Source organism: Ranitomeya imitator, chromosome 1 (assembly GCF_032444005.1).
Source record: "Ranitomeya imitator isolate aRanImi1 chromosome 1, aRanImi1.pri, whole genome shotgun sequence".
NCBI classification, from domain to species: Eukaryota; Metazoa; Chordata; class Amphibia; order Anura; family Dendrobatidae; genus Ranitomeya; species Ranitomeya imitator.
Genome location: NC_091282.1, coordinates 466,709,766 through 466,998,123, shown reverse-complemented (window position 1 = coordinate 466,998,123; position 288,358 = coordinate 466,709,766). Strand labels below are relative to the sequence as shown.

Genomic DNA, 288,358 nt, shown 5'->3' with positions numbered 1-288,358 from the left:
GTACACCCGAAGTCCTCTCCATGTCGGGAAAAGGTTTCTTGATGTTCCCACAAAACTCTCTCCAACTGCTCCAACTGCACGGGGGTCAGCTTCTCCCGATCCACTCCCATCTGCTCCATGATCACATGAACATTCCATTCCTCCGTAGGAGGTTCAGTCCGGCCTACCTCGACCGCGAATGTCCAGGATGACTGTTGGTCTGGTCGCAATTCGAACCCTGCATTTTCCGACATCTTCTCTGCCGGCACGAACAGTTCAGCCAGTATGGTCCCAGCGGGAATTGCAACAGCTTCATCTAAAACATTGATGCATCGGACCGGCACTCGTCCATTCTTCACAATCACCAAAGACCGGGCCACATGTACCTTGGCAAATGAGGAACCCTCTCGGGCGGGCTCAAGTAGCACTTCAAGCCCATTCAATCTCTGTGCAGCTCCCACAGGCAGCATTAAGAGTTCCTCTTGTCTGGGTCCCAGCAGGATCGGGGCCTTCGAAGTCACTCGGACCCGGTCCACCCGGCCACCTGGGACAGCACTTTTCAGCAAGTCGCAACTCAGCACTAGACGGTGTAGAATTCTCTGTGTGGGTCGGTGTCTTGTCGCACGGGCCCAGTATCGGGGTCCTTCACTGGCATACATCTGGTGATTCAAATCTCGCAGCACGTTCATTCCGAGCGTCACTTCCATCCCTCTTCTAGGGGGGTGGTCCACCAGTACTACCCCTTTCTGCCCCAGCTCTTGACCAAACATTTTTAGTTGCATCCACACGATCCCTTTGACTGACAATTGACCATTATTTGCGGCGGTCAGTCGTATCACTCGGCCATCCTCTGGAATCACTAGTCGACTGAAGTATCTCTCATATACTTCTAGAGGCATTATAGTACATTCGGATCCCGTGTCAACCAAGCACCTCATCTTCCGCCCTTCAAACTCTGCTTCTATCACTGGACTACATGCAAACAAATCTTGTTCATTCCGTCGAGGGCTTTGTGTGGGTGGGGCCGCTGCTGCTTGCCCTCTCATGGCAGCGGACGGAAGTTTAAAGCCGGCGATGGGGTTTCTGGGGCTGTAAGCGCCCGGCAGTAACGCGAGATGTGTCCCTGGCGGCCACACTTCCAGCAGGTGATTGTTCCTCGTGGGCGAGGGCTTGACTCATTCTGATAGGACGACCTGGTCATTTGCGGTGTCTCCGTTCCAGGGGGTGGGGCAGGAGGTTCCCGTGAGGGGGTAGAGGCGGGATCAACTGTCAGTTGAGACAATTTCAGCTTCAACTCCTTCACCTCAGCACGCAAAGCTTGTACCACGCTTACCAGCCCCTCTCCCCCCGACCCTGATGACCCATCTTCCTCCAGCTGGGCACTGTTCACTGACCCCTCGGGAACATAGGCTGATTTCTCTTCCCTTTCCACTGCAGCTCGGTAAATCTGCCAGAAAGATAACTCTGGTGCAACCCGGGCCATTTCCAACAGTTTGTCCCGGAGAAGTCTATTGGCTAAACCGGTGATGAATTGGTCCTGGAGCAAGCGGTCTACCTCCCGGAACGCCCCCATGGCCCCCGGGTCTAGTCGCTGCATCTCATTCAACATCTCTTGCAAAATATTAGAGTACTGCATCAGGGACTCACACTCTCTCTGGGGACGATTAAAGAATAGGGACCGAAGCTGGGCCACACGCGCTCGGCCCCCCAAACTCCCCTCTAACAGTTCCAAAATCTTTTCTAATGTATCCCTCTCTGATTCTGGGCGCACCATCACCATACGCCTAATATCACCCTCCAGTGCATTTAATGCCAGCTCAGCGCGTAACGCGGGGGTCAAATTACACATGCCCAGAATACTCCGGATTCTCTGAGCCCAATCTTGCAACGCCATATTGCGCCCATCGTATTTCGGCATGTGCTGAAGTAAAGCCCCTACAGGCACATACCCTCCCGGAGTCGCAGCGGCTGCCAGGGGAACCCCAACCCCCGAGGAGGATGCGGATACAGCGGGGTCATTTCCACCCTCGCCCTCGTCCATGACAAACACTGGATCCTGCCGACTACGCCAAAAATGTAATGACCAGAGGTCCGAATAAGATCCAGTGAGTCACAAACCAAGACCAAGGCAGAAATCTCCAACGGTATTTACTCAAAGGCAAAATAATCAAGGTAATATGGAGAATATTAAGGCAGATGCACCCCAAAGATACACTAGCTCAGCAGCAGCTGAAATCACTGTGCCACTCCAAGGTCTCCTGAGAAGTGTATACTACAACAGACTAGTAAGAAATTTACCTAACAGGAACTAAAAACAGGAACAAGTGTAAATTGAATGTAGTGTTATTAAGGGAGCCCTGGAATGGCACATTGAGTATAACTTACACAACTCTAATATAAGATACACCTCTAAAGTAACAATTTAACACTCTGAGCAGAGATACCCGGGTATCTATAACTATGGTACCGTATCCTGAGATTGATTTCCTCTCAGGCAGGAATCCGCACAGGCTGCAGCCAATCCTTATCTTCAGCGCCAATAAGTTACAGCAAGCTCCTCTTGTCTTGTCGGCCGATGCCGAGCCCAAACGCCGGGGACTTAGTTAGTGGTCTCACGATGTAGTCTCTGCTTTTGTAGCTCCTAGGAATGCTTCCACGACAATCCGTCCGTCTCTGTATCAGCAGTCTGTCCAGACTTGTTCCTCCACTCAATGCACAGGGAATCCACAGACTTCCAAATACGTACTGGATTCTTAGTAAAGTCTCAGTCTTTTCTTAGATAAAGGGTTAGCTCCTCTCCAGGAAACGTTAGCAACACAAGTCTCTCACAGAGTTAAACAAAAGGTTAGCTCTTCTCCAGGGGAACGTTAGCAACAAAAAGTCTCTCAAAAGCTTCTTTTCCTCCAAAAACACTTGCAGTAAATCCACACAGTCTCTTTTTAAGATCTCACAGCAGCTTCTCCTTTTGCTTCCTTTTCTCTCTCAGCTCTCACTTCTTAGTTTCACTTTACACCGGAGACACTAGACCCCACCCCCCAGCACACATTGTCTCTGGGAGTTTTGCACGGTCTGTCCTTTGCTGCAACAGGCAAAAACCACAGGGTCCTAGTGCCCTCTCAGTGGGACTACAGTTCACCCTCTTACAATAGGGCCCCTCAAAGTACGGCGGTGTGTTTGCACGGCGGGGGCGCCTCCCACCGGCAGCGAGACTTTTGCATACTATGAGGGGCCCTGTGTCAGTGACGTCGCCAACGAGTATGCCCCCCCACCTGATGAAGGAACCTGCACTTTCATCTGCACCTTCCTCTTTGTCCCCGTGTAAGGTGGTATAGTATGCGGTAAGGGGAACCTGACTTTCAGCAGGGTCAGATTCTGGCTGTGTAGCATGCAAGGGGAATGTAGTGGTCTGGGTCAATGTACCAGCAGACTCATCTAGCACTGGCTGGGCAATGGGCAGGATGAGGAGGAAACACAGATATAGGCCCAAATAATAAAATGGGCTAAATGCAGTTTAAAATTGGTAACAGGACTAACCAGACGTCATTGCTTTGTTCAGTGGAGGACAACTGTAATTAGAGGCTGACACAGTGAGTAGGCCCAAATCAGTGAGTAGGCTAAATGCAGTTCAAAATTCGTAACAGTAGTAAACAGGCGGCACAGCTTTGTTCAGTGGAGAACACCTCGGAGCGGCAGACACCGTTAGTAGGCCCCAACCAAACTAGTAGGCCAAATGCAGTTTAATATTAAAACTACTTAACGAATGCCTGAAGATACAAGCTCAGGAAAGTAACCCAGGAGAACACCTCGGAGCGGCAGACACCGTTAGTAGGCCCCAACCAAACTAGTAGCCCCAATGCAGTTTTCAAATTCCGATAGGCTGAAAACTTGACAATTGAAGCTCAGCTTTTTTAAGAGGAGGACAGCTGTATTGAGTGGCGCAGACAGACACAGGTAGTAAAGTTAAATAAATAAGGCAGCACACTGCAGCACTAGAACATACAAACTTGAAATACGAAATTTGAACTGCATTACTGCACTAGAAATATGAAAAATGAGAGCGTTTAGCGCATAAAAATGGCCAATTTTATGTGTACCTGATAGCCACTTTACGGCATCTCTCTTCTACCAGGTCCTACGCTTGCCTTACCTCGCTGAGAATAAACGTCTCCATCTGAATGGGTACATGTGAAACCTCTTCCTAGACTAAAATTCTCTCTCTCTATGGAAGGGTATTGGACCTGCTGTAATTAAAACACCTGTGGCTAGAAGGCGGAGTGCACGATCAGAAGGCTAGAGAATACATTTCAAAAACCTGACCTGCACATCCAAACATAGACTAAGTGTGAACAGGTGCTGAACCTAGAGTCGCCAACTCGTATATAGTTAAATAAGGCAGCACACTGCAGCGCTAGAACATACAAACTTGAAATACGAAATTTGAACTGCATTACTGCACTAGAAATATGAAAAATGAGAGCGTTTAGCGCATAAAAATGGCCAATTTTATGTGTACCTGGTAGCCACTTTACGGCATCTCTCTTATACCAGGTCCTACGCTTGCCTTACCTCGCTGGGAATAATTTAACTACATACGAGTTGGCGCATTTTTATTTCTAGTGCAGTAATGCAGTTCAAATTTCGTATTTTAAGTTTGTATGTTCTAGCGCTGCAATGTGCTGCCTTATTTATTTAACTATAGTTGGCGACTCTAGGTTCAGCACCTGTTCACACTTAGTCTATGTTTGGATGTGCAGGTCAGGTTTTTGAAATGTATTCTCTAGCCTTCTGATCGTGCACTCCGCCTTCTAGCCACAGGTGTTTTAATTACAGCAGGTCCAATACCCCTCCATAGAGAGAGAGAATTTTAGTCTAGGAAGAGGTTTCACATGTACCCATTCAGATGGAGACGTTTATTCTCAGCGAGGTAAGGCAAGCGTAGGACCTGGTATAAGAGAGATGCCGTAAAGTGGCTACCAGGTACACATAAAATTGGCCATTTTTATGCGCTAAACGCTCTCATTTTTCATATTTCTAGTGCAGTAATGCAGTTCAAATTTCGTATTTCAAGTTGGTATGTTCTAGCGCTGCAGTGTGCTGCCTTATTTATTTAACTATATACGAGTTGGCGACTCTAGGTTCAGCACCTGTTCACACTTAGTCTATGTTTGGATGTGCAGGTCTGGTTTTTGAAATGTATTCTCTAGCCTTCTGATCGTGCACTCCGCCTTCTAGCCACAGGTGTTTTAATTACAGCAGGTCCAATACCCCTCCATAGAGAGAGAGAATTTTAGTCTAGGAAGAGGTTTCACATGTACCCATTCAGATGGAGACGTTTATTCTCAGCGAGGTAAGGCAAGCGTAGGACCTGGTATAAGAGAGATGCCGTAAAGTGGCTACCAGGTACACATAAAATTGGCCATTTTTATGCGCTAAACGCTCTCATTTTTCATATTTCTAGTGCAGTAATGCAGTTCAAATTTCGTATTTCAAGTTGGTATGTTCTAGCGCTGCAGTGTGCTGCCTTATTTATTTAACTATATACGAGTTGGCGACTCTAGGTTCAGCACCTGTTCACACTTAGTCTATGTTTGGATGTGCAGGTCTGGTTTTTGAAATGTATTCTCTAGCCTTCTGATCGTGCACTCCGCCTTCTAGCCACAGGTGTTTTAATTACAGCAGGTCCAATACCCCTCCATAGAGAGAGAGAATTTTAGTCTAGGAAGAGGTTTCACATGTACCCATTCAGATGGAGACGTTTATTCTCAGCGAGGTAAGGCAAGCGTAGGACCTGGTATAAGAGAGATGCCGTAAAGTGGCTACCAGGTACACATAAAATTGGCCATTTTTATGCGCTAAACGCTCTCATTTTTCATATTTCTAGTGCAGTAATGCAGTTCAAATTTCGTATTTCAAGTTTGTATGTTCTACCGCTGCAGTGTGCTGCCTTATTTATTTAACTATATACGAGTTGGCGACTCTAGGTTCAGTACCTGTTCACACTTAGTCTATGTTTGGATGTGCAGGTCAGGTTTTTGAAATGTATTCTCTAGCCTTCTTATCGTGCACTCCGCCTTCTAGCCACAGGTGTTTTAATTACAGCAGGTCCAATACCCCTCCATAGAGAGAGAGAATTTTAGTCTAGGAAGAGGTTTCACATGTACCCATTCAGATGGAGACGTTTATTCTCAGCGAGGTAAGGCAAGCGTAGGACCTGGTATAAGAGAGATGCCGTAAAGTGGCTACCAGGTACACATAAAATTGGCCATTTTTATGCGCTAAACGCTCTCATTTTTCATATTTCTAGTGCAGTAATGCAGTTCAAATTTCGTATTTCAAGTTTGTATGTTCTAGCGCTGCAGTGTGCTACCTTATTTATTTAACTATATACGAGTTGGCGACTCTAGGTTCAGCACCTGTTCACACTTAGTCTATGTTTGGATGTGCAGGTCAGGTTTTTGAAATATAGACACAGGTAGTAGGCCTTAAACAAAAAAGTTGGCTCAATGCAGTTTAAAAAAGGTTACAGGGGTACACAGGCAGCATTGGTGTGGTCAGCGGGGGACAATTGGAAGGAGGGACCGCAGACAGACTTACTAGGCCTAAAATAAAAAAAGTAGGCTCTATGCAGTTTTAAATACGCTACAGGGGTACACCGGCAGCATTGGTGTGGTCAGTGGAGGACAATTGGAAGGAGGGACCGCAGACAGACTTACTAGGCCTAAAATAAAAAAGTAGGCTCTATGGTGGTTTAAATAGGTTCCAGGGGTACACAGGCAGCATTGGTGTAGTCAGCGGAGGACAATTGGAAGGAGGGACCGCAGACAGACTTACTAGGCCTAAAATAAAAAAGTTGGCTCGATGCAGGTTTTAATAGGTTCCAGGGGTACACAGGCAGCATTGGTGTGGTCAGCGGAGGACAATTGGAAGGAGTGTCTGACACAGTTAGTAGTCCAAAATAATAAATTGATGTTAATGTCTGGCAATAAAAAAAAATTAACAAATAAACAGGTGGCATACCTATGTACAGGGGTGGGCTCCTCTGCTGACTTGCAGACAGTGGTATTTGGCGCAAAGTATTAACTGGTGTAAATGTAGGACAGGGCCCCAGTATATTTTTAGTAGCATCATACATGTCAGCAAATTGGTATTGGCAGTGCCATTGAAGGATTTAACCGCATAGACTAAACAGTGGTGGAGGAGTCAGAGATAATTTTGCAAGTGGTAGAGCACCTTGTTTAGCTGGGGGGGAACACTCTCTCATGGCCGGCGGTACTGGCCCAGGGCCCCTCATGTTACTATGGTGTGTCTGACGTTAGGTGCGCACCACCACTGCCAGAGAGACTTCATTGTACTATGAGGGACCCTGTGCCAGTGCCGTCGCCCAAAAGTGGGCACACCCACCTCTTCAGCCAAATGGCACTCACACGGGAACTTGCGCCAAGTGGTGACCACGGCCCCGTGGGGGGAGTCAGCCCATTTAGGGAGGTGTATAAATGGCGTATGCTGGACATACAGCAGCTGCAAATGGAGAAATTGGAACAGACCAGTCCAAAAGCAAGACCTTTTTACTGGAAAGCTAGGTGTCAGCCGGGAAAGGTGGGGCAAAATAATTAGAAATCCATGATTGGTTCATTTTAATGAAGGTTAGATCATCAACATTTTGGGTAGCCAGATGACTCCTTTTTTCGGTCAGTATTGACCCAGCAGCACTGAATACTCTTTCTGATAGCACACTAGCCGCTGGGCAAGCAAGCCCCTGCAATGCATATTCTGCCAATTAAGGCCAGGTGTCTATTTTGGATGCCCAGTAATCAAATGGGAATGACTTGTGAGGGAGAACATCGATAAGGGAGGAAAAATAGTTAGTAACCATACTGGACAAATGTTGTCTCCTGTCACTTTGAATTGATGCTGCAGTACCTGTCGTGTCTGCGGTCATTGCGAAATCACTCCACAACCTGGTCATAAAACCCCTCTGTCCAACGCCACTTCTGATTTGTGCACCTCTAGCACCTCTGCCATGTTGCCCCCTGCAGCTCGTGTGAGAACCATCACTGCCGCTGTGTGCTGGGAATGCCTGAACCAAACGGTCTGCAAGAGTTGCTTGTTTGGTAGCCAATATTTGCTCAAGGTTCTCATGTGGCATGATATTTTGCAATTTCCCTTTATAGCTTGGATCCAGGAGGCAGGCCAACCAGTAATTGTCATCGGTCATCATTTTTATAATGCGGGGGTCCATTTTTAGGATACGCAAGGCATAATCCGCCATGTGGGCCAATGTTCTAGGTGTCAATTCACTGCTTGTGCTGTGTTGAGGAGCACTTTCTGGCAAATCAACATCACTTGTCTCCCTCAAAAACCCTGTACCTGACCTTGCAACGCCACCAGTTTCTAATGCCCCCTGAGAAGCTTCTTCTTCCCATAAATATTCATCCCCATCATCCTCCTCGTCCTCCTCCTCTTCGTCCGCCACCTCGTCCAGGAGACTTCCCTAAGCAGACAGTGGGTGACTGTCATCAAGGCTAGCCTCGTCCTCGTCTGCAGACACCTGCTTCTTTATGTGCGTCAAACTTTGCATCAGCAGACGCATTAGGGGGATGCTCATGCTTATGATGGCGTCGTCTGCACTAACCAGGCGTGTGCATTCCTCAAAACACTGACGGACTTGACACAGATCTTGTAGCTTCGGCCACTGCACACCTGACAACTCCATGTCTGCCATCCAACTGCCTGCCCGTGTATGTGTATCCTCCCACAAATACATAACAGCACGCCTCTGTTCGCACAGCCTCTGAAGCATGTGCAGTGTGGAGTTCCACCTTGTTGCAACGTCGATTATTAGGCGGTGCTGGGGAAGATTCAAAGATCGCTGATGGTTCTGCATACGGCTGGAGTGTACGGGCGAACGGCGGATGTGCGAGCAAAGTCTTCGCACCTTCAGGAGCAGGGCGGGTAACCCCGGATAACTTTTCAGGAAGCACTGCACCACCAGGATCAAGGTGTGAGCCAGGCAAGGAATGTGTTTCAGTTGTGAAAGGGCTATGGCAGCCATAAAATTCCTTCCATTATCACTGACTACCTTGCCTGCCTCAAGATGTACAGTGCCCAGCCATGACTTAGCTTCTTGCTGCAAGAAGTCGAACAGAACTTCCGCGGTGTGTCTGTTGTCGCCCAAACACTTCATTTCCAACACAGCCTGCTGACACTTCCCACAAACTGTTCCATAATGGGACACCATGGTTGCAACACTGGCAGCTGCGGATGGAGTGTTTGTGCGACTGCGCTCTGTGGACGAGCTTTCACTTCTGGAGGAGGAGGAGGAGGGGCAAATGCCTACAGCCAACTGTTTCCTAGATCGTGGGCTAGGCAGAACTGTGCCGCTATGGCTATCCCCTGTGTACCCTGCATCCACCACATTAACCCAGTGTGCCGTGATAGAGACGTAACGTCCCTGGCCATGCCTACTGGTCCATGCATCTGTTGTGAGGTGCACCTTTCTACTGACTGATTGCCTGAGTGCATGGACAATGCGGTCTTTGACATGCTGGTGGAGGGCTGGGATGGCTTTTCTTGCAAAGAAGTGTCGACTGGGTAGGTCATAACGTGGTACTGCGTAGGCCATCAGGGCTTTGAAAGCTTCGCTTTCAACCAACCGGTAGGGCATCATCTCTAACGAGATTAGTCTAGCAATGTGGGCGTTCAAACCCTGTGTACATGGATGAGAGGATGAGTACATCCTTTTCCTAAGGAGAGTCTCTTGTAGGGTGAGCTGGACTGGAGAGCTGCATATGGTGGAACTAGCGAGGGTGGTGGTGGACATGGCAGACTGAGAGAGGGTTGGTGATGGTATTCTTGCTGTTGGCCTACATACAGTGTTTCCTACCAAGAACCTGGTGATTCCCTGACTGCTTTGGCCTTGCGACGATACCTCCACATTTGCTGCAGGTGGTGTCGTAAACAGTGGGCTTACAGTGAGGGAAGGAATGTAGCGTTGCTGACTAGCTTCATTGTGAGCAGGTGCAACAACTTTACGGGACGTTTGGTAGTTAGTCCAGGCTTGCAAGTGTATGGTGGTTAAATGTTTACACATGCAACTTGTATTTAAATTTTTGACATTCTGACCTCTGCTAAAGGTCCTTGAGCATTTCTTATAGATCACTTTGCACCGATCATTCGGATCTTGGTTAAAAAATTGCCAGACTTCACTCTTCCTACTATCGAATACCTTTTCAGGCATTGCACACTGAACTACTGTAACCGGATGACTACGCTGTCCTACAACTGTTTCTGGTTTTGACACACGTTTTTGGCCAGATACGGGCCTGCCAGATGAAAGCTGTTGCGATGTTGATGCCTGCTGCGGCTCCTCCTCCTCCGCTTCAGAGCTACTGCCAGCGGCACCCTGTTCCCCCAATGGCTGCCAATCGGGGTCAACAACTGGGTCATCTATCACCTCCTCTTCTATGTCCTGTGCACCTTCCTCTGTGTCACCGTGTAAGCCGGTGCTATAGCGTTCGGGACGGGGCACCATAGTCTCATCAGGGTCAGATTCTGGCTCAGTACACTGCGAGGGCAATGTTGTGATCTGAGTCAATGGAACAGCATAATAATCTAGCTGTGGCTGTGCATCTGTGCACTACATGTCCGATTCATCTTGTAATGGGCATGGCCTGTTAACAATTTCCCTTTCTAACCCAGGCACGGTATGTGTAAAGAGCTCCATGGAGTAACCCGTTGTGTCGCCTGACGCATCTTTCTCTGTTGTTCTGGGTGAAGGACACAAGGAAGCGACTTGTTCCTGACCGGGAGCATCCACTGGCGACGCGCTGCTTTTAAATTTTGCACTTTCTGAAGAGGAGGCGAAAGAGCTAGAGGCAGAGTCAGCAACGAAAGCCAAAACTTGTTCCTGCTGCTCCAGCTTTAAAAGCAGTTTTCCTACTCCCAGAAAAGGGAGTGTTCGAGGCCTTGTGTAGCCAGACAATGATGCTGGCTCAACAACTCGAGACTTAGGTGCTATATTGCTTTTCCCATGACCACCTGATGCTCCACCACCACTACCATCATTACCAGCTGGCAATGACCGCCCATGGCCACGAACTCTTCCACCAGACTTCCTCATTCTTGGAAAAATGTAACCAAACTAACAAACGTTATATGGTACTGTAAAACCAGTTAGAAGGTGTACGTAAACTTGTTGTGAGTTTAAATCTCCCTTTATAGGTGTGTGAGACTGCTGGGAAAATCAGGCCCACTGTATTACACAACACAGTTTGAGTGGCAGAAAGTGGATGACAGATATGCCACAAACAGGACTGACGCAGAAGCACTCAGTGGCAATATAAATCTCCCTTTTTTATGTGTGGAAGAATGCAGGAAAAAATCAGGCCCACTGTATTACACTACACAGTTTGAGTGGCAGACAGTGGATGACAGATATGCCACAAACAGGTTGACGCAGATGCACTCAGTGGCAATATAAATCTCCCTTTTTTATGTGTGGGAGAATGCAGGAAAAAATCAGGCCCACTGTATTACACTACACAGTTTGAGTTGCAGACAGTGGATGACAGATATGCCACAAACAGGACTGACGCAGATGCACTCAGTGGCAATATAAATCTCCCTTTTTTATGTGTGGGAGAATGCAGGAAAAGATCAGGCCCACTGTATTACCCTACAGTTTGAGTGGCAAAAAGTGGATGACAGATGCCACAAACAGGACTGACGCAGATGCACTCAGTGGCAATATAAATCTCCCTTTTTTATGTGTGGGAGAATGCAGGAAAAAATCAGGCCCACTGTATTACACTACACAGTTTGAGTGGCAGACAGTGGATGACAGATATGCCACAAACAGGACTGACGCAGATGCACTCAGTGGCAATATAAATCTCCCTTTTTTATGTGTGGAAGAATGCAGGAAAAGATCAGGCCCACTGTATTACACTACAGTTTGAGTGGCAGAAAGTGGTTGGCAGATATATCAAAAAATACAAGGGCTGTAGTAGAATTTCAATCTCCCTACAATGATCAAAGGACAAGTATGGCAGCAATAAAAAGAACTGCTGCACACAAGAGTGTGGACAAAGAAAGAAGAGAACTGTGCAGAAAAGAAGGAGCAACAGGATTTTTGCTTTGAAAAAAGCAGTTGGTTTGCACAGCAGCGTACAAACAGCAATGCAGCTGAAATATATATATCAGTAATTGCATATGATAATAATAAAAAAATGCGCAAAATAAATCATAACGTGCACATGATAAAGTGCTTAGAGTACAAACAAAAGAAATATTGTAAGTGAAAAAAGGAAGGGACATTTGATTTGATATAATGATGTATGTATAGGCATATCCTATAGCCTCTGGCTTCGGATATTGCCGATACAAAGGTTTTTTTCTCATTTATTTCCTCTTTTTTATTAGTTTTCTTGTGTTCTAATAGGGGGCCCTTTATTTTCCGACCATAAGATGCACTTTTTTTCCTCCAAATTTGGGAGGAAAGTGTGGGGGCATCTTATGGTCGGAATGTAGCATGTGGGGAAGGAGCAGCGGCTAGTGGGATCGCACTGTGATCCCACTTGCAGGAGGCAGAAAAATGTCCTGGCTGCCGGGAATCTAGCGCTGGGGAAACCACTTGGTCCCGATGATTAAAATGCACTGAATATTGATTAGCTGCTTCCCCGCCCACCTGTCAGCTGAGCAGTGAGTGGGGAGCAGCAAATGAATAGTCCTTCACTGAAACACTCCTGGTTTCCCCAGTGCTGGATTCCTGCAGCAACTGGGGAGATCTGTGTGTCCGGTGGAGGAGGGGGCAGCAGCCGGGGCCAGGGGAGACACAAGATCACTGCATACCTGCCTGGGCTGGATGCTGAGGCATAAGGACCTGTGTGATGTCATGAAGAGGGTGGGCTGGAGCATCACATGGCAGCACACAGCCCTCTTCTGATGTCATCACAGGTCCTTCAGACTCCCCACTAGAATCTGCTAGCTTCCTCTTATGACCTGTGGAGAGGCAACAAGAGGGAGGGCTCTGTGTGTGCAGTCATGGGATGCTCCAGCTTTTCACCTCACCACAGTGTGGCTGGCTGCCACAATTAATAGGTTAGTCTTTACAACACACAATAAAGCACTCCCAACATGCCATAGGATCTACAGGACATGCTGGGAGTTATAGTTTTCCCATGGGTTCTTAAAGCAGCACTCCAGTGTTATTTTTCAGTGCTGGAGAGGTGCTTTAAATATAAGCCCTGTGCCCCCATTCTTATACTCACCCTCCAGCATCTTCATATAGTACTTTACAGACACCACACTGGTCCCGCAGCTTCATCTTCTACCCGCAGCTTCCAACATAATAACGTACTATTATATATAATAACACCACATATAATAGTACGTTATTAAATTTTACCACATTTTTTTTGCTTAAAATATTTTTTTCGCTATTTTCCACCTCTAAAACCTGGGTGCGTCTTATAGTCAGGTGCGTCTTATAGTCCGAAAAATACGGTAACCATTTTTAAAAAAAAAAATATTTCTGGTGTGCTATTAATATTTTTTATTACCTTGTTTATGTCCGCTATCTTTTATAAATACGCTATGATTGAATTATGTGTGTCCTAAATGTAGGCATTCTTTTTCTATGATACTACCATGTGCCATCTTAATAAAGGCATTTTAAATGATTATTTGAGTGCTGCCGTCTGTATTGCCTGGCTATTGGGGTACTTTGGTTCTTCTGTTGTCTGAGTGGTTTTCACTCTTCCTCTACTAAGCACTGGTGGTACTTATTGTAGGATTTTGCTTACCGTATTTGATCCTTGTAGATTATTTTTACTTTCTGGTGCTTGGTATATTGATTAAAATGTTGAGAAATGGAAGATTTTACCACTGAACGATGCAACACAAAATATTAGAAAATGTTAAGCTCAATGGTAATGCAAGTGGATTTGTGGACCCACTGTGCCACAGGGCTGGGCCTGCCTAGGAAGATGCGTAGCTAAGCGGCTACCAGTGTTCACTGGAGCTCCTGATGTTGGAGACAGAATGGGCTGCAGGTAGCTGCCTGGTACCACTCCTAGGCAGATCCTGGTACTGCAGCTGCTGATCCCAGAGGTCAGGTTCGCTGACACGGACTAGGGCTATGTTCACACACACCGATCTAGGATACCGAATCAGAGACTGTCCGCACACAAACTGGGAGACAATATTCAGGCACTGGCACACTAGGACCAGTGGGCTTCAGGAACAGGACTGGCTGCTCTGGGACCAGTGAGCTGCAGGCACTGGCTGCGCCATGATCAGGGGGACTTCAGATTCACGACTGACCGCACCAGAACCAGGGTACAGCATTCAGGCGCTGGCCGTAACAGGTCCAGGTAATAACGTTCAGGCACTGGCCGCACTGTGACCAGGCGTTTCAGGTTCAGGACACTGGCTGCACCAGGACCAGGGGACAATATTCAGGCACTGGTCGCAACGGGAGCAAGGGAATTCAGAAATAGGATGGCCGCCCCAGGACCAGGGATTCGAGCTCAGGACACTGGTCTTACCGGGACCAGGGGACCTCATAACTGCACTGGTAGAACACAATACCTAATGACTAAACTCATTCTTGGCGACTCCCTAAGGGAGAGGGAATCTTTTATATAGGATGACACCCCAGCCTTTCAGCAGGTTTGCTAAATTTACTAAATGCCTCTCAGCTACAAGTTGAGGGCATTTACAATATGCGTGCTGCCCCTTTAAGAGTAGGGGAGCTACAGCACGTACTACAGCAGGAAGTAGTACGCCGGGGAACCACGCCATGGGGCCTGGACAATGAGTATGCTGGCATTCCTGCATGGAGGGGGAAGGAGACACCATGCAAAGGCGCCAGCCATAGTTCTATAGAAAATAGTAAAAATAAAAACCTCTAGATAGTTAATTCTAACAACACTCTGCATATAGATTGTCAAGCAATACCACCAGCCGCCGTCTTTTGTGTTGGTATCACACACAAATGCACAATTCCAGATAAATCATTGAACTGTTAGGTTTGTTTCACACACCTGGGAACGTGGCCTTAAACACACTTTTTAGTCAGAAAACATCTAGCTAAGATTTATGTGTGTTTTGTAGTCTGCAGTCAGTAGAGTCAGCATTGCCAGACCTGACTGCATCCTCAAATGATAGGGTAGCGCAGGGGCTCCCAAAGTGTGCCTCTGGAGCCACATGTGGCTCATGGACCTGTAATGTGTGGCCCGTGGCTGTCTGCCAGCTTGATACATTACGTCTAGTGAACAGTTATGAAGAACAAGTTTCCAGATGTTGACTTCTGTAAGCCTGCACAAAGGAACAGATCAGGATGAGTATATACTGGCTTTTGTATAGGAGGATATTGCCAGGCAGAGGAGGTACTTGAAGCTTGATGCATGCGATATTGAGATGTGAAGTAAGTATATTGCTTAGATGTGATTTCAATAAGCTTTGGTTGTCATTATACCGGTAATGTGTACTCTCAGTCTTACTACTGTGGGCAGAAGCAGGAGCTTAATGTAACTATTCAGGGGTCTCTACATGTGGCTTATGCCCCTCTATCATAGCTGAAACGTGGCGCTCAAGATAAGAAGGGTTGGGGACCACTGGAGCACAGCATGCCTAAGTGCTGGGTTTGCAGAGCTGAGATAAATAAGAGGCTACATAGTTTTCGCAAGTAAACACAAAATGCAGTTTTTAAATGAAGGTCTGTATTATTAAAGGGAAAACAAACCCAAACCTACATCTAAAAGGTCACAAAAGACCCCACAACAACATCCAAAGAACTGCAGGACTCGCTTGCCTCAGTTAAGGTCAGTGTTCATAACTCCACCATAAGAGACTGGGCAAAATATGGCCTGCATCGCAGAGTTCCAAGATGAAAACCACTGCTGAGCAAAAATATAAAGGCTCATTTCAGTTTTGCCAAAAAAAACCATCTTGATGATTCCAAAGACTTTTGGGAGAATACTCAGTGGACTGATGAGACAAAAGTCGAACAGACATCTGGCGTAGAAGTAACACAGCATTTTCTTGCGCTGGGCCTCTCTGACCTTTCCGGCGCCTGCGCACTGCAGTACTTTGCTCTGCCCTCAACAGGGCAGACAAAGTACGCCTGCGCCGGAGCCACAGCGTGAAGACCAGAAGAGGACGTCATCTGATGAAGATGGGAGGCGCCGGACCCGGACCAACAGCGGGACCGCCCCTGGGTGAGTATAATCTAACGTCTTATTCTCATCTTTTAGGATACATCGGGGGCTTATCTACAGCATCCCAGAATGCTGTAGATAAGCCCCTGATGCCGGTGGGCTTACCTCACCCGCGATTTTGGGGGTGACAAGTTCCCTTTAAAAATAATACCTTGGTTGATGAAATCCGTCTTGTGGTTGTTGTTTAATATTTATTTTCAGTTAAAGAGATTCTCATTCTTCGGGGGTCTTTATTTGGTGCTCTGCTTAGATATTCATCCTTATGGCTTATGATGACAGGTCACTGATCCCTCAGTGAAATGCCCTTATTTTAGATACTGAATATAATATGGTTTTATGAAAGCTAATTTTTTTTTCTCAGCCAAAATGGTGGCGCCTGTGTAATAACATCTATCGGAACGCGTAGGCACTGCCGAAGGCATCATTTTGCTTAAGTTTTTTTTTTTTTCAAACAAAACTATATGTCTAAATAAAATGAAAATATGTCTGCTGAATGTGATTTTTTTTTTTACAAACCATTCAGTATATAAAATAGGGGGCAGGTCACTGAGGGATCAGTGACCTATCATAAGACATAAGGATGAATACCTAATCAAAGCACCACATAAAGACCCCCCCCCCACAGGCCCGAAGAACAAGAACCTCATTAACTGAAAACTGCAAATAAAGATTAAACAACCACAAGACAGATTTCATCAACCAAGGTATTTTTTTAACCCCTTCATGACCTTGGGATTTTCCGGGTTCGTTTTTCGCTCCTCTACTTCCCAGAGCCATAACTTTTTTATTTTTCTGTCAATATGGCCATGTGAGGGCTTATTTTTTGTGAAATAAGTTGTACTTTTGAACGACATAATTGATTTTAGCATGTCATGTACTACAAAACGGCAAAAAAAATCCAAGTGCGGTGAAATTGCAAAAAAAGTGCAATCCCGCACTGGTTTTTTGTTTGGCTTTTTTACTAGGTTCACTAAATGCTAAAACTGACCTGCCATTATGATTCTCCAGGTCATTGCGAGTTCATAGACACTAAACATGTCTAGGTTCTTTCATCTAAGTGGTAAAAAAAAATTCCAAACTTTGCTAAAAAAAAAATAAAAAATTGCGCGATTTTCCGATACCCATAGCGTCTCCATTATTCATGATCTGGGGTCGGGTGAGGGCTTATTTTTTGCGTGCCGAGCTGGCATTTTTAATGATACCATCTTGGTGCAGATACATTCTTTTGATCGCCCGTTATTGCATTTTAATGGAATGTCACGGCAACCAAAAAAACATAATTCTGGCGTTTTAAATTTTTTTCTCGCTACGCCATTTAGCGATCAGGTTAATCTTATTTTTTTATTGATAGATCGAATGATACCAAATATGTGTAGGTTTGATTTTTTTTATTGATTTATTTTGAATGGGGCAAAATGGGGGTAATTTTAACTTATTTTTTTTTATTTTTGTCAACTTTTTTTTTTTTACTTTTGCTATGTAGCTTAATAACAGGCTTGCTATGAGCGCAGACCACAGGGTGGCGCTTACAGCTAGCCGGGATCAGTAACCATAGAGGTCTCAAGGACCTCTATGGTTACCATTCTGATGCATTGCTGACCCACGATCATGTGACGGGGGTTAGCGATGCGCTCATTTCCAGCCGGATGGCCGAAAGCGCCGGTTAAATGCCGCTGTCAGCGTTTGACAGCGGTATTTAACGGGTTAATAGCGGTGGGTGAATCGCAATTTCACCCGCCGCTATTGCGGGCACATGCCAGCTGTTCAAAACAGCTGACATATCCCGGCTTTGATGCGGGCTCACCGCTGGAGCCCTGCATCAAAGCGGGGGTTCTGACCTCGGACATACTATCCCGTCCGAAGTCAGAAAGGGGTTAATCAGGGTAACGGTGCCAAACTGACACTGTTTGTAGTTTACTCAGTACAATCCTGCTCACTTTAAGACCTGGATTGGCATGACCTACAGTTGTGGCCAAAAGTATTGACACCCCTGCAATTCTGTCAGATAATACTCAGTTTCTTCCTGAAAATGATTGCAAACACAAATTCTTTGTTATTATTATCTTAATTTAATTTGTCTTAAATGAAAAAACACAAAAAGAATTGTCCTAAAGCCAAATTGGATATAATTCCACACCAAATATAAAAAAGGGGGTGGACAAAAGTATTGTCACTGTTCGAAAAATCATGTGATGCTTCTCTAATTTGTGTAAATAACAGCACCTGTAATTTACCTGTGGCACCTAACAGGTGTTGGCAATAACTAAATCACACTTGCAGTCACTTGACATGGATTAAAGTTGACTCAACCTCTGTCCTTGTGTGTACCACATTGAGCATGGAGAAAAGAAAGAAGACCAAAGGACTGTCTAAGGACTTGAGAAACCAAATTGTGAGGAAGCATGAGCAATCTCAAGGCTACAAGTCCATCTCCAAAGACCTGAATGTTCCTGTGTCTACCGTGCGCAGTGTCATCAAGAAGTTTAAAGCCCATGGCACTGTGGCTAATCTCCCTAGATGTGGATGGAAAAGAAAAATTTACAAGAGATTTCAACACAAGATTGTGCGGATGTTGGATAAAGAACCTCGACTAACATCCAAACAAGTTCAAGCTGCCCTGCAGTCCGAGGGTACAACAGTGTTAACCCGTACTATCCGTCGGCGTCTGAATGAAAAGGGACTGTATGGTAGGAGACCCAGGAAGACCCCACTTCCTACCCCGAGACATAAAAAAGCCAAGCTGGAGTTTGCCAAAACTTACCTGAAAAAGCCTAAAACGTATTGGAAGAATGTTCTCTGGTCAGATGAGACAAAAGTTGAGCTTTGTGGGCAAAGGCATCAACATAGAGTTTACAGGAGAAAAAAAGAGGCATTCAAAGAAATGAACACGGTCCCTACAGTCAAACATGGTGGAAGTTCCCTGATGTTTTGGGGTTGCTTTGCTGCCTCTGACATTATGAAGTCTGAAGACTACCAACAAATTTTCTGTTCAGTCTGGTCCAAAAAACTATAGTCCCATATGCAGGACAATAAGCGCATTTGCACATATTTGCATGTATCTTGGGCTTTATGACGCTGCTCCATACAAGCGGTCCATTAGGTTTGCTGACATACAGGTACCGATTGTACTTTTTTGGCTACTTATCCTTTGTGGACAAAGCTTTTTCTTTCACTCTGACCTCCATAGGTATTGTTCATACTCTTTATACTGGAGTTTTGTGGGTAGTCAGGAGGCTACGTATATAGGGTATTTTTGCACTATATTTTGTGTCTTAATTATTATACTGATTCTTTATTAAATGTGATATATTACCTCTATATTGTCAATATACGTGCTCCTTTTTCAGCTACTGTTATCTGTAGGGATCATTATGGGGATTTTTGTACTTCATTGGTTTTAAATGTTTTTATTGGTACATCAATAAAAGTTTACCTGTTTATATGTTCAAGTATATATTGTGGTGTGCAGTTTTTGAGAGTGGTTCTTTTCCTCTCCTCTTTTTTTTTATATATTATGTCACCACTCATCTGCACCCCTTGAGACGTAGTGTTCAGGATTAGTAGTGCGCTGGTGTTCTCATTCAGGTCTTTTGCAGACTCCAACAGGTTTTCAAGAATGGTACTGCATTTGGCTCCATCCATCTTCCCATCAATTGTAACCATCTTCCCTGTCCTTGCTGAAGAAAAGCAGGCCCAAACCATGATGCTGCCACCACCATGTTTGACAGTGGGGATGGTGTGTTCAGGGTGATGCGCTGTGTTGCCTTTACGCCAAACATATAGTTTGGCATTGTTGCCAAAAAGTTCGATTTTGTTTTCATCTGACCAAAGCACCTTCTTCCACATGTTTGGTGTGTCTCCCAGGTGGCTTGTTGCAAACTTTAAACGACACTTTTTATGGCTATCTTTGAGAAATGGCTTTCTTCTTGCCACCATTCCATGAAGAACAGATTTGTGCAGTGTACGACTGATTGTTGTCCTATGGACACTGTCCCATCTCAGCTGTAGATCTCTGCAGTTCATCCTGAGTGATCATGGGCCTCTTGGCTGCATCTCTGATCAGTCGTCTTGTTTGAGATGAAAGTTTAGAGGGACGGCTGGGTCTTGGTAGATTTGCAGTGGTATGATACATAGTAACATAGTAACATAGTTAGTAAGGCCGAAAAAAGACATTTGTCCATCCAGTTCAGCCTATATTCCATCATAATAAATCCCCAGATCTACGTCCTTCTACAGAACCTAATAATTGTATGATACAATATTGTTCTGCTCCAGGAAGACATCCAGGCCTCTCTTGAACCCCTCGACTGAGTTCGCCATCACCACCTCCTCAGGCAAGCAATTCCAGATTCTCACTGCCCTAACAGTAAAGAATCCTCTTCTATGTTGGTGGAAAAACCTTCTCTCCTCCAGACGCAAAGAATGCCCCCTTGTGCCCGTCACCTTCCTTGGTATAAACAGATCCTCAGCGAGATATTTTTATTGTCCCCTTATATACTTATACATGGTTATTAGATCGCCCCTCAGTCGTCTTTTTTCTAGACTAAATAATCCTAATTTCGCTAATCTATCTGGGTATTGTAGTTCTCCCATCCCCTTTACTAATTTTGTTGCCCTCCTTTGTACTCTCTCTAGTTCCATTATATCCTTCCTGAGCACCGGTGCCCAAAACTGGACACAGTACTCCATGTGCGGTCTAACTAGGGATTTGTACAGAGGCAGTATAATGCTCTCATCATGTGTATCCAGACCTCTTTTAATGCACCCCATGATCCTGTTTGCCTTGGCAGCTGCTGCCTGGCACTGGCTGCTCCAGGTAAGTTTATCATTAACTAGGATCCCCAAGTCCTTCTCCCTGTCAGATTTACCCAGTGGTTTCCCATTCAGTGTGTAATGGTGATATTGATTCCTTCTTCCCATGTGTATAACCTTACATTTATCATTGTTAAACCTCATCTGCCACCTTTCAGCCCAAGTTTCCAACTTATCCAGATCCATCTGTAGCAGAATACTATCTTCTCTTGTATTAACTGCTTTACATAGTTTTGTATCATCTGCAAATATCGATATTTTACTGTGTAAACCTTCTACCAGATCATTAATGAATATGTTGAAGAGAACAGGTCCCAATACTGACCCCTGCGGTACCCCACTGGTCACAGCGACCCAGTTAGAGACTATACCATTTATAACCACCCTCTGCTTTCTATCACTAAGCCAGTTACTAACCCATTTACACACATTTTCCCCCAGACCAAGCATTCTCATTTTGTGTACCAACCTCTTGTGCGGCACGGTATCAAACGCTTTGGAAAAATCGAGATATACCACGTCCAATGACTCACCGTGGTCCAGCCTATAGCTTACCTCTTCATAAAAACTGATTAGATTGGTTTGACAGGAGCGATTTCTCATAAACCCAAGCTGATATGGAGTTAAACAGTTATTCTCATTGAGATAATCCAGAATAACATCCCTCAGAAACCCTTCAAATATTTTACCAACAATAGAGGTTAGACTTACTGGCCTATAATTTCCAGGTTCACTTTTAGAGCCCTTTTTGAATATTGTCACCACATTTGCTATGCGCCAGTCCTGCGGAACAGACCCTGTCGCTATAGAGTCCCTAAAAATAAGAAATAATGGTTTATCTATTACATTACTTAGTTCTCTTAGTACTCGTGGGTGTATGCCATCCGGACCCGGAGATTTTTCTATTTTAATCTTATTTAGCCGGTTTCGCACCTCTTCTTGGGTTAGATTGGTGACCCTTAATATAGGGTTTTCATTGTTTCTTGGGATTTCACCTAGCATTTCATTTTCCACCGTGAATACCGTGGAGAAGAAGGTGTTTAATATGTTAGCTTTTTCCTCGTCATCTACAACCATTCTTTCCTCACTATTTTTTAAGGGGCCTACATTTTCAGTTTTTATTCTTTTACTATTGATATAGTTGAAGAACAGTTTGGGATTAGTTTTACTCTCCTTAGCAATGTGCTTCTCTGTTTCCTTTTTGGCAGCTTTAATTAGTTTTTTAGATAAAGTATTTTTCTCCCTATAGTTTTTTAGAGCTTCAATGGTGCCATCCTGCTTTAGTAGTGCAAATGCTTTCTTTTTACTGTTAATTGCCTGTCTTACTTCTTTGTTTAGCCACATTGGGTTTTTCCTATTTCTAGTCCTTTTATTCCCACAAGGTATAAACCGCTTACACTGCCTATTTAGGATGTTCTTAAACATTTCCCATTTATTATCTGTATTCTTATTTCTGAGGATATTGTCCCAGTCTACCAGATTAAGGGCATCTCTAAGCTGGTCAAACTTTGCCTTCCTAAAGTTCAGTGTTTTTGTGACTCCCTGACAAGTCCCCCTAGTGAAAGACAGGTGAAACTGCACAATATTGTGGTCGCTATTTCCTAGATGCCCAACCACCTGCAGATTTGTTATTCTGTCAGGTCTATTAGATAGTATTAGGTCTAAAAGTGCTGCTCCTCTGGTTGGATTCTGCACCAATTGTGAAAGATAATTTTTCTTGGTTATTAGCAGAAACCTGTTGCCTTTATGGGTTTCACAGGTTTCTGTTTCCCAGATAATATCCGGGTAGTTAAAGTCCCCCATAACCAGGACCTCATTATGGGTTGCAGCTTCATCTATCTGCTTTAGAAGTAGACTTTCCATGGTTTCTGTTATATTTGGGGGTTTGTAACAGACCCCAATGAGAATTTTATTACCATTTTTCCCTCCATGAATTTCGACCCATATGGACTCGACATCCTCATTTCCTTCGCTAATATCCTCCCTTAAAGTGGACTTTAGACAAGACTTTACATAGAGATTTTTACGATCCTTTCTAAACAGACTGTAACCCTGTAAGTTAACTGCCCAGTCATAGCTTTCATCTAACCATGTCTCGGTTATTCCCACTATGTCAAAGTTACCTGTAGATATTTCTGCTTCTAGTTCTCCTTCTCCTTCCATTTCAATATGATCGCTTGCACAGTGCTCCTTGGGATGTTTAAAGTTTTGGAAATCATTTTGTATCCAAATCCGGCTTTGAACTTCTCCACAACAGTATCACAGACCTGCCTGTTGTGTTCCTTGGTCTTCATGATGCTCTCTGTGCATCAAATAGAACCCTGAGACTATCACTGTTGTGAATTCCGCTCTTGGGCTCCCTCCGGTGGTTGTAAGTGGCACTTTTGTGAGTTCTGCTTTTAGGCTCCCTCTTGTGGTTTCAAGTGGTATGGCTGCTCCTTGGAGTTAGCTGTCATCAGCTGCCTCCACTTATCGTCTCTTCTGCTCTGCTATTTAGGCCTGGCTCTTTCCTTCAGCCAGTGCCACTTGTAAATGGTTCCTGGTTGGATTCACATCTCTTTGGATTTCCCTGTTATCCTGACCAGTTCAGCAAAGCTAAGTTTTTGCTTGCTCTTTTCTGTCCATAGATTGTGGACTTATCCGTTCTGTGCTTTCTTTGTTTGTCCAGCTTATCAGTATGAATTAATTCTGTCTTGCTGGAAGCTCTGGGAAGCAGATTTACCCTCCACACCTTTAGTCAGGTGTGGAGATTTTTGTAAACTCTGCGTGGATTTTTTGTAGTGTTTTATACTGACCGCACAGTATTCCATCCTGTCCTATCTATTTAGCTAGACTGGCCTCCTGTGCTCATCCTGGTTTCATTCTGTGTATGTTTTTTCCCTCTCCACTCAGTCATTATTTGTGGGGGGCTAATCTATCCTTTGGGGATTTTCTCTGAGGCAAGATAGCTTTCCTGCTTCTATCTTTAGGGGTAGTTAGCTCTTAGGCTGTGACGAGATGCCTAGGGAGAGTTAGGAGCATTCCACGGCTACTTCTAGTGTTGTGTTGAGCTTAGGGACTGCGGTCAGTACAGTTACCACGTCCTCCAGAGCTCGTTCCATGTTGCTCCTAAACCACCAGATCATAACAGTACAAGTGGCCAAAAATGAATTAAATGCATCTCAAAAGAAGGAAAAGAAAGTTCTGAACCATTTTTTTTTCTGTGCTCTGGTTTGTCTTTTTTTTCCTCTTGATATCTGGGTGGTTCAGGATATATGCTTTGGCATGGATGTTCAGGGTTTGTTTTCTCATGTGGATCAACTTGCTGCAAGAGTACAGAGTATCCAGGACTATGTTGTCCAGACTCCGGCTTTAGACCTAGAATTCCTACCCCTGATTTGTTTTTTGGGGACAGATCCAAGTTTTTGAACTTTAAAAATAACTGCAAATTGTTTTTTGCTTTGAAACCCCGTTCTTCTGGTGATCCCATTCAGCAAGTAAAAATCATCATATCCTTGCTGCGTGGTGACCCTCAAGACTGGGCTTTTTCTCTTGAAACAGGGGATCCGGCATTATTGAATGTTGATGCATTTTTTCAAGCGCTCGGATTATTGTATGACGAACCTAATTCTGTGGATCATGCAGAAAAAACCCTGTTGGCCTTGTGTCAAGGTCAGGAAGCGGCAGAGTTATACTGCCAGAAATTTAGAAAATGGTCTGTGCTCACTAAATGGAATGAAGAGGCTCTGGCTGCTATTTTCAGAAAAGGTCTTTCTGAAGCCCTTAAAGATGTTATGGTGGGCTTTCCTACGCCTGCCGGTTTGAGCGAATCTATGTCGCTAGCCATTCAGATTGATCGGCGTCTGCGCGAGCGCAAAGGTGTGCACCATATAGCAGTATCCTCTGAGCAGAGTCCTGAACCTATGCAATGTGATAGGATTTTCACTAGAACAGAACGGCAGGAATTCAGACGTCAGAATAGGCTGTGTTTTTACTGTGGTGATTCTGCTCATGTTATCTCTGATTGCCCTAAGCGTACTAAGAGAGTCACTAGGTCTGTTACCATTAGTACTATACAGCCTAAATTTCTCTTATCTGTGACCCTGATTTGCTCATTGTCGTCCTTTTCTGTTATGGCATTTGTGGATTCAGGCGCTGCCCTGAACTTAATGGACTTAGAATTCGCCAGGCGCTGTGGTTTTTCCTTGCAGCCTTTGCAGAGCCCTATTCCTTTGAGGGGTATTGATGCTACACCCTTGGCCAAGGATAAACCTCAGTACTGGACACAGATGACTATGTACATGGCTCCTGCACATCAGGAAGATTGCCGTTTTCTGGTGTTGCATAACCTGCATGATGTTGTTGTACTGGGTTTTCCATGGTTACAGGAACATAATCCGGTGCTGGATTGGAAAACTATGTCGGTGACTAGTTGGGGTTGTCAAGGGGTGCATAGTGACGTTCCTTTGATGTCAATTTCCTCTTCCCCCTCTTCTGAGGTCCCTGAGTTTTTGTCGGATTTCCAGGATGTATTTGATGAGCCCAAGTCCAGTTCCCTTCCTCCGCACAGGGACTGTGATTGTGCTATTAACTTGATTCCTGGTTGCATGTTCCCTAAGGGCCGACTTTTCAATCTGTCTGTGCCAGAGCATGCCGCCATGTGGAGTTATGTTAAGGAGTCTTTGGAGAAGGGGCATATTCGGCCCTCTTCGTCACCATTGGGAGCGGGTTTCTTTTTTGTTGCTAAGAAGGAAGGCTCCTTGAGACCCTGTATTGATTATTGTCTTCTTAATAAGATCACGGTCAAATTCCAATACCCCTTGCCTTTGCTTACTGATTTGTTTGCTCAGATTAAGGGGGCTAGTTGGTTTACTAAGATTGACCTCCGAGGGGCATATAATCTTGTTCGTATTAAACATGGTGACGAATGGAAAACTGCATTTAATACGCCCGAAGGCCATTTTGAATACCTTGTGATGCCATTTGGGCTCTCTAATGCTCCATCTGTGTTCCAGTCTTTCATGCATGATATTTTCCGCAATTATCTTGATAAATTCATGGTCGTATATTTGGATGATATTTTGATTTTTTCCGATGATTGGGAGTCTCATGTGAAGCAGGTCAGGATGGTGTTCCAGATCCTTCGTGATAATGCTTTGTTTGTGAAGGGGTCTAAGTGCCTATTCGGAGTTCAGAAGGTCTCTTTTTGGGGTTTTATATTTTCTCCCTTGTCTATAGAAATGGATCCTGTTAAGGTCCAAGCTATTCATGACTGGATCCAACCCACATCTGTGAAAGGCCTTCAAAAATTTTTGGGCTTTGCTAATTTCTATCGCCGTTTCATTGCCAACTTTTCCAGTGTGGTTAAGCCCCTTACTGATTTGACGAAGAAAGGCGCTGATGTGACGAATTGGTCCTCTGAGGCTGTTGAGGCCTTTCGGGAGCTTAAACGCCGATTTACTTCTGCCCCTGTGTTGCGTCAGCGGGATGTTTCTCTTCCATTTCAGGTTGAGGTTGATGCGTCTGAGATTGGGGTAGGGGCCGTTTTGTCTCAGAGGGAGTCTGATGGTTCTTTGATGAAACCGTGTGCTTTTTTTTCCAGAAAGTTTTCGCCTGTGGAACGCAATTATGATTTCGGCAATCGGGAGTTGTTGGCTATGAAGTGGGCGTTTGAGGAGTGGCGACATTGGCTTGAGGGAGCTAAACACCGCGTTGTGGTCCTGACCGATCATAAGAATCTGATTTACCTCGAGTCGGCCAAGCGGCTGAATCCTAGACAGGCTCGATGGTCCCTGTTTTTCTCCCGTTTTGATTTTGTGGTCTCGTATCTTCCGGGATCTAAGAATGTTAAGGCTGATGCCCTCTCTAGGAGTTTTTCGCCTGATTCTCCTGGAGTCCTTGAGCCGGTTGGCATTCTTAAGGAGGGGGTGATTCTTTCTGCTATCTCCCCTGATTTGCGGCGGGTACTTCAGGAATTTCAGGCTGATAGGCCTGACCGCTGTCCAGTGGGGAAGCTGTTTGTTCCTGATAGATGGACAAGTAAGGTAATTTCTGAGGTTCATTGTTCAGTGTTGGCTGGTCATCCTGGGATTTTTGGTACCAGAGATTTGGTTGCTAGGTCCTTTTGGTGGCCTTCCTTGTTGCGCGATGTGCGTACTTTTGTGCAGTCCTGTGGGATATGCGCCCGGGCCAAGCCTTGCTGTTCCCGCGCTAGTGGGTTGCTTTTGCCTTTGCCGGTCCCTGAGAGGCCCTGGACGCATATTTCCATGGATTTTATTTCAGATCTTCCTGTTTCCCAGAGGATGTCTGTTATCTGGGTTGTTTGTGACCGGTTCTCTAAAATGGTCCATCTGGTGCCTTTGCCTAAGTTGCCTTCCTCCTCAGATCTGGTTCCATTATTTTTTCAGCATGTGGTTCGTTTGCATGGCATTCCGGAAAATATTGTGTCTGACAGAGGTTCTCAGTTTGTCTCTAGATTTTGGCGGGCCTTTTGTGCTAGGATGGGCATTGATTTGTCTTTTTCTTCTGCGTTTCATCCTCAGACCAATGGCCAAACTGAGCGAACTAATCAGACCTTGGAGACCTATTTGAGATGCTTTGTGTCTGCTGATCAGGATGATTGGGTGTCTTTTTTGCCGTTGGCCGAGTTTGCCCTTAATAATCGGGCTAGTTCGGCTACTTTGGTTTCACCTTTCTTTTGTAATTTTGGTTTTCATCCTCGTTTTTCTTCTGGGCAGGTTGAACCTTCTGATTGTCCTGGTGTTGATTCTGTGGTGGACAGGCTGCAGCAGATTTGGACTCATGTGGTGGACAATTTGACGTTGTCTCAGGAAAGGGCTCAACGTTTTGCTAACCGCCGTCGGTGTGTTGGTCCCCGGCTTCGTGTGGGGGATTTGGTTTGGTTGTCTTCTCGTCATGTTCCTATGAAGGTTTCTTCCCCTAAGTTTAAACCTCGGTTTATTGGCCCTTATAAAATTTCTGAAATTATTAATCCGGTGTCTTTTCGTTTGGCTCTTCCAGCCTCTTTTGCCATTCATAATGTTTTCCATAGATCTTTGTTGCGGCGATATGTGGTGCCTGTTGTTCCCTCTGTTGACCCTCCTGCCCCGGTGTTGGTTGAGGGAGAGTTGGAATATGAGGTTGAGAAGATTTTGGATTCTCGTTTTTCGAGGCGGAGACTTCAGTATCTTGTCAAGTGGAAGGGTTATGGCCAGGAGGATAATTCTTGGGTTGTTGCCTCCGATGTCCATGCCACCTTTTTGGTTTGTGCTTTTCATTTGGCTCGTCCTGATCGGCCTGGGGGCTCTGGTGAGGGTTCGGTGACCCCTCCTCAAGGGGGGGGGATACTGTTGTGAATTCCGCTCTTGGGCTCCCTCCGGTGGTTGTAAGTGGCACTTTTGTGAGTTCTGCTTTTAGGCTCCCTCTTGTGGTTTCAAGTGGTATGGCTGCTCCTTGGAGTTAGCTGTCATCAGCTGCCTCCACTTATCGTCTCTTCTGCTCCGCTATTTAGGCCTGGCTCTTTCCTTCAGCCAGTCCCACTTGTAAATGGTTCCTGGTTGGATTCACATCTCTTTGGATTTCCCTGTTATCCTGACCAGTTCAGCAAAGCTAAGTTTTTGCTTGCTCTTTTCTGTCCATAGATTGTGGACTTATCCGTTCTGTGCTTTCTTTGTTTGTCCAGCTTATCAGTATGAATTAATTCTGTCTTGCTGGAAGCTCTGGGAAGCAGATTTACCCTCCACACCTTTAGTCAGGTGTGGAGATTTTTGTAAACTCTGCGTGGATTTTTTGTAGTGTTTTATACTGACTGCACAGTATTCCATCCTGTCCTATCTATTTAGCTGGTTTCATTCTGTGTATGTCTTTTCCCTCTCCACTCACAGTCATTATTTGTGGGGGGCTAATCTATCCTTTGGGGATTTTCTCTGAGGCAAGATAGCTTTCCTGCTTCTATCTTTAGGGGTAGTTAGCTCTTAGGCTGTGATGAGATGCCTAGGGAGAGTTAGGAGCATTCCACGGCTACTTCTAGTGTTGTGTTGAGCTTAGGGACTGCGGTCAGTACAGTTACCATGTCCTTCAGAGCTCATTCCATGTTGCTCCTAAACCACCAGATCATAACAATCACAGAGCAGGTGCATTTATACGGAGACTTGATTACACAGAGGTGGATTATATTTATCATCATTAGGCATTTAGGACAACATTGGATCATTCAGAGATCCACAATGAACTTCTGGAGTGAGTTTGCTGCACTGAAAGTAAAGGGGCCGAATAACATTGCACGCCCCACTTTTCAGTTTTTGAATTTCCACAAAAATTTAAAATAACCAATAAATTTAGTTCAACTTCACAAATGTGCTCCACTTGTTGTTGATTCTTCACCAAAAATTTACATTTGGTATCTTTATGTTTGAAGCATGCTATGTGGGAAAAGGTTGAAAAGTTCCAGGGGGACGAATACTTTCGCAAGGCACTGTATGTATATATATATTGTGGTGTAGTGACCAATGGTACAGCCAGGGGATGCTGTGTGTGCGCTGCAAGATGCACTTGGAGGCATAATTCTGATGAGACAAAGTCCGGCAGTGTTGTGAATGGCCGATATGTGTCGCAGAGGGAGTCTGTGTGGTAAGTCTGATGCAATTTTGTTTTTCTGGGACCTGTAGTCCCTCAAGAGTGTGTATATGTATGGCGTAGTTGTAAGGGAGACTTATTAGGCTAGTTGTGTGAGATGAGCGGGACAAACTAGCCACACATTCACACTCCCACTTGTGGGAGTGGTTAGTACTATATAATGTGACTGAGGTCTGGTCACATGGTCTTGGAGTGTGGAACTGAATGGTCTATGCCGGAAGGTCCTGGAAGCCTGTGTTGGAAGTCCTGGAGAATAGGATTCCTGAAGAGCACACGGCAGGGCTCTGGACCTAGCACATGCCAGTGTGTGGAACGGATGGAGATCCGTGTTGAACTGACCGGGGTCAGAGTGAGAAACGTCTGAAGGATACTTCTGTGGAGGACAGGTATCTGAGAAACCTGTGCGGCACCAACAGGAAACGGAAAGGGATCCGTGTTATGCTAACCGGGGTTAGAAGAGAGAGACATTGTGTATGGGGCACCTCTGAGGCCAAGAGGTGTCCAGGAACCTGTGAAGGTCGCCAGCAGGTATTGGACGAGGTCCGTGTCTTATGCTGACCGGGGTCAGAGACGAACTGTGGTGAAGTTGAATATGTCCAGATGGTGTTCAAGTTGTTGCCAAGTTCCTGAGGATGTGCTTTATGTCGTGTGAAATAAACCTAAAAGACTCTGTTTTATAAGAAACCGTGCCTGAGTGCGTTAATCCCGTGCCAATCTCCCCCAAGACACGTAGTAGGCGCTATTCTACAACATATATAAATATTGTAAGATTGTAGTATCATACGTAGTGAGGAGGCAGTGACCCACAAACTTCCAACACAAAAGTCTCTTTAATGTGTTTCCTCACAACATTAAAGTCCAATTCACACAAATGTATTTAACTTCAGTGTTTATTATGTGTTCAGTTCACACCAGCTCATAGCAATACATAACATATTGCTTTAGATTTACAGTCCCTAAACAGGCCAGACTTCCCTTATCCAGTTTCCCTGGGTAGCTGCACGCCATATTGCAGTCTCCATATACACAGCTTCATATGTTGCAGACACTACACACGCCAGCCCCCTCCGACTAGTTCCTGTGGGTGTCCTGCATCACAGTCTCTTACAATCCCTTTACTCACAGTCGTACACAGTCCAGGATATCCTCCGGATAGCAGCAGGGCACCATATCCACCTGTTTGCAATCATTACATATGCTAGTCCTCTTTCGGGCACAGGACTGTCCACATCCATCTCTTTTGGTCACAGGACATCCACCTCCAGGCACAGGACTGTCCACATCCGTCTCTTTCGGGCACAGCACATCCACCTCCGTGCACAGTACTGTCCATATTTGAGACCAGTGTCATGATTCCAATGGCAGGGAATCACAAAAGGACAAGCACCAACGAGCTCTAGGGTGATGGAACCTGAGCTGACCGCGACCCTAAACCTGAACACACAAATAACAATAGCCGGGGAACGTGCCCACGTTGATCCTAGACGTCTCGCACCAGCCGAAGATCTAACTTCCCCTATTAGAAGAAACACAGACCTCTCTTGCCTCCAGAGAAATACCCCACAGAAATAGCAGCCCCCCACATATAATGACGGTGAAATGAGAGGAAGGCACATACACAGTATGAAAACAGATTCAGCAAAATGAGGCCCGCTAAAACTAGATAGCAGAGGATACAAAAGTAAACTGCGCGGTCAGCAAAAAACCCTTCAAAAAACCATCCTGTAATTACTTGAACTCATGTTCCAACTCATGGAACATGAGGAGCAATTACAGCCCACTAGAGCAACCAGCAGCAAAGAAACAATTATATGCAAGCTGGACAAGACAAAAATAAAGCAAAACGTGGAACAAGAAAATCAAAAACTTAGCTTGTCCTGAAGATTACTGAAGCCAGAAGCTGAGGTAACAAAACACTCTGATAACCTTGATAGCCGGCGGGGAAATGACAAGAAAGCCCGGTTAAATAGGAAACTCCCAAATCCTAATAGAACAGGTGGACACCAGAGACAGCAGAACACAAATCACCCAGTACCATCAGTAACCACCAGAGGGAGCCCAAAAACAGAACTCACAACAGACCAGTACCATGGATGACTTGCATCGCTGCATATGCTGCGGGTGCTAGGCTATTTAGCTGCCCTGGGTGCTGACTCTGCTGTCCTGTGCCTCCATGAACTCAGCCAGCGCTCCGCAGGCCTCTGCAGTGCACACCAGCACACACCATACTGACACTGACATGCATCTCACACACCCATACCTCTTACTGCAGAGCTTTTAACACACACAAACCTGTGACCTTCAGTCACGTGGAAAACCCAGATCGGAAATCCGTTACTCCCATGCACACCTATGGACTTCATCCGTCTGCATGCACAACCTGAGAAGACACAACGACCCCTACCTGTGGCATGAGTCACTGCCTCACAATATATATACACTGCTCAATAAAAATAAAGGGAACACTTAAACAACAGAATATAACTCCAAGTAAATCAAACTTCTGTGAAATCAAACTGTCCACTTAGGAAGCTGTTTGACAATGTCACGATTCCCCTGACTGCTGTCACCAATTGGTCAGGATTCCCACCGTGACCGTCACCCCTACGTCACAGATTGAGGTGACTTGAGGCCAACAGATGGCTATCACATGTGCAGGGGGGCTTATCTTAGTTATCCCACCACTGCTACAATGTGATGAAACAACACACACAAGGCTATTGACCTCTTAGTTTACAGCAGGGGCTTATTCTAGGTATCCCACTGCTTTTCTAAATACCACGAACTGCAGGGATTTATGTATATCCCGCTTACAGGTCCACTTAACACTTGCAGCTCTCTGGCGCCCCCCTTACTCTCAGGTCAGATTAGGTACTGCACCCTGGGTAATTAGTCGCCAGAAAGGCTACCTGCTATGTACTGGCTATTGGGCACGCTGCAGCGACGCGATAACTACTCCCACTCAGGCAGGAACAATAATTATTAACGCCGCAGCCGCTACAACATAACCCAAAAGTCTGCACACTTCTCGCTGCCACCAGCTTCGATTAAACGGGTCCGAAGCTAACCCAACACAGTAGCGTAATTCTCTTCAAGAGACAGGGTACGGCTTTTAGAGCATGGAGAACTGAACTAACATATAATAGTATATCCCATTAACAAATTAGGCAGTGCTTTATCAAAAATATTTTATAAAGATGTTACAAATGAGACAATTGCAAATATGTACATGGGTAATTATAACATAAAGGGAATAAATGAGAAAAGATAACACTCACATGTTAAAAGCATGGCGGACACCCCAGGCTAGTGCAGTTTCCATACATCCCAGTCCATGGGATGTACTCAGCTCTTCCAGGACAATAGGACAAGAAGTCCAGAAGAAGAAATCAAGCAGAGAGACTGAGCTGGGGAGCCTGCCAGACACTTAATACCTTAAGGCTTTGACATCACAGAAGGGCTGGCTTATCCAGACCCTCCTCTCTCTACATTCTGAGTACTTCAATCTTAAATTTATCTACTTGCTATAACTTCGCTACAACACATGACAGAGTCAGACCAAACCTATCATTCATCTCGGATTAACGTGAGCATTCTAATGAGATCAAATATGTCCTATCTGGGATACATATTTACAGAGAAAATCCAACTTCTTTACCAGACGGAGTTAGAAGCCCGAGTTTCAAGGGATGGGTAGATACACCGAGTGAGGATAAGAATATATATTTTCGTATTTCTAGCTTAAATCGTTTGCCTAATATCTAACAAAAACTAAACAAAGAATCTTTCATGAATTTTTGGAGCCACTTTTCCATTTCTAACTGGTGAAGGTGGGAGGGGTGAGGGACTTTCCTCTGAGCCTGGAATTTACGACCCCAGGGCAATAAAACCCCCTTCTAGCATACAGTCTGTAGCCCAGAGAGAAACAAGTAGAGTCAGCTAGTGAAGGGGGGTTTAGCCCACCTCATGAGCTGAAGAGCAACTAAACTTATATGATATTTCATACCATATCGTGACACCTCCCCCTTTTGGTGTGCGCTAGGGAGGCAGTACCCCACGGTATGCCTCCATGGGCACCTCAGTAGGTTCACCCTGGTGGGCCAACCCATCACCATTGCCATGCTCTGGCTCCATGGTGCCTTCGCCTACCCGGTTTCCCAGGTAGTGAACCTCCCTCATGCCCATCTGACACTTTCCCGGCTTGATAGTCAGTCCTGCTTGGTGAATTCGCCTGAGCACCTCCTCGAGATGCTGCAGGTGTTCCTCCCAGGAGGAACTGAAGATGGCAATGTCATCGAAGTACGCCACGGCGTACTTCTCCAGTCCCTGAAGCAGGAGGTTGACCATCCGCTGGAAGGTGGCAGGGGCATTCTTCATGCCGAAGGGCATGACCGTGGACTCGTACAGTCCGAAGGGCATGATAAAGGCGGACTTCTCCTGCGCCTCGGGGCTCAGGGGAATCTGCCAGTATCCTCTACTCAAATCCATTATTGTCAGGTATTTTGCGACAGCTAACTTCTCAAGCAGCTCCTCGATGCGCGGCATGGGGTGCGCGTCAGAGGCTGTAATGGCGTTGAGCCCCCTGTAGTCCACGCAGAACCGGGTGGTCCGGTCCTTCTTTGGCACGAGAAATACAGGTGAGGCCCACGTACTCTTTGACCGTCGAATCACCCCCAGCTGTAACATCTCATCGATCTCTTGGCGCATAATCTGCTGCACCTCGTCAGAGATTCGATAGGGTGTTCGCCGTAGTGGGGCGTGATTCCCGGTGTCCACCTCGTGGACTGCTAACTCAGTCCTCCCAGGTCGGTTGGAGAACACGACCCGGAAGGGTTCCAGTGTGGTTTGCAACTGCACCCGCTGGGGTTCAGTTAACGAGGCGCTTACCTCCATATCCTCGATGGACCCATTGGCCTTGGCTTGTGCCAGCAAGTCCAGGAGGGTGTCTTCCTCACCGTCTTCGGGCAAGCTGCAGACCGGTAGGACGAAAGGTTCACGTTCGTGATGAGCCTTCATCATGTTGACGTGAGAGGCCTTTCGCCTACCCCGAGCGTGGTCAAGCGTGACCACGTAAGTGACCGGGTTGAGCTGTTGGTGGACAACGTACGGGCCCTCCCAGGCTGTCTGAAGCTTATCCGTTGGTACGGGGACCAGCACCCACAACTTTTGACCCACATGGTAGGTCCGCTCCCGGGCGTTCTGGTCGTACCAGTGCTTCTGATCAGCCTGAGCCTGCGTCATGTTGTCATGCACCAACTGCGTCAAGGTCTGCATCTTGTCACGGAAGCGCATGACATACTCCACTATGGACACTTCAGAAGGGTTCGGCTCCTCTTCCCAGGATTCTCTTACCAACCCAAGGGGTCCCCGGACTCGCCTGCCGTACAGGAGCTCGAAGGGGGAGAACCCCGTCGAGGCCTGCGGAACCTCTCGGTAAGCGAACAGCAGGTGTGGAAGGTACCGCTCCCAGTCGCGCCCTTGGGTCTCAACCAGCATGCGTAGCATCTGTTTGAGGGTACCATTGAAGCGTTCACACAAGCCATTGGTCTGTGGGTGATACGCACTCCATACCAGGTGCTTCACCTGCATTCTCTTACAGAGAGCCTCCATTAGGCGAGACATAAATTGGGTCCCTTGATCAGTAAGCATTTCCCTGGGAAATCCTACACGTGAAAAGATAGCCAACAGGGCATCCGCCACCTTATCTGCCCTAGTTGACGACAGAGCTACTGCCTCTGGGTACCGGGTAGCATAGTCTACCACAGTAAGGATGTATTGCTTTCCAGAGCTGCTGGGGACGGCCAGCGGGCTCACAATGTCCACCGCGATCCTCTGGAAAGGCTCCTCTATCACTGGCAAAGGGATCAGGGGAGCCTTAATAGCAGGCCCCGCCTTCCCCACTCTTTGACAAGGGATACAGGAGCGGCAGTAGTTTGACACATCTGTCCCCATCTTAGGCCAATAGAAGTGTTGAGACAGCCGGGCCTTAGTTTTGCTGATCCCCAAGAGTCCAGCTAGCGGGATCTCATGGGCAATCCGCAACAACTCACCCCGGAATTGCTGTGGGACGACCAGCTGTCTTTCCCTCAACCACTCCTTTTGTGATTCTCCGGGTACTGTCTCCCGGTACAACCTTCCTTGTTCCCAGAACACCTTCTCCTTATCAGTCTCAGAGAAGTGCGTCCTGGCAAGTTGTCTCAAACTCTCTAGGCTCGCATCTGTGTGCAGAGCGGCCTGAAACTCCTGGCTAGGGGAAGCCAGAAGCGACGTCAGGGTCCCTTCCCCACGGGAACCCTCTTGGACCTGCTCTGGGTCCACCTCTGGTTCAGTCACAGTGATGACTGAGGAGGGTCCGGAAGGCAGACAGTTATCTGCGTTCCGGGCACTCTGACTGCGGGTGACAGCAGCTACGTAGGCTGTCTCCCCGGGGGTTTCTACAGGCCCATTAGCCGGCGCTGCTATGGGCTCTACCTCCCCATCCACCCCCAACACTTCAGGGGCAGTGCTACTTATGGGCCAGTTACCTTCCTCGGTGGCACTGGTCACTTTCATGGCGTCACCTTCCTCACGGTTCCCATGCATCTCCCCATTTCCTGTAGCACCGACACTTGCCCCTGTTAGGGGTTCCTCAGCCGTCTCACTCCGCAGAGCGACGTGGCTGGGCACGCCTGTACCTATGGACACATTAACCTTCACAGAAAAATCATTATCAGGTTCAGCTGGCACAGGTACAACATTTTCACCATCAATACTAGGGAAAAAATGGTTATTAGATGCATCATTACAAGATAAAGCATGGTCAGGTAACACATGCGATCTCCCATCATCATCATCAGGGTTAACGTTACCCTTATTAGTAGATTGGGGAGGGGTATCAGTGACGTAGTGGGCAACCAACCTCTCCAAATCAGTCCCCAACAAAACATCAGTGGGCAAATTATCAGACAGCCCCACTTCCTTCACCCCGCTCCTGGCACCCCAATCAATAAAAACCCGGGCCATCGGTAAGGGACAGCTGATGCCCCCAATCCCAGTGACAGTTAGGGTTTTCCCCGGAATGATTTCTTCAGGGGCTGCCAGTTCGGGTCGGATGAGGGTTCGTTCAGCCCCGGTGTCCTTGAGGCCTGTAGCAACATGGCCTCCCACAGTGACGGGCTGTACGTTGTCACACACCCTCCCAACCACACCACCCACCAAAAGAACTGCTGCATTAGGCCCTGGGGCCTTGGCTGGGGTGTTCTTCTGCTTGGTTGGGCAGGAGGGACTGATATGACCAGTCTGATGGCAGGTGAAACACGTGCAAGGTTCGGTGGTAGGTCTGGTGTTGTTGGCCACAGGGACAGGACCTCTGGTGTGTTGGCTGGCAGGGGTACTGGCGTTGGTTGCAGGCTTACCCCCTCTCCAGCTGGTGGTGACTGGCTTCCGCACTTCCGATCTACGGTTGGCCTCATAGGCATCGGCAATCTGCGCTGCTTTCGTCACGTCTTTGGGTTCTCTGTCCATCACGAACTGTCGCACCTCAGCTGGGCAAAGATGAAAGAACTGGTCTTTGATCATCAGGTCTCGCAGCTGTGCAAAGGTGGTCACTGACAGTCCTTGGGTCCACTGGTCAAGGTGGGTCCCCAGTCCATGCACCACATCACTGTAACTGTTGTGTGGGCCCCGTTGGAGGGTCCGGAACTTTCTACGGTACACCTCGGGTGTAAGCTGGTACTTGGCTATCAGAGCCTGCTTGATGGCCTCATAGTCACCATCTTGTTCTTGAGGGAGGGCAGCAAACGCCTCCAGAGCTTTACCTCTCAGCGCTGGTGTCAGATATCGTGCCCATTCATCTGTAGGCAGCCAGTACTGTCTGCAGGCTTTCTCAAAGGCCCGCAGAAAAGTGTCCAAGTCCCCGTCCTTCTCCATAACAGGGAAGTGATCGGGCCGGGGCTTAGGTATCTGAGCGCTGCTGGGCTCACGGCTGGACTGGGACGACCCCTGCATTTGCAGTTGGGCTAACTGCAGCTGGTACTCCCGCTCCGCTTGCCGCTCGGCTCGCTGGGCCTCTCGCTCGGCTCGCTCGGCCTCTCGCTCGGCTCGCTCATGGTATTGCTGAATCAGCTGCCAACGTCCCTCTAGGTCATCTGCGGCGCATTGTTGCAGAGCCAGCTGCAGGAGGAGGTCTGCGCCCCCCTGGTTGCCAGTAGGGCCCGTATTCAGTGGTTGGACCTCTGCTGCAGCACCATGTTCGCTTGTGCTGGCTTCTGCGGCCTCTGGGCTCTGTGGCCTGGCTTGGTCTGCTTCAAATTGCACCAGTTCAGCGACCATTTGAGTCTTGGTCTTACCCTGGGGGCTCAGGCCATGGCACGTGCATATGCCAGCAAGAAAGTCCTTCTTCTGCCGGTTGTACCAGGCTTCCCCTTTTGCAGCAATGGTTGCCAAATAAAAGATAGGATAGAAAAACGAAGAGAAAGGGAAGGGATAATTACCAGTACGCAATTGTCTCACAACTAAAAAGCACTGAGTTCGTTCTCCAAACTTATTTGCGCAGAGTCCTCGCAAGAACTTTCTGCAAGTTTTTAGTAAGAGGAATGATTACTCAAACCAAATCACTAATGCTCTAAGATATCCCACCGCCTTGCCACCAATTGTCACGATTCCCCTGACCGCTGTCACCAATTGGTCAGGATTCCCACCGTGACCGTCACCCCTACGTCACAGATTGAGGTGACTTGAGGCCAACAGACGGCTATCACATGTGCAGGGGGGCTTATCTTAGTTATCCCTCCACTGCTACAATGTGATGAAACAACACACACAAGGCTATTGACCTCTTAGTTTACAGCAGGGGCTTATTCTAGGTATCCCACTGCTTTTCTATATACCATGAACTGCAGGGATTTATGTATATCCCGCTTACAGTTCCACTTAACACTTGCAGCTCTCTGGCGCCCCCCTTACTCTCAGGTCAGATTCGGTACTGCACCCTGGGTAATTAGTCGCCAGAAAGGCTGCCTGCTATGTACTGGCTATTGGGCACGCTGCAGCGACGCGATAACTACTCCCACTCAGGCAGGAACAATAATTATTAACGCCACAGCCGCTACAACATAACCCAAAAGTCTGCACACTTCTCGCTGCCACCAGCTTCGATTAAACGGGTCCGAAGCTAACCCAACACAGTAGCGTAATTCTCTTCAAGAGACAGGGTACGGCTTTTAGAGCATGGAGAACTGAACTAACATATCATAGTATATCCCATTAACAAATTAGGCAGTGCTTTATCAAAAATATTTTATAAAGATGTTACAAATGAGACAATTGCAAATATGTACATGGGTAATTATAACATAAAGGGAATAAATGAGAAAAGATAACACTCACATGTTAAAAGCATGGCGGACACCCCAGGCTAGTGCAGTTTCCATACATCCCAGTCCATGGGATGTACTCAGCTCTTCCAGGACAATAGGACAAGAAGTCCAGAAGAAGAAATCAAGCAGAGAGACTGAGCTGGGGAGCCTGCCAGACACTTGATACCTTAAGGCTTTGACATCACAGAAGGGCTGGCTTATCCAGACCCTCCTCTCTCTACATTCTGAGTACTTCAATCTTAAATTTATCTACTTGCTATAACTTCGCTACAACACATGACAGAGTCAGACCAAACCTATCATTCATCTCGGATTAACGTGAGCATTCTAATGAGATCAAATATGTCCTATCTGGGATACATATTTACAGAGAAAACCCTACTTCTTTACCAGACGGAGTTAGAAGCCCGAGTTTCAAGGGATGGGTAGATACACCGAGTGAGGATAAGAATATATATTTTTGTATTTCTAGCTCAAATCGTTTGCCTAATATCTAACAAAAACTAAACAAAGAATCTTTCATGAATTTTTGGAGCCACTTTTCCATTTCTAACTGGTGAAGGTGGGAGGGGTGAGGGACTTTCCTCTGAGCCTGGAATTTACGACCCCAGGGCAATAAAAACCCCTTCTAGCATACAGTCTGTAGCCCAGAGAGAAACAAGTAGAGTCAGCTAGTGAAGGGGGGGTTTAGCCCACCTCATGAGCTGAAGAGCAACTAAACTTATATGATATTTCATACCATATCGTGACAGACAATCAATTTCACATGCAGTTGTGCAAATGGAATAGACAACAGATGGAAATTATTGGCAATTATCAAGACACACTCAATAAAGGAGTGGTTCTGCAGGTGGGGACCACAGACCACATCTCAGTACCAATGCTTTCTGGCTGATGTTTTGGTCACTTTTGAATGTTGGTTGTGCTTTCACACTCATGGTAGCATGAGACGGACTCTACAACCCACACAAGTGGCTCAGGTAGTGCAGCTCATCCAGGATGGAACATCAATGCGAGCTGTGGCAGCGTAGTGTCCAGAGGCTAGAGGCGCTACCAGGAGACAGGCCAGTACACCAGGAGACGTGGGAGGGGCTGTAGGAGGGCAACAACCCAGCAGCAGGACCGCTACCTCAGCCTTTGTGCAAGGAGGAACAGGAGGAGCACTGCTATAGCCCTGCAAAATGACCTCCAGCAGGCCACAAATGTGCATGTGTCTGCACAAATGGTTAGAAACCGACTCAATGAGGATGGTCTGAGTGCCCGACATCCACAGATAGGGGTTTTGCTCACAGCCCAACACCGTGCAGGACGCTTGGCATTTGCCACAGAACACCAGGATTGGCAAATTTGCCACTGGAGCCCTGTGCTCTTCACTGATGAAAGCAGGTTCACACTGAGCACGTGTGACAAACGTGACAGTGTCTGGAGACGCCGTAGAGAGCAATCTGCTGCCTGCAATATCCTTCAGTATGACCGGTTTGGCAGTGGGTCAGTAATGGTGTGGGGTGGCATTTCTTTAGAGGGCCGTACAGCCCCCCATGTGCTTGCCAGAGGTAGCCTGACTGCCATTAGGTACAGAGATGAGATCCTCAGACCCCTTGTGAGGCCATATGCTGGTGTGGTTGGCCCTGGGCTCCTGCTAATGCAAGACAATGCCAGACCTCATGTGGCTGGAGTGCGTCAGCAGTTCCTTCAAGATAAAGGCATTGAAGCTATGGATTGGCCCGCTCGTTCCCCTGACCTGAATCCAATTGAACACATCTGGGATATCATGTCTCGCACCACCCACTGTCACGTTGCACCACAGACTGTCCAGGAGTTGGCGGATGCTTTAGTCCAGGTCTGGGACCACATCAGGGACATCATGTCTCACTCCATGTAGGGGGTGTCCACAAACCATTTCTCTGTTTTCATCCTTTTTGGCTGTTGTTTTGGTCACTTTTGCCCTTTGTCATTGCTCTCACTCCTACAGGTACAGTAGCATGAGGTGGTGTCTACAACCCACAGAGGTTTCTCAGGCAGTGCAGCTCATCCAGGATGGCACATCAATGCAAGCTGTGGCAAGAAGGGTATCCGTGTCTGTCAGCAAAGTGTTCTCAGCATGGGAGACATGCTAATACACCAGGAGACGTGGAGAGGGCTGTAGGAGGGCAACAACCCAGCAGCAGGACCGCTACCTCCTCCTTTGTGCAAGGAAGAACAGAAGGAACAGTGCCAAAGCCCTGCAAAATGACCACCAGCAGGCAACTAGCAACCATGTGTCTGCTCAAATTGTCAGAAACAGACGCCAAAAGGGTGGTATGAGGGTCCGACACCCACAAGTGGGTGTCGTGCTTACAGCCGAACACCATGCAGGGTGATTGGCATTTATCAGAGAACACAAAGATTGGCAAATTCGACATTGGTCCCTGTGCTATTCACGGGTGAGAGCAGGTTCACACTGAGCACATTCATAGCATATCATATTATATACTGCCATAGCTAAGTGATCCTAATGTAAACACAGACTCCTATATCCCATAGATAATAGACAACAGACAACTCCGGTATACACAGTTACCTATAGATGAATACCCCCGGAAGAAGCAGAAAGGGCAAAACGCGCGTTGGGGCGCTGGGGAAACCGAGGTAGCACGCACGCCACAGAACATTCATCTATAGGTAACTGTGTATACTGGAGTTGTCTGTTGTCTATTATCTATGGGATATAGGAGTCTGTGTTTACATTAGGATCACTTAGCTATTGCAGTATATAATATTATGATATGCTATGAATTGCACAAGGTACTCAGTCATGGATATAAAATGGGATGCAATTAGCACCTAATATGAGATCGATGTGAGTCTGTGGGCTTTAATGGATTGGCATATGCTATAGTGAGGTGATTATTCAGTACTCCATAAGATTATTTGTTTTTTGGTATGGCATTTTGTGCGTTTTTCTCCACGGTTCCTCCATGGGGTATGTTTCTGATTAATATGAAGTAGCTTTTTAACACGTATGTCTATTTGTTTTTATTGTCCTTAATAAAATTAATTGAAATTTTATTTATGGTTGGCTTCTTTAAGCGGGCGGTGAATTGACCGTCATCTTTAGTTTTTTTGTATGTGTAGGAAGTACCAAAAAGAGATATATCTGGACTTGTTTTTCGAATAATTGCCAAGCCACATAGTATATTGCCCAGTCATGTAGTATACAGCACAGAGCCACGTAGTATATTGCCCAGTCACGTAGTATACTGCCCTGTCACATAGTATATTGGCCAGTCACGTTACGTAGTATGCACTATATCCCTGTTAAAAAAAAAAAAAGAATTAAAATAAAAAATAGTTACATACTCACCTTCCGGAGCGGATCGAAGCGGCCGGTTACAGATGCTCATTGCGCGCTCCGGTCTGAAGAGTGCATTGCGGTCTCGCGAGATGATGACGTAGCAGTCTCGCGAGACCGCACGTCATCATCTTGCAAGACCGCAATGCATGGAGCAGTCACCGGGGCGTCGCAAGGAGCATTGGTAACCGGCTGCTTCGATCCGGGGGCTCCGGAAGGTGAGTATGTAACTATTTTTTATTTTTTTATTATTTTTAACATTAGATCTTTTTACTATTCATGCTGCATAGGCAGCATGAATAGTAAAAAGTTGGTCACATAGGGTTAATAGCAGCGTTAAGCGAGTGCGTTACACCACAGTCAACGCTGCCATTAACCCTGTGTGAGCGCTGACCGGAGGGGAGTACGGAGTGGGCACTGACTGCAGGGAGGAAGAAGCAACCATTTTTCCACCGGACTGTGCCCGTCGCTGATTGGTCGCGGCAGCCATGACAGGCAGCTGGCGAGACCAAACAGCGACTTGGATTCCATGACAGAGGCGGCGACCAATGAATATCCGTGACAGACAGACAGAAGGACAGAAAGACGGAAGTGACCCTTAGACAATTATATAGTAGATGTTTTCAATAGTCAGTCAACAACATGATCTGGGTATACGGTAAATAAAGCATGACACTAGGTAAAGGGGGCTACATGACTTACAGTTGCTGTAAATGGTATAAGTGACTTGCTCACAACCTGTGTGCATTCTTTTCTCCGAGAGCTCATAATCTAAGGGCGTAATCCCTTAATTCGGCCTCACTGGTGATCCGGCATATCTGACTTTGGGTCAGAACGCAAACAGCTACAACAGAGGTGTATAGGATATGGGAGATATCACTCATATTGAACCAGTGAAGGTCGCGTACGCGGTGTGCAGCCGAGATGGACACAACGTAGGAGATGGGGTCAGAGACCATGCCTACTCTTACGGGACACTTATGGGCTGACATTATGCGAAAATTATATAAAGTGACGTGTTGGGCTTCTTTCACACTTCCGTCGGCAGGCGGCCGTCATAATGCGTCGACGAATTTGTGAAAAAGTGAAAAACGGATGCAACGCATACAGTATTTCGACGGATCCGTTAGACGGTTCCGTCGAAAAAACTGGATCCGTTGCATCCGTTTTTGTGACGGATCCGGTTTCCATGCCTACAAATGGGAGTCTCCCAAATTTGATTGGCTACTGGAAACTAAGGGAAACCTATATATATATATATATATATATATATATATATATATATGGACTGTTTTTACACCCCATCTTTGACAGGGTTTAGAGCAAGTGGCAGAGATGGAAGGAGTGCTAGTAAAGATTGCTACCATATATTCTGATTTTGCTTTTGAGGCCAATAGGCTGGCAATCATAGTTCGGGAAAAGGACGCAGCAAGAGTGCGCATCCTTTGACAGCGACATCGATGCCTTTGGATAATTCCCATCAACGCACAGCGAATGACCCGGGGCGTGTATTCAACACTCTACATGGAGTTGAGGCAGAACCCGGAAAAATTCTTCAGCTATGTGCGCATGAGACCGGAACACTTCGACGTCTTGGTGGAACGTGTTGGGGATTTAATCTGAAGGAAGGACACATATTTGAGGTTTTCCATCTCACCAGCGGAGCGTCTGATGGTGACACTTCGGTAAGCCTTTTTATGTATTTAGTTTTATCTTTGTTCATTATGTGCACATGTTGCGTATTTTAGCTGTGGGTACACAGCGAATTTGACGCTGCATATTCGCAGCATTTTTCCTTGTGTTAACAGTACCCTGTAAACCTATGGAAAACCACATCTGCGGTGAACATGCTACAGAAAATATTGCGCTGAAACACAGCATTGTATTTTCTGCAGCATGTCAATTATTTGTGCCCATTCCACAGTGTTTAACACCTTCTCCATAATAGGAATGCACAGCTGTAAAAACGCTGGTTTACATGTGCAATAAAACAGAAAAAAACATCCGCAGTACCTAACAACAATTTAAATCAATAAATAAATAAAAATCTTTAAAAATTAAAGATAATTTTCTTCTATGTGTGAAAATTGTCTTAAAGGGACTCTGTCACCTGAATTTGGAGGGAACAATTTTCAGCCATAGGGGCGGGGTTTTCGGGTGTTTGATTCACCCTTTCCTTATCCGCTGGCTGAAATATTGGATTGAAGTTCATTCTCTGTCCTCTATAGTACACGCCTGCGCAAGGAGAATCACTTCCATCCCTTCATTACCAGTTTCGTCTGGGAATCTCCACAATATCTGGAATTGTGAAACTAACATGCCGGGCATTATGGGATAGCTTGCACGAGGACTTCATTCCAAATCCAACAATGGACATCTGGCTGGAGAGTGCAGACAATTTTTTTAAAATTTGTCATTTCCCAAATTGCTTGGGTGCCGTAGATGGCAAGCATATACGGATTTCAAAACCTGCAGGATCTGGCTCGGAGTACTATAACTACAAAAAGTACTTTTTCTATAGTGCTTATGGCCATAGTGGATGCCCATTGTAAATTTATTGCGGTGGATATTGGAGCCTATGGCCGCTCAAACGATTCACAGGTCTTTAAAACGTCTGCTATGGGCCGTTGTCTATATGGAGACACCTATCATTTTCCACCAAGACCACTCCCGGGAACATCTGGCCCACCAATGCTATTCGTCTGTGTTGGTGATGAGGCATTCCAGCTGTCACCACACCTACTTAAACCTTATTCCAGCAGTGGACTAACCAGAACCAAACGAGTTTTTAATTATCGTTTAACTAGAGCCAGACAAGTGGTGGAGTGCGCGTTTGGCATTTTAACAGCAAAAGGCGAGTGCTGCTAACCGCCATCAAACTAAAGAGACTGTGGATGAGGTGGTCAAGGCCTGTGTGGTGCTGCATAATTACGTGATTTCCAAGGAGCCAGTTGCCATGTATGAAGAGGACTCTGAAACAACCTTGTGGGACTATCAAAGTAACTCTGTTCGGAGCGCAGTTGCGGTTTCGCGAATGAGGGACAAATTCGCTGAGTATTTTATGTCGTCTGAAGGCAGAGTTCCATGGCAAGATGACATTGTTTGACATGTGTATGTTACGTATGTTTGGCTATTTCCTGAAAAAGTAATGCCAAAATTAAGTTTTCTGATTTCCATGACACCAAGTTTAACATTGTTCCATAAAGTTTGGTATGTTTTTGTAATAAACCAAACATGTTATACCTTTAAAAACTGTGTCATGTTTTTGTACCTTTTTAAACACATTTAATTGAAGACACTAGACAATAATTGTTTTTAAACAAATAACAATTTATTTTAACATTTTTCTTTTAATGTAAAATTTTCAAACACAACTTTATTCATAGATCTGTAAATTGTGGGGTGGAGATACTAACGGAGGGGCTGGAAGGTTGGACCACGTCGATAGTGGGGGAAAGCCTAGTGGGTTGGGGTTGATCAGAAGTGGACGGGGGGGGGGGGGGGGGGGGGTAAACATGAGGTTGAGCAGGGATGACAGATTAGGCAGGGGGTGGTGTGGGTTTAGGTGGGAAATTAAATGAGGAAGGAAGATTTAACGGGGAAGGAAACGCTGGGGAGGACATTGGGAATGGGTTGGGAATTGTGACTGGGTTGGGAATTGGGACGGATTTTGGTAGTGGCAGGGATTTTGGAACTGGAAAGGGTTGGTAGGAGAGACAGTGGATGTGTTGGGACGTGTGGGAGCAACTACTGGGGGAGTTGGAGAGGCTTGGGTGATGGCCTGCGCTAGAGCAGCATTGCATTACATGCATTTGCTAGTTAAGAGTTAGCTTTTCCATGCTCCTGAGCATTGATTGGAAAAAAAGGTTATTTGGAGATTGACTTGCATCTGAATGCTGCCTATCCAAACGACTGCTGAGTTCACTGATGCTTTTGTTCACCATGCTGAACCCAGCAGTCACTTGCTCTCCCAAAAGTTTGATAGAGCTCTGGAAGGCTGCATTCAGATGCAAGAACTTGGGAGCATAGCTCCTTTCCTGACCCCTCTGTCGCTGCCGCCCGAACCTAATGGTGTTCTAGAGGTGGCAGGATCAGAGGGGTGAGGTAAAGGGAACGCTAACTCGTCACCAGCAGCTTCATGTAACGAAGTCTGTGATGATGCTCCAGTGCTGGCGGATGTTGATGTGTTTGGGGCTGAGGTACCGGAAGTAAAAGAAGGGTCAGATGAAGGGTCAGAGGGGCGGGCTTACCGACGTGACCCACGGTGGCGGACTCCTGTGGGATCGCTCCAGAGGGGTCCAAGGTAGAAGCAGGCTCCCGAGTGCTGCAGATGGTGCTGTGAAATAAAAGAAAAAATATTAATATCTTTTTATATGAAAAAGTTCTGGCTGAAAAAAAAAAAAATAAGGTTACAAAATGGTGAATTCATAAATAGGATGTGTAATATTCACCTTCTGCTCACCATCGTCGACCGTAGGACCGACAGGGCCCTGTCGTATTTATATTGGCTCCTGCGTCCTCAGGATCCACTTGGGGCCAGCATCTCCTTGTTGAGCTACCTCTTGAAGCAATCCCTGAGTGACCGCCACCGCTTCATAATCCTTTCACCTGTAAAGAGAAGAAAAAAAAATGAGTTAAGTACAACACATTCCGTCCTGCTACCGAAATTACTGAAATGTGAATACTTATGTGCTCGAGTCTGCTACCTTGGTTCGAGGTCCTCCCAGTTATCGACAACGATGAAGCAAACTTGCTCCCAGTGTTGACGTGTAACCCGCTGATCAGCATGGCTGCGGTCAGTCATGTTCCACAGCGGCTCCCGCTCGCGGACCTTTTCTATGAGGCGGTCCACATCTATACCTTCATCCTCACCATTTGAGTCGGGAGCACGCTGTGAACCGTTAAAATATAAGGAAAAAAAATAAAAAATTAGTATACTGCAACACAACACTACCAACACACACACAAAAAAACACCTTACAGTAGGCTGACCGCTGCGGCGATCACGACGCTGACTCTGGGAGCTGCTGGGAGGACCTTCATGGCATTGGCCAGACCGTGCAGCAGACTAAGAAAAACGGAAAAATGAGTAATGTTGGATGTAGGCATATGTTTTATGTGTACTGTCATGTATGATAATCTGTTTTGTATGTGTTGGATACACTGTGATGTGTGAAGCAACTGGTTCGGTACAACTTACATTCTCTGCGCCCGCTCCTAGCGTTTCTCCACCCATCCCGTCTTCTTCTGAGAGGCCCTCGGCTGCTTCAGCCTCCTGTGAAAACATAATTAATGCATATAGTATGAAACCAAATTTTTAACAAAAAATAAAAAAATAAAAATTTTTACATTTCCTCACTACGCTGACGCTGTGAAGGAGGGCTCCCAGAAGAAGACTTTTTGGGGGGTATCTGCAAGTAGAAAGACATTTGTTAGCTACTATACAAATCATATGCCAAGGTTTGTGGCCTATCATACTTACATCAGGAGTACTTTTGGCTGGCTGTGCTGTCTGGTCCGTCTGAGTTTGGCCTGGTACTGCAAGTTGAAAGACACTTGATAACTACTATACAAAATCATATGCCAAGCTTTGTGGTCTATCATACTTACATCAGGAGTACTTTTGGCTGGCTGTGCTGTCTGGTCCGAGTTCGGCTTGGTACTGCAAATAGAAAGACACTTGTTAAAGGGAACCTGTTACCCCGTTTTTTGAGATTGAGCTATAAATACTGTTAAATAGGGCCTGCGCTGTGTGTTCCTATAGTGTATGTAGTGTACCCCGATTCCCCATGTATGCTGAGAAATAACTTACCAAAGTCGCCGTTTTCGCCTGTCAATCAGGCTGGTCAGGTCGGGAGGGCGTGGTGACATCGCTGGTTCTTCCTCAGCTTTACGTTGGTGGCGTAGTGGCGTAGTGGTGAAGACACAGCGCGCGATCTGCGCTGTCATCCCTTTCGTCGGTGGGGGCGGCCATCTTCCTGGGGCCGCGCGTGCGCAGATCGAGTGCTCTGCTGCACGGGGCTTCAGGAAAATGGCCGCGGGATGCCGCGCGTGCGCATTAGAGATCGCGGCGGCCATTTTCCCAAAGCCGAGTTTGCATCTCGGCTTTGGGAAAATGGCCGCCGCGATCTCTAATGCGCACGCGCGGCATCCCGTGGCCATTTTCCTGAAGCCCCGTGCAGCAGAGCACTCGATCTGCGCACGCGCGGCCCCAGGAAGATGGCCGCCCCCACCGACGAAAGGGATGACAGCGCAGATCGCGCGCTGTGTCTTCACCACTACGCCACTACGCCACCAACGTAAAGCTGAGGAAGAACCAGCGATGTCACCAAGCCCTCCCGACCTGACCAGCCTGATTGACAGGCGAAAACGGCGACTTTGGTAAGTTATTTCTCAGCATACATGGGGAATCGGGGTACACTACATACACTATAGGAACACACAGCGCAGGCCCTATTTAACAGTATTTATAGCTCAATCTCAAAAAACGGGGTGACAGGTTCCCTTTAACTACTATACAAATCATATGCGAAGCTTTGTGGTCTATCATACTTACATCAGGAGCACTTTTGGCTGGCTGTGCTGTCTGGTCCGTCCGAGTTTGGCCTGGTACTGCAAGTTGAAAGACACTTGATAACTACTATACAAAATCATATGCCAAGCTTTGTGGTCTATCATACTTACATCAGGAGTACTTTTGGCTGGCTGTGCTGTCTGGTCCGAGTTCGGCCTGGTACTGCAAATAGAAAGACACTTGTTAACTACTATACAAATCATATGCGAAGCTTTGTGGTCTATCATACTTACATCAGGAGTACTTTTGCCTGGCTGTGCTGTCTGGTCCGAGTTCGGCCTGGTACTGCAAATAGAAAGACACTTGTTAACTACCATACAAATCATATGCCAAGCTTTGTGGTCTATCATACTTACATCCGGAGCACTTTTGGCTGGCTGTGCTGTCTGGTCCGTCCGAGTTTGGCCTGGTACTGAAAGTTGAAAGACACTTGATAACTACTATACAAATCATATGCCAAGCTTTGTGGTCTATCATACTTACATCAGGAGTACTTTTGGCTGGCTGTGCTGTCTGGTCCGAGTTCGGCCTGGTACTGCAAGTAGAAAGAAACTTGTTAGCTACTATACAAATCATATGCCAAGCTTTGTGGTCTATCATACTTATATCAGGAGCACTTTTGGCTGGCTGTGCTGTCTGGTCCGGTCCGAGTTTGGCCTGGTACTGCAAGTTGAAAGACACTTGTTAGCTACTATACAAATCATATGCCAAGCATTGTGGTCTTATGTGATTTTAAATGATCCCTTTAAAAAAAAATGGCCAAAATACCCTCCTTCAAATTTAAAATGACTAAACACCGGTAGAAAATGTATTGACCACATAGGATTTTAAATGATCACTTTAAAGGGAACCTGTCACCCCGTTTTTTCAATATGAGCTAAAAATAGCGTTCAATAGGACCTGAGCTGTGCTTTATAATAGTGCCTTTATTATCCCGATTCCCCACCTTTGCTGCCAAAATACCTTAGTAAACTCACCGTTTTCGGCTGTCAATCACCCCGGTGCGGTCCGACGGGCGTTGCCAAATCGCTGTCTCTCCCCCCGCTCCTCGGGGTGTCAGACGTAACTCGATCTGTGAATAGCACAGATCGCGTTAATTTTTTGCGGTTGCGCAGTGCATTAGGCTCTAGCGCATGCACAGTATGTATTGCCCAACTGTCGGCAAAGTATACAATACATCATTGCGCGTGCTTTCACTGTAACCTCTGTGCCCCGGAAGTCTGGATATGCAAATTGTGTTGTCCTGGATGCCGGTAAACTTTTCCTGGGCACACAGGTTGGGGTATGTGCACACGTTGCGGATTCTCTGCGGATCCGCAGCGTTTTTTGCAGTTCAGAAACGCTGCAGATCCGCAATTGATTTACAGTACAATGTAAATCAATGAGAAAAAAAAAATGCTGTGCACACTTTGCGGAGAATCCGCTGCGGAAACACTGCGGTTTAAAAGAAGTAGCATGTCACTTCTTTTTTGTGAATCTGCAGCGTTTTTGTACCCATTCCATTATAGAAACCGCAGGGGTAAAAAACGCAGCAAATACGCAAGAAAACCGCAGCAAAAACGCTGCGGAACCGCACAAAAAACGCAACAAATCCGCAGGTGCGTTTTCTGCCAGGAGAGGCAGAATCCGCACCAGAAATTCCTAAGCCTAATCCGCAACGTGTGCACATAGCCTTACAGTGAAAACTCGCGCATGCACAATGATGTGCTGTATGCTATGCCCACAGTTGAGCAAAGCATAATGCGCAGGCGCAAGATGATACTTTAATGCGCAGGCGCGAAATACAATGCCAAGAAGAAGTTTCTTAGTGAAAAGCCGAAGGTGGGGAGAATCGGAGATTAGCCCACGCCCATCGGACCGGACCGGACCGGGGTGATTGACAGCCGAAAACGGCGAGTTTACTAAGGTATTTTGGCAGCAAAGGGATAATAAATCAGGGGATAATAAAGGCACTATTGTAAAGCACAGTTCAGGCCCTATTGAACGCTATTTTTAGCTCATATTGAAAAAACGGGGTGACAGGTTCCCTTTAAAAAGTTGAAAAAGAGAAAAAAAAATAGCTATTCCAATGTTCCTACACCTTTTATTTTTAGAAATAAACCCTCAACCAACTCTGTATTGCATGTTGTGTGTACAATTTGACATACACCACACTTTTATTACCTTTGTGAAATGATACTACGTACATTTTTAAGAAAATAATTTTAAATTTTTTTTTTTAACATCACAGAGCTACAATGCTCTTTATTTTAAAACAAGCACAAGAATGTAAATGTTGGAAAGAATACAATAAAATTTTTACAAAAGGACAGTCACGCACCACCATTACAAACACACCGACAACACATTTAACACTTGCCACACTACTTTAGAAACACATCACAGTAATAAAATAAAAAAAAAATAAAATAAAATAAATAAAAATGCACACGCACACACAAAAATGGCAGAAATCACACTGGCTGGCAGGACTCACACTGTCAAGCAGGCCTCTGGCTGGACGTTGGCTTGCGGCTGGCCTCTGGCAGGCTGATGGCTGGCTTCAGGCTGGCAGGAGTCTTGCTGGCACATTGAGGAATGAAGCCACAGGCCAGATTTTTATAGATTTGGGGCTGTCTGGCCAATTGGCAACTAAATCCTGATTTGGAGCATGCTCAATGTAAAAAGACGTATTCTGGATTGCGTCATACGACGTGCCACAACGGATCCTGCGTCCACAGGCTTCCATTCTAGCCAACGACGTATGCCGCAGGATGCGTCATGGCACGTTTTTCCACTGCAGACAAAAAAAAATTTCATTGTGCGTTTTTTCCAGACGACGTGTCGCCAAATTCCGCAGGATCCAGTGCACGACGGACTAAACGTGTGTCCATCCGTCGCGATACGTCGCTAATACAAGTCTATGGGAAAATGCAGGATCCAGCAAATTTTTTTGCAGGTTCCTGCATTTGCAAAAATGGACAGATTTTGACGGGAGCTATAAGACGGAAGTGTGAAAGAGGCTTCACTTCTTTGTGGCGCTGAGACAAAGAAAGGGTGCAAAGATGGCATCAAGAAAAGAAAAACTCTGAAAAAAACAGCTTGTGATGGCTTTTTCATGAGGGAAAATGCTCAGAAACCTAGAAAACTCTGATCTGATCTGTCCTGGGCTTTTCAATGTCTCAGGTTTCTAAGAACGAGCAGTTATTAGCACGTGTCGCCCACTTGTCTCACGGTTTCCGCTGGGAAGACATTCTCTACTTTGCAACAAAAGTTAGTGGAAAGTACTCAACCAAGAAGAAAAAAAATAGGCCATGAAACAGGGATCACCAAGGACATGGATTGACAAAAAGAATTTTAGGATTGGAGGGTATTCAACCCAACATCAGGGGGGTGACATTAAAATGGATTTTTGATTTGAACTGTGTGTCTCCGTTTGGCCTCAATGAGGACTTAGGGTATGTGCACATGTTGTGGATTCTGTGCGGATCCGCGTTTTTTTGCGGTGCAGAAACGCTGCAGATCCGCAATTGATTTACAGTACAATGTAAATCAATGAGAAAAAAAAAAGCTGTGCACACTTTGCGGAAAATCCGCTGCGGAAACGCTGCGGTTTAAAAGAAGTAACATGTCACTTCTTTTTTGCGAATCTGCAGCGTTTTTGTACCCATTCCATTATAGAAATTCACAGGGGTAAAAAACACAGCAAATCTGCAAAAAAAAACGCAGCAAAAACGCCAAAAAACACTGCGGATCCGCACAAAATCCGCAGCTGCGTTTTCTGCCAGGAGAGGCAGAATCCGCACCAGAAATTCCTAAGGCTAATCCGCAACATGTGCACATAGCCTTACTGTTTACTGGGTTTTATAAACAGACCTAAGGGACCTTTTTTTCCCCTATATGTACAGAGTATCATATTCCAATTACTCTCAAGTGTTTCCAAAATGTTATGGTTTCTACTTTCTAGAGCCAAAATGTATTTCTTCATTTTGGGGCACATGTATGTTAATATGTTTTCAATGTTACCTGCTTAGGGAATCCTAGTTTGGATTGTGACCCTATATGGACAGCATATTATCAATTCTTTCCCGACTTCCCAAAGGGTCTACTCTATAGAGACGTGTATTACATCAGTTATTTTATAAATGGTAGCTGGGTGTGGCATTGATAAGTTTGTCCGGTTTAAGGTTCAAGTTGAGGACTTCTTGTTGGAGTTGGTCATATTGATATAGGGATATATGTAGTCCTTTCTTATTGTAATTGCTGTGCCCCATACGGATGTTATAACAAGTGAGGTACATTGCTCTTGAGTTTCCCCTATGGATATTTATTGGGAATAAATCCTTTCTATGGTCCACACCATACTCTGCAACCATGTTAGTTTTTGCACTGATGAGAGCAGTTCCAAACATGGACTGAGCATTGGTGTACACTGCGGCGCTATGTATTACTGTACGAGGGGCGATCCAAAAGTAATGATAATCAATACTAAACACAATGAATATAGTCAAAAATTTTTTTTATTTTTTTACATAGTCTCCTATCAAGTCTATACATTTAGTCCATCTCTTTTCCAAACTTAGAATTCCCTTAGAAAAAAATTCTTGATCTTGACCCTCAAAAAAATCCCCAACAGCGGTTATCACGTCGCTATTGTCGTCAAATTTCTTGCCCCGGAGGTGTTCCTTGAGTCGAGGAAAGAGAAAGAAGTCACTGGGGGCTACATCTGGCCAATAGGGGGGGTGTTCCACCAGTTCAAAGCCCGCTTCTTGAACGGTAGCCATGGCAACAGCAGCTTTGTGAGCCGGCGCGTTATCTTGGTGAAACAGCACTCCAGCCCACAGTTTGCCACGCCTTTTCTCCTTGATAGCCTCCCGCAATCTTCTTATTTGTTCTGCGTAGTAGGAGCCCGTAATAGTGGCTCCCTTCTCCAAATAGTCCACCATAATAATTCCTTCATCGTCCCAAAAAACGGACGCCATAACCTTCCCTGCTGAGCTTGACACTTTGAATTTCTTCGGCGTTGGTTCGTCGGCTCGTTTCCACGTCATCGATTGTTGTTTAGTTTCGGGATCAAAGTGGTGGATCCAGGTCTCGTCCATGGTCAAAAAACGTGACAAAAAATTTTCCTTGTCTGCTTGGAACTTTTCGAGATTTGCTATTGAAATGTCAACTCGTTTCTTCTTTTGCTCGTCGGTTAACATTTTTGGCACCCAACACGCGGAGACCTTTCTCATATGCAATTATTTTGCAAGTACGAAAATAGAGGAAAAAACGTGGCAACACTCACCGATCCTGTGAAGCAGATTGTGTCTTTTATTCAAGCAATGATGAGACCGTGTTCACGACTCGGGGGAGAAAAACATACAAGAGGTGAGCGGGGAGAGGACAACAGCCGTTTCGCGCCCACACCGGCGCTTCTACGGGTCCCGCTTCTACGGGTCTATTTTCGTATTGGTACACTTTTGCTGTGTTTTCAAATGTGAGCACCTCCCTGGACTTTCTGAGCTCAGTAGTTCCTCTAGTGATCCCACTATTACTTCTTGTCATCGGGCTGTGCTGCTCTTTCTATTTCTATATTTTGGAATTATTTTGCAAGGATTCTTTGAATACTGCCATATGAGATCCCTGTGACCTCAGCTACATGCCTGATAGTCACTCTTCGATCTGCCAATACAACTTCTTCAACTTTTTTCACATTTTCTTCATTGAGGGACGTGGATGGGCGTCCTTCACGATGTTCATTTTCCGTCGATGTTCTTCCCAGCTTAAATTCCTTGGCCCAGCGTGCAACTGTGGAATATGGAGGAGAAGAGTCCCCCAATGTTTCCACCAAGTCGCTGTGTATGTCTTTGGTAGTCATTTTTTTCAAGCAGAGGCATTTGATGACAGCTCTGAGCTCGTTTTTTTCCATTTTGATGTTCACTCCTCGGCAGTTCATATTCAAATGAATGTAGCTCCCGGGAATCGTGGTCTATTTAAGTAATTTTTTTTTCCTGGACTAGTGGGTACCTAAGAGAGAAGAAAACATTTTATTTTAATTTCTGTGTGCAATAGAAATAACCGATTATCGTTACTTTTGGATCGCCCCTCGTATGTACCATGCTTTTGCTATGCCTGAACACTGCTATGTGTGCGCTGTTATTTGTATATCGGAATAACTAGTTCAGTCAATACGCAGGCATCGCTGCACAGTTTGGGCGTCATCCGTGAAACTTAAAAGCATTTTGTTTTTCTTATAGTTGGACACTATTGCATGCGTATTTCTTTGAGTTTATTGGTAACGGATTAGGTCTATAAGTCATTTCTTCTTTGTGCCCTTTATTGATGGGGCAATAATAGAGGTGTATGGTTTTTGGTATTTCCCATGTACATACTTCCACATCATGTTTTAGAACTACACAAGCTTTTTCAACGCTGTTTTGCATTGCTCTATAGTGTTTTGGAATCACACACGTTTTTATGCACAGCTGTGAGGCGCTTATACTCTTTGCTCTAAATATTGATTGAGCATGGATGTAGACTGGGGCGCCACGTATGATGGTGTACACACTATGCGTTTGTGCGGTTTAAACACTCCTGCGCATGCGCCGTTTGCTGTGTACTGGAACAATGTGGTGAATCAGAGCGCATTCGCTGTTACTTAATTTGAGCGTCGTCCGGGAAACATTAACCGAGTGACGTTGAGAGTAAAACTAATCCCAAACTGTTCTTCAACTATATCAATAGTAAAAGAATAAAAACTGAAAATGTAGGCCCCTTAAAAAATAGTGAGGAAAGAATGGTTGTAGATGACGAGGAAAAAGCTAACATATTAAACACCTTCTTCTCCACGGTATTCACGGTGGAAAATGAAATGCTAGGTGAAATCCCAAGAAACAATGAAAACCCTATATTAAGGGTCACCAATCTAACCCAAGAAGAGGTGCGAAACCGGCTAAATAAGATTAAAATAGATAAATCTCCGGGTCCGGATGGCATACACCCACGAGTACTAAGAGAACTAAGTAATGTAATAGATAAACCATTATTTCTTATTTTTAGGGACTCTATAGCGACAGGGTCTGTTCCGCAGGATTGGCGCATAGCAAATGTGGTGCCAATATTCAAAAAGGGCTCTAAAAGTGAACCTGGAAATTATAGGCCAGTAAGTCTAACCTCTATTGTTGGTAAAATATTTGAAGGGTTTCTGAGGGATGTTATTCTGGATTATCTCAATGAGAATAACTGTTTAACTCCATATCAGCATGGGTTTATGAGAAATCGCTCCTGTCAAACCAATCTAATCAGTTTTTATGAAGAGGTAAGCTATAGGCTGGACCACGGTGAGTCATTGGACGTGGTATATCTCGATTTTTCCAAAGCGTTTGATACCGTGCCGCACAAGAGGTTGGTACACAAAATGAGAATGCTTGGTCTGGGGGAAAATGTGTGTAAATGGGTTAGTAACTGGCTTAGTGATAGAAAGCAGAGGGTGGTTATAAATGGTATAGTCTCTAACTGGGTCGCTGTGACCAGTGGGGTACCGCAGGGGTCAGTATTGGGACCTGTTCTCTTCAACATATTCATTAATGATCTGGTAGAAGGTTTACACAGTAAAATATCGATATTTGCAGATGATACAAAACTATGTAAAGCAGTTAATACAAGAGAAGATAGTATTCTGCTACAGATGGATCTGGATAAGTTGGAAACTTGGGCTGAAAGGTGGCAGATGAGGTTTAACAATGATAAATGTAAGGTTATACACATGGGAAGAAGGAATCAATATCACCATTACACACTGAATGGGAAACCACTGGGTAAATCTGACAGGGAGAAGGACTTGGGGATCCTAGTTAATGATAAACTTACCTGGAGCAGCCAGTGCCAGGCAGCAGCTGCCAAGGCAAACAGGATCATGGGGTGCATTAAAAGAGGTCTGGATACACATGATGAGAGCATTATACTGCCTCTGTACAAATCCCTAGTTAGACCGCTCATGGAGTACTGTGTCCAGTTTTGGTCACCGGTGCTCAGGAAGGATATAATGGAACTAGAGAGAGTACAAAGGAGGGCAACAAAATTAATAAAGGGGATGGGAGAACTACAATACCCAGATAGATTAGCGAAATTAGGATTATTTAGTCTAGAAAAAAGACGACTGAGGGGCGATCTAATAACCATGTATAAGTATATAAGGGGACAATACAAATATCTCGCTGAGGATCTGTTTATACCAAGGAAGGTGACGGGCACAAGGGGGCATTCTTTGCGTCTGGAGGAGAGAAGGTTTTTCCATCAACATAGAAGAGGATTCTTTACTGTTAGGGCAGTGAGAATCTGGAATTGCTTGCCTGAGGAGGTGGTGATGGCGAACTCAGTCGAGGGGTTCAAGAGAGGCCTGGATGTCTTCCTGGAGCAGAACAATATTGTATCATACAATTAGGTTCTGTAGAAGGACGTAGATCTGGGGATTTATTATGATGGAATATAGGCTGAACTGGATGGACAAATGTCTTTTTTCGGCCTTACTATGTTACTATGTTCTTCCTGAATGTGGACGCTAACGCATGCTCACTTCGAGGCGCTCATGGCCTGTATGGATGGCATTTTGCCTTTAGCGTGCTCCACGTGGTTTAGGTAAGCAGCACCGCTGCACTGAATTTTCTAATCAAATATGTGTATAAAACAGCAGGGGCTCTATGCGGTCATAACCCCTGACGAAGCCACTGCTTAGTGGCGACACGCGTTGGGCTTCCGCTCCTCCTTGTGCCTGACTCTTACGGGATTAGGTTATTATACCTGGCTGTCTCATGATATTGCAAAGGGTTGGTCATTTCGATTGGCATCTCCAGCATGCATTAGCTTAGTTTAAACTTTGCTGTGCACTGGCATTACTGCTCTCGTACCATTATTGATATGGCTATTGTGGCTAGTAGATAACTTTGGCTCAAAAGGGTTATTTCTTATTTATATTTTGTGTTTAATAATCTTTGTGCATTAACATCACCATGTCTTGTATCTGGCTATTGTGGCAGAAGGTTACCAGGGCAGGTGCCCTGGTCTCCTTATTTTTGCTCCTCCTCTATAGTGTATTGCCCGTCCTATATATTGCACTCTTATTTATAGATTTTCTGTATTGATGGGCATACTGTTATTGCAGTTTGGGGATTTTACAGCAAAGAGGGCATTTATATATCTACCTTAGAGCTTGTATCAGCTTTTATGTTTGCACATACAGAGTACGGTACTGTGGTTATGCCACCGATATGCTGTTCATATAGATGTCCAATCTAAGGGTATTTGTCCGGTTATACTCACATATCCTCTATTTGGGGCTTTGTTTTGTACAAGGTGTCCCTGTGAACCCTTTTTAAATGTTTTGTGAGTTTAACTATAATAAAAGTTGCTATATTTGTTGCCAATCCATGTCCCTGGTGATCCCCGTTTCATGGCCTATTCTTTTTCTTCTTGGTTGAGTACTATACGTTCTTCGTAGGTCAAGGTTAGGATCCCACAATAATAATAATAATAATAATTTTTATTTATATAGCGCCAACATATTCCGCAGCGCTTTACAAATTACAGAGGGGACTTGTACAGACAATAGACATTACAGCATAACAGAAATACAGTTCAAAACAGATACCAGGAGGAATGAGGGCCCTGCTCGCAAGCTTACAAACTATGAGGAAAAGGGGAGACACGAGAGGTGGATGGTAACAATTGCTTTAGTTATTCGGACCAGCCATAGTGTAAGGCTCAGGTGTTCATGTAAAGCTGCATGAACCAGTTAACTGCCTAAGTATGTAGCAGTACAGACACAGAGGGCTATTAACTGCATAAAGTGAATGAGAACATGATGCGAGGAACCTGATAGTTTTTTAGTTTTTTTTTTTTTTTATAAATAGGCCACACAGGGATAGTTAGGTTAACCCCTTCATGACCCAGCCTATTTTGACCTTAAAGACCTTGCCGTTTTTTGCAATTCTGACCAGTGTCCCTTTATGAGGTAATAACTCAGGAACGCTTCAACGGATCCTAGCGGTTCTGAGATTGTTTTTTCGTGACATATTGGGCTTCATGTTAGTTGTAAATTTAGGTCAATAAATTCTGCGTTTATTTGTGATAAAAACGGAAATTTGGTGAAAATTTTGAAAATTTCGCAATTTTCACATTTTGAATTTTTATTCTGTTAAACCAGAGAGATATGTGACACAAAATAGTTAATAAATAACATTTCCCACATGTTTACTTTACATCAGCACAATTTTGGAAACAAAATTTTTTTTTGTTAGGAAGTTATAAGGGTTAAAATTTGACCAGCGATTTGTCATTTTTACAACGAAATTTACAAAACCATTTTTTTTAGGGACCACCTCATATTTGAAGTCAGTTTGAGGGGTCTATATGGCTGAAAATACCCAAAAGTGACACCATTCTAAAAACTGCACCCCTCAAGGTACTCAAAACCACATTCAAGAAGTTTATTAACCCTTCAGGTGCTTCACAGCAGCAGAAGCAACATGGAAGGAAAAAATGAACATTTAACTTTTTAGTCACAAAAATTATCTTTTAGCAACAATTTTTTTATTTTCCCAATGGTAAAAGGAGAAACTGAACCACGAAAGTTGTTGTCCAATTTGTCCTGAGTACGCTGATACCTCATATGTGGGGGTAAACCACTGTTTGGGCGCACGGCAGGGCTTGGAAGGGAAGGAGCGCCATTTGACTTTTTGAATCAAAAATTGGCTCCACTCTTTAGCGGACACCATGTCACGTTTGGAGAGCCCCCGTGTGCCTAAAAATTGGAGCTCCCCCACAAGTGACCCCATTTTGGAAACTAGACGCCCCAAGGAACTTATCTAGATGCATAGTGAGCACTTTGAACCCCCAGGTGCTTCACAAATTGATCCGTAAAAATGAAAAAGTACTTTTTTTTCACAAAAAAATTCTTTTAGCCTCAATTTTTTCATTTTCACATGGGCAACAGGATAAAATGGATCCTAAAATGTGTTGGGCAATTTCTCCTGAGTACGCCGATACCTCATATGTGGGGGTAAACCACTGTTTGGGCACATGGTAAGGCTCGGAAGGGAAGGAGCGCCATTTGACTTTTTGAATGAAAAATTATTTCCATCGTTAGCGGACACCATGTCGCGTTTGGAGAGCCCCCGTGTGCCTATGCATTGGAGCTCCCCCACAAGTGACCCCATTTTGGAAACTAGACCCCCCAAGGAACTTATCTAGATGCATATTGAGCACTTTAAACCCCCAGGTGCTTCACAGAAGTTTATAACGCAGAGCCATGAAAATAAAAAATAATTTTTCTTTCCTCAAAAATGATTTTTTAGCCTGGAATTTCCTATTTTGCCAAGGATAATAGGAGAAATTGGACCCCAAATATTGTTGTCCAGTTTGTCCTGAGTACGCTGATACCCCATATGTGGGGGTAAACCACTGTTTGGGCGCACGGCAGGGCTCGGAAGGGATGGCACGCCATTTGGCTTTTTAAATGGAAAATTAGCTCCACACCATGTCACGTTTGGAGAGCCCCTGTGTGCCTAAACATTGGAGATTCCCCAGAAATGACCCAATTTTGGAAACTAGACCCCCAAAGGAACTAATCTAGATGTGTGGTGAGGACTTTGAACCCCCAGGTGCTTCACAGAAGTTTATAACGCAGAGCCATGAAAATAAAAAAAAAATTATTTTCTCAAAAATGATCTTTTAGCCTGCAATTTTTTATTTTACAAAGGGTAACAGGAGAAATTTGACCCCAAAAGTTGTTGTCCAGTTTCTCCTGAGTACGCTGATACCCCATATGTGGGGGTAAACCACTGTTTGGGCACATGCCGGGGCTCGGAAGTGAAGTAGTGACGTTTTGAAATGCAGACTTTGATGGAATGCTCTGCGGGCGTCACGTTGCGTTTGCAGAGCCCCTGATGTGCCTAAACAGTAGAAACCCCCCACAAGTGACCCCATTTTGGAAACTAGACCCCGAAAGGAACTTATCTAGATGTGTGGTGAGCACTTTGAACCCCCAAGTGCTTCATACAAGTTTATAATGCAGAGCCGTGAAAATAATAAATACGTTTTCTTTCCTCAAAAATAATTATTTAGCCCAGAATTTTTTATTTTCCCAAGGGTTACAGGAGAAATTGGACCCCAAAAGTTGTTGTCCAGTTTCTCCTGAGTACGCTGATACCCCATGTGTGGGGGTAAACCACTGTTTGGGCACACGTCGGGGCTCAGAAGGGAAGTAGTGACTTTTGAAATGCAGACTTTGATGGAATGGTCTGCGGGCGTCACATTGCGTTTGCAGAGCCCCTGGTGTGCCTAAACAGTAGAAACCCCCCACAAGTGACCACATTTTAGAAACTAGACCCCCCAAGGAACTTATCTAGATATGTGGTGAGCACTTTGAACCCCCAAGTGCTTCACAGACGTTTACAACGCAGAGCCGTGAAAATAAAAAATCATTTTTCTTTCCTCAAAAATGATGTTTTAGCAAGCATTTCTTTATTTTCACAAGGGTAACAGGAGAAATTGGACCCCAGTAATTGTTGCGCAGTTTGTCCTGAGTATGCTGGTACCCCATATGTGGGGGTAAACCACTGTTTGGGTGCACGTCGGGTCTCGGAAGTGAGGGAGCACCATTTGACTTTTTGAATACAAGATTGGCTGGAATCAATGGTGGCGCCATGTTGCGTTTGGAGACCCCCTGATGTGCCTAAACAGTGGAAACCCCTCAATTCTAACTCCAACACTAACCCCCCCACACCCCTAACCCTTATCCCAACTGTAGCCGTAACCCTAATCACAACCCTAACCCCAACACACCCGTAACCCCAACACACCCCTAACCCTAACCACAACCCTAATTCCAACCCAACCCTAGCCCTAAGGCTATGTGCCAACGTTGCGGATTCGTATGAGATTTTTCAGCACCATTTTTGAAAAATCCGCGGGTAAAAGGCACTGCGTTTTACCTGCGGATTTACCGCGGATTTCCAGTGTTTTTTGTCCAGATTTCACCTGCGGATTCCTATTGAGGAACAGGTGTAAAACGCTGCGGAATCCGCACAAAGAATTGACATGCTGCGGAAAATACAACGCAGCGTTCCCGCGCGGTATTTTCCGCACCATGGGCACAGCGGATTTGGCTTTCCATATGTTTACATGGTACTGTAAACCTGATGGAACTCTGCTGCGGATCCGCAGCGGCCAATCCGCACCGTGTGCACATAGCCTAATTCTAAAGGTATGTGCACACGCTGCGGAAAACGCTGCGGATCCGCAGCAGTTTCCCATGAGTTTACAGTTCAATGCAAACCTATGGAAAAAAAAATCGCTGTACACATGCTGCAGAAAAACTGCACGGAAACGCAGCGGTTTACATTCCGCAGCATGTCACTTCTTTCTGCGGATTCCGCAGCGGTTTTACAACTGCTCAAATAGAAAATCGCAATTGTAAAACCGCAGTGAAATGCGCAGAAAAAACATGGTAAATCCGCGATAAATCCGCAGCGGTTTAGCACTGCGGATTTATAAAATCCGCTGCGGAAAAATCCGCAGAGGACCAGAATACGTGTGCACATACCGAAACCCTAACCCTAACCCTAACCCGAGTTCTTACCCCAACCTTAGTGGAAAAAAAAAAATTTTTTATTTTTTTTTATTGTCCCTACCTATGGGGGTGACAAAGGGGGGGGGGGGGTCATTTACTTTTTTTTTTTATTTTGATCACTGAGATATAACCTATCTCAGTGATCAAAATTAACTCTGGAACGAATCTGCCGGCCGGCAGATTCGGCCGGCAGATTCGGCGGGCGCACTGCACATGCGCCCGCCATTTTGGAAGATGGCGGCGCCCAGGAAAGAAGACGGACGGTCCCCGGGAGGCCAGGTAAGTATAAGGGGGGGAGATCAGGGCACGGGGGGGGGGGGGGCGTCGGAGCACGAGGGGGTGGATCGGAACACGGGGGGGTGGATTGGAGCACGGAGTGGGGGATCGCTGTGCGGGCGGGTGGATCGGAGCACGGGGGGGGGGGGATCGCTGTGCGGGGGGGGATCGGAGTGCGGGGGGGTTTGATTGGAGCACGGGGGGTGTGATTGGAGCACGGGGGAGCGGGCAGGAGGACGGGGGAGCGGAGCACAGGACCGAGGGGAGCAGACCACAGATCGGGGGGCTGGGGGGGGGGGGCGATCGGAGGAGTGGGGTGGGTGCACATTAGTGTTTCCAGCCATGGCCGATGATATTGCAGCATCGGCCATGGCTGGATTGTAATATTTCACCATTTTTTTAGGTGAAATATTACAAATCGCTCTGATTGGCAGTTTCACTTTCAACAGCCAATCAGAGCGATCGTAGCCACGAGGGGGTGAAGCCACCCCCCCTGGGCTAAACTACCACTCCCCCTGTCCCTGCAGATCGGGTGAAATGGGAGTTAACCCTTTCACCCGATCTGCAGGGACGCGATCTTTCCACGACGCATATGCTGCGTCATGGGTCGGAATGGCACCGACTTTCATGACGCAGCGTATGCGTCAAAGGTCGGGAAGGGGTTAATGCATTGAGGCGGTAGGCCAGTCTGAACAAATGAGTTTTTAGGGCACGCTTAAAACTGTGGGGATTGGGGATTAATCGTATTAACCTAGGTAGTGCATTCCAAAGAATCGGCGCAGCACGTGTAAAGTCTTGGAGACGGGAGTGGGAGGTTCTGATTATTGAGGATGCTAACCTGAGGTCATTAGCAGAGCGGAGGGCACGGGTAGGGTGGTAGACTGAGACCAGAGAGGAGATGTAGGGTGGTGCTGAGCCATGGAGTGCTTTGTGGATGAGGGTAGTAGTTTTGTACTGGATTCTGGAGTGGATGGGTAACCAGTGTAATGACTGGCACAAGGTAGAGGCATCGGTGTAACGGTTGGTGAGGAATATGATCCTGGCAGCAGCATTCAGGACAGATTGGAGCAGGGAAAGTTTGGTAAGAGGGAGGCATCCCATTATCTACTTGTCTGTGGTGCCCCCTTAAACATATATTAAAAGTTAGTGGAAAGCTCAGTAGGTGCCTGCACAGCTCCTGGAACATTTTGCCATAATTTTTGCAGAATAAAAGAGAAGTTAGGCATGTCCTTATTATTCATAGCAGTGACTAGATCACAAAACCCTCAAAAAAAAAAATAAAACCTGCGAGAAACTTCCCACAGAAACACGAAGCCTCCTGTTCTCGTTGCCCATAGCAACCAGACTCCAGCAAGAAGCCACCTAACACCGGCCTGGTAACTGGGGGCATCAGGGTCACCCGTGCTTCAGCGTCCATATACACAGAGGGGCACAGCATTGCCAGAGGCTGCAGAAAACAAAGCTGCTTTGTGCAGCACAGGACCCCCTATTGTATACACAGCAGTAAGTCAGCCCGCCAGCCTACCATTCATTCCCTGAGAGGGAGGGGAGAGCCGGGCTGCACCACTCTGATAAAATAGGGGCTCACCAATTGTGCATTCGGGGTGTCCGCTCACAGACTGGCTGACGTTACGCCGGGACACTCGGTGAGGCAGACCGACGCGCCGCCGCCTGAACACTGAGGCCTATGGGAGCTGCGCCGCCGCTGGCAGTTTTGGCGGGAGCGGAGTGCGTGTGTTCCTCCCCCGTGTAGCTGGTGAGGAGACTGGAGGAGGGGACATAGCTGGCGGCAGAGGGAGCAGGAGGCTGCGAGCAATAACAACACCAGAGGTAAGACTGTCCTCTGCCATGACACTGAGCACGGCTCCAGCAGCCATGATGTCCCCATTACCTCATGCTCTCCCTGGTATTAATAGCCGCAGTGTGGAGCTGAGGGAGGCTGGTGGTCGGCTCAGTGCGCCGCCGCTCCATGCTGTGTGAGCCCAGGGCACAGCTACTGGGACAATTGGAAGCTCGGGGCTGTTATTATGGTGTGGCTGCATGCCCCTCTGTGCCCGCGGCCCCATGCCAGCTTTGTCTTATCGGGGCTGCATGGCATCTGATGTTGCCACCATTCATTCAGAAGGGGGTGTGTCTGCTTTGTGTGCAGTGTGCTGGCGTGCGTGAGTGCGGTTCGCTGGCGTGTGCGCGTGAGTGCGGTTCGCTGGCGTGCGCGAGTGCGGTTCGCTGGCATGCGCGCGCGAGTGCGGTTCGCTGGCATGCGCGCGCGAGTGCGGTTCGCTGGCATGCGCGCGCGAGTGCGGTTCGCTGGCATGCGCGCGCGAGTGCGGTTCGCTGGCATGCGCGCGCGAGTGCGGTTCGCTGGCATGCGCGCGCGAGTGCGGTTCGCTGGCATGCGCGCGCGAGTGCGGTTCGCTGGCATGCGCGCGCGAGTGCGGTTCGCTGGCATGCGCGCGCGAGTGCGGTTCGCTGGCATGCGCGCGCGAGTGCGGTTCGCTGGCATGCGCGCGCGAGTGCGGTTCGCTGGCATGCGCGCGCGAGTGCGGTTCGCTGGCATGCGCGCGCGAGTGCGGTTCGCTGGCATGCGCGCGCGAGTGCGGTTCGCTGGCATGCGCGCGCGAGTGCGGTTCGCTGGCATGCGCGCGCGAGTGCGGTTCGCTGGCATGCGCGCGCGAGTGCGGTTCGCTGGCATGCGCGCGCGAGTGCGGTTCGCTGGCATGCGCGCGCGAGTGCGGTTCGCTGACGTGCGTGAGTGCGGTACGCTGGCGTGCGTGAGCGCGGTTCGCTGGCGTGCGTGAGCGCAGTGTGCTGGCATGCGTAAGCGTGGTTTGCTGGCGTGTGCATCTGAGTGGCTCGCTGGCGTGCGCATGCGTGAGTGGCTCACTAGTGTGCGTGCGCGAGTGGGGTTCGCGTGCATGAGTAGCTCACTAGTGTGCACGAGTGGGGCTCGCTGGCGCACGTGTGGATGTGTGGCTCCTGTGTGTAGCATTGTAGCTGGTGCTGTGATTAGTTGCTATGGGTAACAAGGCCATTCAAGACAGATTAGGGCAAGAGAGAAACTTAGTTGCCCATAGCAACCAGTTTCTGCCCATCTTTAATTTGTGAAGGGATTCTGACAATGGAAATTGAGCTGTGATTGGTTGTTATGGGCTACAGACAATCCTTTTTAAATTTGCCCCAATGTTTCTCAACCGCCCTCTGCTGCCAGTTTCGCGCACACTTTTCTTACCAACCCTATGTGATCTCATGGGCTGCAGCGTGTTTTCACTCCCGAGTGCGATCAAACAATACATTGGCTCACTCTCAGACCAATGTTATTCTATGGAGCTGTGACATGTCCGATCTTTTATTTATTTATTTTTACTCTGGCTGTGTGTGAGGATTAAAATCACTGCATTCCCGAGTTTGATGCAATATTCAAATCACACTCGGCCATGCAAGTCTGAGTTTGTAGAAATCAATTGACTGCAATCGGATGACATGGGGAAATTTTGTTCTCCATCTTCTAACAGTGCACTCCAATTCTCAAATTAGATCACACTATGCTGATACTCTGATCATACTCAATTACAAGTTTGATCAGAGTGTGATTTCCATAATTGTCCAGATTCTCTCTGATGAGAGAAATTACGGTCATATTTCCAGGTACATTAAAAATACTGCATCAAGGCAACAACAGTTGCATTTTGGATATAGAGCTGTCCTTAATGATATTATAAGCTCTATATCCAAAGTGTATCAACTTATGCAGTATTTTGCATGTACCTGGAACCCTTTAAGCTGTGCTAACTGGCAAAGTTTTATATCCTAACGGCTGGATGCTTTCGTTAGCCTTTATTTGGTTTAATATGCAGATAAAGCAGTCAGTTTACGTGAACAGGATCTTCATCACTTCCAATCTACGGGAACTTCTGAACTTTGTTCTAGTCTTGACCTGATCTTTTTTGACCATTTCATAATAAAGGGGTGTTAACACATGAGTCTTGCAGTGCGTCCTCCCTCACCAGGGATTTCTCTAAATCCCTATAAAACAGGATACAGATGTAGCCTTGACGGAGGCATTGAGCTGTACAAGACAGAGATGGAGTCCATAATATAAACATTCTAGGCTTCATTTATGCTTGTTACTGATTGGCACAATAAACGTGGCTATTAAAGCTAAGTTCCCTGGCCTAGTATTATACTTGCCAGCCACAGTCTTCTACTCCTAGTGTCAGTCTGGTCCCGATCCTCCATCTTGTGACCTCAACTTTGGACTGACTGGCAGGCAGAGGTAATGGTCTCAAACACTCAATGTACCATATTTTTTTGGACTATAAGACGCATCCCAAATTTTCAGGAGTAAAATAGGGTGGAAAAACTTAATGCGTCAAAAGGCATTCTGTCTTAGGCTATGTGCACACGTTGCAGATTATTTGCGGTTTTTTAGCGTTTTTGCGCTATAAAAACGCTATAAAACCGCAAATAATCTGCATACATTAAGCATCCCATCATTTATAATGGAATCCGCAATTTCTGTGCACATGATGTGCGTTTTTCCGCATGAAAAACGCATTGCGGAAAAATAATGAACCTGTTCATTAATTTTGCGGATTTCCCACTGTCTAATGCATTGGGAAATGTCCGGAAAAATCGCGCAAAAAACGCATGCGGATTTCATGCGGAAATCTGGCAGAAATGTCCTGATTTCCACAGGAATTTTCTGCATGAATTCCTGAACGTGTGCACATAGCCTTACAGTCCGAATTCAGCTTACTGGTAGGGTGGAAGTGGTGGAGTGAGGTCACTGGAGGTGTTTGGAGGTGCGACGCTGCGGTGATGCTGAGAGTCCTATTTCATGTTGGTAGAACAGGATGTTGAACGGTACGGGGGCTCCACTGACATTTTGTGACAGCCCTGAGCCCCCACATTTCCATGATTTCAATGTGGTGGACTCCGGAAAAATGGCTGCTAGCGTCGCACCTGTAAACACACTTCAGGACCCACAGTATCGCCCGACTGCTTCCGCAACCGCCATTAAGCTACATTCGGACTATAAGACGCACCCCTATTTTCCCCCAAATAATTTTTGAAAAAAGGTGCATCTTACTGTGTGAAAAATACGGTAACTTTATGGCCACCCCCGTTCTGGCTTTCATGGATTTACATTGAGTAGTGACCTGCACCTCACCCAGCAAACCTGGCAGCTCACAGCTGGCAGAAGGCAACCAGAGTGGTGCTGGTAAGTATTTTACTTGGGGTAAGGAACTTGCATTAGTAACAGCACTGCAGCGCTGAAATAAAAAAAACAAAAACAAATGATGCTGAAATGGTGTTTTATATACAAGTTGTACTTTACAATTTAAGAAGTCTTCCATTTTCATATATTGAAGTTGGCATAGAACGTTACTATATTTCTAAGGCTGGAGTCACACTCAGCGTAAGACAATACGGTCTGTATATTACGGCCGTAATACGCTGAAAAGTCCCCAAAATAGTGTTCCGTAGCTCCTCCGTAGGCAGGGTGTTTCAGCGTTTTTTGCGCATGGCATCCTCCGTATGTAATCCGTATGGCATCCGTACTGCTTGTTTTTCTCGCAGGCTTGCAAAACCGACATACGGCTATACAAGGGATCCATGTGTAAAAAAAAAACAAAAACAAAACACATATATATGTATATAGACACATATATGTGTATATATATTATTACTTCATACAGCGCTAGATAGCTTTAAAGCCGGTAATTCAATTGCCGGCTTTTGCTATCTCCTTCCTAAACCCGACATGATATGAGACATGGTTTACATACAGTAAACCATCTCATATCCCCATTTTTTTGCATATTCCACACTACTAATGTTAGTAGTTTGTATTTCCAAAATTTGGCCGTTCTAGCTATTAAATTAAAGGGTTAAATGGCGGAAAAAATTGGCGTGGGCTCCTGCGCAATTTTCTCCGCCAGAGTGGTAAAGCCAGTGACTGAGGGCAGATATTAATAGCCACCCCAGAAAAGGCACATCTTGAAGATGCGCCTATTCTGGCACTTGGCCACTCTCTTCCCATTCCCGTGTAGCGGTGGGATATGGGGTAATGAAGGGTTAATGCCACCTTGCTATTGTAAGGTGACATTAAGCAAAATTAATAATGGAGAGGCGTCAATTATGACACCTATCCATTATTAATCCAATAGTAGTAAAGGGTTAAAAAAAACACATTATTAAAAATTATTTTAATGAAAAAAATCACAAAGGTTGTTGTAATATTTTATTCTACGCTCAATCCACTCACTGAAGACCCTCGATCTGTAACAAAAAAAAAAATAATAAACCAACAATATCCATACCTTCCGAAGATCTGTAACGTCCAACGATGTAAATCCATCTGAAGGGGTTAAAATATTTTGCAGCCACGAGCTCTGCTAATGCAGCGTTGTTCGTGGCTGCAAAACCCCGGGGAATGAAGGTAAAGTAGGTCAATGACCTATATTTACCTTCATTTGCGGTGAGGCGCCCTCTGCTGGTTGTCCCTAGATCGTGGGAACTTTCCTAGAAAGCTCCCAGGCTCGACTTCATAAGAGGCTCCCTCTGCTGGTTGTCCTCATATGTCATGTGCTGTTCCCATCCTGCGCCCCCGTTCTGTCATGTGCTGTTCCCATCCTGCGCCCCCGTTCTGTCATGTGCTGCTCCCATCCTGCGCCCCCGTTCTGTCATGTGCTGCTCCCATCCTGCGCCCCGGTTCTGTCATGTGCTGCTCCCATCCTGCGCCCCGGTTCTGTCATGTGCTGCTCCCATCCTGCGCCCTGGTTCTGTCATGTGCTGCTCCCATCCTGCGCCCCGGTTCTGTCATGTGCTGCTCCCATCCTGCGCCCCGGTTCTGTCATGTGCTGCTCCCATCCTGCGCCACCGTTCTGTCATGTGCTGCTCCCATCCTGCGCCACCGTTCTTTAACCCCTTCAAGACCCAGCCTATTTTGACCTTAAAGACCTTGCCGTTTTTTGCAATTCTGACCAGTGTCCCTTTATGAGGTAATAACTCAGGAACGCTTCAACGGATCCTAGCGGTTCTGAGATTGTTTTTTCGTGACATATTGGGCTTCATGTTAGTGGTAAATTTAGGTCAATAAATTCTGCGTTTATTTGTGATAAACACGGAAATTTGGCGAAAATTTTGAAAATTTCGCAATTTTCACATTTTGAATTTTTATTCTGTTAAACCAGAGAGATATGTGACACAAAATAGTTAATAAATAACATTTCCCACATGTTTACTTTACATCAGCACAATTTTGGAAACAAAATTTTTTTTTGTTAGGAAGTTATAAGGGTTAAAATTCGACCAGCGATTTGTCATTTTTACAACGAAATTTACAAAACCATTTTTTTTAGGGACCACCTCACATTTGAAGTCAGTTTGAGGGGTCTATATGGCTGAAAATACCCAAAAGTGACACCATTCTAAAAACTGCACCCCTCAAGGTACTCAAAACCACATTCAAGAAGTTTATTAACCCTTCAGGTGCTTCACAGCAGCAGAAGCAACATGGAAGGAAAAAATGAACATTTAACTTTTTAGTCACAAAAATTATCTTTTAGCAACAATTTTTTTATTTTCCCAATGGTAAAAGGAGAAACTGAACCATGAAAGTTGTTGTCCAATTTGTCCTGAGTACGCTGATACCTCATATGTGGGGGTAAACCACTGTTTTGGCGCATGGCAGGGCTTGGAAGGGAAGGAGCGCCATTTGACTTTTTGAATCAAAAATTGGCTCCACTCTTTAGCGGACACCATGTCACGTTTGGAGAGCCCCCGTGTGCCTAAAAATTGGAGCTCCCCCACAAGTGACCCCATTTTGGAAACTAGACGCCCCAAGGAACTTATCTAGATGCATAGTGAGCACTTTGAACCCCCAGGTGCTTCACAAATTGATCCGTAAAAATGAAAAAGTACTTTTTTTTCACAAAAAAATTCTTTTAGCCTCAATTTTTTCATTTTCACGTGGGCAACAGGATAAAATGGATCCTAAAATGAGTTGGGCAATTTCTCCTGAGTACACCAATACCTCACATGTGGAGGTAAACCACTGTTTGGGCACATGGTAAGGCTCGGAAGGGAAGGAGCGCCATTTGACTTTTTGAATGAAAAATTATTTCCATCGTTAGCGGACACCATGTCGCGTTTGGATAGCTCCTGTGTGCCTAAACATTGGCGCTCCCCCACAAGTGACCCCATTTTGGAAACTAGACCCCCCAAGGAACTAATTTAGATGCCTAGTGAGCACTTTAAACCCTCAGGTGCTTCACAAATTGATCTGTAAAAATGAAAAAGTAATTTTTTTTCACAAAAAAATTCTTTTCGCCTCAATTTTTTCATTTTCACATGGGCAGTAGGATAAAATGGATCATAAAATTTGTTGGGCAATTTCTCCCGAGTACGCCGATACCTCATATGTGGGGGTAAACCACTGTTTGGGCACTCGGCAGGGCTCGGAAGAGAAGGCGCGCCATTTGACTTTTTGAATGGAAAATTAGCTCCAATTGTTAGCGGACACCATGTCGCGTTTGGAGAGCCCCTGTGTGCCTAAACATTGGAGCTCCCGCACAAGTGACCCCATTTTGGAAACTAGACCCCCCAAGGAACTTATCTAGATGCATATTGAGCACTTTAAACCCCCAGGTGCTTCACAGAAGTTTATAACGCAGAGCCATGAAAATAAAAAATAATTTTTCTTTCCTCAAAAATGATTTTTTAGCCTGGAATTTCCTATTTTGCCAAGGATAATAGGAGAAATTGGACCCCAAATATTGTTGTCCAGTTTGTCCTGAGTACGCTGATACCCCATATGTGGGGGTAAACCACTGTTTGGGCGCACGGCAGGGCTCGGAAGGAATGGCACGCCATTTGGCTTTTTAAATGGAAAATTAGCTCCAATCATTAGCGGACACCATGTCACGTTTGGAGAGCCCCTGTGTGCCTAAACATTGGAGATCCCCCAGAAATGACACCATTTTAGAAACTAGACCCCCAAAGGAACTAATCTAGATGTGTGGTGAGGACTTTGAACCCCCAAGTGCTTCACAGAAGTTTATAACGCAGAGCCATGAAAATAAAAAAAAAAATTATTTTCTCAAAAATGATCTTTTAGCCTGCAATTTTTTATTTTCCCAAGGGTAACAGGAGAAATTTGACCCCAAAAGTTGTTTTCCAGTTTCTCCTGAGTACGCTGATACCCCATATGTGGGGGTAAATCACTGTTTGGGCACATGCCGGGGCTCGGAAGTGAAGTAGTGACGTTTTGAAATGCAGACTTTGATGGAATGCTCTGTGGGCGTCACGTTGCGTTTGCAGAGCCCCTGATGTGGCTTAACAGTAGAAACCCCCCACAAGTGACCCCATTTTGGAAACTAGACCCCCAAAGGAACTTATCTAGATGTGTGGTGAGCACTTTGAACCCCCAAGTGCTTCATAGAAGTTTATAATGCAGAGCCGTGAAAATAATAAATACGTTTTCTTTCCTCAAAAATAATTATTTAGCCCAGAATTTTTTAATTTTCCCAAGGGTAACAGGAGAAATTTGACCCCAATATTTGTTGTCCAGTTTCTCCTGAGTACGGTGATACCCCATATGTGGGGGTAAACTACTGTTTGGGCACATGCCGGGGCTTGGAATTGAAGTAGTGACGTTTTGAAATGCAGACTTTGATGGAATGCTCTGCGGGCGTCACGTTGCGTTTGCAGAGCCCCTGATGTGCCTAAACAGTAGAAACCCCCCACAAGTGACCCCATTTTGGAAACTAGACCCTGAAAGGAACTTATCTAGATGTGTGATGAGCACTTTGAACCCCCAAGTGCTTCATAGAAGTTTATAATGCAGAGCCGTGAAAATAATAAATACGTTTTCTTTCCTCAAAAATAATTATTTAGCCCAGAATATTTTATTTTCCCAAGGGTTACAGGAGAAATTGGACCCCAAAAGTTGTTGTCCAGTTTCTCCTGAGTACGCTGATACCCCATATGTGGGGGTAAACCACTGTTTGGGCACACGTCGGGGCTCAGAAGGGAAGTAGTCACTTTTGAAATGCAGACTTTGATGGAATGGTCTGCGGGTGTCACGTTGCGTTTGCAGAGCCCCTGGTGTGCCTAAACAGTAGAAACCCCCCACAAGTGACCCCATTTTAGAAACTAGACCCCCCAAGGAACTTATCTAGATATGTGGTGAGCACTTTGAACCTCCAAGTGCTTCACAGACGTTTACAACGCAGAGCCGTGAAAATAAAAAATCATTTTTCTTTCCTCAAAAATTATGTTTTAGCAAGCATTTTTTTATTTTCACAAGGGTAACAGGAGAAATTGGACCCCAGTAATTGTTGCGCAGTTTGTCCTGAGTATGCTGGTACCCCATATGTGGGGGTAAACCACTGTTTGGGCACACGTCAGGGCTCGGAAGTGAGGGAGCACCATTTGACTTTTTGAATACGAGATTGGCTGGAATCAATGGTGGCGCCATGTTGCGTTTGGAGACCCCTGATGTGCCTAAACAGTGGTAACCCCTCAATTCTAACTCCAACACTAACCCCAACACACCCCTAACCCTAATCCCAACTGTAGCCATAACCCTAATCACAACCCTAACCCCAACACACCCCTAACCACAACACTAACCCCAACACACCCCTAACCCTAACCACAACCCTAATTCCAACCCTAACCCTAAGGCTATGTGCCCACGTTGCGGATTCGTGTGAGATATTTCCGCACCATTTTTGAAAAATCTGCGGGTAAAAGGCACTGCGTTTTACCTGCGGATTTTCCGCGGATTTCCAGTGTTTTTTGTGCGGATTTCACCTGCGGATTCCTATTGAGGAACAGGTGTAAAACGCTGCGGAATCCGCACAAAGAATTGACATGCTGCGGAAAATACAACGCAGCGTTCCCGCGCGGTATTTTCCGCACCATGGGCACAGCGGATTTGGTTTTTCATATGTTTACATGGTACTGTAAACCTGATGGAACATTGCTGCGAATCCGCAGCCAAATCCGCACCGTGTGCACATAGCCTAATTCTAAAGGTATGTGCACACGCTGCGGAAAACGCTGCGGATCCGCAGCAGTTTCCCATGAGTGTACAGTTCAATGTAAACCTACGGGAAACAAAAATCGCTGTACACATGCTGCGGAAAAACTGCACGGAAACGCAGCGGTTTACATTCCGCAGCATGTCACTTCTTTGTGCGGATTCCGCAGCGGTTTTACAACTGCTCCAATAGAAAATCGCAATTGTAAAACCGCAGTGAAATGCGCAGAAAAAAACGCGGTAAATCCGCCATAAATCCGCAGCGGTTTAGCACTGCGGATTTATCAAATCCGCAGCGGAAAAATCCGCAGAGGACCAGAATACGTGTGCACATTCCTAACCCTAACCCTAACCCTAGCCCTAACCCTAGCCCTACCCCTAACCCTAACCCTACCCCTAACCCTAACCCTACCCCTACCCCTAACCCTACCCCTAACCCTACCCCTAACCCTACCCCTACCCCTAACCCTAACCCTATTCTAACATTAGTGGGAAAAAAAAAATTTCTTTATTTTTTTATTGTCCCTACCTATGGGGGTGACAAAGGGGGGGGGGTCATTTATTATTTTTTTTATTTTGATCACTGAGATATAATCTATCTCAGTGATCAAAATGCACTTTGGAACGAATCTGCCGGCCGGCAGATTCGGCGGGCGCACTGCGCATGCGCCCGCCATTTTGGAAGATGGCGGCGCCCGGGAGAAGACGGACGGGACCCCGGCTGGATCGGTAAGTATGATAGGGTGGGGGGGGACCACGGGGGGGGGGATCGGAGCACGGGGGGGGGGAATCGGAGCGCGGGGGGCGTGGAACGGAGCACGGGGGGGCTGGAACGGAGCACGGGGGGGTGGAACGGAGCACGGGGGGGGGGGTGGATCGGAGTGCAGGGGGGGTGATTGGAGCACGGGGGGGTGATTGGAGCACGGGGCGAGCGGACACGAGCACGGGGGGGAGCGGAGCACAGGGCGGAGGGGAGCCGGAGCAGTGTACCGGCCAGATCGGGGGGGTGGGGGGGCGATCGGAGGGGTGGGGTGGGGGCACACTAGTATTTCCAGCCATGGCCGATGATATTTCAGCATCGGCCATGGCTGGATTGTAATATTTCACCCGTTATAATGGGTGAAATATTACAAATCGCTCTGATTGGCAGTTTCACTTTCAACAGCCAATCAGAGCGATCGTAGCCACGAGGGGGTGAAGCCACCCCCCCTGGGCTAAACTACCACTCCCCCTGTCCCTGCAGATCGGGTGAAATGGGAGTTAACCCTTTCACCCGGCCTGCAGGGACGCGATCTTTCCATGACGCCGCATAGGCGTCATGGGTCGGAATGGCACCGACTTTCATGACGCCTACGTGGCGTCATGGGTCGGGAAGGGGTTAATTTGCTGCTCCCATCCATATGCCCCATACGCTGCTCCATAATATATGCCCTGTATCAGGTGGCATAAGTAACAAATAGCTGTGGCATGAAGTGCCACAGCCTCATGCCACAGCAATTTGTTACTTGCGCCACCTGATTCCTTTCCGCCGCCATTTTCTTGGTCCTCCTGCTGGCGGAATCGGCGCCTGCGTAGTCCGCGCTTTCCGGCGCCATTTTCTTGAAGACACACTGCAGTGTGTCTTCAAGAAAATGGCGCCGGAAAGCGCGGACTACGCAGGCGCCGATTCCGGCAGCAGGACCAAGAAAATGGCGCCGGAAAGGAATCAGGTGGCGTAAGTAACAAATTGCTGTGGCATGAAGTGCCACAGCTTCATGCCACAGCAATTTGTTACTTACGCCATTCCTTTCCGCCCATTTTCTTCGTCCTCCTGCTGCCTAAATCGGCGCCTGCGCAGTCCGCACTTTCCGGCGCCATTTTCTTGAAGACACACCTGCAGTGTGTCTTCAAGAAAATGGCGCTGGAAAGCGCGGACTGCGCAGGCGCCGATCCCGGCAGCAGGAATCGGCGCCTGCGCAGTCCGCGCTTTCCGGCGCCATTTTCTTGGAAGACACACTGCAGTGCGCAGGCGCCGATTCTGGCAGCAGGACAAAGGAATCAGGCGGCGTAAGTAACAAATTGCTGTGGCATGAAGTGCCACAGCTTCATGCCACAGCAATTTGTTACTTACGCCATTCCTTTCCACCCATTTTCTTCGTCCTCCTGCTGCCGGAATCGGCACCTGCGCAGTCCGCACTTTCCGGCGCCATTTTCTTGAAGACACACCTGCAGTGTGTCTTCAAGAAAATGGCGCGGACTGCGCAGGCGCCGTTTCCGGCAGCAGGAGGATGAAGAAAATGGGCGGGGCGGAAAGGAATGGCATAAGTAACAAATTGCTGTGGCATGAAGTGCCACAGCATAATCAGGGCACAAATATGTTGTGCACGGTGTCCCCCTGCTCCCGACCCCCTGCTCCCGGCAGTACGCGCCTTCCGGCGCCATTTTTTTTTTCCTGACACTCTATAATGTAGCGCTAGGAGCGTCGCGCCTGCGCAGTCTATAAAGACTTCGGACAGAGTGACGCCCCCAGCGTTATATATATATATATATATACTAGATGGCAGCCCGATTCTAAAGAATCGGGAGTCTAGAATCCATATATACTTTATTTATTCAAATGTAAGAATAATACAATTAATAAATAGTAAGAAAGAACAAAAAAATAGGCAGTATATGGAGAAAACACCAAACAAAAGTTCAAAATTGGTGTGAAAATGTCACTGAACCACTTCACAACTAAATATATATAGTTTTGGTAAATGGTATTATCATTTTTTTGACGAAATTCGGCAGGAGCTTGAAGAGCAACGTCACTGGACCCGCCTCCACGCAGTAGAAACTTGCTGTGAGGTAAAAATTCAAAAATCACACCAAAATGGCGGGCGGAGTGTGTCACAGTACGGCGCGTTTCTGATTGGTCGCTCGCAGCAGGCGGCAACCAATCAGACACTGGACACTGTTGACGTCACTTATCTCCGGACATTAGCTCCGGACAAAGCCACGGAAGTTGGCACAAATTGCAGGAAGTAGTATTCTAGGCAAATATATATATATATATATATATATATATATATATATATATATATATATATATATATATATACCTATTCTATGTGTACATATTTATTCTACCTATTCTATTGTAAGCTGTCAGTGTGGTTTTACTGTACACCGCGCTCAATTGCCGGCTTTTCTCTCTAATACCGCTGCGTATTTCTCGCAAGTCACACTGCTGGTCCGTGTGTAATCCGTATTTTTCTGGCTTCCATAGACTTTCATTGGCGTTTTTTTTGCGCAATACGGTGACAAACGCAGCATGCTGCGATTTTCTACGGCCGTAGAAAGCCGTATAATACTGATCAGTAAAATATGACAGATAGGAGCAGGGGCATAGAGAATAATTGGGACGTTTGTTAGGCGTGTTTTACGGACGTATTTTATGCGCTCATACGTCCGTAAAACTCGCTAGTGTGACGCTGGCGTAAGGTTGTGTTCACACACCCGTTGTACATGTCCATTTGCTGTTTATTTTCAGGATACTGACCCATAGTGTCATTGATTCATACACTTGTTTCTGCAACAGAAATGTCCACAATAGAATGTGTTGGATGCGGTAAATCCGCATTGTTCAATGAACACATGCGGATTTAACTGTGATTGAACGAAGCAAAAATCCGCTGCTTCCAAAGTGCTGCTATTTCCTGATCGTGGGCTCATACCCTTACAGCGGGTGCATTGGCAGCATATTTCTGGCCACATTCCAACTAGACATTAGAGGTGAGCGAATATGTTCAGAAAACGGTCGCTGAATTTGCCATATTCATGCCGAATTTGTTTGGCAATAGTTTCCGAACCTATTTGCTAATCTGTACTCCCATTGAGTTCAATGGCGTTCGGCGACCATAGCAAAAACGGCGATCGTAATCCGCACCATATATTGAAATATTCTCTCTACTAGACATGCCCTTCCTTGATCAAATCACTAGTATTGAGTGATGTTGTGCACTTCCAGTAGAAATCTGGCCAGTAGTATGCCAACTACCTACTTGTGGTCACGTGACTGCCAAGTTTTGTCACCGATAACAGAGAATCCTGAGAGCGTTCGGTACATTCTCTGGGAGGACTCGGGAGTCTGCATTCTAAAGCCAAATGTATACGTTGAGTATTTGGTGGTGTTTATATCCTCAGTATTTTAAGCCAAAACCAGGAGTAGGCAAAAAAGGCAGAAGCAGGGATGTGTTTATTATACATTTCCACTGTTCCACTCCTGGTTTTGATTCAACGTGTGCACATATCCTAATAGAGCGAGCGAAGATTTTTAGCAAAATACCAGACAACCCTTTTTAAAACAGATCCACATCTCCAGTCCATGAGACATGGAGCATGTCCTATTATCATCCTTTCAGTCTTGGCCATTATCTCCTTCACAACATGTGCCGCACTAGTACAGCACATGTCTTGTCTCCACCTTTTGATGTGGGCTCCGGCACTGAGCCCACATCAAAGCTGCGACATGTCAGCGGAATCGCGAATCGTGATCCACCCGCCGCTATTAACTAGTTAAAGGGAACCTGTCACCCCCCCCAGGCGTTTGAAACTAAAAGAGCCACCTTGTGCAGCGGTAATGCTGCATTCTGACAAGGTGGCTCTTTTAGTTATTGGTGCTGTAACTGCAGAAATAATTTGTTTTGTAATTTGTCCTAAATACCTTTCTTCAGTCCTGGAGGCAGGTCTTTCCCCCCTGCTGCAGACTCCACACAGCTGTCACTCAAGTCTTCTTGGCGCTGGGCGCCGCCTCCTCAGCGCTGTTTTGAAATCAGCCGGCACCTGCGCTCTTTTGTCATGCCTTGGGCAGGCGCAGTGAGCGCTGCCCGTCTGTCCTCATATGCAGTCTAGCTGACTGCGCCTCTACGGCCGCCCTGCCTGTGAATCCCAGCCCCGCAGTGTCTTCTTATTTATTCATACTACGGGGCTGGGATTCATAGGCAGGGCGGCCGCACAGGCACAGTCAGCTAGACTGCATATGAGGACAGATGGGCAGCGCTCACTGCACCTGCCCAAGGCATGACAAAAGAGCGCAGGCATCGGCTGATTTCAAAACAAACAGCGCGGAGGGGGCGGTGCCCGGCGCCAAGAAGATTTGAATGACTGCTGTCTGGCGTATGCAGCAGGGGGGAAAGACCTGCCTCCTTGACTGAAGAAAAGGTATTTAGGACAAATTACAAAACGGATCATTTCTGCAGTTACAGCACCAATAACTAAAAGAGCCAAATTGTCAGAATGCAGCATTACTGCTGCACAAGGTGGCTCTTTTAGTTTCAAACGCCTGGGGGGGGTGACGGGTTCCCTTTAAATGCCGCTGTCAAACGCTGACAGCGGCATTTAACTAGCGCTTCCTGCCATTGAGCCGGAAATGCGTGCATCGCTGTCCCCGTCATGTGATCGGGGGTCTGCGATGTGTCGGCATGGTTGTTGATTCCGGATTGCTGTAAGCGCCACCCTGTGGTCGGCGCCCATAGCAATGCAGGAATTCAGCTACATAAGAGCGATCTGATATTCTCTCCTATGTAGCAGAGCCGATCGAGTTGTGCCAGCTAGCATCCCATGGAGGCTATTGAAGCATGGCAAAAGTAAAAAAAAAAAAAAATGTTTAAAAATATGAAAAAATATAAGTTTAAATCGCCCCCATTCAAAATAAAACAATAAAAAAACAAACCTACACATATTTGGTATTGCCGCTTTCAGAATTGCCCGATCTATGACTAAAAAAAAAAAAAAAGGGATTAACCTGATCGCTAACCGGCGTAGTGAGAAAAAAAATTAAAAACGTCAGAATTACGTTTTTTTTTTTTGGTCGCTGCGACATTGCATTAAAATGCAACAACGGGCGATCAAAAGAACGTATCTGCACAAAAGTGCTATCACTAAAAACGTCAGCTCGGCACGCAAAAAATAAGCCCTCACCTGACCCCAGATCATGAAAAATGGAAACGCTACGGGTATCGGAAAATTGTGCAAAGTTTTTTTTTTTCTTTAGCAAAGTTTGGAATTTTTTTTCACCACTTACGGTAGATAAAAAAGAACTTAGACATGTTTGGTGTCTATGAACTGGTAATATTTGCACTCAGCTAAGTTAGGGGGTGCTGGTGTAACGGACAAAGAGTCCTAAATCACAATAGTAAGGAAATACACCGCACTCACGGATGGAATATGTTGCAAAAAATTATATAACAATTTATTGTGTACATACACATCAAAAACAGAATGCAAGCATGTGCAATAGAAAGCGTTTATCAATATGATGTTTTGAACCCGCCGGGTTCTTAATCATATCTCGCTGTGGAAAAAAGGGAAGAGCATACAAAAACTATGAAAATCATAATAAATCATATACATGGTTCAAATAGCAGAAATATGTACACAAATGGATTATTATCCATGAAAGTAGCCCCAAAGTAAGCATAAAGAGCCTGTTGGGAACATGAAAAAATATAGAATACACCAGACTAAATAAGTGTAACAGCACCTAAAATCACCAAGTAATGACCAACAAAACACACCGGAGAGAGGCAAGAGAGGTAATTTTTAGCTTGAACTGATATGTAGTGTAATGCAATTATCCCAGCCGGGAAAAAGATTATGCATAGAATGAATTCGCTGTGGGGAATAATGTGATAGATAAGTAAATGCTCGGTATGGAAAGAGACTAAAAAAATATAGTGTGATTAGGGTACCTAATGTAGTTGCATACAGCGTCCAGGTAGTGGTTAAAAGCCACTAAATAGCAGTGCCTGTAGACATGAATATAAATGTGGCGCCGGATGTGACGTATCGCCATGTTGTATGCGCAATAGGCATACAACATGGCGATACGTCACATCCGGTGCCACACAACATTTCTGGCCGATGCCAATGAACTTAGACTATATAATGTAGCGGTTCCCCATCCAGATACACTCGGCACAGCAGGGCGCGGGAGTGCCGCTTCCACACTACTGCCAGCAGGTAAATGGATTATAACATATATTAGCAACCCTGCAGTGGATTTCCCTATACTACAGGACGCTCATTTATATTCATGTCTACAGGCACTGCTATTTAGTGGCTTTTAACCATTGCATTACACTACATATCAGTTCAAGGTAAAAATTACCTCTCTTGCCTCTCTCCGGTGTGTTTTGTTGGTCATTACTTGGTGATTTTAGGTGCTGTTATACTTATTTAGTCTGGTGTATTCTATATTTTTTCATGTTCCCAACAGGCTCTTTATGCTTACTTTGGGGCTACTTTCATGGATAATAATCCATTTGTGTACATATTTCTGCTATTTGAACCATGTATATGATTTATTATGATTTTCATAGTTTTTGTATGCTCTTCCCTTTTTTCCACAGCGAGCTATGATTAAGAACCCGGCGGGTTCGAAACATCATATTGATAAACGCTTTCTATTGCATATGCTTGCATTCTGTTTTTGATGTGTATGTACACAATAAATTGTTATATAATTTTTTGCAACATATTCCATCCGTGAGTGCGGTGTATTTCCTTACTATTATGAACTGGTAATGACCTGGAGAATCATAATGGCAGGTCAGTCTTAGCATTTAGTGAACCTACCAAAAAAGCCAAGCAAAAAACAAGTGTGGGATTGTACTTTTTTTTGCAATTTTACCACACTTCAATTTTTATTTTTTCTCCGTTTTCTAGTACAAGACATGATAAAACCAATGGAGTCGTTCAAAAGTACAACTCTTCGCACAAAAAACAAGTCCTCACATGGCCATATTGATGAAAAAGTTATGGCTCTGGGAAGTGAAAAACAAAAATCGGCTCTGTCATAAAGGGGATAAAAAGTCTATTGGGATCTATTAAAAAGGGAAGGAAACTGGTGACATTTTTTTTTTTTTACTTCAGTGTTTCATCATCTGTTGTTAAGTCAATGGATAAAAAAAAAGTTCAGACCGTTTGCATCAGTTTTTAAAAAGTAAAGGTGGTAAACTAATGACGCCAATGAGTAATTTTACAGGAGTCAAAACTTTACCTGATTTGTGACTGTAGCTTTAGGGCTCACGTATAACAAGGCCGAGTCATATCCAATAGCACTCTGACCTATGTTATTCTATGGGGCATTACGGATCATTTTTTTTTTTTTTGTCTCAAAGAAATGATCTTTTATAGAGACACAGGCATTTAATGCGTTATGTGAGAATCCACATATAGTAATCCACCCTTCTGATAAGGGCTGTTCAGTGGTGGTACTTGACACTGTTATATCATCGGGAGGTTGTTTCCATGTTGTCAGATACCTCCACCTAACTCCCTTTGGGGATGGATCCTACCAGTCGAGTCCAGAGAGAACTTTTTGGAATCATCCAGGAAGGTTTGTCTCTAGGCATTTTTAATAAGCGCATGTCAGAATTTTTTTTTATGTGGAAACATCGGTTTGTCCGGTGAGTCTTCCCCAGCATCTTTTCCTGACTTTGTTGACTATATCAATAATAGCATGAATATAAAATTCACACATCAGGTGCATGGCACTGTTGCTACGTATCTTGATATTACACTTATGGGTGATAGCTCCATGGGAGTTATCCATACATCCCTGTTCAGAAAGGCAACAAGTGGCAATGCGATTTTTGCATGCAAATAATTGCCATCCGCCGCATGTCATACAAAAGTTCCCCGTTAGGTGAGTTTATACATGCCAAGAGAGCTTGTTCTAATGCTTCATTTTCCAGTCAGGAAAGCGAAGTAATTAAAAACCGACTCTGTAAGAGAGGTTACAAAAAATGGATGATAAATAGAACAACGGTAATAGAAGCAAAATAAATGTCCCTACTTTCTCAACCTCGTATAGTTCAAATTATAAGGATATTGTTAAGTTAATACATAAGCATTTGCCAATGTTATACCAAGATCCTGTTTTAAAATTCTTTCAGCAGGATATACGGTAGGTGTGTCCCAAGAAAAGCAAAAAATCTGGGGCATTATCTATCTCCATTGCTATATACTTCCAGTTCTCATAAACCTACTTGGTTAACCTATACTGGGTGTTTTAAGTGTGTTGAGAGAACCTACGGATTGTGCCAGTATATAGGCAGGACGGATAAATGTTAACAATATCACTTTAACCCCTTAGTGACTGAGCCAAATTTTTGAAATCTGACCAGTGTTACTTTATGTGGTAAGAACTCTGCAACACTTCAACAAATCCCAGTGATTTTGAGACTGTTTTTTTCGTGACACATTATACTTTATGATAATGGTAAATTTAGTTCAATATGTTTTGTGTTTATTTATAAAAAAAATATCCAAAATGTGAGAAAAATGTTAAAAAATTAGCAATTTTCAAAATTTGAATTATCCCTTTAATCCAGATGGTCATACCACAGCAAACCATTAATAAATAACATTTCCCACACGTCCGCTTTACATCAACACCATTTGTAAAACATAATTGTATTTTGTTAGCATTTTAGGAGGTTTAAAAATGTAGCAGCAATTTTTCATTTTTTCAAGGAAATTTACAACATTTATTTTTTTAGGGGACTATCCAGGTTTGAAGTGACTTTAGGGGTCCCATATATTGGGAAACCCCCAAACGTGATACCATTTTAAAAACAGCACCCCCTGACATATTGAAAACTGCAGTCAGGTAGTTTATTAACCCTTCAGGTGCTTTTCAGGAAATAATGCAAAGTGGCATGACAAATTAAAATGTGTATTTTTACCACATAAATGCCATTAACTTCTGAACAGATTACTACAACCGTCAGACTCTAAGGCCGCTATTTGGTCGTGAATTGCCATGGCAAACATCAGGACCACACAATCATGATCTGAGGGCACCAATTGGGACAAAGAGGAAGCCCCCACACTCTGTTAACCATTTATAATGATGTAGTCACTATTGACAGCAGCATCTAAGGGGTTAAACATATATGGACGGTGCAAACACTGATCCTGGCTAATGTAGCAAGTCGTCAGCTATAGTGGACAGCCGACAGCTGTATGTGGAGGCTATTCTCTTATATCTCAGGTCAGTTAAAAGACGTATTGGCTGAGCCTGTCATTAAGGGGTTAAAGGAATATAAAATTAAAACCTATAGTAACTGCGGGACCACGCACTTTGTCTATATGGCTACGTGTGTGGCATGCAATAAATATTATATATTCTGCACTACAAGGAGTCTTAAGAAAAGGATAAGCGAGCACATTACTGCTGCAAATTCTGGAACTGCTGCAAACCGTAGAAATATTTCGGGGTTATCTAAACATTTTTTGGAAACGCACAAAGGCAATTCGCGGAGTTTAAATGTTAAAGGAATTGAGAGAGTAACTAGATCAATCAGAGGAGGTGACTGGGAATGTGCACTCTGTTGTCGGGAGGCATATTGGATACTGGCTTTGTACGCACGTTTTCCAGAAGGCCTTAATTATAAAGGTGAAGTAAAAAAGGCAGCACACTGCAGCGCTAAAACATGTAAACTTGAAAACACGAAATTTGAACTGCATTACTGCACTAGAAATATGAAAAATGAAAGCTTTTAGCGCATAAAATGGCCAATTTTATGTGTACCTGGTAGCCCCTTTACGGCATCTCTCTTATACCAGGTCCTAAACTTGCCTTACCTCGCTGAGAATAAACGTCTCCATCTGAATGGGTGCATGTGAAACCTCTTCTTAGACTAAAATTCTCTCTCTCTGTGGAGGGGTATTGGACCTGCTGTATTTAAAACACCTGAAGCTAGGAGGCGGAGTGCACGATCAGAAGGCTAAAGAATACATTTCAAAGTGTGCTGCCTTATTTACTTAACTATATACGAGTTGGCGACTCTAGGTTCAGCACCTGTTCACACTTAGTCTATGTTTGGATGTGCCGGTCAGGTTTTTGAAATGTATTCTTTAGCCTTCTGATCGTGCACTCCGCCTCCTAGCTTCAGGTGTTTTAAATACAGCAGGTCCAATACCCCTCCACAGAGAGAGAGAATTTTAGTCTAAGAAGAGGTTTCACATGCACCCATTCAGATGGAGACATTTATTCTCAGCGAGGTAAGGCAAGTTTAGGACCTGGTATAAGAGAGATGCCGTAAAGGGGCTACCAGGTACACATAAAATTGGCCATTTTATGCGCTAAAAGCTTTCATTTTTCATATTTCTAGTGCAGTAATGCAGTTCAAATTTCGTGTTTTCAAGTTTACATGTTTTAGCGCTGCAGTGTGCTGCCTTATTTACTTAACTATATACGAGTTGGCGACTGTAATTAATTATAAAGGTGATCTTATATTTTTATTAGATCGCTCTGCCGTATCTTTGTAGCACTCGGCTAACATCGTTCTGTTTTTTTGTGCATATGATGAATGTCTTGTGTACCATTACCATTCGGTGTAAAAATATTACTTTTTTTTTCCAACATGTGGGTTTTTTTTAATATAAGCTCAGCTATGCTAATTTGCGAAAACGGGTTTTCAACTAATCCTATTCATGTGAAATGTCTTCACACAACGTATGCATGTGTTAAATATGTATATACTTATTATAAAATGCATTTTCATGATATTGTGATCTTATGTATATGAAGGACTAATTTCCCTCTGGTTGATATGAGGTTATAGTCCTTTCTAATCAATTACATCTGCTGTTGTGATGGATATAAGGAACTGTTCACTCTGTTTGTGGAAGGACTGTTTTTACTGGGTTCGAAACGCTTCAGGCCTATGAGGGGGTCCCCATGACGTTGTTTTTTTTATTGCTAAAGTTGTTTAACCCCTTAATGACAGACAATATGTCTTTTAACTGACCTGAGATATAAGAGAATAGCATCCCCATACAGGTGACAATTCAGCAGCTGTCAGCTATACACTATAGCTGACAACTTGCTGCATCCGCCACGATCAGTGTTTGCACCGTCTAAATCTGTTTAACCCCTTAGATGCTGCTTTCAATAGTGACTACATCATTATAAATGGTTAACAGATTGTGGGGGCTTCCTCCTAATCCCAATTGGTGCCCTCAGCTCATGACTTTGTGGTCCTCATGTTTGCGATTGGCAATTCATGACCAATTTCTGGCCTAAGAGTCTGCCGGCTGTTCAATATGTTAGAGGGTGCTGTTTTTAAAATGGTATCACTTTGGGGGGGGGTTTCCAAATATGCGGGTCCCCTAAGGCTATGTGCACACGATGCGGATTTTGCTGCGGATCCGCAGCAGTTTCCCATCAGTTTACAGTACAATATAAACCTATGGGAAACCGAAAACGCTGTTCCTATGCTGCGGGAAAAAAAACACGTGGAAACGCAGCGGTTTACATTCCGCAGCATGTCAATTTTTTGTTCGGATTCCGCAGCGGTTTTACACCTGCTCCATAATCGAAAAATGCAGGTGTAAAACCGTAGTGGAATCCGCACAAAAACTGCGATAAATCCGGAGGAAAAACGCAGTGTTTTTGCCCTGCGGATTTATCAAATCCGCTGCGGAAAAATCCCGTAGGACCATTCTACCTGTGCACATACCGTAAAAGTACTTCAAACATGACTAAGTCCCAAAAAAAAAAAAAAAAAAAAAAATTTTTTTGTAAATTTCCTTGAAAAATTACTACTACAGTCACCCTGCGTCCTGCCGCTTGTTGGTGACCGGCGTCACCACCCCCTGTGCGCCTCATGGACCGGCGGAGGAAACCTCCAGGTAGCCGCCGCTACCTATTACCGACCACTCCATTGAAAAGAGAAGAGGCAGGCTCGGTAACCTGAAAGCAGACAAACAGAGCCCTCCCTTTCCTACACTCCCTAGTGGCTGACAGATAGTGTGTTAGACATCTCTTTACGTCTAGTGTGTGTAGAGCCTCCTCTTTTTTGTTTTTTGGATTGGGGCAAAAAGATGGTAACGCTATCTCTTGAGATCTGTGGAATTTTGACGCCACTTTGGGAAGGTAAGAAGGGTCAGTTTTAAGGATTACTCTGTCATCTAATATTTGGGTTAGAGGTGGGTAAGCTGATAAGGCCTGCAGATCACTAATCCTGCGAGCTGAGGTTAGGGCCACCAACAAACAGCTGTGGGATCCCCGTCGGGGACAGGAAACCGAACTGAGGTGGAGGAGAGGTCCCGCCTTTTTAACCTGTGGGTTTCCTGTCCCTGAGGGCGGATCCCTCTCTCTCTCGTTAGTGCCGTCATGGGGTAAGAGAGAGGACTGATATAAATAACCATGGTACCGCTGGAAACGTCATCTTGTCCCGCAAAAAACGAGCCACCATACAGCATAATCAGCAAAAAAATAAGTCCTGAGAATAAAGCGATGCAAAAATAATTATTTTTTTCTATAAAATAGTTTTTATCGTATAAAAGCGCCAAAACATAAAAAAAAAGATATAAATGAGGTATGGCTGTAATTGTACTGACCCGAAGAATAAAACTGCTTTATCAATTTTACCAAACGCGGAACGGTATAAACTCCTCCCCCAAAAGAAATTCATGAATGGCTGGTTTTTGGTCATTCTGCCTCACAAAAATCGGAATAAAAAGCGATCAAAAAATGTCACGTGCCCAAAAATGTTAGCAATAAAAACGTCAACTCGTCCCGCAAAAAACAAGACCTCACATGACTCTGTGGACCAATATATGGAAAAATTATAGCTCTCAAAATGTGGTAACGCAAAAAATATTTTTTGCAATAAAAAGCGTCTTTCAGTGTGTGACGGCTGCCAATCCTAAAAATCCGCTAAAAAACCCACTATAAAAGTAAATCAAACCCCCTTCATCACCCCCTTAGTTAGGGAATAATAAAAAAAAATGTATTTATTTTCATTTTCCCGTTAGGGCTAGGGTTAAGGCTACGGTTAGGGTTGGGGCTAAAGTTAGGGTTAGGGTTTAGATTACATTTACGGTTGGGAATAGGGTTGGGATTAGGGTTAGGGGTGTGTCAGGGTTAGAGGTGTGGTTAGTGTTACTGTTGGGATTGGGGTTAGGGGTGTGTTTGGATTAGGGTTTCAGTTATAATTTGGGGGGTTTCCACTGTTTAGGCACATCAGGGGCTCTCCAAACGCGACATGGCGTCAGATCTCAATTCCAGCCAATTCTGCATTACAAAAGAAAAACCGTGCTCCTTCCCTTCCGAGCTCTCCAGTGCGCCCAAACAGTGGTTCTTCCCCCACATATGGAGTATTAGATTTCTCAGGACAAATTGGACAACGACTTTTTGAGTCCAGTTTCTCCTGTTACCCTTGGGAAAATACAAAACTGGAGGCTAAATTTGTGAAAAAAAAGAATTTTTATTTTCACGGCTCTGCGTTATAAACTGTAGCGAAACACTTGGGGGTTCAAAGCTCTCACAACACATCTAGATGAGTTTCTTAGGGGGGTCTACTTTCCAAAATGGTGTCACTTGTGGGGGGTTTCAATGTTTAGGCACATCAGGGGCTCTCCAAACGCAACATGGCGTCCCATCTCCATTCCAGTCAATTTAGCATTGAATAGTCAAACGGCGCTCCTTCGCTTCCAAGCTCTGCCATGCTCCCAAACAGTGCTTTACCCCCACATATGGGGTATCGGCGTACTCAGGACAAATTGTACAACAACTTTTGGGGTCCATTTTCTCCTGTTACCCTTGGTAAAATAAAACAAATTGGAGCTGAAGTAAATTTTTTGTGAAAAAAAGTTAAATGTTCATTTTTTTTTTTTTTTTATTTTTTTTTTTAAACATTCCAAAAATTCCTGTGAAACACCTGACTGGTTAATAAATTTCTTGAATGTGGTTTTCAGCACCTTGAGGGGTCTAGTTTTTAGAATGGTGTCACACTTGGGTATTTTCTATCACATAGACCCCTCAAAATGACTTCAAATGTGATGTGGTCCCTAAAAAAAATAAAAAAAAAAAAAAAAATTGGTGGTGTAAAAATGAGCAATTGCTGGTCAAGATTTAACCCTTATAACTCCCTAACAAAAAAAATTGTTTCCAAAATTGTGCTGATGTAAAGTAGATATGTGGGAAATGTTACTTATTAAGTATTTTGTGACATATCTGTGATTTAAGGGCATAAAAATTCAAAGTTGGAAAATTGCAAAATTTTCGCCAAATTTCTGTTTTTTTCACAAATAAACGCAGGTAATAGCAAAGAAATTTTGGTACTATCATGAAGAACAATATGTCACGAGAAAACAATGTCAGAATCACTGGGATCCGTTGAAGCGTTCCAGAGTTATAACCTCATAAAGGGACAGTGGTCAGAATTGTAAAAATTGGCCTGGTCAATAACGTGCAAACCACCCTTGGGGGTAAAGGGGTAAAGTTTTGGAAATAATTTTATATCCAAATCCGGCTCTAAACTTCTCCACAACAGTATCACGGACCTGCCTCTTGTGTTCCTTGGTCTTCATGATGCTCTCTGTGCTTCAAACAGAACCCTGAGACTATCACAGAGGAGGTGCATTTATACAGAGACTTGATTACACACAGGTGGATTATATTTATCATCATTAGGCATTTAGGACAACATTGGATCACTTCAGAGATCCACAATGAACTTCTGGAGTCAGTTTGCTGCACTGAAAGTAAAGGGGCCCAATAATATTGCACGCCCCACTTTTCAGTTTTTGAATTTCACAAAAATTTAAAAAAAAAAAAATTTCGTTCAATTTCACAATTGTGTTCCACTTGTTGTTTATTCTTCACTAGAAAATTACATTTGGTATCTTTATGTTTGAAGCATGATATGTGAGAAAAGGTTAAAAAGTTCCAGGGGGCCGAATGCTTTTGCAAGGCACTGTGCATCACAATCTCTCAATATAAGTCTGAGAGCGAGGCTATCATAGACTTATATTTATTAGTGACCTCCAGATTACTTCATGGAACAGCTGGCAGGTCACAAACTGCATGATATGGACTGTAGTGGCGTCTAAAACGCCGGAAGGTGAGTATCAAACGGGACAGGGGACTTAGATTTTAAGCACCACTCCAGCGGTGAATTTAGAAAAAAAAAAACACTAGTGTGGTGCTTTTAAAAGGAATTAGGTTAATCTTACTGCCAATCAAACAAACCGCTTCAGTGAGATCAGAACTAACATGGTACAGCAGAGGTGAACTTTGTCTCATTACACACAGTCTCTGTAATAAGACATCAAATTGTAGATTTTGACCCCTTTACCCCCAAAGGTGGTTTGCACGTTAATGACCGGGCCAATTTTTACTATTCTGACCACTGTCCCTTTATGAGGTTATAACTCTGGAAAGCTTCAACAGATCCTGATTATTCTGACATTGTTTTCTCGTAACATATTGTACTTCATGATAGTGGTAAAATTTCTTTGATATTACCTGCGTTTATTTGTGGAAAAAACAGTAATTTGGCAAAAATGTTGGAAATTTCACAATTTTCTAACTTTGAATTTTCATGCCCTTAAATCACAGAGATATGCCACACAAAATACTTAATAAGTAACATTTCCCACGTCTACTTTTCATCAGCACAATTTTGGAACCAAATTTTTTTTGTTAGGGAGTTAAAAGTTGACCAGCAATTTCTCATTTTTTACAACACCATTTTTTTAGGGACCACATCACATTTGAAGTCACTTTGAGGGGTCTATATGATAGAAAATACCCAAGTGTGACACCATTCTAAAAACTGCTCATCTCAAGGTACTCAAAACCACATTCCAGAAGTTTATTAACCTTTCAGGTGTTTCACAGGAATTTTTGGAATGATTTAAAAAAATTAACATTTAACTTTTTTATTCTTTCACAAAGAATTTACTTCAGCTCCCATTTGTTTTACTTTACCAAGGGTAACAGGAGAAATTGGTCCCCAAAAGTTGTTGCCCAGTTTGTCCTGAGTACGCTGATACCCCATATGTGGGGGTAATCCACTGTTTGGATGCATGGCAGAGCTCGGAAGGGAAGGAGCGACGTTTGACTTTTCAATTCAAAATTAGGTGGAATTGAGATAGGACACCATGTCGTGTTTGGAGAGCCCCTGATGTGCCTAAACATTGAAACCCCCCACAAGTGACACCATTTTGGAAAGAATACCCCCTAAGGAACTTATCTAGATGTGTTGTGAGACCTTTGAACCCCCAAGTGTTTCACTACAGTTTATAACGCAGAGCCGTGAAAATAAAAAATCTTTTTTTTCCACACAAATTATATTTTAGCCTCCAGTTTTGTATTTTCCCAAGGGTAACTGGAGAAATTGGACCCCAAAAGATGTGCAATTTGTCCTGAGTACGCTGATACCCCATATGTTGGGGTAAACCCCTGTTTGGGTGCGCGGGAGAGCTCGGAAGGGAAGGAGCACTGTTTTACTTTTTCAACGCAGAATTGGCTGGAATTGAGATCTGACGCCATGTCGCGTTTGGAGAGCCCCTGATGTGCCTAAACAGTGGAAACCCCCCAAATTATAACTGAAACCCTAATCCAAACACACCCCTATCCCTAATCCCAACAGTAACCCTAACCACACCTCTAACCCTGACACACCCCTAACCCTAATCCCAACAGTAACCCTAACCACACCTCTAACCCTGACACACCCCTAACCCTAATCCCAACCCTATTCCCAACTGTAAATGTAATCTAAACCCTAACCGTAACTTTAGCCCCAACCCTAACTGTAGCCTTAACCCTAGCCCTAACGGGAAAATGAAAATAAATACATTTTTTTTATTATTCCCTAACGGGGTGATGAAGGGGGGTTTGATTTACTTTTATAGAGCCCCTGATGTGCCTAAACAATGAAAAACCCCCCAATTTTAACTGAAACCCTAACCCAAACACACCCCTAACACTAATCCCAACCCTAACCCTAATCCCAACCGTAAATGTAATCCAAACCCTAACTTTAGCCCCAACCCTAATGGGAAAATGGAAATAAATACATTTTTTTAAATTGTTTTATTTTTTCCCTAAAGGGGTGATGAAGGGGGGTTTGATTTACTTTTATAGCGTTTTTTTAGCGGATTTTTATGATTGGCAGCCGTCAGACAAAGACGCTTTTTGTTGCAAAAAATAGTTTTTGCGTCTCCACATTTTGAGAGCTATAATTTTTCCACATTTTGGTCCACAGTCATGTGAGGTCTTGTTTTTTGCGGGACGAGTTGACGTTTTTATTGGTACCATTTTTGGGCACGTAACATTTTTTTGATCACTTTTTATTCCGATTTTTGTGAGTTAGAATGAACAAAAACCAGCTATCCATGAATTTCTTTTTGGGGGGGCGCTTATACCGTTCCACGTTTGGTAAAATTAATAAAGCCGTTTTATTCTTCGGGTCATTACGATTACAGCGACACCTCATTTATATCATTTTTTATGTTTTGTCGCTTTTATACGATAAAAAATATTTTATATAAAAAATAATTATTTTTGCATCGCTTTATTCTGAGGACTATAACTTTTTATTTTTTCGTTGATGATGCTGTATTGTGGCTCGTTTTTGGCGGGACAAGATGTCGCTTTCAGCGGCACCATGGTTATTTATATCCATCTTTTTGATCGCGCGTTATTCCACTTTTTTGTGTGGCGTTCTGATAATAAAGCGTCGTTTTTTGCCTCGTTTTTTTTTACGGTGTTCACTAAAGGGGTTAACTAGCGGGACAGTTTTATGGGTCGTGTCGCTACGGAAGCGGCGATACTAAATGTGTACTTTAATTGTTTTCTCTTTTTTTTCAACAATGCCCCCACCCCCCCTTTTAGGATTTTTTTTTTTATACATGTAAATATATATATATTTTTTACATTGCCCCAGGGGGAGACATCACATTATAGTGATAGATCACTGATCTGACACGTTGCAGTGCACTTTGTCAGATCAGCGATCACACAGGCACTGCAGGAGGCTTCCCGGCGCCTGCTCTGAGCAGGCCCTTGAAAGCCACCTCCCTGCAGAACCCGGAAGGCCTCCGTGGCCATTTTGGATCCGGGCCTGCAGGGAGGAGGAGGTAGGAGACCCTTGGAGCAACGCGATCACAGTTGCTCCGAGGGTCTCAGGGAAGCACTCAGGAAGCCCCCTCCCTGCGCGATGCTTCCCTGTGCCGCTGGAACGCAGTGATCATCAGTGACCGCTCCTGGAACATGGTGCCGGATGTCAGCTGCGATAGTCAGCGGCTGATCGGTGATGACGTAATATCCCGTCGGTGGTCATATTGGCCCATTCCACATTGACTGGATAGTACGTCAGAAAGGGGTTAAAGTATCATTTAACTGAACTTTCTATGACTCTACGTACCCATGTAGATGGCTAAGGAGGATTGAACCTACTGACCGATTCCCTTTAACCAAACTATTCTTTAATTGACCTTTCTTTCTTTTTTTTGTCACCTTGTAGGCACATTTTGGACTTAAACTGTTTCATTGTACGTAAACAGTTTCATTTTCTGTTGCTGTCTCTGATTTATTGAAAGACAATGACTCGTGACTTCAAACCTGGAGATTTAATTTTCGCCAAGATGAAGGGGTATCCTCATTGGCCTGCTAGGGTAAGTTAAGTTCTTAATTTCAAATCTGAATTTATGCATTTCTATGAATATATATATATTTTTTACATACATAATTTAGTGTCTAAGTTTCAATACCCATGTGCTCACTACAGGAATTTGTTCATATTGCCATTTAACTTCTTAGATGCTGTCAATGGTGACTGCAGCCACTATGAGCTGAGGAGCTAACCCTAGTCCTGGTTAGCACCTTAAAGGGAGTCTGTCACCCCAAAATTCAAGAATGAGCTGCGGCCACCGGAATCAGGGGCTTATCTACAGCATTCTGTAATGCTGTAGATAAGCCCCCAATGGACCCTGAAAAATAAGAAAAATGAGTTAGATTATACTCACCCAGGGGCGGTCCCGGTTCCGGTCCGATGGGTGTCGTGGTCCAGGTCCAGCGCCTCCCATCTTCATGCGATGACGTCCTCTTTTCTTCCTGCCGCGTAAGCGTACTTTATCTGACCTGTTGAGGGCAGCGTAAAGTACTGCAGTTCACAGGCGCCTGGAAACATCAGAGAGGCCCGATGCCTGCACACTGCAGTACTTTACGCTGCCCTCAACAGGTCAGATAAAGTACGCTTACGCAGGAGCCGCAGCAGGAAGAAAAGAAGAGGATGTCATCGTATGAAGATTGGAGGCGCCGAACCCGGACCGCGACGCCCATCGGACCCAAACCGAACCGTGAGTAAAATCTAACCTGTTTTTCTTATCTTTCAGGTTACAACTGGGGCTTATCTACAGCATTACAGAATGCTGTAGATAAGCTCCTGATGCCGGTGGCCGCAGCTCATACTCGAATTTTGGGGTGACAGATTCCCTTTAATGCATATGGACTTATAAGTGTGGTACATCTTTGTTGTAATTTGCAAGTGTGCACAGTTTCAGAAGCTGAGCTTTCTTGAGACGCTATAGATGATGCATATATTTCAAAGCAGAGGTCTCTCACTAACAGAAGTAGCCCGAGTGAAGTTATAATCACTGCTGCTCACCATTTATGTGCTGCGGTCAATATCTGACCAGTTCATGTGCATCATCTCCCATAAGCAGTTGTGAGGGTTTCTGCTGTGTTGGCATGTCGGGGACTTTTCAAATGTGAAATGACTTCCACAATCTATTCAGCCAAAATTGTGCTCCAGAACTCAATTGGCGTTCCATCCCTTCCAAGCCCTGCCATGTGCCCAAATAGTTTTCCACCACATATGGGGTATCTGCGTACTCAGAAGGAAATGGATCCTAAAATCTATTGTCCATTTTCTTTCTATACCCCTATGAAAAAAAATCTGAGGCTAAAGCAACATTTTTGCATTTTTTCATTTGCACAGCTCAACATTCTAAAATTCTGTGAAACTCCTGTGGTTCAAGGTGCTCGCCACACCTTTTGAGAAGTTCCTTGAGGTGTATACTTTTCAAAATGGGGTCACTTGCGGGGGTTTTCCACTGTTTAGGCACATCCGTGCCTAAGCAAACGTGAAATGGCATCCACTATCTGTCAGCCATTTTTGCATCCCAAAAGCAAAATGGTAAGAGTTTGAAAACTGCTAAATTCTTCTTTTTTTTGGGGGGGGGGGGGGGATGGGGGGTCAAATTTTCATAAATACAGGTGCAACTCACAAAATTAAAATATCAAAAAGTTAATTTATTTCAGTTCATCAATACAAAAAGGGAAACTCCTATATTAGATAGATCACCATTTTTAATGACTTATTTCAGTTGTTATTTCTGTTAGTGTTGATGATTATGGCTTACCACCAATGAAAACCCAAAAGTTATTATCTCAGTAAATTAGAATACTTTATAGTACCAGCTTGAAAAATTGATTTTAAAATCCGAAATGTTGGCCTACTGGAAAGTATGTTCAGTAAATGCACTCAATACTTGATCTGGGCTCCTTTTGCATCAATTATTGCATCAATGCGGCGTGGCATGGCGGTGATCAATCTGTGGCACTGTTGAGGTGTTATGGAAGCACAGGTTGCTTTGATAGCAGCCTTCAGCTTGTCTGCATTGTTGGGTCTGGTGTCTCCCATCTTCCTGTTGACAATACCCCTTAAATTCTTTATAGGGTTAAGGTCAGGCAAGTTTGCTACAGTGATAATGTTGCTTTTAAACTAGGTATTTGTACTTTTGGCAGTGTGGACAGGTACCAAGTCCTGCTGGAGAATGAACTTTCCATCTCCAAAAAGCTTGTCGGCAGAGGGAAGCATGAAGTGCTCTAAAAATTTCCTGATAGACGGCTGCACTGACTTTGGTCTTGATAAAACACAGTGGACCTACACGAGCAGATGACATGGCTCCCGAAACCATCATTGATTGTGGATACTTAAAAAACCAGCTATTCATGAACTTCTTTTGGGGGAGGCGTTTATACCGTTCTGCGTTTGGTAAAGTGGATAAAGCAGTTTTATTCTTCGGGTCCGTACGATTACAGCAATACCTCATTTAATTTTTTTATGTTTTGGCGCTTTTATACGATAAAAACTATTTTATAGAAAAAATAATTATTTTTGCATCGCTTTATTCTGAGGACTATAACTTTTTTATTTTTTCTTTGACGCTGTATGGCAGCTCGTTTTTTGCGGGACAAGATGACGTTTTCAGCGGTACCATGGTTATCTATATCCATCTTTTTGATTGCGTGTTATTCCACTTTTTGTTTGGCGGTATGATAATAAACCGTTGTTTTTTTTGCCTCGTTTTTTTTTTTCACGGTGTTCACTGAAGGGATTAACTAGTGGGACAGTTTTATAGGTCGGGTTGTTACGGACTCGGCGATACTAAATATGTGTACTTTATTGTTTTTTTTGTTTTTTTTTTAAATTTAGATAAAGAAATGTATTTATTGGAACAAAAACAAATTTTTATTTATTTTTTTTTTTTTTTACACATGTGAATATTTTTTTTTCTTACACTATAACATAGGGGCATCATGTTATGGTGTTAGATCGCTGATCTGACACTTTGCTGCGCACGGTGTCAGATCAGCGATCTGACATGCACTCCTGCAGGCTTACCAGCGCTTGCTCTGAGCAGACGCTGGTAAGCCACCTCCCTGCAGGACCCGGATGCAGCCCCGCGGCCATTTTGGATCCGGGCCTTCTGCAGGGAGGAGGTAAGAGACCCTCGCAACAACGCGATGACATCGCGTTGCTCCGGGGGTCTCAGGGAAGCACGTAGGGAGCCCCCTCCCTGCGCGATGCTTCCCTATACCGCCGGAACACTGCGATCATGTTTGATCACAGTGTGCCAGGGGCGGTCCGTGACCGCTCCTGGTGCATAGTGCCGGATGTCAGCTGCGATAGTCAGCTGACGATCGACCGCGCTCCCCCCTTGAGCGCGGCCGATCGCATATGACGTACTATCCCGTCGGTGGTCATACGGGCCCCACCACACCTCGACGGGATAGTACGTCTGTCAGAAAGGGGTTAAAATATTTCTTTTTTCAAGCTGGTGTTATAAAGTATTCTAATTTACTGAGATAATGACTTTTGCGTTTTCATTGGCTGTAACCCATAATCATCAACATTAACAGAAATATACACTTAAAATACATCACTCTATTTGTAATGACTGTAATATGAGTTTCACTTTTTGTATTGAAGAACTTAAATTTAACTTTCCAGGTCACCACCTGACAGCACACTGGAGGACGTCCTTTTTATCCATCATGGGACAGGAAACACGAGAGGTTAAAAGGACCCTCCCCCTACCACCCTTCAGTGTTTTTCCTGTCCCATTATGGATAGAAACGGACGAGAGAAGACTGACCGTTCTATGCGGGATCGGGGGGGCTTTGCTTCACCCTTCCCACCATGAGGCACCCGCTGGCCAACACCCGCTAAGGGTCCCTCTGCCTACTAGTGTAGTGCTGCTCCTAATCTGAGGGTCGCTTCCCCCTGCCGGGGGCTCTCGACCCTTCCGTCGCGCCCCCTGGTGTATCTGGACTCGGTGGCTGCCTCTGCTAATGGCGGCATCTCCATGCGGCTGTTCCGGGGGAAGTTAGACCACGTTACACCGCTCTCAGTTCCGGCTGTGCGTCACTTCCGGTTTGCGGCCGAGGGGGGCGGGTGGCGTCTCTTCAGCAGAAGTTCCAGAGAGGTCAGATGAGCAGAACATAAAGGTTTGAGGATTGGCCTGGGGGTGAGCGTTAGGCGATCTCCAAGCTGGTATCATGGAGGACGCGGCTAGGTCCAATGTGAGGCAGGAGAGCATAGCACCAGTAAGTGATGGGGCTGAAGCCCTGATATATATGGAACCTTACAAAATAGTCCATAATAGTAGCGGAAGTTATATTTCGTGTAGGGTGCCTCCTTGCCTGAGAAAGCCTTAAAGAAGCCCAGCAGGAATAAAAAGTGTCCTATCTGTGCAGCTAAAATGAAGGATACCTGGCAGAAACCCCTGTGTGAAGCGTGCACCTGTAGGATTATAGGAGAAGAGCAGGCTTCTCTTATGTCAAATATGAGGGCCATCATAAGAGAGGAGGTTCACAGGCTTCTGTTTCAGGCCTGGTACTCCCTCAGGCCTCCCATCCAGAGAAATCTAGGAAGAGGCCAAAGAAAGAGTTTTCCTCGGGAGACTCGTCATCTTCCGTGTCAGATCTACATGAGCAAGAAGAAAGTAGAGAGCCTCCGGAAAGAGGGAGAAGATATTTGTTTTCCGCTGCAGACACGGGATAACTTTTAGAGGCTGTAAGGCATGCTATGCAGATTGAAGAGCCTCAACCAACGTATTCGGTACAGGATGAGATGTTTGGGGGTTTACGCTCCCAAACCTCTAAGGTCTTTCCGGTGAACTCCCATATCCGGGCCATGATTCTAGAGGAGTGGGAGGAAGCAGAGAAAAGACTGACGATTCCTAAGGACTTCAGACTCCGCTTGCCGTTTGATCCAGAAGAGGTCAAAGAATGGGTGGACATTCCTAAAATAGACATCCCGCTGGCTAGTGTGTCCAAAAGGACTGCAATTCCTTTTGAGGACTCTTCAAACCTAAAAGAGCCCATGGATAGAAAGGCAGACAGCCTTTTGAAAAGGGCTTGGGAGAGTTCAGCAGCAGTTATTGGAACCAATATAGCGGCAACCTATTGAAAGATGATCTTCAGGATCAGTTAACAGCCAACACTCCTAGGGAAACTATCCTGAAGTCCCTGCCTCTGTTAAAATTGGCAACCACCTTTTTGGCAGATGCCTCTGCAGAATCAGTTGGGTTTGCAGCTAGGGGTCAATCCCTGTCTAATGCAGCCCGAAGAGCTATCTGGCTCAAGAGCTGGTCGGGAGATATGCATTCTAAGAATAAGCTGTGTTCTATACCCTTTTCCGGGGGCAGAGTCTTCGGACTTGTCCTCGATGATATTCTAGAGAAGGCCTGAGATGTAAAGAAAGGGTTTCCTGAAGAAAAGCCTAAAAAATTCCAGCCCGTTCGTAGGCTCAGCTATAATCAAAAGCCAGATTACAGGGGGAAAGGAAAGCAGGGTAGATGGAGTTATCAAAAAGGTGGGGAGAACAGGCTCAAAAGCAAGGACTCGAGCTACTCAGGTTCAGGGTCTATTTACCGAAGGAAATGACGCCATCAGAGTGGGGGGTCGTCTAGCCGAATTCCTGGGAGGATGGCGGGAAGTGACTTCAAGTCCTTGGGTCTTACAGGTGGTGTCCCAGGGATACAAATCAGAGTTTATATCTTCCCCTCCCGACAGATTCCTAGTTTCAAGCTCCCGTCTAATATCGGCATCCCCCATGTGGTCAGATATACAGGACCTCCTGATCATGGCGGCAATTGTTCCGGTACCCCCTCAGGAAGAGTACAGAGGTCATTACTCGAATCTCTTCTCAATAATAGAACCGTCCGGGGAGTCAAGAGCAATAATAAATCTGAAACATTTAAACAAATGGGTGATGTACAAGAGATTCAAAATGGAGTCAATTCGGTCAACCATTCCCCTGTTAGGAATGGGCATGGTAATGTGTGCTCTGGATCTAAAGAGTGCATATTACCATGTACCTATTCATCTAAGTCATCAAAAGTTTCTGAGGTTTGCGTTAAATATGGAAGGCAAAGTTTAGTAAGAAGGAACATAAACCAGCTCACCCGTGATTCAGCAACCAAACCTCGGGAGCACGGACCCGCTGTGTCCAGGCGTGCAAGATCCAAAAAAAAAAATGTCCAGCTTCACCGAGTCCGTAAACTCGGAAACTAGGCTCCCTTAATCATGACGTCATGATTAAGGGAGCCTAATCTCCAGAAACGCGTTGAGATTCTTACCCATATGGTTGTGCTGAAGTCTGTATCCTCCAGGTTTAAAGTTTGTTAATAAAGAAAATGCTTTTTTACGGACTCGGTGAAGCTTGACATTTCTTTCTTTTTTAAGGCAAAGTTTACCATTTTCAATTTCGCTGCCTCCCCTTCGGCCTGGCATCAGCTCCCAGAGTTTTTATAAAACTTAGGCCACCACCTCTACCATATCTGAGAAATCAGAACATAATGGTGATTCCTTACTTAGACTACTTTCTAATAGTGGCGGACTCGGTAAACCAGCTCAGGATCAACTGTCAATCCCTCATTTCCACGCTGGAGAGTCTAGGGCGGATCATAAACTGGACAAAGTCAGATCTGATACCCAAGTCCAAAATAAAGTTTTTCGGAGTCATGCTAGATTCAGAGACAAGAATGTCCTACCTACCAGAAGACATGCTAATGGGCATAATAGAAAAAGTCCATCAGTTTACTCAAAGCCAGAATTCTATCAGAGACGGGATGAAAGTCTTAGGATTAATGACGGCCTGCATCCCTTGCGTAAGCTGGAGCCAGTTTCATTCTCGGCAGCTTCAGCAGGGAGTTTTGACGGGCTGGAACAGGAAACAGAACTCGCTAAACCAGAAGCTGAGACTGTCTCTTCAGGTCAAGAGATCCTTGGAATGGTGGACACTTCCCAGGAACTTTCAAGTTGGGTTACCATGGCTTCAAACCCCGAATGTGTCGGTCTCGACAGACGCAAGTCAGCAAGGTTGGGGAGGTCATGTCCAAGGAAGATATTTCCAAGGTCGTTGGGAAAGGAAGGACAACAAGAGGTCATCAAACTACAGGGAGCTACATGCAGTTTGGAAGGTCCTATCAGCCACTCAGCCCTTACTAAGAAACAAGCATGTGAAAGTCTTTTCAGACAACACAACGACTGAAGCCTTCCTTCGTCATCAAGGCGGCCCAAGACATGTGGCATTGCAGGGTCTGGCGGAGCAGATCTTCAGATGGGCAGAAAAGTTGGTACTGCCAAGATTGACAGTACATTTAGAAGGATCCAAGAACCAGTTGGCGGATTTCCTCAGCAGGGAAAGGGTGTCCCCAACAGAGTGGGAACTGAACAACGAGGTCTTCAAAAGTCTTTGTCAGCGTTGGGGGAAGCCGGATGTGGATCTGTTCGCTGTCAAGCGGAATGCGAATTTCAGAACCTTTTACTCCCTAAAGCCCTGGGAAAGCCCGACAGCGATCGATGCTTTCTCACATCCCTGGAACAACGGTCTCCTGTATGCTTTTCCATCTCTGGCGATGATTCCAAGGACACTCAGGAAAATCTGTGAGGACAAGGCCAAAGTCATTCTCATAGCACCTCATTGGCCGAATCGGAGTTTGTTCCCCTTACTAAAAAAGCTGTCAGTAGAGGAACCCCTCCTGTTACCAGAAAGAAAGGATCTTCAGCAGGGTCCAGTTCTACACCAGAACCCAGGAGCTCTTCGATTGGTGGCCTGGATCCTGAACGGCAGGTCTTAAAAGCAAAGGGCCTTTCAGATCACATTATCTCTACTCTCCAAGCCAGCAGGAAACCAGTGACATCAGCTATCTATACAAAAATATGGAAACAATTTTGTAGTTTTTGTGAGGAGATGAGAGTTGATACTGACCATCCTAATATCCCAAGGATCCTTGACTTCCTGCAGTCAGGATTCCAAAAAGGCCTTAGACCTAGTACGTTGAAGGTCCAAATAGCAGCCCTGAGTGTGTTTTTCGACTATCCTCTATCTACCCACCCTTGGATTAGTTGGTTCTCTAGAGCAGAGGTCCCCAACTCCAGTCCTCAAGGCCCACCAACAGGTCATGTTTTCAGGATTTCCTTTGCATTGCACAGGTGATGCAATTATTACCTGGGCAAAACTAAGGAAATCCTGAAAACATGACATGTTGGTGGGCCTTGAGGACTGGAGTTGGGGACCTCTGCTGTAGAGCAGTCCAGAGGATAAAACCTTTAATTAGGAGATCGGTCCCGCCATGGGATCTTCACATAGAAAATTCAGGACCAGGTTAACAGCCGTGGGACATAACGGGGAACATAGAGATCAGTAAACTTTCCCTTAAAACCGCGTTCTTAGTGGCGATCACGTCGGCAAAAACGGGGGAATTGCAGGCTCTCAGTGCAGAACCCGTATTTGCAGATCTTTTGATGATAAACTAGTACTAAGACTCGACCCAGCGTTTCTGCCAAAAGTCGTCTCCGATGCTAATATGAATCAGGAAATTGTCCTGCCATCATTTTGTCAGTTCCCTAAAAATCAAAAAGAAAGGTTTTACCATAATTTAGACGTAAGAGAGACGATACTCAAGCACCTTGATTTATCTAGGCCCTGGAGACAGGATAACAACCTGTTTGGTCAGTTCAGAGGCCCGAATAGGGGAAAAAGTGTCTAAAGCAACTATTGCACGATGGATTAAGTCCACGATCAATTTGGCTTATGAAGCTAAAGGGGAGAGTTCCCCAGTTAACCTAAGAGCCCATTCATCTAGGGCCATGGCCACGTCATGGGCAGAGAAGGGGGGGGGGGGGGAGTTGGGTTACGGCAGATCAGATCTGCAGGGCTGGATCCTGGTCCAGCCTTAGTACCTTTTCTAAACATTATAAGCTAGATGTAGTGTCACCGCAGTTGGCTTTTGGTAGAAAGGTGCTTCAAGCTTTATGATCTTTATACTCATGTGATGTAACATTTGTATGATTGATTATTTTGTTGGAATAAACCTTATTTTTTTGCATCCATCCAGATGTGTTACTTTGAAAAGCACTGTAGGGTGGTAGGGGGAGGGTCATTTTAACCTCTCGTGTTTCCTGTCCCATGATGGATAAGAAGGACGTCCTCTAGTGTGCTTGTCAGGATGGATTCCTTGAAATACAATGACCGTTAGGTCTAATTACCGTTTTTTGATGATATTCTAATTTTGTGAGATGCACCTGTAAATGCAAATCATATCGATCAAAATTAGCATTACGTAAAATATCACTAAAAACACCAAGAGTAACTAGAGTATGTTGAAGCGCTGCAGAGTTATTGCCACCTTAAAGTGACACTGGTCAGAATTGTAAAATTTGGCCTGGTCAGGAAGGTTGAAAACAGGCTTGTGGGTTAAGGGTTTATAATTTCTTCAGTATTGTGTAACGATTTCCTGATTAACCCAGGAAGAAATACTAATTTTTCTATCCTTTTTCATTTGTTATCCTATATCTACAGGTGGATGAACTTCCTGATGGTGCTGTAAAACCTTCCACAAATAAAATGCCCATTTTCTTTTTTGGCACCCATGAAACGTGAGTTCCTAATTGTTTGTTTAATTTATAAAGGTTGTATAATTTATAATAACACGCTTTGCTTTCTGTTAAAGTTGAGATGCCCAGTGACTGTTTGAGCCAATCTTCTATAGTAGTGACAACCAGATACAAATCTTTGAGATGTGCTAGAGGAATAAGTCATAGGCCATGGTTGTTATGGTTGAAATAATATAAAGGTATTTTGAGTTTTACCTATAATGCTAGTGTGGTGTGTTAGGAATGGGCAAACACACCTGAAGTAGATGTCCTGTATTCAGGAATAATTGATACCCAGCTCCAAATTTGGCAGTCAGACTAGTTCCCTGGATCAATGTCCCATCTTCAAAAATCTGGTACTTATAACATGTACTAGTTCTAAAGAAAAAGTATAGTGAATCAACTATTACAATTTGGCTAACTGTTTCCACAGTCTCTTTGCTCCTACAGCAAACAATTGCTGTCTGTGATGATGATGATTAAACTTTTATTTCCTCTAGATCAGGGGTGCACAGCATTTTTTCGATTGAACGGCCACAATGCCGTACTGAACCAATTCCATGGGCAGCAAATACTATCTTTAAAGGGGTAGTTACATGAATACATCACCAAACCACCATTACCATCATCATTGTTGTGGGCCTAGGTGTGACAGATTCTGTACTGTCCATTCATGTATTAATGCATTAATACATCACCGGAACCACATTTTTAGTATTTCAGAAGGATTTTGAGAGTTTCTGCTCCAAATAAAATCAGTGTGAACACACACAAACTTAAATTGCCGTACTTGGATCAGAAACTCGCTAAATCCTCCTCATAACCTTAAAACTCTAGGTTTTAACATAGCCATGAAACACGTTATGGATTGCTACATGTGTACAATATCAGAACCACTGTCAGCACATGAATGCCGCTTCAGAATCACCGTTGGTACATGCTCCGCCACACTGCCCCTCTTAAAAATTAAAATAAAATAAAAAAAATATATACAGTACAGACCAAAAGTTTGGACACGCCTTCTCATTTAAAGATTTTTCTGTATTTTCATGACTATGAAAATTGTAAATTCACACTGAAGGCATAAAAACTATGAATTAACCCCTTTACCCCCAAGGGTGGTTTGCACGTTAATGACGGGCCAATTTTTACAATTCTGACTACTGTCCCTTTGTGAGGTTATAACTCTGGAATGCTTCAACGGATCCCAGTGATTCTGACATTGTTTTCTCGTGACATATTGTACTTCATAACAATGGTAAAAATTCTTTGATAGTACCTGCGTTTATTTGTGAAAAAAATGGAAATTTGGCGAAAATTATGAAAATTTCGCAATTTTCCAACTTTGAATTTTTATGCAATTAAATCACAGAGATATGTCACACAAAATACTTAATAAGTAACATTTCCCACATGTCTACTTTACATCAGCACAATTTTGGAACCAAAATTTTTTTTTGTTAGGGAGTTATAAGGGTTAAAAGTTGACCAGCAATTTCTCATTTCTACAACACCATTTTTTTTTTAGGGACCACATCTCATTTGAAGTCATTTTGAGGGGTCTATATGATAGAAAATACCCAAGTGTGACACCATTCTAAAAACTACACCCCTCAAGGTGCTCAAAACCATATTCAAGAAGTTTATTAACCCTTCTGGTGCTTCACAGGAATTTTTTGAATGTTTAAATAAAAATGAACATTTAACTTTTTTTCACAAAAAATTTAATTCCGCTCCAATTTGTTTTATTTTACCAAGGGTAACAGGAGAAAATGGACCCCAAACATTGTTGTACAATTTGTCCTGAGTACGACAATACCCCACATGTGGGGGTAAACCACTGTTTGGGCGCATGGCAGAGCTCGGAAGCGAAGGAGCGCCATTTGACTTTTCAATGCAAAATTGACTGGAATTGAGATGGGACGCCATGTTTCGTTTGGAGAGCCACTGATGTGCCTAAACATTGAAACCCCGCACAAGTGACACCATTTTGGAAAGTAGACCCCCTAAGGAACTTAACTAGAGGTGTGGTGAGCACTTTGACCCACAGAAGTTTATAATGTAGAACCGTAAAAATAAAAAATCATATTTTTTCACAAAAATTATCTTTTCGCCCCCAATTTTTTATTTTCCCAAGGGTAAGAGAAGAAATTGGACCCCAAAATTTGTTGTACAATTTGTCCTGAGTACGCTGATACCCCATATTGGAAAGTAGACCCCCTAAGGAACTTATCTAGAGGTGTGGTGAGCACTTTGACCCACCAAGTGCTTCACAGAAGTTTATAATGCAGAGCCGTAAAAATAAAACAAAAAATTTTTCCCACAAAAATTATTTTTTTAGCCCCCAGTTTTGTATTTTCCCGAGGGTAACAGGAGAAAGTGGACCCCAAAATTTGTTGTCCAATTTGTCCTGAGTGCGATGATACACCATATGTTGGGGGGAACCACCGTTTGGGCGCATGGGAGGGCTCGGAAGGGAAGGAGTGCCATTTGGAATGCAGACTTAGATGGAATGGTCTGCAGGCATCACATTGCGTTTTCAGAACCCCTAATGTACCTAAACAGTAGAAATCCCCCACAAGTGACCCCATATTGGAAACTAGACCCCCCATGGAACTTATCTAGATGTGTTGTGAGAACTTTGAACCCCCAAGTGTTTCACTACAGTTTATAACGCAGAGCCGTGAAAATAAAAAATCCTTTTTTTCCCACAAAAATTATTTTTTAGCCCCCAGTTTTGTATTTCCCCAAGGGTAACAGGAGAAATTGGACCCCAAAAGTTGTTGTCCTATTTGTCCTGAGTACACTGATGCCCCATATGTTGGGGTAAACCCCTGTTTGGGCACACGGGAGAGCTCGGTAGGGAAGAAGCACTGTTTTACTTTTTCAACGCAGAATTGGCTGGAATTGAGATCGGACGCCATGTCGCGTTTTGAGAGCCCCTGATGTGCCTAAACAGTGGAAACCCCCCACTTATAACTGAAACCCTAATCCAAACACACCCCTAACCCTAATCCCAACAGTAACCCTAACCACACCTCTAACCCTGACACACCCCTAACCCTAATCCCAACCCTATTCCCAACTGTAAATGTAATCTAAACCCTAACCGTAACTTTAGCCCCAACCCTAACTGTAGCCTTAACCCTAGCCCTAACCCTAGCGGAAAAATGGAAATAAATACATTTTTTTTAATTTTTCCCTAACTAAGGGGGTGATGAAGGGGGGTTTGATTTACTTTTATAGCGGGTTTTTTTAGCGGATTTTTATGATTGGCAGCCGTCACACACTGAAAGACGCTTTTTATTGCAAAAAATATTTTTTGCGTTACCACATTTTGAGAGCTATAATTTTTCCATATTTTGGTTCACAGAGTCATGTGAGGTCTTGTTTTTTGCGGGACGAGTTGACGTTTTTATTGGTAACATTTTCGGGCACGTGACATTTTTTGATCGCTTTTTATTCCGATTTTTGTGAGGCAGAATGACCAAAAACCAGCTATTCATGAATTTCTTTTGGGGGAGGCGTTTATACCGTTCCGCGTTTGGTAAAATTGATAAATCAGTTTTATTCTTCGGGTCAGTACGATTACAGCGACACCTCATTTATATCATTTTTTTATGTTTTGGCGCTTTTATACGATAAAAAATATTTTATAGAAAAAATAATTATTTTTGCATCGCTTTATTCGCAGGACTATAACTTTTTTTTTTTTTTTTTTTTGCTGATGATGCTGTATGGCGGCTCGTTTTTTGCGGGACAAGATGACGCTTTCAGCGGTATCATGGTTATTTATATCTGTCTTTTTGATCGCGTGTTATTCCACTTTTTGTTCGGCGGTATGATAATAAAACGTTGTTTTTTGCCTCATTTTTTTTTTTTCCTTACGGTGTTTACTGAAGGGGTTAACTAGTGGGCCAGTTTTATAGGTCGGGCCGTTACGGACGCGGCGATACTAAATATGTGTACTTTTATTGTTGTTTTTTTTTTTTTTTATTTAGATAAAGAAATGTATTTAGGGGAATAATATATATTTTTTTTTTTTCTCATTATTTAGGAATATTTTTTTTTATTTTATTTTTTTTTACAGATTTAGAAAATTTTTTTTTTTACCTTTTTACATTGTCCCGGGGGGGACATCACAGATCAGTGATCTGACAGTGTGCACAGCACTCTGTCAGATCACCGATCTGAGAGCAGTGCAGGCTGCTTCACAGTGCCTGCTCTGAGCAGGCTCTGTGAAGCCACCTCCCTCCCTGCAGGACCCGGATCCGCGGCCATCTTGGATCCGGGCCTGGAACAAGCAGGGAGGGAGGTAAGACCCTCGCAGCAACGCGAGCCCCCTCCCTGCGGGAAGCTTCCCTGCACCGCCGGCACATCGCGATCATCTTTGATCGCGGTGTGCCGGGGGTTAATGTGCCGGGGGCGGTCCGTGACCGCTCCTGGCACATAGTGCCGGATGTCAGCTGCGATAGGCAGCTGACACCCGGCCGCGATCGGCCGCGCTCCCCCCGTGAGCGCCGCCGATCGCGCTGGACGTACTATCCCGTCCGTGGTCATAGGGGCCCACCCCACCTCGACGGGATAGTATGTCCGATGTCAGAAAGGGGATAACACATGTGGAATTATATACTTAACAAAAAAGTGTGAAACAACTGAAAATATGTCTTATATTCTAGGTTCTTCAAAGTAGCTACCTTTTGCTTTGATGACTGCTTTGTACACTCTTGGCATTCTCTTGATGAGCTACAAGAGGTAGTCACCAGGAATTGTCTTCCATCTTGAAGGAGTTCCCAGAGATTCTTAGCACTTGTTGTCCCTTTTGCCTTCACTCTGCGGTCCAGCTCAACCCAAACCATCTTGATTGGGTTCAGGTCTGGTGACTGTGGATGCCAGGTCATCTCGTGTAGCACCCCATCACTCTCCTTCTTGGTCAAGTAGCCCTTACACAGCCTGGAGGTGTGTTTGAGGTCGTGTTTGAGGTTATTGTCCTGTTGAAAAATAAATGATGGTCCAACTAAATGCAAACTGGATGGAATAGTATGCCGCTGCAAGATGCTGTGGTAGCCATGCTGGTTCAGTATGCCTTCAATTTTTAATAAATCCCCAACAGTGTCACCAGCAAAGCACCCCCACACCATCACACATCCTCCTCCATGCTTCACGGTGGGAACCAGGCATGTAGAGTCCATCTGCACCTTTTCTGCATCGCACAAAGACACGGTGGTTCGAACCAGAGATCTCAAATTTGGACTCATCAGATCAAAGCACAAATTTCCACTGGTCTAATGTCCATTCCTTGTGTTCTTTAGCCCAAACAAGTCTCTTCTGCTTGTTGCTTGTCCTTAGCAGTGGTTTCCTAGCAGCTATTTTACCATGAAGGCCTGCTGCACAAAGTATTTTCTTAACAGTTGTTGTAGAGATGTGTCTGCTGCTACAACTTTGTGTGGCATTGACCTGGTCTCTAATCTGAGCTGCTGTTAACCTGCGATTTCTGAGGCTGGTGACTCAGATAAACTTATCCTCAGAAGCAGAGGTGACTCTTGGTCTTCCTTTCCGGGGGCGGTCCTCATGTGAGCTAGTTTCTTTGTAGCGCTTTATGGTTTTTGCCACTGCACTTGGGGACACTTTCAAAGTTTCCAATTTTTCGGACTGACTGACTTTCATTTCGTAAAGTAATGATGGCCACTCGTTTTTCTTTACTTAGCTGGTTTTTTTTCTTGCCATAATACAAATTCTAACAGTATATTTAGTAAGACTATCAGCTGTGTATCCACCAGACTTCTGCACAACACAATTGATGGTCCCAACCCCATTTATAAGGCAAGAAATCCCACTTATTAAACCTGACAGGGCACACCTGTGAAGTGAAAACCATTCCCGGTGACTACCTCTTGAAGCTCATCAAGAGAATGCCAAGAGTGTGCAAAGCAGTCATCAAAGCAAAAGGTGGCTACTTTGACGAACCTAGAATATAAGACATATTTTCAGTTGTTTCACACTTTTTTGTTAAGTATATAATTCCACATGTGTTATCCCCTTTCTGACATCGGACGTACTATCCCGTCGAGGTGGGGTGGGCCCCTATGACCACGGACGGGATAGTACGTCCAGCGCGATCGGCGGCGCTCACGGGGGGAGCGCGGCCGATCGCGGCCGGGTGTCGGCTGCCTATATATATATATATATATTTTTTTTTTTTTTTTTAATATTAATCCCCTACACTTGCCCTTCTATATATCTCACACTTTCCGGCTCGTTTCAAGTCCCACTCCTACCTCCTGTCCCAAATTTAACCCTAATGTCCCAAATTGTCACATGTGCCCTCTTAGTAACACAGTCCTTTCCAGCCTTTCATCTAAAATAACATTTAATTTTCGGCCCCTCCATAGAGCGCTTACCAGTACCTGAAATCTCATCTGCCTGTGTGGCCTAGATACCTACAGCAGTGTGATGACAACAGTAGCATGCTAACCTAATCGCGATGCTGCACGTTGTGGCGGGGGCTGATGAGTGCTTTCTCTGCCCCTATCCTGATGCCAGTGTTTAAATGTATTCACGTCTGAAAGACGTGAATACATTTGAATATGAGAAGATGGAGCAATTGCATCCAAGACAGTGGGCTGTATGTTGTGCGGCTTGCTCTTGATGTAGTGGATGGCTCGTCCGGTCACTGTTGTGTGCCAAATTCCTGTACTGTCCATTCATGTTCAGTAGTGTTCAAAATAATAGCAGTCCAATATGACTAACCAGATTAATCAGTGTTTTTGGTTTAAATTATATTACCACATGTCAAACAATTTGGTAGATTCTAAGAAAACCAACATACTCCGCATTCGTGATCTGCATGTTTTTTTAGTCTGTGTATTAGAATAATTAATTGAAAGGGTGTGTGTTCAAAATAATAGCAGTGTGGAGAACAATTAGTGAGGTCTATCATTTTGTGAAGAAACAGGTGTGAAACAGGTGTGAATCAGGTGGCCCTTATTTAAAGGTGAAGCCAAGACATGTTGTACATGCATTTCTCCTTGAAAGCCTGAGAAATATGGATCGTTTGAGACCTTGTTTAGAAGTACAGTGTACCTTGATTAAAAGTTGATCGGAGAGGGTAAAACTTATAAAGAAGTGCAGACAATGATGGGCTGTTCAGCTAAAACTTTCTTCAATGCTTTAAAATGGAAAGTCAAACCAGAGACGTGGAAGAAAATGAAAGACCACTATTCGAATGGAAGGAAGAATAGCCAGAATGGCAAAGGCTCAGCCAATGATCCGCTCCAGGATCATCAAAGACACTCAAGACAAATGCAAATGTTGCTATTTTTAAAACAGTCAAATGTTTTTTTGTTATTTTCTGCAAAGTAACGTATTTTTCGGACTATAAGACGCTCTTTTTTTTTTTTCCTCCAAAAATGTGGACGAAAATAGGGGGTGCATTGTATAATACGGATGTACCAGCTCTGGCTGTGGTGGGGAGGCGAGGGAGTGGTATCGGCTGCTGCGGCTAACTCCTGTGCCCGCTGCTAAAGAGAAATTAATATTCACTCCAATCCACGTCCATGGGCGTAGAGAGTAATGAATATTAATTTCTCTTTAATAACATCCTGGTATGATAATTTTTTTTTCCCCCATCCTCCCCTGGTATGATTTTCCCTCATCCCCATCCTGGTTTGATTGTACCCCACCCTGGTATGCATGGCCACATCAGAAAACATTAAAAAAAGCAAACCATTACACTTGCCTTTCCGTCGCTCCCTTGCAGCGTCCTGCTCCGATGCCAGCAGCTGCTTTATGCTTGTAAGCAGCGCATGCAGGGACGTCAGGCGCTGCTTGCAAACCGAAGGTCAGCTGCCGGAATACTCATGGCTCTGCGTCCTGGGACTGTGCATGTCGTGAGCAGTGAGTATTCATTGCTCTTTAACCTCTTTCTGACCTCGGACGGGATAGTACCTCCGAGGTCAGATACCACGCTTTGATGCAGGGCTCCGGCGGTGAGCCTGCATCAAAGCTGGGACATGTCAGCTGTTTTGAACAGCTGACATGTGCCCTCAATAGTGGCGGGTGAAATCGCGATTCACCCGCCGCTATTAACTAGTTAAATGCCGCTGTCAAATGCTGACAGCAGCATTTAACCGGCGCTTCTGGCTGGGCGGCGGTAAATGAGCGCATCACCGACCCCCGTCACATGATCGGGGGTCAACGATGCTTCTGCATTGTAACCATAGAGGTCCTTGAGACCTCTATGGTTACTGATGCCGGCCTGCTGTAAGCGCCCCCTTGTGGTCGGCGCTCATAGCACACCTGCATTTCTGCTGCCTGCCGATCGAGTGGTGCCAGCTTCTAGCCTCCCATGGCATTAGTAAAGCATGGCATTAGTAAAAAAATAAAATAAGTTGAAATCACCCCCCTTTCGCCCCATTCAAAATAAATCAATAAAAAAAATATAAAACCTACACATATTTGGTATCGCCGCATTTAGAATCGCCCGATCTATCAATAAAAAAAAAAGATTAACCTGAACGCTAAACGGCGTAGCGAGAAAAAAATTTGAAACGCCAGAATTACGTTTTTTTTTTTATTGCCGCGACATTGCATTAAAATGCAATAACGGGCGATCAAAACATCGTATCTGCACCAAAATGCTATCATAAAAAAAAAACGCCAGCTCAGCACATAAAAAATAAGCCCTCACCCGACCCCAGATCATGAAAAAAGGAGACGGTATCGGAAAATGGCACAATTTTTATTTTTTTTATTTTTTAGCAAAGTGTGGAATTTTTTTTACCACTTAGATAAGAGAATCTAGACATGTTTGGTGTCTAAGAACTCGTACTGACCTGGAGAATCATAATGGCAGGTCAGTTTTAGCATTTGGTGAACTTAGTAAAAAAAGCCAATCAAAAAACAAGTGTGGGATTGCACTTTTTTTTGCAGTTTCACCGCACTTGGAATTTTTTTCGCGTTTTCTAGTACTCGACATGCTAAAACCAATGATGTCGTTCGCAAAAAATAAGCCCTCACATGGCCATATTGACGGAAAAATAAAAACGTTATGGGTCTGTGAAGAAGGGAAGCAAAAAACGAACACTGAAAAAACGGAAAATCCCAAGGTCATGAAGGGGTTAATAGCGGGTACAGTGTCAGCCGTCATTTTCCTGAGGCTGCCGCGGTCACGTGTGCCGCTACTAAAGGGAATGAATATTCCCCGCATTTCTCGTCCATGACCATCGGCAGCTGCAGGACAGCTCCAGCTGACACTGTGCGCGCTATTAAAGAGCAATAAGTACTCACTGCTCTCAGCGCGCATGTTCCCGGCGAGCAGAGCAGTCAATATCAGTCAGCTGCCCTTTGGCTTGCAAGCTGAGCATAACTTTTCTGCCATGTGCTGCTTACAAGCATGGCACCGGAGCAGGATGCTGCGAGGGAGCCCCGGGAAGTTAACTGTAATGTTTTGTTGTTTTTTTTTTTCCCCTTATTGGGCCAATCAAACCAGGATAGGGATGAGGGGGCCATGCCTACCAGGATAGAGATAAGGGGGGGGGCGTGCATATCAGGCTAGGGATGGGGAGCCATGCATACCAGGATGGGAATGAGGGCCATGCATATGATATGGATAAGTGGGCATGCACACCAGAATAGGGATGAGGGGGCCATGTGTATCAGGATGGGGGATAAGGGGACCATATATGCCAGGATAGGGGCTGTTAAGTACGGCCTTGACCACATTTTTTGCTTCCAATTTTTTTTCCTAATTCCCTCCTCTAAACCATTGGTGCGTCTTATGGTCCGGTGCGTCTTATGGTCCGAAAAATATGGCAGTTAAGAATTATACATTTCTCTGTGTTTTGAATTGGAAAATAGTGTGCAATGTTCCCAATGCATGGAAATAAAAACTAGTATAAAGATTTTGTGATTAACTCATGTTCTGCTATTATTTTGAACACTACTGTATTTGAACACTGTAGTAAAATTACCCTTAAACCTTTTTTTTCCAAACAGAATAGCCCTTAATTTAATCTGTTTTGGTCCTGCAGTTCACCCTTTCTCTAGTCCCTTTTCGCTTATGGATTTAACTGGAGCTGACTTCGATGCTGGCAATAAAAAGCGATCAAACCGTCTATGAAAATGGTAAAATGACAAGTCGAGTCGCAGTAAATTAGATTTCACACAGCTATACTGACAGAAAAATAAATTAAAGGTCTCAGAAAATGGCTTTGAAAAACATATATATTTTTACAAAGTTCTACATTTATTTTTTTATTAAAAAAAAAAAAAAAAAAAAAAAAGAAACACAAAAAAAGCAAAGATTTGCAAGTTCAGTGTCGCCATATTCTTTACTAACCTGAAGAGTCCTATTGCGATGTCATTTTTACCACACAAAGAACATTGTAAAGACAAAACTTAAAGAAAACATGGCGGAAGTGCATTTTGATATTTTTTAACCTTTTCATCCACGTGAAACGTTTTTTCCCGTTTTTCTATAGATTACATGGTAAAGTGAATGATGTCAATGAAACTTCAACTTCTCCCTCAAACACAATCCCTCACATTACTTAAATTTAGCTCTTCAAATAAGTGGAATAAAAAACAAACATAAATACGAAAACAGAAGTCGCTGAAGAGCAAAGGGGTTAATAACCAAGGTCTATCTCATCTGTGCCCACTGTACATTAACAATTGCAGTGAAAGGTCTGTTTAATTAAAGTGTGTAGCTCATCCAATTGCTGGTCCACGGATTTCGGAACCGCTCTTCTGTACCCCTTTTTTCAATATTTGGGCCCCCACCCACTCCAGTAATGGCATACGTTTTCCCTTCAACCATCTAGTTGTATATTGCAGAACTTGTCTGTGAGGGTTTGCTTGTTCTCTATTCAACCAAGAAGTTTTGTATTACATGCACTGCATTGGTTGATGGTAAAATTTGTATATTTATAACCAGGCAGCATAACTTTGGAAAGATTACCATAGAAGAAAAATAAATACTGATAAACGAAGAATGAAATGAACGGCACTAGAGGCAAACTAGTTCTCATGGAGTAAGACTCAAATGAAAAGCCGAACTGCAAGTGTCACGAAGCTGAAGGGTATAAGGTGCTCTGCATATCAAGCATATAGCTGAATATAAGTCCAAGCAAAAAAGAGAAAAATATGCGGCACCCACCCGTCTTTATGCTGAGCATTCGTGTTCTTTATTGGAATGATTATACATCTATTAAAACATCAGGTACATGTGAGGGTGCGGTATTGGAGACAGGACGACGGCCGTTTCGCACACTGAGTGCTTCAACGGGTCCAGGTGATTGATTACCTTAACTTCATTTCCTTTTAAAGGATTCCTGACGTGTGTTACAACAACATACATAACAAATTGCCGTGCAATATAATGTGATCTGTGCAAAAAACATATACCGTATATACTCGAGTATAAGCCGACCCGAGTATAAGCCGACCCCTCTAATTTTGCCACAAAAAACTGGGAAAACTTATTGACTCGAGTATGAGCCTAGGGTAGGAAATGCAGCAGCTACTGGTAAGTTTCAAAAATAAAAATAGATGCTCCATACCGTTCATTATTGCCCCATAGATGCTCCATATACAACTGTGCTATATAGAATGCTCTGCACCGTTCATTATGGCCCCATAGATGCTCCACATAAAGCTGTGCCATATGGAATGCTCTATACCGTTCATTATGGCCCCATAGATGCTCCATAGAAAGCTGTGCCCCATATATATTGCTCTGCACCATTGATTATGGCCCCATAGATGCTCCTTATAAAGCTGTGCCCCATATACGGTATATTGCTCTGCACCATTGATTATGGCCCCATAGATGCTCCTTATAAAGCTGTGCCCCATATATATTGCTCTGCACCGTTGACTATGGCCCCATAGATGCTCCTTATAAAGCTGTGCCATATATAATGCTGCTGCTGCAATAAAAAAAAAAAATCACATACTCCCCTCTCCTGCTCAGGACGCCGCCGCTTTCAATATTTACCTGCTCCTCGTGCAGCTCCGTCTCCAGCACTGACACTCAGCAGAGGGCGCGCACTGACTACGTCACCGCGCCCTCTAACCTGAGCGTTACTGCTAGAGGACGCTGCAGACGGAGCCGCACCGGAGCGAGGAGCAGGTAAATATCGCGCAGCGCTGCGCTCCCCGTATACTTACCTGCTCCTGGTGCGGTCCCTGCAGTCCCTGCTTCTTCCACCGCTGCATCTTCTTCCTGTATTGAGCGGTCACAGTTACCGATCATTTACAGCAATGAATATGCGGCTCCTCCCCTATGGGAGGTGGAGCCGCCTATTCATTTCTGTAATGAGCGGTGCCATGTGACCACTCAGTACAGGAAAAATCTGCAGTGCCAGGGAAGCAGGGACCGCGCCAGGAGCAGGTAACTATAACTACACAGCCCCCGCTCCCCCTCCCCTGCCGACCTCCCGGTATGACTCGAGTATAAGCCGAGAGGGGGACTTTCAGCCCCAAAAAATGGGCTGAAAATCTCGGTTTATACTCGAGTATATACGGTACTTATAATAAGCAATCATATCTATTTGCAGAATTATAATCCTAAACATATATGATTCCAGAACTATTCTATATATCTGGTTTAATTACCTTTTAACCTTATTTGTTACAAAAATACTGACATATCTAAACGGTCATTGAGGCCGATCGGACCCTGCGCATTAGCGTTTAAAATCCATCTGGCTTCTAAGATAGACTTGTTTAAAAATGTGAGAAAGCTCCATCTGTGTAAATATTTTCATAAAGCTAAAAAAAACCTCTGAGGGTTTTGGTCCCCATATGACATCTAATATCTCGGGTTCATTGTTAGAAAATAATATAGGTAAATTTGGGCTTTATGGTTTATCCTCCTCAAAACACTGAAGATTTAAACGATTCATCTTTGTTACTGAGTATAAATGACCCTTCAGCGTCATGATCTACTAAAAAAGAAATGGTAACGGTTTCCCAGTTAAAACCATTCAGAGGAGGGAATTCGTCAGTTTATACCACCTACCTCCCCAGGCAATGTCATAGATCTATTCCACGATTTAGTGGTTAAAGATATAGAAGCTATTGTATATCAGACACCTAATAAAAATTTAACCAATAAAGAGACATTGGCATTAACCCCTTTCTGCCATTAGACGTACTATTGCGTCCATGTGGGGTGGGCTTTACTTCCCAAGGACGCAATAGTACGTCATATGCGATCGGCAGCGCTCACGGGGGGAGCGCCGCCGATCGCGGCCGGGTGTCAGCTGTTTATCGCAGCTGACATCCGGCACTATGTGCCAGGAGCGGTCACGGACCGCCCCCGGCACATTAACCCCTGGCACACCGCGATCAAAGATGATCGCGATGTGCCGGCGGTACAGGAAAGCACCGCGCAGGGAGGGGGCTCCCTGCGGGCTTCCCTGAGCCCCCCGCAGCAACGCGATGTGATCGCGTTGCTGCGAGGGTCTCACCTCCCTCCCTGCTCCCTCCAGCCCCGGATCCAAGATGGCCGCGGATCCGGGTCCTGCAGGGAGGGAGGTGGCTTCACAGAGCCTGCTCAGAGCAGGCACTGTGAAGGCTGCAGCGCTGCATGTCAGATCAGTGATCTGACAGAGTGCTGTGCAAACTGTCAGATCACTGATCTGTGATGTCCCCCCCCTGGGACAAAGTAAAAAAGTAAAAAAAAAAAATTTCAAATGTGTAAAAAAAATAAAAAAAATATTCCAAAATAATGAAAAAAAAAAAAAATATTATTCCCATAAATACATTTCTTTATCTAAATAAAAAAAAAAAACAATAAAAGTACACATATTTAGTATCGCCGTGTCCGTAACGGCCCGACCTATAAAACTGGCCCACTAGTTAACCCCTTCAGTAAACACCGTAAGAAAAAAAAAAAAAAAACGAGGCAAAAAAACAACGCTTTATTATCATACCGCCGAACAAAAAGTGGAATAACACGCGATCAAAAAGACAGATATAACTAACCATGGTACCGCTGAAAACGTCATCTTGTCCCGCAAAAAACGAGCCGCCATACAGCATCATCAGCAAAAAAATAAAAAAGTTATAGTCCTGAGAATAAAGTGATGCAAAAATAATTATTTTTTCTATAAAATAGTTTTTATCGTATAAAAGCGCCAAAACATAAAAAAATGATATAAATGAGGTATCGCTGTAATCGTACTGACCCGAAGAATAAAACTGCTTCATCAATTTTACCAAACGCGGAACGGTATAAACGCCTCCCCCAAAAGAAATTCATGAATAGCTGGTTTTTGGTCATTCTGCCTCACAAAAATCGGAATAAAAAGCGATCAAAAAATGTCACGTGCCCGAAAATGTTACCAATAAAAACATCAACTCGTCCCGCAAAAAACAAGACCTCACATGACTCTGTGGACCAAAATATAGAAAAATTATAGCTCTCAAAATGTGGTAACGCAAAAAATATTTTTTGCAATAAAAAGCGTCTTTCAGTGTGTGACGGCTGCCAATCATAAAAATCCGCTAAAAAACCCGCTATAAAAGTAAATCAAACCCCCCTTCATCACCCCCTTAGTTAGGGAAAAATTTAAAAAATGTATTTATTTCCATTTTCCCATTAGGGCTAGGGTTAGAGTTAGGGCTAGGGTTAGGGCTAGGGTTAGGGCTAGGGTTAGGGCTAGGGTTAGGGCTAGGGTTAGGGCTAGGGTTAGGGCTAGGGTTAGGATTAGGGTTAGGGCTAGGGTTAGGGCTACAGTTTGGGTTGGGGCTAAAGTTACAGTTAGGGTTTAGATTACATTTACGGTTGGGAATAGGGTTGGGATTAGGGTTAGGGGTGTGTCAGGGTTAGAGGTGTGGTTAGGGTTACTGTTGGGATTAGGGTTAGGGATGTGTTTGGATTAGGGTTTCAGTTATAATTGGGGGGTTTCCACTGTTTAGGCACATCAGGGGCTCTCCAAACGCGACATGGCGTCCGATCTCAATTCCAGCCAATTCTGCGTTGAAAAAGTAAAACAGTGCTTCTTCCCTTCCGAGCTCTCCCGTGTGCCCAAACAGGGGTTTACCCCAACATATGGGGTATCAGCGTACTCAGGACAAATAGGACAACAACTTTTGGGGTCCAATTTCTCCTGTTACCCTTGGGAAAATACAAAACTCGGGGCTAAAACATATTTTTTGTGGGGAAAAAAAAGATTTTTTATTTTCACGGCTCTGCGTTATAAACTGTAGTGAAACACTTGGGGGTTCAAAGTTCTCACAACACATCTAGATTAGTTCCCTGGGGGGTCTAGTTTCCAATATGGGGTCACTTGTGGGGGGTTTCTACTGTTTAGGTACATTAGGGGTTCTGCAAACGCAATGTGACGTCTGCAGACCATTCCATCTAAGTCTGCATTCCAAATGGCGCTCCTTCCCTTCCGAGCTCTGCCATGCGCTCAAACGGTGGTTTCCCCCAACATACGGGGTATCAGCGTACTCAGGACAAATTGGACAACAACTTTTGGGGTCGAATTTCTCCTCTTACCCTCGGGAAAATACAAAACTGGGGGCTAAAAAATAATTTTGGGGGGAAAGATTTTTTTTTTAAATTTTCACGGCTCTGCGTTACAAACTGTAGTGAAACACTTGGGGGTTCAAAGCTATCACAACACATCTAGATGAGTTCCTTAGGGGGTCTAGTTTCCAAAATGGTGTCACTTGTGGGAGGTTTCTACTGTTTAGGTACATTAGGGGCTCTGCAAATGCAATGTGACACCTGCAGACCATTCCATCTAAGTTCTCATTCCAAATGGAGCTCCTTCCCTTCCGAGCCCTCCCATGCGCCCAAACAGTGGTTCCCCCCCACATATGGGGTATCAGCACACTCAGGACAAATTGGACAACAAATTGTGGGGTCGAATTTCTCCTGTTACCCTCGGGAAAATACAAAACTGGGGGCTAAAAAATAATTTTTGTGGGAAAAAATTTTTGTTTTATTTTTACGGCTCTCCATTATAAACATCTGTGAAGCCCTTGGTGGGTCAAAGCGCTCAGCACACATCTAGATAAGTTCCTAAGGGGGTCTACTTTCCAAAATGGTGTCACTTGTGGGGGGTTTCTACTGTTTAGGTACATTAGGGGCTCTGCAAACGCAATGTGACACCTGCAGACCATTCCATCTAAGTCTGCATTCAAATGGCACTCCTTCCCTTCTGAGCCCTCCCATGTGCCCAAACAGTGGTTCCCCCCACATATGGTGTATCATCGCACTCAGGACAAATTGGGCAACAAATTTTGGGGTCCAATTTCTCCTGTTACCCTCAGGAAAATACAAAACTGGGGGCTGAAAAAATAATTTTTGTGGGAAAAAAATTTTGTTTTATTTTTACGGCTCTGCATTATAAACTTCTGTGAAGCACTTGGTGGGTCAAAGTGCTCACCACACCTCTAGATAAGTTCCTTAGGGGGTCTACTTTCCAAAATGGTGTCATTTGTGGGGGGTTTCAATGTTTAGGCACATCAGTGGCTCTTAAACGCAACATGGCGTCCCATCTCAATTCCTGTCAATTTTGCTTTGAAAAGTCAAACGGCGCTCCTTCCCTTCCGAGCTCTCCCATCCGCCCAAACAGTGGTTTACCCCCACATATGGGCTATCAGCGTACTCAGGACAAATTGTACAACAACTTTTGGGGTCCAATTTCTTCTCTTACCCTTGGGAAAATAAAAAATTGGGGGCGAAAAGATAATTTTTGTGAAAAAATATGATTTTTTATTTTTACGGTTCTACATTATAAACTTCTGTGAAGCACTTGTTGGGTCAAAGTGCTCACCACACCTCTAGATAAGTTCCTTAGGGGGTCTACTTTCCAAAATGGTGTCACTTGTGGGGGGTTTCAATGTTTAGCCACATCAGGGGCTCTCCAAACGAAACATGGCGTCCCATCTCAATTCCAGTCAATTTTGCATTGAAAGTCAAATGGCACTCCTTCGCTTCCGAGCTCTGCCATGCGCCCAAACAGTGGTTTACCCCCACATGTGGGGTATTGGCATACTCAGGACAAATTGTACAACAATGTTTGGGGTCCATTTTCTCCTGTTACCCTTGGTAGAATAAAACAAATTGGAGCTGAATTAAATTTTTTGTGAAAAAAAGTTAAATGTTCATTTTTATTTAAACATTCAAAAAATTCCTGTGAAGCACCAGAAGGGTTAATAAACTTCTTGAATATGGTTTTGAGCACCTTGAGGGGTGTAGTTTTTAGAATGGTGTCACACTTGGGTATTTTCTATCATATAGACCCCTCAAAATGACTTCAAATGAGATGTGGTCCCTAAAATAAAATGGTGTTGTAGAAATGAGAAATTGCTGGTCAACTTTTAACCCTTATAACTCCCTAACAAAAAAAAATTTTGTTTCCAAAATTGTGCTGATGTAAAGTAGACATGTGGGAAATGTTATTTATTAAGTATTTTGTGTGACATATCTCTGTGATTTAATTGCATAAAAATTCAAAGTTGGAAAATTGCGAAATTTTCATAATTTTCGCCAAATTTCCGTTTTTTTCACAAATAAACGCAGGTACTATCAAATAATTTTTACCATTGTCATGAAGTACAATATGTCACGAGAAAACAATGTCAGAATCACCAGGATCCATTGAAGCGTTCCAGAGTTATAACCTCATAAAGGGACAGTGGTCAGAATTGTAAAAATTGGCCCGGTCATTAACGTGCAAACCACCCTTGGGGGTAAAGGGGTTAAAATAACTAAAAAAAATGGGAAGATATAATAATTAGAAGAGCAGACAAAGGTGGAAATATTGTGGTGCTAGATAGACTATTATATCAAGGAAGCACTCACCCAGTTAAATGATTCTGTGACTTATTGCCCGTTACCTAACAATCCTACTCAAACTTATAAAACTAAATTAAGAACTTTTCTAAGAAAGTACGTAGAAAAAGGTGTTTTATCCAAAAAACGTGCAGAAAGTTTACTACCTGAATTTCCGCAATATCCAAATTGGTATAGCATACCTAAAATTCATAAATGTTTAAAGGAGCCGCCAGGACGCCCTATAATTTCGGGTATTAATTCGGTAACAGAACCATTATCTCAATATATTGATTGGTTATTAAAACCGCTTTTACATACTATTCCATCCTATATAAAAGACTCGGGAGATCTAATTTTGGCCCTCAAAGAAATAGATTGGCAATGTACATTTTCTTTAACATCTATAGATGTAGTGAACCTATATACGCGTATTCCTAAAGAGAAAGGTTTATTGGCCATTCAAAAAATTTTACAGAGTAGAAATTTAGATCCAGGAGTAATTAATTTTATTCTAGAAGGACTGGAATTTATTCTTTCTCATAACTTTTAAATTTATGGATAAATGGTATAACCAATTGATCGGTACTGCTAGGGTACGCCCACCTCATGTACTTATGCAAATCTTTTTTTGGCAGCTTTTGAGGATATATATATATATATATATATATATATATATATATATATATATATATATATATATATATATATATATATATATATTTTAAATAACCCATTTTTTAAGCATATTCGTCTCTATAAGACTAGTGGACGATATTATGATAATATGGGACGGAAATGAGGTAGAATTTAATAGCTTTGTGGAATATCTTAATGTCTGTAATACGGAGAATGTTATTTACAGCATGTTATGGAATTGACAGTCTCGAATATTTGGATGTTAAAATAGAAATTATAGATGGTGAAATAACGACAAAAGTGTTTAACCCCTTCCCGACCTTTGACGCCACGTAGGCGTCATGAAAGTCGGTGCCAATCCGACCCATGACGCCTATGTGGCGTCATGGAAAGATCGCGTCCCTGCAGGCCGGGTGAAAGGGTTAACTCCCATTTCACCCGATCTGCAGGTACAGGGGGAGTGGTAGTTTAGCCCAGGGGGGGTGGCTTCACCCCCTCGTGGCTACGATCGCTCTGATTGGCAGTTTCACTTTCAACAGCCAATCAGAGCGATTTGTAATATTTCACCTATTATAACGGGTGAAATATTACAATCCAGCCATGGCCGATGCTGCAATATCATCGGCCATGGCTGGAAATACTAATGTGCCCCCACCCCACCGATCGCCCCCCCCCCCCCCCAGCCCCCCGATCTGTCCGGTACACTGCTCCGGCTGTCCTGTGCTCCGCTCCCCCTCCCCCCCCCCCCCCCCGTGCTCTTGTCCGCTCCCCCCGTGCTTCAATCACCCCCCCCCCCCCCCGTGCTCCGATCACCCCCTGCACTCCGATCCACCCCCCTCCGTGCTCCGTTCCACCCCCCCGTGCTCCGTTCCACCCCCCCGTGCTCCGTTCTACCCCCCCGTGCTCCATTCTACCCCCCGTGCTCCGTTCCACCCCTCCCGCGCTCCGATTCACCCCCCCATGCTCCGATCCCTCCCCCCCCCGTGCTCCCCCCACACCCTATCATACTTACCGATCCTGCCGGGGTCCGTCCGTCTTCTCCCCGGGCGCCGCCATCTTCCAAAATGGCGGGCGCATGCGCAGTGCGCCCGCCGAATCTGCCGGCCGGCAGATTCGTTCCAAAGTGCATTTTGATCACTGAGATATATCACAGTGATCAAAATAAAAAAAATAATAAATGACCTTCCCCCCCCCCTTTGTCACCCCCATAGGTAGGGACAATAAAAAAAGAATTTTTTTTTTTCCCCACTAATGTTAGAATAAGGGTAGGGTTAGGGGTAGGGTTAGGGTTTCGGTATGTGCACACGTATTCTGGTCCTCTGCGGATTTTTCCGCTGCGGATTTGATAAATCCGCAGTGCTAAACCGCTGCGGATTTATGGCGGATTTACCGCGTTTTTTCTGCGCATTTCACTGCGGTTTTACAACTGCGATTTTCTATTTGAGCAGTTGTAAAACCGCTGCGGAATCCGCACAAAGAAGTGACATGCTGCGGAATGTAAACCGCTGCGTTTCCGTGCAGTTTTTCCGCAGCGTGTGTACAGCGATTTTTGTTTCCCATAGGTTTACATTGAACTGTAAACTCATGGGAAACTGCTGCGGATCCGCAGCGTTTTCCGCAGCGTGTGCACATACCTTTAGAATTAGGCCATGTGCACACGGTGCGGATTTGGCTGCGGATCCGCAGTGGATTGGCCGCTGCGGATTCGCAGCAGTGTTCCATCAGGTGTACAGTACCATGTAAACATTTGAAAAACCAAATCCGCTGTGCCCATGGTGCGGAAAATACAGCGCGGAAACGCTGCGTTGTATTTTCCGCAGCATGTCAATTCTTTGTGCGGATTCCGCAGCGTTTTACACCTGTTCCTCAATAGGAATCCGCAGGTGAAATCCGCACAAAAAACACTGGAAATCCGCAGAAAATCCGCAGGTAAAACGCAGTGCCTTTTACCCGCGGATTTTTCAAAAATGATGCTGAAAAATCTCACACGAATCCGCAACGTGGGCACATAACCTTAGGGTTAGGGTTGGAATTAGAGTTGTGGTTAGGGGTGTGTTGTGGTTAGGGTTGTGATTAGTGTTATGGCTACAGTTGGGATTAGGGTTAGGGGTGTGTTGGGGTTAGGGCTCTGATTAGGGTTATGGCTACAGTTGGGATTAGGGTTAGGGATGTGTTGGGGTTAGGGCTGTGATTAGGGTTATGGCTACAGTTGGAATTAGGGTTGTGGTTAGGGGTGTGTTGGGGTTAGGGTTGTGATTAGGGTTATGGCTACAGTTGGGATTAGGGTTAGGGGTGTGTTGGGGTTAGTGTTGGAGGTAGAATTGAGGGGTTTCCACTGTTTAGGCACATCAGGGGTCTGCAAACGGAACATGGCGCCACCATTGATTCCAGCCAATCTCGTATTCAAAAAGTCAAATGGTGCTCCCTCAATTCCGAGCCCTGACGTGTGCCCAAACAGTGGTTTACCCCCACATATGGGGTATCACCGTACTCAGGAGAAACTGGACAACAAATATTGGGGTCAAATTTCTCCTGTTACCCTTGGGAAAATAAAAAATTGCAGGCTAAAAGATCATTTTTGAGAAAATATTTTTATTTTTTATTTTCATGGCTCTGCGTTATAAACTTCTGTGAAGCACTTGGGGGTTCAAAATCCTCACCACACATCTAGATTAGTTCCTTTGGTGGACTAGTTTCCAAAATGGGGGATCTCCAATGTTTAGGCACACAGGGGCTCTCCAAACGTGACATGGTGTCCGCTAATGATTGGAGTCAATTTTCCATTTAAAAAGCCAAATGGCGTGCCTTCCCTTCCGAGCCCTGCCGTGCGCCCAAACAGTGGTTTACCCCCACATATGGGGTATCGGCGTACTCAGGACAAACTGGACAACAACATTTGTGGGGCCAATTTCTCCTATTACCCTTGGCAAAATAGGAAATTCCAGGCTAAAAAATCGTTTTTGAGGAAAGAAAAATTATTTTTTATTTTCATGGCTCTGCGTTATAAACTTCTGTGAAGCACCTGGGGGTTTAAAGTGCTCAATATGCATCTAGATAAGTTCCTTGGGGGGTCTAGTTTCCAAAATGGGGTCACTTGTGGGGGAGCGCCAATGTTTAGGCACAGAGGAGCTTTCCAAACGCGACATGGTGTCCGCTAACGATGGAGATAATTTTTCATTCAAAAAGTCAAATGGCGCTCCTTCCCTTCCGAGCCTTACCATGTGCCCAACAAATTTTAGGATCCATTTTATCCTGTTGCCCATGTGAAAATGAAAAAATTGAGGCTAAAAGAATTTTTTTGTGAAAAAAAAGTACTTTTTCATTTTTACAGATCAATTTGTGAAGCACCTGGGGGTTCAAAGTGCTCACTATGCATCTAGATAAGTTCCCTGGGGCATCTAGTTTCCAAAATGGGGTCACTTGTGGGGGAGCTCCAATTTTTAGGCACACGGGGGCTCTCCAAACGTGACATGGTGTCCGCTAAAGAGTGGAGCCAATTTTTGATTCAAAAAGTCAAATGGCGCTCCTACCCTTCCAAGCCCTGCCGTGCGCCCAAACAGTGGTTTACCCCCACATATGAAGTATCAGCGTACTCAGGACAAATTGGACAACAACTTTCATGGTTCAGTTTCTCCTTTTACCATTGGGAAAATAAAAAAATTGTTGCTAAAAGATAATTTTTGTGACTAAAAAGTTAAATGTTCATTTTTTCCTTCCATGTTGCTTCTGCTGCTGTGGAGCACCTGAAGGGTTAATAAACTTCTGGAATGTGGTTTTGTGCACCTTGAGGGGTGCAGTTTTTAGAATGGTGTCACTTTTGGGTATTTTCAGCCATATAGACCCCTCAAACCGACTTCAAATGTGAGGTGGTCCCTAAAAAAATGGTTTTGTAAATTTCGTTGTAAAAATGAGAAATCGCTGGTCAAATTTTAACCCTTATAACTTCCTAGCAAAAAAAAAATTTTGTTTCCAAAATTGTGCTGATGTAAAGTAAACATGTGGGAAATGTTATTTATTAACTATTTTGTGTCACATAACTCTCTGGTTTAACAGAATAAAAATTCAAAATGTGAAAATTGCGAAATTTTCAAAATTTTCGCCAAATTTCCGTTTTTATCACAAATAAACGCATAATTTATTGACCTAAATTTACCACTAACATGAAGCCCAATATGTCACGAAAAAACAATCTCAGAACCGCTAGGATCCGTTGAAGCGTTCCTGAGTTATTACCTCATAAAGGGACACTGGTCAGAATTGCAAAAAACGGCAAGGTCTTTAAGGTCAAAATAGGCTGGGTCATGAAGGGGTTAAAAAATCAACTGCATCTAATAATTTGTTACACTATGAAAGCGCGCATCCGGCACATACAAAGAGAGGACTACCATATAGCCAGATGGTAAGATTCCGCAAAATAAATATTAATGAAAAAATTTTTGATGAACAAATAGACGAGTTAAAAACACGCTTTCTAAATAGAGGTTACCCCCTACAGGTTTTGGAAGTAGCTGAAAACCGCATTAAAAAATTTTCCCAAAGGGATTTTTTAAAAAGGAAAAAGAAAACGGAACCCATTATAGAGGATAATAAAGAAACAAATAGATTTTCCTTTTGTTTTAAGCACAGCAATCTAGACAGCATTATACATGCATCTATACGGAAGAACTGGCATGTTTTACAAACAGATAAGGATCTAGTATCCATACACACCAGTGCTCCTAAATTTGCGTATAAACGTGTCCATAATTTGTCGGATATGCTTGTGCATAATAGAATATTTGTCCCCAAAAATAATTGGTTGAAAGATAACACCCTAGTGGGTAATTATAAATGCGGTAACTGTAGGTTTTGCCATCTACATATAACACACAACCCTATTCAGATTGGCCCAATAATACACAGAGTCCAGGATTTCATTTTTTGTAAGAGTAAATTTGTAATTTGTTTTATTTTGTCCATGTCGATATTTTTACATCGGTAAAACGATAAGACCAATGGCTACGAGATTTAAAGAACATTATAACTCGATTGTGACAGGAAAAGGCTGTTTAAGGTTGATCCAGCATATGAAGGAGAAACATAATTCCAATCCTAACTTGCTCAGTTTCGCTGGTCTCGAGATTGTAAAAAATCCTCCGCAGGGAGGAGATCAAAATAAATTGCTATTAAGAAAAGAAGCCAGATGGATTTTAAACGCTAATGCGCAGGGTCCGATCGGCCTCAATGACCGTTTAGATATGTCAGTATTTTTGTAACAAATAAGGTTAAAAGGTAAATAAAACCAGATATATAGAATAGTTCTGGAATCATATATGTTTAGGATTATAATTCTGCAAATAGATATGATTACTTATTATAAGTATATGTTTTTTTGCACAGATCACATTATATTGCACGGCAATTTGTTATGTATGTTGTTGTAACACACGTCAGGAATCCTTTAAAAGGAAATGACGTTAAGGTAATCAATCACCTGGACCCGTTGAAGCACTCAGTGTGCGAAACGGCCGTCGTCCTGTCTCCAATACCGCACCCTCACATGTACCTGATGTTTTAATAGATGTATAATCATTCAAATAAAGAACACGAATGCTCAGCATAAAGACGGGTGGGTGCCGCATATTTTTCTCTTTTTTGCTTAGAAAAATAAATACTTTTTTCCAGAATCAGTAGATCAACACCAAGTGGTTAGGTTATCATGTTAAATTAAAAAAAAAATAAATTAAAAAAAAATCTGTGAAAGATTCCCCTCTCCTCCCCCCATGCGATTTTCTGTTATGTTTTTCTTTCCTCACCTTCTTCCAAGAGTCATACACTTTTTTTTTTTTTTTTTCTCTCTGATCACATAGCCATATGGGTGCTCGTTTTTTACAGGATAAGTTGTACTTTTGAAACACATCATTTATTTTATCATGTGATGCCCTGAAATGCGGGAAGAAAATGCCAACTGCATTGAGATTCAAAAATCGTGAAATTTGTACCTTTTTTTTTTTTTTTTTTTTTTTTTTCTTTTAATGCACCATTTTCACTATATGGTAACACTGACCTGGCAATATGAATCTCTAGGTCAGTATGGTTATATTATATTTTGATCAGACTTTTACGAACACAGTGTACCTATTGTCTGTTTTTGTGAGTTTTTTTTTTAAATGTTATTTCTAATAGGGAGAAAGGGTGGGTGACTTTTATTTATTTTTTTTGTGGGGGGGGGGGAGTGGTTTATTTGCGATCATCTGATCACTTGTGCTATGCATAGCATTGCATCAGCACTGCTATGTATAGCTAAAATCCTGATCTATGAATGACCGCTACAGGCTAGCTTTCACAAAACAGCTCTGGCAAAAAATTAAGAGACTACTGCAAAATTTTCAGTTTGTCTGATTTTTCTCTTTATAGAATAAAAGAACAATTTACATTTTACTCAAAAATATACCTATAAACTACTAACATGTCTCCGAAGTTCCAAGCAATAATTTTTTTTTTTTTTTTCCTGAAAATGAGAAATGGTCAAAAGAACAAAAAAAAGCATTGCTTGCAGACCTCAATTCCAAAAAAACAAGTTCATAGTCATTTAGAAACAACAATACTAATGTTTTCACTCAGAAAGCGTTCAGAAATCAATATTTTGTGAAATAACTATGATTTTTAATGAAAGCTTTCATGCGTCTTGGCATGCTTTCTGCCAGTCTTTCACAATGCTTTTGGGTGACCTTATGCCACTGGTACAAAAATGTATGCAGTTCTTGTTTCTTTGTTTGGCTTGTGACTATCCATCTTCCTCTTGATTACATTCCAGAGGTTTTCAATGGGGTTCAGGTCTGGAAGATTGGGCTGGCCATGACAGGGATTTGATGTGGTGGTCCTTCATCCACATCTTGATTGACCTAGCAGTGAGGCATAGCACATTGTCCTGCTGGCAAAACCAGTCCTCAGAGTTGGAGAACATTGCCTGAGCAGAAAGAATCAACGGTTTTTCCAGGATAACCATGCGGCTTAATTCATACGTCCTTCGCAAAGATTAACTTGCCCAATTCCAGCCTTGCTGAAGCATCCCCAGATCATCACCGATCCTCCACCAAATTTCACAGTGGGTGCAAGACACTGGCTTGTACGCCTCTCCAGGTCTTCGTCTAACCATTAGATGACCAACTGTGGGGCAAAGCTGAAAATTAGACTCATTAGAGAAGATTACCTTACTTCAGTCCTCTATGGTCCAATTCTTATGGTCTTTGTCAAACTTCAGCCTGACTCTCCTTTGCTTCTTATTGATGAAAGGCTTTTTCTAGCTTTACATGACTTAAGTCCCGCCTTTAGGAGCCTGTTATGAACTCTTCTTAGCGTGCACTTCACCCCAGCTGCCATTTGCCATTCCTTTTGTAGGTCACTTGATGATTTCCTGCAGTTGCTGAGTGACATTCGAATAAAGCTACGTTCACATTAGCGTTGTGCAGGGAATCGTCGGGCGCAGCCGCGGCGACGCATGCTGCATGCGCCCCTATATTTAACATGGGGGGGGGTGCATGGACATGCGTTGTCTTGTGTTTTGTGACGCATGCGTCATTTTGGTGCAACTGTCGGTGCAGAGGACGCTGCATGATGCAGTTTTTTTCTGCGCCAAAAATCATGCAAAAATGAACGCATGCGTCACATGAAGCTGCGTTGTGCATGCGTTTTTGCATGTGTTGTGCGTTGTGTCGCCGACACTGCCCCGCACAACGCTAATGTGAACGTAGCCTAAGATGACGGTCAGTCCCGGTCAGTGGAGAGTTGTTTTTGCCCTCTGCCGGTCTGTAGCTTTGTTGTCCTCAATGTCTGCTGCTTGACCTTGTTGTAATGGATTACTGTCTTAGAAATTTTAAGGATGGAGGCAACATGACACTCACATTGTTCCTCTGCTAGTAAAGCCAGAATTGAACACTTCTTTTCTTTAGTCACCTTCTATGACAGCATAGGAGGTTGTCTCCATGCCCTAATGGGGGACAGGAAGCACAAGAGGTTAAAAGACCTTCCCACCTTCTATTCCCCAGTGTCTTTCCTGTCTCCGATGGGGCATTGAGAGGTTAATAGGTATGCTGTGTGGCTGGTGACTGCAGTATTACCTCCTTTAAAATCAGCCGGGCAGCGGCGGTCGGGAGTCCTCCGCAGGAAAGCTGCTCCCGTCTCCCTGGTGTCGGTGGATTCTGGGACCTGTCCTGGCCCTCCTGCGCCTCTTCCGGGGGGTAGAGCAGGCCAGTGGCCCCCAGCCAGAGGCCTCCAGCAGCTCTCCGGCCTTACTCCTGCGCACGCTGTTCAGTAACCTGGAAGTGACGTCGGAACACTTCCGGGTATTGCGTTTCACGCGTGGAATGCATGCACTTCTGAGTTTCAGCCATCATGTCCTGGAGGACCGAACGGCGTGAGGAGCATGCTGAAGTAATCGGATGCCTGCTCAGGACCCAGGGAGGAGGGGGAAAGATTTCATCGCTGGGGGAGGGTTTATATATAGAAACCCTCCTGAAGACTCCATCAGGTAAGACAATGGATGGTGTTCCCACATCAAGCCCTGCATCTGCAGAGCCCAGCGTTATCCCTGCCCCAGTAAGTGTATGGGAAATGGGGGGTCCTAGTACAGGAACATTCTAGGTTCAGTTCCTGTGTGTCACTCCTCTCCCTTCTCTATTATAGGGAGACAAGTCTACACACAAGCCCTCTAAATCGGTGCCCAAATGCGCCATTTGCTTCAAAAAACTCCCATCCAGATGGGACAAGTTGTGCCATGATTGTACTGACACAGTAATTAGGACTGAACATCCCTCCCTGATAGAGGAAATAAGAACCATTGTGAAAAATCAGGTTCAGTCCTTTCTTGCCACCTTGACACCTCGTTCCGCTACTCCTGTCTCTAGGCCCATCGACTCCTAAGAAAAGGAAAATATATGTTGAACCCTCTGAATCTGACTCAGACGAATCCTTAAGCTCGGCCTCACTGAGATGGGAGGAATCTTCGCCCAGGAAATCTTCTGAAAAGAGGAAATACTTTTTTTCTATGGAATTTATGGAGGATCTAGTTTGCTCTGTATGAAATACCATGGGTTTTGAGGAGAACAAAAATTGACAAAAAATGCTTTTTTCATCCCTTCTTACCTCAAACTTCTCAGAGAGGGAAGGGAAAAATGGGAAGATGGAGCTATGCTAAGAGGAGAGGCAGGAATATTCTTGTCCCGTAAAAACAGGAAGACAAACAATGACTCAGACGCTGTAGAGGGGAGGCTCTCAAGATTTCTTCACCAGTGGATATTAATTTCAGAAAGCCATTGGGTACTCAACATAATCAGAGAAGGTCTATTGATAGAATTTCAATCCCTTCCCCCTCAGGGGTTAAAGGTACCTTCACACATAACGATATCGTTGCTTTTTGTGACATAGCAACGATATCGTTAAGGAAATCGTTATGTGTGACAGCGACCAACGATCAGGCCCCTGCTGGGAGATCGTTGGTCGCTGAACAAAGTCCAGAACTTTATTTCGTCGCTGGATCTCCCGTGGACATCGCTGGATCGGCGTGTGTGACACCGATCCAGCGATGTCTTCACTGGTAACCAGGGTAAACATCGGGTTACTAAGCGCAGGGCCGCGCTTAGTAACCCGATGTTTACCCTGGTTACCAGCGTAAAAGTAAAAAAAAACAAACACTACATACTTACCTACCGCTGTCTGTCCCCGGCGCTGTGCTCTGCACTCCTCCTGTACTGGCTGTGAGCGCCGGTCAGCCAGAAAGCAGAGCGGTGACGTCACCGCTCTGCTTTCCGGCCGCTGTGCTCACAGCCAGTACAGGAGGAGTGCAGAGAAGCAGAGCGCCGGGGACAGACAGCGGTAGGTAAGTATGTAGGGTTTTTTTTTTTTTTACTTTTACGCTGGTAACCAAGGTAAACATCGGGTTACTAAGCGCGGCCCTGCACTTAGTAACCCGATGTTTACCCTGGTTACCGGCATCGTTGGTCGCTGGAGAGCTGTCTGTGTGACAGCTCTCCAGCGACCAAACAGCGACGCTGCAGCGATCCGGATCGTTGTCGGTATCGCTGCAGCGTCGCTTAATGTGAAGGGGCCTTTAGAGTCACTTCTCTTCCCTCTCCGAGTTCTCAGAATCTCTTGATATCAGGTCTTCAGAGTCTTCTGAAAGCGAATGTGATTTCCCCGGTACCAGATCAGGAATTAGGGAAAGGTCACTATTCCCGACTTTTTATAGTAAAGAAGCCGTCTGGGGATGCACGTATAATAATAAATCTGAAGGGTCTAAATCATCATGTTACGTAACGAAAATTCAAGATGGAGTCAGTAAAAACAGCGATTCCACTAATAGGCCCCCAATTTGTAATGGTAACAATCGATCTAAAAGATGCCTATTTTCATATTCCTATTCTTCCCCATCACAGGAAATATCTAAGATTTGCAGTTCTCCAATATGAACAAATAAAACACTATCAATACAACGTACTCCCTTTCGGTATATCATCGGCTCCAAGGATATTTTCAAAAATTATGGCCGAGACAGTGACCTACATTCGCAAACAAGACATCTGTGTAGTACCTTACCTAGACGACCTGCTTATTATAGCCCCATCCTCTCAGATCCTCAGGGATCATGTACGGAAGGTGTTAGGGTACCGTCACACTATACGATTTACCTACGATCACGGCCAGCGATATGACCTGGCCGTGATCGTAGGTAAATCGTAGTGTGGTCGCTGGGGAGCTGTCACACAGACAGCTCTCCAGCGACCAACGATGCCGAGGTACCCGGGTAACCAGGGTAAACATCGGGTTACTAAGTGCAGGACCGCGCTTAGTAACCCGATGTTTACCCTGGTTACCAGCGTAAAAAAAAACAAACAGCACATACTTACATTCCGGTGTCCGTCAGGTCCCTTGCCGTCTGCTTCCCGCACTGTGACTGCCGGCCGTAAAGTGAAAGTGAAAGCACAGCACAGCGGTGACGTCACCGCTGTGCTCTGCTTTCACTTTCCGGCCGGCAGTCACTGAGTGCTGGAAGCAGACGGCAAGGGACCTGACGGACACCAGAATGTAAGTATGTAGTGTGTTTTTTTTTTTTTTTTTTTTTTTTAGTTTTACGCTTGTAACCAGGGTAAACATCGGGTTACTAATCGCGGCCCTGCGCTTAGTAACCCGATGTTTACCCTGGTTACAAGCGAACGCATCGCTAGATCGGTGTCACACACACCGACCTAGCGATGCCAGCGGGAGATCCAGCGACGAAAGAAAGTTCTAAACGATCTGCTACGACGTACCATTCTCAGCAGGATCCCTGATCGTAACGATATCGCTGGAACGTCACGAATCGTACCGTCGTAGCGATCAAAATGGCAGTGTGTGACGGTACCCTTAGATATCCTCCAGTCCTTGGGGTGGATCCCGAATTTTAAAAAATCAGAGCTCTAACCTTCCATGGTAAGAAAATTCCTAGGAGTGATTCTAGATTCCAAACGACAAATGTCCCCCCCCCCCCCCCCCTTCCCAGAGGATCATCGTCTCAACCTGATGGCAAAAATTACTAACTTAAAAAAATTGAGATGTCATACTTTTCAAGAGGCGATGTCTGTTTTGGGCTCAATGACGGCCTGCATTCAGTCAGTACCCTGGGCCCAAGCACACTACAGAACCCTGCAAGCTCACATCCTAAAAAAACTGGAACAGAAATCCCATTTCTCTAAACAAGAGTTCAGACCCCTGGTAGAGTGAAGGTATCTATGGTATGGTGGCTAAAGCCCAGAATTCTCCGGAAAGGTGTGGCATGGTATCAATCTCCCCTTATCACGGTAACCACAGATGCCAGCCAGAGGGGATGGGGGGGTGTAGTCCTAAATACTCCCTTCCAGGGTCTCTGGAGTCCAAGGATGGCTGCCAGATCATCCAATATCAGAGAACTGAAGGCGGTAGAAGAAACCTGGCAGCAAGCAGGCTAATTACAGGTCATCACATAAGAGTATATTCAGACAACGTCACCACTGTAGCCCACCTCAAACACCAGCGGGGCACAAGGTTCGTCAATCTAAGGGCTATATCAAGCCGAATGTTTTGCTGGGTGGAAAGGCATCTACTATCCTTGACAGCTGTACATCTAACAGGATCCTCCAACCTGCAGGCAGACTTTTTAAGTCGGCAAGATATAAATCCGGGGAGTGGAGACTGAATCAGGAGATTTTCTCCATTCTGGTTTCCAGATGGGGTCTACCAAACATCGACCTATTTGCCTCAGCTCAGAATTCACAACTCGGCAATTACAGTCATGGCCAAAATTATTGACACCTCTGTCAGATAATACTCATTTTCTTCCTGAAAATGATTGCAAACACAAATTATTGGTATTATCTTCATTATCTTCATTTAATTTGTCTTAAATGAAAAAACACAAAGAATTGTCCTAAAGCCAAATTGGATATAATTCCACACCAAACATAAAAAAGGGGTGGACAAAAGTATTAGCTCTTAGTTAAGTAAATAAGGCAGCACACTGCAGCGCTAAAACATGCAAACTTGAAAACACGAAATTTGAACTGCATTACTGCACTAGAAATATGAAAAATGAGAGCTTTTAGCGCATAAAAATGGCCAATTTTATGTGTACCTGGTAGCCCCTTTACGGCATCTCTCTTATACCAGGTCCTACGCTTGCCTTACCTCGCTGAGAATAAACGTCTCCATCTGAATGGGTACATGTGAAACCTCTTCTTAGACTAAAATTCTCTCTGTGGAGGGGTATTGGACCTGCTGTAATTAAAACACCTGAAGCTAGGAGGCGGAGTGCACGATCAGAAGGCTAGAGAATAAATTTCAAAAACCTTTTTTAAAAAGTACAGGTCCTTCTCAAAAATTAGCATATAGTGTTAAATTTCATTATTTACCATAATGTAATGATTACAATTAAACTTTCATATATTATAGATTCATTATCCACCAACTGAAATTTGTTAGGTCTTTTATTGTTTTAATACTGATGATTTTGGCATACAACTCCTGATAACCCAAAAAACCTGTCTCAATAAATTAGCATATTTCACCCATCCAATCAAATCAAAGTGTTTTTTAATAACAAACAAAAAAACCATCAAATAATAATGTTCAGTTATGCACTCAATACTTGGTCGGGAATCCTTTGGCAGAAATGACTGCTTCAATGCGGCGTGGCATGGAGGCAATCAGCCTGTGACACTGCTGAGATGTTATGGAGGCCCAGGATGCTTCAATAGCGGCCTTAAGCTCATCCAGAGTGTTGGGTCTTGCGTCTCTCAACTTTCTCTTCACAATATCCCACAGATTCTCTATGGGGTTCAGGTCAGGAGAGTTGGCAGGCCAATTGAGCACAGTAATACCATGGTCAGTTAACCATTTACCAGTGGTTTTGGCACTGTGAGCAGGTGCCAGGTCGTGCTGAAAAATGAAATCTTCATCTCCATAAAGCATTTCAGCCGATGGAAGCATGAAGTGCTCCAAAATCTCCTGATAGCTAGCTGCATTGACCCTGCCCTTGATGAAACACAGTGGACCAACACCAGCAGCTGACATGGCACCCCACACCATCACTGACTGTGGATACTTGACACTGGACTTCAGGCATTTTGGCATTTCCTTCTCCCCAGTCTTCCTCCAGACTCTGGCACCTTGATTTCCGAATGACATGCAAAATTTGCTTTCATCAGAAAAAAGTACTTGGGACCACTTAGCAACAGTCCAGTGCTGCTTCTCTGTAGCCCAGGTCAGGCGCCTCTGCCGCTGTTTATGGTTCAAAAGTGGCTTTACCTGGGGAATGCGGCACCTGTAGCCCATTTCCTGCACACGCCTGTGCACGGTGGCTCTGGATGTTTCCACACCAGACTCAGTCCACTGCTTCCTCAGGTTCCCCAAGGTCTGGAATCGGTCCTTCTCCACAATCTTCCTCAGGGTCCGGTCTCCTCTTCTCGTTGTACAGCGTTTTCTGCCACATTGTTTCCTTCCAACAGACTTACCATTGAGGTGCCTTGATACAGCACTCTGGGAACAGCCTATTTGTTGAGAAATTTCTTTCTGGGTCTTACCCTCTTGCTTGAGGGTGTCAATGATGGCCTTCTTGACATCTGTCAGGTCCCTAGTCTTACCCATGATGGGGGTTTTGAGTAATGAACCAGGCAGGGAGTTTATAAAAGCCTCAGGTATCTTTTGCATGTGTTTAGAGTTAATTAGTTGATTCAGAAGATTAGGGTAATAGGTCGTTTAGAGAACCTTTTCTTGATATGCTAATTTATTGAGACAGGTTTTTTGGGTTATCAGGAGTTGTATGCCAAAATCATCAGTATTAAAACAATAAAAGACGTGACAAATTTCAGTTGGTGGATAATGAATCTATAATATATGAAAGTTTAATTGTAATCATTACATTATGGTAAATAATGACATTTAACACTATATGCTAATTTTTTGAGAAGGACCTGTATTAGCACTGTTCGAAAAATCATGTGATGCTTCTCTAATTTGTGTAATTTACAGCACCTGTAACTTACCTGTGGCACCTAACAGGTGTTGGCAGTAACTAAATCACACTTGCAGCCAGTTGACATGGATTAAAGTTGACTCAACCTCTGTCCTGTGTCCTTGTGTGTACCACATTGAGCATGGAGAAAAGAAAGAAGACCAAATACGGTAACTGTCTGAGGACTTGAGAAACCAAATTGTGAGGAAGCATGAGCAATCTCAAGGCTACAAGTCCATCTCCAAAGACCTGAATGTTCCTGTGTCTACCGTGCGCAGTGTCATCAAGAAGTTTAAAGCCCATGGCACTGTGGCTAACCTCCCTAGATGTGGACGGAAAAGAAAAATTGACAAGAGATTTCAACGCAAGATTGTGCGGATGTTGGATAAAGAACCTCGACTAACATCCAAACAAGTTCAAGATGCCCTGCAGTCCGAGGGTACAACAGTGTCAACCCGTACTATCCGTCGGCATCTGAATGAAAAGGGACTGTATGGTAGGAGACCCAGGAAGACCTCACTTCTTACCCCGAGACATAAAAAAGCCAGGCTGGAGTTTGCCAAAACTTACCTGAAAAAGCCTAAAACGTTTTGGAAGACTGTTCTCTGGTCAGATGAGACAAAAGTAGAACTTTTTGGGCAAAGGCATCAACATAGAGTTTACAGGAGAAAAGAGGCATTCAAAGAAAAGAACACGGTCCCTACAATCAAACATGGCGGAGGTTCTTTGATGTTTTGGGGTTGCTTTGCTGCCTCTGGCACTGGTCTGCTTGACCGTGTGCATGGCATTATGAAGTCTGAAGACTACCAACAAATTTTGCAGCATAATGTAGGGCCCAGTGTGAGAAAGCTGGGTCTCCCTCAGAGGTCATGGGTCTTCCAGCAGGACAATTACCCAAAACACACTTCAAAAAGCACTAGAAAATGGTTTGAGAGAAAGCACTGGAGACTTCTAAGGTGGCCAGCAATGAGTCCAGACCTAAATCCCATAGAACACCTGTGGAGAGATCTAAAAATGGCAGTTTGGAGAAGTTACCCTTCAAATATCAGGGACCTGGAGCAGTTTGCCAAAAAAGAATGGTCTAAAATTCCGGCAGAGCATTGTAAGAAACTCATTGATGGTTACCGGTAGCGGTTGGTCGCAGTTATTTTGGCTAAACGTTGTGCAACCAAGTATTAGGCTGAGGGTGCCAATACTTTTGTCTGGCCCATTTTTGGAGTTTTGTGTGAAATGATCAATGTTTTGCTTCATTCTCTTTTGTGTTTTTTCATTTAAGACAAATTAAATGAAGATAATAATACCAAATAATTTGTGTTTGCAATCATTTTCAGGAAGAAAATGAGTATTATCTGACAGAATTGCAGGGATGTCAATACTTTTGGCCATGACTGTACTTCTCCCTGAATCCCAGGGACAGTTCCAAAGGGGTAGACGCATTTGCGCAGCAATGGAATTTTCGTCTGGCTTATGCTTTTCCCCCAATTCCGATGATAACCAAAACCCTCCAGAAGATCAGAGAGGATCAAGTTCCAACTATACTGGTAGCACCAATGTGACCAAAACGAAGTTGGTTCAGTCTAGTGATCAGTCTTCAGGTGGACCGTCTAGAACATCTACCTGCCAACATAAACCTATGTCAGGGACCCATACATCACCCAGATCTGACTGAAGTTAGCTGCCTGGCTTCTGAGGCCCAGGTACTTCGTGCAAAGGGGCTGTCGGACAAAGTAATTTCCACTCTCCAGAAAACCAGTCACTATTGCGATATACAATAAAGTATGGAAAAAAATTAATCCTGGTGGCCGCCTAACCCACCTGACCCTCTTCACCCCAATATATCTCAGATACTGGACTTTTTACAAAAAGGCCCAGAGCTAGACCTGAGACCTAGTACTTTAAAGGGACTCTGTCGCCTGAATTTGGTGGGAACAATTTTCAGCCATAGAAGCGGGGTTTTCGGGTGTTTGATTCACCCTTTCCTTACCCGCTGGCTGCAATATTGGATTGAAGTTCATTTTCTGTCCTCCGTAGTACATGCCTGCACAAGGCAAGTTGTCTTTAAAGGTTCAGGTCTCGGCCCTTAGTTCTGTCTTCAATTTTGACTTAGCTGGCCACAGGTGGATCAAAAGATTCATGGTGTTAGCCATAAGGAAAAGTCCCAGAAAGCAACGTAATATTCCTCCATAGAATTTAAATATTGTACTTAAACGACTCACGCAATATCCATTTGAGCCTCTATCATCTTGTACTCCTCAGCTTCTTTCTTTTAAAGCAGCCTTTTTGGTGGCCATTACTACGGCAAGACGTGTGGGAGAACTTCAAGCATTGTCCATTAGAGACCCCTGCTTCACTATTAGGAATGATGGCTTAGAACTGCGACTTGATCCATCATTTCTACCCAAAGTCGTATCGGATTTCCACCGCTCACAGGAAATACTGCTCCCCTCCTTCTGCCAAAATCCCAAAAATTCAGGAGAAAGGGAGAATTCCATACTCCTGATGTCCGGCAGACAATATTAAATTACCTAGAGCAGACCAAATCATGGAGGATTGACTCAATTCTATTTGTCAACCCTTCAGGGAAGAATAAAGGTAGGAAAGTAGTGAAAAGTACTATCGCAGGATGGATTAGAACGATCTCTGATTCATACCTTGCTCAAGGTATGACTCCCATGGAGGGCATTCTACAAGATCTACCCGAACCTCCTGGGCAGAAAGAGCTGGCGCATCTACAGAGCAGATTAGTAGGGCTGCCACATGGTCGTCTATCCATACCTTTACGAAACATTATAGGTTGGACTTACTATCCAATAAGTACTGAGCCTTCGGCCGTAAGGTCCTCCAGGCTGTTGTCGTCTCCCCCCCCCCCCCCCCCCCCCCAACTACCAGAATAGATTGGTCTTCCTGCTATGCTGTCGTGGAAGGTGAGTAGAGAAAATAGAATTAGTCTTAGCGGTAATTCGGTTTCTAGGAACCTTCCACGACAGCACTAATTTCCCTCCCTATGTTCATTGGTTAATACTTGGAATTTTTAAAATAACTAGTGCTGTGGGATTCATTATAAGTCACTGGGGAATAGAAGGGGGGGGGGGTCTTTTAACCTCTTGTGCTTCCTGTCCCCCATTAGGGCATGGAGACAACCTCCTTTGCTGTCATGGAAGGTTCCTAGAAACCGAATTACAGGTAAGACTAATTCTATTTTCCTCACTCAAGACTTTTTTCTTTTCAACTCCTTTGGCATGGTTAAAAGTAATTTTATAACTGTGCAGTGGTCTCCTAATTTTTGCCAGAGCTGTAGAATTGTCATGACAATCACAGAAAGATGCACACCCTCTGCCAGAGCATATTAAACACCTCTGACAGAGATTGACAGCGTCATTTAACAGGTGGGGCGGAGTTCCGCTTCACTAGCGGCAGTTAAAGGCACATGGTGACTGATTTAAGTCTGCCACGAAACATGCGAGCCCGCATCAAACTTAAGGATATGACGTAAATGTCGTGAAGGGGTTAAGCTATGGCTGCCTTATACACTGGAGCTGAAAATTGTACACTGTGTTTTAACATTTTGCCCGACTAGTGACTTGTGTTGAGTCAAAAATATGGCCATCATTTCTTATTTTAAAATCATTTTTAGTGATGAGCGAATATACTCATTACTCGAGATTTCCCAAGCACGCTTGGGTGACCTCCGAGTATATTTTAGTGCTCAGAGATTTCGTTTTCATCGCCGCAGCTGAATGATTTACATCTGGTAGCCAGCATAAGTACATGTGGGGGTTGCCTGGTTGCTAGGGAATCCCCACATGTAATCAAGCTGGCTAAGGCTACGTTCACATTTGCGTTGTTGGGCGTTGCATCGGCGATGCAACACGCAACGCATGCAAAACGCATTGTTTTGTGACGCATGCGTCCATTTTTAGCATGATTTTTGGCGCAAAAAAATTCAACATGCAGCGTCCTCTGCACCCTTACGCTCGCGCCAAAAAAGACGCATGCGTCACAAAACACAACGCTTGACCATGCGTCCCCCATGTTAAATATAGGGACGCATGCGTCGCCGCGGCTGCGCCCGACGCAATGCAAATGTGAACGTAGCCTAAGAGATGTAAATCATTCAGCTGAGGTGAGGAAAACTAAATCTCCGAGCACTAAAAAATACTCGGTCACCCGAGTGTGCTGGAGAAATCTCGAGTAACGAGTATAGTCGCTCATCACTAATCATTTTTCAAGCTGGTGTTATAAAGTATTCTAATTTACTGAGATAATGACTTTTGGGTTTTCATTGGCTGTAAGCCATAATCATCAACATTAACAGAAATAAACACTTGAAATACATCATTCAATCTGAGTTTCACTTTTTCTATTGAAGAACTGAAATAAATTAACTTTTTGATGATGGTCTAATTTTGTGAGAAGCACCTGTATATCTCTGAAACTTCAATTACCATTTTGTAGCCATTTCTCCAGTTTACCTAAAAAAAAAAAAAAAAAAAAAAAAAGCGCACACTGTGTCTTTTAGGCTTTGTGCACACGTATTCTTGGCCACTGCGGATTTTTCCGCAGCAGATTTGATAAATCTGCAGGGCAAAAACGCTGCGGTTTTTGTGCGGTTTAAACTGCGGTTTTACAACTGCGGTTTTCCATAGGGGCAGCTGTAAAACCGCTGCGGAATCTGCAGAAAGAAGTGACATGCTGCGGAATGTAAACTGCTGCGTTTCCGCACGTTTTTTTCCGCAGCATGTGCACAGCGTTTTTGGTTTCCCATAGGTTTACATTGTACTGCTGTGGATCCGTAGCAAAATCTGCATTGTGTGCACATACCCTTAGGCTCTGGAGCAACTACTGAGTTTTCCCTGGCAAAATAATTTGAGGAATCCCTGAAGCAGCATCACCAACTTGCTTTGCTGTCATTCCTATGGCCTTGCCAGCTTTTACTCTATACTTTTAGGTATAGAGCGCAGACACATTCCCAGAGGAAGCGAAAAAGAATGACCATGTCACCTGGTATATGGCCCCCATATATTCAGTGCAAAGAACAAACGCTTCTACCTACTTCCACTCCCACACTGTCTTCTATGTGCTCTGGACAGGTCAGCGGTCATCACAGCTGACAGGCTGAGATCACCGCTCCACGCCACAGATACTCCACTCGCCCTGGATTTTTGCTCCCCATCAGCTCCTGTCATGGCATGCACTGACTAAGCAGTGCGGGAAAGTGGAGCTCACACTGCGGGCTCTACAAACATGGCCACGATCTCTACCCTCAGCTGTGACCTTCACAGCCCCGGGGACTTGCCCAGGTTACAGCTAGAGGCAGGAGGAGCGGCCTCATTACAAGAAATGCGGTCGCCGTGCGACCGCAGACTCTTATTTTCAGGGGCTGCCGTAAGTGAGGTGTGTAACTGTCCTGCTTAGTTACACCCCCCCAAATGAAAATTGCGGCTCCCAGTGGTTAAATTAAAAATTACTAAATAAAAAACTAATAGTGGTACATTTAATTTTGTTTTAAAATAATTGATTATATAATCAGTAATTATTATTATTAAATTTAGAGCTCTGCAGCGGTTCAGAGACATAACATCTGCACAGCTATATTATTTTGACACTCTGTCCTAATCTTTCATGTGGCACCTTATCGAATTACTTTGAAACGTCCAGATAAGCAACATCCACAGCCTTGCCTTAGTTCAGATCTACTGATAAATTTCTTAGAGCCATAAAGAGATTAAAAAAAAAAAAGTTATGTGATTTCTTAGTTCAACACCACCTTTTTTTTATGCTGACGCAGTGGCATCAGGGTAATGGGATTAGGACTTGGTGTCAGCAGCTGTCATTGACACCAAGCCCTAGGCTTAGTAATTATTATTATTATTATAGCGCCATTTGTTCCATGCCGCATTACATGTGAAAAGGGTTATACATAGTAAAAAAAAAAAAACACAATAATCTTAAGCAACACAAGTCACAACTGGTACAGGAGGAGAGAAGACCCTGCTCGTCAGCGTTCACAATCTACAGGGATGGGTGAGGATACAATAGGTGAGGGCAGAGCTGGTCCTGCAACGGTTTGGTGGATCAGTGGTTACTGCAGGTTGTAGGCTTGTTGGAAGAGGTAGGTCTTCTGGTTCCTTTCGAAGGTTTCCACGGTAGGTAGAGTTCCAGAGTAGGGGCATGTGGGGGAGAAAGCTTGTATGCAATTGTGGGAAAAGGAGATAAGATGGAAGTGGAGAAGGAGATCTTGTCAGGATCGGAGGTTGCGTGCAGGTAAGTACTGGGAGACAAGTTCACAGATGTATGGAGGAGACAGGTTGTGGATGGCTTTGTATGTCATGGTAAGGGTTTTGAACTGGAGTCTCTGTCAATCCCTTCACTGGCTCCCCATTACTCTGAGAGGAGAGGCTGGGAAATAGCAAGGGAACAGGTGGCTTGGAGGGGAGCGAGAGTGTTAGAGGGGAGGCCATGGAGTAGGAGGTTGCAGTAGTTGAGGCGGGAGATGGTGAGGCCGTGCACTAGAGTTTTTTCAGATTTTAGGTTGAGGAATGTACGGATCCGGGAAATATTTTTGAATTGAAGTCGGCAGGAAGTGGAAAGGGCTTGGATATGTGGTTTGAAGAAGAGATCAGAGTCAAGGATTATCCCGAGGCAGCGAGCTTGTGGGACTGGGAAGTGAGCAGCCATTTACTTTAATTGATAGGTCTGTTGGGGGAGTGGAGTGAGATGGGGGAAAAATGTTGAATTCTGATGTGATCGGAAGCCAGATTGTAAGTGGTCGAGGTGGGAGGATAGTTCGAAAAGGACATGTTGTTCCAGAAGTTTTGAGGCATAGGGAAGAAGTGATATGAGGTGACAGCTAGAAACAGAGGATGGGTCAAGCTAGTGCTTTTTGATCATGGGTTTGATTGAGGCATGTTTGAAGCATGACTGGAAAACACTAGTTGTTAGTGATAGGTTGAAGATATGGGTTGGGGTTGGGATGAAGACTGGTGAGGTTTGGGATGAAGTGGGATGGGATCGGGTCAAGTGCACAGGTGGTGAGATGTGATCTCGAGAGGATTGTGGAAAGTTGGTCTTCTGTAATGGTGGAGAAGCTGGTTTTGGAGGAGGAGGGCTGAGTAGTTAGGAAGAGGGGGTTGTAGGCCAAACCTTTCTCTGATGTTATCAATCTTCTGTTTGAAGAATGAGGCAAAGTCTTCAGCTGAGATGAGTGGAGAGGGTGGAAGTGCTGGGGGACAGAGGATAGAATTGAAGGTGTTGAATAGCTGTTTATGGTTGTGAGACAGGAAGGATCTGAAAGATGAAAAGTAGGTTTGTTTTGCTGCAGCGAGTGTGGCCTTGAAAGTAGTGAGGGACTATTTGAATGCGATGAAGTCCTCATTGGTGTGTGATCTTTTTCATCTCTGCTCAGCAACCCTGGAAGCCTGCCTCCATTCTTTAGTCAGGCTGGTGTGCCAGGGTTGTCTGTTTTTGTGAGCTTTTGTGTGTGTGAGAGGGGCGACCAATTCAAGAGCTGCAGCTATTGTGTTATATAAAGCTGCATCCACATTGTGTATTTAACTTATGTCTGTAAGAGGGAGCAGGGAGGAAGTGAGAGAAGTTTAGTGACAGCTGAGTGGGAGGTGTCAATGGGGATATTGAAGTCACCCATAATGATAGTGGGGATGTCAGCGGAGAGGAAATGAAATAGCCAGTTGGTGAGGTGGTCGAAGAAGGTGGTGGATGGCCCTGGGGGTGGTAAATAACAGCCAGTTGGAGGTTGGTGGGGGAGTAGATGCGCAGAGAGTGCACCTCAAAAGGAAAGGAGAGTAACAGAGGGTGGCAGTGGGATGTGGGTGAAGGAGCAGTTATCTGACAGGAGAAAACTAACTCCTCCGCCATGCTTGCTGCTGGGACAGGGTGTGTGGGAAAGGTGGAATCCACCATAAGAAAGTGCAGCTGGAGAGGCTGTGTCAGAGGGGGTGAGCCAGGTTTCAGTGATAGCGAGGAAGAGAAGTTTGTTAGTAATGGATGTAGGAAAGTTTGTTGCAGGCAGAACGAGTGTTCTATAGAGCTCCTGTTAGTGGGACTGGGGGAGCTGGGGCTGGGCAGATGGATATAAGGTTAGAGAGGTTGTGGAAATGTGTGCTAGAGCGTGAATGGGAGGTAGAAATTACAGTAGGGATGTCGTGAGGAGGACCAGGATTTGGAGAAATATCACCTGCTGTGAGTAGGAGCAGAGAAAGTGATAGCAGGAGAGGGCTGTCTGTGTTTGGAGACAGAGGATTGTCTTAAGGAAAAGTTCTGAGGAGGAGGTGAGATGGATGGAGGGAGAGATGACCTGTTCTTTACTTGGGGTAGGGGATTAGGGGACACTTGGGCTGTAACCAAAAGCAACTGTTTAATTTTAGGGGGGGGGTGGGGAGAACTGGGCGGGCTCCCGCATAATTTTCATAACCAGCAGAGGGAAAGATGAGGGCTGATGTTAATATTCTGGGCAGGAGCCAATAGCCATAAAGGTTCCCAGGATATTAATATCAGCTCACAAATGTTTGCTTAGTGTTTACTGGCTGGCTTACAGAGGGACCCCAGAAAAAATTTGACATAGGGTCCCCCTATAAAAATCTAACCAGCAAAGGCAAGACAGACATCTGCGAGCTGATATTAATAGCCAAGGAAAGGGGCCATGGATAGACTAAAAACATCAAGGGACATCAGGCCTGCAAGGTAGTAATGGAAAGGCGTCTATAAGACACCTATCCATTAGTAACTCCATAGTGATATTGTATAAAACAAAAAAAAACACCCACCCGGAATAAAGTCCTTTCATTTGTAATAATTACACAGACTCCTTTTATTGAATCTTAAAGGGAAGGTGCCGCAATTTTGTTTTTGTATTAAAAATGATTGTTTATATAAACAATTACTTTTAATACAAAATTATTTTTTTTATCTTTAATATCTTTTTTATTATTAATTATTTTTGCAGCCACTGGGCGCCGCCATTTTGCTTTGCAGCAGTGTAAGAGTCCCAGCACGACACACTCTGCAAATACGGCAGCCCTGGGCATAGGAGGCTGCGGTCGGGAGGCGACCCCATAGCTACCATTATAAGCTGCTCTCTGCTCTGATGTGGCCACCCCCCTGGGCTGTCTCCACATCACAGCAGAGGCAGGAGATCGGCGCCATCTTGCTTCAGCCCACAGTGGAGGTACTTGTGAGCTCCACTGACTGAGAGCTGTGCTGTTGGAGGGGCAGCTCCATCTGTCTCCCCTCACACTGTCAGCGGCCGTTCCCTGTCGTCCGCTGCCTGGTGTGTGGCTGTAATCTCTAGAATCGCTAGAGAGGGTGAAGGAGTGCTGCGGTCTGATGTCCTCTATCAGGAGCTGCAGAGAGGTAACAGAGGGGGATGGGGGAGGCTCTGTGCTGCTCCGACCCTGCCTCTCACTGCAGCTCCTCACAGGACATCAGACCGTGCATCTATCACTATATTGTGCTGAGCCATGTATCTAATCCTCTCCTGTGTGATACTGTCTGCTGGCCCGTGTATCTAATCCTATCCTGTGATACTGTCTGCTGGCCTGTGTATCTAATCCTCTCCTTTGTGACACTATGCTGAGCCGTGTATCTAATCCTCTCCTGTGTGATACTATGCTGAGCCATACATCTAATCCTCTCCTGTGTGATATTATGCTGAGCCGTGTATCTAATCCTCTCCTGTGTGATATTATGCTGAGCCGTGTATCTAATCCTCTCCTGTGTGATACTGTCTGCTGAGCCATGTATCTAATCCTCCTGTGTGATACTGTCTGCTGAGCCGTGTATCTAATCCTATACTGTGTGATGTTATGCTGAGCCATGTATCTAATCCTCTCTTGTGTGATACTGTCTGGTGAACCGTGTATCTAATCCTCTCCTATGCACTCCTCTCCCCCCTGCATATCTTTCCCCATTGCACACACAACTCAATGCGTGCGATAACAGGAGCTGCGGGCGTCATGCTGTATTATGGCATTATGTGAGATCTATATGACGGTATTATGTGATCTGTATAGTGGTATTATGCTTGATCAGTATTGTGAGAATTACATGGTGGTATTGTGTGTGATCTATATGGCGGTATTATGTGAGAACACTGGCAGCATTATGTGTGATCTATATGGCGGTATGTGAGAACACTGGTGGTATTATGTGTGATCTATATGGCGGTATGTGAGAACACTGGTGGTATTATGTGTGATCTATATGGTGGTATTATGTGAGAACATTTTGGCAGTATTATCTTCAGAAAGCGGACCCATTCTATGGTGGTTCTGGCTGAGCACCTGCACGCGGGTCTGGGGTAATAGAGGGGACAGCATGACCTCCAGTTAGGTGTAGTCAGGGGAAGGCTGGTGAGGTAGCTGAAGAGAGGGGTCTCATTTTTATCGTTACTATATGGCTACATTTCCTTCCCAGCGTCATCCCGGACTGTTCCTGTCACCTCGCTTTCACACATCGCCAGGACAGGATGGAGAAGACAGGATCTGAGGAGGGGAATGGGGTCTGCATGCAAAGTCTGGATCAGAACAGGCCATCAAGCCGCAGAAATGTTTCCTGGATTTTTGTGGAGCAGACGGTCCATCCATGTGTATAAAAGACAGCGCTCTATGTACAATCCCTGGCTGCTCCGCGCACCAAACAGGGGGCTCCCATAGACCAGCACACTGCTCTCCTGAAATACTTTGTGCTGCTGTCACCCTGCTCCCTCCACCACATATCTCGCAGAATCCTTGCTGCCTTCCATCCTCGGTGACCATCTACTTGTCAGTATAAGGCTGCTTTCACACTAGTGTCGGTACGGGCCCGTCGCAGTGCGTCGGGCCGACGTACCGATGTATGATGTGAAAGAAACGACCAACGTGGGCAGCGGAAGCAGTCTTACGACGCTTCCGCTGCCCCATTGTAAGGTCTGGGGAGGATGGGGCGGAGTTTCGGCCGTGCATGCGCGGTCGAAAATGGCGGACTCGATGTACAAACAAACGTTACATGTAACTTCTTGTGGCGGCGGTCCACCAAAACATGACGCAACCGTCGCACGACAGTTGCGACGTGTGGCAATACGTCGATAATGTTAGTCTAATGGGAAAAAACGCATCCTGCAGACAACTTTGCAGGATGTGTTTTTTCTCCTGAACGACGCATTGCAACGTACAGCCAACAACGCTAGTGTGAAAGTAGCCTAAGGCTGCCGTCCACGTTCAGTATTTGGTCAGTATTTTACCTCAGTATTTCTCAGCCAAAACCAGGAGTGGGTGATAAATGCAGAAGTGGTGCATATGTTTCTATTATACTTTTCCTCTATTTGTTCCACTTCTGGTTTTGGCTTACAAATGCTGAGGTAAAATACTGACCAAATACTGATAGTGTGACGGCAGCCTTACTCTGCAGTCACCAACAAAATGGCTGCTCACTGGGTTCCTGAATATCATCCTCTCTAATCCCTTAGCAAACACCCAGAAGGGGAGGAGACATCACACAGGTCAGCAGACTCCGCCCATAATTACTGCAGTGCTGTAATGAGAGCTAGTTGTACACTAGGTTTTTCTGAAATTTCAGCAGCTGCTCCCCCTAGTGTTTAAAAGTGGAAATTCCAAAACTTTTCAAGTTATTTTTCATATTTTACTAAATTATAATTAAATGATAATATTTTTTAAGAAAATGTAATCATTAATTCTTTACATTTTTACAATTTCTGAAAATTTTTTTTTTTTCGATGGCACCTTCCCTTTAAAGGGAACCTGTCACCCCCCTTAGGCGTTTGTAACTAAAAGAGCCACCTTGTGCAGCACTAATGCTGCATTCTAACAAGGTGGCTCTTTTAGTTATGATGCCTGCACACCCTGAAATAAACATTTATAAAATGTGCCCCCTCATATCCTGAAATCGCCAGGGAGGCAGGCAGGACTTTCCTTCCTAATCAGACGCAGCACAGCCGTCACTTCAGGCGTGCGCAGTTGCGCTGCCCTTTGTACTTACAGCGCTGGCGCCGGGGACGATAATGCAGCAAGAGGAGGCGGCGCGCATAGGCCCAGAGTGACGGCTGTGCTGCATCTGATTAGGAAGGAAAGACACCCCTCCCTGTGAACGTTTTCTCCGCACGACGGACCGTTATTTTCCGACGGATGAAACGGATGGCCATCCGTTGCTAATACAAGTCTATAGGAAAATGCATTCTCAAAAATCGACGGATTGTGACGGAAGCTGAAAAACGCAAGTGTGAAAGTAGCCTTAAATAGATGCGGTTTTTTTTTCATGCGTTTTTGTTGCAGATTTTTCCCCACATCTAAAAGAATTGACATGCTGCAGATATATAGCTGCACCAAGTCTGCCAGTCACAAATAAGCAACATGTGCATGAGACTTGAGGATTATCATTCACTTTACTGGCATCAGGAAACCTTTCAGGTTTTGTGACAAATCGCAGCAGAAAAAAAATGCAGCAAATCTGCAATATGTGCACCGTCCCCAAGATGCTTTTCCCCCTTTAAGTCAGAGGGCAGCTTCATTTGATGTGTGAATACGGACAGATCACTGAGAGGGCTGCTCTGTGGTGATGAGCGAACGTGCTCGGATAAAGTGTTATCCGATCATGCTCGAGTGCTAACAGTGTCTGTGGTGTGCTCGAAAAATGTTTGAGTCCCCCATGCATGTTTCGTGGCTGTTGGACAGCTGCAACACATGCATGGATTGCCTGTTTGTAAGGCAATCCATGCATATATTCCAGCTCTCGAACAGCTGCGAAACATGCAGCCGTGGGGACTCGCAACATTTTTCGAGCACGCCGCAGACCCTGTTAGTACTCGAGCATGATCGGATAACACTTTATCTGAGCACGTTCACTCATCACTACTGCTCTATCCTCTCCTGCCCCACACTGATCTATCTGATCCGTGCAGGACAGAAGCGTGAGCAACAAGGACCTGCAAGTTATATGAGCAGTCACATACTTGGAAGGAACATCAAATCGTGGTAATGTATAGTGTGTTTTGATGTAGCTAAACTGTGTTGTAGTTGGAGCGGAGTGTGTGTGTACTCTACATGCAGAAGTGTTGCTTATATGTGTGTACTGCAGAGCTTCTTTACACTGCCAGAGAAGTTTTAATTAGTAGAAAATGATTTTCCTATTTTCTGCTGTCTAAACCTGGAGTGCATGCTATTGTCCAAAAATAGCTTTTATGTTTTTTAAATATTTCAAGTTGTGGGTGCTAAATCATGCAGAAAAAAACATGAAAATAATTTATAATACATGAGAGATTGTGATAAATTTATTTCTACTTATTCATTTCATGGTCTAACAATGTGTTTTTGTTTTATTTTACATTTTAAGAGCTTTTTTGGGACCAAAAGACATATTCCCATATGAAGAGAATAAGGAGAAATATGCTAAACCAAATAAACGAAAGGGATTCAATGAAGGTTTATGGGAAATTGATAATAATCCCAAAGTCAAGTTCTCAAGTCAACAGGTAAACCAAGTGAGAATGAAGAGAATCTGAATTTGTCATTATTTGTAGAAAAGCCTCCCTCCAATTATATGTGAGAAATGTGTGGGTTCATAGCCCCATGTTGGATATTTCTGTAAGAATAACAAATGGCAATTGCCAGACATTGAGAGGAATCTAACAGCAGGATTTTTCGCTAGATACTATTAGCAGCACTCTATCAATATCCTATAAATCCCTGCATCATTCCTGAACTCAACTGTGGTGCGTGTTTAAAAAAAAAAAAAAAAAATGTAAGCCTTTCAGTGTGTATTGTACTAGGTTTGGAGTACTGTTATCCCCTGCAATATCACATTGATATCATGCTTGCAACTGGTGCAGAGAAAAGACCTTCTTCGCTGTCTTTCTCCCTGCACACCCTGGCATATCAGTCAGTGTGGGTGAAATACCAGCGTGCTGAAGCAAACAGTGCTGTGGAGTCGGTATAAAATGGACCGACTCTGATTTCCTAAATTATATAATAACTTTGGTACAGTAGTACAATGCAGGATGTGCTGTAATTTTTTTCATAAGAATTTGGGAAAGTAATGTCCTACAGATTTCTGTTCCTGATCTAAGGATTTCGGCTTTTAGTTGAGATGAATCTGTGGTGGTCTTTATTCATATGCTCAGTAGTGAGGCAGTGCTGTGGAGTCAGGGAAATTGAGGAGTCAGAGGTTTGGCGTGCCGACTCCACAGCCCTGGTTGCAATGATTGACAGCAGTCTCAAACTATTCTGATGTACAGGCAGAAGAATTAACCCCTTCCTGAAATTGAATGTATTCATACATCCAGGTTGACTGGCACTTACCGACCTTGGACTTATGGATACATCCAGGCGATTTTCTGCGCACAGAGGCTGTGTACGCGCGCGATCGCCTCTGGGTGTCAGCTAATTGAGACAGCTGACACCTGTCGCTTAGTGCCAGGAATGGTGCTTGCACCGCTCTCAGCACTTTAACCCCATAAATCCTGTGATCTCAGTGTATAGCAAGCAGGCAGGGGGGAGAAAACCCCTCTGCCCTTGGATCGGAGACCCCACAACGTCATTGCGGGGGCCTCGATCATTGCCATGGTGACCCGATACATCAGGTCACCAGGCACTAACAAGATAGTTAGATCATGCACTGCACATGATCTAACTTGTACTCCTGCATTGCTATACCTTATAACAGCGATCATATACAGTAAATAAAGCATCATTTTTTGCATCGTTTTTTTTATCATACAGCTGAACAAAAAGTGGAATAGCATGAGATCAAAAAGACAAATGTAAATAAAAATGGTATAGCTGAAAACATCATTTTGTCACGCAAATAAAAGCTGTATGGTAGCTTATCAGCAGAAAAATTAGTTGTGAGTCTCAGAATAAAGCAATGGAAAAATAATTTTTTTTCTATAAAATAGTTTTTTTGCAAAAGTGCCAAAGCACAAAAATAAATGTGTAATCGTACTGACAAGAAGAATAAGCTGCCTTATCAATTTTATCACACGTGGTGCAGCATATAAAAAAAAAAAATCCTGCATTGCTCGTGTTTGTTAATTCTAAATCCCAAAAAGTGTAATGGAAAACGATCATAAAATGTCAAGTGCCTGAAAATATGGTACCAATAAAAAGTCAACTTGTCTCTCAAAAAACAATTCTGTCACATGACTTTGTCGGTGGAAATATGGAAAAGTTATAGCTCTCAAAATATGTTTATAGTTTTTGCAATAATAAGCTTCTATTGTGTGTGTGACAGCTGCCACGCATAAAAAAAAAATAAAAATGTAAATCTGGTGTCGCTGTATATCACAAACTTCAAGAATAAAGTAGTAGTCTAATCACTTATACCGCACAAGGAACGCCGTAAAAAATATAAATAAAACCAATTCTTCATTTGCTGTTGATTTGTCCATTCTGCCTCCCAAAGATCACAGAAAGGCTCAGCTCACATTTATCCTGTGCTCTGTGCTGAGCGTTTACATTGGAGTTTCCATGTAATTCTCTCCTTGTGGAGAGTGACATGTTAAGCATGTTGAGATGAGAGGACTTAAAGCCGCAATGCTTCTCTGGGAAATATGCAAATTGTCTGTTCAGAGAGGAAGAGGCCTAGAACTCTAGTGCCACCTATTGAAAGTAGCAGTCCTAACAGTCAATGTCGACCCTTTAACGAGCCTTGTCACATGACTTGGGATAAAAACCAAACCGGAATCTCAATTTGCAGACAGTGTTTCAGGCTACTGCCCCTCGTCAGTGCAAAGTGGAGATCTGGTTTGGCTGAGTAAGAGGCGTCTGACCGGGATCCAAGAAGTATCGTTTCTCCTTGCGGAGAGTGACATGTTAGGCCGGTTTCACATTAGCGTTTACCTGATCTGCGGCGGGCTGCGGACTTCCTCCGTGAAGCCCCGCCCTCAGCGGCACCTCCGCCGCTAGCTCTGCCTACTTCTGCATGCTGCCCTCATGTGGTCTGCGTACCTTTCTTTAACATTAGGTACGCAGGTCGTGCGGCTGTTTGCGGATGCTGCCGCATGCGTCGTTTTGACGATGCGGCGACCAGCGTAGGACGCAGCCTGTAGCATTTTTTTTTTTCCGCATCGTCAAAACTACGCATGCGGCAGCATCTGCATACAGCTGCACGACCTGCGTACCTAATGTTAAAGATAGGTACGCAGGCCGCATGCGGGCCGCATGTAGAAGTAGGCGGAGCTAGCGGCGGAGGTGCTGCCGAGGGCGGGGCTTCACGGAGGAAGTCCGCAGCCCGCCGCAGATCAGGTAAACGCTAGTGTGAAACCGACCTTAAAGCATTGCAGCTTTGTCTCCTCATCTCGACATGCTTAAGACTTCCAATAGGTGGCACTAGAGTTCTAGTCCTCTTTCTCTCTGAAGAGACAATTTGCATGTAAATCTCTGAAATACGTGATTCAGACGGAACCCCAGGCGGAAGATTCCCTATGGATTGTAATCTTGTAGGCACTTTTGACGCCTTCTGACCTGTTATCCAGTGGTGTCTGTCTTTTTAGGCGTGCATAAAAGCGTGGTGTGCCACAGTTTTGTGCACTTATGAAAAGTACACCGCTGAACAGAGGCTAGACAGAATCCAGAGTAACTCTGCTGCCTCATTACTGAGTGGATCCCTCAGGGGTTTCATCAGAATCACATAACTTGGAGATTTAGATGGAAACCCCAATGGAAATGCTCAGCGTAGAGCATTGGTCCCCACCTGCTGAGGACCCCGACACCTCTCCCCCAGCTACGAGAGGTGAGTATTAGAGATAAGTGAGTATACTCATTGCTTGGCTTTTCCCAAGCACGCTCGGGTGGTCTCCCGAGTGTTTGTGAGTGCTCGGAGATTTAGTTTTCGATGCCGCAGCTGCATGATTTACGGCTGCTAGAAAGGATGAATACATGTGAGGAATGCCTGTTTGTTAGGGATTTCCCACGTGTTCAGGCTGTCCAGTAGCCGTAAATCATGTAGCTGAGGCCACGCAAACTAAATCTCCGAGCACTCACAAATACTGGGAGATCACCCGAGAATACTCGCTCATCACTAGTGAGTATGTCATTATTTATTTATTTATATATTATTATTTTTAATCACAGCATATGGGGCATATTGTTCTATGGAGCATCTTATGGGGCCATCATTAACCTTTTATGAAGCATTATATGGGGCTCCTGATTCAATATGGATATTCAAAAACACTTAACCCACTGATGTTTCAATTAATTTTAAGTTTTGAAATTTACCAGTAGCTGCTGCATTTCCCACCCTAGGCTTATACTCGAGTCAATAAGTTTTCCCTTTTTTTTTTTTGTGGCAAAATTAGGGGTCTCTGCTTATACTCGGGTCGGCTTATACTCGAGTATATGCGGTATGTATTTAAGCAATTAGGTCAAGTATGACCCTGCACTCAACCATTTATTAGGACAATAAGCAATTTTTCAAACTTATGATTTAGAGGCTAGAAATGGCAATACACTCATTGGTTCTTTTGTATCAGGTATCTTATCTCATGCTATTGAAAACCTGGAATCCATCAGTGTACATAATGTGAAATTGAGTAAGCTAAAACATTGGGCGAGAAGTGCGTTAGAGGTGAATTGCACCATTTCTTATGGCGACAAAGATAGATAGATTAGATATATATGTATGTATATATACTAGATGGTAGCCCGATTCTTACGCATCGGGTATTCTAGTATATGTATGTAGTTTATTTATGAAGATTTTAGAATAATACATTGAATACACAGGATTCGGCCGGCCGGGCACGACCAATTAGCGAAGCGTGGTTCAAATCCCGCGCCAATTCGCTGCCGGACTGCGCCTGTCGCTGATTGTTCGCAGCCGTCCACATAGTATATAGGACAGCCATGTAGTATATAACAGCCCACGTAGTAAATAGCACAGCCATGTAGTATATAGCACAGCCCACGGAGTATATAGCACAGCCACGTAGTATATAGCACAGCCCACGGAGTGTATAACAGCCCACATAGCATATAACACAGCCACGTAGTTTATAACAGCCCACGCATGCAGTATATAACACAGCCCACGTAGTGTATAGCACAGCCCACGCAGTGTATAGCACAGCCCACGCAGTGTATAGCACAGCCCACGCAGTGTATAGCACAGCCCACGTAGTGTATAGCACAGCCCACGTAGTGTATAGCAATGTGGGCATCATTTCTGTTGTGAATTCTGCTTTTCAGCTCCCTCTGGTGGTAGCAGATGGTAATGCAGTTGTTCCTGGGCTGCGGTCTTGGACAGGTGTATCTGCTAATTGCAGTTCTGACTGCCGTATTTAGGCTTGCAGGACTCATTAGTCCTTGCCAGTTGTCATTGTTTTTTGGGATATGATGTATCTCTTTCTGGCTTCTCCTGCTTGGCTGCCATTTCAGCAGAGATAAGTGTCTGTTTCTTTTTCTGTAGCACTCAGGCTGTGTGCTTGTTTTGATTGTATTCCTGCTCTGATTGTAGGATTCGCTGGAGTTGCAGATATACGCTCCTACGTCTTTAGTTAGATGGAGGAAGTTTTTGTATATTCTGCTGTGGATATTTTTGAAGGGTTTTAATACTGACCGCACAGAACTCTGTCCTATCCTGTCCTATTTTAGCTAGAGGGGCCTCTTGTGCTAAATCCTGTTTTTCTGCCTGTGTATGTTTTTTCCTCTCTGACTCACCGCCAATATTTGTGGGGGGCTGTCTATCCTTTGGGGTTCTGCTCTGAGGCAAGATAGTATTCCTATTTCCATCTTTAGGGGTATTTAGTCCTCCGGCTGTGACGAGGTGTCTAGGATTGTTAGGTACACTCCATGGCTACTTCTAGTTGCGATGTTAAGATCAGGATTGCGGTCAGTATAGTGACCACCTACTCCAGTGAAAGTTTTCGTGTTACTCCAAGGTCACCGAATCATAACAGTACAACTGGCCCCTAATGAGTTAAATGCCTCTCAGAAGAAGGGAAGAAAGGTGTTGAGCTATTTTTTTTTCTTCAGTCTGTTTTGTGTTTTCTTCCCTCTTAATTTCTGGGTGGCTGAGGAGCCCTGTGCTAGCATGAATGTTCAGGAAATAGCTTCTCGTGTAGACCAGCTTGCTGCTATGGTACAGTGTATTTCAGATTATATTGCTTTAGAACCGAAGATTCCTACTCCTGATTTGTTTTCTGGTGACAGGTCCAAATTTTTGAGTTTTAAAAACAACTGTAAACTGTTTTTTGCTCTGAGACCTCGATCCTCCGGTGATTCCATTCAGCAGGTAAAAATCGTAATCTCTATGCTGCGTGGCGACCCGCAGGATTGGGCGTTTTCCCTGGAATCTGGGGATCCGGCTTTGCTTAATATAGACTCCTTTTTTCAGGCTTTGGGATTATTATATGATGAACCTAATTCTGTGGATCAAGCTGAGAAGACCTTGTTGGCCCTGTCTCAGGGTCAAGAGGCGGCAGAATTGTGTTGTCAGAAATTCAGAAAATGGTCTGTGTTGACTAAATGGAATAATGATGCTTTGGCGGCAATTTTCAGAAGGGGTCTTTCTGAATTTGTTAAAGATGTCATGGTGGGGTTTCCCACGCCTTCTGGTCTGAGTGATTCTATGTCTCTGATTCAATCTGATTCAGATTGACCGGCGCTTGCGGGAGCGCAAAACTGTGCGCGCTGTGGCGTTGTCCTCAGAGCAGACTCCTGAGCCAATGCAGTGTGATAGGATTCTGTCTAGAACAGAACGACAAGGATTCAGACATCAAAATAGGTTGTGTTATTATTGTGGCGACGCTTCTCATGTCATTTCAGTCTGCCCTAAGCGGACAAAGGATCGCTAGTTCATTTACCATCAGTACTGTACGACCTAAATTTCTGTTATCTGTGTCCTTGATCTGCTCATTGTCATCATTTTCTGTCATGGCGTTTGTGGATTCAGGCGCCGCCTTGAACTTAATGGACTTTGGGTTTGCCAGGCGTTGTGGTTTTTTCCTTGCAGCCTTTGCAGAACCCTATTCCTTTAAGGGGCATTGATGCTACATCCTTGGCTAAAAATAAACCCCAGTTTTGGACACAGATGACCATGCGCATGGCGCCAGCCCATCAGGAAGATTGTCGATTTTTGGTGTTGCATAATTTGCATGATGCTATCGTGCTGGGTTTTCCGTGGTTGCAGGTACATAATCCTGTGTTGGATTGGAAGTCCATGTCTGTGACTAGTTGGAGTTGTCAGGGGGTTCATAATGATGTTCCTTTGATGTCAATCTCCTCTTCTTCCTCTTCTGAAATTCCAGAGTTTTTGTCTGATTTTCAGGATGTATTCGATGAGCCCAAGTCCAGTTTTCTTCCACCGCACAGGGACTGCGATTGTGCTATTGACTTGATTCCAGGCTGTAAGTTTCCTAAGGGTCGACTTTTCAACCTGTCTGTGCCTGAACATACCGCCATGCGGAGCTATATTAAGGAGTCTTTGGAGAAAGGGCATATTCGGCCATCTTCTTCACCGTTGGGAGCGGGGTTCTTTTTTGTTGCTAAAAAAGATGGTTCCTTGAGACCCTGTATTGATTATCGCCTCTTGAATAAAATCACGGTCAAGTTTCAATATCCTTTGCCTTTGCTTACCGATTTGTTTGCTAGGATTAAGGGAGCTAGTTGGTTTACTAAGATTGACCTTCGGGGGGGCATAAAATTTTGTTCGTATTAAGCAGGGTGATGAATGGAAAACTGCGTTTAACACGCCCGAAGGCCATTTTGAATACCTTGTAATGCCATTCGGGCTCACTAATGCTCCATCTGTTTTTCAGTCCTTCATGTATGATATCTTCCGGACTTATATTGATAAGTTCTTGGTTGTATATTTGGACAATATTTTGATTTTTTCCGATGATTGGGAGTCTCATGTGGAACAGGTCAGGATGGTATTTCAGATCCTTCGTGACAATGCCCTGTTTGTGAAAGGGTCTAAGTGTCTCTTTGGGGTGCAGAAGGTCTCTTTTTTGGGCTTTATTTTTTCTCCCTCGTCTATAGAGATGGATCCGGTTAAGGTTCAGGCCATTCATGATTGGATTCAGCCCACATCTGTGAAGAGCCTTCAGAAATTTTTGGGTTTTGCAAATTTTTATCGCCGTTTCATTGCTAATTTTTCCAGCGTGGTTAAACCCTTGACCGATTTGACGAAGAAAGGCATGGATGTGGCGAATTGGTCCTCTGCGGCTGTCTCTGCCTTTCAGGAGCTTAAACGTCGATTTACTTCTGCTCCGGTGTTGCGCCAACCGGATGTTTCTCTTCCGCTTCAGGTTGAGGTTGATGCTTCTGAGATTGGGACAGGGGCCGTTTTGTCTCAGGGATCCTGTTGGTTCCTTAATGAAACCGTGTGCCTTCTTTTCCCGTAAGTTTTCGCCTGCTGAACGCAATTATGATGTCGGCAATCGGGAGTTGTTGGCTATGAAGTGGGCGTTTGAGGAGTGGCGACATTGGCTTGAGGGAGCTAAGCACCGTATTGTGGTCTTGACTGATCATAAGAATTTGATTTACCTCAAGTCTGCTAAACGGCTGAATCCTAGACAGGCTCGTTGGTCTTTGTTTTTTTCCCGTTTTGATTTTGTGGTCTTGTACCTTCCGGGTTCTAAGAACATTAAGGCTGATGCCCTCTCTAGGAGTTTTTTGCCTGATTCTCCTGAGGTCTTGGAACCGGTCGGTATTTTGAAAGAAGGGGTGGTCCTTTCTGCCATTTTCCCTGATTTACGACGGGTTCTTCAGGAATTTCAAGCTGATAAACCTGACCACTGTCCTGTGGGGAAATTGTTTGTTCCTGACAGATGGACTAGTAGAGTGATTTCTGAGGTTCACTGTTCCGTGTTGGCTGGTCATCCTGGCATTTTTGGTACCAGAGACTTGGTTGGTAGGTCCTTTCGGTGGCCTTCTTTGTCGCGTGATGTGCGTTCTTTTGTGCAGTCCTGTGGGACTTGTGCGCGGGCCAAGCCTTGTTGTTCCCGTGCTAGTGGGTTGCTTTTGCCATTGCCGGTCCCTGAGAGGCCCTGGACGCATATTTCTATGGATTTTATTTCCGATCTTCCGGTTTCCCAGAGGATGTCGGTTATCTGGGTTGTTTGTGACCGGTTCTCTAAGATGGTTCATTTGGTGCCTTTGCCTAAATTGCCTTCCTCTTCGGATTTGGTTCCGTTGTTTTTTCAGCATGTGGTCCGTTTGCATGGTATTCCGGAGAATATTGTGTCCGACAGAGGTTCCCAGTTTGTTTCTAGGTTTTGGCGGGCCTTTTGTGCTAGGCTGGGCATTGATTTGTCTTTTTTTTCTGCGTTCCATCCTCAGACAAATGGTCAGACCGAGCGAACTAATCAGACTTTGGAGACGTATTTGAGATGCTTTGTGTCTGCTGATCAGGATGATTGGGTGGCTTTCTTGCCATTGGCCGAGTTTGCCCTTAATAATCGGGCTAGTTCAGCTACCTTGGTTTTGCCTTTCTTTTGTAATTTTGGTTTTCATCCTCGTTTTTCTTCTGGGCAGGTTGAGCCTTCTGACTGTCCTGGTGTGGATTTTGTGGTGGACAGGTTGCAGCAGATTTGGGCTCATGTGGTGGACAATCTTGGTGTTGTCTCAAGAGGAGGCTCAACGTTTTGCTAATCGTCGTCGGTGTGTTGGTTCCCGGCTTCGGGTTGGGGATCTGGTCTGGTTGTCTTCCCGTCATGTTCCTATGAAGGTTTCTTCTCCTAAGTTTAAGCCTCGGTTTATTGGTCCTTATAGGATTTCTGAGATTATTAATCCGGTGTCTTTTCGACTGGCGCTTCCGGCCTCTTTTGCTATCCATAATGTCTTCCATAGATCTTTATTGCGGAAATATGTGGAGCCCGTTGTTCCCTCTGTTGATCCTCCGGCCCCTGTGTTGGTTGATGGGGAGTTGGAATATGTTGTTGAGAAGATTTTGGATTCCCGTTTTTCATGGCGGAAGCTTCAGTACCTGGTCAAATGGAAGGGTTATGGCCAGGAGGATAATTCTTGGGTTTTTGCCTCTGATGTCCATGCTGCTGATTTGGTTCTTACCTTTCATCTGGCTCATCCTGATCGTCCTGGGGGCTCTGGTGAGGGTTCGGTGACCCCTCCTCAAGGGGGGGGAACTGTTGTGAATTCTGCTTTTGAGCTCCCTCTGGTGGTAGCAGATGGTAATGCAGTTGTTCCTGGGCTGCAGTCTTGGACAGGTGTATCTGCTAATTGCAGTTCTGACTGGGGTATTTATGCTTGCAGGACTCATTAGTCCTTTCCAGTTGTCATTGTTTTTTGGGATACGATGTATCTCTTTCTGGCTTCTCCTGCTTGGCTGCCATTTCAGCAAAGATAAGTGTCTGTTTCTTTTTCTGTGGCACTCAGGCTGTGTGCTTGTTTTTGATTGTATTCCTGCTCTGATTGTAGGATTCGCTGGAGTTGCAGATATACGCTCCTACGTCTTTAGTTAGATGGAAGAAGTTTTTGTAGATTCTGCTGTGGATATTTTTGAAGGGTTTTAATACTGACCGCACAGAACTCTGTCCTATCCTGTCCTATTTTAGCTAGAGGGGCCTCTTGGGCTAAATCCTGTTTTTCTGCCTGTGTATGGCTATTTCCTCTCCGACTCGCCACCAATATTTGTGGGGGGCTGTCTATCCTTTGGGGTTCTGCTCTGAGGCAAGATAGTATTTCCATCTTTAGGGGTATTTAGTCCTCCGGCTGTGACGAGGTGTCTAGGATTGTTAGGTACACTCCACGGCTCCTTCTAGTTGCGGTGCTAAGATCAGGATTGCGGTCAGTATAGTGACCACCTACTCCAGTGAAAGTTTTCATGTTACTCCAAGGTCACCGAATCATAACACATATCCCTGTTAGTTTTTGCCACTGCACTTGGGGACACTTTCAAAGTTTTCCCAATTTTTCAGACTGACTGACCTTCATTTCTTAAAGTAATGATGGCCAGTCGTTTTTCTGCACTTTGCTGCTTTTTTCTTGCCATAATCTATCTATACAATCATCTAAAGGTCACTTCCGTCTGTTTGTCTGTCACGGAAATCCCGCGTCGCTGATTGGTCGCGGCCGGCTGGCTGCGACCAATCAACGACGGGCACAGTTTGGCTGCGAGTTCCCCTTCCCTACTCCCATCCAGTCAGTGCTCCCTCCCTACTGCCCTCCAGTCAGTGCCCCCATAGCGGTTTAGCAGTCCTTTAAACAGACTGCGTTACACCGCGGCATAACGCGGTGTAACGCAGTCCCTTAACGCTGCTATTAACCTTGTGTGACCAACTTTTTACTATTGATGCTGCCTATGCAGCATCAATAGTAAAAAGATCTAATGTTATATAATAAAAAAAAAATTAAAAATCATTATATTCTCACTTTCCGGCGCCTTTCCCGCTCCTCGTGATGCTTCGGTCAGAAAGAATCCATTGCGGCAATGACTGGAAATTAAGTAGTGGTCTCGCGAGACCGCTACATCATCACGTGTTGTTGCCGCAATGCAACGCACGCACACACACACACACGCACACACACACACGCGCGCGCACACACACACACACACACACACACACACACACACACACACACACACACACACACACACCCCTCTCACCTCTCCACACGCTCTTCTGCAGCATCACCTTCAGCTTCCTCTCTGGCATAGCCGTCAGCCGCGGTGCTGAATAATGACGTTATCGAGCCGCGCCGCTGACTGCTGTGAGACAGGAAGTGCGGCCAAGAAGCAGGATGGATCGCTACAGCTTCGCTGCCATTTTCTTCTGTAGGCAGCGGAGCTGCAGTGATCTCTCACTGCCCGTTGCACATGAGGGGAATCTGGCCAGGGCCCCCCCGGAGCCTCAGGGTCGGATAAACATGCTAGATTGCCCTCATTATTAGCCTCCCTGCAGGAGCCCCCTGGAGCCTCTGGGCCCCGGTGTAGCCGCATCGGCTGCACAAGTGGTGTGTCCTCCCATGTGACAAGAAAGAATTCATATTTGTGAGACTCTATCATAATGTGACCAAGTTTCCTCATCCAAAATTCCCAACACACACAGTTCCAGCACACAATCAATCGGTACCCAAATTATTCTTGATGGTGTAGTAACCACTTCAATCCATTATCTCCTCATCACTACACAATTCCAGATAAGATCCACCTCCAATTCCCCACATCTATGACAACCATCAGAGGATAATCCACCAAACCTATATAATTTGAATGGGGATAGGTAAGATTGATGCAAAATATATACCGTATATACTCGAGTATAACCCGAGATTTTCAGCCCATTTTTTTTAGGCTGAAAGTCCCCCTCTCTGCTTACACTCGAGTCATACCCAGGATCGGCAGGGGAGGGGGAGCGGGGGCTGTCTAATTATACTCGCCTACTCCTGGTGCGGTCCCTGCACGTTTTTTTTCACCGGCGCTGACCGCTTCTTCCTGTACTGAGCGGTCACATGGTACCGAGTCATTAAGTTTTCCCATTTTTTTTTGTGGTAAAATTAGAGGGGTCAGCTTATACTCGGGTCGGCTTATACTCAAGTTTATACGGTATTTGTGTAAGTTTATTATTTACAGTTGGTGATACCATTGTGTGGGCTTCTAAAGCATCACTCCATTGTTCTTCAGTTAATGAGGGTATCAATTTTCACCATTTGTCATCCATGAGAAGCTGAGTGGATGCAATATTTGACTTAACTGAAAAGTGTATATTGTAGAAATTACACCTGTAGGTCCTTTGGTAATGAGCACACTTATTAGCGAGTATCTAGATATCCGCATTCTAGGATGTGAAAACTGGTGCATAATATCATGTCTCATTTACAGAGATCTATAAAAATCCCTGTGTGGAACACCATATTTTGTATGTAGTTTGTCAAATGATAGCAGTACTTCATTTTCAAATACCTTGTCCAGTGTTGTTGTTCCATATTGCTTCCAAAATATAGGCTCTTGTAATATCTACAGGCGTGGCAACTCGTGGTTGTCCCATAACCGAGTCTCACAAACTTAGTCAGTAAATTTCAAAATTCGTTTGCTTTCCTTCCAGATCTGTTTCGCAAGTTTTTGCAAAAATAGCAATCCCTGTGGTGGTTTTTAAGATCCCTCTGAGGTTAAAACATTTTTTGGTGAATTTTTTTTTTCCTTTCCACAAATCAACGATGTAAAATTCGGTTAAGCACCTTTGGGCTCATGGTGCTCATGACATATCTAGATACATTTCGTTAGGGGTCTAGTTTCCAAAACCGAGTCACTTGTGGGAGTTTTCCAATGTTTAGGCACATCAAGGTCTCCTTTGCATTCCAAAATGTCACTCCTTCTTTTCTAAACCCTGTCTTGCTCCCAAATAGTAATTTTCCCCCACATATAGTGTATCTGCATTCTCAGGAGAAATTGCACAACAATTTTTGTGGTTGATTTTGATCCCGTTACCTTTTAAAAATTAAAATATTTGGGACTAAATTAACATTTTTGTGGGAAAATTTTTGTGACTCACCTGGGGGGTTCATGGTGCTCACCACACAAATAAATAAGTTCCCTGAAGGGTCTAGTTTGCAAAATGGTGTCACTTCTGAGGTGTTTCCACTGTTTAGGCACATCAGGGGCTTCACAAATGCGACATGGCTTCTGCTAATTATTCCAGCAAATTTTGCTTTAAAAAAGTCAAATGTTGCTCCTTCCCTTCCGATCCCTGCAGTGTGCCCAAACAGTGGTTTTCCCCCATATATGGGGTATCCTCATGCTCAGGAGAAATTACCGTATATACTCGAGTATAAGCCGACCCCCCCCCCCCCCCCCCCTCCTTCCTAATTTTGCCACAAAAAAACTGGGAGAAGTTAATGACTCGAATATAAGCCAGCTACCGGTAAATTTCAAAAGTAAAAATACCGTAGATACCAATAAAAGTAAAATAAATTGAGACATCAGTAGGTTAAGTGTTTTTGAATATCCAGATTGAATCAGGAGCCCCATATAATGCTCCATAAAGTTTGATGGGCCCCATTAGATGCTCCATATTAAAATATGCCCCATATAATCCTTCATAAAGGGTAATAAGGGCCCCATAAGATGCTCCATAGAGATATTTGCCCTATATAGTGCTGCACAAACGTTTTGTGTTATGGACCTGGTGGTTAAGAGCACCCGGAACGACCTGATGGTTAAACTCACACAGGACAAGCTCTGGAAAGTGGGAGCTCTGCTGACCGCAACCCCTAATCCTATCACACAACTAGAAATAGCCGTGGAGCGTACCTAACTCTGCCTAGACGCCTCTTCACAGCCTAAGAGCTAACTAGCCCTAGAGATAGAAAATAAAGCCTACCTTGCCTCAGAGAAATTCCCCAAAGGAAAAGACAGCCCCCCACATATATTGACTGTGAGTTAAGATGAAAGTCACAAACAGAGAAATGAAACAGGTTTCAGCAAAGGGAGGCCAGACTTACTAAACAGACTGAGGATAGGAAAGGTATCTTTGCGGTCAGCACAAAAAACTACAAAAAGACCACGCAGAGTGTGCAAAAAGACCTCCGCACCAACTCACGGTGCTGAGGTGCCACTCTGCATCCCAGAGCTTCCAGCTAGCAAGGAAAAATCATGATAGCAAGCTGGACAAGAAAACAATGAACAAATAATTAACTAGCAGGGACTTAGCTTCTGCTGGAGTAGACAGGTCACCAGAAAGATCCAAGAGCGAACTGAACCAGTACAAGAACATTGACAGCTGGCATGGAGTAACGATCTGAGTGGAGTTAAATAGAGCAGCCAGCCAAAGAATAAACTACGTCACCTGTGGAATGAACCTCAGAAGCAGCAGCTTCACTCATAGCCACCAGAGGGAGTCCATGGACAGAACTCGCTGAAGTACTATTCATGACCACAGGAGGGAGTTCGATAACAGAATTCACAACAGTTTTGGCCCCATAAAATGCTCCATACAGATAATTGCCCCATATAATGCTGCACATGGCCCCATAAGATCATCCATACAGTCACTTGCCCCATATAATGCTGCACAAACGTTATGGCCCCATAAGATGCTCCATACAGTCACTTGCCCCATATAGTGCTGCACAAACGTTATGGCCCCATAAGATGCTCCATACAGTCACTTGCCACTTATAGTGCTGCACAAACGTTATTGCCCCATAAGATGCTCCATACAGTCACTTGCCCCATATGCTTTTGCTGCGATAAAAAAAAAAAAAATCACATACTCGCCTTTCGGCGCTCAGGACCCCCGGCACTTTCAGTAGTCACCTGCTCCTCGTTCCGGTGCGGCTCCGTCTTCAGCACTGACGTTCACGCAGAGGGCGCGCACTGACCACGTCACCGCGCCCTCTGACCTGAGCGTCACAGCCAGAGGACGCTGAAGATGGAGCCACACCGGAACGAGGAGCGGTGAATATCGCGCAGCGCTGCCCTCCCCGTATACTCGCCTAATCCTGGCACGGTCCCTGCCTGTCCCTGCTTCTTCCAGCGCTGCATCTTCTTCCTGTATTGAGCGTTACCGCTCATTACAGTAATGAATATGCGGCTCCACCTCTATGGGAGGTGGAGCCGCTTATTCATTACTGTAATGAGCGGTACCATGTGACCGCTCAGTACAGGAAGAAGCTGCAGTGCTGGAAGAAGCAGGGACGTGCAGGGACTGCGCCAGGATTAGGTGAGTATAATTACAGCCCCCGCTCCCCCTCCCCTGCCGACCCCTGGGTATGACTTGAGTATAAGCCGAAACGGGGACTTTCAGCCCAAAAAAATGGGCTGAAAATCTCGGCTTATACTCGAGTATATACAGTACACAAAGTTTTGTCTTCATTTTTTTTCCTGTTAGCCTTAAAAAAAAATTAAAATTGTGTCTAAAAGTAAAATTTTAATGACAAAATGTTCATTTTCTTCCTTAAACATTACAAAAATTCCTGTGAAGGATTAATAAACTTCTGGAATGTGGTTGTGAGTGCCTTGAGGGGTGCAGTTTTTATAATTGTCATTTTTGGGTATATTCTGTCATATAGACCCCTGAAAGTCACTTCAAATGTGATGTGATCCCTAAAAAAAAAACATGCTTTTGTAAATTTTGTTGGGAAATATTTGAAATTGGTGGTCAAATTTTAACCCTTATAACCCAAAAAAATTGTTCCAAAAATTGTACTGATATAAAGTACCGTATTTTTCTGACTATAAGACGCATTTTTGTTCCCCCAAAAAAGTGTGTGGGTGGGGTCTTATGATCCGAATCGCTGTGCTTTAGAGGAGGGGGAGCAGCTCTGGGGTGGTGTCAGGGGGTTGGAGTGGGCTGGCTGCAGGCTGCAGAGACAGCAGGAGGTCCTGTGCTCCCTCTCATTGGCCTCATGTAATATTCACTGCACCTGCTGTCCATCATCTGGGTGATGAAGCTGCCCAAGTTGATTCACAGGGGAGCAAGGAATATTACATGTGCCTGCATCTCCCCCCCTCCCATCATAGATATGGCCCCGTCACTCTTATATGCCCCCCCGTGCTGCTGGCAGACACATCCCCCCCCCCCCGTGCTGCTGGCAGACACATGCCCCCCCCTGTGGTGCTGGCAGGCACATGCCCCTCCCTATGCTGCTGGCAGACACATGCCCCCCCTTGTGCTGCTGGCAGGCACATGATAAAATAACAAACACTTAACTCGCCTTCTGATGATGGCTCCATGCTCACAGCTCCTCGGTTGTGCTTCCTGTCTGTGCTGACAGCTGATCATGTGATCGGCACAGCACGGTGATGACATCATCTTCCAGCAGCACAGGGGGGAGGGGGGACGTGTCTGCCAGCAGCACAGGGGGACATATTGTGACCAGGGGGCATGTGCCTGCCAGCACAGGGGAGCATATAGTGACCGGGGGGGGGGGGGGGGGGCATGTGTCTGCCAGCAGCACAGGGAGGGGGGGGGGGTGGCATGTGTCTGCCAGCAGCACAGGGAGGGGGGGGCATGTGTCTGCCAGCAGCACAGGGGGGGGGGGGCATGTGTCTGCCAGCAGCACAGGGGGGCATGTGTCTTCCAGCAGCACAGGGGGGCATGTGTCTGCCAGCAGCACAGGGGGGGGGGGGGCATGTGTCTGCCAGCAGCATGGGGGGGGGGGGGGGCGTGTGTCTTCTAGCAGCACAAGGGGGCATATAGTGACCGGGGGGCCTGTACCTGCCAGCAGCACAGGGGGACATATTGTGACCAGGGGGACATGTGCCTGCCGGCACAGGGGAGCATATTGTGACAAGGGGGGGGGGGGGGGGGGCATGTGTCTGCCAGCAGCACAGGGGGGGGGGCATGTGTCTGCCAGCAGCACGGGGGGGAGGGCATGTGTCTGCCAGCAGCACAGGGGGGGGGGCATGTCTTCCAGCAGCACAGGAGGGGCATGTGTCTGCCAGCAGCACAGGGGGGGGGGGCATGTATCTGCCAGCAGCACGGGGGGGCATATAGTGACTGGGGGGTCTGTACCTGCCAGCAGCACAGGGGGACATATTGTGACCAGGGGGGCATGTGCCTGCCAGCAGAACAGGGGGCATGTGCCTGATGGCAGCACAAGGGGGCATGTGCCAGCACAAGGATTGGGTTATATAGATACCAGGATGAGGGACGTGTGATTTGTAAGACGGACACTGGTATTGTAAGACAGACCCCCATTGAACAAAAAAAAAAAAAAATTTTCTTTTTTTTTAACCAAATTTGTGGGTGCGTGTTATAGTCCGAAAAATACGGAAGTTGTGGGAATTGTTTTTTTAAACTATTTGTGTGACATATCGCTCTGATTTAAGGGCATAAAAATTAAGTTTGAAAATTTCTAAATTTTTGACAAATATCCATTTTTTCACAATTAAACGCAAGTCATATCGGAGAAATGTTACTATTACCGTATATACTCGAGTATAAGCCGACCCGAGTATAAGCCGACCCCCCTAATTTTGCCACAAAAAACTGGGAAAACTTATTGACTCGAGTATAAGCCTAGGGTAGGAAATGCAGAAGCTACCGGTGAATTTCAAAAATAAAAATAGATACCAATAAAAGTAAAATTATATATATAATGCTCTGCACCGTTCATTATTGCCCCATAAATGTGCCATAGAAAGCTGTGCCCCATATAGAATGCTCTGCACCGTTCATTATTGCCCCATAAATGTGCCATAGAAAGCTGTGCCCCATATACAATGCTCTACACCGTTCATTTTTGTTCCATAGCTGTGCCATATAGTGCTCTGCACCGTTCATAATTGCCCCATAGCTGTGCCATATAGTGCTCTGCACTGTTCATTATTGCCCCATAGCTGTGCCATATAGTGCTCTACACCATTCATTATTGCCCCATAGCTGTGCCATATAGTGCTCTGCACCGTTCATTATTGCCCCATAGCCGTGTCATATAGTGCTCTGCACTGTTCATTATTGCCCCATAGCTGTACCATATAGTGCTCTGCACTGTTCATTATTGCCCCATAGCTGTGCCATATAGTGCTCTGTACCGTTCATTATTGCCCACTAGCTCTGCCATATAGTGCTCTGCACCGTTCATTGTTGCCCCATAGCTGTGCCATATAGTGCTCTGCACCGTTCATTATTGCCCCATAGCCGTGCCATATAGTGCTCTGCACTGTTCATTATTGCCCCATAGCTGTACCATATAGTGCTCTGCACTGTTCATTATTGCCCCATAGCTGTGCCATATAGTGCTCTGTACCGTTCATTATTGCCCACTAGCTCTGCCATATAATGCTCTGCACCGTTCATTGTTGCCCCATAGCTGTGCCATATAGTGCTCTGCACCGTTCATTTTTGTCCCCATAGCTATGCCATATAGTGCTCTGCACTGTTCATTATTGCCCCATAGCTGTGCCATATAGTGCTCTGCACTGTTCATTATTGCCCCATAGCTGTGCCATATAGTGCTCTGCACTGTTCATTATTGCTCTATAGCTGTGCCATATAGTGCTCTGCACCGTTCATTTTTGTCCCCATAGCTCTGCCATATAGTGCTCTGCACTGTTCATTATTGCCCCATAGCTGTGCCATATAGTGCTCTGCACTGTTCATTATTGCCCTATAGCTGTGCCATATAGTGCTCTGCACCGTTCATTTTTGTCCCCATAGCTGTGCCATATAGTGCTCTGCACTGTTCATTATTGCCCCATAGCTGTGCCATATAGTGCTCTGCACTGTTCATTATTGCCCTATAGCTGTGCCATATAGTGCTCTGCACCGTTCATTTTTGTCCCCATAGCTCTGCCATATAGTGCTCTGCACTGTTCATTATTGCCCCATAGCTCTGCCATATAGTGCTCTGCACCGTTCATTATTGCCCCATAGCTGTGCCATATAGTGCTCTGCGCCGTTCATTATTGCCCCATAGCTGTGCCATATAGTGCTCTGCACCGTTCATTTTTGTCCCATAGCTGTGCCCCATATAGTGCTCTGCACCGTTCTTTTTTTCCCCATGGATGCTCCACATAAATCTGTGCCATTGCTGCTGCAATAAAAAAAAAAATGCCATACTCACCTCTCTTGCTTGCAGCTCCCCAGCGTCCAGTCCCGGCATCTCTCCGCACTGACTGATCAGGCAGAGGGCGCCGCGCACACTATGTGCGTCATCGCGCCCTCTGACCTGCACAGTCAGAGCGCAGAGACGCCGGGAAGATTGAGTGGCGCCCGGCGGCTGGAACGGGGACAGGTAACTATGACATACTTACCTGGTCCCGGTGTCCGGCTCCTTCTCCCGGACAGCTGTCTTCGGTGCCGCAGCCTCTTCCTCTATCAGCGGTCACTGTTACCGCTGATTAGAGAAATGAATGTGGCTCCACCCCTATGGGAGGTGGAGCCGCATATTCATTTATCTAATGAGCGGTCCCACGTGACCGCTGAACAAGGGAAGAACTGCAGCACCGAAGACCGTGGGACAGGCGGGGAGCGCCAGGATCGCTGGAAGCAGGTAAGTATGCCTCAGCGCCCTCACCCCCTCACCCGCCGACCCTGCCACCCACCTTGACTTGAGTATAAGCCGAGAGGGGCACTTTCAGCCTAAAAATTTGGGCTGAAAATCTCGTCTAATACTCGAGTATATATGGTATCATAAAGTACAATATGTCGCAAAAAAAATCAGAGGGATCTGTTCCAGAGTTATTACCTCATAATGTGGCACTGGTCAAAATTGAATAAATTGGCCTGGTTATGGAGGTGAAAAAGGCTTTGGGGCTGAAAGTGTTAAATACCATTTTTAACCTTCCTCCGGCTGAGTACGTACAATTGTAACTATTCCGTTTTAAAATTGCAATAACTTTTTTTTCCGAAAAGCCGTAGAGGGCTGAAATTTCGTGATATCTCTGCAGTTTTGGTCCAGAATATATTGGCCAAATTTCAATAAAATATATATGAAGGTACAATTGTACCTCTGCAGCCTGTTAACGTTGTAAAATTATGCAGCCTGACGAAGGTTAAACACCATGAAGTAATGTTTAGGATTAATACAGTGGTGCTGCCACACTACCTTTTAATTTACAATCTTGCTGTGTTTTACAGTGGTTTAGACGATTACAAAGGGACTATTACCAAACAAATGCCAATGAATAGAAAGTGTGCATGTTCAAAAGGTTGAACCTTTGAGATGAGTAGATATCTTTGGATAGGGTTATATATATTTCTGGGAATTATTTTAACTTTTTTTTTTTTTAACTTTGCTGGTTTAGAACTACCTAGCATTGGTCAATACTGTTGAGGGAGATGCAGAAGAACAAATGCAGGAGGGGCTTGAAGAGATTGATGATAAAGTGCAACACAAAAAGAGGAATTATTCAGCACCAAAGGTACCGGTATGTAGCAAAAACTAAAGTTAACATTGCAACTTCTTGTAGAGTTTAGAATCTACTTTGTACATTTGCATCAATGAGCATATTTGATAAAATCATCAGCCCAACTCCTCACTCTGGTCATAACACCACAGAATCTGCAGTTGTAAGGCTAGGTTCACATTGCGTTAACAGCAGCCCGTTCAACACATGCGTTAACGGGCTGCTGTTAACGTAAGTGCCGACTTGTCATACCGCTAGCACAGATAGAGCATCTGCTAGCTTTATCTTCGCTAGTGGTGACGGACCCGGAAACGCTGCAGCCCGCGTCCCAGGGTCCATCAATCAATGACGGCACATCGCTAGTGCACGCCCATTATGGGCTTGCGCTAGCGATGCGTCCGCCATAGGGGTTAATGGCGGCGTTGGCGGACTGCGTTACCCTGCGGTGTAACGTAGTCCGTCTAACGGACCGCAAACACGCAGTGTGAACCTGGCCTAAGGCTGCCGTCACACTATCAGTATTTGGTCAGAATTTTACATCAGTATTTGTAAGCCAAAACCAGGAGTGGGTGATAAATACAGAAGTGGTGCATATGTTTCTGTTATACTTTTCTTCTATTTGTTCCACTCCTGGTTTGGCTTACAAATACGGAGGTAAAATACTGACCAAATACTGCTAGTGTGACGGCAGCTTAAAAGTGATTAAAGTGTGTAAATAGAAAGTCACAAAGTCATTTACATCTGATTGGATGTAAAGAAAGTGTTAAGGTACCGTCACACTGAACGATATCGCTAGCGATCCGTGACGTTGCAGCGTCCTGGCTAGCGATATCGTTGAGTTTGACACGCAGCAGCGATCAGGATCCTGCTGTGCCATCGTTGGTCGGCGCAGAAAGTCCAGCTTTATTTCGTCGCTGGACCTCCTCCCGCAGACATCGCTGAATCGGCGTGTGTGACGCCGATTCAGCGATGTCTTCACTGGTAACCAGGGTAAACATCGGGTTACTAAGCGCAGGGCGGCGCTTAGTAACCCGATGTTTATCCTGGTTAGCAGCGTAAACGTAAAAAAAAAAAAACACTACATACTTACATTCCGGTGTCTGTCCCCCGGTGACGTCGCCGCTCTGCTTTACGGCTGGCCGGCGCTCACAGTGCAGAGGAAAGCAGAGCGCCGGAGGACAGACACCGGAATGTAAGTATGTAGTGTTTGTTTGTTTTTTTACGTTTACGCTGGTAACCAGGGTAAACATCGGGTTACTAAGCGCGGCCCTGCGCTTAGTAACCCGATGTTTACCCTAGTTACCAGGGGACTTCGGGATCGTTGGTCGCTGGAGAGCTGTCTGTGTGACAGCTCTCCAGCGACCACACAGCGACGCTGCAGCGATCGACATCATTGTCGGTATCGCTGCAGCGTCGCTTAGCGTGACTGTACCCTTACTCTTGTATGATTTCCAAGAAGTATCGTTTCTCCTTGTGGCGATTGACATGCTAAACATGCCGAGATTAAGAGACTTAAAGCCGCAATGCTCCTCTGGGCAATATGCAAATTGTCTCTACAGAGAGGAAGAAAACTAGAACTCTAGCGTCTCCTATTGGAAGTAGCAATCCTAAAAGTCAACGTCGACCCTTTAACGAGCCTTGTCACATGACTAAAGGTACCGTCACATTAAGCGACGCTGCAGCGATATAGACAATGATGTCGATCGCTGCAGTGTCGCTGTTTGGTCGCTGGAGAGCTGTCTCTCAGGCAGCTCTCCAGCGACCAACGATGCCGAAGTCCCCGGGTAACCAATGTAATTATCGGGTTACTAAGTGCAAGGCCGCGCTTAGTAACCCGATGTTTACCCTGGTTTCCATTGTAAAAGTAAAAAAAAAAACACTACATACTTACATTCCTGTCGCATCCCTCGCCGTCAGCTTCCCTGCACTGTGTAAGCGCTGGCCGGAAAGCAGAGCGTTGACGTCACCGCTGTGCTCTGCTTTACGGCCGGCCGGCGCTGACACGGGGGGATGCAGGGAAGCTGACGCCGGGGGAACGTGACAGGAATGTAAGTATGTAGTGTTTTTGTTTTTTTTTTTTACTTTTACAATAGTAACCAGGGTAAACATCGGGTTACTAAGCGCGGCCCTGCGCTTAGTAACCCGATGTTTACCCTGGTTACCAGTGAAGACATCGCTGAATCGGCGTCACACACGCCGATTCAGCGATGTCAGCGGGTGATCAGCGACAAAATAAAGTCCTGATCATTCCCCAGCGACCAACGATCTCCCAGCAGGGGCCTGATCGTTGGTCACTGTCAAGCATAACTATTTAGTTAACGATATCGTTGCTACGTCACAAAAAGCAACGATATCGTTAACTATATCGTTATGTGTGACAGTACCTTTAGGATAAAAGCCAAACCAGAATCTCAATTTGCAGACACTGTGTTTCGGGGTACATTGACTTTTAGGATTGCTACTTCCAATAGGTGGAACTAGTTCTCTTCCTGGATACTTCTTGGATATCAGTCAGATGCCTCTCATTCTGCCAGAGCAGATGTCCACTTTGCACTGACGAGGGGCAGTGCCCGGAAACAGTTTTTCATATTTTTTAAACATTTTTTTTTTTACTTTAGCCATGCTTCAATAGCCTCCGTGGGAGGCTAGATGCTGCCATAGCCTGATCGGCTCTGCTACATAAGAGCGATGCTCAGATCGCTCCTATGTAGGAGAATTACAGCATTGCTATGAGCGCCGACCACAGGGTGGCACTAGCAGCAATCTGGCATCTACAACCATAGAGGTCTTCAGGAGACCTCTGGTTGTTATGACAACACACCGATGACCCCCGATAACATGATGGGGGTCACCGGTGCACACATTTCCGGCCGGATGGCCGGAAGCGGTAGTTAAATGCCGCTATCGGCGTTTGATAGCGGCATTTAACTAGTTAATAGCTGCGGGTGGATTGAGATTCCACCCGCCACTATTGCGGGCACATGTCAGCTGTACAAAACAGCTGACATGTCCCGGCTTTGATGCGAGCCCGCATCAAAGCAGGGGATCTGCCAACGTACTATTGCGTCCGATGGCAGAAAGGGATTAAAGGAGTCTGTAATTGTTATCAAATAAAGGATGTTATTCTGGATGTGTCTTTATTTAACATATAACTATAGGATTAGTAGTGGACATGTTGAGGAAAGGTGACACTTTTGGGTACGTTCTGTCATTTAGACTACTCAAATTCACTTGAAATGTAATGTGGTCCCTAAGGAAAAAAAAAAAAATTGTGTTGAAAAAATGAGAAATCGCTGATCAACTTTTAACTAGTGATGAGCGACTATACTCGTTGTTTGGGTGTCCCCCGAGTATTTTGGCATGCTCAGATTGTTTGTCGCCACAGCTGCATGATTTGCGACTGCTAGACAGTCTGAATACGTGTGGAGGTTGACTGTTTGTTAGGGAGTTCCCACATGTATTCAGCCTGTCTAGCATTCGCAAATCGTGCAGCTTTGGGGACGAAAACTAAATACTCGGAAGACTAACCGAGCATGCTCGGGAAAACCTGAGCAACGAGTATACTCGCTCATCACTACTTTTAACCTTTCTAAAGTCCTAACAAGAAAAATAGGTTATAAAAAATTGTACTGATGTAAAGTAGACATGTAGGAAATGTTATTTATTTACTATTTTTGTGACACAACTGATTTAACCCCCTAGTAACAGAGCCAATTTGGTACTTAATGATCAAGCCAATTTTTACAATTCTGACCTCTGTCACTTTATGAAGTTATAGCTCTGGTACGCTTCAATGTATCCCACTGATTCGGAGAATGTTTTTTCCCGTCTCCCATGACAGCACACCTGAGAGAGGGATCCGCCCAGTCGGGACAGGAAACCTACTGAAATAAAAGGGCGGTACCTCTCCCTTGCTTCAGTTGGGTTTCCGGTCCTGATGGGAACCCTTGTGCTGAAATCATGGCGGTATTTTTATTTTTGATTGAAGATCCACTTACCCACTCCTGTCCCGGCACTGGAAGCGCAGGCAGGACGCCTGTATGCCGGCCTTCAGGTTGATGGTAGCGCCGTCCGCAGATCCTCCGGGCTCTTGCTCAAGTGCGGGCGTCGGTCCAGCGCAGTCCGGACTCTAGGGGCCATTCTGCGTCTGCCATGCCGCTCTCTCCCCCTCTGCTGGGCGACTTCCGGGCGCGCGGCTGGCGTTCAGCGCAAGGCACGCTGGGAATGGGCGTGCCTGCGTGATGTCAGAGCGGCGCGCCGGATCCAAGATGGATAACATTACACGCTTCCCGGCGGTGTACAGGAGGGGGAGAGGAGTGAAAATACCGGAAGAGGCGGGGAGCACTGTGGAAGACCCCTTATTAAGGGGGTGGCTGCACAGAACGTCGCTCACCTTCATACTGATTCCAGAGATGGAGGATCGTATGGATCAGCAGCAGCAGTCATTACAGCAGCAGCAAGAGCCCTTATCAGGTGATGCACCGGCTCATCAACGTGCTAAGAAGAATAGCCGCTCAAGTGGAAGGAGCGGCTATCGTCCTAGTCGGACGTCTCAGGACTCTTCAGCCTCCAGGAGGAACGTTCCCTGTGCTCCTAGTCTGCCTCGGAATCCGGTACCCTTTATGGCCAGCGGGTGGTGAGTGATCTACGTGAATGTCACCCTGGTGGTAATGGGCTACATTTTCTGTTTACTTGGCAGGCGCCGAGGAAGGCTAGCTCCAAGTCAAAGAATAAGGAATGTGCCCTCTGTAGAGTTCCGTTGGCAGTCCAGTGTCAGAAAAGTCTTTGTGCAGATTGCATCCAAAAGACTATCCAGGAAGAGACCCCTGACTTTGCCTCTAGTCTTAGAGCAATAATCAGAGCAGAAGTACAAGGCTCTGTAAAAGCAGCCCTTAAGAAAAAGGGTGGTAAAAACCCAGAACCAGTTTCGGTTTCCGAGGTTTCTCTTTCTGACGAGGAATGTCAGGAGGAACCATTATCTCCCTGCTCCTCTTCCTCTAAGTCCTCTGGCTCCTCTTCCGATAGTGATGTTGGAGGCCGTCCGTGCTTTCTAACTGAGAACACGGACAAACTAGTAAAAGCCGCTAGAGCTTCAATGGGCCTAAAAGTTGAGAAAGCGGCCAAGTCCCTGGAGGACATAATGTTTGGGGGTCTAGAGGAGAAGAGAAAGCGCACCTTTCCAGTTAATTCCAGAGTAAAGGCCCTAATAGAAAAGGAATGGAGGAAGGCGGAAAAATCGGGTAATCTGCCCTCGGCTTCTAAAAGACGTTACCCCTTTGAGGAGAAAGATTCGGAAACATGGGATAAAGTTCCGAAAATCGATGGTGCGGTAGCAAGATCGTCTAAAAAGTTATCCCTTCCCTTAGACTCTGGTATGTTAAGGGATCCCTTAGATAAGAAAGCGGATGGGTTCCTAAGACACACCTGGGAAGTGACCGCAGTGGGTTTAAAACCAGCAATTGCAGGGACCTGTATCTCGCGCTCCCTTATTGTCTGGCTACTGCAGATAGAGGAGCAACTGAAGTCTAAAGCCCCAAGGGATGAAATTTTAACAAATGTAACTTTGGCTAAAGGAGCAGCTGCCTTTATAGCAGATTCTTCGGCAGAGTCCGTAAGGCTGGCGGCTAGAGCGGCAAGTTTATCCAACGCGGCTAGACGTGCTCTGTGGTTGAAGGGGTGCCCGGGCGATTTACCTTCAAAACATAGACTTTGTTCTATACCGAGTGGCGGCCGTTTCCTCTTTGGTCAAAAATTAGAAGACATTTTGGAGAAAGCAGGAGATAGAAAAAAGGGATTTCCTCGCTTTCCTGTGGACTTTAAAAGGCCTTATTTTCGGAGGGGCATATTTAGTAGGGGCCGCCCCCCGGGAGATAGAAGGGATTGGGACTCCAGAGACAGGAAGGGATCTGGATATATGTTTAAAGGTCCCTCAACATCGACAAAAAAGCCCTCCCAATGACGCCAGGCCGGAGGTGGGGGGAAGGCTTTCATCTTTTCTCCCAGCCTGGGTAAACATCTCCCCCAATCATTGGACTCTGAAGGTCATCAAAGACAGCCTAAAAATAGATTTTGTTTATCCACCGCGACAAACTTTTGTTTTAACACCCCAAAGAAAAACCCCGGAGGAGCAGCTAGCCTTGGAAGCAGAGGTATTGGAGCTGGTATCAAAACGAGTTCTGGTAGAAGTCCCGGGGAAAGAGCAGGGAAAAGGTTTTTACTCCCCTCTTTTTTTTGATACAAAAATCGGACGGGTCACTAAGAACCCTTGTCCATTTAAAAAATCTAAACCAGTCAGTAGTAAACTGCTCCTTCCAGATGGAGTCTGTGAATACAGCGATAAAACTCTTGTTCCCAGGTTGCTTCATGACAGCCATAGACTTAAAGGACGCCTACTACCACGTCCCAATACATCGGGACTATCAAAAATTCCTAAGAGTTGCCATTTATGTCCAAGGTTGTCTCAGGCACTATCAATACGCTGCCCTCCCATTCGGCCTGTCTATAGCGCCAAGAATATTCACCAAGCTAATGTCAGAGGTCATGTCCTTCCTCCGTTCTTAGAACGTGATTATAGTTCCGTATCTGGATGACTTCCTTATAATAGGGAACTCAGCAGCACATGCCTGGCACAAGTAAAAGAAGTCCTGTCAACGCTAGAGCGGTTGGGGTGGAAAATAAATCTCACCAAGTCGAGGTTGACGCCGGAGCTAGTTCAGTCCTTTCTGGGTTTAGTTCTGGACTCCAGGCGTCAGCTTCGTCTCCTACTAGAAAACAAGCTGGTCAAAATTCAAAATCTTGTGGAGTCAGCAATTCATCACCCCTTAATGACGTTGAGAAAGGTAATGTCCCTGTTGGGTTCTCTGACGTCATGTATACCCTCAGTAAGATGGGCACAGTTCCATCTAAGACAGTTACAGTGGGAGGTCATGTCAGCACAAAAGTGGTTAAAAGGGCATTTAGAAGGGAAGCTACGCCTAACGGATTCCCTAAAATGGTGGGCCATAAGAGATCATTTGGCGTCAGGGGTCCAGTGGATAACTCCGATAGAGCAGATCATCACCACAGACGCAAACGATACAGGATGGGGGGCTCATTTAGGGACTCTCTCAGTTCACGGATCCTGGTCCCAACTAGAATCACAACAGGTGTCAAATTTGAGCGTTATGGGCTGTAGAGAGAGCTGTAAAACATTTCCTTCCCATCCTTCAGGGTCACCATACCAGGGTCATGTCAGACAATCACGCAGTGGTTGCGTATATCAACCACCAAGGGGGGACGAGATCCCCTTCCCTGATGAAGTCAGCGTCTGTCCTACTACAACTAGCGGAGCGCCACCTACTATCCCTCTCGGCTCTCCACATAAAGGGAGTCGAGAATACGAAAGCAGACTACCTAAGTCGCAAGACACTGAGACAAGGAGAGTGATCTTTGAATCCCCAGGTGTTTCATCAGATAGTGCAGGCTTGGGGCTTACCTGTAATAGATTTATTTGCCACCCTAAACAGGAAAGTAGAGAGTTTCTGTTCATTAGACCCGAGAAAGAAACCCTTCGCGGTGGATGCTCTTCAAATACAATGGAATTTCAGTCTCGCGTATGTGTTTCTACCGATAGCGATGATTCCAACAGTGGGAAGGAAGATCAGAATGGAGCAGGCGAGAGTAATTTTGATTGCTCCATTTTGGCCAAAAAGACCTTGGTTCTCCCTCCTGAGACAAATGTCAGTAACCGATCCATGGATTCTGCCAGAAATTCCGGACCTGCTTACTCAGGGTCCAGTATGCCACACTCAAGTGAAGGGCTTCCATCTTGCAGCCTGGAATTTGAGAGGGCATTATTGAGTAGGTAGGGGTTTTCACCAGGGTTAGTCTCCACCTTGTTGAAAAGTAGAAAGCCAGTAACATCGAGGATATATGGTAGAACATGGAAAAAGTTTCTGGATTTTTCAGGGCAACCTTTGGGGGACAAGGCTCCTGTAGGTACTATTCTAGAGTTTTTACAGGCGGGTTTACAACTAGGGTTGGCAACTAATACGCTCAAAGTACAAGTGTCGGCATTAGGAGCCTTGTATAATTGTAATCTGGCCTGCAATAGATGGGTGTCCCGCTTTATAAAATCCTGTAGTAGGTCTAGACAAGTAATTCAGAGGGTTCCTCCATGGGATTTGAATCTGGTGTTAGAGGCTCTGACTAGTGATCCATTTGAACCTTTGCAGGAATCATCGATAAAAATACTCACACTTAAGACAGTACTTCTGGTAGCGTTGACATCCGCCCATAGGGTTGTGACTTGCAAGCCCTGTCTATCACCCCTCCTTACACGCAGATATTTGATGACAGAGTAGTACTCAGACCAGATCCGGCATATCTGCCGAAAGTAGTACTTAAGTTCCATAGAAGCCAAGAAATTGTGTTACCATCTTTTTGTGATAATCCCAAGAACCCAGGGGAAGAGAAATTTCATACACTGGATGTAAGAAGAGCTATTTTGCAGTACATATCTTTGACTAGTCAGTGGAGGAAAGATCAGTCCTTATTTGTAGCTTTCCTGGGTAGCAGGAAGGGATATGGGGTATCCAAGGGTACTATTGCTAGGTGGATTAGGAAGGCCATTTCCTTATCCTACGCTTCTCGTGGTGCCCCGATCCCTGAAGGCATCAAGGCTCACTCCACCAGAGCTGTGGCTACTTCCTGGACAGAAAAAGGAGAGGTATCGATTGATCAAATTTGTAAATTTGGTCCTCACCGTCTACCTTCTTTAGACACTACCGACTAGATCTATCCTCTTCAACTGACCTTACCTTTGGTAGAAGGGTGCTACAAGCGGTGGTCCCTCCCTAAGGTGTTTCTTTCTCCAAAAATCTCTCAGGTGTGCGGTCATGGGAGACTGGAAAACACCAAGGTTACTTACTGGTAGCCGGTTTTTCCGGAGCCCATGACAGCACCTGTATATTCCCTCCCTTCTTTTTTCACCCTTTTGGTGCGCACTTTTTTAGCTGGGTGAAATTTGTTATGATGTGGTGGTAGATTGCCATGTGTACTAACCAAGGGGGCCTCTCATGTTCTGAAAACCAACTGAAGCGAGGTTAGAGGTAACGCCCTTTTATTTCAGTAGGTTTCCTGTCCCGACTGGGGGGATCCCTCTCTCAGGTGTGCTGTCATGGGCTCCGGAAAAACCGGCTACCAGTAAGTAACCTTGTTGTTTTCGTGACATATTGTGCTTCATGTTAGTGGTAAATGTTCTGCGATATAACTTGTGTTTATGAAAAAAACAGAAACTTGGCAAAATTTTTGAACATTCTGCAATTTTCATACTTTTAATTTTTGGTACCATGAAATTATAGAGATATGTCACACAAAATAGTTCCACATGTCTACTTTACATCAGCACAATTATGGAAACATATTTTTTTTTTTGTTACGATTGTTATAACGGTTACAATTTGACCAGCGATTTCTCATTTTTCCAACAAGATTTGCAAAACCACTTTTTTTTTTTTTTAGGGACCACCTCACATGTGAAGTGAGTTTGGGGGTCAATATAGCAGAAAATACCCCAAAGTTAGACCATTCTAAAAACTGTACCCCTCAAGGTGCGCAAAACCACATTCAAGAAGTTTATTAACCCTTCAGGTGATTCACAAGAACTAAAGCAATGTGAAAAGAAAAATGAACATTTTACTTTTTTCACAAAAAAATTTACTTTGGAATCAAATTTTTTTTATTTTCACAAGAGCGTCAGGAGAAATTGCACAACAAATTTTATGGTCCAATTTCTCCTGAGTGCGCCAATACCCGTATGTGGGGAGAAAGCCAATGTTTGGGTGAATGGCAGGGTTCAGAAGAGAGGGAGCACCGTTTGACTTTTTGAACGCAAAATTGGCTGGAATCAATGGTGGGCGCGATGTCGCATTTGGAGACCCCCGGATGTACCTAAACAGTGGAACCTCCCATTTCTAACCCCAACACATCCCTAATCCCAACCATAACCCTAATCGTAATCATAACCATAACCCTAGCCCTAACACTAATGGAAATAAATACAGTTTATTTTATTTTATTATTTTTATCTAACTAAGGGGATGATAAAAGGGGACCGGGCTGTGGAGTCTTTAAGCCAAACCTCTGACTCCTCAATTTCCATGACTCCGACTCACTCATACATGGCTCATGTTTAAGTGATACATTTACCGATGGTAACATCAGGCTTTTAAGCATTATTATGATACAATAATCAAGCCATTTAGATGGAACCTATAATATATTTATTGGAATACGACTTTAGAACAAAAAAAACTTTGCATATTTACAATTTATTAAACACTCTGCAGTAAGTGGGGAAAAAAAAACAGTTTTCAACAATAACATACTGAATTGCATTTGTGCAGTCTATCAATTTGTTCTGAGAAATAGTATTGCCTCCATCAGATCCTCCTTTATAGATGACCTCAAATCTGACCTAATTATTTTAAGGCTAGCGAACAACCTCTTTACACTAACTTGGGCTAGTGTCAAAGCAGTACCCACATGGGCAACATCTCTAACAATTTCAGGGTATAAAGGAATTGCCTCGTGCACAGTCAGTTTTGATGAACGATTGAACTTTTTCTACTTTGAGAGCAAGTGAAAGATTTTGCTGAAATATGGTCAATCTGTTTTCTATTGGAGTGGAATCTTTTTCCTTGCAGCAACGCTTTGCCTGCTCTGTCGTCCAAATACTTGTCAAAATCAAACTCCTCATCTGATGAGAATGAAGGAACGGCAGCAGCAGCACTGGCTAGACCCGAGTCCTCTTGCTCTTGGCCGTCTTGTAGCCCACTCATCCTAACTACTACCTTAATCAAAGCTTCTTTAGTAAGCTGTTGATCATACAGCAATATACGATGACACGGGTCCACATAAACAGCTGCCAGAAGAATTTTATTTTCTAAATGCAGTGTCTCTCTCCGTTTCATTGAAGCAGCAATGCCATCTGCGATTTAAACCTCCTTTTTTGTGACAGGCAAACAACAAGTTCTTCCACTCCTTTATAAAAATGCCTGGAGTTAAATCCTGAGCTTGTAACTTTTTAGTCACTGTAAATGGGTGATGAAGCAATTCCTTCAATTCAGCCACCTGTGTCCATTGACCTTCATGTAGTGTTACCTGAGGGTTGGCCATATCTACAAGGAAGGGTTTCAGCTCAAGCAATCGCTCAATCATTAAATAGGTGCTGCCTCACAGAGTAGCTTGATCCACAATTGCCCCTTTTCCAGAACGTCTCTTCAAGATGGAATCAATGTTAGGGGTTCTGGCAGCAATAGACAATTTCCTCACTTTGCTAATCAGAGTTCCAGCATGTCCCTCTTGCAGAATATCTCTTATTGCCAGCTGCAGCGTGTGCACAACACCGCACATGTGATGAATAGGAATGAGTTGTGAAGCTGTTTCAACAAGATCATCTAATTGTAAAGAATCCTTTTGCTGTTGTTCTGTAGTAATATCTGTTTGTTCCTCCGTTATGGGAACAGGACTGTGGCCTTCCATCTCCAACATACTGAATGTGAAATGTTATTCTAGCTGCTGTTCACCTTCATTATTCTCATTCATCAGTTTAATTGAACTTATGTTTGAAGCATTATCAGTTACAATAGCAAGAACCTGTTCTTTTTTTGAGTTCATAAACTTGCAGAACTTATTCCACTAAGGTCTGGAGAAACTGGCTGCTGTGATGTGCTTTAGGATCTTTTACTGCCAGCATCTTAGTAACAATTTTTTTGTTGTCACAAACATATTGAACGTTGGTAGCAAAATAGTTCATTCTGTGACGTGTGCAGGCATCCATTTTAAGAAATACAAAGCGTCTCTTGAGAGTCTTTTTAAGATCTTCCTTTTGGTTAAGGGCTTTTTCGATGACTAATTTTCTAATACTTTTTTCTTTCCAGAGAAACACCAAGTTTGTGAGCCATTTCTCCATTAAAAGCTGTAAAAGCTGGTCGTGCAAATAATAGTACACAGTCCTTCACAACAAGCTTGATGAGCTGTCTTTTAAACACATCTGCTGTCATTGTTACAGTTTCACTTACAAAATATCTTGTAACTGACGTTTGAGACACTCTTTCCTCCTCCTTTTGCCTGGTGGGAAGTGCTGGCCTCTGGTTTCTTGATGCTGCTAGGATCTTTTTCAGTCACAGTTTTTTGTAAACTTTTGGGTGGCAGTGTTGTAAATGTCTTTTTAGATTGGAAGCTCTTAAAGGAGCATTTTTACCACTGCCTGTGTATGCATTGATTTTGGCATCACAGCATTTGTTTTCATCTGGGTCATTTATACACTGACACACACAATGTTTTATCTTGAGTCACTGTGAAATGCTCAAATACAGAGGACTTCAGAAGCTGCTTCTTATACGTTTTGCAATTATGTAAAGTCACTCTCAAATAATTTTGTCCTATAAAAAAATAAAGTATAGTGTAATTCTTGCAAGAATAGGGAATTATGCACTGTATAATTTGGGATAGAAATAAAACAATTTTTGCATAAATCAGTAGGACAGATAAGTATACAGTTTGTAAAATGTGTTGTTAAATAGCTTTACTCTGAACTTTCAATGTCAAGGCTTGTCAGCAGGGTACAGCTCACTAAATGCTTCACATCATATTTCTTCACAGTCTATGAAGAGGGGAGGAGGGAGGGAGCATGTTTGTGCTGACTCAAATTCCCGTACACATACACAAATTTATATGTCCTCATCAATCCTGTTATTGTATTTCCGAATTTGAGATGAGAACATTTTTTTCCCCTTATATTCTATGTATAGTGTATATAAGTCATCAGAGCAGCTAATTTCCCCAAAGATGAGCTAAGAGGAAAAACAAGCTAAAACATCAAGCATACAGAGACAACATATACTGGACTATTGATTTATGCACAGTTTATTGAAAGTTTAGGTATTCGTTAGGAAATACTTACCTTCTTTAATCGTGCTTTCCTGTTCACTCCAAAAATTCTGAGATGAATGTAGGCTTTCCTTCCCTGTGTGTTTATTTTTTTCCCCTTATCTGTAGAGGAGGAGCTTCACTACTTATGATGAACATAATCTGCAGCACAGATTAATCTCCGCTAAAAGTCTAGACCTTAGATCAGGAATAGGACAGACATTTATAGGATATTTCATATCTTTCCTAAATTCTTATGAAAAAAATATTCCCCACAAACTGCAATGAACGTTTATTATATATTTTAGGAGTCGGTCCATTTTATACCGACTCCACCAAAAAGGTCTTCGACTCCACAGCCCTGAAGGAGGGTTTGATTTACTATTTTTGTTTGTTTGTTTTGATCACTGCGGTAGGGTTGATCAGTGATCAAAATGAACCAATAGGAAAACTTTCCTATTGTTGCCAAGTGGCGGCTGGCAGATCTCGGCGGGAGTACTGCGCATGTGCCCGCCATTTTCTTCCCGGAATAAGACGCCGACAGCCAGGGGGGAGGGATTCGGCGGACCCCATTTCTCTCTCCTCTAATGTGGTAGATCATATCATAAGAGAGAGAAATTAAATGGAAATCAGAGGTTTTGGGGGGGGGTTTTTTGCAGCCGCCGTTATTCCGTGAATAACGGTGATCACAACACTGGGGTCGGTAAAAACAGACCCGAATCATGTTCTCTGGGGTCTCCGCTATCCCTGGTAACCAAAGCCTTGGAGAATTTCCGGTGCTGAAGAATACCCTTAACTGCCGCTGTTAAAATGCTCATCGGTAGTGTTGAGCGATACGTTCCGATATCGGGAAATATTGGATCGGACCGATACCCCCAAAAATATCGGATATCGCCGATTCCAATACCGGAAACCAATGCAAGCCAATGGGACACAAATATCAGAATGAAAATAAACCCTTTCTTTCCTTGTAGGTTAATTCTACATGAAGGAAAACAACTAAGAATAATGTAGATTGTATTGGGGGAGGTGGAGGAGACATTAAAGCCATAGAGGTTTAGCCCATCAAGTGGAATAGCAGGAATTAATTTTTAAGACGTTCGGAGTTACAAAGATATTGACTATGTTAAGCTTTTTTATATTTTGTCAACTATTTGTTTCACTACTTCCATGCTCTTCACCTTCTTTTTTTACTTCTCCCACACTTTCTCCATCATCCTCAGCAGCAGCACCTTTTTCATCAACTTCGCCTTATTCATCTTCTTTTTCTTCACGTTCTTCCTATTAATCTTTTTTTTTACATTCTTCATATTCATCTTCTTCAACTATTGTTCTTCATATTTTGCTTCTTCATCCTTTTCATATTCTTCTTCATATTCTTCTTCATCATATTCTTATTTGTGACAGGCATTCCTGTAGTTATGTATAAAAGTTTGAAGATTACACCTTCCGTTCTGCCTGTCACAAAATATTTACAACAGAATTTGTCCGCGTTCAGTTTTGCCTGCAGCAGCAGGTATTTTCCAGGGGCACAACGAGTAGGAACGGACTCGCCCCCATTCACTGCTTAGTCTTCTTCTGCTTATACCGTATATACTCGAGTATAAGCCGACCCCCCCCTAATTTTGCCACAAAAAACTGGGAAAACTTATTGACTCGAGTATAAGCCTAGGGTGGAAAATGCAGCAGCTACCGGTGAATTTCAAACATAAAAATAGATGCTCCATACCGTTCATTATGGCCCCATAGCTGTGCCATATAGTGCTCTGCACCGTTCATTATTGCCCCATAGATGTACCATAGAAAGGTGTGCCATATAGTGCTCTGCACCGTTCATTCTTGCCGCCTAGCTCTGCCATATAGTGCTCTGCACCGTTCATTCTTGCCCCCTAGCTGTGCCATATAGTGCTCTGCACCGTTCATTCTTGCCCCATAGCTCTGCCATATAGTGCTCTGCACCGTTCATTCTTGCCCCCTAGCTGTGCCATATACTGCTCTGCACCGTTCATTCTTGCCCCCTAGCTCTGCCATATAGTGCTCTGCACCGTTCATTCTTGCCCCCTAGCTGTGCCATATAGTGCTCTGCACCGTTCATTCTTGCCCCCCTAGCTGTGCCATATAGTGCTCTGCACCGTTCAGTCTTGCCCCCTAGCTGTGCCATATAGTGCTCTGCACCATTCATTCTTGCCCACTAGCTCTGCCATATAGTGCTCTGCACCGTTCATTCTTGCCCCCTAGCTGTGCCATATAGTGCTCTGCACCGTTCATTCTTGCCCCCTAGCTGTGCCATATAGTGCTTTGCACCGTTCATTCTTGCCCCCTAGCTGTGCCATATAGTGCTCTGCACCGTTCATTATTGCCCCCTAGCTGTGCCATATTGTGCTCTGCACTGTTCATTATTGCCCCATATATTCTCCTTATAAAGCTGTGCCATTGCTGCTGCTGCAATAATAATAATAAAAAAAAAAGCCATACTCTCCTCTCTTGATTGCAGCTCCCGGCGTCTCGTTCCGGCGTCTCTCCGCACTGACTGATCAGGCAGAGGGCGCCGCGCACACTATATGCGTCATCGCGCCCTCTGACCTGCACAGTCAGAGCGCAGAGGCGTCGGGAAGATGGAGCGGCGCCGGGAAGATGGAGCGACGCCGGGAAGATGGAGCGACGCCCGGCGTGTGGAACGCGGACAGGTGAATATAAAATACTCACCTAGTCCTGGCGCTCCTGACGCTGCCCCTGCCTGTCACACTGTCTCCGGGTGCCGCAGCTCTTCCTGTCAGCGGTCACTGGCACCGCTCAGACGAATGAATATGTGGCTCCACCCCTATGGGGTGTGGAGTCCATATTCAGTTCTCTAATGAGCGGTCCCACGTGACCGCTGACAGGAAGAGCTGCGGCACCCGAAGACAGTGTGACAGGCCGGGGCAGCGTCAGGATCGCCGGGACTAGGTAAGTATGCCTCAGCGCCCTCTCCCCCTCACCCGCCGCCCCTGCCGCCCACTGTGACTCGAGTATAAGCCGAGAGGGGCACTTTCAGCCCAAAAATTTGGGCTGAAAATCTCGGCTTATACTCGAGTATATACGGTAATTTAGATAATCTTTTGCTCTGATTTTTAGTCTTATGCTTAATAATGTTCTACTTTTTGTTCTGCAGCTTCCTGTTCTTCTGCTTCTTGGTCTTCTCTCTTGTTCTTCTGTATCTTGGTGGTTGTCGTCTTGTTTTGTCCTTTTGGTCATCTTCAGGGTCATCTTCTTGGTCTTCGGGGTCGTCGTCTTCTTCGGGGTGGTCTTCAGGGTCGTCGTCTTTAGGGTCGTCTTCAGGGAGATCCAGAGTGATTACCAAAAACCATTTCAAAAAGCTTGAACTTGGAAATGTACCTTCTGCTACAAGAAGGCTGAGAACCTGCCGAGAACCAGCTGATGGTACTGGAACCCGGATGGGTAGCCAAAGGTACAAGAGCCAATGGAACTACCGAGGACCAGCTGATGGTACTGGAACCCGTATACTAAGCAGGAGGTACCCGTGCCAGAAAGCACTACCAAGGACCAGCAGACGTTGGTGGAACTCGGATACCAAGAAGGAGGCACCTAAGCCAAAGGCTCTGCCTGGAACCAGCTGACGTTACTGGAACCCAGGGGGACATATTCAAGGTTGACTTCCAAAGAACCAGCTAATGGTACTGGAACTCAGATAGGCAGCAGAAGGTACACATGAAAAAAAAAAAGTTGCAAGGCCACGAGCTGGCCGGAGTTACCGAAACCCACAGTCCTACAGGGGGAGCTTGTCTTATTAGCACTACGGAACCAGCCTTCATTGCCAGATCCCGCAACCCACATAGGAAGCACCTAAACTGCAGGCACCACAGAGTCAGCTAACCCGACCGCAACCCGACAGGACAACGTATTGGAGGCAAAGTGACATTGACACTACCCGAAAACAGCTGGAGAGCTGGAACCAGGCTGGGCAGGAGGGAGTACCCGTGCTAAAGACACTTCTGAGCAGCAACTGGTGGTGTTGGAGCCCAGGGTAAATACTAGAAACAGTGGATGCAGAGGCGTAATTGGAGCAAGTTTAAAATCTGTAGTAGTGTGAATGTAGACAGAGCAGGAGAAATTGCCGGACACACAGCAGGGGATCAGCTGACGTTACTGAACCCCAATAACACAGGAGCAAGTGTTGACTGTGCAGATGGCACTTCTGAGCAGCAACTGGCGGTGTTGGAGCCCAGGGATTACAGTTCAGGTGGTAGAAACATGAACACAACAGGAAACCTGGATACTGTTGCCAATCAATTATTTAATCTGGAAGAGGACTGGCAAATTCCTGCGAGATCCAGGCCTTGTTCATTTTCAGAAAAGTAAGCTGGTCAATGTTATCGGAGGATAGTTGCATGTGAAGGAGTGTTAGTACACCACCTACAGCACTAAAGACGCGTTCCGATAATACGCTAGCAGCAGAGCAAGCCAGCACCTCCAATGCATACTGGCTAAGCTCTGGCCATGTATCCAGCTTAGGGACCCAAAACTTGAAGGAGGAAGAGCCGTCTGGGAGTACACTGAGAGGGCAAGACATGTAGTCTGTCACCATCTGACGGAAACGTTGCCTCCTGCTGACTGGAGCCGTCTGTGATGGTGTAGACATTTGTGGCGGGCACACAAAACTTTGCCACAATTGGGCCATACTGGTCTTGCCTTGTGCTGAGGCACTGCTTCAGCTCCCTCTTTGTGCTGAGCTTCCTCCACTGCCTCGACGCACTGAGCTGCTTTGTAAAGCACTACCAGCACTGCTCTCGGGTGGAATGGAGAACATGATGGAATGCACCAGTGTGTCTTGTTACTCCCGCATTTTATGCTCCCGGTTCAACGGTGTTATGAGGCTTTGTAAGTTATCCCGGTGGCGAGGATCTAGGAGGGTGTACACCCAATAATCAGCCGTGTTGTGACTGTGGGCGATGCGGTGGTCGTTTCTCAGGCACTGCAGCATGAAATCAACCATGTGCTGCAGACTGCCAACTGGCCAAGAAACGCTGTCCCCTGCTTGAGGCGTCATCTCTGTCTGCTCTGCATCACCCCACCCTCGCTCTACATACTGACTACTAGAGCATTGTGTACCTCCCTCCTCTGAACAGATGTCTTCCTCCATTGACTCCTCCTCATCCTCCCCACAAAGTGTCCCCTGCCTAGGCCTTTGTGAGGGACCACGTTGCGCAGACTGTCCAGAAGCAGATGGCATTTGTGACTCCTCATCCTCCACCTCTTCCACAACCTCCTCCCTTAGTGCTTGCAGTGATTTTTCAAGCAGGCAGATAAGGGGGATAGTCATGCTGACTAGTGCATCATCTGCACTCGCCATCCGCGTGGAATCATCGAAGGCACGCAAAACATGGCAGATGTCCTTCAAAGAGGCCCACTCAGTGGTGGTGAAGTGTGAACGGCGCGCAGTGCGACTTGTTTGCGCCTGGTGTAGCTGGTACTCCATTACTGCTGCTCACACAACCTCTCCCAACATATGTAACGTTGAATTCCACCTGATGGGTAGGTCACATATGATGCGATGTTCCGGAAGGCGGAATCGGCGCTGCAGAGCAGCAATGCGTGATCTTGACAGGCTGGAACGCCACAAGTGAGCGCACTCTATCCCGACCTTGTGCAGCAGTGCATCAAGATCCGGATAGTCCCTCAAAAAACTCTGCACGACCAAGTTAAGCACATCTGCCAGACATGGGATGTGAGTGAGGTTGCCTAGGCCCAGAGCTGCCACCAGATTTCGGCCGTTGTCACACACTACCATGCCTGGCTGGAGATTCGCTGGCACAAACTACACGTCGCTCTCCTGCTTGATGGCATTCCAGAGCTCCTGCGCTGTGCAGCTTCAATTCCCCAAATAATTTAATTTCAATATGGCCTGTTGACGTTTGGCCACGGCTGTGCTCATATCAGTCGTAACATGTAAGCGTTCACGGGTCCATGTGGAGGTAGACTGTGACGGCTCCTGCAGCGCTGATTTAGAGGAACTGGAGTATGAGGAGGTGTCAACGTGTACATACTGGATTCCTGCAATCGTTGCAGTTGGCTGAACACGTACAGCACCACTCTCAAGATCTGTACTCGGCTCCACAACATTTACCCAATGGGCAGTGAGGGAAAGGTATCGTCCCTGTCCATGGTTACTGGTCCACGCATCGGTGGTCAGGTGGACCTTGATACTGACAGCGTTTAGTAGTGCATGTTTAATGTTTCCCTCCATATGCTTTTGCAGGGCAGGGACAGCTTGCCTGCTGAAGTAAAAGTGGCTGGGCATGTTGTATTGTGGGACTGCCAATGCCATGAAGTTACGGAAGGTGAATGAGAGCATTTCAATGGACAGTAGTTTTGCAATGCCAGCATTCAGAGCCTGTGCTCGGGGGTGGTTTGCCGAGTATGGTCACCTTTTCTCCCATGCCTGTGCTACTGATGGCTGTAGACTGGCCTGGGAGAGTGAGGATGACAGGGAACGTGGTGCTGTGGGTGGAATGACACTGTGTCTGTACAACAGTGCCAGAGGTTCTTCCATGGTGATCCCGGGAGGAAGCCGAACCAGCTGTGTGTGAGCTGGAGGAAGAGGCTACAACACGAGCTGAAAAGGTGGTGGTTGGCCTAGGTCTTCAGTGTGTTTTTGTAACTCCACCACGTGTTTGGTCCGCACGTTTCCACACATATTTTGTGGTATTGAGGTTGCTGACACTTTTCCCTCTTTTCACCTTCTGATTACACAACTTGCATTTGACAAAGCAAATGTCATCTGCAACTGTGTCAAAAAAGGACCAGGCACTGCAAGTCTTGGGAGCGCCCGTTTTGGGTTTTGGAAGAGGCATGCTCCTAATGGGTGCCGAAGTGGAGGCTACAGGCAACAGAGTCTGCCCCCTCCCACTCCCTCCTTTTTTGGCCGTTCAGGGAATCTCTTCCTCAGAGCTTCTCCCACCACCTTCCTGTACCTCACGCAATGATGAGTCAAGGACCTCATCATCTACACTACCCTCTTCAAATGACTGCTTCTCCTGGGTAGTCTCGACAGCACAGTACGCACAAGAAAGTGGCACCTGAGTTTCATCATCAGATGCGTACTGAGGTGTGCTGACCATAGGCACTGGCCCACCCGCCTCTTTAGATTCAGAGAGACAAAGCTGTTGCGCATCACTGCATACTACCTCTTCTTCAAATTCTCAAATGCTGCTTGGCTGGCCCCCTCTTTCAAAGCCAACAGATTCAGAGAACAGAAGTAGAGATGGCTCCTGTCCAGGGCTCTCTGACTGCCTGTGTAATTTGGCAGTTGGTGAAGAGACAGATGGGTGCTCTTCAGTGCTCTGGACCTGAGAGGATCTGGAACTAATTGAAGTCGATGCATTAGCTGCCATCCATCCTACAACGGCTTCAGTTTGTTCGTCCCGCAGCAGTTAAGTAAGGCGAGGTCCTACAAAGCTGCGCATAAAAAGCTGTTCCCTGGTAAAACTGGGGGATGCTGAGTCACTGGTGCCCGCAGCAGGCACAGTATCCCCACGTCCTCTCCCTGCAGAAACTCCACGACCACATGCCTTACTCCCTGCCTTCTTCATCTTGGTAGACTGATAAACAGAAAAGTACTAAGGGCTTAGTGTGCTTATTCCTGAACAACTGCTAGCAGGTATAAGAAACTAATTTTCTAAAGTGTGGACTAGACTTTAATATGAGCTGATGTGGCGTACACAACTGTAAAGTGAAGTGTTTTGTGAACTTTATTAACTTTTTGTTTTTTTTCACAAAAAGACACTGGATGTGCCCAAAGATGTCAAACCGATAGTATCACAAACTTTTTGTAGCTATTACAATGCAGGAAGGTAACCTACAATGCAATAGATGAGGCTCCAAAAATTAGGCTAATACTAATCTGGCTGGGGCTGCAGGGCACAAGCCAGCAGAAAGGCTCCTCTATCTACCCCTATATAGTGTTTACAAGCAATCTAGCTGGATACCGATGGAACCACACTAATGCTACTTTCACACTAGCGTTAACTGCTATCCGTCACAATGCGTCGTTTTGCAGAAAAAACGCATCCTGCAAAAGTGCTTGCAGGATGCGTTTTTTCCCCATAGACTTGTATTGACGACGCATTGCGACGGATTGCCACACGTCGCATTCGTCGTGCGACGGATGCGTCGTGCTTCTGCAGACCGTCAGGAGCAAAAAACGCTACATGTAACGTTTTTTGCTCCTGACGGACCGCTTTTTCCGACCGCGCATGGCCAGAACTCCGCCCCCACCTCCCCGCACCTTACAATGGGGCAGCGGATGCGCCGGAGACATGCATCCGCTGCCTCCGTTGTGCAATGCGTTAAACGCTAGCGTCGGAATCTCTCCCCGACGCATTGCGACGGGGAGATTCCGACGCTAGTGTGAAAAAAGCATAATAGGAGAAATCAGGAAAAATGAGCTGCACTAATGCAAAAAAGGACAATGTATGAGGCAGTGATGCACACTGAGCAGACTACAACCGGAGGTGGCTGCAGAGCACACTACAGCGTGAGCTGTACTCACACACAGAGACCTCATAGACAGCCGTGAACAGCGCTGCAAGGCAAAAGAACGCTTCTCAATTCTCACACAGCGGTTGCTAAAGTAGCCTGGGTAAAGCACAATAAAGCAAATCGCTAGCTCAAACTGTCCCTCAGAGTCAGAACAGCAGCGTCCTGTCCCTAAGTAAATTCACAGCAGAGTGAACCCAAAATGGTGGCGGCTTTTATAGTGCATCATGACATCATTTCAGCAGCCAATCACAGCCATGCCATTAGTTAACATGCCTAACATGCATAGCAGGATGTCCCCACACTTCTTAGGATTCCTCATTGACTGAATAAAATCAAACTGGCTCATTGCATTATGGGAATTTCCAGTTCCGGTATTCGATATTCTAAAAGTATCGAAACTCCGATACCCGATATTGCAGTATCGGAATGCTCAACACCACTCATTGGTGGTTAAGGGCATAAAAGTTAAAAAATTGCTACATTTTCCACAAATTTCCGTTTCGTTTTTTTTTTTTTTTCCCCACAAAAAAAAAACCCACACAAATTGTATCAAACAAATTTTGCCACTATCATGAACTACAATAGGTCTCTAGAAAACAGTCTCCGAATCAGTGGGATCCATTTAAAGGGAACCTGTCACCCCGTTTTTTCAGATTGAGCTATAAATACTGTTAAATAGGGCCTGCGCTGTGCGTTACTATAGTGTATGTAGTGTACCCTGATTCCCCATGTATGCTGAGAAATACATTACCAAAGTCGCCGTTTTCGCCTGTCAATCAGGCTGGTCTGGTCAGGTGGGCGTGTTCACAGCGCTCTTTTCTTCCCCAGCTTTCCGTTGGTGGCGTAGTGGTGTGCGCATGTCCAAGGTCCGAATTCCCTGCGCCCACGTGAAGACACAGCGCGCGATCTGCGCTGTCATCCCTTTCATCGGTGGGGGCGGCCATCTTCCTGGGGCCGCGCGTGCGCAGATGGAGTGCTCTGCTGCACGGGGCTTCAGGAAAATGGCCGCGGGATGCCGCGCGTGCGCACAAGAGATCACGGCGGCCATTTTCCCAAAGCCGAGTTTGCACCTTTGGACCTTGGACATGCGCACACCACTACGCCACCAACGGAAAGCTGGGGAAGAAAAGAGCGCTGTGAACACGCCCACCTGACCAGACCAGCCTGATTGACAGGCGAAAACGGCGACATTGGTAATGTATTTCTCAGCATACATGGGGAATCAGGGTACACTACATACACTATAGTAACGCACAGCGCAGGCCCTATTTAACAGTATTTATAGCTCAATCTGAAAAAACGGGGTGACAGGTTCCCTTTAAGTATTCCAGAGTTATTACCACATAATGTGATGGTGGTCAAAATTGTAAAATTTGACCCGGTTATGAAGGTGAAAACAGGGGACTGAAGGGGTTAAATGATAAAGGAAAGGGCGCACTAAGGAAGCAAAACCTGCATCACAATAATTAGCTGATATTATGATTATTCGAAAATGCTAAATGAATGTCAGCTTTTTAGGTTTATGAAGGTATTTCTGTTTGAATATAGCATAAAGTTGGCATGTAATTTATTCCGCATGGAGTGCATATTTTGAAAATCGTTGATCTTCAGCGGCCACACAGGTATGTTTAATAGGCCCAAACCATCGTACAGGCTCTTGATTGTAATTTTTGTTTTTCTTGTGAACAGTTTTCAATTATAATTACTTTTTTAAAATTGTTTTTTAATTTTTTTTTTTTTCTAATAACAGATTTCCAGCAAACGTTCTGATACATCTTCTAGCGGACTTGGGTCTCCAGAAAAAGATTTAACTACTTCAAAGGATGATAGTGGTCCCCTTGATGTCAATGATGTAAGTTAGAATGTAGTTAATGTACTCTAGCATTTTGTTTTTGAATTAACACCAAAACAAAAGCAAAGACCTGTACTTCGGTATAATAAGAAAAGAACCATCATATACAAGGATTATCCACTTTTTAAAATGGATGTCCTATTTTTCAGGCATGACTGCAATATTAACCCCTTAATGACCGCCAATATATCTTTTTACTGAACTGAGATATAAGATAATAGCATCCCCACACAGGTGACAATCCCACAGCTGTTGGCTGTACACTATAGCTGACAACATGCTGTGTTAGCCACGATCAGTGTGTGCACCGTCCATATCTGTTTAACCCCTTAGAAGCGGCTGGCAAAATTGACTACATCATACAAATGGTTAACAGTGTGGGGGCTTCCTATTTAACCTCTTCAGCACCCAGAGATTATGGTCGTGTGGTTCTAATGTTTGCCATGGCAATTCACAGCCAAATTGCCGCCTTAGAGTTTGCCGGCTATAGCGGCATGTTCAGAAGTTGGCGACAATTAGGTGGTAAGAATACACTTTTTTTCTTTTTTGTTAGGCCGGGTTCATATTAGCATATGTGTGCGCAGCGTATACCTGCGTACCGATCCACATGCGTCTTGCGTACGTTTAACATTGTGTTTGCAGGGACATGCGTTTGCATCAATGCGAATGCATACGCATGCATCTTTTCACGGTGTCTGGCAAACGCAACTTGTTGCATTTCTTGAGGCGTCAATTTTGCGCAGGCATGCGGATAAGTGCGTCAAAACAATGCATTGCTGTCTATGGGAACACATTGGTACGCAAGGACATGCGTACGTATGCGTTTGATAGGCATGCGTACTTCAGACTGCGTATGTTCAGCCATCCACCTCCACCATGCGCATAAACAACACAAACACATTTAACCCCTTAGTGACGGAGCCATATTTTTTAAATCTGACCAGTGTCACTTTATGTGGTAATAACACTGCAATGCTTCAACAAATCCCAGTGATTTTGAGATTGTTTTTTCGTGACACATTATACTTTATGGTAATGGTAAATTTAGGTCAATATGTTTTGTGTTTATTTATAAAAAATATCAAATATTTGAGAAAAATGTTAAAAAATTAGCAATTTTCAAATCTTGAATGATTATCCCTTAAATCCAGATGGTCATACCACAGCAATCCATTAATAAATAACATTTCCCACACGTCTGCTTTACATCAGCACCATTTGTAAAATGTTATTTTATTTTGTTAGCATTTTAGGAGGATTAAAAATGTAGCAGCAATTTTTAATTTTTTTCAAGGAAATTTTCAAAATTTATTTTTTTAGGGACTTATCCATGTTGGAAGTGACTTTAGGGGTCTCATATATTGGGAAACCCCCAAACGTGATACCATTTTAAAAACAGCACCCCCTGACATATCAAAAACTGCTGTCAGGTAGTTTATTAACTCTTCAGGTGCTTTACAGGAATTAATGCAAAGCGGCATGATAGGAATGAAGATGTGCATTTTTACCACCTAAATGCCTCTAACTTCTGAACAGATTACAACAGCCGTCAGACTCTAAGGCCGCTATTTGGTCATGAATTGCCATGGCAAACATCAGGACCACAAAATCAAGATCTGAGGGCACCAATTTGGTTAAATAGGAAGCCCCCCACACTCTGTTAACCATTCATAATGTTGTGGTCACTATTCACAGCAGCATCTAAGGGGTTAAACAGAGTTGGACGGTGCAAGCACTGATCGTGGCTGATGCAGCAAGTTGTCAGCTATAGTGTACAGCTGACAGCTGCTGGATTGTCACCTGTATGGGGAGGCTATTCTCTTATATCTCAGGTCAGTTAAAAGGCGTATTGGCGGTCATTAAGGGGTTAAAGCATGCAAACGCATTTAAAGCATGCACACGCAGCGAGTCTTTTTGGCGTCATGCTTAAGATGATACAGAGTAAAACCGCAGCGTAAGCATGCGTTTTGGTTTACGTATGCAGATGATACGCTACGCACAGATACGCTAATGTGAACTTAGCATTATGCCAATTTGAATTAAAGGGACTCTGTCACCTGAATTTGGCGGGACAAAGCAATCTTGCCTTGTGCAGGCGTGTACTATGGAGGACAGAGAATGAACTTCAATCCAATATTGCAGCCAGCATGCAGCCAGCGGGTAAGGAAAGGGTGAATCAAACACCCGAAAACTCCGCCCATATGACCCAAAACCAGTCCCGCCAAATTCAGGTGACAGGTTCCCTTTAATTACTGAAAATCATTTGAAGGGTTAATAAACTACCTGACATCAGTTTTTTATATATCCAGGGGTGCAGTTTTTAAAATGGTAACACTTTTGGGCGTTTTCCAATATACAGTGCCTACAAGTAGTATTCAACCCCCTGCAGATTTAGCAGGTTTACACATTTGGAATTAACTTGGCATTGTGACATTTGGACTGTAGATCAGCCTGGCAGTGTGAAATGCACTGCAGCAAAAGAATGTTATTTCTTTTTTTTTTTTTTTTAAATTGTGAAAAGTCTTTTCAGAGGGTCATTTATTATTCAACCCCTCAACCCACCAGAATTCTGTTTGGTTCCCTTAAAGCAGGAGTCCCCAACTCCAGTCCTCAAGGCCCACCAACATGTCATGTTTTCAGGATTTCCTTAGTCTTGCCCAGGTAATAATTGCATCACCTGTGAAATGCAAAGGAAATCCTGAAAACATGACCTGTTGGTGGGCCTTGAGGACTGGAGTTGGGGACCCCTGCCTTAAAGTATTAAGAAGTAGTTCAGGCACAAAGAACAATGAGCTTCAAATGTTTGGATTAATTATCTCTTTTTCCAGCCTTTTCTGACTATTTAAGACCCTCCCCAAACTTGTGAACAGCACACATACATGGTCAACATGGGAAAGACAAAGGAGCATTCCAAGGCCATCAGAGACAAGATCGTGGAGGGTCATGTGGCACCCCTAGGGGTATTTGCCACAAAAATAGTTACTGACAGTAAGTACAAATACTAAAATAGCAAGACTGCACTACCACCTCCGGCCAGAAGGGGGAGCTCCAGAGACTCCCCTTGATCCATTCTGGTCTGAGAGAAGAAATGGCAGTTGGGCTAAGGAGCTGAAAGTGAGAGGTCATACAGTTGAATTTCTAACAGTCCTGTGACGGTTTCCAGGCCTAAATCACCGGCCTGAGGAGAAGAGGGATAGAGAAAAAGGACATTGTGAGAACCGGGTAGCATTAATCACTACCCAGAACAGGCGCAAAGACGGATACCGGATCCGTGGCTGTATTCATTATATATAATACAGCAACCGGAAAAACGTGAGGTGATATCAGCTTCACTAGGGTCGGATGCAGCAACAGACACAGAGTTCAGCGGTACTCCCAGAGGGGGTAAACCGATAAAAGGACTCGGGTTGCCCGTCAAACCAGGACCCGGAGGGGACAGATTGGGCTGGCAGCCAGTTCACATACAGCAGCAGGGCCACACACAAATTGCGCACAATAAGAGGCAAAGACCCTGGCAGGGTCAAAGTAACTCAGAGTTCCCATACAGACTCCGGTGACAGGACTGGTTGTAAATCCTTTTATGTTAAAGTAAACTGGTCAAACGTTTCAGTGCCTCAGTCTTTCATTTGGACAATAGCCATCTATCCAGGATCGAGATCGTCACCGCTGGGAGAACCTGCTGCTGATCAAGTAAGTGCCTGTCCCCTCATGATACCCCTTACACTGTGCATTGCCTGAGGCCACAGCACCGGGTCAAGCCACCCGTGACATCCCCCTCAAGAGAAAGACTCCATTGGTCCGGTGCTGGGTATCCCGGTCTCCTGGGCGTCACAATTGGCGTCACGAACAGGATCTAGCCAGCCCGTATACCGGGTATTGTGTGCCGTGATTGGAGCCCAAAACTGTGAAAACTGGGATGAAAAATCTTGAAAATTGACTTTATTAAAGAAAAATCCATTCCCCATTGAAAACTATTGAAAGTGACTTTTCCCCATTGGTTATAATGGAGTAAAGATGGCCGCCATCCCCTGAGGTAATCACTTCATAACCGTTAGGCACGAGACTGTTAATTGAGCTACGCCATCACCTGAGCCCCAGTCTAACTGAAAAACTTCAGAATCCGCCATTACAGAGCGCGGTGGGTGGGAGCAGCAGGGGGCGTGTCATTGTGGGCGGCACCAAGCTGAGCGCTCTGACATCAGAGCAAGGGGAAAATCGATCCTGCTGCACAGCGGAAAGAATCTACACTATCCCGACGGAAGCGGAGGACCGGAAGGGTCCGGATTAACTAAGGGGGCACAGTATGTCGCAACACGGAGACGCCGCAGCACTCGGCAACGCTAATGCAGCTGAAAGACAGAGTGTCAATAGAGAGTCCGGCAGCGCAGCGGTGCAAGGAGTGGCGCCCATCATGCCGGTGCTGATGCCATATACCCCGGGTGGCCCATGGCTTCCAATGTATGAAGGTGAGCCTAATACCCTTGACGATTTCAGAGAAAAGATGCGGCCCATTTTGACATGTTCCCTGTGGGTGAAGTTCAGCGTGTTAGTCTCCTAATGATGCAGTTAAGTGGCCATGCTAAGCGAGAAGTCACAGCATGGGCAGCTGATCTAAAAGGCACTGTTGAACGCATATTTGCTGGATTAAAAGCTACATTTGAAACCACGGCCAGCAGCAAAGCTAAAATACAATTCTTTAGTTGCAAACAAAAAGCTAATGAGGGCGTGAGAGACTTTGCCTTAAACCTGCAGGAAGCCCTTAAATCACTTACACTGGCTGAACCCATTTTTAACACCGGAGCGGATAAACTGCTAAGAGATCAATTTATTGAGGGACTCTACACCCCTTCTCACCGGGGGCATGTGAGCATGCTTGTTTTTAAGAACCCTGAATTGACATTTGCCCAATTAAAGGAGAGCGCTATACGTCTCCAGCTGGCAGAGGCACCTCGGGATCAGGATCCTGCGCAACCCATGGCAGAGGCACCTCAACAACAGGGAGTGCCAGTGACATCAGCTATGTCTGGGGCCATTGCTAAGCCCCTGGGGCCCAGTACTAATGAGGCTCTTCAACAAAAGCTTGACTCTTTAGCTGATGTTGTTGCTTCAATGGCTAAAACCATGCAGGAGATGAGAGGACACAAGATGGAGTTGGCAAACTGTAGAGAGGATGTTCCATGGATGAGACCCCGGAGATACCCGACATGGAGAGGACGACCCCGCGACCGCTACCAACCGGATGGACAGCCCATTTGCCGCCGTTGCCAGCAGCCGGGCCACTTTGCACGAGATTGTGATTTAAACGGGAATCCCCTGGGAATGCGGGCCGCTTCGCAGGAATGAACTTTCAAGGCCCAACACCCTGGCACGACAGGTACATCGGAGGACGACCCATTATCCCTATCGTGCTGGACGGAATTCCCCTCAACGCTTTGCTGGACACAGGTTCCCAGATTTCATCTATACCGTATATCCTTTATAAGAGGTACTGGGCTGATGCAGATATTGATAAAGGGCCCTCTGATGTTGAACTAGATATATGGGCCAGTAATGGTAAGTTGGTACCGAAACTAGGATTCAGGGAGATGACCATAAATATTGGTAAAGTAGAACTGAAGAAACAGGGTATAATTGTTGTTGATGTTGACCGGCGGAACTGTGAACCAACTGTATTGATAGGAATGAATGTGTTAGAGAACTGCTTTTCCGAAGTCATTTCTGTCTTACAGCAAATTGCTGAAACTGCCCAATCCTGCCAGCAGAGAGTTCTCCGGAGGGAAATAAAAGTATTGATGTTAAGGCAACAGGTAGAAGTTGCAGGTGGAGAAATCGGCAGTGTGAGGGTAAGTGATCCAACAACAGGTAGAAGTTGCAGGTGGAGAAATCGGCAGTGTGAGGGTAAGTGATCCAACGTCTATTGTAATCCCACCAAAAACAGAAATGCTGGTATGGTGTAGAGCAGCCATTGGTACTAAGGGACGAGATTATCAAGCCTTAATAGAACCAGTGTACACCGACAGCAGGCCCACTATACTCACAGCACGAGGGATAGTCGAGGTACACCGGGGACGAGTGCCGGTACGACTTTTGAACTGTGGAGAGGAAGAGGTCACTTTGCCAAGGTATGCTACAATGGCAAAGCTATATACTGTTGACAACAATGCCATCACAACCATTGAGCCCTTAGAACCAACCTGTCAGGTGGAAGGCAATGGCTCAGATGGAGAAATGGAGGATTGGTGCCAACAGCTACACGTGGGCATAAATTCAACACCTACCCATCAGAAACAAGGGGTGTATAGGCTAGTGACGGAATATGAACAAGTCTTCAGTAAACACCCATTGGACTTCGGACGGATAGAAGGGGTAGAACACACAATCCCCACAGGTGACCATCCCCCAATAAAAGAAAGATATAGACCCATACCGCCCGCTCACTATCAATGTGCAAAAGATATGCTGAGGGAAATGAAACAGGCCGGGGTAATAAGAGACAGCTGTAGCCCCTGGGCGGCCCCTCTAGTGATTGTCAAAAAAAAGGACGGAACCATGAGAATGTGCGTAGACTACCGGAAGATTAATAACATCACCCATAAAGACGCCTACCCCTTGCCTAGGATAGAAGAGTCCTTAACTGCTTTGAAATCTGCTAATTATTTTTCCACCTTAGACTTAACAAGCGGGTATTGGCAAGTCCCTGCGGCTGAGAGAGATAAGGAAAAGACGGCATTCACCACACCAATGGGTCTATGTGAATTTAATCGCATGCCGTTCGGACTCTGCAACGCATCCGGTACCTTCCAGCGGCTGATGGAATGCTGCCTCGGACACAAGAACTTCGAGACCGTCCTCCTGTACCTAGATGATGTGATCGTCTACTCAAAGACTTACGAACAACACTTAATAGACCTGGCAGAAGTGTTCGAAGCCTTATCCAGGTATGGCATGAAAGTCAAGCCATCCAAATGTCACCTTCTCAAGCCAAAGGTACAGTACCTGGGACACATCGTGAGTTCGGAGGGAGTAGCACCAGATCCCGAGAAAATAAGCGCCATAAGGGATTGGCCAAGACCTACCAGCGCAAAAGAAGTGAGACAATTCCTGGGATTGGTGGGTTACTATCGCAGATTTATAAAAGGATTTACCAAGTTGGTAGCACCCTTGCAAGACACCTTGGTAGGGCAGACGAAGAAACCTTCAAACCGAAACCCTCCTTTTCAGTGGAACGACGAAAGGGAAGACTCCTTTGAACAACTAAAGAAGGCACTAACCGGAGAAGAGGTTCTGGCATACCCAGATTACCATAAACCTTTCATCCTCTACACCGATGCCAGTAATGTGGGACTAGGAGCGGTGCTGTCAACAAAAGCAAGAAGGTCGGGAGAAAGTCATTGCCTTTGCAAGTAGAAAGCTCCGGCCTACTGAAAGAAATTCAGAAAATTACAGCTCCTTCAAATTGGAACTACTGGCAGTAGTTTGGGCTGTGACGGAGCGTTTCAAACACTATCTGGCCGCTGCAGAATTTATTGTCTATACTGACAACAATCCGTTGACCCACCTGGACACAGCCAAATTAGGTGTGTTAGAACAGCGATGGATAGCCCGGTTATCTAATTACAACTTCATAATCAAGTATCGAGCAGGTCGCAAGAATGGAAATGCCGATGCCCTATCCCGGATGCCACACTTGAGAGATGTAGAAGAGGAAACGGGGGAGCTTGAAGAAATTGAACTACCAGCCTTCCATCGTCCCAAGGCAAAACATCATCAGTCAAGTACCTATCAGAAACAACAAGAGGTGAATTTTAATCCGTTAGCACACCATAGATGGGCTGACACCCAAGACAGCAATCCGGCTGTGAAGTTGGTGAAGGAACTGTTGACTGAGCAAAGTGCATATCCCTATGAGGATGCCCCAGAAGAGACGCATCAACTCTGGAAAGAGAGAGGCAAAATGTTCCTGTATCAAGGGAAGCTCTGTAGAAGATACACCAATCCGAAAACACATGAATTGGTTTGGCAGATTATTGTGCCTAAACAAGATGTGAAGATGGTCCTCGAAGCTTACCATAATGGTGCTGGTCACTTCGGTTGGAAAAAGTTAGAAGTACTTCTAAGAGAAAGATTTTATTGGGTCGGGATGAGAAAATCAATCGAACAGTGGTGCAGAAATTGTGGCCCGTGTAACCTCAGAAGAAACGATCAAAAGAACCAAAGACCACCACTGCAGCCCATAATCACCAAACAACCACTTGAACTTGTAGCCATGGACCACGTGAAGTTGACACCAAGCCGGTCCGGCTATGTCTATGCCTTGACCATCGTGGACCATTATTCACGTTTCTTGGTAGTAGTACCCGTAAAAGATCTGACAGCAAAAACAGCAGCCAAAGCGTTCCAAACGTACTTTTGTAGACCCCATGGATATCCGGAACAGGTTCTCACCGACCAAGGTACAGCCTTTGAATCAGAGATCTTCAGAGAATTCTGTAATATGTATGGTTGCAAAAAGATCCGGACGACGGCCTATCATCCACAAACAAACGGCTTATGCGAGAAGATGAACCATATTGTAATAGAACTACTAAAGACTTTACCTGAGGCAGAAAGGAATCAATGGCCAGAGAAATTGCCTGACTTGGTGGATCTGTATAATCATGTCCCGGTGAGTTCCACCAATTGCACCCCAGCTTACCTTATGCGTGCAAGACCCGGCCAATTACCAATCGATCTAGAAATGGGAATTCTGAAACCAGACGCAGAAGTCCAAGACTCCAATTGGGATATCATACGGCAAAAGCAGTATCGCCAAGTGCAAGAGAGTGTGGAAAGAAGCCTTCAGCAAACTAGAGAAAGACAAGAGCGAACTTTCAACCAGAATGCTCTAGCGACCCCATTAAGACCAGGTGACCAAGTGCTCAAGAGAAATCGCCGAACCAATAAACTGGACAATCAGTGGGAAGCCGTACCCTACACAGTTTTGCCAACAAGAGTGGATAATCCTAAAATGTGTCTCATTAGCAAAAACGGAGGCTTAACATCTGTACTAGTGTCAAGAGACAATCTTAAATTATGTCCGGAAGCATTGAAAGAGCCAGACGTTGTCCAGCCAGAACCAGAAGTTATTCAACCCATACAGGTTCAACCAGTAAAGGAAAAAGAAGAGGAAGTGTATCACACCTGTATAGGAGACTTTCCCAAAACCCTACTAACATACCATGGTGCAGTAGTGGTTCCCATGGTGGCCTTTTACCCAACACCGAACCCAATACCAGAAGTCCCAAGACAGGAAGAGGCTGACCCCGTACTACAGGAGGTTCCAGGCCAGGAAGAACAGATTCCTGGTCAGAGTAATCCCATTCACGGTGGACTTGCCAACTCCATAGTCGTGGAATTATCTTTAGCAGAGCGGGCAGATACTACATCTGCAGTAGACAGTAGTACACCACATGAAGAGACACCGCTATTACGTAGATCACAGCGTAGTACCCAGGGTCAATTACCGGCCAGGTATGCAGATTACCAACTATAAAGCTCATAATGTGAATTGTATATATGTTATGCCGTATATAGTTAAACAGAAAATGTAGTATAGTCATTGCTATCAGTCTGCAACGTTTAAGCCCAGTGCCTACAGAGACTTGTCTGTATGAACTTATTGCATATTCTTGAACTTTTTATCAGCCCGGAGGCACTAAATCAAAGCTCCGGAAAGACTGCTTTTTGAACTTTGCTTTTTGCTCTTTTTGAACTTTCTTTAGACTTTATATTGATAACTCCGTTGGAAAAATGGAACTAAATTCCTGGACACTAAGTACAGTGCCGTTCCTAATACCTTCAAGGATAGAACTGTATTAATGGACGCTATTTGAAGTGACTTTTTACAGAACTCTATTTTTGTTTCCTTGAGTGGTTTTTGTAACTTTTCATTTTTAAGACTCTGTACATATTAATTGTTATTTCAAAATGTTATTGTCCCACAGTCCCGGAGTACTGTTCTTAACTAAGGGGGAATGTGGCACCCCTAGGGGTATTTGCCACAAAAATAGTTACTGACAGTAAGTACAAATACTAAAATAGCAAGACTGCACTACCACCTCCGGCCAGAAGGGAGAGCTCCAGAGACTCCCCTTGATCCATTCTGGTCTGAGAGAAGAAATGGCAGTTGGGCTAAGGAGCTGAAAGTGAGAGGTCATACAGTTGAATTTCTAACAGCCCTGTGACTGTTACCAGGCCTAAATCACCGGCCTGAGGAGAAGAGGGATAGAGAAAAAGGACATTGTGAGAACCGGGTAGCATTAATCACTACCCAGAACAGGCGCAAAGACGGATACCGGATCCGTGGCTGTATTCATTATATATAATACAGCAACCGGAAAAACGTGAGGTGATATCAGCTTCACTAGGGTCGGATGCAGCAACAGACACAGAGTTCAGCGGTACTCCCAGAGGGGGTAAACCGATAAAAGGACTCGGGTTGCCCGTCAAACCAGGACCCGGAGGGGACAGATTGGGCCGGCAGCCAGTTCACATACAGCAGCAGGGCCACACAGAAATTGCGCACAATAAGAGGCGAAGACCCCGGCAGGGTCAAAGTAACTCAGAGTTCCCATACAGACTCCGGTGACAGGACTGGTTGTAAATCCTTTTATGTTAAAGTAAACTGGTTAAACGTTTCAGTGCCTCAGTCTTTCATTTGGACAATAGCCATCTATCCAGGATCGAGATCGTCACCGCTGGGAGAACCTGCTGCTGATCAAGTAAGTGCCTGTCCCCTCATGATACCCCTTACACTGTGCATTGCCTGAGGCCACAGCACCGGGTCAAGCCACCCGTGACATCGCCCTCAAGAGAAAGACTCCATTGGTCCGGTGCTGGGTATCCCGGTCTCCTGGGCGTCACAGTCACAAGGCTGGCAAGGGGTACAAAACCCTTTCCAAGGAGTTGGGCCTACCTGTCTCCACTGTTGGGAGCATCATCCGGAAGTGGAAGGCTTATGGAACTACTGTTAGCCTTCCACGGCCTGGACAGCCTGTGAAAGTTTCCTCCCGTGCCGAGGCCAGGCTTGTCCGAAGAGTCAAGGCTAACCCAAGGACAACAAGGAAGGAGCTCCGGGAAGATCTCATGGCAGTGGGGACATTGGTTTCAGTCAATACCATAAGTAACGTACTCCACCGCAATGGTCTCCGTTCCAGACGAGCCCGTAAGGTACCTTTACTTTCAAAGCGTCATGTCAAGGCTCGTCTACAGTTTGCTCATGATCACTTGGAGGACTCTGAGACTGACTGGTTCAAGGTTCTCTGGTCTGATGAGACCAAGATCGAGATCTTTGGTGCCAACCACACACGTGACGTTTGGAGACTGGATGGCACTGCATACGACGCCAAGAATACCATCCCTACAGTCAAGCATGGTGGTGGCAGCATCATGCTGTGGGGCTGTTTCTCAGCCAAGGGGCCTGGCCATCTGGTCTGCATCCATGGGAAGATGGATAGCACGGCCTACCTGGAGATTTTGGCCAAGAACCTCCGCTCCTCCATCAAGGATCTTAAGATGGGTCGTCATTTCATCTTCCAACAAGACAACGACCCAAAGCACACAGCCAAGAAAACCAAGGCCTGGTTCAAGAGGCAAAAAATCAAGGTGTTGCAGTGGCTTAGTCAGTCTCCTGACCTTAACCCAATTGAAAACTTGTGGAAGGAGCTCAAGATTAAAGTCCACATGAGACACCCAAAGAACCTAGATAACTTGGAGAAGATCTGCATGGAGGAGTGGGCCAAGATAACTCCACAGACCTGTGCCGGCCTGATCAGGTCTTATAAAAGACGATTATTAGCTGTAATTGCAAACAAAGGTTATTCCACAAAATATTAAACCTAGGGGTTGAATAATAATTGACCCACACTTTTATGTTTAAAATTTATAAAAATTTAACTGAGCAACAAAACTTTTTGGTTTGTAAGATTTATGCATCTGTTAATAAATCCTGCTCTTGTTTGAAGTTTGAAGGCTCTAACTTATTTGCATCTTATTAAACCTGCTAAATCTGCAGGGGGTTGTGTTGTGAATTCTGTTGTCAAGCTCCCTCCTGTGGTCATGAATGGTACTTCGGCTGGTTCTGTCCATGGGCTGCCTCTGGTGGTTGTGAGTGGGGCTGCGGCTTCTGAGTTTCCTTCCACAGGTGACGAGGTTAATTCGTTAGCTGGCTGCTCTATTTAACTCCACTTAGATCATTGCTCCATGCCATCTGTCAATGTTCTAGTATTGGTCTAGTTCGCTCCTGGATCGTTCTGGTGACCTGTCTTCTCCAGCAGAAGCTAAGTTCCTGCTTAATTTTCTCTTGTTTGCTATTTTTTGTCCAGCTTGCTATTTTGATTTTTGTCTTGCTTGCTGGAAGCTCTGGGATGCAGAGGGGCGCCTCCGCACCGTGAGTCGGTGCGGAGGGTCTTTTTGCTCTCTCTGCGTGGTTTTTTGTAGTTTTTGTGCTGACCGCAAAGTTACCTTTCCTTTCCTCTGTCTGTTCAGTAAGTCGGGCCTCTCTTTGCTAAATCTATTTCATCTCTGTGTTTGTGATTTTCATCTTTACTCACAGTCATTATATGTGGGGGGCTGCCTTTTCCTTTGGGGAATTTCTCTGAGGCAAGGTAGGCTTTATTTTTCTATCTTTAGGGCTAGCTAGTTCTTAGGCTGTGACGAGTTGCATAGGGAGCGTTAGGAGCAATCCACGGCTATTTCTAGTGTGTGTGATAGGATTAGGGATTGCGGTCAGCAGAGTTCCCACGTCCCAGAACTTGTCCTGTATTATTGCAACTATCAGGTCTTTCCGTGTGCACTTAACCACCAGGTCCATTATTGTCCTAACCACTAGGTCATAACAGGGTTGAATACTACTTGTAGGCACTGTATATGACCCCCAAAGCCAGGATAAGTCCCAAATTTTTTTTTCGTAAATCAACTTTAAAAAAATGAAAAATTGCTGCTCGGTTTTTTTTTTTTTTTTCAACCTCCTGAAATCCTAACAAAATAAAATAACATTTTACAAATGGTGCTGATGTAAAGCAAACATGTGGGAAATGTCATTTTTAATCATTTTTAATGTTTTTCTGTGATGTGACTAACTGGATTAAAAGGTTAATCTTTAAAAGTTTGAAAATTGCACTTTATTTTTAACATTTGTAAAATTTTTGATATTTTTTTTATAAATAAAGGTAAACAAACTTTAATCCACCAATCAAAAAGTGTGTGAAAAAGCAAGGTAGATATGTAGAAAAAAAAATTAACCTTTATTAATTCAAAGATAAAAAGTTGGACCCTTTGGTCTAACCTAACAAAGACGAGAAGAACACGATACCCAATAAAAAAAAAGTCACATAGAAATATCACTTATGCATCACAAGTAGGGGAGTAATGCCAAGATGTCACCCCTAAATGTTTTAAAACAACCAGTAGGCAAAATAATCTGAAAGGAATTTGACATTGATGTAAATGAAAACAGAGCAACAAACAAGATACCAGGAAAAATCATAAAAAAATCAGATGTCAGATTCCGGCTGTGATCATTGATAAAAAAATATTTCCTCTCTATACTCTAGAACAGGGGTCCGCAACCTGTAGCTCGAGAGCCACATGTGGCTCGCGGTCCCATGAATTGTGGCTCGCGACTGTCTGCCAGCCTGGTGCATTAGCTCCAGGTCTAGCAAACAGGCATGAAGAGCACATCTCAAAATGGTGAATTTTTGAGTAGCCCTGGACAGAAGAGCAAATCTGGATGCACATATACTGGTTTTAGGGGTTTAGAGATGTATGGGGGATGATATTAACTGTTAGAGCCGGTTCTTGAACCTGAATGCGATAGTGTGTTGGGAGTCCTTGATGGGAGAAAGATTGAACTGGAGCATTTTGGTAACCCTTGGATCTCAGTGCACTGCTTTGGAGTGATTTCTGTGTAAAAGCTTTGGTTATCATTCTGCTCGTAATGGGGGCTTTGGTTGACACTACGTTGAGGGAGACAGGAGCAGGATGTTGCTCGTGACCCCCTCTCAGAGCTGAATGTGGCTCGTGACCCTCTCTCAGTGCTGAATGTGGTTCTCTAGGTCAAAAAGGTTGGGGACCGCTGCTCTAGAACCAGGGCCAGAAGTACATTGAAGTGTTTAATTGTGGAGGAGAAGCACACTGGAGACCCCGTGGAAAAATATAAATGAGAGAAATAAACTGTCAGTCCCTAGTCTGGACCACCATTCATTTACTACCTAGCAGTGGTGATACGCACCCTAAAGATAGATTGAGAGATGGTGCCCTTGAAAGAAAGACCAATAGTTTCTGGAATTGATAGTATCAGCCACCATGCAGGGGCTACCTAGATGAAATATTGAAACCTTTTGTCACATCCCTGAATTCATACAAGGGATTCTACTGACCTCTTGAGAAAATTTGGAAGGTTTAATTTTGGAACCAGAGTCAATTCTATGTAGTATTGATGTGGAAGCCTTATACTTGTCCATCAATCACCTCCATGGCTTGAGGGCGGTCAAATTTTTTTCTAAAAAGTAGGGTCCAGCAATATTTCTATCACAGTGCATTTATATTAAGGCTTCCGGAGTTCTGCTTAACAAAGAACTTATTTTCTCTTCAATAGGACACTCTACCACCAGCTCAGGGGCACAGCAATGGGTAGCCCATGTGTACCATCTTATGCCAACTTGCTCCTGGGCTGGTGGCAAGAGTCCACTCTCTTTGTTGATATGTACATTGAATATTTTGCCAATCTTATTCTGGTCACGGTACGTTGATGTGCTGCTTATTTGGAACGGTGAAGTCACAGATCTTGCCAACTTTGTTACCAAATTGAATGACAACCCCCTGGGCCTCTTTTTTTTTACCTTTGAATATGTCAAGAAAGAGCTTCCATTTATGGATCTTAGTATTGAGGTAGCCATCTGTGGCATTTTTTTAATACAAAGTTATATAGAAAAAACACATTAATGCCCTTCTTTTGTGGGAATGTCACCATCCTGTCCCTCTGAGAAAGGGCATTCTAAAGGGGCAGTATTTGAGAGTACGACGTAACTGCTCCTCAGAGGAGGATTACCAAGAACAGGCGACTGATTTGACAACGTTTTCTTGACGGGTTACCCTAATGGCATTCTGAGGAAGGCCTATAATGATACCAAAAGGATCAATAGATCACAACTATTGACACCAAAACAACAAAAAGAGGAGCCATCTGTTTGTCGTTATATTACCACCTATAACAATGGTGCACAATAGGTTCGGTCAATTCTAAAAAAAAACATTGGCCAATTTTGCTGATGGATGGAGATATTGGAGACGTTGTGGGCCCTTACCACCAAATAACCTTCAAAAAGGGAAAATCAATAGGCTATAGAATTGTACAGTCATTTTGTTATTTCTAAAAAATAAATAAATAAAAAAGCCTGGCTCACTAACAACCTTTAAAGGATGCTACAAATGTAGCGGTTGTGTAGCATGCTCCGTTATCTCCACTGGACAAAACTTCAGAAGTGGAGACACAAATCAGGATTTTCAAATATACCATTTTATCAACTGCCGCTCAAAAGGGGTTATTTATAGAGCAATCTGCCCATGCAGTTTGGAATATGTGGGTAAAACAATTTGTGAGTTCAGGCGGTGGGTGGAGGAACATCTTGGGGACATCGCCTTAAAGAGCGATACAGCTCTAGCTAGGCATATGAACAGCCATCACAGTGGGGAAACCTCGGACCTTAGATTCATGGGAATTGATAAGGTAATCGCACTTGAGAGGTGGTAATTGGAATCAGAGGATACTACAGAGTGAGACCAGATGGATTTCTCATCTAAAAACACAAGCACCTTTTGGACTCAATAAGACCCTGACCTTTAATTGTTTTTTTAGGATATGGTAAGACAGGGTGAGCTGCTGCGGAGTGGGGGCACCATTCTCTTTTCCCCCTTAGGATGCCAACCTCTACTGTTAGGCAGGTTAACAATTGGGTTGGAATATCCAGGACACCCCTGTAGTCTGTTCTCTGGTTCCACTACGCATCTTTTTGCTGTAATCAACTTTCCTCTTTTATGTCATTCTAACCATCTTCTGACTTTCTCCATCTCGGATTATCAACACTAATAGCATTATCCTAAGGTTTACCAAACTAGCCAGGAGAGACAAATTAAACTAAAACATAACCTTTAATATGTATTTTCTAAGAACAATGGATAAATCCAAACCAGTGCTCAGTAATAAATGGTTTGATCTCACCAAAATTGAAGTCCTTTTTTGTAGGTTCCACATCTGTAGGAGCCCATAAATCCATTGTATGGATTAGAAGGGGGGAGGGGAGAGTTTCTAATATCCCCTGTCATGCTCCTCCAAAGCTCCTGCCCTTACAAGGACAGTCTCCAAGTAAGGCTACTGAATTGTACCCACTAAATCTGGTGGAATATCCCTACGATTTTCCTCCCCCATTCGAGGGATTCATCAGGAGAGGAAAAAAAAAATGGGGATGTTTTCAAGAGCTCCTGCATTGGCAAGTAGCTAACATGTCATATCCTACCAGTTTTGGTCAGGACTCCTTTTTGTATGATGCATGTAAAGAAGCTGCGGAGACACCATCACGTGTTTCTCGACGCAAGCAGTGAATAGCCAGGCCTTTCCCCGGGAAGGAACAACCACGGGAAGGGCAGCATACTATGAAGGAAAGCTGCTCTTCCCGTGGTTGTTCCTTCCCGGGGAAAGGCCTGGCTATTCACTGCTTGCGTCGAGAAACACGTGATGGTGTCTCCGCAGCTTCTTTACATGCATCTGCATATTTCCCATAAGGGATGGGGGCAGTGTTCTGGAATCACTGCGTTGAGAAACGCGTGATGGTGTCTCCGTGGTGTTGGATGTTTTGGTCTCCCCGAGGCCAATCATCTGTGCCTTTATATCCTTTTTGTATGAGGCCTGGTAAGCTTAAATCCCCATTAAAATGTCCCGATTATATAGTTTCCTACTCACCCTCATGTTCCTCGGCGTCTGACCTCATTTCCGGTCTCCCCCATGTGTTATCCAGCATCTGACCTCATTTCCGGTCTTTGGACCGCATTATGGACCGTGAGTCTATTGGAAATTACACACGCAGGACACGCTTCCCATACATCACTCTGAGTCCACCTCATTTCCGGTCCTTCGACCAGATTGTGGAGCGCAGGTTTACCAGAAGTGAAGTACGCAGATGTCATCCGGGCTTCACGCTCACTTCTGGTATTTGGACCGCAGTGTGAAGCGCAAGTCCACTGGAAGTGATGCTTGTGTGCACTCCTATGCACTTATACCATATGTTTCAGATTCCAATAGCAAATTTAAGAAGCATCATTGTCAGAAGCTCCCTGTCCTCTCAAACAGCTGCAGGAACCCTTCCTTGCAACCAGACAAATTGTAAAACTTGCATTTATAATGACCACGGACAAGATAAAGATCCCCAACTCACATCAGGACTATAAGATCCTAGGAACTTTAAGCTGCATCACATCTAATGTGTATATGATTATTTGTACTAAATGTCCACCTGGGGGGTCTGTATGTGGGGGAGACGGGGCAAAAACTTGGAATAAGAATGAATTTGCATCGCCACACAATAAGAGAAAAAGGAATGGACCTACCGGTAGCAAAACATTTTTCTATCCCTGGAAATGAAATTACCATATATATACACGAGTATAAGCCGAGACCCCTAATTTTGCCACAAAAAACTTAGAAAACTTAATGACTCGAGTATAAGCCTAGGGCGGGAAATGCAGCAGCTACTGGTAAATTTCAGAAATTAAAAATAGATACCAATAAAAGTAAAATGAATTGAGACATAAGTAGATTAAGTGTTTTTGAATAGCCATATTGAATCAGGAGTCCCATAAGATGCTCCATACAAAATACGCCCCATATAATGTTCCATGCAAAATACACCTCATATAATGCTCCATACAGTTCATGATGGGCCCCATATAATGTTCCATGCAAAATACACCCCATATAATGCTCCATAAAGTTTATGGTGGGCCCCATAAGATGCTCCTTACAAAAACATGCCCCCTATAATGCTGCACAAAGGTTGATTATGGCCCCATAAGATGCTCCATAGAAACATTTGCCCCATATAATGCTGCATGAAGGTTGATTATGGGCCCCATAAGATGCTCCATAGAAACATTTACCCCATATGCTGCTGCTGCGATTTTAAAAAATGACATACTCGCTTCTTGTCCTGAGCAGGCAGGGACACTTGCGATATTCACCTGTGCCCATTCCACCGCCGCGCGCCGCTCCGTCTTCCAGGTCTGTGCAGTGACTGTTCAGGCAGAGGGCGCGCACTAACCACATCATCGCGCCTTCTGACCTGAACGTCACAGCCAGAGGACGCGGAAGACGAAGCGGCGCGCGGCGGTGGAATGGGGACAGGTGAATATCGCAATGCTCACCCTCCCCTGTCATACTCTGCCTCCTGGCGCGGTCTGCACGTCCCTACTTCTGATGCGATGGTCTGTCCGGCAGCTTGTTCCTGCGTTCAGCGGTCACTGGTACCGCTCATTAAAGTAATGAATATGTGCTCGACCTCTATAGGAATGGAGTCACATTCATATTCATTACTTTAATGAGCGGTACCACGTGACCGCTGAACACAGGAAGAGCTGCCGGCACCTGTAGACCATCGGAGAAGCAGGGACCGTGCCGGGAGCAGGCGCGTATGATGTGACAGAGACCGACTGGGGGAGAGGGGAGACAGACCGGTGGGGGTGACTCTAGTGTATGCCAAGAGGGGCCCTTAAAGCCTAAAAAAAGGGCTGAAAATCTCTGGTTATACTCGAGTATATACGGTACTTGTTTTACGGTACTTGTTTTTAAGGTAATTTCAAATCTCAGAAAGACAGTCTGTGAGTATAAACTGATGAGGACCTTTGACACCCTCCGTGCAGGAATGAATGTGGATTTATGTCTTTTTACATCAATTAAGGAATTTGCTCTTCAGACTTTCTGGGGTCCGTCACAACATAGAACCAGACCCATTCAGAGAACCATAAAACATTAAGACTTCCTTATCTATGAACTGTTCCAATATCTATGGCTATCCCTCTCATATAATGATAATTCTGCTTCACATCTCTTGTCTAAGGCTGGTTTCACATTTGCGGTTGTGTCCGCAGCGTTTGACGCATACATCCACATGTGTCTTGATTTCCTATCTTTAACATTGTAGACGCATACGCATGCGTTCACCCACATTTGCCTACACATGCATTTTTTTCGCTGTGTGCGGCGGGCGTGGCTAACGCACCATGTTGGAATTTTTGAGGCGGCAAATTTCCATTAATTATGTGCAGGCATGTAGATGAGTACGTTAAAAAAAACAGATTGTCTATGGGAACGCATGCGTACGCTTGTCTATGGGAACGCATGCGTACGCTTGTCTTTGCGTACCCATGCATTCGATGTGCTTGCATACTTTGGACTGTGCATGTCCAGGAACTGATTTAGACATGCCCATTGAGACATGCCCTCCTGGAAATGTCACACATGTGCATAAAAAGCACAAACGCATGTAAAAACGCATACAAACGCTGCAGGTTTTTTGTCGCCATGCATAAGCTGATGCGGATAAAAAACGCTGCGTTATCATGGGTTTGCATGCGTTTTTGAATGCTTTTGCGGACGATATTCTGCGGTCAAATGCAAATGTGTAACCAACCTTATCTATTGCATTCTTTCTCTCTGTGCTGTGTTGTATACAAGTATGTGATTCTTCAGCATTTGCTTTAGTCTTTGCCTAATGAAGGGACCTGCGTAGTCTTGAAAGCTTTTTGTTGGGTATCGTGTTCTTCTCATCTGTTAGGTTGGACCAAAGGGTCCTACTCTTTATCTTAGAATTAATAAAAAAAGGTTAATTTTTATCTACACATCTACCTTGCTTTTTCACACAATTTTTATAAATAAACACAAAACATATCGACCTAAATTTACCGTTCTGATACATTATAATGTGCCACGAAAAAATAGTCTCAAAATTACTGTGGTTTGTTGAAGCTTTCCAAAGTTATTACCACATAAATTGACACTGTTCAGATTTTAAAAATGTGGTCCAGTCATTAAGGGGTTAAATCCTTCGGAGTCTGATTTGCAGTACTTCCATGGCAATAGGTGCAGCCAGCCATGTTTACACTGCTCATACATCTTAATGCTGTACATTGAGAAACTACTGTGCTTGGTATTGCACATTACTTATTAAGACCCAGCAGCATCACTCCATATCCAAGACAGGACATGAAGAAATGCTGTTTTCAGAGATCAGGAAGGCAGAAATAGAAACAACCATATAAGGCATTTGATTGTCAAAGGGGTTGTCTACTTTCAGGAAAGTGGCCCCAAACTTTGTAAAATAACAAACTTAACAATTACTCTAAGGCTATGTGCACATGTTGCGGATTTAGATGCGGATCCGTAGCGTTTTTGGACACTTGGAATTGCATCAAATCCACTGTGTAGTGCACAAGCAATGTTAGTCTATGTCAAATTGACATTTGGTGTGCACCTGCTGCGGAATCGCAGCCTTTTTTTCCCGCAGCATGTCAATTCCTTTTGCAGATCTGCAGCGTTTCTGCACCCATTGACTTCCATTGTGTCAGGCCAATCCACAGCTTTAAAAAAGATATGCGGTTTTGCTGCGGATGTGCCTGCGAGAAATGCTGCAGATGGGGAGGGGGGGAGAGTGTGTGGGTGGATACTGTGTGTGTGCGCGGAGAAGATGTGCCGGGCTCTGTGCGGGGCTGTATATATCGTCCGATGGGGCTACTAGTCCCATCCGGCTATGCCTGCTACAGTGACAGGTTGCTGGATCGTGGGACAGTAGTAGTCCCATTATCCGGCTACTGTGTTCAAGTGTAAAAAAAAAAAAACAAACACACATGCAGTACATAGATATACATACAGTACATACTCACCATACAGCTAATCCTCAAAGCCCTCGATCATCTGTAAAAATAAAAAAAATTTAAAATAATAATCCAACAGTATACTCCCTGATCCGATATAATCCATTTAATAACGATTGTCCCACGACGATCTCCCGTGGAGAGCTGTCACATTGGCAGGTGCGACCGCTCTCCAGGGGCTCCGGTGATACAGTGACAGGAGGTAATCCTCCGCACTGTATCCCTCCGTCACTGTGAGTGCAGAGTTCATACTGTCACTTGCGGCACCGCTACATGGGAAAATTCTCACGCAGCAGTGCCGTAAAGTGAGAGGCCATTGAACCCTCAGTGATAATACTGCAAGAGCCATTGTCTCCTGTCAGTGTGTCACTGGAGGAATATAGAGCTGTCACATCTGATGTGACAGCTCTATAGGGGAGCTCGTCATGGGACACTCGTTATTAAATGGACTGCGTCGGACCAGGGAGTGTTTGTTGGTTTATTATTTTTTTTATTTTTTGCAGGTGATCGAGGGCATTGCATGGAATGGCAGAAAAATAGATGGCAAAACTGTGTGGTGTTTCATTAAAATACTTGATTCTGCATGTGTGTGTTTATTTAACCCATTAACAACTATAGTACTAGTAATGGATAGGTGTCTTATTGACACCTCCCCATTACTGATACGGCTTGATGTCACCTTACAATTCAAAGGTGACATCAACCCCCTATTACCCCATATGCATCGCTACAGGGCAGTGGGAAGAGAGGCCAAGTGCCGGAATTGGCGCATCTTACAGATTCGCCATTTCTGGGGCAGCTGTGAGCTGGTGTTTGTAGCCGTGGGGAGTGGGCAATATCCATAGTCCCTTCCTAGGCTGAGTATCAGCCCACAGCTGTCTGCATAGCCTTTTCTGGCTATTAATTATAGGGGAACCCCACGTCCTTTTTTTGGGGGGTCCCCCTATTTTAATAGCCAGTAAAGGCTAAATATACAGCTGCGGGCTGATATTCATAGCCTGGGATGATCCAAGGGTATTAACCCCTTCTCAGGTTAGAAACATCGACCCGTAGTCACTGGCTTTCCTTCTCTGGCGCAGAAAATTGTGCAGGAGCCCATGCCATTTTTTCTTCTTTTTCAATTTTTTTTGTAAATTTAAACAGATATTGCGTTTAAGGCCGGGGTCACACTTGTGAGAAACTCCCACGAGTCTCTCGCATCAATACCCAGCACTGCCGACGCCACTCAGGATCGGAGCATGCGGCTGCATGTATTTCTATGTAGCTGAACGCTCCGGTCCGAGTGCCGTCGGCAGTGCCGGGTATTGAGGTGCAAGACTCGAGCGAGTTTCTCGCAAGTGTGACCCCAGCCTAATGCAGAATTTGTGTCTTTATTTAACTCTTTATGCACCATTATATTATGTTGATTACTAAACATTGGCCTTGGTGTTATCTGTCGATCTATCGATCTATCTATTATCTGTAGATTGTCTATCTATAGATATATCTATCCATCTAGATATAGATATACAGTGCTTTGCGAAAGTATTTGGCCCCCTAGAGCTTTTCAACCTTTTCCGACATATCATGTGCTTCAAACAGAACCCTGAGACTATCACAGAGCAGGTGCATTTATATGGAGACTTGATTACACACAGGTGGATTATATTTATCATCATTAGGCATTTAGGACAACATTGGATCATTCAGAGATCCACAATGAACTTCTGGAGTGAGTTTGCTGCACTAAAAGTAAAGGGGCTGAATAATATTGCACACCCCACAATTCAGTTTTTAAATTTCCACAAAAATTTAAAATAACTAATAAATTTCGTTCAACTTCACAATTGTGGTCCACGTGTTGTTCTTTCTTCACCAAAAATTTCCATTTGGTATCTTTATATTAGAAGCATGATATGTGGGAAAAGGTTGAAAAGTTCCAGCGGGCCGAATACTTTCTCAAGGCACTGAATACCTATAGATAGATAATCTATAGATAGATGATAGATAGATCTATCTATCTATAGATCTATCATCTATCTTTCTGTGTGTGTAAACATTATTCTTCACTGGAGTATGTAAATAAAGAGGTTGGACAAGAAAAATGACCTCACAGTTCTTTTTTTTTTTTTTTGTTCAATAATAGATCTTTAGTAGTGATAAGCGAGTGTACTCGTTGCTCGGGTTTTCCCAAGCACGCTCAGATGACCTCCGAGTATTTGTTAGAGTTCGGAGATTTAGATTTTGTCACCTCGGCTGAATGATTTACGGCTACTACCCAGCCTGAGTACATGTGGGGGTTGCCTGGTTGCTAGGGAATCCCCACATGTAATCAAGCCGTGTAGCAGCCTTAAATCATTCAGCTGAGGTGACAAAAACTAAATCTGCCAGCAGTCAGAAATGTGCGGAGACCACCCGAGCGTGCTCGGGAAAACTCGAGCAACGAGGACACTCACTCATCACTAATCTTTAGTTTTCAAAAACGCATATAAATCTGCATGAAAAAACGCTCTGATTTTTGCTTGTTTTCTGCCAAGAGATGCAGAATCTGCGCAGAAAATTCCACAGGCAAATCTGCAACGTGTGCACATACCGTTTTTTTCTGCACAGAAACGCTGCAGAACCGCATGTGATTTTACAGTACAATGTAAATCAAGGGCAAACTAAAAATGCTGTGCTAATGGTGCGGAAAATTCTACACAGAAAACGCTGCGGATTAAAATAAGGAGCATGCCAATTCTTTGTGCAGGTCTGCAGCGTTTCTGCGCCCATTCCATAATAGAAATCCGCCGGGGTAAAAACGCATGAAATCCGCATAAAAAACGCACAGATTTTGACCTGCGTTTTCTGCCAAGTGGTGCAGAATCCGCATGGAAAATTACACAGGCATATCCGCAACGTGTGCACATAGCCTTACTCCTTGGGTCCAGCGCAGGTACACCACTGCAGCTCCGGTCTTAATGTTTTTTCTGGAGCTGTGACTTCATGTCAAAAGTGTGTATGACTGTTCTAGCCCATTACTGAGCTCAGCAGGTACATACAGCTCAATGATTGAATAAACTGGTGACTCGTGTTGTTGACGTCATATCACAGTTCCAGCCAAAACATTGTCACCGGAGCTGTGGCATGGAACCTGCACTGGACCCAGGGAGGGCGAGCACCTGCTAAGCTTGTTAATTTAAAAAGTTTGGGGCCACTTTCCTGAAAGTGAACAACCCCCTTAAACTATATGCCTTGCCAACATTTGAAGACACATTTTCTCATTTATACCATTGGGGGGGCGTTAGAACCAGATGCAGGTAATACTCCCTGCCACTATGAGGCTCGACACTTTGTGCATAAAAAAGTATTGTTTCCGCATGGATTTTGTTTGATGGGACTGTTTTTATTCCTCTTTGTTCCCTTCGGACTCCCTATATTCTTTGGGGTCATCCTAAAGTTACATCATATTGAAAGTATATAGCGTGCATCTTTATGAAGATCCGCTAGTGTGGAATAGGGAATAAAAAGCACTCTCGTTTACATTTTCTCCTGCGAGTACGTACTTTGTGCTAAATATTGGTTTTTACTCTCAGGATATTGCTGCTCTTCCTGCTGTAGTTAAAAACAAAAGAGGCAGAAAGAAAAAGGTAAGCAAAAATATGGAACCTAATTCTAGTGAAGGTTGGAGGTCCCAGCAGAGGGACTTATTCTGTGGCTGACTTCGATGATGCCAAAGTTGCATGCAACTGAAATAACACCCACACGTAGTGACTGCCTATGGCAGTGTACAGTAATTTTACTGGTAAAACTGTGATATTGTCTTTAACGGAACCTGTCAGCAGGATTGTTCTCGGTAACCTACAGTTTAAGGTTGGTGCCGTTATACTGATCAAAATGATACCTTGGTTGATGAAATCTGTCTTGTGGCTGTTGTATAATCTGTATTTTCAGTTTTGAGTTAATGATATGCTCGTGCTCTGGGGCACCCTGTGTGTGGGGGGTCTTCAAATGGTGTTCTGATTAGGTATTCATCTGTATGGGCTTCTGACACGTCACTGATCTGTGACCTGCCCCTACTTTACACTATGAATATTCTATATTATTTTTTTTTCCCCTAAAAATCACGTTCTCCAGGCATGTGCCAGCGGTGGTAGAATATGTATTTAAATGTGTTTGATGTCATACATTTGAGAAAAAAATCAGTCTGAAAATGGTGCTGCAGTAGCAGCTATCTGAAATCCAATAGCTGCTTAGCTGCTACTGATCAGGCGGCGCCAATGTGCTATGGAAAAAAAATTGCCTCTTCCAAGATAGCGGCGCAGCTGCTATCAGATCGCACCATTTTCAGATAGGTGCCTGCTTGCAGAAGGTGATTTATTTATACCGTATATACTCGACTATAAGCCGAGATTTTCAGCCCACTTTTTTGGGGTCGGCAGGTGAGGGGGAGCGGGGGCTGTCTAATTATACTCACCTACTCCCGGCGCGGTCCCTGCAGGTTCCCGGCGCTGGCAGCTTCCTCCTGTACTGAGCGGTCACATTGTACCGCTCATTACAGTAATGAATATGTGGCTCCACCTCCCATAGAGGTGGAGCCGCATATTCATTACTGTAATGAGCGGTAACGGTGACCGTTCACTGCAGAAAGAAGCTGCAGCGCCGGGGAAACGGACTGCACAGCGCCAAGAGCAGGTAAGTATAACTGGGAGGGGGAGCGCTGCACTGCGCGATACTCACCTGCTCCTCGTTTCGGCGCCGCTCTGTCTTCAGCAGTGGCGCTCAGGTCAGAGGGCGCAGTGACGTAGTTAGTGCACGCCCTCAGCCCGAATGCCAGTGCTGAAGATGGAGCGGCGCCGGAACGAGGAGCACGTGAATATTGAAAGTGCCGGGGGCCTGAGCGACGGAGAGGTGAGTATGTGATTTTTTTTTTTTTTTTTTCTTTTATCACAGCAAATGGGGCAAGTGTCTGTATGGAGCATCTATGGGGCCATAACGTTTTTGCAGTACTGTAAGGGGCCATAACGTTTGTGCAGCACTATATGAGGCAATAACGTTTGTGCAGCACTATATGGGGCCATAACGTTTGTGCAGCACTATAAGGGGCCATAACGTTTGTGCAGCACTATAAGGGGCCATAACGTTTGTGCAGCACTATATGGGGCAAGTGTCTGTATGGGGCCATAATCAACGTTTGTGCAGCACTATATGGGGCAAATATGTATATGGAGCATCTTATGGGGCCATTATTAACCTTTATGCAGGATTATATGGGGCATATTTTAATATGGAGCATCTTAAGGGGCCATCATAAACTTTATGGAGCATTATATGGGGCTCCTGATTCAATATGGATATTCAAAAACACTTAACCTACTGATGTCTCAATTAATTTTACTTTTATTGGTATCTATTTTTACTTTTGACATTTACCTGTAGCTGCTGCATTTCCCACCCTAGGCTTATACTCGAGTCATTAAGTTTTCCCAGTTTTTTGTGGCAAAATTAGGGGGGTCTGCTTATACTCAGGTCGACTTATATTCGAGTATGTATGTATGTATATAGATAGATAGAGAGAGAGAGAAAATCAGTCTGAAAATGGTGCTGCAGTAGCAGCTATTCGCAGTCCAATAGCTGCTACTGATCAGGCGGCGCCAACATGCTATGGAAAAAAAATTGCCTCCTCCAAGATAGCGGCGCAGCTGCTATCAGATTGCACCATTTTCAGGTGCCTGCCTGCAGAAGGTGATTTATTTATACCGTATATACTCGACTATAAGCCGAGATTTTCAGCCCACTTTTTTGGGCTGAAAGTCCCCCTCTCGGCTTATACTCGAGTCATACCAGGGGTCGGCAGGTGAGGGGGAGCGGGGGCTGTCTAATTATACTCACCTACTCCCGGCGCGGTCCCTGGCTTCCCGTAGCCGGCAGCTTCCTCCTGTACTGAGCGGTCACATGGTACCGCTCATTACAGTAATGAATAAGCGGAAAATAATATGTATGTATATATGAAAAAGTTTGGGCACCCCTATTAATCTTAAGCTTAATGTTTTATAAAAATTGTTCTTTTGCAACAGCTATTTCAGTTTCATATATCTAACTATTGGACACAGTAATGTTTCTGCTTTGAAATGAGGTTTATTGTACTAACAGAAAATGTGCAATCTGCATTTAAACAAAATTTGACAGGTGCATAAGTATGGGTACCCTTATCATTTTCTTGTTTTAAATACTCCTACCTACTTTTTACTGACTTACTAAAGCACTTTTTTTTTTGTTTTCTAACCTCATTGAGCTTTGAACTTCATAGCCAGGTGTATGCAATCATGAAAAAGCTACTTGAAGTGGCCACTTGCAAGTAGTTCTTCTGTTTGAATCTCCTCTGAAGAGTGGCATCATGGGCTCCTCAAAACAACTGTCTAATGATCTGAAAACAAAGATTATTCAACATAGTTGTTCAGGGGAAGGATACAAAAAGTTGTCTCAGAGATTTAACCTATCAATTTCCACTGTGAGGAACATAGTAAGGAAATGGAAGAACACAGGTACAGTTCTTGTTAAGGCCAGAAGTGGCAGGCCAAGAAAAACATCAGAAAGGCAGAGAAGAAGAATGGTGACATCAGTCAAGGACAATCCTCAGACCACCTCCAGAGAGCTGCAGCATCAACTTGCTGCAGATGGTATCACTGTGCATCGGTCAACTATACAACGCACTTTGCACAAGGAGAAGCTGTATGGGAGAGTGATGCGAAAGAAGCCGTTTCTGCAAGCACAACACAAACCGAGTCAGCTGAGGTATGCAAAAGCACATTTGGAGAAGCCAATTTATTTTTGGAAGATGGTCCTGTGGACTGATGAAACCAAGATTGAGTTGTTTGGTCATACAAAAAGGCGTTATGCATGGCAGCCAAAAAACACAGCAACACCAAGAAAAACACTTGCTACCCACAGTAAAATTTGGTGGAGGTTCCATCATGCTTTGGTGCTGTGTGGCCAATGCCGGCACCGGGAATCTTGTTAAAGTTGAGGGACGCATGGATTCCTCTCAGTATCAGCAGATTCTTGACAATAATGTTCATGAATCAGTGACAAAGTTGAAGTTATACAGGGGATGGATCTTTCAGCAAGACAATGATCCAAAACACCGCTCCAAACCTGCTCAAGCATTCATGCAGAGGAACAATTACACTGTTCTGGAATGGCCATCCCAGTCCCAAGACCTGAATATCATTGAACATCTGTGGGATCATTTGAAGAGGGCTGTCCATGCTCGGCAACCATCAAACTTATCTGAACTGGAATTGTTTTGTAAAGAGGAATGGTTAAAAATACCTTCATCCAGGAACTCATTAAAGGTTACAGGAAGCGACAAGAGGCTGTTATTTTTGCAAAAGGAGGATCTACTAAATATTAATGTCACTTTTCTGGTGGGGTGCCCATACTTATGCACCTGTCAAATTTTGTTTGAATGCAGATTGCACATTTTCTGTTAGTACAATAAACCTCATTTCAAGGCAGAAACATTACTGTGTCCAACAGTTATTAGATATATGAAACTGAAATAGCTGTTGCAAAAAAAAAAAACAATTTCTATAAAACATTAAGATTAATAGGGGTGCCCAAACCTTTTCGTATAACTATGTATGTATGTATGTATGTGTATGTATGTATGTATATGTATGTGTGTATACTCCCATCCCTCTGTAATATATTACAGAGGGATGGCGCTATGCATAATTTTAGAGTACACTATATACTAAGGGACTGCTATACATAAGTGAGTACACTATATACCAAGGGGCTGTGCTATGTACAGTACAGACCAAAAGTTTGGACACACCTATATACTAAGGGACTCTGCTATACATAAAAAGTGACTACATTATATACTGAGGGATGGTGCTATACATAATAAGCGAATACACTATATACTAAGGGACTGCTATACATAAGTGAGTACACTATATACTATGTACAGTACAGACAAAAATTTGGACACACCTTCTCATTTAAAGATTTGTCTGTATTTTCATGACTATGAAAATTGTACATTCACACTGAAAGCATCAAAACTATGAATTAACACATGTGGAATTATATAATTAACAAAAAAGTGTGAAACTGAAATTGTCTTATATTCTAGGATCTTCAAAGTAGCCACCTATTGCTTTGATGACTGCTTTGCACACTCTTGGCATTCTCTTTATGAGCTTCAAGAGGTAGTCACCGGGAATGGTTTTCACTTCACAGGTGTGCCCTGTCAGGTTTAATAAGTGGGATTTCTTGTCTTATAAATGGGGTTGGGACCATCAGTTGCGTTGTGCAGAAGGCTGGTGGATGAGCCTTTCTCAAGCATGATTATATATAATAAATAATTAATTATGCCAATTAGGGGGCATGTCACTGAGGGATCAGCGACCTGACAGAAGCCAGACTGATGAATACCTAAGCAGAGCACCACATGAAGTCCTCCCACAGTCCCACCCCGGGGCACGAGCATTTCATCAACTCAAAACTGAAAATACAGGTTACACAACAACCACAAGACAGATTTTATCAACCAAGGTATCATTGTAATCAGTATAACAGCGCCGACCTGACAGTGTGTAAGTTACTGTGCACAATCCTGCTGACAGGTTCCATTTAAAGATAGTACTGCCATTAGTCAACACATTTTTGTGAAGATTTTTGCTGTACTGTGGTTATGGTAGCAGAAGTCCAGCCTACAGGAAGTGCCTAAAATTACAGATGTTGGTTATGGCAGAAAAGTGCTTGAAATTGTTTTCTGTATTTTATACTGCATCTGACCCCATAATGAGCACAGATAGTGTATGTAAAGCAGCTACAACTTGTAATGCCCCCTACTTATTACAATAGTACTATAGAAGACTGAACTACTGCATCCCTGGGCATCAGGCATTGATCAAAAATTGGGTCCTACCAGTGTTAACAGATTTAAAAATCATAGTATGTCCATAATGCTTTTTTTTTTTTTTTTGGATAGAATAAGTGGGATTGGAAAATACAGCTAATTTTACAAAAAAAAGAACACCAAGCCCTCATGGAGTTACCTATGGAAATTGACAAATTATGTATTTAAAATGCAAAATAAAATATTAACGTAAATTCATATTGTTCAAAATGTGTATGGTATTAAAGGGAATCTGTCTTCAGATTTTTACTACCCAATCTGAGAGAAGCACAATGTGGAGGCATAGACCCACATTCCCGAGACTTATGGCTTGCTGGGCTGCTTGCTGCAGCTTTTGATTAAAACAGGTTTCATTAGATCTTGCAGTTCTCTGAATGCTGAGCATTGTGTAAACCCCACCCACACCACTGATTGTTCACTATCCATAGGCAGAATGCTGCCAAAGGAAGCTGCCAATCAGTGGTGTGAACGTGGTTGGACAGCATGGCAGTAGGAAAACCCTAAGCAGCCCAGCAACTGACTCATCACTGGAATCCTGGTCTCTGTCTGCATTATGCTGCTCTCTGATTACATAGCAATAATCTGGTGATAGATTCCCCTGCTGGCTGAGCAGTAACTCAGTATGTCCAATATCTGTGTAATATGCCTAATAAAAATTATTTTAAAACACATACAGAATGCATTAATTGATGGAATGGAATACTGTTTATTATTTCACAGTGTTAATAATGTACGGTAATATTAGAAGTCTTACTTTTTTAACTACAAAACTAATTATTCTGTTTAAGGGGGATATTATGGCAGAGGCAGAACAAAATGAACCTACAACTCCCCCGACACCACCCAAGCGTGGTAGACCACCTAAGTTTGGTATGTCCTTTTTTATAGTTAAAAAAAATTTTAAAAAATGATGGCTTGTTGGTACTGCTGGGAAAAGTATGTTTTTTTATATATGTTTTTGTAATCTATATTAATACAAAAAAAAATTACAAAATTGAAATTGTTAGAATACAGGCCAATGTTTTCTTTAAACTGTACGTTTTAAGGTTAATGCTAAGTTGCTTTGGTACCTATAGGTAATAAGGCCATGTTTCCTGTAAAACCATTCTGAAATACAAGCATCCCTCCCGAATCCCAGCCAAATAAATGGGAGCATATGCTAAACAACATTCAGCACTGTGCTGCTGTTCCCTGCTCAGCAGGTGGTCAAAAGCAGGTTAAGGCCTCTTTCAGGCGTCCAGAAAATTCCAGTACCGGAGAAATCAGTACCGGAATTATCCGTGTCCGTGTGCTCACGTAGCACATCAGTGTGGCACACGTGCGGCATCCGTGTGCCGCCCGTGTGCCACCTGAGGACCACACGGACCGTGCAGGAGAGACAACGCTACATTAAGCGCTGTCCCCCCTGTGTGGTGCTGAAGCCGCATTCAATTCATCTCTTCTCCCCCGCAGGAGAGAAGAGATGAAAGATCAAGTTTTTTTTTTTTTTTTGTGTTAAAAATAAAGTGCTGGTGAGCTCCCATCCCCCGTGCGCCGCCCGGCCCCTTGCATAGAAATACTCACCTAGCTCCTGTAGCTCCCGCGGTGTCTCCTCTCTCCTTTCCGCGGCTGCAGCTTCTCCCGTGTGAGCGTGGGACCGCTAATTACAGTGAGGAATATGTGCATATTCCCCCACTGTAATGAGCGGGACCACCTGACCGCTCACACAGCACAGGCTGCAGCCGCTGAGAGGAGACATCGCTGGAGCTTGGAGCTGGGTGAGTATTTCCTAGCAAGCGGGGGCGAACGCTGCTGGGAAGAAGGGATGAATTCTGGATTCAGCACCGCACGCGGGTGGGACAGCGCTTAACTGTAGCGCTGTCTCTCCTGCGGGCGGTACGTGCACACGGAGGAGAGTGCACACTGTTCTCCGTGTGCACGTGTGCAGCACGTATTGCGGTACGTGCTGCCGGCGAAAAACTGACATGTCTCCGTGTTTTCAACAGGGACACACGGTCCCTGAAAACACGGAGACTTGTGCATAGACCCATTCATTTGAATGGGTCTACGTGTGTCAGTGTCTCCGGTACGTGAGAAAACTGTCACTACACGTACAGGAGGCACTGACTTGTGAAAGAGGCCTAATACTGTGTAAACGCCACAAAGTAGGCGCTCCCATTCTCTCAGCAGTCACTTGTATTAGTTAGACAATGGCTTTTAAAGTGTTGCAGCTCAAAGAAATGTGTATATTGTGGGTTCATTATAATTATTTTTTTTGCTTTTGATTATTTATTTTAGCACCTGTAGAAATTCCACAGAAGAAACCTAGGGGGAGACCTAAGGTGATGAAACAACCACCACCCTTTCCTGCATCAGAGCTTGAAGTGTAAGAATTGTTCTTGTAGTAATTTTCTAGCTTGGATTGTTGTGCTTGGTCCTTGATACATGTATTATATGGTGTTACATGTAACCCTGTTCCCTTCTTCACTATTGTTGCTCGCCTAAATAGAACCCGAATATGCCAACTGTTACATTTTGTACTCTCTACATATGTGTGTTCTATTGTGGTCCACCAACTAAGGCTACTTTCACACTAGCGTTTTCTGCAATCCGTCACAATGCGTCGTTTTGCAGAAAAAAACGCATCCTGCAAAAGTGCTTGCAGGATGCGTTTTTTCCCCATAGACTTGCATTGACGACGCATTTGCGACGGAATGCCACACGTCGCATCCGTCGAGCGACGGATGCGTCGTGCTTTTGCGGACCGTCAGGAGCAAAAAACGCTACATGTAACGTTTTTTTCTCCTGACGGACCGCTTTTTCCGACCGCGCATGCGCGGCCGGAACTCCGCCCCCACCTCCCTGCACCTTACAATGGGGCAGCGGATGCGCCGGAAAAATGCATCCGCTGCACCCATTGTGCAATGCAGCAAACGCTAGCGTCGGAATCTCTCCCCGACGCATTGCGACGGGGAGATTCCGATGCTAGTGTGAAAGAAGCCTTAGATGCATAGTTGCTCCATATACATACATACATACACTACTTACAAAAAGTTAGGGATATTTGACTTTTGGGTGACATTTCAGGATGATCCTAAAGTGCAATTTTTTCAGGTGAACTTTAATGTGACCTTCTCTAACCTTTTGCAAGCACAACTGTCAATATTTCAGTACTTTTTGTACAACTTAAATTGTTTGAGATGAGGAAATTACCTTTACATGCTTCTCCTTAATGCCCAACTTTCATGATAAAATATCACTGTAGCATGGACTTTTTACGTTTCCTAAAATTTCCCCTGAAGGCCAAGTATTATAACTTTGTGTGAGTAGTGTATGTGACCTAACATCCACCTCTGTTGATTCCACATGTATAATCTGTTACATCTATATGTTGCTAGCATTGTAGTATATACTGATACCTATTTTTTATATAAAATTAAACCACTGAGATGCAATTGAAGTGTAGACTTTGAGGTTTAATTAAAGGGATTGAACAAAAATTTCCTGTGAAATGTTTAGAAATTGCAATACTTTTTCTACAAAACCTTCTCATTTCAAGGGATCAATACAGTATCTACGTGTATATATTTATTCTAACCTGTCACGCTGTGATTATACAATGTGCGGCACATGAATTGCCGGCTTTTAGTCTATCTATCATCTACTTTAAAATACATTAGTGGCAACACAATTATTGTCCTGCAGTTTTGCCGAATGTTACAGAATTTTTCCAATTTTAAGAAAAATGCTGGTGTTAACAAACACGCATCCGACTGTATCATATTTGTGCCAAATTTGTTTGGCGATTGGCTTCCGAACATATTCATTAATTTCTAGATTTGAGAGACAGTTCGTTGAGTCTGTTGGGTAAAGTGTTTTTGGCCATCATGATGCGGGAGACCCTCTGAAATTGGGAGCGAGGGATGTTGTTTTTGGTGCATTTGAGGTGCCAACTGGAATAGTGTAGTAAACTGTTATAGTACCGTCACACTTGGCGACGCTGCAGCGATACCGACAACGATCCGGATCGCTGCAGCGTCGCTGTTTGGTCGCTGGAGAGCTGTCACACAGACCGCTCTCCAGCGACCAACAATGCCGGTAACCAGGGTAAACATCGGGTAACTAAGCGCAGGGCCGCGCTTAGTAACCCGATGTTTACCCTGGTTACCATCCTAAAAGTAAAAAAAAAACAAACAGTACATACTTACCTTCAGCCGTCTGTCCTCCAGCGCTGTGCTCTGCACTCCTCCTGTACTGGCTGTGAGCACAGCGGCCGGAAAGCAGAGCGGTGACGTCACCGCTCTGCTTTCCGGCTGACCGACGCTCACAGCCAGTACAGGAGGAGAGCAGAGCACAGCGCTGGAGGACAGACGGCTGTAGGTAAGTATGTACTGTTTATTTTTTTTTACTTTTAGGATGGTAACCAGGGTAAACATCGGGTTACTAAGCGCGGCCCTGCGCTTAGTTACCCGATGTTTACCCTGGTTACCAGTGAAGACATCGCTGAATCGGTGTCACATACGCCGATTCAGCGATGTCTACGGGGAGTCCAGCGACGAAATAAAGTTCTGGACTTTCTTCCCGACCAGCGACAGCACAGCAGGGGCCTGATCGCTGCTGCCTGTCACACTGGACGATATCGCTAGCGAGGACGCTGCAACGTCACGGATCGCTAGCGATATCGTCTAGTGTGACGGTACCTTTACAGTCAGTTGGTTTGGAATAGAGGTCTGTTAAAAGAACCCCTGTGATGTCTTTGGTATCCATTGTTTCCAGAGATTATATTGTAGTACTGCTGTAGTTGAGGGTGAATTATAGTTCTGATCTGGTGGGGTTGAGTTGGGAGAAAAAGGACTCTAGAGAGATTGATGTGCTGTGCCAGTTACAAAAGATGTCATCAATGTATATGTGCCAGCATATTATGTTTGAAGAGTTCATTGGTGTATATATGCTGTTCCTCAAAGAAGCCTATATAAGCATTGGCATCAGGGCCGGACTGGGACAAAAAAGCAGCCCTGCCACACAAACTCCACCAGCCCACACACTATAACAGTCCTCACCCCGATCAGTGAATTTTGCTTTACTTTGTCGTGCCTCTCACTCTCCTAAAAGGAGATATTTGAAGAGCCACATGTGAATGGCGCCACAGTACTTATGATCAACCACAGCTGCATTTACATGGTGCTCTGCAGAGCTCAGATTTTCAAGATCATGAGTGTCCCAGCACTCGGATCTCCAGCAATTGGATGTAATCCCCTATCCAGAGAAGAGGGGATTACTTGGTATAATCCAGTTAAACAGCCTTTCCAATATTATATTTTTATTTGGCCATAGTAATATTGAAAATACAAAACCAATATTGACCCTCCCAAAGTCCAATGTCGCCTCTTCGACAACAAGACAGGAGAAGTGGTACTGTGCAGTGTATACAGGGCCGGCTCCAGGTTTTTCTGGGCCCCGGGTGAGAGAGTCTCAGTGGGCCCCTTTAACACATACCACAATTCATAATGCACAGATGCAGTGGAGAAATATAGGTATAGTACAATGTCAAATATTTCACTTCTTACATTACATGAGTGATAAGTATTGTACGTTGTACAATAGGTCAGAAACCAGACAGTATAGTCCTCCATACAGTATTATGGGCACCACATAGCCCTCCATACAGTATTATGGGCACCACATATCGCTCCATACAGAATAACATGCCCCATATATTGCTCCATACAGAATAACATGCCCCATATATTGCTCCATACAGTATTATGGGTACCACATAGTTCTCCATACAGTATAATGAGACCCATACATTGCTCCATACAGAATAATGAACCCCATATGATGCTCAAAGCAATATGAGCCCCCTACCTTGCTCCATACAGAATAGGCCCCATGTAATGTTCCATACAGATTAGGTCCCATATAATGCTCCATGCAGAATATGATGGGCCCCATATAATGCTCAGTATATGATGGGCCCTGTATATTTCTCCAAACAGAAAGGGCCCTATATATTTCTCTAAACAGAATGGGCCCCATTAAATGCTCCATATACAATGGGCCCCATATGATGCTCCATATAAACAACTGAAAACCTCAACTCTCTTGCTGGCCGCTGCTCTGCTCTGGACTCCTCAGTGTTGGCGTCTTTCGGCTCTCTGCACTGTGACTGTTCAGGCAGAGGGTGCACAGATGGGACGTCACTGACCTGACCTGAAACATTAGTCAAAAGACGTCGCAGAGGAGGAGCAGGAAGAGGCTAGTATTGCAAATGCCGGGGCCCTGAGTAAGCAGGGGAGGGGTGGACATTTTATTAGCCCTCTGAAACGCTGCCACATGGGCTAAGAAAGAGTTCGCCACTTTTTTCACAATTTATCGGAGTGATGACACACATACACACACACACATACACACACACACACACACACGCAGATACTGAGAATTACAGCATGTAGGAGGAAGAGACTTATACACAGCATACATAAGCTCCCCCAATATATACCGTGGTAAGGAATATAGAGTGGAGCTGTGTATATAGTATATGGTGTAGAGGTGGGCAAGTGTATATAGTGTGGATTCTATACAATATACTCTATTCACAGAAACATACTATATAAACATCTGTACATTCTATACTCGTGTATACGCACAACTCTAGATTATACACTGTATTATGCTATATACTACATTATGTTGCATACATCACATTGTTGACTGCTGTATATACATTATAAAGGTGATACTGACTGGGGTGTATAGTCGCAATATCACCTATGTAACATCTATATATATAATTGTCTAAGGGTTTTTCCGTCTGTCTGTCTGTCCTGGAAATCCCACGTCTCTGATTGGTCGAGGCCTGGCGGCCTCGACCAATCAGCGACGGGCACAGCATCGACGTAGAAATCCCGCGTGCCTGATTGGTCGAGGCCGCCAGGCCTTGACCAATCAGCGACGATGATGTCATAAAGGACGTAGACATCCCGTGTCTCTGATTGGTCATAATGGTTGCCATGGCGACGATGATGTCAAAGGTTGCCTCGACCAATCAGCAACGGGCACAGTCTGCCGCGAATTCTGGAATCATCATTGTCCATATACTACGGGGACATGCATATTCTAGAATACCCGATGCGTTAGAATCGGGCCACAATCTAGTGTGTATATATATATATATATATATATATATATATATATATATATATAATTGTCTAAGGGTTTTTCCGTCTGTCTGTCTGTCCTGGAAATCCCGCGTCTCTGATTCAATCAGAGACCGGCACAGCATCGACGTAGAAATCCCGCGTCTGATTGGTCGAGGCCGCCAGGCCTCGACCAATCAGCAACTGGCACAGCGACGATGATGTCATAAAGGACGTAGACATCTCACGTTTCTGATTCAGCGACGGGCACAGTATCGACGTAGATGTCATAATGGTTGCCATGGCGACGATGATGTCATAAAGGTTGCCTCGACCAATCAGCGATGGGCACAGTCTGCCGCGAATTCTGGAATCATCGTCCATATACTACGGGGACATGCATATTCTAGAATACCCGATGCGTTAGAATCGGGCCACAATTTAGAGTATATATATATATATATATATATATATATATATATATATATATATATATATATATATATATATATATATATATATATATATATAGCAGTATCACCTATATATTTTATTTATAAGCCACAGTATCCCCTATATAATGTACATAGACTGCTTTATATACATTATGTAGGTGATACTGTGATTATACACAGATTTAGCAGCAAGTATCACCTATGTATTGTATACACGGCGGTCTATATACAGTATACAGGTGGTACTGCAAGTGCTGTACATAACATAAAACAAATTTTCCATATTGGGCTCACCCAGGTCCCTGGGATGGGGGAAGATGACGATCTCTGAGCTGAGATGGGTCCATCGTCAGCCGTGCACAGGAGAGGATCCCTGTCTAGGGCTGGTGGTGACACAATCTAAATTCCCTATCGGTATGTCTTTGGACAAGGGACCTGTATAAAAGCGGGTAACGGGGTGCAACACACAGGAGGGGAGGGGGTGCACGGGGCGCAGCGCACAGGAGGGAAGGGAGTTCACCATTTGCATATATACTGTATTAACTGCATCAGAAAATGAAACAGAAGGCAGTGAATGATGATGAGGGGATGACTGGGCATAGTGGCCTCTGTGGAGCACACATGATGCAGCATTAATGGGTCTGAGCAGGTATATTAGGGGTCCGGACGGAGAGTTTCGGGACTGATTTTCTCCTCCATTATACCGGCGCCGCCCTCCAGGGGCCCTATGCTCACTTAGTATGACTGAGCCGCCAGCCCAGCGGGTATTTGCCCGGTCCGGCAGATTAGCAATCCGGGCCTGAGTGGCATACACTGAAGCTATGTTAGAGCCCGTTGCGGTTCTGCACATTTGGACATAGCATATGTCACCAAAGAGAGAAGTTTTTGTGCAAGATTAATTTGAGAATGTCAAGACAGTTGAATGGAATCGTTATTCATCTTGGACTGGGGAAGCATATTAGTTTTTTAAATCAAGTATTTTATATTAAAGCATATGGCACGCCATTAATACAATCTGATACAAATTTCAGACAAAGGGAAAGCATATTAGTTGCGGCCTCAACACCTTTCTAATGGTGAATGGATGTGTAAAGGCTATTTATGTTGAGGGCTACAAGGAGGCTGTCAGAGGGGACTGAGGTAAGGTCTCTGATAATTTGTAAAAGAAAATGGCCAGTGTCTAGTAAGAATGATCTTGTGCTTTTCATGAGTGTACTAAGTATTTTCTCTAGATAGACAGAGGCAACAGAATGGAGTCCAAGTTGTCGTTTAACATTACGTATATCTGGATCGGTGGTATACTAGTATCTCGGGGCCAGTTGTGTGGTTGTTATATTTTAATATGTTTTTATTTTTGTGCATTTGTCTCTTTCCCTAATAAATTATTTTAGTATTGTTTGCTATTTAGCTTCTATTCTTTTGGGTGTGCGCTCTTTCTGCATGGCTCCTTTCTCTTGTTGTTCTTCATGACTCTTTTGCTGTGCATTGAGCTGCACCCCTTTATATATCCCTTACAATCATGGTGACTGCCCAGTTGTGGTGCTCCCTAGCTTTCTAAATATCCCTTTCTATTACCTAGATGACCATATAGACTGCTTATGAGGGATGATCCTACTAGCAGATTCACGCCCTCCTGCCTGCCTAAGCTTGTTTTCACCCTCATGACCAGGCCAAATTTTACAATTCTGACCAGTGTCACTTTGTGGTAGTAACTCTCGAACGCTTTAACGGATCCCACTGATTATGAGATTACTAGATTGTGGCCCGATTCTAACGCATCGGGTATTCTAGAATATGCATGTCCCCGTAGTATATGGACAATGATGATTCCAGAATTCGCGGCAGACTGTGCCCGTCGCTGATTGGTCGAGGCAACCTTTATGACATCATCGTCGCCATGGCAACCATTATGACATCTACGTCGATACTGTGCCCGTCGCTGAATCAGAAACGTGAGATGTCTACGTCCTTTATGACATCATCGTCGCTGTGCCCGTTGCTGATTGGTCGAGACCTGGCGGCCTCGACCAATCAGAGACGCGGGATGTCTACGTCCTTTATGACATCATCGTCGCTGTGCCCGTTGCTGATTGGTCGAGGCCTGGCGGCCTCGACCAATCAGAGTGCCGGGATTTCCAGGACAGACAGACAGACAGAAAAACCCTCAGGCAATTATATATATATACTAGACTAGATTGTGGCCCGATTCTAACGCATCGGGTATTCTAGAATATGCATATCCCCGTAGTATATGGACAATGATGATTCCAGAATTCGCGGCAGACTGTGCCCGTCGCTGATTGGTCGAGGCAACCTTTATGACATCGTCTCCATGGCAACCATTATGACATCATCGTCGCTGTGCCAGTTGCTGATTGGTCGAGGCCTGGCGGCCTCGACCAATCAGACGCGGGGTTTCTACGTCCTTTATGACATCATCGTCGCTGTGCCCGTTGCTGATTGGTCGAGGCCTGGCGGCCTCGACCAATCAGACGCGGGATTTCTACGTCCTTTATGACATCATCGTCGCTGTGCCCGTTGCTGATTGGTCGAGGCCTGGCGGCCTCGACCAATCAGAGAGCCGGGATTTCCAGGACAGACAGACAGACAGACAGACAGAAAAACCCTTAGACAATTATATAGATAGATTGTGGCCCGATTCTAACGCATCGGGTATTCTAGAATATGCATGTCCCAGTAGTATATGGACAATGATGATTCCAGAATTCGCGGCAGATTGTGCCCGTCGCTGATTGGTCGAGGCGACCTTTATGACATCATCATCGCCATGGCAACCATTATGACATCATCGTCGTTGTGCCCGTTGCTGATTGGTCGAGGCCTGGCGGCCTCGACCAATCAGACGCGGGATATCTACGACCTTTATGACATCATCGTCGCTGAGCTCGTCGCTGATTGGTCGAGGCCTGGAGATAGGTTTTATCACAGCGATCAAAATAACAAAAATAATAACCCCCCCCCCCCCCCCTTATTACCCCATAGGTAGGGACAAAAATAAAATAAAGAAAATATTTTTTTTTTGTCCCCGCTAGGGTTAGGGCTAGAATTGGGGTTAGAATTAGGCTATGTGCACATGGTGCGGATTAGGCTGCGGATTCGCCGCTGCGGATTCGCAGCAGTTTTCCATCAGGTTTACAGTACCACGTAAACCTATGGAAAACCAAATCCGCTGTGCCCATGGTGCGGAAAATACCGCGCGGAAACGCTGTGTTGTATTTTCCGCAGCATGTCAATTCTTTGTGCGGATTCCGCAGAGTTATACACCTGTTCCTCAATAGGAATCCACAAGTGAAATCCGCACAAAAAACACTGGAAATCCAGTGCCTTTTTACCTGCGGATTTTTCAAAAAATGGTGCAGAAAAATCTCAGATTAATCCGCAACGTGGGCACATAGCCTTAGGGTTGGAATTAGGGCTAAAGTTGGAAATAGGGTTAAGATTAGACTGTGGTTAGGGTTATGGTTAGGGGTGTGTTGGGGTTAGGGTTAGGATTGGGATTAGGGTTACGGTTAGGGTTGGGATTAGGGTTAGGGGTGTGTTGGGGTTAGGGTTGGGATTAGGGTTAGGGGTGTGTTTGGGTTAGTGTTGGAGTTAGAATTGAGGGGATTCCACTGTTTAGGCACATCAGGGGTCTCCAAACGCAACATGGCGCCACCATTGATTCCGAGCGCTGACGTGCGCCCAAACAGTGGCTTACCCCCACATATGGGGTACCAGCATACTCAGTACAAACTGGGCAACAATTATTGGGGTCCAATGGGCTAAAACATCATTTTTGAGGAAAGAAAAATGTTTTTTTATTTTCACGGCTCTGCGTTGTAAACTTCTGTGAAGCACTTGGGGGTTCAAAGTGTTCACCACATATCTAGATAAGTTCCCTGGGGGGGTCTAGTTTCCAAAATGGGGTTACTTGTGGGGGGTTTCTACTGTTTAAGGCACATCAGGGGCTCTGCAAACGCAACGTGACGCCGCAGACCATTCCATCAAAGTCTGCATTTCAAAAGTCACTACTTCCCTTCCGAGCCCCGACATGTGCCCAAACAGTGGTTTACCCCCACATATGGGGTATCCGTGTACTCAGGACAAACTGGGCAACAACTCTTGGGGTCCAATTTCTCCTGCTACCCTTGTGAAAATAAAAAATTGCTTGCTAAAACATATTTTTTGAGGAAAAAAATGATTTTTTTTATTTTCACGGCTCTGCATTATAAACTTCTGTGAAGCACTTGAGGGTTTGAAGTGGTCACTGCACATCTAGATTAGTTCCATGGGAGGTCTAGTTTCCAAAATGGGGTCACATGTGGGGGAGCTCCAATGTTTAGGCACACAGGGGCTCTCCAAATGCGACATGGTGTCCGCTAAAGATTGCAGCTAATTTTTCATTCAAAAGTCAAATGGCGCTTCCTTCCCTTCCGAGCCTTGCCGTGTGCACAAACTGGTTTATGACCACATATGAGGTATCTGTGTACTCAGGAGACATTGCCCAACACATTTTAGGATCCATTTTATCCTGTTGCCCATGTGGAAATGAAAAAATTGAGGCTAAAAGAATTTTTTTGTGAAAAGAAAAAAAAAAAACTTTTTCATTTTTACAGATCAATTTGTGAAGCATCTGGGGGTTCAGAGTGCTCACTATGCATCTTGATAAGCTCCTTGTGGGGAGCTCCAATATTTAGGCACACAGGGGCTCTCCAAACGCAACATGGTGTCCGCTAAAGATTGGAGCCAATTTTTCATTGAAAAAGTCAAATGGCGCTCCTTCCCTTCCGAGCCCTGTCGTGCACCCAAACAGTGGTTCCCCCTCCCCCCGAACCCCCCCCCCCCCCCCCCCCCACATATGGGGTATCGGCGTATTCAGGACAAATTGTACAATAACTTTTGGGGTCCAGTTTCCCTTTTTACCTTTGGGAAAATAAAAAATTGTTACTAAAACATCATTTTTGTGACTAAAAAGTTAAATGTTCATTTTTTCCTTCCATGTTGCTTCTGCTGCTGTGAAGCACCTGAAGGGTTAATAAACTTCTTGAATGTGGTTTTGAGTACCTTGAGGGGTGCAGTTTTTAGAAAGTTGCCTGGTCAGGAAGTTGAAAACAGGCTTCGGGGTGAAGGGGTTAAAGACACAGCAGGGTGTGTCATGGTGACAAGACTGAAGTCTCCTTGTCATTTTCAAATTCTTGGTCGCATTGATGATGACCTGGACCGCTGCCACATCATTATTGTTGGATTCCTCTCCAGCTTTAGTAGACCTGCTCCTTTTAGCAGCAGGGATGTTAGAACAGGTTTATAGAGGGATTTCGTATTCCCCACAGTAGATTAGGTTGCACATCTTGGAGTGCTTTTACAGAGTTTTTTTTTTTATTTTTAATTATCCTAGCATTTTTGTTCTCAAAAACACCATGGCCAGGTGATACATGAAAGTGTATAATAAAACACCACAGGTATTTTTTTTGTAAATTTCTATTTTATTTTTTTTTTATCTTTTTTAGTATTATCCCCTTCATGACCTGGGGTATTTTCGTTTTTCGCTCCCCTCCTTCCCAGAGCCATAACTTTTTTTTATTTTTCCATCAATATGGTCATGTGAGGTCTTATTTTTTGCTGGACGAGTTGTACTTCTGAACGACATCATTGGTTTTACCATATCGTGTACTAGAAAACGGGAAAAAAATTCCAAGTGCGGTGAAATTGCAAAAAAAAACGCAATCCCACACTTGTTTTTTGTTTGGCTTTTTTGCTAGGTTCACTAAATGCTAAAACTGAACTGCCATTTTGATTTCTCCAGGTCATTACGAGTTCACAGACACCAAACATGTCTAGGTTATTTTTTATCTAAGTGGTGAAAAAAATTCCAAACTTTGCTAAAAAAAAAAAAATTGGGCCATTTTCTGATACCCGTAGGTCTATATTTTTCGTGACCTGGGGTAGAATGAGGGCTTATTTTTTGCGCGCCGAGCTGACGTTTTTAATGATACCATCTTGGTGCAGATACGTTCTTTTGATCGCCTGTTATTGCATTTTATTGCAATTAACCCCTTCCCGACCTGTGACCCAACGTATGGGTCATGAAAGTCGGTGCCAATCCGACCTGTGACGCATATGCTGTGTCACAGAATGATCGCGTTGCTGCAGGTCGGGTGAAGGGGTTAACTGAAATTTCACCCGACATGCAGGAACAGGGGGCTTGTACTTGAACCCCCCCCCCCCCCCATCACAACCCCCGTGGCTATGATCGCTCTGATTGACTGTTTCACATTCAGCAGCCAATCAGAGCATAATAAACTTCTTGAAAGTGGTTTTGAGCACCTTGAGGGGTGCAGTTTTTAGAATGGTGTCACTTTTGGGTATTTTCAGCCATATAGACCCCTCAAACTGACTTCAAATGTGAGGTGGTCCCTAAAAAAAATGGTTTTGTAAATTTCGTTGTAAAAATGAGATATCGCTGGTCAAATTTTAACCCTTATAACTTCCTAGCAAAAAAAAATTTTGTTTCCAAAATTGTGCTGATGTAAAGTAGGTTCCCCTTTATTTTCTATAGCCAGCCAGGTAAAACTCACAGCTGGGTGCTGCAACCACCAGCTGTGCGTTTTAGCAAGACTGGTTGTCAAAAATGTGGGGGACCCACGCTATTTTTTTTAAAAAATTATTTAAATATTTTTTTTAATTAAACAGCGTGGGGACCCCTCTATTTTTGATAACCAGCCTTGCTGAAGGTTGCAGCCCCCAGATGTGAGTTTTGCCTGGCTGGTTATAGAAAATACATCGAAACCCACGCCATTTTTCTCTAGCAGCCTTCCACGACAGCCACAGGAGGTTGTCTCCATACCCTAATGGGGGACAGGAAGCACAAGAGGTTAAAAACCCCTCCCACCTCCCATTAACCAGTGTCTTTCCTGTTCCCCATGGGGCATGGAGAGGTTCCTGGTGCGCTGCGCGGCCGGCTCTGCAGTGTACCTTTCATTTTTTTCTTGTGCCGGGCATTGGTGGTCGGGCCCTGGGGCTTCCTCCTCCGTTATGCTCCCCGTCTCTTCTGGATTCGGGACCGCATTCCCGGTCCTCCTGCGCTCCCCTTGCGGGGTAAAGCGGACCGGTGAGCCCATCCTGGAGGCCTCCCTGAGCTCTCCGGCGTCTCCCCCTCCTGTGCACACTGTTCGGCGACCCGGAAGTCACGTGGTGTTTCTACTTCCGGGTTGGCGCTCCTGCATAGGAGCGATATCCTGTCCAGCGTATGGACTACTGAACGGCGTGTGAGGCATGCTGCACCCTCGCACGCCTGCCTGGGACTGCGGAGGGGGAGGGGCAGCTAAGCGCCATGCGCTGGTGCAGTCTTATTTCCTATATAAGCTGCGAAGACGTCTCAGGTAAGCCTGCTGTAAAGCATGGATTCGTCTTGCCCTGCAGCTGCAGAGCCCAGCGCTTCTCAAGCCCCAGTAAGTGCGGCAGAGATGGGTCCCGTTTTAAGGTAGTTTTAAATATACCTTCTTACACCGCTTCCTCTCTCATTTCAGGGAGTCAAGCCTGGCTCTAGAACCGTTACTAAACGCAAATGCGCTACCTGTAATGTGAAAATGCCCTTTGATTGGGAGAAAAAGTTGTGCCAACCTTGTATGGATAAAGTAGTCCGGGCGGAACACCCTTCTATAATTGAAGAAATTCGCTCCCTGGTTAGGCAAGAGGTCCAAACCTCTTTAGCCACACTCGCCCCCCCCACCACCACCACCACCGTCCTCACCTGGTCCATCACTTCCCAAAAAGAGAAAAAAAATCCAGGAATATTCCGGGTCAGAGTCTGAAGAGTCTTATACGTCATCTTCAGTCAAATGGGAAGATGTGTTACCCCATAAATCTGCGGAAATTAGAAAATATCTTTTCTCCTCTGAATACATTGAGGAATTGGTGTCTGCAGTGAGGAATACTATGGGGCTAAAAGAGGAACCAGTTCCTCAGTCTATACAAGATGAATTATTCGGTATACATACCGAAAAACAACCTGGGTTTCCCGTACATAAAAGCATCATAGACATGATCAATAATGAGTGGGAACTGCCTGAGAAACGGCTATCCACTCCTTCAGACTTTAAACATCGGTTTCCTCTAGATGAGGATTCAATCAAATGGAACATCCCCAAAATAGATGTTCAGGTGGCAAGAGTGGCTAAGAAGACGGCTCTGCCGTTCGAGGATTCTTCCCAGTTAAAGGACCCCTTAGATAGGAAGATTGAGAGCCTTCTCAAAAAATCCTGGGAAACTTCTACCTAGGCCCTCAGATTCAACATTGCATCCACCTGTGTGGCCCGCTCTCTCTTCCGCTGGATAGAAGAGCTAGAAAACCACATCTCTCAGGGTACCCCCAGAGAAGAAGTATTGGACTCCTTGCCTATTTTGCATCGAGCAACTGGGTTCCTTGCAGACGCCTCACCAGAATCCATCCGTGTGGCCACCAGATCTCTAGTCCAGACAAATTCAGCCAGAAGAGCTCTCTGGCTAAAAATGTGGAGTGGGGATGTCACTTCAAAGATAAAGCTTTGTTCCATTCCTTTTAAGGGTGACTATGTGTTTGGGCCCTCATTAGATGACATACTGGAAAAAGCCACGGACAGAAAGAAAACTCTTCCTGAACAAAGACCTCCCAGGAAGCGTTTTTTTCGACCCTCCCAGCCCCAGCCCTCCCAGCGTAAAGGAAAAGGGAAATCTGGGAGGTGGAGTTATGCCAAGGGGAAACGTAAAAACATCCTTATTCCCCAACAAACACAACAAGAAAAACAATGACTCCGATCCGGTGGGGGGGAGGCTTTCGAACTTTGTTCACAGTTGGCAGAATATCTCCAACAGCCCTTGGGTGGTGAGTGTCATCCATCAGGGTCTTCTGATAGAGTTCGATGCGCCTCCTCCCAGGATCTTAAGAGTCACCTCCCCGTCATCTCGGGAGACTCAAAAACTGATGATGGCAGGAATACAGGACTTACTAGACTCGAGAGCTATTTCTGTGGTCCCGGTAAACGAGCAAGGGAAGGGACACTATTCCCGTATCTTCATGGTAAAAAAGCCTTCCGGGCAGGCTCGGATCATAATTAAATCTAAAAGCTCTCAACAAACACATTACTTACCGCAAGTTCAAAATGGAGTCAGTAAAAACAGCCATCCCTTTGATAGCTCCTCATTCCTATATGGCAACAATAGACCTCAAGGATGCCTATTTCCATATTCCAATGCATCCTCGCCACAGGAAATACCTAAGATTTGCGGTCCTATTCAATCAAAAAATCTTACATTTCCAGTACAACGTTCTCCCCTTCGGGATCTCCTCGGCCCCAAGGGTTTTTTCCAGAGTCATGGCGGAAGCGGTAGCTCATATCAAGAACCAAGACGTCGCTATAGTGCCGTACTTGGACGACCTTTTAATAATTAGTCCTTCCGCCGAAATTCTCAATCAGAGAATTTCCAAAACTCTGAACATCTTGCAGCTTTTGGGTTGGATACCCAATCTAAAGAAGTCTCAACTATTACCTTCAAAGGTGATAAAATTCCTCGGAGTCCTTTTGGAATCGGAAAATCAAAAATCTTTTCTACCAGAGGAACCTGATATCCAAGGTCCTAGACTTCAAGAAACAAAGGTCTGCGACTCTGCGGACTGCAATGTCTCCTCTGGGGTCGATGACGGCCTGTATACAATCAGTCCAGTGGGCTCAAAGCCACTCCAGAGTTCTGCAGGCACACATCCTAGGAAATTGGAACGGAAATCCAAATTTCCTGAACAGAAGAGTCTACACTCCAGGGAAGGTAAAGGCCTCGTTAACCTGGTGGGCGATCCAATCAAACCTGCTAAAAGGAGTGGACTGGATACAAGATCCGTTGGTAACGGGGACAACAGATGCCAGTCAAAAAGGTTGGGGAGCAGTGGTTTTGCAAATCCCATTCCAAGGTCACTGGAATCGGAAAGAAAGCTCCAATTCCTCCAACTTCAGAGAATTGATGGCAGTGGAGAAGGCCCTTCTGACAGCCAGCAGTCTCATCATAGGTCAACATGTCAGAGTCTACTCAGACAATATGACGACTGTAGCGCATCTAAAACATCAGGGGAGTCCGAAGTTCAACCATTTGAGAGCAATATCAAACAGAATTTTTTGCTGGGCAGAGAAACATCTCCTCTCACTATCAGCAATACATCTCAAAGGGTCAGTAAACATTCATGCGGATCTCCTAAGTCGTCACGATTTACATCCAGGAGAATGGAGCCTGAAGACAGACGTTTTCAGAATGTTGACAGACAGATGGGGACTCCCCGACATAGATCTTCTAGCGTCAAGCCAGAATGCACAGGTCGAGAACTACTTCTCTCTAGACCCCAAAGACAGGTCTCAAGGAGTAGACGCCTTTGCTCATACATGGAGGTTCCATCTAGCGTATGTGTTTCCTCCAATACCTTTGCTTGCAAAGACCCTCAGGAAGATCCGAGACGATCAGGTCCCGACTATCCTAGTAGCTCCGGCATGGCCAAAGAGGAGCTGGTATCACCTCATCAGAGAACTGAAGGTGGATGGTCCAGTCTTTCTTCAAACATCAGAGGATCTACTCTGCCAGGGCCCCTTTTATCATCCGGAACCGCAAAAATTCAAGCTGGCAGCCTGGCTATTGAAGCCCAGGTACTAAGAGCTAAAGGTCTTTCAGAGTCAGTTATCTCTACTTTACAGAAATCTAAAAACCTGTCACCAATGCTATATATAGCAAAATTTGGAAGAGATTCTCCTCGTGGTGTCATCCTCATAATCCTGACCCTTTCCATCCTAATATCTCACAAATATTAGATTTTCTACAAAAAGTATTGGAGTTGGGACTGAAGCCAAGTACCTTAAAGGTCCAAGTGTCAGCTTTGAGTTCTGTCTTCGATCAAGACCTTGCAGGTCACCGTTGGATAAAACGTTTTATGGTCTCAGCATCAAGACATTGTCCAAGAAAGCAAATCTTTGTACCATCATGGGACTTAAACATAGTTCTAAAGGGCCTTACAGCTCCTCCATTTGAGCCGTTATCATCTTGTTCCTCACAGCTTCTATCCTGCAAGACTGCCTTTTTAGTTGCAATTTCTACTGCAAGACGAGTGGGGGAAATACAAGCCCTTTCAATTAGAGAACCTTATCTTACCATAAGAGATTATTCCATTGTGTTCCGACCAGATCCATGTTTTCTTCCGAAAGTAGTGTCAGAATTTCATCGATCACAGGATATAGTCCTCCCATCGTTCTGTCACAATCCTTCAAATCCGGAAGAACACAGATTTCATACATTGGATGTACGGCGTATAGTGTTATACTACTTGGAACAAACTAAATCCTTCAGAATCGACAAAAATCTCTTTGTTCATCTATCTGGCCGAAACAAGGGCAAGAAGGTAGCGAAGAGTACCATTGCCAACTGGATAAAGAAGGCCATTACTGAAGCATACCTAGCTCAGAATATTGCGATTCCTGCGGGCCTAAAGGCTCATTCCACCAGATCTACTTCCGTCTCCTGGGCTGAAAGGGCTGGTGCTTCAACAGAGCAGATTTGCAGGGCTGCAACGTGGTCTTCTCTACACACATTTACTAAGCATTATAGATTGGACTTCTGGTCCAACCGGGATCTTGCCTTTGGCCGAAAGGTTCTTCAGGCTGTGGTCCCTCTCTAAATACAGAATTGGTTGGCATTCCTCCTGTGGCTGTCGTGGAAGGCTGCTAGAGAAAATAGAATTATTCTTACCGTTAATTCGGTTTCTAGAAGCCTTCCACGACGGCATTAATTCCCTCCCGATGTTCTTGGATATTTGTTCTGAGAACCTAAAGGTAACCGGTGCTATGGGTTCAGTTGTAAGTCACTGGTTAATGGGAGGTGGGAGGGGTTTTTAACCTCTTGTGCTTCCTGTCCCCCATTAGGGTATGGAGACAACCTCCTGTGGCTGTCGTGGAAGGCTTCTAGAAACCGAATTAACGGTAAGAATAATTCTATTTTTTTCATTATTTATTTATAGCACAGGTGGCGGCTGATGAATACCCCCATCAGCCGCTCCTACTGTCACTGTTATTAGCAGCAGGGGTAGGCTGATGGGAGTAAGGCCATGTGCACACGTGCAGTATTTTTCGCGTTTTTTCGCTATAAAAGCGCGAAAAGAAGCTTACATATGCCTCCTATTATTTAAAGTGTATTCTGCATTTCTTGTGCAAATGTTGCTTTTTTTTTCCGCGAAAAAATCGCATTGCGGAAAAAAAAAGCAACATGTTCATTAAATTTGCGGAATTGCGGGGATTCCGCACACCTAGGAATGCATTGATCTGCTTACTTTCCGCATGGGGCTGTGCACACCATGCGGGGAAGTAAGCAGATTATGTGCGGTTGGTACCCAGGTTGGAGGAGAGGAGACTCTCCTCCACGGACTGGGCACCATATAATTGGTAAAAAAAAAGAATTAAAATAAAAAATAGTCATATACTCACCCTCTGATGGCCCCGGAGTCTTCCCGTCTCTCATCGGTGCACGCTGCCGCTTTCGTTCCTGTAGATGGTGTGTGGAGGACCTGCGATGACGTCGCCGTCTTGTGATTGGTCGCGTGACCGCGACGTCATCGAAGGTCCTGCACACACACACCATCTATAGGAACCGACGCCGCTGAGGACATCGGCTGTCTGCAGGTAAGTATAACCATTTTTTTTTTTTTTTTAAATTTATTATTTTTAAACATTCTATCTTTTACTATTGATGCTGCATAGGCAGCATCTATAGTAAAAAGTTGGTCACACTTGTCAAACACTACGTTTGACAAGTGTGACCAACCTGTCAGTCAGTTTTCCAAGCGATGCTACAGATCATTTAGAAAACTTTAGCATTCTGCAAGCTAATTTCGCTTGCAAAATGGTAAAAAAAAAAACAGGGAAAAAACGCAAAAAAAAAAAAAAAATGCGGATTTCTTGCAGAAAATTTCCGGTTTTCTTCAGGAAATTTCTGCTAGAAATCCGGACGTGTGCACATACCCTAATAGTCTCATCAACCGCCGCCTACTGTCTCTTTTATCACTGAAATGTAATGCTCATCATTCTCCCCTGCTCGCACCAATCTCCGGCAACAGGGGAAGACTGATGATAGCCGTGTTCAGCACCCGGCGCCGGGGAACAGCGCTTACTGTAACGCTTCTACTCTGGCACCGATGCATGTAACACAGATTACATCCATGTGTGTTATGCATATGCACGTGTGCAGGATGTTTTGTGGCCCATGCTGAAATTTAAAAAAAAAACGGACATGTCAGCGTGTTTTGCCCATGGACACACGGTCCATGGAAACACACTGACGTGCACAGATCCATTTACTTAAATAGCGCTCCTTTCCTCTTGAGTCTCTCTGTATGGCTAAATAGTACTGTACAGCCACATTCAGTGTATTGCCACGTTCAATAGAAATTGTGGGCCAAATTTTGGTGCCATTTTTACCCATTTCCCAGTGTGAAAATGTAAAATCTTTGGCTAAAAGAAAATTTTGGTGGTAAAAATGTTGTTAATTTGTCTTCACTTCCCAATGGTATAAAATTCAGTGACACACCCGTGGTGTCAATATGATCAATGAGGGGTAGTTCGTAAAATGGGGTCATTTATGGTGCGTTCTGCTGTTCTGGCACCTCATGGGTTCTCCCAGTGGGTCATGGCACTGGCAAACCATAACAGTAAAATATGGCGCTCCTTGACTTCTGAGCTTTGCGCTGTGCCTGAAAAATATTTCCAGATTACATGTAGGGTATTGGCACACTGAGGAAAAAATGGACCTCAGTTTGTTGTTAAAAAAAAAAAAAAAATCCTATTAGCCCTTAGAAAAATTTGAAACTTGGGGCTAAAACATCATTTTAGTTTAGAAATGTAATTTATTCTTTCTACACCGCTCGGTGGTATAAAATTCAGTAAAATTCTGTGAGGCACATGTGTCAATATGATCCCTGCACCCCTAGATGAATTCATTGGGGAGTGTAGTTTGTATAAAGCTTACACATAGGGGATTTCAGTTGTTCGGGCACCTCAGGGGCTCTGCCAATGTGACATGGCACCCTCAAACCATTCCCGCAATATCTGAACTCCAATATGGCGTCTCTTCCCTTCTGAGCTTTGCACTGTGCCTCAAAAGTAGTATTCCCCTACATGTGGGGTATCTGCGTACTCAAGAAAAATTTCACAGCAACTTTTGGGGTCCAATTTTTCCTGTTACACTTGGGGAAAAAAAAATACACATCTAGTTCCGAGGGGGGTCTGGTTTCCAAAATAGCGTCACTTGTGGGTGAGGTTTCCACTGTTTAGTCACATCAGGGGCTCTCCAAACGCGACATGGCGTCTGATCTCAATTCCAGCCAGTTTTGCATTGAAAAGTCAAATGTTTCTCCTTCCCTTCCAAACTCTGTCGTGCACCCAGTGGTTTACCCCCAGATATGGGGTATCAGCGTACTCAGGACAAATTATACAACAACTTTTGGGGTCCAATTAGTCCTGTTACCCTTTTTAAAAAAAAAAAAAAAAAAAATTGGATCTGAAGTAAATTTTATGGGGAAAAAAGTTAAATGTTCATTTTTTTTTTTTTCTTTCCTTCCCTTCCGAGCCCTGCCATGCGCCCAAGCAATGGTTTACCCCCACATATGGGGTATCGGCGTACTCAGGACAAATTGTACAACAACTTTTGGGGTCCATTTTCTCCTGTTACCCTTGGTGGAATAAAGCAAATTGGAGCTGAAGTAAATTTTTTGTGAAAAAGTTACATGTTCATTTTTTTTTTAAAAAACATTCCAAAAATTCCTGTGAAGCACCTGAAGGGTTAATAAACACCTTGAATGTGGTTTTGAGCACCTTGAGGGGCGCAGTTTTTAGAATGATGACACGTTGGGGTATTTTCTATCATACAGACCCCTCAAAGAAACTTCAAATGTGCTGTGGTACCTAAAAAAAAATGGTGTTGTGAAAATGAGAAATCGCTGTTTAATTTTTAACCCTTATAACTTCCTAACAAAAAAAAAATTTGGTTCCAAAATTGTGCTGATGTAAAGTAGACATATGGGAAACATAACTCTGTGATTTAAGGGCATAAAAAGTTAGAAAATTGCGAAAATTTTCACCAAATTTCCTTTTTTTTTTTTTTTTTTTTCACAAATAAGCGCAAGTCATATCAAAGAAATTTTACCACTAACATGAAGTACAATATGTCACGAGAAAACAATCTCCGGGATCCATGGAAGCGTTTTAGAGATAGTGCCTCATAATGCAAGAAGTATAGTTTCTCCTTGCGGAGTTTGGCATGCTCATAAAGGGACAGTGGTCAGAATTGTAAAAATTGGCTTGGTCATTAACATGCAAACCACCCTCGGGGGTTAAGGAGCCATGGCCTTTGTGGCTGTTCATGGATGCCATGCTCCCAGGCTTCGGGATTCATGTCTCCTCCCATGCTTTCATATAAATCAGACAAGCAGATTTAACTACCAGGAGGGGGCGACTAGAAATCATCAGAATATGCTACTAGAGGGCAGACTGCTTCTTGTACGTCTGTTAGAGCATCCTTAACCCCTTCCTGACATGCGCCGTACTAGTACAGCGTTCCCGCAAACCGCAGTACTAGTACGGCGCTATTATTTCCGATCACCAACCGGGTGAGGATGGCTGCTGTTTCTCATAGCAGACCATCCTGGCACGTCACCACATGGGGCTGATCCACGATCCACCCCCCGCATCAGCAATCGCTGTGATTGGCTGGTGAACTCTCACCAGCCAATCACAGCAAAGCTGACAAAGTTGTAAAAAAAATCATGTGACAGACTGTGATGGTGCTCTGTGACGTAGCACCAATCACAGCCATCACTGTAGGTGGGGTGATCACCACGTCACCTCACCTGATTAACCCTTATTGCGCTGACTGGCTGAACAATAGCTTCTAGCCAATCAGCGCCAAAGGGGTTAATTTAAAATAGCCATCACCACCCTGCATGCCGTCTTTATCTCAGATTTGGCGTGCAGAGCGGTGGTCTAAGCCCCTCTGTGTCACCTTAGCAAAGGATTCCATTAGTGGCCAGTGTGATCGTCCCTGCGATCTCCTGCCCTCCTGTGCTGTGCGCTGCTCTCCTGCGATCTGCTCTCTGCTGCCATCTGCCTGTTTTGTGACTCCTGTGATCACAGCAGCACCTCCCCCAGCCCTTTCCCATCCCTGTTCCAGTACCCCCCCTCTCCTCCCTACAATTAATTTTTTTCCGCACTTTTTTGCGCTTTTTTTTCCTGTACGTTGCGTCCCACGCAGAGCATTCGTGCTCTTCCTGTGTCCGCAGCGCTTTGATCAGTATCGCTGCTGATCAGAGACTGCGCCACAGGAATTTTTCTTTTTTAGCTAGTTAGTGTAGCGGACTTCACAGTCTAAGCGACGTCCAGGTTTTTTTTTTAGAAAAAAATAATAGTAGTTAGTTTTAAACATAGCAACGTAGGGTAGCCGGAGTCACATCGTTAGTGACGACCGATCATCTTTTCGAGAAAAGAAAATTGTACAGCGTAGTTTTAGTGGTAGAGTGTTAGTACAGCCGGCGTCACAGCATTAGTGACGACCGATCTTGTTTTTAAAAAAAAAAGTGCATTAGGGGAGCGTACGTCACATTGTTGGTGGCGTCCGTTTTTCTTTTGTAAAAAAGAATTTGCGTCGGATAAATTTATAGGGAGGGCATTAGTGTAGTGAACGTCTGTTTTTTTTTTGTTTGTTTTTTTTTATCTGATTTTTCTTTCCATTTTTTCTTCTACATTTTACCTCTCTACTTCTTTTTTTCTCTCTGTTTTGTTATAATAAAGAATACCCTATACACAAGCCCCAAACATTACACATGTAAAAGCACCACTTACACACACACACATCCCCGAGGTTTGGGGAAAAAAAATGGCCCATTTGTCAACAAGGCGCTATTCACCAGAGGAGGCTTACGCCATCCTTGCGTCCGACACGGATTCAGCCAGTGAAGAAGATCCCACATTCCTCTATTTCTCATCATCCTCCTCCCTCCTCATCTGGTGAGGAAGGACCCCCAACAAGGAGCCCTAGGACCCAGGCAACTACTGCAACAATCGATCCCGTCAGTCCGGATTTCAGCAGCAGCTCAGTAATCCTGTTTGACACCACTGGCCTCACTGAAATTGACTTCTTCAAATGGTGGGCCAGACAAACCTGTATGCCCAGCAATTTTTCACCCAAATTCCCACGTCCTCATACGCCAGATGGACCCCCGTAAATGCAGCAGAGATGATGGAATTTTGGGGAATTGTGCTACATTTGGGCATAATAAAAAAAAAAAACAGAGATTCGTCAGTACTGGAGTACTGATATTTTCTACATCTACAGTACACTGGAATTCTGCATGGCCATGAAAAGGACACGATTTGAAAGGATCCAAAGATTTTTGCATTATAGTGATAATGCGCAGTGTCCTCCCCGAGACCATCCTAACTTTGATGTCTATATAAAATTCGGCCAGTGGTTGAACACTTAAGCAGAAAATTTGCTGAGGCGTACATACCCCAGAGGGACATCACTATTGATGAATCTCTCGTTCACTTCAAAGGGAGGCTAAAATTCCAACAATACCTGCCCAGTAAGAGATCCAGGTACGGAATAAAGCTGTACAAATTGTGCGAGAGTACCTCAGGGTACACCCACAGATTTAGGGTCTACGAGGGGAAGGACACCCAAATTAACCCCCCTGAATGCCCCCCTTTCCTGGGGCTGAGTGGGAATTGCTGCACCCACTGCTGGATAAGGCTGGGTTCACATTGCGTTAGTGGGTGTCCGCTGACGTAATCCCTTACATGGCGCAATTAACGCTATGTAACGGATCCGTTAGCGCACCCATTGACCGCAATGAATCGAACGCATTGCTAACGTATGCCATTTTTGGCATGCGTTAGCGATGTCCCGTTATTTTCTGATGGACCTCGAATGCTGCTTGCAGCGTTCGAGGTCCGTTTCTCGCTAGCGCATATCAGGCATATGTGCTAGCGGGATCGCTGAACGCAATCCCTTTTTGTACATTGTGTTAGCGCATTCCGTTAGTGCAATCCGTTTAGTGCATACGCTAACGCAATGTGAACCTAGCCTAAGGGTTATTACCTCTACACTGATAACTTTTACACCAGCATCCCACTCTTCAAGGACCTCTCTGCCAGAGGTACAGCTGCATGTGGCAACTTGCGAAAAAAATCAGCGAGGCTTCCCTAAGCCGCTAATTGGGCAAATGCTGAGAAAAGGGGAAAGCAGAACCCACTGCAGCGACAACATGCTGGTGTCAAGTATAAGGAAAAAAGGGGTGTTCTTGTCTTGACCACCATACACCGTGACAACAGCACCCTTGTCACTGTTTGTGGGACCACAACACAAGTCCAAAAGCCAGAATGTATCTTGGATTACAATCGGTACATGTGGGGTGTGGATCTTTCAGATCAGGTAAGATCAAAGTATGGTACAAAAAATTGGCCGTGCACATTGTACAGATGGCACTGTACAATGCTTTTGTGCTGTTCGATCTGCAGTCAATACGGGGACCTTCCTTCAGTTTCAGGAGGAAGTCATCAAGGCCCTAATGTTTGGCACACGGAGAGATGACGGCCCCAGTACTTCTGAATCTGATAGTGCCCGTATTGTCCCAGGTGAAGATTTCCCAGGACAGGTTCCCCAAGCCGCAAGGACAGGCCGCCGATCACAAAAACGGTGCAGACTATGCTCCAAGAGGGGAATCTGAAAGGACACAACCTACCATTGTGAAACCTGTCCTTTGCATTAAGGATTGTTTCAAATCGTACCACACGTCCACAAATTAATAAAATTAGTTTATACCCTTTTGACCTCAGTCCATCTTACCCAAACAGACTGCATAAAAAACACTACATACAATCCCAAAAGCTACTTGCTTTTTATCTTCCTACTCCTGCTGATATCAGGGGACATCTCCCCAAACCCCGGTCCACCATCCACCAACCTCAACCCCTACCCTACCTCACATCGAAAACTTAATAATCTTACTAATATTAATTGCACTCCTTCATCTCCTCCTTCTTTTAATTGTGCCCTTTGGAATCCACGGTCTGTATGTAACAAGCTTTCTTTCCTACACAATTACTTTCTGAAAAACTCTCTGAATCTGCTGGCCCTCACGGAAACCTGGATTCAGGATTCTGACACTGTCTCTCCTGCTGCCATTACCCATGGTGGCTTACAATTCTCCCATTCCCCGAGACCAACAAACAGACCTGGTGGTGGAGTTGGCATACTCCTGTCCCCACAATGCACTTTCCAGGTCATCCACTCAGTTCCATCACTCTCATTCCCTTCTTTTGAGGTCCACACAATCAGGCTCTTTCGTCCCCTCTCCCTCAGAGTAGCAGTCATATACCGGCCCCCAGGCTCACCCACCCACTTCCTGGACCATTTCTCTGCCTGGCTGCCACACTTCATGTCCTCAGAACTCCCAACCCTTATCCTGGGAGACTTCAACATCCCCATTAACAGCCCCACTTCCACATCTGCATCCCAGCTTCTGTCACTAACCACTTCTCTCGGCCTCTCACAGCTCTCAACCTCTGAAACACACAAAGACGGTAACACCCTGGACCTGGTTTTTGCCCGGCTCTGCTCAATCTCCTACCTAGATAACTCACCGCTTCCCCTCTCTGACCACAACATTCTCTCCTTCACACTCACATATCCTCGCTCACCCCAGCACCCTCCTACATACCATTCAGTCAGAAATCTACAAGCCATTAACCCTCTTACACTTTCAGACTCCCTACGCTCATCATTGTCCCCAATCTCTTCCTTTTCCTGTCCTGATCTGGCTGTACATCACTTCAATGACACTCTTAGAAGCACCGTTGACCAAGTAGCTCCCCTCACCCTCAGAACCTCCAAACACAGAATAAAACAGCCCTGGCTCACATCGCAAACCCGATTTCTCCAGCGATGCTCTAGGTGTGCTGAACGCTTATGGAGGAAAACACGCACACCAGAAGACTTCATACACTTCAAATTTATGTTAAGGACCTATAACTTTGCCCTTCACTTCGCTAAACAGACCTACTTTACCACTCTGATCTCCTCACTATCCAACAACCCCAAGAAACTTTTTGACACCTTTCACTCCCTCCTCAGGCCAAAAGCACAAGCCCCTATCACAGATATTTGTGCTGGTGACCTGGCCTCCCACTTTATAGAGAAAATAGACAATATCCGTCAGGAAATCCGCTCCCAACAACTAAGTTCAGTGACTCCCATCCCTCCCCTCATTGCCCCTGGCTCACTCTCCACATTCGATCCCATCACAGAAGAAGTCTCCAAGCTCCTCTCCTCTTCTCGTCCGACTACATGCATTACCGACCCCATTCCCTCACATCTCCTCCAGTCTCTCTCTCCAGTTGTCACAAGTCACCTAACTACAATCTTTAATCTCTCCCTCTCCTCTGGCATTTTCCCCTCCTCCTTCAAACACTCTATCATTACTCCATTACTAATGAAACCCACCCTCGACCCATCCTGCGCAAACAACTACAGACCGGTCTCCAATCTCCCCTTCATCTCTAAACTCTTGGAGCGCCTGATATACTCCCGCCTTACCTGTTACCTCTCCACTCACTCCCTCCTAGACCCTTCACAGTCCGGTTTCCGCCCCCTACATTCGACAGAAACTGCACTCATCAAAGTGGCCAATGACCTTCTGACAGCAAAACGTAATGGTGATCACTCTCTGCTCATTCTTCTCGACCTTTCTGCAGCTTTTGACACTGTTGACCACCCTCTCCTTCTCTCTAGGCTCCAGTCACTAGGCATTAAGGACACTGCTCTCTCCTGGTTCTCCTCCTACCTTTCTGACCGCTCCTTCAGTGTTCTGTTCTCTGGCTCCACTTCATCTCCTCTTCCTCTTGCTGTCGGGGTACCTCAGGGCTCAGTCCTTGGCCCCCTTCTCTTCTCCCTCTACACGGCCCCAATTGGACAGATCATCAGCAGATTTGGCTTTCAGTACCATCTTTATGCTGAAGACACACAACTATATACGTCATCCCCTAACCTTACCCCCGCTGTACTACAGAACGCCACTGACTGTCTGTCCGCAGTCTCCAATATCATGTCCGGTCTCTATCTGAAACTCAACCTCTCCAAAACTGAACTTCTTCTGCTCCCACCATCTACTAACCTCCCTAAATCTGACATTTCCCTCTCCGTGGGTGGCACCATAATAACACCCCGGCAGCAGGCGCGCTGTCTGGGTGTTATGTTTGACTCCGATCTCTCCTTCACCTCCCATATACAGGTCCTTCTCAAAAAATTAGCATATAGTGTTAAATTTCATTATTTACCATAATGTAATGATTACAATTAAACTTTCATATATTATAGATTCATTATCCACCAACTGAAATTTGTCAGGTCTTTTTATTGTTTTAATACTGATGATTTTGGCATACAACTCCTGATAACCCAAAAAACCTGTCTCAATAAATTAGCATATCAAGAAAAGGTTCTCTAAACGACCTATTACCCTAATCTTCTGAATCAACTAATTAACTCTAAACACATGCAAAAGATACCTGAGGCTTTTATAAACTCCCTGCCTGGTTCATTACTCAAAAGCCCCATCATGGGTAAGACTAGCGACCTGACAGATGTCAAGAAGGCCATCATTGACACCCTCAAGCAAGAGGGTAAGACCCAGAAAGAAATTTCTCAACAAATAGGCTGTTCCCAGAGTGCTGTATCAAGGCACCTCAATGGTAAGTCTGTTGGAAGGAAACAATGTGGCAGAAAACGCTGTACAACGAGAAGAGGAGACTGGACCCTGAGGAAGATTGTGGAGAAGGACCGATTCCAGACCTTGGGGAACCTGAGGAAGCAGTGGACTGAGTCTGGTGTGGAAACATCCAGAGCCACCGTGCACAGGCGTGTGCAGGAAATGGGCTACAGGTGCCGCATTCCCCAGGTAAAGCCACTTTTGAGCTACAGAGAAGCAGCACTGGACTGTTGCTAAGTGGTCCCAAGTACTTTTTTCTGATGAAAGCAAATTTTGCATGTCATTCGGAAATCAAGGTGCCAGAGTCTGGAGGAAGACTGGGGAGAAGGAAATGCCAAAATGCCTGAAGTCCAGTGTCAAGTACCCACAGTCAGTGATGGTGTGGGGTGCCATGTCAGCTGCTGGTGTTGGTCCACTGTGTTTCATCAAGGGCAGGGTCAATGCAGCTAGCTATCAGGAGATTTTGGAGCACTTCATGCTTCCATCGGCTGAAATGCTTTATGGAGATGAAGATTTCATTTTTCAGCACGACCTGGCACCTGCTCACAGTGCCAAAACCACTGGTAAATGGTTTACTGACCATGGTATTACTGTGCTCAATTGGCCTGCCAACTCTCCTGACCTGAACCCCATAGAGAATCTGTGGGATATTGTGAAGAGAAAGTTGAGAGACGCAAGACCCAACACTCTGGATGAGCTTAAGGCCGCTATTGAAGCATCCTGGGCCTCCATAACATCTCAGCAGTGTCACAGGCTGATTGCCTCCATGCCACGCCGCATTGAAGCAGTCATTTCTGCCAAAGGATTCCCGACCAAGTATTGAGTGCATAACTGAACATTATTATTTGTTGGTTTTTTTGTTTGTTATTAAAAAACACTTTTATTTGATTGGATGGGTGAAATATGCTAATTTATTGAGACAGGTTTTTTGGGTTATCAGGAGTTGTATGCCAAAATCATCAGTATTAAAACAATAAAAGACCTGACAAATTTCAGTTGGTGGATAATGAATCTATAATATATGAAAGTTTAATTGTAATCATTACATTATGGTAAATAATGAAATTTAACACTATATGCTAATTTTTTGAGAAGGACCTGTACAATCTCTTGCCCGCTCGTGCCGCTTACACCTAAAGAACATCTCTAGAATCCGCCCTTTTCTCACCATGGAGACAGCTAAAACCCTCACTGTCGCCCTGATCCACTCCCGCCTGGACTACTGTAACGCTCTATTAATTGGCCTCCCCCTCACTCGACTTTCCCCTCTCCAGTCCATCCTTAATGCAGCAGCCAGGGTCGTCCATCTGGCTAATCGTTACTCGGATGCGTCCGCTCTTCGCCAGTCGTTACACTGGCTACCCATTCATTACAGGATACAATTCAAAGTACTTGTCCTCACCCACAAAGCTCTCCACAGTGCGGCACCCCCTTACATCTCCTCCCTCATTTCTGTCTATCAGCCTAACAGACCACTGCGCTCTGCAAATGACTTTCGATTAACCTCTGCACTAATCCGTACCTCCCACTCCCGACTCCAAGACTTCTCCCGTGCTGCGCCAATCCTCTGGAATGCTCTACTCCAAGATATTAGGACCATCCATAATTTGCATAGTTTTAGGCGCTCGCTCAAAACACATTTGTTCAGAGCGGCCTATCACGTTCACTAATCAAAGTCATTTTATGTTTGTGTGTGTGTAGCCCATTCACTATCCCCATCTATTTTCCACCCCCTGAAGATGGCTGGACCATGATTGTAAATACATCATTGTAAATACACACCTGTACTTTGCATCTCCCCCACCTCATTGTAGATTGTAAGCTCTCACGAGCAGGGTCGTCTTATTTTGCTTTAATTATTGTATTGTTAACGTTGTTACTTATGACTTTTGTGTTTGAAACTGTTAAACTGTAAAGCGCTGCGGAATATGTTGGCGCTATATAAATAAAGATTATTATTATTATTATTTTGACACAACACATCTATAATCTGATGTACCAAGCACATCTTACACATACCTCCACATTATAAATTCATACACTAAAACCAAAAGCATTATAGTTATTACTATAAAACTGTGCCTCTAGATAAATTCCTTCAGATGTGTAGTTTCCAAAATGGGGTCAATTGTGGAGGATTTCCACTGTTAAGGCACATCAGTTAACATGATGTCTGCAGACCATTCCATCAAAGTCTGCAATCCAAAATATCACTCCTTCCATTCTGAGCCCTGCTGTGCGCACAAACAGTGGTTTTCCCCCACATATGGGGTATCGGCGTACTCAGGAGAAAATTTGCAACAACTTTAACAGTTTTCTCCCATTACCTTTGTGAACATAAAAAAATTGGGGCTAAAAGATAATTTTTGTGGAAAAAAAATTTTTTTTTCAATTCCAGCCAATTTTGCTTTCAAAAAGTCAAAAGGTGCTCCTTCCCGTCCGAGCCCTGCTGTTTGCTCAAACAGTGGTTTTCCCCCACATTTGGGGTATCGGCGTATTCAGGAGAAGTTGCTCAACAATTTTAGTGGACCATTTTCTCCTTTTACACTTGTGAAAATAAAAAAATCGCTGCTAAAAGATCATTTTCGTGGAAAAAATGTGATTTTTTTTTTTTTTTTTTTTCCCACCACGGCTCTAAATTATAAACTTCTGTGAAGCACCTAGGGGTTAAAAGTGCTCACCACACAGCTACATAAGTTCGTTAAAGGGTCTAGTTTCCAAAATGGGGTCACTTGTGGGGGTTTTCCAATGTTTAAGCACATCAGGGGCTCTTCAAACGCAACATGGCGTCCACTCTCAATTCCAGGCAATTTTGCTTTCAAAAAGTCAAAAGGCGCTCCTTCCCTTCCGAGCCCTGCTGTGTGCCCAAACAGTGGTTTTCCCCCACAGATGGGGTATCGGCGTATTCAGGAGAAATTGCTCAATAACTTTGGTGGATCATTTTCTCCTTTACAAGGGTATTGTGAAAATAAACAAATTGTTGGTGAATTATCATTTTTGTGACTAAAAAGTTAAATGTTCATTTTTTCCTTCCACATTGCTTCAGCTCCTGTGAAGCACCTGAATGGTTAATAAACTTCTTGAATGTGGTTTTGAGTACCTTGAGGTGTGCAGTTTTTGGAATGGTGTCACTTTTGGATATTTTCTGTCATATAGACCCCTCAAAGAGACTTCAAGTGTGAGGTGGTCCCTAAAAAAAAAAAAAAAAAAAAAATGGTTTCATAAATTTTATTGAAAAAAATGAAAAATCACAGGTCAACTTTTAACCCTTATAACTTCCTGACAAAAAAAATATGTTGGTTCCAAAATTGTGCTGATGTATAGTACACGTGGGAAATGTTATTTATGAACTAATTTTTGTGACTCATCTCTCTGATTTAAGGGCATAAAAATTCAAAGTTCAAAAATTGCTAAATTTTCGCCAAATGTCTGTTTTTTTCACAAATAACCATAAGTCATATCGAAGAAATTTTACCACTATCATAAAGTACAATATGTCACAAGAAAACAGTCTCAGAATCACTAGGATGCGTTGAAGCGTTTCAGAGTTGTAACCTCATAAAGTGACAGTGGTCAGAATTGAAGAAAATTGCCTGGTCAGGAAGTTGAAAACAGGCTTCGGGGTGAAGGGGTTAAAGACACAGCAGGGTGTGTCATGGTGACAAGACTGAAGTCTCCTTGTCATTTTCAAATTCTTGGTCGCATTGATGATGACCTGGACCGCTGCCACATCATTATTGTTGGATTCCTCTCCAGCTTTAGTAGACCTGCTCCTTTTAGCAGCAGGGATGTTAGAACAGGTTTATAGAGGGATTTCGTATTCCCCACAGTAGATTAGGTTGCACATCTTGGAGTGCTTTTACAGAGTTTTTTTTTATTTTTAATTATCCTAGCATTTTTGTTCTCAAAAACACCATGGCCAGGTGATACATGAAAGTGTATAATAAAACACACTACAGGTATTTTTTTTTGTAAATTTCTATTTTTATTTTTTTTAATCTTTTTTTAGTATTATCCCCTTCATTATCCTCCTTCCTAGAGCCATAACTTTTTTTTATTTTTCCATCAATATGGTCATGTGAGGTCTTATTTTTTGCTGGACGAGCTGTACTTCTGAACGACATCATTGGTTTTACCATATCGTGTACTAGAAATCGGGGAAAAAATTCCAAGTGCGGTGAAATTGCAAAAACAGTGCAATCCCACACTTGTTTTTTGTTTTGGCTTTTTTTGCTAGGTTCACTAAATGCTAAAACTGAACTGCCATTTTGATTTCTCCAGGTCATTACGAGTTCACAGACACCAAACATGTTTAGGTTATTTTTTATCTAAGTGGTGAAAAAAATTCCAAACTTTGCTAAAAAAAAAAAATTGGGCCATTTTCTGATACCCGTAGGTCTATATTTTTCGTGACCTGGGGTAGAGTGAGGGCTTATTTTTTGCGCGCCGAGCTGACGTTTTTAATGATACCATCTTGGTGCAGATACAGGTCCTTCTCAAAAAATTAGCATATAGTGTTAAATTTCATTATTTACCATAATGTAATGATTACAATTAAACTTTCATATATTATAGATTCATTATCCACCAACTGAAATTTGTCAGGTCTTTTATTGTTTTAATACTGATGATTTTGGCATACAACTCCTGATAACCCAAAAAACCTGTCTCAATAAATTAGCATATTTCACCCATCCAATCAAATAAAAGTGTTTTTTAATAACAAACAAAAAAACCATCAAATAATAATGTTCAGTTATGCACTCAATACTTGGTCGGGAATCCTTTGGCAGAAATGACTGCTTCAATGCGGCGTGGCATGGAGGCAATCAGCCTGTGACACTGCTGAGATGTTATGGAGGCCCAGGATGCTTCAATAGCGGCCTTAAGCTCATCCAGAGTGTTGGGTCTTGCGTCTCTCAACTTTCTCTTCACAATATCCCACAGATTCTCTATGGGGTTCAGGTCAGGAGAGTTGGCAGGCCAATTGAGCACAGTAATACCATGGTCAGTAAACCATTTACCAGTGGTTTTGGCACTGTGAGCAGGTGCCAGGTCGTGCTGAAAAATGAAATCTTCATCTCCATAAAGCATTTCAGCCGATGGAAGCATGAAGTGCTCCAAAATCTCCTGATAGCTAGCTGCATTGACCCTGCCCTTGATGAAACACAGTGGACCAACACCAGCAGCTGACATGGCACCCCACACCATCACTGACTGTGGGTACTTGACACTGGACTTCAGGCATTTTGGCATTTCCTTCTCCCCAGTCTTCCTCCAGACTCTGGCACCTTGATTTCCGAATGACATGCAAAATTTGCTTTCATCAGAAAAAAGTACTTGGGACCACTTAGCAACAGTCCAGTGCTGCTTCTCTGTAGCTCAAAAGTGGCTTTACCTGGGGAATGCGGCACCTGTAGCCCATTTCCTGCACACGCCTGTGCACGGTGGCTCTGGATGTTTCCACACCAGACTCAGTCCACTGCTTCCTCAGGTTCCCCAAGGTCTGGAATCGGTCCTTCTCCACAATATTCCTCAGGGTCCGGTCTCCTCTTCTCGTTGTACAGCGTTTTCTGCCACATTGTTTCCTTCCAACAGACTTACCATTGAGGTGCCTTGATACAGCACTCTGGGAACAGCCTATTTGTTGAGAAATTTCTTTCTGGGTCTTACCCTCTTGCTTGAGGGTGTCAATGATGGCCTTCTTGACATCTGTCAGGTCGCTAGTCTTACCCATGATGGGGGTTTTTGAGTAATGAACCAGGCAGGGAGTTTATAAAAGCCTCAGGTATCTTTTGCATGTGTTTAGAGTTAATTAGTTGATTCAGAAGATTAGGGTAATAGGTCGTTTAGAGAACCTTTTCTTGATATGCTAATTTATTGAGACAGGTTTTTTGGGTTATCAGGAGTTGTATGCCAAAATCATCAGTATTAAAACAATAAAAGACCTGACAAATTTCAGTTGGTGGATAATGAATCTATAATATATGAAAGTTTAATTGTAATCATTACATTATGGTAAATAATGAAATTTAACACTATATGCTAATTTTTTGAGAAGGACCTGTATGTTCTTTTGATCGCCTGTTATTGCATTTTATTGCAATTAACCCCTTCCCGACCTGTGACACAACAAATGGGTCATGAAAGTCGGTGCCAATCCGACCTGTGACGCATATGCTGTGTCACAGAATGATCGCGTTCCTGCAGGTCGGGTGAAGGGGTTAACTGAAATTTCACCCGACATGCAGGAACAGGGGGCTTGTACTTGAGCCCCCCCCCCCCCATCCCCCCCCCCGACAAACCCCCCGTGGCTATGATCGCTCTGATTGACTTTCACATTCAACAGCCAATCAGAGCATAATAAACTTCTTGAATGTGGTTTTGAGCACCTTGAGGGGTGCAGTTTTTAGAATGGTGTCACTTTTGGGTATTTTCAGCCATATAGACCCCTCAAACTGACTTCAAATGTGAGGTGGTCCCTAAAAAAATGGTTTTGTAAATTTTGTTGTAAAAATGAGAAATCGCTGGTCAAATTTTAACCCTTATAACTTCCTAGCAAAAAAAATTTTTGTTTCCAAAATTGTGCTGATGTAAAGTAGACATGTGGGTAAAGTTATTTAACTATTTTGTGTCACATAACTCTCTCGTTTAACAGAAAAAAAATTAAAAATTTGAAAATTTCAAAATTTTTGCCAAATTTCCTTTTTTTTTCACAAATAAACGCAAAAATTATCGACCTAAATTTCCCACTAACATAAAGGCCAATATGTCACGAAAAAACAATCTCAGAACCGCTAGGATCCGTTGAAGCGTTCCTGAGTTATTACCTCATAAAGGGACACTGGTCAGAATTGCAAAAAATGGCCAGGTCATTAAGGTCAAAATAGGCTGGGTCATGAAGGGGTTAATGCAATGTCGCCCCGACCCAAAAAAACGTAATTCTGGCGTTTCAATTTTTTTTTTCTCGCTTCGCCGTTTAGTGATCAGGTTAATCCTTTTTTTTTTTATTGATAGATTGGGCGATTCTGAATGCGGTGATACCAAATATGTGAATATTTGTTTGTTTTTTTTTATTATTTTGAATGGGGCGAAAAGGGGGTGATTTTTAAACTTTATATTTTTTTTATTTTTTTTCCATATTTTTTTAAACATTTTTTTTTTTTTGCATTTGCTATGCTTCATTGGCCTCCATGGGAGGCTAGAAGCTGGCATAGCCTGGTCGGCTTTGCTATGTAGGAGCGATACTCAGATCGCCTCTACGTAGTAGAATTACAGCATTGCTATGAGCGCCGACCACAGGGTGGCGCTCATAACAATTCGGCATCAACAACCATAGAGGTCTCAAGGAGACCACTGGTTGTCATGCCGACGCATCACTGACCCCTGATCATGTGATGGGGGTCAGCGATGCGCGCTGTTCCGGCCGGATGCGCTAGTTAAATGTTGCTGTCAGCTTTTGACAGCGGCATTTAACTAGTTAATAGCGGTGGGTGAATCGCGATTCCACCCGCCGCTATTGCGGGCACATGTCGGCTGTTCAAAACAACTGACATGTGGCGGCTTTGATGCGGGCTCACCGCCGGAGCCGCATCCAAAGCAGGGGATCTGACCTCGGACGTACTATCCCGTCCGAGGTCAGAAAGGGGTTAATACCCCATCACTCTTTCCTCATACTCTGTATCTGGTATAAAAGCTCTCTCGTTCTTTCTTTGTGATTAGTTCAAGTGAGGAAGATCAGCATAAAAAGGTCTTGGATAATAAACTTCAAAAGCAGCAGCTTGTACGAAAAGATGAAGAAAGTACTGGAGAGGAGGAAGAAAAACTAAAAGAAGCCAGCAAAAGGGAAACTGAAACCAAGAAGAAAGTGGCAAGCAAAGTTGATTCTGATGCTGAAGATAGCAGTCAGGAAGACGAAAAGGTGTGTATTTGTGTCCCTTTTGTTGGTTAACAAAAAGTAGCTTCTTGATAATATGGATATTAATAAAAAAAAAAGAGTCCAATTGATTTATATTCTTGCTCATTGAAATGTCAACATGTTTATATAATAGAATTCAACATTATATAATGATCTTGTTTTCTGAATTATTGATCTTTTGCAAGATTTACTTTTTGACATGTAATCTATCATTTGGAAAAAAGTGTAAAAAAAATAAATAATATCCCTGCTTATCTGCATCTAGAAACAATGGTTATGTGACGTAACGCTTATTTCACAAGTCGGTATCAGGTCACTTTCCCCCTCCTCAGGCATAGTGCAGACAGGCAGGACATGGGCACCCCTGTTGTGATACATTTTCATCATATTAAGATATAAAAACCTTCTGACATTTCAGAGTTTTATCCAGGGTTAAAACATAGTTAACAACATTCAGACATTTGCATATAATACAGGGACGTTTCATGCAGCCTAAATTTGGCATTACGGTCATACTAGAGTTTCTCGTTTGGGTCGCATTCTCATGAGCCGGGTTGGTCAGTTTATGCATTTTATTTGTTATCATCATTAAATAGAACACCATAAACTCCTGAAGTTTTGGGGTTAAGGTACCGTCACACTGAACGATATCGCTAGCGATCCGTGACGTTGCAGTGTCCTGGCTAGCGATATCGTTGAGTTTGACACGCAGCAGCGATCAGGATCCTGCTGTGCCATAGTTGGTCGGCGCAGAAAGTCCAGGACTTTGTTTCGTCGCTGGACTCCCGCAGACATCGCTGGATCGGCGTGTGTGACGCCGATTCAGCGATGTCTTCACTGGTAACCAGGGTAAACATCGGGTTACTAAGCGCAGGGCCGCGCTTAGTAACCCGATGTTTATCCTGGTTACCAGCGTAAACGTAAAAAAAAAAAAAAAACACTACATACTTACATTCCGTGTCTGTCCCCCGGCGCTGTGCTTCTCTGCACTGGCTGTGAGCGCCGGCCAGCCGGAAAGCACAGCGGTGACGTCACCGCTCTGCTTTACGGCTGGCTGGCGCTAACAGTGCAGAGGAAAGCACAGCGCCGGAGGACAGACACGGAATGTAAGTATGTAGTGTTTGTTTTTTACGTTTACGCTGGTAACCAGGGTAAACATCGGGTTACTAAGCGCGGCCCTGCGCTTAGTAACCCGATGTTTACCCTGGTTACCACGGGACTTCGGGATCGTTGGTTGCTGGAGAGCTGTCTGTGTGACAGCTCTCCAGTGACTAAACAGCGACGCTGCAGCGATCGACATCGTTGTCGGTATCGCTGCAGCGTCACTTAAGGTACCTTCACACTGAGCGATGCTGCAGCGATCCAGACAACGATCCCGATCGCTGCAGCGTCGCTGTTTGGTCGCTGGAGAGCTGTCACACAGACAGCTCTCCAGCGACAACTATGCCGGTAACCAGGGTAAACATCGGGTTACTAAGCGCAGGGCCGCGCTTAGTAACCCGATGTTTACCCTGGTTACCAGCGTAAAAGTAAAAAAAAAAAAAAACCACTTCATACTTACCTTCCGCTGTCTGTCCCTCGGCGCTCTGTTTCTCTGCCCTGTGTAAGCGCAGCGGCCGGAAAGCAGAGCGGTGACGTCACCGCGGCCCTGCGCTTAGTAACCCAATGTTTACCCTGGTTACCAGTGAAGACATCGCTGAATCGGCGTCACACACGCCGATTCAGCGATGTCTACAGGAGGTCCAGCGACGAAAGAAAGTGCTGGCCTTCTAGCTCCGACCAACGACATCACAGCAGGATCGTGATCGCTGCTGCCTGTCAAACTGAACGATATCGCTAGCCAGGACGCTGCAACGTCACGGATCGCTAGCGATATCGTTCAGTGTGAAGGTACCTTTAGTGTGACAGTACCCTTACCCTTTGAACAGTTCTTTAGTCAGTAAACCTTACTTTTGTTCCATAATTAAAGGAGATGAAAGCTCTTGATGCTTGGGGTAAGCAAACAAAACATGTGGGAGATAGCATTCTCGGTCACTACAAGCATCTTAAACATTTGTTTTCGAGGCTCATTTAGGCCATGTTCACACAGTGCGTTTTTTACTGCGGAACCGCAGCGTTTTTGCCGCTGCGGTTCCGCAGCTGTTTTCCATGCAGGGTACAGTACAATGTACCCTATGGAAAACAGGAACCGCTGTGCACATGTTCCTGAATTTCAAAAAAAAAGCCGCGCTGACTAGCTGCGGGAAAAAAGAAGTACCATGTCACTTCTTTTTTCGGAGCCGCAGCGGTTCTGCACCCATAGACCTCCATTGTGAGGTCAAACCCGCAGTAAAACCCGCAGATCAAAAATATATCTGCGGGTTTTATTGCGGTTTGTGGTGCCGAACCGCTGCAGCAGGAAGTGCGGGGAAGCGGGCGGAAGTGCGTGGGCGGAGTGTGGCTGCCCCGATCCCACCCCCCATGCTCCGATACCCCCCCCCCCCCCGTGCTCCGATGCCCCTCCCCCCGTGCCCTAATCTCCCCCCCTTATACTTACCCGGCCTCCCGATGTCCGTCCGGCCGTCTTCTCCCCGGGCGCCGCCATCTTGCTGGCAGATTCGTTCCAAAGTGCATTTTGATCACTGAGATAGGTTATATCTCAGTGATCAAAATAAAAAAATAGTAAATGACACACACCCCCCCCCCCCCCCCTTTGTCACCCCCATAGGTAGGGACAATAAAAAAATTAAGAATTTTTTTTTTTTTTTTCCACTAGGGGTAGGGTTAGGGTATTTTCAGCCATTTTAACCCTAAAAAACTTCCTAGAAAACACACAGACTCTGCATAGAAAACTGCATAAAAAAAGGATCAAAAAACGCACCAAAAAAGCACAAAAAAAGGACCTGCGTTTTCTGCCAAGAGCTGCGGTTTCAGTCCTGAAAAAAAAAGGATGGAAATCAGGAACGTGTGAACATACCCTTAAGCATTCACATAACCCGTTAGTCTGAAAGTAATAGGGATTTTAGGTTTATATTTTCTTGCAGAGGCTTTTCTTTAGGTTATGAACTGGGTCCCTTGATCAGTCAACAACTCTCTGGGAAAACCCACACGAGAAAGGAGTCAGTTGCATTGTCAACCACTATGAGAATACTGTGTATTCCAGAACTGTTGGACATCAATGGCCACTTGCTGGAAAGGGTCTATCACTTGTAGTGCAATCAAGGGGGCCTTATGGATGTTCCCAGTCTTTTCAACACTGAGCCAATCATGGTCAATCTTGCTCAATTTGTCAATTTCCATGTTAGAACAATAAACATTTAGTTAAAGGGACACTGTCACCTGGATTTGGAGGGAACAATCTTCAGCCGTGGAGGCGGGGTTTTGGGGTTTTTGATTCACCCTTTCCTTACCCGCTGGCTGCATGCTGGCTACAATATTGGATTGAAGTTCATTCTCTGTCCTCCGTAGTACATGCCTGCACAAGCCAATATTGCCTTGCGCAGGCGTGTACTATGGAGGACAGAGAATGAACTTCAATTCAATATTGCAGCCAGCATGCAGCCAGCGGGTAAGGAAAGGGTGAATCAAAAACCCCAAAACCCCGCCTCCATGGCTGAAGATTGTTCCCTCCAAATCCAGGTGACAGTGTCCCTTTAAATGAGCTTTAGTTTTTTATACTCGGATGTCCTGTAAAAGGAATTTGATGTGCAAATTTTCCTGTATTTTGGGCTAAAAATCACTTTTTCTAGTTGGTCTCATTACAAATTTTGTACCGTTTGGCTTTTGCAAGCTTTGTTTTATTGTGTTCTGTGGCTATAAATTATCCAAGGAAACTATGGAAATACAGCTAAAAAAAGATTTACAAACTTTCCTGTGAGACTGTCAAAACGAGATCACGGTCAGATTCTCAAGTAAAGAGGTTGGCCACTTTCTCTTAGTTCATCATACTTCACAAACTGACCAGCACTTGCACTGTATCTATACCATGGCTGCTGGTGGAGGAGTATGTGATCAGATCAGTCTATCTGCCTCCTCCAATTGTAAAATATCTCATATGGTAAAGCTGTTTGTTTTTTTTTTGTTTTGTCTGTTTTGTTGTTGTTGGAGGAGGCCGATGGACTGGTCTGGTCACATGTTTCTCCACCAGCAGATTTTTTGAGAGACAGAAGTGCTTCTCTTTTTGTAAGGAAAACTGCACTAACAAGATAAAGTGGCCATCCTCTATACCTGAGCATCAGTGAATGAGCTCATCCTGACTGTATAACAGGAGAGTATGGAATTATTTCTGTATTTTTTTTTCTGCGCTCCTTTCAGCTGTTTTTTGGCCACAGACTGTATTAGGCCATGTTCACACGTTGCGGTTTTTACCGCGGAACCGCAGCGATTTTGCCGCTGCGGGTCCGCTGCAGTTTCCATTGCGTTTACATGTAAACCAATGGAAACCGCTGTGCACATGCTGCGGGAAAAACCGCGCAGAAACGCAGCGGTTTATAACCCGCAGCATGTCACTTCTTTGTGCAGAATCGCAGCGAACCGGACCGCCGCCTGCAGCGCCGAGGAGATCGGGACGTCAGAGGGTGAGTATATCATTATTTTTTTATTTTTAACACTACTGTTGATGCTGCATATGCAGCATCAATAGTAGGAGTAAATCCCGCAGCGGAACCCGCAGGACAAACAGCGATAAATCTGCAGGGATAACCGCAGCGGGTTTGCCCTGCAGATTTATCAAATCCGCTGCGGGAAAACCCGCAGGGACCCGACGCAACGTGTGTACATGGCCTTAGGCTATGTGTACACATTATCTTTTTTCTGCAGGCAAAACCTGCTCGAGGCTGCTACAAAAAAAAAGCAGATTTTGCTCTGTTTTTTTCTCTTGTGCATGCTGATAAAGATTGGTGCCCAAAAAAAATCTTGATGCAACTTTCTTTAGATTTTTGCACAGAGAACACAGCAAAACCTGATATCTGCATTTTTGCACTTACCCATCGTTGCCTACGGGTGAAGAAATGCTGCAAATATGCAGAATAAATGCTGAATGAAGTGACATGCTGCTGTTTAAAAAAAAAAAAAAATGCAGCAGTTTTCCAAATCAGTCAGGAAAATCTCATGGACTTTGCTGATACTGTAAAACACAGCTTAAAATTTTCATAATAAATGCAGCAAAAATGCAACGTGTGAACATATCCTTAAAGTTGAATGTGCAGGTAAACAAAGCTGCTAAAAAGGGCAAAATTTGTAATAAAACCCAATAACAAAAATGATTTCTCACCCCAAAATGCATGTATTTAAGAAAAAAAATGTCCCTAAAGGTGGTCAGCCCCTTCAATAATTATAAAGGAAAAAGTCCTTAGCTAGCTATTCAGAAAAGTTAGCAAGTTGGCTGATTGAGAGGCGTCTGACCAGGATCCAAGAAGTATCGTTTCTCCTTGTGGAGAGTGACATGTTAAGCATGCTGAGATGAGGAGACTTAAACCCGCAATGCTCCTCTGGGAAATAATAAAATTCTCTTCAGAGAGGAAGAGGACTGGAACTCTGTGTGCATGAGATTTCTGAAATCTCACTGACTTTACTGTACTGTAAAACGCAGCTTAAAATTTGCATGAAAAGCAGCAAAAATGCAATGTATGAACATCGCTTTAATGTATATTGTATTCTATAGCCCTGAAAAAGGATCCTAAGCTGCTATTCTACAGTGGTGCAGCTAAATTTAATTTGCATTCAAGCACTGTTTGTCAAAATGTACGTGAATGGAGAAATGATAATAAGATAATATTTTTTTTTTTATTTCTGTAGCGCCAACATATTCCGCAGCACTTTACATTATAGAGGGGGCTTCTACAAACAATAAAAGACAGTACATCATAACAATAATCACATAAACAGATACCAAGAGAGATGAGGGCCCTGCTCGCCAGCTTACAATCTATGAATTATGAACAATTAATTCACTGAATAAATGACAAAATATATGCAGGGTTACTCAGCTATATGTTACTTGTACTGAAATACATTAATGGGGTCGTCTAGGCAATAAATCAAATGCCTATCTACAGGACACGTCATCAATAGCATATTGGTGGGTTTCCAACACCTAGCACCACCACACTTAGCATCACCAGCTGGACTCTAGAACTGGACAGCAGCCTCTACACTTGGAATTGAGCGGTGCTCAGCATCTTGTCGGATTAAAAAGAAAGTGCAGATAGGTGTGGGTGCTTGGTGTCGAACCCCAGCTATTTGCTATTGATGACCTATCACTTAGATAAATAAATTCTTCTGTCTGGAAGACACCATTAAATGTGTTTAATTCTGAATTTGATGAATTGTGGAATTGATCTATTAGTAGCACTATTTAATGGTTACTGTAATCGTTTTCTAATAGAAGGGCAAACTTGGAAAAGCTTCCCAACCTGCCCAAAAGAGAGGATTGAAGCCAGTACATGAAAAAGAAGCAGTTGTTGAGAAGAAAAGGAAACAAGAAGATACAGGGGAACTAGAGAGGTAAAAAAAAAACTCTGCAAAATGTCTTATACAGGAAAAATATATCTTTGTGCCATGTTGGCTTGTAGATAGAAAAATATTACAATTTGAGAGTCCTTAATGGTTGATGCTTTTTTTTAATGTCTAACTGAAAAGATAGTCTATTCATCAGACTGCATAGCATAAAATTTGAAGTCACACTTCTACATAACAGGATACAGGAATAATTCAGTAAATAAGACAAGTGACGTAAAGCAGAACTATTAATGTGGGACAGGTCGAACCAGTTTTGGCAGTATATATTGGAATAGTGGAGGAAAACCAGCCAACCCCTGCTGTAAACACTGTGATTATTGGCACTGATGGACGCCACTCCTGCAGCCTTGGCACTGTGTGAAACTATTCGGAATATCCTCCAGTATGTCCAGGTGAAAAAATGACTTTTCCCATTACTAAGAACTGGTTTACAGTTTGACATGCATAGGATTGCAGTATACTGTTGGATGTACTTGGAGATGTCTATTTCCCTTTTAACCCTTTCACAAAATCCGCCGTACATATATGGCGCAAGTCTGCAGCAGACACATACTCCGCAGACCATGGCTGTGTATTACAGCCAGGACCTGCTGCTAACAATCGCAAGTAGAGCCGTGCTCTGCCTGTGATTGATAACCTGATAAATGCTACTGTCAATCTCTGGGATTTAACATGCTAAAGCATGCATCCTCATCATTCTCTCCTTCCATCGTCGTGATCGTGGGTCGCCAATGGGTTGTTATGACATCCCGATACAGCTGATTACCCACATGCCTGTCATTATAATGCACCTTTAAAACCCTGCCTGTGGCCGGGCTTCAAAGGAGACCATGGTTTCTGCTATTTGCAGCGATGCTATCAAAATTTAAAAACGATTAACCAAATCGGTCAACACTGTAAACGGGGAAAAAAATGAAAGAATGCAGAAATTACAACAAACGCTTTGACAGAGAGTATAAGCTGTAATTGTGCAGTTTCTATCCTCTCACATCAGTATGGCCAGACCAGAATAAATGGACAGCTAGGACTGGGACTCAGTGGTTTGAAGGATAGGCTCAGTCCTGTGATGGCTAACTGCCGGGTCCTGCCAGCAGCTCGACAATTCACTGCTGTGCGGTGTGCCGTGTTGATCCAGCCTGCTGGCTTTCACGGATTCTCTGTGCTGGTGTCGCACGATTACCGTACCTGGGTCAGGTGAGGTGGATCGTGTAGTTGCCGTTGCTTTGCTGCCATAGCAGTCCTGTGCGGCTAGCATTGCTGTAGTTAATCCTCAGGCGAGCTACAGGCCAGTCGAATTCTCCGCCGAGGCCAATCAGGCTGACAGGTCCAGTCACGCAATCAGCAGCGCTTCCCGGTGCCTGCTCCTTTAGCTCTGCCCTTTCCTTTTTAGGCGACAGAATATTGTGCGGCAGTATTTTGAATATGGCATTTGTGTGGGATTATCACTCGTTACGTCCTACTTCTGGCACTCACCGGAGAGCAATGAACGCCAGCAACAGAGGGGTGCTCTTCTGGGACTGAGGACAGGGTAGGTTGTTGGCATCCGGGGTCCTTAATTTTGGTTCTCATCAGCAACTTTTCTTGAAGCACTGCTCGCTGTCGTTTTTCTAATCTGGTTCTTGTAATGTCAGAGTCTAGAGAAGACCATACTCATTCATCAGCACAGCCCAAACTAGTCACTTATGCATGCTTAGCTTGTAATAATAAGTTTTCCACTGAGCAATCTGTAGCCTATTGTACTTCTTATAGTCCTCCCTCCCTGCTTATACCTGTTCAGGGGGGACCTCTGTAATGTCAGTAGAGTACAGCCCTGCCTTCTTTGGCTCGTGATTTAACCCAGTCAGTAGCCGAACTAACCAGGCTGTCCAGGATACTGGTTACCGTTAAGGAGTGCTTGCCAATGGCGACTGCCGCCCTGTGACTTCCGACCGTCGCTCCAGGTTTCCCTTGGAGAGCAGATTTGGCTCTTACAGGTTTACCCTCCTAGGGTTCGTTCCTGTTTGGTACTAAACTGGACAAGATCATTGCTGATGCCACGGTCAACAGAAAGGCCCTGCTTTGCCAGGCCTGCCATCCATTTCGAAGACTAGGGACTTTGCAGTTCCGCCTCTTTCTTTGGTTTCCAGCACCGAAGAATTCCGGCTGTCAGGTCAGACACAGAATCTCCCAGAGGTCAGGGAGATCATCCTTTAAATCTACTCCCACCGGGATTTCCCTTGGTTCAGGTGGAAAGCCCTCTGTTTCCAGAGGCAGAAGGGGGCGTTAACATTATCTAACCAGCAGCCCCCGCTGGGAGATTCTACCCAGGTGGGTGGCCACTTCCTTTTCAGGAAAGCATGACTAGGGGTAGTCGGTGATATATGGGTCAAAGATGTCGTCTCTTCTGGCTACACTGGAATTTGTCTCTCTTCCGTGAGATCAATTTTTCAATTCCCATCCCCTAGTATAAGAGCCAGTTTCAGTCAAGCTATAGTATCCCTGCTTCACGCAAGAGTAATCGTGAAGGTTCCTCATTCAAAACTCTTCAGAGGGTTCTACTCAAACCTATTTGTCATCTGTTAAAAGGATGATTCTTCATGACCCTTTCTAGATCTAAAACAACTGAACAAATGGGTGCGCCTGCATCACTTCAGGATGGAGTCGCTTTGGTCAGTCGTGGCATCCATGGTGTGTCTGTCCTCGATAGATTTCAGGATGCCTATTTTCATGTACCTATCCTTCTGGCTCATTGATTTTCTTCGCTTCGCAGTCAACCAAGATCACTTTCAGTTTAGGACCCTACTTGTTGTCTTGGCAACTGCGCCCAAAGTGTTTTGCAAAGGTTTTGGCCCCAGTTATGACATTACTCCAGACCAGGGGGGGTGGAGGTAATACCCTACCTGGACGATATTTGGGTCACAGTGCCTTCCTTTTCAAAGAAAATGAAAACTTTTCAGATTATTTTAGATTTACTGGAACAATTCGGATGCATTGTCAGCAGAGCAGTTATTGTTAATTCCAAAACAATGGCTTCAGTTTTTAGGGATGATATTCAACATCGTTCTGGTGTCAAACTTCCTTCCAGCATAGAAAAGGCTATCTCTGCAGTCCTCTGTCCAAAATGTGATGTGGCCAGAGAGACGTTCTCTCTGGTTTTTCTTGGGAGTCTTGGGGAAGATGGTAGCATCGTTTGAGGCAGTACTGTTTGCACAATTTCATTCAAGGCCCCTAAAGAACACAAGGTTGGTCTCTTGGGACAGGTCTATACAATCTATAGACTAATGATCCTTCTGTTTTGCTGTTGCTAGTCTTTCAAGTGATTTCGTCCGTATTGATCCAGGGTCGCTCCTTCCCCATCCAGTGGCAGGTTCTGACCATGGATGCCAGCCTTATTGGATGGGGGTGCCATCTGCCATCACTTGCCGGTTCAGGTATCCTGTAACAGTCAGGAGAGACTCCATCCGATCAATGTATTTGAACTCAGAGCCTCCTGTTTGGCTTTTTCTACATTGGCAACACCTGGTTCTAGGATTGACCATCATGATCCAGTCAGACCATGCCATGTTAGTGGCTTATATTAACTGTTAAGGAGGGTCATGGAGTCTATTCGCCATGTCAGAGGAGGTGGAGAAAATGAAATGGGCAGATGACAAGGTTCCTCTGATCTCGGTGGTTCATATACTCGGAATGTACAAATGGGTGGAGACTTCTTGAACAGCCAGCAGGTAGAGGCAGGGAGAGTGGGCTCTACACCCAGAAGTGTTCAACCAGATTTGTCGTCGGTGGGGCACACCAGATGTAGATCTGTAGTCATCCAAACTAAACCACAATGTACCAAGATTGGTTGCAAAAACTCTGGATCCTCAGGCCATCACAGCTGACGCATTGGCAGTTCCCTGGTGCCAGTTCTCCCTTCCTTACCTATTTACTCCTTTACCTCTTCTGCCCAGACAACTCAAGAAAGTCAAAGCAGAGGGGATTCCAGCTATCCTCATCGCACCAAACTGGCCTGGTAGGTCCAGGTACATGGATGTGATCAACCTTTTGGCAGATGTCCCTTGGACTCTTGCTCAAGTCCAGATCTTCTGTCCTTACTTCCTGCAGAATTTGCAATTGCTTAATTTAACGGCATGACTGTTAAAGCTGCGATTCTGAGGGAAGCAGATTTATTAGAATCAGTCAAACAAACCATGATCGGGACATGAAAGCCCTCTTTGCACTTGAAAAATCTACTTTCCTTTTGTCTGCCTGTACTGCTCTCCTGCTTGCAGTCTGGATTGGAGTCAGAGTTGGCGATTAGTTCTCTTAAGGGACAGGTGTCCGCCTTGGCTGTTTTATTTCAGATAGATGTGGCCTCTAGACCTCAGGTCAGGACCTTTCTTCAAGGGGTAGCGCATGCTTAGACCACTTGATCGGCTCCCACTTAATTCGTGGAGCATTAATCTTGTCTTGGAGGCTTTTCAGTCTCCACTTTTAGGACCCTTCAGAGAGATTTCTTTCCTTATAGCCATCACCTCTATTAAGAGTGTATTGGGGTTTGGGGCTCTTTCTTGTTGAGCTCCTTACCTTATCCTGCACCAAGACCAGGTAGTGTTGAGACCTGTTCCATCCTTCCTCCCCAAGGTGGTTTTGGCTTTTCACCTTAACAAGGACACTCTTGCCTTCCTTTTGCCCTGCACCTTCTCATCCAATCTAGAAGGCTCTGCATAAATTAGATTAAAAGGTATGATTCCTTGTTTGTCATACTAGACTTCCCTCGTAAGGGCTTGACCGCCTCTAAGGCAACTGTTGCTCGTCGGATTGCAATGGCCATCATTCATGCCTATAAGGCAAAGGCCACAGCGCCTCCTTTTAGGTTTAATTTCAAAAACCTGACCTGCACATCCAAACATAGACTAAGTGTGAACAGGTGCTGAACCTAGAGTCGCCAACTCGTATATAGTTAAATAAATAAGGCAGCACACTGCAGCGCTAGAACATACAAACTTGAAATACGAAATTTGAACTGCATTACTGCACTAGAAATATGAAAAATGAGAGCGTTTAGCGCATAAAAATGGCCAATTTTATGTGTACCTGGTAGCCACTTTACGGCATCTCTCTTATACCAGGTCCTACGCTTGCCTTATTTCAAGTTTGTATGTTCTAGCGCTGCAGTGTGCTGCCTTATTTATTTAACTATATACGAGTTGGCGACTCTAGGTTCAGCACCTGTTCACACTTAGTCTATGTTTGGATGTGCAGGTCAGGTTTTTGAAATGTATTCTCTAGCCTTCTGATCGTGCACTCCGCCTTCTAGCCACAGGTGTTTTAATTACAGCAGGTCCAATACCCCTCCATAGAGAGAGAGAATTTTAGTCTAGGAAGAGGTTTCACATGTACCCATTCAGATGTAGACGTTTATTCTCAGCGAGGTAAGGCAAGCGTAAGACCTGGTATAAGAGAGATGCCGTAAAGTGGCTACCAGGTACACATAAAATTGGCCATTTTTATGCGCTAAACGCTCTCATTTTTCATATTTCTAGTGCAGTAATGCAGTTCAAATTTCGTATTTCAAGTTTGTATGTTCTAGCGCTGCAGTGTGCTGCCTTATTCCTTTTAGGTTTAAGGCGCACTCTATTGCATCGGGGGCTTCCTGAGCGGTTTGCCACCAGGCATCGGTCCTGCAATTCAGTAAAGCAACAACTTGGTCATCAGTACACATCTCCCAAGTTTTACAGGGTCTACACCTTTGCTTTTTCAGATGCAAGTCTTGGCAGGAAGGATTTTGTAGGCAGCAATTGCTCAGACTTCTTCCTAAGGCTAAGTTCACACTTGTGTACCGGGGCTTTGCGGAGGGCTGCGTATGTCCTCTGCTAAGCCCCACCTAATTCGGGATACTTCAGCAACAAGTTGGGTTTTGTGCGGACGGCGGGCACGTCAAAGCGACGCATCCGCATACAAGCATGTCCTGCGCACCCAAAGTTAAAGATGGGTACGTGGGACGCATGCGGAAGTAGGCGGGGCTTAGCGGAGGAAGTATGCAGCCCTTGTACGCAAGTATGAACCCTAAGCGAGAGGAGAATTTGGGAATATATTATTTATTTTAGCTGGACATACAGCTGGAGGGTTTTTCCTATTAAATATTTTAGCAGTTGATAGGTAAGTAGTTTTGTCTCACTGAGGATTGAAGTTAACTTTCATTGGAATGGTAGCACGTTCATGTCTGTGATGCTGTGATCAGGGCTACAAAATGGTTTGGCCACAGTTAGATCTATTCTTTCTTTTATTGTGTGCCTATGTGAATTCATCCTTGTTTTAAGCTTTTGTCCTGTCTCCCCTACTTACAGATCCCAGCTGGACATTTGGTACATATAATTAGGTACACCACAGTAGCAACCACTGAGGACTCTCAACTATTATGTGTTTTATACATGTTTTTTACATTTGTGACTTGTCCCTAAACATTGTGTCCAATTAATGAAAGCTTTTACATTTAAAAAGCTTTACGAAACCCTATAATGTTGGCGCAATTTGAGGCTGCAGTAAAATTTTGTGACTTTTGGTGTTCTCCGCCGTTTTCACCTAGTTCCCAACAAAGTGGAACAGTGAAATGGCGACTACGGGTATGTGTCCACCTTCAGGATGGCCGGCGCTCTGGACGGAGCTGGAAAACTCGCTCCGCCCAAAGCCCCGCCCCCTTCTGGAGACGCAATGATGCCGGATGTGTTCATTGCACACATCCGGAATCATCGCACCCCACACATAGGGCCCTGTGATTTACCTTGCGGCAGCGCAGCATCGCCGCAAGGTATTCGGACATGCTGCGATCTAAAAAGACGCGCCTCATGTCTGGAATCGCAGGGCCGCCGGATGCGTGTTACCATGCATAGTGGAGACGGGATTTCATAAAATCCCCTCCACTATGCTGTAACATCTGGACGCTGCGGATTGAACGCTGTGGCTCCACGCAGCGTTCAATCCGCAGCTAGTCCGGATGTAAAACGGCCCGTGGACACATACCCTACCACTCATCAAATTTGTGATGATCAACTGCGCTCTCTATGCCACAAATCTTCCTACAGCTATGACTGCAGTAGGATTTGTGGTGACGCACACACAGAGGGGTATCCATTTTCATGAATCTGGGGCCCCTCACTGCAGCACATATATCCTATTGAGACCAACAAGAACAATGCTTGCCTAGATGAAGTAGACCCTTTGTTACCAGATCACCAGTGTTATTTAAAGTGTTTGACTCCAGGTTTCTGGCTTAAACACTTTGATAGATCTGTCTCAAGCAATATTTAACGTTTGTCACTGTTTTTGTCTTGACAGCAAAGAAGAAGCAAAAAAACCTGAAGTGAAGAAGTTTGACAAGAAAAAAGGTTTCTTTTATTTTTTCGGGTTTTTTTTAAGCTTTCTCACTCAACCAGCACAATATAGTGATTGTTTTAAAATGTTTTATACACATTTCAGAAGTCTCCATAGACTCCAGACTTCAAAGGATACATTCTGAAATTAAAAACGCTTTAAAAATTGACCACCAGGTATGTTGTGCGTTTGGGATTTCAAAGTTTGTTTTGCTATTCAACAATATAATGCTGTCTTTGTAAAGTAAAATCTCTAATATAAAAGTTTGGTCTTTTTAAAAAGAGTTATTGAAGGCAAAAAAATATCCTGAAAATGTGATTCTTTTACAGCTTTTTACATCATAGTTTTGATTCGAGAAGTTGGAAAGCGTTAAACTCTGTCCATATAACTTTCTTTATTCCGCTTATTCCCGGTTTACCTCTTCTTATCCTGCAGTGTGTAAATATGTGTGGCCTGTAACAAATGGATTGAAATAGAAACATATCTGTAAAATTTGCCCTAACTGTTCTTTACAACTTCATTGATCAACTTTAACTTGTTCCTGGGCAACACAGAAAAATCAACATTGTTGTAGGTTGCCAATTCAAGCTTTGCTATATATATTGTCATTACGCTTATTTTGTGGGTATTGCCAGTGCCATCGCCAGATCAGCAGGGTAGTATTACTTAGCCCTCAACTGCCAGGATCGATGCTAGAGCAGATCCTGATAGTTTATCCCTGAAAATGCAGCATTCAGTAGCACCCATGAGTATAGATGAATAGACTGAGGGTGAACCCCTCTGTCACTCATCGGCAGAGGAATTGCAGTGTATTTATTATATGCGCGACTGAGCTCATTGAAGATAAAGTCCCCTAAAATGATAATTTAAAATACAATGTTTACACTCCTCAACATTATGGCATTACAGAAATCACAAGAGCAATAGACCTTTTAATGATATTCAAATTATGAAAAAACGGAAACCGTATAAAGCATGAACATCTGCATGTGATACTCATACTTGATAATGAATAAATGAAGATATTCAAAACATCTCAATTTATTCAGTATCAAGTAGGATTATCACTTGTATAAATACACTTCTTGGAATGATATCAGTGAGGTTATTAATGGTAGACTGAGAAATGTTCTGTGACGCTGAATGCAATTGGGCACAGAAATTGTCAAGATCCGCTGCTGGCAGCTCTTTGTAATTGTGAATCAATGATTTTACAAGGTATGCTTAATGTTAGATGACAAGTCTGGGGATACTGCAGGCCTTGACAGTATGTTTTGACCATGCAAGCTATTCACAGAAGAAAGAGTAACTTGCAGCATAGTGTTGTCATGTTAAAAAGCTTCTCCTGGGATGCTTTAGAGAAATGGCCATACTAGTGGTTCTACGACCAAATCTATGTAACACCGAGCTGTTAGAGTACCTTCAAGACTATTGGGGTCTTGCTACCGAACATTATGCCGCCTGACACCGTAATCCTGGGAGTAAAAGTGGTGTGACATTTCCTCGGAATAGCCTCTTCATGGCGTTGCCTCTAGACATTTGGTTTACAGAGCAATCCCTGGCTATCATTCCATCCACGAAAAAGCAGGATTCATTGCTGACAGGGTAAACCTCCATTGCCATCTTATTCTGCACCATAATAGCCTTTGAGAGCAGTGTCGTGAGGTCGGCAAAAGGCCCTTAAGAAAAAGATTAACATCAATCTTTCACCAGAGATTATGGCAATAACATATGGTAGCTGCATAACAGTAGTCTTATAGTACAACACTATAAAAATAAAATGTGTACATCATTGGTATTGCTGTAAGCTCAAATTATAAAATTTCCTTACGGTTTAGCCGAGTGAACGCTGGGTAAAAAATATATCTATTTTCTGTGATGAACTGTTTCCTTGTGTCTCCAGATTTTGCTATTTACTCGTTGTTTACTTCCATTTTTTATGTCTCTAATAGGATGTATACAGATGTATAAATGCCTTGGATGAGTTGACCTCTCTGCAGGTCACCATGCAGCATGCTCAGAAGCATACAGGTCTGATCACTACTTTGAAAAAAGTAAGGCCTCTATTTTATTTTCTATTTCTTTTCTGTGTGTAAGATAAAACTTGTAACAAACATGTACACCGCTTTTCCACTGTTAGGTTTCATAGCCCCCTATTTGTTTTTTATTGGCTTTGTGACTGGGTACAGTTTTTAGATTAGTCGCTGTGCGCAGTAAACTAGTGATGGAACTGATTTTGACCTCTGTGAACAATCTCCATTGTTTTCAAATCTGACATGTAACTTTATTTGGCAGTGACACTAGAATATTTTTATATATCCCAGTGACTGAGATTTTTTTGTTCGTGACAGGGCAAATGTTAGGCAGAAATGTTGTGTGTTTATGAATATAAGAAATTTTACAAATTTAGAAAAATACTCTAAAACCGGCTAGACAATGTAAAAACGATAACATTTACCACATGTCTTCTTTTACGTCCTCATGATTTTTCAAAAGGATCAAGAGTTTAGCAGCATTTTTTTTAGTTTTTCAAGGAAATTTTTAGAAATCCTAGCCATTCTTTTTCGACCTGTTCAGTTTTGAAAGTGACTGTGAGGAGGCTATATAAAGTGAAACCAGTCTAAAAAGAAACTGCACTCCGCAAAGAATTGAAAAATGCTGTCGGCAATTTATAGTGGCCTCCAAAAGTATTCGGGTATGTGCACACGATGCGGATTTTGCTGCGTATCCGCAGCGTTTCTGCAGCAGCGGATCCGCAGCAGTTTCCCATGAGTTTACAGTACAATGTAAACCTATAGGAAACAAAATCCGCAGTGCACATGCTGCGGAAAAAAACGCGCGGAAACGCAACGTTTTATTTTCCGCAGCATGTCAATTCATTGTGCGGAATCTGCAGCGTTTTTACATCTGCTCCAATAGAAAAGTGCAGATGTAAATCCGCAATAGAAACCGTGATAAATCCGCTGGAAAAACCGCATCGGTTTTGCACTGCAGATTTATCAAATCCGCTGCGGAAAAATCTGCAGAGGAGCTTTCTACGTGTGCACATACCCTTCCTCTTTCCCCCCACCGCACTGCAGCATTTTTTGTGTTTTGCTACCTCAACCTGGAATTTCACTTTGTTTTTGTTTTTTCGTTTTGTTTTGTTTTTTAGGCTTTTCATCAGATCATGTGACGAACATGCCTACAACTTTGAGCATTTGGTTTTCTTTTTATAGTGAAGCAAACAATAAATCGGACAAAATAACTAAACTTCAGTGTGCATTATTATTCACCTCCCTAATCTTAGTACTTCGCAGGACCTCCTTTTGCGGCAATTACAGCTTCAAGTCGCTTTGGATACGTCTCTGAGCTTTCCACATCTTGCCACTGGGATTTTTTCCCATTCCTAAAGGCAAAACTGCTCCATCGCCTTCAAGTTAGAAGGCTTCCTCTGGTAACGGCAATCTTCACGTCTGACCACAGATTCTCAATTGGAATAAGGTCTCTGATTTGACTAGGCCACTCAAAACATTTACTTGTTTCCCTTTAAACCACTCTAGTGTTGCTTTAACAGTATGCTTTGGGTCATTGACTTGTTGGAAGCTGAACCTCTGTTCCAGTCTCAAATCACTGACAGACTGAAACCAGTTTTGCTCAAGAATATCCCTGTATTTTGCACCATCTTCTATTCATCACAGACCATGTTCCATGTCCCTGCTGTTGAAAAACCTCCCCACAGCGTGATGTTGCCACCACAATATTTCAATGTGGGGATGGTGTTCTTGGAGTGATGAGCAGTGTTGATTTTGGTGACAGACCTAGTATTTACCTTGGTGGCCAAAAAGTTCAATTTGGGTCTCATCTGACCACCGCACCTTCCTCCATGCATTTGGAGAGTCTCCCACATGTCTTTTAGCAAACTCAAAACAAGCAATTTAATTTGTGTGTATGTAAACGCTTTTTCTGCCTAGTGTTCAATAAAGGCCACATCTATGGAGTGTACTGCTTATTATGGTTGTGTGGACAGATACTCCAGTCCCTGCTTGGGAACTCTGCAGCTCATTTCAGGGTTTCCTTTGGTCTCTATGCGGTCTCTTTGATTAACACCTCCTTGCCTGGAGTTTTGGTGGGTGGCCCTCTGTTTCCAGGTTTGTTGTGGTACCATGTTCTTTCCATTTGATGATAATGGGTTTGATGGTACTCTGGGGGATCATCAGAGATTGGGATATCTTTTTATAACCCAACCCTGACTTTTACTCAGGGCTGTGGAGTCGGTAAGCCAAACCTCCGACGACTCAATTTCCATGACGACTCAGACTCCCTCATACATCGCTCATGTTTAAGTGGTAAATTTACTGTAGTAAAATGGTAACATCAGGCTTTTAATCATTATTATGATACAATAAACAAGCCATTTAGATGGAACATAAAATATATGTATTGGAATACAACTTTAGAACAATTTTTTTTTCAACAATAACGTACTGAATAACATTTGTGCAGTCTATGAATTTGTTCTGAGAAATATTATCGCCTCCATCAGATCCTTCTTCATAGATGACCTTAAATGTGACCTAATTATTTTAAGGCTAGAGAACAACCTCTTTACACTAACTTGGGTTGGTGGCAAAGCAGTACCCACATTGGCAACATTTCTAACAATTTCAGGGTATAAAGGAATTGCCCCGTGCACAGTCAGTTTTGATGAACGATTGAACTTTTCTACTTTGAGAGCAAGTGAAAAATTTTGCTGAAATATTGTCAGTCTGTTTTCTATGGGAGTGGAATCTTTTTTCCTGTGGCAACGCTTTGTCTGCTCCATGTCGTCCAAATACTTTTCAAAATAAATCTCATCTGATGAGGATGAAGAAATGGCAGCAGCAGCACTGGCAGGACCTGAGTCCTTTTGCTCTTGGCCGTCCGGTAGCCCACTTATCCTAACTGCTACCTCAATCAAAGCTTTTTTTTTTCTTTAGTAAGCTGTTGATCATCCAGCAATATACAATGACTCTGGGCCACATAAGCAGCTGCCAGAAGAATTTTATTTTCGAATAGTAGTGTCTTTGTCCATTTTATTAAAATAAAATATTAACAAATATTAACAAAGATGTTCTTTTCTGAGTGTATTTGTTTTTCCTGTTTCTCTTTGTTCTGGCCTGCGTTATGAAGAGAAACGTAAAGGCATGCAACACGGAAATTTGCATTTTTTCAAAATTTTGTATATAGTTTGTATATATTTTTTTTTCTTTTTTCCCCTTTACATTTTGTATTCTTTAACACACTATTACCAGATAACAAAATCTCAAAATAATTAAAAATATAGAGGGAAATTGTATTGGTTCACTTGAAGTGGAATAACCCGAGTATAAGAATGGGAGCAGGGGACTAACATTTAAAGTGCCACTGCAGCGCTGAAAAAACTACTGGTGCGGTGTTTTAATGGTGGCGCAGCCTCTGTGGCTTTTCAGAAAAGGTGTGTGGTATATACTGACGACCATGTGCCACTGAGATTGCACACAGGTGGACTTCCTTGCACTAAGCAAGTGACTTATGAAGGTAATTGCTTGCATCAGAATGTTTTAGGTGCTTCATAGGAAAAGGGGTGAATACATATGCACATGCCAATTTTTATTTATTTGATCCTCTACTTTTAATTTATGCCTATATTTTTCTCACTTCTCTTCTCCAACTTAGACTATTTAGTGCTGATTAGGGTTGAGCGACTTTTACTTTTTTAGGGTCGAGCCGGGTTTCGCGAAACCCGACTATCTCAAAAGTCGAGTCGAGTGAAATTGGCCGATTATGGCGAAAAGTCGGGGATCGACCGAAACATGAAACCCAATGCAAAGTCAATGGGAAATCTAACTTTTTTTTCTCTCTCTCTCTCTCTCTCTCTCTCGTGTTACACATTGCAAATCACTACAGCGCACAAGCGACAAGATGGCGATAGGTGTCCACGCCCCTAAGACCTATGTCATCACTCTGCCCACGCTCCTTCATTGGCTGAAAAAATGGCGCCAAACACGTCATACGAAACGCGACTTTGGCGCGAAGATCGACGACCACATGGCCGATCCCACACTAGAGTCGGGTTTCATGAAACCCGACTTTACCAAAAGTCGGCGACTTTTGAATTTGTCCGATCCGTTTCGCTCAAGCCTAGTGCTGATACATCACACACAAATCGGATTGCAAAGATATTTGAACACCGGTTATAATGTAACAAAATAGGTAAAAATCCAAGGGGGTGAATACTTTCACCAGACACTAAGCTTTCAGGGAAATATTTTCTACAATTATGTTGCTCATCCCCAAATTTTACATTTTCACAAGGGATAGTCGGAAAAAAGAACCTCTCAATTTGTTGCTTAATGTCTCCCAAACTTGGCTGTGCCCCTGTTAGGTGTCGATTTCCCACCTCTGCACAGGGGGAATCTCGAACCATCTCCGCTGCGGTCTCCCATTCTTCTCCAGCTTCAGTGAAGCCTGGAGTCCCAGAGACGTCTGCTCGCTGCTGACCAGTACTGGCTACAAAGGCAGAGCCTGGAAGAACAGTAGTAAGCAGTCACCCAGTATCAGCCTGAGTCAGACACTGGGACAGACGTCCTGCTTTTCCCCTTCTGAGCATGCCCAAGGTAAGACCTCTCATTGGAGGTCAGGGGTCACATGCTCAGATACTGCAGCAGCTCCCATTGGTCCTCTAGGAAGGTCCTGAAGTTGCTCAGGTACTGTAGCAGCTCCCATTGGTCCTCTAGGAATGTCCTGAAGTTGCTGCAGTTATAAAAGGTTCGCATGGCCGCAGCCTGAGCCAGACGCTGGGACCGAAGTCTCCGCTGAGCAAGCTCCACTGCGGCTGGAGAATTATGGGAGGTGGTTCGAGATTCCCCCTGTGCAGAGACGGGAACTCGACACCTAACAGCCCCATATGTGATTGAAAACGGCTGTGTGCCATACTGCAGGACTTGGAAACAAAGGAGCGCAATGTTTTTTGGAGTGCAGTTTTGGTTTAAATAGATTGCCAATGCCATGTGAATTGACATCTTAATACAGACCAGTGAAAATGCTGCATAAATGACATCTTTTATGTCCAGACTGTAAAAACACACTAAGCTGGAGACAGTTGATGTAAGAAACATAGCCATACAGGTTTTTATGCCGTTCATTGTAAAGCAGGTAATAATTTGTAGACCAAGGGGTTTATTCATCTTTTTACATAAGAGAAAAAGTTCAATTCACACTATCTGAAAAGTTAGTGTATTTTTATTATTATTATTTATTATTATTTTATTGTATTACGATTGTTATAAAAATGATTATAGTGCAGGAGTCTGCTTGCCTGTTCCATGCACAATGCGAGTGACTTGGAAGGGAATTATATCTATATGCTTGCACTGAACTCACTTTTGCGTACCATTGGATGAACTATTTAATGGACATAAGGTTAAATGGTTGATCATATGGAGAATGTAATATTATATTTGTATGTAATTTACAGATTCGCCGATTTAAAGCCAGCCAGGTCGTAATGGAAAAAGCCACTATGCTTTACAACAAGTTTAAAAACATGTTCCTTGTTGGTGAAGGGGAATCTGTAATAACTCAGGTTCTTAATAAGTCTCTAGCAGAACAGCGGCAACAGGAGGAAGCTAATAAAGGCAAGGAAGCTGGAAAGAGGGGACCTCACAAGAAAGTGGACAAAGACCAGACCTCTGGTAATTTCCGCAGTAGTTTATATTTTGATGTTCTCGTCTCTGAATCATAATTGTTACATCATGATAGTAGTATTATGTCTCGTAAGCAATTTGACATGGAACCATCATTAAAATAAAAAAGCAGTAATCTTGTGCAAGATTGTCACGCAAAGTTTCAACTTTCATCTCCTATCTCAGTAATGAAGATATTCTGTGAAGACCATTTTTACACATGAATTGAGAATTTTGAGAATGAAAGATCATTCCAGGAGGAGAAAGAAGTAGAATTCTGTGAGATATATCACAAAGATTCTTGTGTTCATTTGTAGCATTTGATATATGGAATAAAAGTGTCAATAGGCTGTCACTTTTTGGCCCAATTTCTGTAGAAGAAGCGTGCATTTTTAGGAAGACATCTAAAGAATGTTAGCACTGTGTTTGGTGTGTAGCAATGAAGAATTACTGGCAAACCTCCAAAATGTTTATCTTCTAGATACAAAAGCCGTAAATGGTGGTCGGGAAACAAAGGAACAAGTACAACAGAATGAAGACAGTAGTGAAGAAAATAAGGAGGGCAAAAGTACTAAACGGTAAGAAACTGCTGCAAAATGTTTATGAATAAAGGAGATACTTACACTGGCATGGTGCCAACATGCCAAGTACTGCAACCGATGAACCACTCTACCTGTTCAAACAATGAAATGGAGACTGCTCACATGGTTTCCGTAAGTTAATTATTTATTGCCTATCCTACGAATAAGGTATCAAAATGTACTTTCATAAGTTACATGTCATGCTAAGATTTTCTCTTTGAAGCCTGCATATTAACCCCTTACCAATATCCACTATACATGTACAGCACAAGTTGACAGTGGGTGTATGGAGTGGGCTCACAGGATGAGCCTGCCCGATGCTTGGCAGATAATGGCAGAGTCCATCTCTGACCACAGCAATAACCGCATGCCAGCATGAGCTGCCCCATGACATTATTTTGAGGCGTAGATGTGTTGCTATGCTGGGCGTCTGTTAAAGGGAATCTGTCACCATTTTTTTGGGCTACCAGGTAAAAATACCATTCAATTCAGTGCCCCCTATGTATTACATTACTTCTGATACCCCCTGACTCCCCACGTATGATCCATAAATACCTTTTTTTATTCCTCCTGCGCTGTATGTTAATATGGTCGGTCTGATGGGCGGAGCTTAGTCAGTCTCTTCCCCCTCCTCGCTTGCTTCTACGCATTGCTAGCGGTGAATTTTGGCGATTGCGAAGTTTTCGTGCGTGCGCATTCCAAAGGCATCTCGTGCGTGCGCAGAATGCTTTGCCCAACAGTGGGCAAAGCAGAAAAGCTGTATTGCGCATGCACCAGCTACGCGATTGCCTTCTATGTACCGGAAGTATTTTGCTGCCATTTCTGCCATAGAAAGCAATCGCGTATGCCATGCGCCATACAGTTTTTCTGCTTTGCCCACTGTTGGGCAAAGCATACTGCGCACGTGCGAGATGCCTTTGGAATGCGCACGCACGTAAACTAGGCAATGGCCGAAATTCACATCGAGGAATGCGTAGAAGCAAGCGAGGGGGGGGGGAGACGGACACTAAGCCCCGCCCATCAGACCGGACCGACCATATTAACATACAGCTGCAGGAGGAATAAAAAAGGTATTTATATTAACCTCTGCACTAGCCATCACGGAGCTCCATTGAAACCCATCCTTTGGCTGAACTTCTTCAAAGGAGGCCATAAGTTTTGCAATACACAAAACTGTGGTATTACTGTATAAAGTACAAGTGACCAGATGATCACAGGTTCTAGTTTGCTAATGGGACTAACAATTACCATATATACTCGAGTATAAGCCGAGATTTTCAGCCCCAATCCCCCCCCTCCCCTTTTTTTTTTTAAGGCTGAAAGTGCCCTTCTCGGCTTATACTCGAGTCATTGTCCCAGGGGGTTGGCAGGGGAGTGGCGGCTGTCACATCATACTCACCTGCTCCCGACGCAGTCTCTGCACTTCCCTGCTTCTCAAAGATGGTCTCTGGCGCCTGCATCTCTTCCTGTGTTCAGCGGTCACGTGGTACCGCTCATTAAAGTAATGAATATGGATGCGCCTCCACTCCCATAGGGGTGGCGCGCATATTCATTACATATTCATTATTCATACCACAGGATTTGTGGTATGATCAGACCATTCCCGGTCAGACACAGACATTACACAGTACACAGCAGGGTCAGATGTATAAGATTATCTCAGCACACGAACATTTTTTTTTTAAACACATCCAATTGTTATTATTCCAAGATCTATTTATTAAAATTAGTTTTGTTCATGGGGAAAACCCCTTTAATGTGGTTGTGCATCCAAAGTTGCAGATTTGCAGGGTTGCTCTAGCATTAAGCTACAGAACTATTACAGAACTTCAGGCAATCTTGGGGGCTCAAAATGACATGGCAGGTTTCCTTAAAGTTTGGTAGTATGATTTCTTTTAGGGTAGTATATATGTAAGTGTGTGATGGGTGGTGATATGCCAGTGTAATGTGGTTCTGTTGGGTACTCTTCACTTCTTTCATTACATATATTGTTACTGCTTTTTTTTATTTTTTTTTTAGAACTTCGTTATAGTTCCCAATATTAATTCTACATGTTAAATTTATTTTTATTTTTCATCTATACCCAGAACTGAAATCGGCAAGCACACGAGCGATGACTCTGACAACTAGGTGAAGAAGAAGATCCATGTTTTTGGGAGAACTTTTGTGGCAGTTTTGACAACTATTTTAGGCTGCTCAGTGTTTTAAATCCTTTTGTATCTGCAGTATTTGTTGTTTGGATTGAAAGACATTATTCAGTGGAGGCAAAACACTATTTTATTTGAGAATATCTTTTCTTTTAGTTTTACTCATATCTATTCTTCAGATACTCTAATGGTTTCTACTGTTGAGCTGCCTTCCTGGAACTTTTTTTTCCCTCCTTATACAGTATTCAGGTTCATTACACTGTTAATTCATTCCATTACTTACTACAGGCTAGATTACTTCTCCAGTTTTGCTGTTGTAAAGCATGGACTGTACAAGAATTATATTCTAATTTCTACATGTTGGAGAACATCTGAAAAGACCTGTAATGTGTTAAAAGTGACTTCATTTTTTACAATTTAATGTCTCTACAAACTCAAAACATAATCAAGAGAGAATCAAGAAGCAGTCAACCAGTGTTCAGAATGATATGTGAAATAATCTAGGTAACTTTGTGGCAGTTTCATATAGAGAACTATAAGCAGTCCCATCATACCACTGCAAAATAGAGATCTAATTAAAAGAATATTGCTAGTAATGTTTATTGTAAACTGCACATTTTCATACTTACATTCCGTTTTATGGGTAGTTCCAGTATTGCTTCCAAAGACACGTAAAGTATTCATCTTCTAATATTTGCTTAGAGGATTTCCACATATCGATATACAAATGATTAAACAAACATACAGGGTAGATGCTAGGCGAGCTATCCCAAAATGCCGACATATACATCATGGATGTAAAATCCTTGTTTATTTTGCGAAATGCTGTATATTAAGGCATTTATCAAGTGAAGTGTTGAAGGAGTGTTACTGCACTTTCAAAAATAACTGGGTTCTGGCAGCTTATGAATCAGTCTTCGTTAATACAGCAAGTAATTATTCATATAGAGTCATAATCTTGCACATTGAAAGAGTCTCCTTAGCTCTTTAAACCTTCTTTCATAACTGAATTCATTAGTTTTAGTCTGTTTTTTAATGCACTGTGTGCTGTAGAACTCCTAATAATACCTGTTCTCTGTATTATTCCATGTTGTATTTGTGCAGACAACTAAGACATGTTGATATATTTTTTATATAGCAGTGAAAATTGTTAGGAAAGTGGATATCAAATTCATAACTTTTGGGTTTTTTAAATACAAACTTTGGTTCATTTTTTTAAATGCTTGTTTACTGTGCTAATTAAGCCTGCTCTGTAAATATGATGCTGTGTCTGACATTTGGCTGTGCTTTTGTATTGAAGGCTTAAATAAATCTTGGAAACAGAAAGAGGTGATTTTTTTAAATTTATTTATTTTTAACCTTCATAAGTAGGAGCGATGTGTGACTGAAAATAAATCATATCAGAAAGATTGTCAGGTGGAAAGCAGTCATTCCTTCTACAAAGGATTATTCCTGTGTAACTTTCCACTGTATTCAGTGGCAAGTGGGGCTAGCGATGTTGAATCTGCAGATACTTGGCGGGACATGTGCTCAGCAAATACTGTGTACCTGTCCTATTCATTAGAATAATCTGCTGGAGTTGTCAGTTAAATTAATAGAAATATAATTCAAGTGCATGTTGCCTGGCGATCATGAAGGTATCTGTAGACATGACGTCATCAGCATGGCTATGCAAAAGTGAGTGGTTTCCAGGAATAACCCTTTATCCCTCCATCACGCGCATCTCTGGCACTCCCGAGTTCAGGTGCAGTATGCCTGACAAGCACAGGTTATAAAACCACCTACAATATTGAATTATCTCAATTTCAATGACCTTTATTAGGATGTATTACAAGAGAGTACAAAAAATAAAATGCGGGGGGGAAAAAACTCCTTCCCCCATGACAGCACCACGGAGAGAGGGGATCCGCCCTTCAAGGACGGGAAACCTACAGATAAAAGGGTGGTACCTCTCCCTCGCATCAGAGCATCGCATCCCTGTCCTTGACGGGCAACCTTCAATATGGCATACCTGAAAAAAGAAAATAAAAGATGATGTACAGGCCTGGCCAGACCGGCCTGCCACAGCTGGTGAGGTGTCCTGAAGCCGCCACCGCTGGAACCAAAGTGTTTTTCAGGGTGCGCAGGGGGGAAAGTGCAGGCTCCAGTTGCGGCTTCCAGTCTGCACATGTGCAAGGACGCACCAGAGTTGCCCCCTAATGATGTGGTCACATGATCTGGGGAACTTCCAGTAAAGAGACCGGAAGAAGCACAGGGGACACGCCACTCGGCTTTCATTTAAAAAGAGAACGGGGTTAGATGCTCCCTGAAGCATAGGCGGTCCACTGTAGGAATGGAGGCGCAGGACAGTGAATCACTGCAGCAGCCAAGGCATCAGAAGATAAGAGGAAGGAGATGCGACGGCATGATTCTTCAGCCAGGCGGAGGAGAGATTCCAGCAGCCATTTTATCCAGAAAAGCAGGAGCTCCGGCGTGGTGGAAAAGTCTCCAGCCTCCAAAGGCCCATCAGCGGACCCGAGTCCTTCTTCTAAACCCTTACCCACGGCTGTAAAAATGAAAAAGTAAAAAATTTATTTTAGCCTCAATTTTTTCATTTTCACATGGGTAACAGGATAAAATGGATCCTAAAATGTGTTCGGCAATTTCTCCTGAGTACATCGATACCTCATATGTGGTCACAAACCACTGTTTGTGCACAAGGCAAGGCTCGGAAGGGAAGGAGCGCCATTTGACTTTTGAATGAAAAATTAGCTCCAATCATTAGCGGACACCATGTCGCGTTTGGAGAGCCCCTGTGTGCCTAAACATTGGAGCTCCCCCACATGTGACCACATTTTGGAAACTAGACCTCCCATGGAACTAATCTAGATATGCGGTGACCACTTTAAACCTCAAGTGCTTCACAGAAGTTTATAACGCAGAGCCGTGAAAATAAAAAATAATTTTTCTTTCCTCAAAAATTATTTTTTAGCCCACAATTTTTTATTTTCACAAGAGTAACAGGAGAAATTGGACCCGAAAAGTTGTTGTCCAGTTTGTCCTGAGTACACTGATACCCCATATCTGGGGGTAAACCACTGTTTGGGCACACGTCGGGGCTCGGAAGGGAAGTAGTGACTTTTAAAATGCAGACTTTGATGGAATGGTCTGCGGGTGACACGTTGCAGAGCCCCTGATGTGCCTAAACAGTAGAAACCCCCCACAAGTGACCCCATTTTGGAAACTAGTCCCCCCAAGGAACTTATCTAGTTATGTGGTGAGCACTTTGAACTCCCAAGTGCTTCACAGAAGTTTACAACGCAGAGCCGTGAAAACAAAAATTCATTTTTCTTTCCTCAAAAATGATGTTTTAGCAAGCAATTTTTTATTTTCACAAGGGTAACAGGAGAAATTGGACCCCAATTGTTGTTGCCCAGTTTGTCCTGAGTATGCTGGTACCTCATAGGTAAACCACTGTTTGGGCGCACGTCGGGGCTCGGAAGGGAGGGAGCACCATTTGACTTTTTGAATGCAAGATTGACTGGAATCAATGGTGGCGCCATGTTGCGTTTGGGGACCCCTGATGTGCCTAAACAGTGGAAACCCCTCAATTCTAACTCCAACACTAACCCCAACACACCCCTAACCCTAATCCCAACTCTAGCCATAACCCTAATCACAACCCTAACCCCAACACACCCCTAACCTCAACACACCCCTAACTGTAATCCCAACCCTAACCCCAACACACCCATAACCCTAACCACAGCCTAATCTTAACCCTATTTCCAACCCTAGCCCTAATTCCAACCCTAAGGCTATGTGCCCACGTTGCGGATTCGTGTGAGATTTTTCCGCACCATTTTTGAAAAATCCGCAGGTAAGTCACTGCGTTTTACCTGCGGATTTCCAGTGTTTTTTGTGCGGATTTCACCTGCGGATTCCTATTGAGGAACAGGTGTAAAACGCTGCGGAATCCACACGAAGAATTGACATGCTGCGTAAAATACAACACAGCGTTTCCGCGCGGTATTTTCCGCACCATGGGCACAGCGGATTTGGTTTTCCATCGGTTTACATGGTACTGTAAACCTGATGGGAAAGCTGCTACGAATCCGCAGCGGCCAATCCGCTGCGGATCCGCACCGTGTGTACATAGCCTAACTCTAACCGTAACCC

The 288,358-nt window shown here is 44.5% G+C and overlaps 2 protein-coding genes across 7 annotated transcripts; one reads left to right on the top strand and one right to left on the bottom strand.

Annotated features, from left to right (window-relative positions):
* Positions 1 to 45,716: 45,716 nt before the first annotated feature.
* LOC138672652 (uncharacterized) lies at positions 45,717 to 66,389 on the bottom strand. Its single transcript, XM_069760874.1, has 12 exons — positions 66,305 to 66,389; positions 64,341 to 64,363; positions 49,488 to 49,548; positions 49,369 to 49,420; positions 48,996 to 49,047; positions 48,868 to 48,923; positions 47,922 to 47,973; positions 47,794 to 47,849; positions 47,671 to 47,722; positions 47,512 to 47,586; positions 46,763 to 47,379; positions 45,717 to 46,647 (listed from the first exon to the last, which is right to left on the bottom strand). Exons 1-11 carry the CDS (start codon positions 66,387 to 66,389, stop codon positions 47,014 to 47,016), a joined length of 930 nt encoding a protein of 309 aa, XP_069616975.1. The 3' UTR covers positions 45,717 to 46,647; positions 46,763 to 47,013.
* PSIP1 (PC4 and SRSF1 interacting protein 1) lies at positions 64,082 to 285,526 on the top strand. Of its 6 annotated transcripts, none has more exons than XM_069765186.1 (17): positions 64,082 to 64,582; positions 93,098 to 93,248; positions 102,731 to 102,807; positions 149,085 to 149,223; positions 169,401 to 169,523; positions 192,703 to 192,804; positions 217,317 to 217,370; positions 223,441 to 223,522; positions 224,930 to 225,017; positions 259,762 to 259,960; positions 266,322 to 266,440; positions 273,752 to 273,801; positions 273,893 to 273,963; positions 275,740 to 275,841; positions 281,265 to 281,481; positions 281,954 to 282,050; positions 284,141 to 285,526. In XM_069765186.1, exons 2-17 carry the CDS (start codon positions 93,177 to 93,179, stop codon positions 284,181 to 284,183), a joined length of 1,635 nt encoding a protein of 544 aa, XP_069621287.1. In that variant the 5' UTR covers positions 64,082 to 64,582; positions 93,098 to 93,176; the 3' UTR covers positions 284,184 to 285,526. The 6 variants fall into 6 exon arrangements, with proteins under 6 accessions (XP_069621287.1, XP_069621306.1, XP_069621317.1 ...); XM_069765196.1 differs by having other exon boundaries at positions 64,293 to 64,582; positions 169,401 to 169,517; XM_069765205.1 differs by lacking the exon at positions 217,317 to 217,370 and having other exon boundaries at positions 64,096 to 64,582.
* The last annotated feature ends 2,832 nt before the right edge of the window (positions 285,527 to 288,358 follow it).

Bases quoted from the DNA above. Each gene is read 5' to 3' on its own strand.
- PSIP1 (XM_069765186.1), top strand. From the start codon at position 93,177: ATGACTCGTGACTTCAAACCTGGAGATTTAATTTTCGCCAAGATGAAG. The intron at 102,808-149,084 runs GTGAGTTCCTAA...TTACATTTTAAG, and splicing joins TTTTTTGGCACCCATGAAAC to AGCTTTTTTGGGACCAAAAG. The intron at 266,441-273,751 runs GTAAAAAAAAAA...TTGTCTTGACAG, and splicing joins GATACAGGGGAACTAGAGAG to CAAAGAAGAAGCAAAAAAAC.
- LOC138672652 (XM_069760874.1), bottom strand. From the start codon at position 66,389: ATGACCGTAATTTCTCTCATCAGAGAGAATCTGGACAATTATGGAAAT. The intron at 64,364-66,304 runs GTATCAGCATAG...CCAGTCTGTGAG, and splicing joins TGTAATTGAGTATGATCAGA to CGGACACCCCGAATGCACAA. The intron at 47,380-47,511 runs GTAAGTTGTACC...CGTTTTTCTTAG, and splicing joins TAGGAGCGGGCGCAGAGAAT to TCTGCTGCACGGTCTGGCCA.